Source organism: Anolis sagrei, chromosome 3 (genome assembly GCF_037176765.1).
Source record: "Anolis sagrei isolate rAnoSag1 chromosome 3, rAnoSag1.mat, whole genome shotgun sequence".
NCBI lineage: Eukaryota > Metazoa > Chordata > Lepidosauria > Squamata > Dactyloidae > Anolis > Anolis sagrei.
In genome coordinates, this window is record NC_090023.1 from 131,309,356 (window position 1) to 131,597,713 (window position 288,358).

Sequence of the window (288,358 nt, forward strand, 5' to 3'; positions counted from 1 at the left end):
GCAATGAAGGTTCCCCGCAAGCCTCTTGAAGACCTTGATGACACTGTCATGCTGTACGAGCTCTAGTACATTCAATCTTTAGCCAACTCAATTGTTCTTGTTTAGAAAATATCGTGGCAACACTTACTTTAGGCCGCAAGCTAATACGAGGCTCAGTTCTTTGCGTCACTCCACATGCGAACGATGTAGGAAGGGTGAGTCTTTTTGCTCAGAGGTAAGGTAGGTATGTAACAAATGTGTGGTATACGCGACATTCTTTGGTTTCATTGCATGGTGTCTTTACAGCAGTGTTGCCACTATTAAAGTTCCAACCCTTGTAATTGTACCTGGTTTAGGCCACAAACTTCAGCTCCATATAAAAGCATGGAGGTAACCTTACCTAGTATACTTTAAGAAGTGGGTCTAAGGATCCTGATTGGCTATGATGTGTTAATTTAAGCAGTAGATTTGCACGTACTTTCACTCTAGCTGTGCTCCTTTGATGATGTTGGAGCCAGGAATCAGTCTCAGAAAATACGACTCCTAGGTATGTAAAAGTGAAAACTTGCTCTGTTGGTTAACCATCCAGAAGCCATCTATGTCTATAATGTCATTTGACAAAAACTATTATTTTTTTTACTTAGATTTAATAATTAGCGAGTTGTTATGACAATATAAATTAAATCTTCTCAGTAAACTACACAACTCAACTTGCAAATATGACAATCAAATCATGTCATCAGTATATAATAAGCTAATAAAGTATGTTTTAAGCATCTTAGGCATATGTACCTCTGGGTCCTTCAGCTCCATATAAAAGCATGGAGGTAACCTTACCTAGTATACTTTAAGAAGTGGGTCTAAGGATCCTGATTGGCTATTTATTGGATATTTATTGGATATTTATATATAAGCTAATTTAGGCAGATGAATAAAAATGGAAAATTGGAAAAATATATGGAACCATAAATTAAAACAAACATATACATACAACCTAAAAGAAAATTGGTACAAAATGATGTACATAACTTCTCAAAAATTAGGAAAATATTTTTAAAAACCATGCAGAACAAATGCTGGAAGTGCAAAAGTCATGAGAGCAGTTTCTACCACATGTGATGGACATGCAATAGAGCGAAGAAATATTAGAATGAAATTTGAGAAGCATCACAGAAAATTCTAAATGTGAACATACAACCAAAAACCTATTTCCTATTATGTTTACCAATTCAAAGATACTTTATATTTTTATTACCCCTATGGTTTTTGTTAAATAAGTGAAAAGATGAAACCTAAAATACAGTGGTATTTTTGAGAATGTAATTCTAAACAGAATATAAATATTTATATGACCATAAATATCATCAAGCTATGACTCTCAATGTGGTACTTAATGCTAAATCTTGAAAATTCACATTTCACTGAGTTTTAATACATTCTGTTTCTTAAAAAGAAAAAAAAGGTAAATTGTCACCAGTCATTTCCGTAGCCCCATTAGTGAGAATGCTTGCAGATTAACGAGATGTAAAAATACTTGTAACATCTAAATTGCTCTTCTCAAGTACATGATTATATTTCCATGGACCTTAGTAGACTGTGCTGTTAGTGCAGGTTCAAAAACTGCTATCTATTATTTCAGAAGTGATAGCTGAGTGTGAGACACTAGATAAAATCTTACCTAAGTCTAAAAAACTTAACTGCTGTTAGGATAGATCAAATGTATTTCCACTCAAAGAATTAAAAGAGGAACAGTTGCCCAAGCATGTATAAAAAGATTTGGACTGCTCTCATAAGATAATGTAGACCATCTGCCAGAAGCTAATTTATAATGCATTTGTGCCCTTTATTCAATATGCACTTTCCAGAATGTAAAGTATAGCTAGCCCTAGATGGATATATAGGCAGTTGAAACAGTTATGACTTTAAAGATTTAACTAACTTTCATTTAAATTGCATGCACACACATATACACAAAATTAAAAGAAGTGATGCATCAAATTCAATCCAACATCTGCTATGTCCCAAAACAGATTCACATTAAATGAGATTTCTCAAAGTTGCTATAGGGAGCTACAGCTTGCATCTCATTATTCTGCTGGATCACTGTAGATGCATTTGTTGTGGGCTTTCGAGTGATGTCCTACTTATGACAACCCTACAGTAAACCTATCACAGGATTTTCTTGGAAAGGTTTATTCAAAAGAAATTTGTCATTGCTTTCTACTGAGGGCAAAAAGAATTACTTGCCGAGGTCAACCAGGGCATTTCTGTGGCCAGTTGAGAATTTGCATGATGGTTTCCTGGAGGACTAGACCAACATTTCCAGCTAATTCAGGAAGAAAGAGGGACACAATGGCAACATCTCTGCCAAATCACAGTCTGTTTCACAAAACCAGTACTCCAGATAACCAAAGCCAAAACACTGAGACAAGATGTTAAATGTAACCAGTACAGAAGAAATATAAGAAATGAATAAAATAGACACAACTGCCAGTCCTAAAAATGAAAAAAAAAATGTATGAGATCTCATAGAATCTGCTTGGAGATTTATAATAATGGTGTGAAAAAAGAGAGGGGAGAAGAAGAGTGATTTCTCCTGCCCTCCTTCCTCATCTCTCTAGCCCACCTATGGTATGTCACTCCAGGTGACCTATGTTGCACCCACTGGCCACTGTGAAGAGGACAAAAGGAAGGCACAGTAAAGGTGGCCACCCAACGAAGGTGTCAAACCAGCACTGAAGCAGGTTACTAACGCACAATGCCATGAGCAATTCATTGCTGGACTGCCACCTTCTTGTGACGAACCTATCAAAAGAGTTCATCTAATTTTTTAAAAAAACTTTCTAAAGTTTACCTTTTTAAAGAAAAAGCATACTGGGGCTTTAGAACTATAGTAGGATGGAGTCACACCACTGATGAGAAGCATAACCATAGGATCATAGATCAACGAATTATCGCAGTTGCACAATAGAGGGATGTGATCGCAGGCATGATCATTCTGGTATGTTTTCACTATCCTTGATTATGCAAATGTCATGGGACAGTGGCTTCATCTGATAAAGTCAATAAATTAGGCTAGAACAGTAGTAGCTGTATCAGTAGAACATTACAAAATGTGATAGGAAGCATTAGATTGCTTAAAAGGTTGGTGGTGAAACTGTTGTCAGTATATTTCTGTTAAAAGGGACCTTAGTTTTTCTTTGTTTGAAATGGCAAGAATTAAAAACAACCCCGAGAGTAGAACTGCCCCATTTCTTATTTGACATGTCTGTGTCTCTTTGGAACAAGAAAAGGCTAAGCTTTGCATGATCAGGTCCCAATCCAGAAAATAAATAAGTAAAAATAAAATCAATCTAAATACTTCATAACTCATGGTTGAAGAGGCAGTGTATAGCTACTGAAAACTGTGTTGATGTTAAGTGATATGGAAGAGATGAATTCATGACAAATAACTCAGAAAATCCATATATGAAGGTGGTGGTGGTTCTGATGCTGAGACCAGTTTGTAGAGTCCTTACATTCTTTTAAGCAGTTGTAACATCAGTACAAGAAATACAATCTTGTGTGCATGTTTACAATCTGAAGTACATGAAGCAAAAGGAAAAAATAAAAAAACGCTCATTGCTCACATCGAGTGAGCAGTGAACAGCTATGTGTGAATCAGCAATATGCCTCCTAATAATTGTTTGATATATGCAGTGTCACACATTTTTCACAAGTTTTGAAAGAGAAAGCTTGTATTAATACTTATCTATTATAACTTTCTGATATCCATCCCCTAGGGTAAATGTGACATTTCTGTGATTCTATTCATTTAATCCGTTGTAAAAGGTTTGTGATTTATTTCTGCCCTGAATGTTCTAACTTAAGATAATAGATACAGAATCAGGCTATTCCTCTGTTGAGTAAAAAGATTTACAGCCTCCGTTTATAACCCAATGAAGTATTTTCAGAGATGCACTAAGTAAATGGTAAGAATGGATTTTTGTGTGGAATGCTTATCTATTCATGTGGTGGTTCAACTCAAGATGGAAAAAGTGTGTCATAAATACAAGCTGGTTGGTGTGATGGACCAAACTGGTAAACTCAAGCATTTCACTCATGAAATTTTTTGGGGGAAGGACAAATGGATCTTCACAAATTAAGAGTTAATTGATTGTAGATACAACTGTAAAAAGAAAGTTACTTAATCCTTGAAAGAACTCAAGTGATAGAAAAAATTATCAGATATTGAAAAATGGAAGGAACAAATAGACAAACAATGAAAAATAATAGATTTATTCAAATACCAAAATTGCTTCATGATTTATGTATCTTCCTAGGATAACTGGATTCTTCTGCAATTTGCCTGTTTGTTACATTGTTACACTGAAACGGTTTTGATGTTGCTACATATTAAATATTAATAACAAAACTAAAACAGATTTTTGGCTCCTGAAAAATGAATGCACTTAACTTGTGAGTATACTCTATTTCAATATACAAATGGCACATAGACATAATGGGTTGCATCATCCTGCTGAAATGCATGGGATTTATAGGAGTAAATTGGTCCATTGATTTAAATGAGATTAATGCCTTGCTAAGTCTAGATCCACACCAAAGTGAATATTTTTTTTTACATTAAAAGGCTGTTGTACAGCTAAATGTTGTCAAGTTGAATAGAATATAGGAGATGAGTAAAAAGGGACTCTTTAAATCAACTGATTTTTTAAAAAAAAATTAGCATGAGTTTTCATTATTATTAATCCATTTTATCAGATATGACACAGAGTGATATTAAGTCCTCAGGTTATTAAGTAAATCTAAACATTGGTGGTGGAAAAGAATGTAACAGGATCCAGCAAGACACATTGTCATCATACCCCTAAATCTCCAAATGGCTGTTTGAGTTGATACAGGTCTTTCAAATCTTTACAATGGTCAGTTAGTAATGATATATGAAACTGATAAATCTGTTCATCAAAAGTCAGTTCCTATGGGTCAAAATGTTCCCTTAGGTAATTGATTTTCTTACATACACAGTAGCTAAGACTATAGAATAGTCTACAAAACACATCATGAAGCTATCTTTGTTCATATCTCTGTTAATGTGGACCTATTTCAATTCAGTTGCTTCTTGTTCTAGTTTTAATTTGTAATTTCCTTATTTGAGGATTTCAGCCTGAATAGACAGGTGAGATAACCTTGTCATGTAGAAAGAGGGTGGAGACGCATTTCAGTTGAATTCCTTGAATTCAAACTAACTTAATAGAGGCAAAAGTAATGTCATCATATTTAAGATACCTCCCCAAAACCCCACCAACAGCTACAATAATATTGATCACCCTGTCCCTTGCCTCAGACTGTTATTACTATTGCCAAGTAACTGGTTGCATACCTGGAGAAAATACTAATAAAATGCCATAAACTTCTAAATCTAGGCAAACTGTTCAGTACTAGCATACTTTTGTATCTTTTTAAAAACAACAAACCTGTGTAGTTTTATTTAAAGTTCTGCTGACACAATACCTTTGTATATTTCTGTTTATATTGCTATTATATTAAAAATGCTGCTTTCTTTCTTTAATTGCAGGAGTTATAATAACAAGAGCATATAAGAAAGCAAGTTATTCAATCTGCTTAAACTGCTTAAAACAGTTGTTTTTTTTATTTTAATGCCTTTTGGGTACATTAGATTTGTTGAAAAGTGTTTTAAAATGTTAGTCTCAAAGCAAATTATTAAATCTGCTCAAACTGCTTTAAACAGTTGGTTTTTTTTTTTTTTTGGCCTTACGGGTCCATTAGATGTTGTTGAAAATTGTTTTAAAAATTTAATCTCAAAAATGTTTATCCTGGAAAATCTCAGAGGCACCAATGGGATTTATTTTGTAGGCAGTTCAGTGGAATTTGAAGAAAGTGGCAGTATTTCCTGCCATTTTGATAGGTTGCCTTGCATAGTCATTGGCATTATGTGATTGCAACACCTCAGCTGTGTGAAGCCACACTTCTGGGTAGGCAGCGTAACTCCACCTTGCTGTGCTGTGATCTCCCCTTTTTCTTTCTTCTTGGCACTTTTAAAAATACGAAGTGCTTTACTTTATAAACAGTTCTTCAAACTGATGCTACCAAAGAATCTGGGGGATTTCATTACACAAGGTAATTTCTGGCACTGTGGCTTGATCAGAGCCTATTGATAAACTTTGGCTCTTAATAGCACTTGATGGCTTTATCATGGGGAGGTGACAGTCTGGCAATGGCATAGTGAGCATCATCAAAAGTGAGTGCCCTGCTATAGTGCTGGTTCACTGCCTCTGTGCTATAAAGTCTGACATTTAAATTTGTAAACTTTTTATCAAACATCCTTTTACTAAGTGTCACAACAATCCATGAGATTAAAACAATTTATTATTCTTTATGCATTTCCATGTGAAGATGTATTGCATCTTGGATATTTTTTAAACGATATGAGAACAGTACCTCATATGCATGTACATTATCTTGTTCAGTACTAGAATAGTCTGATAATAGTTAAACTGACAGGGTACAATTTGTTTTGATTTGAAAAGACTGTATGACATATTAAATAAAAAGTATGGACACTTTCAATATGATGTGAATGCTGGCTTTATATGAATTTTTAGCAAACACTTTTGTAAGCATAACATGGCATATTAATGTGATATGAGATTTCTCAGAATAGGTGGAAACTTTACTATGGTCAGTTCAACAGTGGGTTTAGTTCAACTATGCAAATGTGCATTTTCTCTATTATAGAAGTCTATCACAATGCAACTAGTCACTAGTCTTTGTTTATGTATCTGAGAATCTAAGTAGTTACCTTGGGCACTGACATGATAGAGTTACTGAAATTATGTTGGTAAGTTGATGTTCTTTGATTGTATAGACTCCCGTGAGATCACTGTCTTTAACCTTTAGCAATAGCAAGGTGACCCCAGTGGCAGGGCTGCTAACTGACACATCAGTGGTTCAAATCTGGGGAGAACGGGTTGAGCTCCCTCTGTCAGCTCCACCTCTCCATGTGGGGACATGAGTGAAGCCTCCCACAAGGATGGGAAAAGATCAAATATCCAGGCATTCCCTGGACAATGTCCTTGCAGACGGATAATTCTCTCATACCAGAAGTGACTTGCAGTTTCTCAAGTCACTCCTGACATGAAAAAAAAATAGCTATCTCTACTTTTCCATGAAGTTCTACAAAACTTGACTTTAGCCTTCTCCCTGATGTTCTACAGTTATTTAGGTAATAATTCAAATGAACTTCCACTAATTATATTTCAGATATGTTTGTTATACACTTTCTTGTTTGGTATCATTTTTGTAGCTAAAAGTGAATACAACATGGACATACTTTGGGGTTACCAAGGGAACTGCTTAAATGTACATGCTTGTCAAAATAGATAAATAGCCTAAAATATTACACATCCACATGTTTATTTCCTCATGTTAAACATTCTGAATTCCAACGTTAATGTTGATGTTATGCCTCCTTGCAATGACATTACTGTTGCCTATGAATTTGGAATATTGGGTTACCAGATGATGTACTCTAGGAAGCTTTAACCCAAACATGGACAAACTTTGGCCCTCTTGGTGTTTTGGGCTTCAACTCCCAGAATCCCAGCCAGCTTACTGGCTGTAAGGAATTGTGGGAGTTGAAGTCCAAAGCATCTGGAGAGCCTAAGTTTGTTCATGCCTGCTCTAACCAGCAGACATGAACTGACAAAAAAAATCACAGACCTGTAAATCCCTCAAATAGATGGGGTTGAAGAACTCCTTATATATCCTTCTTTCTTTCTTTCTGTCTGTCTGTCTGTCTGTCTGTCTGTCTGTCTGTCTATCTATCTATCTATCTATCTGTTTCTCTCTCCCCTTCTGTTCCTCTATCATCCATTAATCCACTGATCTATCTAACCATCCATCTATTTATCTATGTATATGTCTATTATCTATTGCCTTTGAAAGCTTTCTGAAAACTTTTGAATGCCAAAAAACACATGCATCCCAGATTGTAGTGATACAAAGATAAAAAGGGAGTCCTTAACATAAAGCAATAAAAATAAAGACACGATCTAACATTGGAAATATTTTTCCTTCATAATTTGCATTTTCCCCCTTTGCAAATTATATCCAGCATCAAAGTTCAATATTTTAGCTCAATGCTGATTTTTTTTTAAAAAAAACAATGGTTGCCCCAGGTATATATATATATATATTGGTGTTATCTCTACTATTCTCTCTTAGGCAATAGTTACTGTGACTATGAGGTAGTTAATAGGTTCCTATTAACACCAACTAAAGTGAACTGAAAGAACAACAGCTCTCATGTAACTGTCATTCATTTTAATGGGGCTTGTGCAGTTGCCCTTAACAGCTCATTGCAGTACTGAATGTCCTGTCTTTGCTATGGGCTTTTAAGTGGGTTTTGTCTTGTTTCATCACTGAACAGTTAGAAGCAAATCATGACTTGGGGAATTTCATAGCCTAGCAGTGATGTAACAAAACAATATTTAAAATGCACAGTGGTGATTTTTCTTTCCCTGAAAATGGGGTCCAATGACCTGAATTTTCGTTACGATAAAAATGAGGTGTATATATATATATATATATATATATATGAAACAAGTAATAGAAGAATTGACTAGCTTGTTAATAAGTCAGAAAGAAATGGAACTGTTATTCCTGGTGCCTAAAATCTGTGCTTTACAAATGGGTTTTTGAAACAACTTCTTCATGGACAATATACAAAAATATTAATAGCTGAGTTAAGAAAGTTGTTTCTCGCCTGATGTCAATTGTATATACTTTATATGATCTTCTTTTGATTGTACATTGGAGGAAGAATAAAACTTATTTAAACTGAAAAAAGACCCAGAGCATGAATTTTATAGATATATTTTTCCACAGGAAGAAAATCCTTTCTTCTCTCAAATACCTAATTTCAGTAAGAAAATTTCAGTAAGCCTGTAGCAATTCTATGTATCCCTTTATTGCCTACAGTATTTCATGCATTTTATATTATGATTTATGATCTGGAAGGCAATGCCACGCTATGCTCTTTTGCCATTTTTGCTCCTAGTTTCTAATTGTGGAATGATTCCTTCAGTATGTATTTGCCAGATGAATAGTACAACCTTTCCAAACACTCTTCTTCAGGTGAGTAAATGCCCTGAAGCCATTTTCTATGTTGTGATAGAATAAAATATTCCAAATTGTCTAGGTGCATTAAAATGACAAGCTAAACACAAGCAGCAAATATGTGCTGCCTTTCCTGCCTATTTCTTATAGTGTTCTCTCCTATGTAGAATCTCTCTCCCTACGACAGAAAAGGAAGGTTGTAAGACTAATGAAAGCATCTTGCAGGAAAAATCTCTAACCTATAACCTGATCCCAACCATGCAGTATATGATTGATACCCCTGCTTATGACCCCTCAGCTCTTTGACTTTCTGTTTTGTGGTTGTGCATTTTACTGCAGCTTACTGCCATGTAAGCTGTCTTGGAACCAGCAAAAACTAAAGTGATAACTACATTTGCCAGATATATCTTTATATTAAGTTACAAGCTCGATTTTCTGACTCCATCCTCAAACAATGCATCTTTATACTTTCCTCAGCAATAGATTTTCCACTGGAGTGATTTCTCTCATTTTTACATACAATTATTTACAACATAACTTTAAGCCCCTAAAAGTGCTCCCTAGGCAGTTTATATCCATGAAATTAAATACCCAAATGCATACAAGACAACAAGGAAAGTTAAAATGAGTTAATATATCATCCTGGAAGCAAAGATCAAAAACATCATGTCACCAGGAGATGAAGGTTGAATAAATATGAGTTGAAACAAAATAATATTTGCTATTTTCTGAAAAGCATAAAAATAGGAGGCCAACAGGGCTTCCTGGAAAAGAAGTTTCTGGGCCCTTCCACACAGTCCTATATCCCAGAATATCAAGGCAGAACATCCCACATTATCTGCGTGAGGAACTCAGATAACCCAGTTCAAAGCAGATATTGTGGGATGTTCTGCCTTGATATTCTGGGAAACAGGCCTGTATGGAAGGGCCCTCAGAAACTGGGTGCTGCAGCCTACAAGTCCCTATCCCCATATCCATTGCAATATTACAATGATGGGGAAATCCACAATTGTTCACTGTCTCTGTTTTATATTTTAAAAGATGTGGAATACACAATTCCAAGCCAGCTTCATGGTAATGATTAGCCATTGGTATGCCATTTTCAAATTTCATTGTAGGAAGAAGAAGAATTCCAAATGTGATTTACAGGCTGTATCTTAGATTTATTAACGATTACATCACAAAACAGAACTCCCCATTCTTCTCCCTACTAATCATGCATAGCATCAAGGGAATTTGGTTATTTATAGTATCTTATTATTATGATAGGAAAATATTATAAACATCCAAGGATAAGGAGTCAACTTCTAAAAAATTAAAGGGGATTGTATGTCTAATAAATAAAAAAACTTTATTTATACCCAACCACCATCTCCCATAGGGACTCAGGGCGGCTTACAAAATAGCACATACTGGTGCCATACAATACACAAAATGCAATACATCAACATTACGATCAATAAAACATTTACATAAAACCAAACATATACAATTAATACAAGCAAATAAAATCAATAATAGCCGTTAATTAAAAGATCCATACAATCAGTTTAATACATGTCCATCTAATTAATGGAACACTGTATGTAATTTACCAGTGTGCTAATATGGTGACTAGAAACAACTGTCTGTTATCTTTAAAAAAAGTAAGAAACTCATATATCTCTTTGTAAACGTCAACCTTGCTAAACTGTAAGACATAATTGATGGAGTCTGCATTTCAGGATGTTCTATGCAAGGGCTTCAAATGATCAGGGCCATTTCAGACATTAAAGAGTAATAGACACTCATATTTCCATTGTGAGCCTTTTTATCAGTCAACCTTCACAAGATGTTCTGTGTAAGAGTGAAATAGAAATACTCAATCTTGTATTTCATGATGTCATGGTACCTCAAGAGATACAGATGCTCATCGGATCCCACAGAAAATGCAATGTGTGAAACGGGTATACTGAAGTTTTTGTTTATGGTAACATGGGAAGTTTGGCTTTATTTGGGAAATTATTCATTCAACAACCCATTAATTTACTAGAATGGATGATATAGAATTCTGCCTTGGTTATTCCCCTGACTTGAATTCACATTATTTACCAAAATCTACTGTTTTCTTGGTTATTTGGAAGAGAAGCATTCTGAGCACTGTTTGCTCTTTGTTTTATAAACAAGGAAGACAAAGCATAAATATTTGTAGTAAGGTGATTACTTTTCATAAGAATGCTTTCAGGAAGGTTCCCACAGACTTATATATACAAAATGTTACCAGAGTGGAAGATGTCCAGATTTGTAATGCTAATTTTAGAATTCTGCTGAGTCTTGCTCACAGATCTTGGCTGCAAAGTTTACAGGAATCTTAGATGCAAATGTTATGTTCTCCCTTCTTTAAAGGAGCAATGATTGATGTGTATTTCCAGGCAAGAACTTCCCATTGAAGGACTGCCAAATGTTTCTGGCCAAATGAACCACAATATATGATATATACAAAGGGTTGTTGTGAGATTTCTGGGCTGTATGGCCATGTTCCAGAAGCATTCTCTCCTGACATTTCACTCACATCTATGGCAGGCATCCTCAGAGGTTGTGTGGTCTGTTGGAAACTAGGAAAATGGGGTTTCTATATCTGTGGAATAATGTCCAGGGTGGGAGAAAGAACTCTTGTCTGCTTGAGGCAAGTGTGAATGTTGCAATTGGCCACCTTGATTAGCATTTAATGGCCATGCAGCTTCAAAGCCTGGCTGTTTCCTGCCTGGGAGAATCCTTTGTTGGGAGATGTTAGCTGGCCCTGATTGTTTCCTGTCTGGGATTCCTGTTTTTTGAGTGTTGCTCTTTTTTACTATCCTGATTTTAGAGTTTTTTAAAAAATATTGTAGCCAGATTTTGTTCATTTTCATGGTTCGCTCCTTGAAAATGTCCAGATGTTTGTGTATTACAATGGCTTCTCTGCGTAGTCTGACATGGTGGTTGTGAGAGTGGTCCAGCATTTCTGTGTTCTCAAATAATATGCTGTGTCCAGGTTGGTTCATCAGGCGCTCTGCTATGGCTGACTTCACTGGCTGAAGTAGTCTGCAGTGCCTTTTGTGTTCCTTGATTCATGTTTGGGCAATGCTGCATTTGGTGGTCTCTATCTAGACTTGTCCACAGCTGCATGGTAAATGATATCCCTCTTGTCCTTTACTGAATGTAGCATTTGTTGGATTTTCTCAGTGGGTCTGTAAATAGTTTACAAAATGTCCATGGTATATAATCTAACAATCACCATGTTAGAAAAGCCACTGAAATCGACAAGCATGTGCACAATTTCAACAGAAAGAGGAAATGATGAAATAGAACAAAATCTGGCTACCAGTATTTTTTTTAAAAAAAACTCTAAAATCATGACAATAAATATAGAGCAAAACTCAAATAGAAGGCAAATTCCAGACAAGAATCAGTCAGGGCCAGCTAACACCTCCCAACAAAGTATTCCCCCAGGCAGCAACCAGTCAGGCTTTGAATGTTCAAAGCCATTCAATGCTAATCAAGGTGGCCAATTGAAACATTCACATCTACCTCAAACAGGCAAGAGTTCTTTCTCCCACCCTAGACATTCCACAGATATATAAACCCCACTTGCCTAGTTTCCAACAGACCTCACAACCACTGAAGACGCCTGCCATAGATGCAGGCAAAACATTAGGAGAGAATGCTTCTGGAACACGGCCATACAGCCCAGAAAACTCACAGCAACCCAGTGATTCTGGCCATGAAAGCCTTTGACACCACTATGATATATACAGTTAGCAATCATACCGAAACCACACTTCAAAACAACATGGGATATCGCTACAGTTCACATGAGAAAAAATTGTGTGACACCTGCAATCCAAATTAATCAGAATCAGTCAAAAACTTCAAAAGAACTGCTAACAACAAGGAAGTGGGAATGTTACTTTTTATGGATTCATACCCATAAAGAAATAGGTGTGTATTGTAAGTGTGATAGGAAAAAGTTGAGCACAGTAGCTTCAGTTGTGGAGTTGCCATCTTCAATAGGTAGCAAAGATGCTAAGTGAGTAGGACTAGACTGAGTCCTCCTCCTTTGCTTTGAGACCCAAAGACAATGAAAATGGGTGATTTTTTTTTTTTGAGAAAACCGATCCAAATCATGAGTGAGTTTGGGGGGCTATGGTGTTTAAAGTCTTGATGTATGAAAAGATGTGCAATAATGAGCATGTTACTGTCAAAGGCTTTCATGGCTGGAATCACTGGGTTTTGTAGGTTTTTTCGGGCTATATGGCCATGTTCTAGAGGCCTCTAGAACATGACCATATAGCCCGAAAAAATCTACAACAACCCAATGAACATTTTCATGTGTTGTTGGGTTGGACTGGATGGTCCACGAAGTCTCTTCCAACTCAATGATTATTTGGGGGAGAGGGATATGCTGAATTTCCTTACCAAGAGCACAATGAGGGTCGTTTGGCCTCTCCTGCAACCCAAGAATCCTCTCAACATCTGCATCCTTTATTGATTGGGGGGGGGGGGGGGTGTGCTTAGGAGGAGGCTGGTGGGAGAAAGCGCCTCAGCGAGGACCTTGACAGCTGCGCCTATGAGTGAGTGTGGGTGAGAGGGAGAGGGGGAGAGCGAGCGAGAGAAGAGGCAGAAGACGCCCGCCTATGAAAGCCTATAAAAGCTAGCTGGCCCTCGAAGGCTGCTCGCTTTTGGAAAGGGCTCTCCCTGAGGGCGCGAGCAGGGCTGGGAACTTCCAAGAGGAGACAGAGCCGAGCGAGGGAGGGAGGGAGAGGGGGAGCCCCTTGCTCTGCGGGAGAGCTGATGCTGGAGCAGAGAGAGAGAGAGAGAGAAGGAGGAGGGGGGAGAGTAGGAGAGAAGGAGGAGAGAGAGAGAGAGAGAAGGAGAGAGGGAGGGAGACAGAAAGAGGCAGAGAGGGAGAGAAGGAGGGGGAGAGAAGGAGGGGGAGAGTCAGAGAGTCAGAGAAGGAGAGAGAGAGAGAAGGAGGGAGGGGGAGAGAGACATAGAGAGGCAGAGAGGGAGAGAAGGAGGGAGAGAGTCAGAGAGTCAGTCAGAGAAGGAGAGAGAGAGAGAGAGCGAGAGCGCTGCCTTCCCGCCTCGTCCCCAATTAGAGTGGCGCGCGCTTCCCTGAGCCTCCTTCTTTGGCGGGAGCCTCGCGCGCGCCTCCTCCTCTTCCTCCTGACAGCTCTTCCTGACGCTGCCTGTTCTTCCCGCCTTTGCTCTGGCAGCTGCCTAACTCTTCCCCTGCCTGCCGGTCTCTCTCTGTGTGTCTCTGTCTCTTCCTTTCCTCCTCCTTCTCCTTTTGCCTTTTCCCTGCCGCTCTCCACTCGCCCGCCCGCGCCTGCCTCTGCCATTTCCCTGCGCCGCGCGCCTCCTCTTCCTCCTCAGCACCACCAGCAGCGGGGACAGCGGCGGCAGAGGCGGCGGCGGCAGCATGTCGAACTCGGGCAGGAAGGACTTTGACGTGAAGCACATCTTGCGCCTCCGCTGGAAACTGTTCAGCCACCCAGCGGCGTCGGCGGGCGGCTGTTTGCAGCCGGACAGCAGCTTCGAGCACTGGGGACCCAGCCAGAGCCGCCTCCTCAAGAGCCAGGAGAGGAGCAGCGGCGGCGGCGGCGCCTTCTGGAAGCGAGCCTCCTCTTCCTCGTCCTCTTCCTCGTCGTCGCCTCGCTCCGCCTCGCCCCTCAACGGGACCCTGCTCCCGGCCACCCGGCTCCAGGCGCTGGCCGACCAGCCGGCCCGCTCCGTCTTCTACGTGGAGTCCCTAGAGGAGGAGGAGGGGCCCGGGGAGTTCCCTCGCCAGGCGGAGAAAGCGCTTCTCCTGCGCCAGGTCAAGGCGGGAGGAGGAGGAGGAGGAGGAGGAGGAGGTCAGGAGCCCGCGCCTCTCTCCGATGGCGGAGGAGGAAGCGGAGGAGGCGGTGGAGGCGGCGGACGGGCAACAGGTGACAGCGTCGTCCACAGGTAACTCTCACATGGGACTCTTTCTTTCACTCTTCCCCTGACCCCTTCCCGCAGGGAACCGTTCCAAAGGCATCCCCATGCTGGTCTTCTTTGGGGAGGATTTCGCTCTCTCTATGTGTGTCCCAGATTGACTAAGTTCTAGGTCTCCTTGGGGCTCATCACCCACCCCACTTTCTCTTCACTAAGTTGAGCAAACTTAGATGGAATTCGAAGTCCAGCCAACTCTGATATCCAGAGTGGTTCATAATAGTTTGCCTAGGTGGCTGAGGTAGGACTTGACCTTTTGGGGTTAGGACACAAGGCTTTCCATCTCTTGCTCTTCACTAGGGAGCAAAAGTTCTTCCTTGTAACAAAGCGAAAGAGGGAGACAATCTGAAGAGAAATCAGAGTAATAATAAAAGTATTTACACATGTTTATGTATATTCACAGGTAACTGAAATAACTGTAAATAATGTTTAACCACCTGGTAATGCAGCAGATTAAACCACTGAGCTGCTGAACTTGCTGACTGAGAGGTTGGTGGTTCGAATCCAGGGAGTGGGGTGAGCTCCCACTTTTAGCCCTAGCTTCTGCCAACTTAGCAGTTCAAAAACATGCATATGTGAGTAGATCAATAGGTACAGCCTTGGCGGGAAGGTAACAGTGCTCCATGCAGTCATGCTGGCCACATGATCTTGGAGGTATCTATGGACAACAACAGGACTTTGGCTTAGAAATGGAGATGAGCACCACCCCCCAGAGTTGGACATGTCTAGACTTAATGTCAGGGGAAAACCTTTACCTTTAATATTTGGACCTAACTGAAATAAGTGTAAATAAATTAATGAAAATGGATTAAGAAGCAATGATAATAAAATATTTATTTTAAAAAATAATTACCAAAATACCCAGAACATCCAAAGCAATATGGCTGGGCTAGTTATAGTCTAACAACCAACAGTTCCAAGTTATGCATATGGGGGACTTTATTTTTAATTATTGTACTGAAAACAAAAACATAAGTAAAAAGTTATAACAGAAAACATTCAAAGTCCAGTCAAGGTTGAGCATCTGTTACCCAGGATTCCGAAATCCAAAGTGATCCAAAATAGTCTGTTTGCGAGATTGGGCTTGACCTCTTTGGGTTTGAGGTGCATGGGCATCACCCACCACAGTTGGGCTTCACTCAGAAGCAACAGTAAAGTAATCTGAGTGATAAAAAAGCACTTCAAGTATAGTAAAAGTTGGGCAACCCTTAGCCAGAGATCAGAAATGCTGCAAAATCATCTGTCTGGTTGAGATGGGGCTTGACGTTTTGGGTTTTGCGGTGTATGGCTTTCACTTGACTCAGTAGCAAAATTAATGTCATTGTTGGTCACTCTTGATCATTTTACAATCCTCAAAAGCCCAGTTCAGGCCGAGCAGAGTACTGACATCTGAAATGCTCCACAGTCATCTTCATGAATGGTAGGGGTAGGGACATCTTTGATTTCTGAAAGTCCAGTGTATACAAACTTTGTTCCATGAACAGAAACATTGGAATACTGTGCATAAAATGACCTTTAGGCTAAGGTGTATATTAAACATAAATGGATTTCATGTAGACTTCGGTCCTGCCTCCAAGATGTCTCATTTATATGCAAGTACTGTACAATTCAGGCATTTTGGACAAACTGTCTCATGATGTATATGCAAGTATTCCACCTTCCATCCCTTCTCCAAAGTTGAAAATACAGAACACTTCTGGTTCCCAGCATTTTGGATAAGAGGAACAAGTTTGCCTGGCACTCATTTTCAAACTTCTTACATGGGCTGTTGATATCGTGACTGAGGCAGTCATTTTTCCTAAGTTCACTTCCTTGGCACGAACAGGCATATGCTGGTTATGTGCACTGGGAAGCTAAACTCTGTGGGAGTCCCTCACAGGTAACTGCACTCAAGCACTCTTGCAGACTTATAGTGGGCTGTGCTCAGTGGGGCATAGCCTGCTGTGCGTGCATAGCTTTGCAGCCTTCCCTGCTTTGCAGTCAGTAGAACTTATACAAACCAGCCAACAAGGGTAGGAACTGGCTCTGAATTACATTGAGTTAAAAGAGAAAGATTTGAACGCATGCTTAACATCGGTGAAGGTCAACATTTACTTCACTTTGACTGGGCTATGCCTTTAGCCATCAGGTTTCTGGAATTACTTTCATGGCAAAGGGTAGAAGAAGTGTTTCCCATGAAAATTCTGTTTCAAATGCACTTGAGTAATACAGTAGGAAAAATATGTCACAATCTAAAGAATCTAAACTAAAACTAGACAGATGCCAGACCCGGTGTGGAAAACTTTATACTTAGTGCTGTATATCTGTTTTAGAGCCAGAGCCAGTATTCCTTGCCTAAGAAAACTCTGTGAAATGCATAAGGTTGCCATAAGTGGACAAGCAGTTTGAAGGTCACAGACACATATATTTCTATTGTAGTTCTAAACTCTGCATGAACTTTTGTGCCTGCCTACTAGTCCCTGCTGTGAAGGTTAGCATTTAAGTTAGATGTGCTACAAACGGGATGAAGCTATATACTTTAAAGTGCAATTAGGTGAGAGTTACATGTGTAAGTAATTCCTATTTGTGTGCTGAAAGTGCTTAGATTTGCCTGGACTTTCCTGTTCTGATTTCTGGGGGCACTTATTTTTCTGCTCTCTGTTGCTTATTCTTTGAAATCAGGCCTTGTAGGCTTCTCCCAGGAAACGTCTAAGTAGCATAACTCATAATCACAAGTTCAGGTAGCCAGTGTGAAACCAATTTATCTCAATTCATCCTTCATGCAATTTTAAAGGGAAAATGCATGATGCCTTAAGTTCAATTTTAGTTAAGCTCAGGTAAAGCCTTGCTCCACAATTTACTTCAGTGCTCTGGGAAAGAGTAAGAATAGTACACTGTAAGTGAAGAAAGACTTGTATTTAAAATATTAAAAATTCCTCCAAACTTGGACAAGCTATCTTTTTGGACCCCAAACTTCACAGTATCTGAAAATACATAGCCACCTGCTTCCCCTCAGTAAATCCTAGGGAATATAGTAGGATTTATATTTTAGTAGACAAAGCATATTTAAGTTAACTGTGGGCCCAGACACAGGCAGATTGAACTCTACCATCTCTCATCAAACAGAAATGAAAACAAGGCTTCTTTAAAAAAAAACTTCAACACACACATACACATTTGGTTGCCAAAACCATAAACAGCTCCATGATTTGAGCAGAATGGTTGAGCTTGAACTTAGTCTATTGGACAAGTGAATTCATTGAATACTATTTGTTTGTCCCAAAATCCAGCAAATTGTTAAAAACTTTTGGTTCCTAAGCTTTTTCATGTGTACTTAGGAATTAATTAGTTTATCATATTAAAAATAATGGCATCTGCAATTAACAGTGGCTTTGGAACAAAACTTGAATATTCTGTTGCTGTGTTAGAATCATAACATTTCTGCAATTTGCAGACACTTTGCTATTTATTTCCTAATACAATACTATATACTCTTACCACGACACAAATAGCACTGATTCGACTTGCTTCATAAATATGTTTTTGGTTGAATTTCAAAATTCACTGCACTAATATCCATTTACTCTTTCCATTTTGTCTGATATTTTTGTTTGCTATGACATGTTGATGATAGAGATATCTGATTTCCTTTTGGTTTGCAAGACAAATAGAAAAAATATCTATGCTTTATCTTGCCAGTTATTTTAATCTGACTCAGTTAATTTTAATTTTAGAATTACTGAATGTCAAATAAGGGCATCAACAAGTGTCAGTAAGTCACGTTAAGCACATTTCAATCTATTGTTTTCAGTGGCAAAATTAAACCTACACTTAATTCTTAATTAATTCTCTCACATAAAAGAAACTACAAGGTACTGAAATTTTGATGGGAAACCAACTGTTTAAACCAGTGTTTCTCAAGCTATACAATTTCAGGTGTTCTGAACTTCAGCTCCCACAATTCCCAACAGCTGGTAAGATGGTTAGGATTTCTGGAAACACACATCCAAAACACCTGGAGAGCCTAGTTTGAGAAACACTGGTGTAAACAAATAAAAATGGCTTCATGTTCTTCAGTGCCATTTTTAGTTGTTAGTCTTTTAAAAAGCTGATTTCTCAGTTATGTTTTTTTCCCAGTCATTATTAAACTGGAATTTGCCAGGTATGACTTGTTTACATTCATTTATACTGCTCCACAATTTAGCCTAGACGTCAAAAAAAGGTTTAAGGGCACTTAGTAAGACTTCAGTGCCACAAGTGCAGTGTTGGGAGTTTATTATTGCATGTTTCCTAGATGCTATGGTGTTAATCATAGCCCTGAGGTTATCTACATTCTTGATAAAGTGTCAACAAATTGTTATTGCTAGTATCCAATTCTTATCATCATTTTTAATATTCAGTTCTTATCTTTCAATGATTTCAGATAAACAAATATTTTTCCTCAAAAGGTTAAGGACACAAACTTGAAAATGCTAAGCTCCTTGAAGTTAAAAACCATGTATGCTACTACTTTCATTGGAAAGCTTTTTGCATCTTCCCAAGGACTCTATAGAATTCAGTTGTCTTCACTCTGAAGACAGAATGAGGAGAAATCTGTGTTACCTCGCTTCACCTTTATATTGAGGTAGCTATTCATGCTGCAGTTTCACTTAAGTATAAATAATGTTTAAATCAGCCAGGAGGAAAGTTACTGTAAATTTACAGATAGTAATTCAGAGTAGAAGGGGCTGAAACCAAAGGAAACATATTATTCAAACATATGGAAGTATTTTGGCACTTCCTTCTGCTTTTCTGTGTTTTATGTGCATGAAACAAAAATATGAAATAATGTTGTTGGTAAGAGAATGAGTCCTTCCCTTCCCACTATACCAAAACACCATCCTGTTTTTGTCTCTCCATACAGAATTAGTTATTGGAAAATGTCTGACTAGGAGACAAATAACTTGTCACAGAACTAGGAGCTCACCTAAGCAGTTATGAACCTGTTGTAAGTCCTGTAATATATGAATTGGCTTGTTCTGTGTATACACTATGGACCTCTTCACATGCCTGGCAGCAGAAGGTGGCGGCATATGAGTTCCATCCCTCTGCACCCACGGTACTGGCTGGCTCCGTGGGTGACCAGGGCTAGATTGGTATTTGCCACTGAATCTAGTCCCATATGATAAGGTCGGATATATGGCTGGGACAGAGGGTTAGGAGTCACAGACACTGAAAAAATGAAGCTTGATGCTAAACATGTTGGTTTTCCCTTAGCAACTCTATTTTCTGACACTTTTCAGCACATTTGCAGAAAATGTGTTGTAGAACCTAGAAAAGTTACAGATGAAGACAGTACATGAAAAACTGGTACACATGGCCCATATTGTGGCTTTTCCCTTGCAAGTAGGACTAATACATGAAATGTGTGTGTGTACTGCTCTATGTATAGACTATAGACATTGCTGTCATTTGGAAGACAAAAATGGTGGTTTGTTATCTGTCAAAGAGAAGAAACAGACTCTTGTGTGGGTACAGGTGGAGATCTGTATGAGATTGCTAGTCTACTCATGTGAGTAGACTGCTTAGGCAAGCTGTTATTTCTGCATATAATGATATATGCATCAGTTTCAGGGCAGTGGAGCTGGAAGGCTGGATTCATACAGTTTGACTTTTTATTAGAATTTTTTACAAGTATTCATTTATTTTTCATATTTTGGGAGCATCAGAGCATTGGTAACTGTGGCAGAGATTTTTTGAAATGGAAGAAGAGAAGGTGAAATAATGACTTTCTTTGGATTAGTTGGTTCAGTCATGTTGGAAAGATTTGAATATAGAGGAATGTTTTTTTTAATAAAAACAGCAGCAATAACAGTGAGTCAGATATTTAGATGATCAGTATGTTTTTACAACTACTAGATAAATACATAGATGAAATTCCAGTTGTGGACATTCCTATGATTTCTGTAGGTGAGGTCTATGTTCACACTTCATTTGCATCACTGTAGTTTTGAAATCATATTAGAACTTATTTCTGGGTGAAAATGGATAGAGGTGTGATCTTATTATGCTTATATCATGTCTGTGGTGCACTGAATTCAAAGCAAATGTGATGAATGGATTGTATGGATTGTTTGTTTGGGATCTGACTGGGTCTGTTAATGTCTCACAAGGCTAAAGACACCATCCCAAAAATGAAACCTGAAAACTGCATTATGGAGAAGAAAGGAGTTGAAGAATTTTATGAATTGTGGCAGGAAATGTGCTAATGAACACTGAGAACTTTGGGTGCAAACATAAATAGCCAAGGCAATAGCCAAGGCAATAGCTCTAAGTTAAAGAAGTTAAACAATGTATCTCTTTACAAAATTGATGAGGCTCCTGCAGGTCTGAACTGAATGACAGAGGTTATCTAAACAACCAAATAATGCATAACCAAAAGCTCTACATAAGAGATCCTACATTTTTATTGTGTCCACCTGCCTCTCTTCTCGCAGCAACAGCCCTGAATGGAGAAGGGATGTTGAATATGGATGATGAATGTATGTGAATGTTGGAGTAAATGTAATGTTTCACCTTTGTCTGTGTAACCAGTAGAGCTATTTATAAAACCAGTACTGGATCCATGTGTCTACTTCTTTCTCTGAAAGTGCCTGACATACTCTGTCTCACTGAAAACAGATTAAAGAACATTTTAAGATTCAAAAAGTATTCATGACACAAAGACTCAGAAAAAATCAAATCACATTTTGTTTATTTTTTTCATATGTATGGCTCTGTCACCATTAATGCTAAAACTGAAAATGGATGATAGGTTTTTTTTCCAGAGTGTGAAAAAATACACTGAACCACACACTTCTGACTCATTGTTATTGTTGCTGTTTGTATTAAATAATGCAGCTTTTCAAAAAACAAAAACAAGCCATCAAACATGTTTGATTTTAAGAACATTTAGACATAAAGAATTATGCTTCGCATACATGGTGTATTTAATATAGCCTCTTTGGTACTGTTCCATTATCCGGGTGGACTCCAAAAGGGAGCGTAAACAGAGAAGGATAGTCCATTTTATGGGAAAGTTGAAGGAGGAAAACAATGTTCCCCCACCCCCTTCCCATACATAAATGAGCAACATGGGTAGGGGAATTAACAGGAAAGCATGGGAAAATGATTTTACTCCGTCAACATACCCTTGCCCTGTAAAATGTACCATCCTTCTCTGTCTAGACCATCTTTTGGCATCTGCCCAGATAATTAAACAGTTATTTTTATTTATTGTGTCAGAAGTGAGCCAAGGGTACAGTTGTAATATATTAAAAATACAAAGTTAAAAAAACTTGGCATTATAATAAATGTCCTATCTCACAGCTTTACAGTTCCTAAATTTGTTTATATTTATAATGGAACAGTACCGTCTCTTTATAAATATAAGAAAATTTAAGAACTGTAAAGCTATGAGATAGATTGTCCTGGTCACAAATTTTTGGGAATATTTTGTTTCCTCCACAATTTTGGGCAAACCAAAGCTGTAAAGCCGTGAGTTAGATTACATTGGTCAACAAATTTTTGGGAATATTTTGTTGCCTTTACAATTTTGGGTGAACCAAGTAGATTTTAACACCCTGAACAAAACTATGTATTTATTATGTCTTTATCACATACCGTTTGCCAGAAAAAAAGTGATACACCCTAAGCATTGCTATATGACTACAACGGCATACACTATGACAGTAATGGTGTCATCAGGAAACAAACTTCTTTTTGAGACAACCTGGGTGCTGTGAGTTACAAACATGGTGAAAGGTTTCATCATGTTTGTAACTCACAAGTTTTGCCACAGATTTTAGTTTTTAATTACTATCCGATCCTTTGTGAACAATAGCCGCTCAACATAGATGGATTCTAATTGCCCTGATACTGTCTCTCCATCTTGGTAATATCCTGATGAAACCTTTCACCATGTTTGTAACTCACAGCACCCAGGTTGTCTCCAAAGAAGTCCAAGTGGGAATGAAGAAAATGTATCTTCAGTGACATGTTTCACTTCATTGATTTGAATGCCTGAAGCAGGCTTTCAACCTGTTGAACATAATCTGGTGTTTTATAATTGCCTAGAAAGTTACAAAAAACTTTCTTTAAGGCTGTACATGCACCATGTTTTGCACCCTGTAGAAGATCATCAAAGTGGCTATCCTTCATCACCTCTCAAATTTGTGGGACAATGAAATCACCTCCTTTTATTTTCCCATCACTTATGCATGGAAACATCTGCCACATATAAATTAAAGCTTCACTTTGCTTGTTTATTGTCTTAATGAAGTTTTTCATTATCCCAAGTTTGATGTGTAAAGGTGGAAGAAATATCTTATTTTGATCAACCAATGGGTCATGTGCAATAATTATTCTGCCAAATTCCAGTTGTGCTTTGAGTATTGAAGGCAATTCAGCAGAAGTTGCATGTTCACATATGATTTATTCATATGAACAGCATGTCCAACAGGTATAGAAGGATAGATATTATTGTTGTGCAGCAAATCAACCATCAAACTTAAGAATCTGTCAGGGATACTTTGATGGTGCTTTTCTTGTATGGCAGGGTGTAGGACTAGATGGCCCATGTATTCTCTTCCAACTCTATTCTATTATTCTATATATGATGAGTCAATAAACAATTCTAATTCTGTTGGGTTGTAGTTGCATCAAGAGCACAATATAATCCATTGATGTCACAGCAAAAGGTCAGACTGTCATCTTGGCAAAAATATTTTGTCAAATCTTTATCATAGTAGATAAATTTTGTGATTTTCATACTAGATGACAAAAGATACCATCCTTGCAGCCTTGATCCAAGCAGCTCTGCCTGACTCTTTATAAACCCAAATCTCTGATAATTCATAGATATTAAATGAGGATGTTGATAGCACAAAGACAGGATCAGCTTCCATTTGCATCTGACTGCCATCATCACTTCATCCTCTAGTGTCCATTCCTCTGGCATGCCCAAGCAAGTCTCATGATCAGAAATTTATTCTTGAGGTATTTTAACAGATTGAGTCTCTGTTACATGTTACATATTGTTGGTTATGGCTGTCAAAGATATGAGTAATTTAAAAAAGCATACAAGTTACTGCTGAACAACAACATGTTTCAAAATTTCACAATAATTGTTAAAAAAGGACTGTTTCTCAAAAACCTTACATGGTGTGAGATTTTTGAAGTTATTTATGTGATCAGCATCAAAAGAATCTATTTGATACACAAAAAATAATAAATGAAACAAAATACCTGTTTTCCCTTTCCCTGAGCCTATTTCTCAAGGATCTCCTCTTTAATGACCTCTTTATCCCTAACTGTAATGTTTACAATGTAAGAAATGTTGTTGGCCCGGGGTGAATGTCAACAGGAAAGCATTATATGAGGGAAAAGTAGGATTTCATGTATCCTGTGTTTTAGTACTGATCCGCATTAGAGTTTCACTCATGGCTTTCATGTATTAAGAAAGTGTTATTTATTGTTGTGCGTTTTAACATTCATTTTTGATTTATGGCGAACTCTTTGATCAAGAGGCTTCCAAGAAACTCTTTCACCAGTTGTCCCGGTTGGGTCTTGCAAATTCAGGGATTTGGTTTTCTTGACTAAAACAATCATTCTGTAGTCTTTTCCAGAGGATTGTGACTAGTCTAAAAGCTATTTTTAAACTTGCTATTATCACTATCTGTAGTTGGGCCTCAGATTGTATGTGTGAACAATTTGGTTCTCTTCAGATATTGTTCTGTAATACTTCTCAGCCATCTCTCATCAACCTTATTAGTTAGGAATGGAAGTCTAGTAGCATGTCGAGATGCAGATTTTGCCTATCACTGGTTTCCAAAGGAAAAGTTATGGCTACATTTTAGTTTTTAGTTTTCTTTTAAAAGATGGCAGGCTGAAGCTTAAATGACCAAGAAAATGAAATCAAAATTCTCTGTGTCTCTTATTCCCTTTGTAGATGCACAAGGCAAACACATCTTTGCTTTGTCATATCTTGTCAGTGCCTTAAAATTAATATCTTTGTATTTACTTAGAGTGGAAATGAATTTGTAGGAACATTCCCCTTTGGTTCCATTTTTTCATTGGCGTGCTATTGAGCTCCCTCAGCTTTTCACAAGCTTTCTGATAGATTCGCCTTCAGGTCATCATAAATCAGGAACAATTTGAAGGCACACAAGAACACGTATGTGCATGGTGTGTGTGTGTGTGTAAAAAGAGGGGAAGAGCTTTTTCTACAAAGCATATCTATTTTTCATACTTTGTATATTTTGAAAAAAAGAATTTGATATATGTTAATATCTTTGTTAGTTTCACAGCAGTTGCTCAGGTAATGCACAAAGTAACTGTGTATGCATCTGGAGAGTAGAATTAGGTAATAGGGCTGTCCAACCACGGAAAAATTTGTTTCTAAACTCGATTCATTTTTAGGCGGTTTTTGCGTTTCGTTATTTAAAAGAATTCCAAAATTTTTCTTTAAAAAAGTTCGATATTTACAAAATTTCAGAAATTACGAAACAATTTCGAAACAATAATGAATCGATTCGTTAATGGCGGACGCGATTGCGCAATACGCTAAAAAACCCTCCAAATGGGACAGGGGGAACTTCTGAAGCTTCCCTCTCCCTCTGTTGTTGACTGTTGGTGTGATAATTTATTTTTTTATCACTGATAAAACAAACAACAACTATAAAACTTGCACCAGACATACGGAAATAATAACGAAATAATAACGAAACAATTTCGGAACAATTACGAAACAATTACGAAATAAATTTTAAAAATTCATTTCGATTTTAAGTTGCTCCTGAATGGTTCAATATCGCTTCGTTATCAAAAAAAATAACGAATTAATAACGAATTACGAAATTAACGAATGAAACCGCCCAGCCCTATTAGGTAATATTGATGGAGTAGATAGTACCACTGGGACAGAGCAGAGAAGAGAGAGGTCATGTCCCTGCTTTAGTTCAGTTTCTTTCAAATTTTTAACAAACTATAATTGCATCATCTGTTATGTATCTTTTCTTGTTGTTAATTAGTGACTGTAGCAACATTTTTAGATAAAAGTATATTGCAATTACTTTTGGTTGAATATCTAGTCCTTAAATAAAATATAATACGTTAATATTTCAATATCGTCATATATCTAGAGAGTGTAGTCTGGCTAAAAAAGACAGCCGGTAGATGAGAATTAGATTGACTTCAGGATTTACAATGCTTTGGGTTGTGGAAGAAAAACAACAATAATTTTTTTGACACAACCTTTTTTTTATTATGTTTATCAATAAAACAGTATATTTTAGAGCAGAATTTGAAGAAGTGCCGATAGAAACATAATAGGCTGTAAACCTTCTAATAATATTCAGATTGAAAAAGGGAACACTTAATATGATGTTAGAAATACAAATATTTGCAAAATGTAGTTAATAAAAATTGTTTTTATGTCAATGCTTGTTCTGATTCAGTTAGAAGTTTGTCTGATGTAAGTGCAGAACTGGATCCCTTAGGGACATATCCCTTTGGAGCCCTATGGGACATATTCACACATTTGGTTAACATGCTGATTAATCACCCTTAGGATGCATCTATATTGTAGAAGGAATGCAGTTTGACATCTCTTAAAATACCATGGCTTAATGCTGTGGCATCATGGGGGTCTTTAGCCTTTTCTGCCAAAAAGTGCTGCTGTCTCACCAAACTACAACTCCTGGAATGCAATGGCATTGAACCATGTCAGTTAAAGTGGTGTCAAATTGCAACCATTCTAATCTATAGTGTTTACTTGTACCTCAGTTTCGCTTCTCATCCCACTGAGTACAAAACAAGCCACGATCTCTGTCTTAGTTTAGAGCAGTGGATCCCAATCTTTTTTTTGACCAGGTGACACATGATCAGGGACCACTTTGACCAGGGACCACTCTCCAACATTAGTACCAGAATGGTTACGAATCAGGTTTTGGTCAACTTTAGATTTAGTTTGGGGTGTTGATTCAGAAAATTGCATTGGATAGACCACATCAGCTCTAATTTCTGGTACAGAACCATATGCCATGGTCAGCGACAGGGAAGGAGTCCACAGGTTAAGAACCACTGGTTTAGAGTGTCATTGAATCTGGAATTCTGATATGTCCTCACTTGACAATCCAGACTCTTAAATCAGAAACAAATCTGCTGTGTGACTTTAACTTATTAGAAGAGGAAAAAGACTAAAAAAAAAGTCCTGAGTTGAGATTACACTAAACTAACCACAGAGTGCTCCAGGCTTTAGGTACACCTTTGATGCAGTGTAGTCAAGTGGGAGTGATTGAGCAGTACTGTGTGTCAACATACTTCTCATTCCTAAGAAACTAGAACTCTTCATTATGATGTGTAGAAGCAGCCATTGTTTGAAGCTTATTCTTGGTGTAGCCTATTCCAGATGGTTTCATGGGGAAGAAGGAACTTTAGTAATCTAACATCCCTTCTATATTGCCATATAATCTAGATTATCAAATCAAATCATCCACATTATCTGCTTTGAACTGGATTTTATTAATCTACACTGCTATATAATACAGTTCAAAACAGATAATCTGGACTTTATATGGCTCATGCCGCTCCCCAGATTCGAACCTGCAACCTTTTGATAAACAAGTTCAGCAGTTCAGCAATTTACTCACTGTGCCACCGACTTAATATTAATATTATATTATACAGCCTTAATATTCTACTGAAGAGAGAATAGGAACTGTTCTGTTGAGATCCTTTTTGTTCTTGGATTCAATTACAGAGGAAAGGTTTGGGATACTGCATGTATTTGCTCTGGACTTCTCTGATAATTGTACAAAAATAATTTTATGGGGACTACACTTGTATTTTATTGCTCCAAATTGTTGCAAATAAACCTGAATTATTTTTGTGGTGCAGTAGAACTGAACCAGCTCAACATTATGCGAGTCCACATTTCTTTTGATGCTGTAGTTGCAGGGTATTTCCTTTTTCAATAATTTCTTCTCTCCCCTTTACTTAAAAAATGATATTGCATTATTATAGAAATAACTTAACTGTAATAAGCTTTTCTTTAACAATATTTACAAAGCAAAGATGCTTAGGAATAGCGTTTTAGATGTCTATTCCAAATTCTAAAATTCATAAGAAAGTAAAAGTTCAAAATACAGCTAAGCTTGATTTTTGACCATCTACCTAATTATCCATTCCGCTGCTAGGTGTAGGTATCATTTTACAAATAAGGAACTTCAGCCATATGCACTTATCAATGCAGTTGCACATATACCCTGGTTGACCGCTATAATAGTGAGATGGCCAAGGTGTTAGACATGATCGCTCCCGAACGCCCCATCTCGTTACGTCGAGACACACCATCTCCTTGGTTTACTGAGGAGCTGGCTGTGATGAAACGTACGAGAAGGGGGCTAGAGTGCATTTGGAGGAAATCTCGAAGCATATCTGACTAAGCACGGGCTACAGTCTCTCTTAGGGCTTACACCGTGGCCATACAGGCAGCAAAGGAGTCCTTCATGACTGCCCGCATAGTGTCTACATCCAATAGATCATCGGAGTTGTTTCAGGTTGTCGGAGAGCTCCTTCACCTACCTGTGGTGGAGGAGACCTTCGATGACGCAACAACTCGGTGTTGTGAGTTTGCACACCATTTTGCAGGCAAAGTTGCTCAGATACGCCTTGAGTTGGACTCCAATTTCATCACAGTGCCAGGTGAGGTGACTGAGGCATCTGCTTGTCCTATTTTGTGGGATTCTTTTAGGCTTGTTCTTCCTGAGACCGTGGAGGAGGTCCTTGGTTCTGTGAGGGCGACCACGTCGGCTTTAGACCCTTGCTCGTCTTGGCTAATTAAATTGGTCAGGGATGGGTTGATTGATTGGTTTGTATTGATAATTAATGCATCATTGGAGCAGGGTTTTTTTCCATCTCAACTAAAACAGGCTGTGGTCCGACCACTCCTGAAAAAGGCTTCCCTTGACTCCATGGTGCTGAACAACTACAGACCAATTTCCAACCTCCCTTTTTTGGGCAAGGTGCTGGAGCGGGTGGTCGCCTCCCTGCTCCAGGGCTTTCTAGATGACATCAATTACCTGGACCAGTCACAGTCTGGCTTCAGGCCTGGCCACGGCACTGAGACGGCTTTGGTCGCCTTGGTGGATGACCTCCGCAGGGAACTGGACAGGGTGTGTGTGACCCTGTTGGTTCTCTTGGACATCTCAGCGGCTTTCGATACCATCGATCATGGTACTCTTCTGGGATGACTCTCTGGGATGGGTCTCGGGGGCATGGTTCTCTCGTGGCTCTGGTCTTTCCTGGAGGGTCGATCCCAGATGGTGAAGCTGGGAGACGCCTGCTCGGACCCCTGGTCTTTGACCTGTGGGGTCCCGCAAGGCTCTATTCTGTCTCCCATGCTTTTTAACATCTACATAAAACCGCTGGGAGAGGTCATCCGGAGTTTTGAAGTTGGATGCCATCTCTATGCAGATGACACACAACTCTACTACTCCTTTCCACCTAATTTCAAGGAAGCCCCTCGGGTGCTGGACAAGTGCCTGGATGCTTTGGCTGTCTGGATGAGGATGAACAAGCTGAAGATTAATCCTGACAAGACAGAGGTCCTTCTGGTCGATCGTGAACCGGATCGGGGTATAGGGTGGCAACCTGTGCTGGACGGGGTTACACTCCCCCTGAAGTCACAGGCCCGCAGTTTGGGTGTCCTCTTGGACTCATCACTTACGCTTGAAATTCAGGCGTCGGCAGTGGCTGGGAGGGCTTTTGCACAACTGAGACTCGTGCACCAACTGCGACCGTACCTCGTGAAGGCTGATCTGGCCAGGGTGGTCCATGCCTTGGTCACCTCCAGATTGGACTACTGTAATGCGCTCTATGTGGGGCTGCCCTTGAAAACGGCCCGGAAATTCCAACTGGTCCAACGGGTGGCGGCCAGGTTGTTAACTGGTGCTCCTTACAGAGAGAGGTCAACCCTCCTGTTTAAGGAGCTCCATTGGCTGCCGTTCATTTTCTGGTCCCAATTCAAGGTGCAGCTGCTTACCTACAAAGCCCTAAACGGTTTGGGACCCACCTACGTGCGTGACCACATCTCCGTATACGAACCCACACAATCTCTCCAATCATTTGGAGAGGCCCTGCTCACGATCCCACCTGCTTTAGGGCTTTAGGGACCTCTTCACACAGCCCTTTTGGGCCATACTGTTGCAAAAGGGAAGGTGCACGGGGTGGCTTGTGGTGCCCCCCACACTCTCCCTCCTCCCCTCATCACATGAAGAGGGTGGGAGAGAGTGCATTGGCACCCTTCCCTGATTCCCATCAGATCACAGAAAGCATGGCAACATGTGGTAACTCTCGATGTCCTGCAACTCTTTTCTCCATTATACGGGGAGATGGGGAGAAACCCAAAATACACTTTCCTCCCCATAGTCATGGAGGAAGCACCTTTCAGTGCTTCCTCTTGACTTTGGGACAAAAGTTGACGGGGCTGGCCATGCATTGTGTGATGGCGCATGGCAGGCCCCATCCTTACCAGTAAACAAAGTGGCAAAACATGGCAAAAATGATCTATGTGAAGAGATGGAAAGAACTGGTGGGAAGATTTGTGTACTATAAAAAGAACAATTGCCTGTGTAGGTAATATAATCACAGAGTTGGAAGAGACCACAGTGGCTATCTTGTCCAACAAAGAGTTGCTCTCTTCCAGCTGGTCCCTGTAATTCTTTGAGTTTTGTTTGAGATGTTTATCAGGATTTTCATGACAAAATTTCTGTTAGCATTGTATTAACAGAACTATTAAAAAGCATTTCATGTTCCACCATGAGTTTTTGAGAGGGGCTATGTGTTCTCTCTATGTACAAAATAGACTTTCTCCCAGTTCACTATCACTAAAGTTTTCCTTGTGCATGGCATTGAGCCAGAAAGATATCATTTGAGTTTTCTAAGGTAGGTGTGATTGTCTTCCTACAGCAACTGAAAAATAAATTTAGCAATCCAGATATGTCATGTAAGCCTCCGTTACTGCATATAGCAATTGCCACCCTCTCTGGATTACCTGACACTCCCCTATGACATAAACTATAAGGAAAAACAGGAGAATAAGTGTGTGTGTGTGTACATACATATGTGTGTATATGCATTCACGCAAGTAGTTTAAACAATTTTGATGGATAAAAGAAATCCACATTGGTGAACATAATCTGAATATTCAGAGTCACTGTGTGCATGTTGTAAAAAAAACTGCAAGCTTGGAAGGAGACTGAGCAGTGAAGGGTATCTGTTCTAAGTAACAGAAGAATGTGGACATCCAATAGACTGAACTACTGCTCTTGAAAGAAGGCACAATGAGAGATTATTGAGATGCCCAAGTCTGTTCATCAGTAGTACTGGGGTGCTGGTCACATTCTAACAAGATGGTCAGATGCTTTCAGGAAACTTTACAGGAAAGTGGGAACTAAGCAGATTAAATTGATTCTTATTAATATATATGTTTTACTATGAATATGAATAGTGAAAGCAATGTAGAACATTTCAGTTTTGATACTGCAATATATGAAATCCAGTATTGGCAATCGTTGGGGAGCACAGTTCCTTCCTAGCCCAGAGGTGATCCTGGGGCAGCCTTGGAGCCATTGAGCCAGTGCTGCTAAAGAAACAGCAGTGATGCCCAGAATAAAAATTCAAGGAATGCATGAACAAAAAAAGAGAAGCAATGCAATTCTGTAGAAAAGGGAGGAAATTGAAACAAAGATCTACAAAAATGGAGGCAGGTGGATCCAAGCAGTGCCTTGGATGCAAATTTACACAATACCAAGAGCTTGTTACCCTGAAATAATTAAAAAGAATATTGTCAGTGTGGCCTTGGCAGTGATCAAAGAAGAGCAGTGCAGAGTGGTGGTGGTCAGGTCCAGCAGCAATGGGAAAGGATGTTGTAAGGACAGAGAATGAGGATATAGTGGCTCCTTCTACACTGCCTTGTAATCCAGATTATCAAAGCAGATAATACACATTATCTGCTTTGAACTGGATTATAGAGGCTACACTACCAGATAATACAGCTGATGCTACCTGATAATACAGTCTGGATTTTATATGACTGTGTTTGTATCCTTGCCAGAAAACATCACCAACTACACCTGGCGCAAATTGGTAGCTCTCTTGGAAGAAAAGCTCAGTACACTAAACCTGTTTGTTGAATGACTTCAATGCATCAGAGAACAGGAGGACTTTCTAGACAGGAGAATTGATCCTTCAGCATCAACATGAGGAAACTGCTAAGGAAAAATGAAACAGTAACAGTAATAGTAAAGAGAAACCCTGGAAGATAGTCAAGAGTAAACCATACGAAAGAGATTCAGAATCTCTCCACTAAAACAATCATTTCTTACTTTTTTTATAATAGCAGCAGTGAAGATGCTCAAATAAAACACTCAGCAGCAAGGGACACCATATGCCAAGGAAGAAGTCAAGATAACCATCAATCACAATGAGAATAAAAAGGAAGGCAGTGCTGGTATTCTGCCTTCCTGGTGCAGGTTTCTGGAACAGAAATTGCAGATCAGTACCTCCTTTTCCTTATCCACGTGGGAACCAAAAATACTTGAGCAGATTCCTTGTGACTATGAAACGGTTTGAGGCCCAGGTGGTATTCTAATCAGTTCCGAAAGTGAAGAACAGAGGATTATGGAGAGATTGAAAGATATTAAAAATTAAGGCTGGCCATATAGATGCTGTAGATAGGAAAGATTTGATGTCTGGAACCAGAATCTTCACCTTAGACCAGTGGTTCCCAAGCTTTTTATGACCATGGACCACTTGACCAGGAACCATTTTGACCAGGAACCATTTTGGCCAGGGATCACTTTGATCGGGGATCACTCTCCAACATTAGTAGCAAAAGGGTTACCAATCCGTTTTTGGTCAACTTTAGATTTGGTTTGATTATTTGGGGTGCTGATTCAGAAAATTGCATTGGATAGACTACATCAGCTCTAGTTTCTGATACAGAGCATATGCCATCCAGTAGTTGCCATCTGCTCACCCACAAAAACCCATATTTAATAATCCAAAGCTCATGTGTATCCAAGGGTGCGGGGGTGCGAAAGGAGTAGAAATAAAATCAATAAAATAATATTAATAAAGAAAGAGGAAGGAGGCCCACAGATCAGATTTTTGTCCTCGGAGCCCACTGGTGGTCCGCAGCCCACCGGTTAAGAATCACTGCTTTAGATAGAGGTCTACCAGACTGCATCTTATGAAGACTGAGAAGAACGTTCTTGGTATTTATTTATTTTATTTATCGTGTCATTAGCAACCATACCATTGTGTTACAATTCTAACAGAACAAAACAAATACACAGATTAAAAAGAAAAAGAAACACACACAGATTTTGCAAACTTGGTAGTTGGTTAAATGTACTTTGACCAGTATCTGGCCACTTGGAGTGCCTCTGGTGTTGCTGCAAGAAGGTTCTCCATTGTGCATGTGGCAGGGCTCAGGTTGCATTGCAGCAGGTGGTCTGTAGTTTGTTCTTCTCCGCACTCGCATGCCGAGGATTCCACCCTGTAGCCCCATTTCTTAAGATTGCATCTCGTGGTGCCAGAGCGCAGTCTGTTCAGCGCCTTCCAAGTCGCCCAGTCTTCTGTGTGCCCAGGGGGGAGTCTCTCATCTGGTATCACCCATGGATTGAGGTGCTGGGTTTGGACCTGCCACTTTTGGACTCTCGCTTGCTGGGGTGTTCCAGCGAGTGTCTCTGTAGATCTAAGAAAACTATGTCTTGATTTAAGTCGTTGACGTGCTGGATGATACCCAAACAGGGGATGAGCTGGAGATGTCTCTGCCTTGGTCCTTTCACTATTGACTGCTACTTCCCGGCGGATGTCAGGTGCTGCAATACTGGCTAAGCAGTGTAATTTCTCCAGTGGTGTGGGGCGCAGACACCCTGTGATAATGCGGCATGTCTCATTAAGAGCCACATCCACTGTTTTAGTGTGGTGAGATGTGTTCCACACTGGGCATGCATACTCAGCAGCAGAGTAGCATAGTGCAAGGGCAGATGTCTTCACTGTGTCTGGTTGTGATCCCCAGGTTGTGCCAGTCAGCTTTCGTATGATGTTGTTTCTAGCGCCCACTTTTTGCTTGATGTTCAGGGAGTGCTTCTTGTAGGTCAGAGCACGGTCCAAAGTGACTCCCAGGTATTTAGGTGTGTTGCAATGCTCCAGTGGGATTCCTTCCCAGGTAATCCTCAGAGCTCGGGATGCTTGTCTGTTCTTAAGGTGAAAGGTGCATGTCTGTGTTTTAGATGGATTAGGGATCAGTTGGTTTTCCCTGTAATAGGCAGTAAGCGCACCTAGAGCTTCGGAGAGCTTCTTTTCAACCATCTCAAAGCTCCCTGCTTGAGTGGTAATGGCACGATCATCAGCATAGATGAAACTCTCCGTCCCTTCTGGCAGTGGCTGGTCATTTGTGTAGATGTTGAACATGGATGGAGCAAGCACGCTCCCCTGAGGCAGGCCGTTCTTCTGTTTCCGCCATCTGCTTCTTTGGCCCTGGAACTCAACAAAGAAGCTCCTGTTTTGTAGCAGGTTTCCTATGAGGCGGGTGAGGTGGTAGTCCTTTGTGATATTATACATTTTTCTTAGGAGGAGGCGGTGGTTCACAGTATCATAGGCTGCTGACAAGTCTATGAAGACAGCTCCTGTGATCTGCTGCCTTTCAAAGCCATCTTCTATGTGCTGAGTCAGGTTCAGCACTTGCGATGTGCAGCTTTTGCCTTTTCTGAAGCCAGCTTGCTGTGGGATCAGACAGGGGTCTATATTTTCCATAATTCTATGCAAAATAAGTCTCTCCAGAACTTTGTAGAGGTGGCACAACAGGGAGATTGGTCTGTAGCTTCTTGGGTCGTTACGGTCTTTGCCTGGCTTCAAGATGGCAATGACTCTTGCTTTCCTCCAGATTTTGGGGATCTGACAGGATGCAGTGCAGTTGTTCATCAGCTCCAGTAGCCAGCGCCTTGCTTTTGGACCAAAGTTCTTGATTTGTTCCATCTGTAGATCATCCAAGCCAGCTGCTTTGCCATTCTTACATTTGTTGAGAGCCATGTCCAATTCAGTAGATGTAAAAGGTTCATGGAGGTTGTTGTTCTCAATCTCTGGTTGTCTGGCTATTGGTTTCTTTCCTACTTTGGTGGCAAAGTTGGGTTTCCCATTCTTCAGGAGTTGGTGTGCTATCTGATCTGCCTTTATGTTGGCATGGGTATTAGTTTGTGAGGGGTCATTGCTCAACCGTCTCAGCATCCTCCACACCTTCTGGCGGCTCCTGCCCATGTCGACCTCTGTGATCAACTTGATCCACTGTTCTTTCTTGGCTTCAGAGATGGAGGACACAATGCTCTGCGCTGCCTGAAGGGTTTGCTCACTAAATGGGTCCAGAAGCAACCAGAAACGTTCTTGGTAGTAACATGGCATAGGAGCTTTAAATTAAATCCTTGAGTGGTTGAAGATGTTAGCTCATACATCATCCAAAGGAAATTTTTAAATACAAGAATATGAATTCAAATTAAAATGGACTATAACTGTATAGATGAGAACAAACACAGCTTCATTTATTAGGTTTTTGCAAAAAGTTGTTTGGACCTCACATGTCGGATCTCTTTTACAAGGTTTGTACATACAATGTGATATTAAGAAATGTGGGCGGTGTCCATGCAAAAAACTTAAGAGTCAAAACACTGACCTATGATTTTTTGGAAGAGTTATGTAAGTCTCATAAGTGGCTCTAGTTCGCTGTTGTGGGTACTGCTTCTCCCCCAAAAAGGGCTGAGTTTGGTTCCCCCAAAGGACCCTGAGGAGGATGGCAAGACCTGGAGTGAAGAAAGAAGCTCTGCTCTTTCCACAGAGGGAGCAGTGAGGGGGCCCAAGGTGGTCGGGATGCCTGGTTGGATGGCAGGGAAAGAAATAAGCCATTCCAGCACATGGCTGTCCCATAGAGAGACAGGCAGAGAGCATCACATCAAGGCAAAGGCAGCCCCAGTATTCTGAAAGAGCAGAATACTGGGAAATCTAGTTGTAGGGCTTTTTGAATTCTCTGCCACAGGGATCCTTGTCTTCCCAAACTATATTTCCCACAATTCTGCTCTTATCAGAAGATAGGGGCTGTTGACTTTCAAGCCTTAATGTCTCTCTCTCAGTTTCTCCCATAGCTTGCTTGCCCTCTCACAATGGTAACAGGCAACCTTGCTCTACATAATTTATAGAGGAATGGCCTCTTTGACTTCACTCTCACTGGTACAGTTTGCTTGCACTGAAAATGAAACTGAATGTGGAAGACGCATGAAGCTTACTAAACTTTAACATATACAAATCTTTCAAAATAGGCCTAACACATGAGGCAAAAACAAATTTTTGCACAGCCCTAGTAGTAATGTTGTAAGAAAAGCAAAGCACAGAATGAGCTGAGATTGACCAGGCAAGCTAGGAGCAGGAAAAGGGGGCTCATAGAATTGGAAGAGATTACCATACCCATTCAGTTCAACCCTTTTCAATGCATTCCTATGAATCTGAGACAAAAAAAATGATGAGACAGTGGGGACACTGCTGAAAAAGGATGGGAAAGTGCTAACATATCACAGTGAAAAAGTGGGATGACTCAATAAATATGTTGCTACATCCCCTCCCCCCTTTCAAAAAGTGAATTGTGTGCTTCCATTCATAGGCAGAGACCTTTTCAAGGGATCTGGATTGCAAATCAAGATTGATAGGGAGGTAGTCAGGAATCATAGGTTTAAATCTGCAAGTACTGAAGGAACTTGCTGATATACTCTCTGAACCCCTTGACATTATTTCCGAGTAATCTTGAAGAACAGGTGCGGTGCCAAAAGATTAGAGAACAGCAAGCACCATCCCTTTCTTCAAAACAATAAAAAAGAAGATCCAGGAAACTTCACACTCTTTGAAATTCATGGAATTACCATGTTCACAGGTGACTTGAAGGCACATATATGTAAACAGAGAAATGATCTTGGCAAAAAAGAAGGAAAAATTAAAAAATCTTCCACCCATGAAAAAGGGGCACCCAGAAAAATTATTGTTCCCCTTATGTTTTCCCCATTTTTCCTCTTTGTGTTCAATAGTTTTTATTGATTTTCTTATAACTGGTGACATCGAAAGAGGGGGAACAAAACCGTTTATAGGAAAGCTTGGAATGTATAGGTATAGAGGGGTGGGATGCATGGGTAGGATGGAGGGTGGGGAGTGGGAGGAGAGATGCGGGAAGGAGGGAGGCTTGGGGGAGAGGTTTAGGGAGGGGAGGGGGGTAGTTTGGCACTTCCGTTTGGTCCACAGTAGGATTATGTACTGATTAGTACCTTTTTTTTTTTTTCCTTTTCTCCTTCTTGTTTCTTTGTTTTAGTTCTTTATTTTCTGGTTTTTTTTTTTTCTTAGCTAATAATTATTATAATTATTCTTTTAGATCTGGATGTTTTTTAGGTATTCCTTACAGTTATTCCAATTTGTCTGATTTTCATTATTTTGATTCTCCATTAGGTTCGATAACCTTTCTAAATCCATAAATTCAATCACTTTTTCTATCCATTTTTCTGCCGTTGGGGTTTCTTGTGTTTTCCATTTTTGGGCTATAAGCATCCTTGCTGCGGATGCTAAGTAGAAGAAGATTTTTTCCTCATTTTTCTTCAAAGTGGGGGCTGATATATTGAGAAGGTAATATTCCGGTTTCATTTCCAGTTTGGTTTTGGTTATTTTTTGTACATGATTATGGACCATCGACCAAAATTTTTGGGTTCTCTTGCATTCCCAGAACATGTGGTAGTACGTTCCTGTATCCTTCTTACACTTCCAGCACAAATTATTTTGGTTTTTGTTTAATCTGGATAGTAAGGCCGGTGTTAAATGCCATCTGTAAAACATCTTGTGGCAGTTTTCAATGATGGATGTGGCTTTGGTAAGTTGGGTTTTCTTCTTCCAAACTAGCTCCCATTCCCTGAGCCATATAGTCCTGCCAATGTCTCTCGCCCATTTATTCATACATTCTTTTATCAAGTCCCTTTCGTTGTTCCATTCTAATAGGTTTTTGTATATTGTTGTAATCACTTTTCTATCTTTTTTCATTATCTTTTCCCATAGAGATTCCGTCTCGGAGAATCCCTTTTTGCAATCTTCTTTATAACATTCCTTTGTTTGTAGATAGTGGAACCAGTCCAATTCTTCTTCTGATTCGCGAAGTTCTTCCATTGATTTAAGGCGCCATTGGGTATTTTCTTTTATAAGCAGTTGGTTGTAATTCAGCCATCTTTTCCTAGGTAGTTCCTTCTTGTGGAAGGCCTCTGAGGGAGATATCCATCTAGGCGTTTTGGAATAAAAGAAACCTTTATATTTTTTCCAAACCCTTAAAAGGGCTGATCTTATATAGTGATTATTGAATGATCTTTCTACTTGGTCTTTCTCATACCAGAGGTATGCATGCCATCCTCTTCTTGCGTTCCAGCCTTCGATTGATAGTATCCTTTTGGGCTCTAGGTTGGCCCAAGCTACTGTCCAGGATAGGGCGCATGCCTCGAAGTATAGCTGTAGATCCGGCATTGCAAGGCCTCCTCTTTCCTCTTCACATCTCTGTCTTGGTGTAAATTCACTAAACACTGAAATTTATGCACAGTTTCTTATCTGAGAGTCTCAAAGGTTCTACTGGATTTTTTAAAAAAATATTTTTATGTTTCTGAACATAATTAATGTCTGATTTAGCATGCCTTTACATTACCCAGGAAGCATTACGTTATTTAGGGTTGAGTAATTCAGAGTAATTAAGGAACAAGCCTGATGTTGTGGTTTGGGTATTGAACAAGGATTTTTTGGACCAGATTCCATAGAAACCCAATGAGTGACCCTCGGTAAGTCATACTGTTTCCCCTAAGGCAGGGGTCCTCAAACTAAGGCCTGGGGGCCGGATGTGGCCCTCCAAGGTCATTTACCCGGCCCTCGCTGAGGGTCAGCCTAAGTCTGGAACGACTTGAAAGTACATAACAACAAAAACAATCTTATCTCATCAGCCAAAAGCAGGCCCACATTTCCCATTGAAATACTAATAAGTTTATATTTGTTAAAATTGTTCCTCATTTTAATTATTGTATTGTTTTAAGTGTTTTTTACACTACAGATAAGACATGTGAAGTGTGCATAGGAATTCATGGGGTTTTTTTTCAAATTATAATCCGGCCCTCCAACAGTTTGAGGGACTGTGACCTGGCCCCCTGTTTAAAAAGTTTGGGGACCCCTGATCTAGGGTCACCCTAAATCTGAAATGACTTGAAGGCACACAAAAACAGCCACAATCCTAATTAACCTGATTCTCTCATCAGCCTAAAGCAGACACACACTTCCCATTGAAATTTTGATAAGTTTATGTGAGTTGAAATTGTTCGTTGTAAACATTGCATTGTTATCTCTCTCTCTCTCTTACACACAAACACACATATGCACTATAGATAAGATACAAGTGGTGTGCATAAACATTCATGTTTTTTAGTTCAAACTGTTGTCCCCAACAGGTTGTGGGCCCTCGGCTTAAAATGTTTGAGGACCCCAGCTCTAAGGGGATGGCAATAGCAAATACCCCCAAACAAATCCCACTAGGAAAACCCTGTGCTGGCTTTGTCCTCAATTCACTATAAATCAGAAATAACTTCAAGGCACAGAACAACAGTAAATCAGCTTATTTGTATATTGGTAGTTCTGTTTTAACTGAGATTTTTCACATTATCAGATTTTAGGGTGTAATTCATGTTCTGCTTGAAAAATGAATTTGTAAACCCGAAAAATAAGTAACCTTAAGTAGATGAAAAAAAGTTTCCCTTAATTGCCTTTACTTTTTCTGTTAAACAATTATATAAACAATAGCTTCATTATATTTGGTACTATCTTGGGTACCTAGCGATGCCCAGGTTATTTGAAAAAGCCATTGGTTGTTTTTGGATGTTATGAATGGACCCATTAGGAATTGGTACAGATCTATGGCTGATGGGGTTATCAGCAGTCTCTGGATATGGGTGAAGGTACTGCAAATCCCATCGTCTGTGGTCCATTCTCCCTCAAATTTCACCAGGATGTAAAGTGTGTCATGAGGGGTCTGCATTCCAAGTTAGGTCCACATCTGTCATTGGTGGGGGTTGCAGTGGTCTGTGGAAATGGATGTAGGTACTGCAAATCCCATCACCACTGGTTCATTCTCCCCCAAATCACACCAGGATGTAAAGTGGTCACAGGGATGCTTTGTCCCAAATTTGGTGCAGACCCATCATTTGTGGGGTCATGGTGGTCTCTGGTGATGGGTGTAGGTACTGCAAATCCCATTGCCCATGGTTCATCTTCCCCCAAACCTGACTAGAATGTAAAGTGCAGCATGGGAGGTCATGGGAGTTTGGTTCTGAGGGTCATAATGGTCTGTGGAAGTGGGAGCCAAAGTGGGTGAAGGTATAGCAAATCCCATCATCCTTGGTCCATCCTCCCCCAAACTTCACCAGGACCTAAAGTGAGTCATGGGGTGGGGGTCTGTATACCAAGTTTTGTCTATATTTATGGCTCATGGTCTGTGGAAGTGGAGTCAAAGTGGATGAATGTACAGCAAATTCCATTGTCTGTGGTCCAACCTTCCCCTAACATCACCAGGACCCAAAGTGAGTCACGGGGGCTTTGTGTCCCAATTTTGATCCATATTCATGGCTCATGGGGGTTGCAGTAGTCTCTGGAGGTGGATGAAGGTACAGCAAACCCCATAGCCTGTCCTCCATCCTCCCTCAAACCTCACCAGAATGTAAAGTGGGTCATGGTGGGTCTGTGTCCTTAGTTTGGTCAAGATCCATGGCTGATGGGGTTAGCAGTAGTCTCTGCATGTGGATGAAGGTACTGCATATACCATCATCTATGGTTCATTCTTCCCCAAACCTCACCCAGGGGGGTCAGTGTGCCAAGCTTTGTTCAGTCTGTCATTCATGGGTGTTGCAGTGGTCTGTAGAAGTGAGAGCTGAAGTGGGTGAAGATACTGCAAATACCATCATCTGTGGTCCATCCTCCATCAAACCTCACCAGGTCATAAAGTGGGTCATGGAGACAGGTTTGTGTTCCAAGTTTGGTCCAGGTCTGTCATTTGTGGGGGCTGCAGTGATCTCTGGAAGTTGGAACCCCAGTCAAAAAATACGTCTGTGCATTGCCCGCCGCACCACTCATTGTGTACATACATACAAACATTAACTTTTATTATAGGATATTTATGTAGATGATGTAGATGATGTGGATGTAGATGGAAATAGATATAGAGATAGATAGACATTTAGATATTCTACAGAATTTGGACAAAACAATTCTAACTTTTTATGTTTGTAGTGGAGATCAAAAAGTTTAATTGCTTTGTACTTTCTGTCCAAAATGTTGTTAGTGTGCCCTATTAACAGGTGGATTTTTGCCAGGGTTTCAGAGTGGTAGTAGGGAAGAAAAGATCTTTTAGATCTGAGCCCCCAGTTTCTTTCCTACTGTATTTCTCTCATGGCTGCTACACTAATGGACTTTTTCCTCTTGCTGCCACTCTCTACATCAGCATAGTCCACTAAAATGATTTTGGCCAAGTGCCCCTTAATATTCACTTTTGTTCATTTTGTGTCCCTCTACTTATAAACTAGATGCCCATTTAGGAGAACTGTTAGCGCAAAAAGCATGTAGCACTCATGCACCCAAAATCACTGCATCAAGAGACAGCTTCCAGATGCTGTGTCTTCCTTCTGAATAATAAAAGATGGTAAATGCCAGCATGCTTTACCTTGCAATATGCCTTGGAAGTCGCACATTGACAGTTTAGTTTCCTCTCATATTGCACCTGTCTCAATTGTTTATTGTACAGTATTTTTTAAAATTGCAAAATATCCAGCTGTTCAGCATGGGTGTGGTAGAAAATGCATACAATATGACATGAAGAATCTTTAAATTTTAGCAGAAAATATAGTTGCTCAAAGGCACCAATTGTATATTAATTGCAAAACAACATTGCATGAACTGGCAAACAAATATACAGTGATACATTGAGTTAAGTTTAATTCATTCCATGACTGAATTCTTAACTCAAATTGCTCTTATCCGTTCCAGCTCCTGAATTCCCCCTTTTTGCAATATGTTTTAAAATAAGAAAATGTACTTTATAAGTAATACATAATGTATAAATGCGCATTCACATGGAACAATAAAAAAGAAAGTTCAACTTTAAAATGGTAGAAGCACAAAGTTGTGACAAGGAAGCACATTTGAGGCAGTAAAATGTATGTTGGCCAATGTAACAGCAAGGCAAAACCTGCACATTCACATGGAACAATAAAAAAATCAACTTTAAAATGGTAGAAGCATAAAGTTGTGGCAAAGAAGCACAAGGTGAAAAGGCAGAAGTATAAGTTTCTTCATACTTTACTAATTCCAGCCTCCCTCCCTCTCTTGCTCTTTGTCCCTTCATAAAACCAAACATACCAAGAATAAAAACCACAAAAATCAACTAACCCAAAGTTCTTCAAAGCAGACAAGAGCAAAGTGGTCAGTGGTCTCCCAAAGCAGAGAGTATGAGGCATGGAGGCAAAAGGCACCAAGGTTTCTCCCTTGAAGTCCTAACGCCCTGTACTCTCATGCTGGCATTTCCTTTGGTGCTAGCTCTAACTCAAAATGCTGCTCATATGTCAAAGCGAAACCCAGGCTGAGCTGTGGCTCATAACTCAAAATGCTTTTATGTTGGGACACTCATAGGTTGAGGTTCCACTGTAAAGCGCTGGGGTGATAGTAAAATTAGAGTGCATACTGTATAACATTTAAACTCCCCTTAGAAGTTTTGTCCATGTGAATGTTAGTCATTGATATTCAATCATTGTAACCTATAGCTTTCTCATAATTATTTCAACTACAGATTTTCAAATATGACCAAAGTTTCCTTTTCCCTTGTCAGGATTTTAGACAAGCATATGGGTGGCAAGCTTCTATCTTCTTTGTTTTAATCTTTTAATTATTTTATGAGAACGTAATAGAAGGTGTGTTTAACATTTTGGTGAAGTGTTCATTTCCCATTCTGGCATACATATAGCTGCTTTTTATTTTAAAAACTTTCAACCTCAAAGTTAAAATTTTATAAACTTGAGCCTTATAAAATTTTAAATTTGAGAATAAAACTTTAATTTGGCTCACAGAATCCATCTGCTGAATGTGAATGTTTTGAAGGTTTTCTAGTCACAGAGAAGAAAGCATTAAAATGGTTAATATTTCATCTAATAAAAATGATCTCAGTTTTTTTAAAAAAAACCTTCAGTTTACTTATTTATTTATTAGCTATAGATAAATTTATTACTACCATGATGATAGAAAAATAAAACATTTCTATAGAAACCCTGGAGTAACCTCCTGATTTAAAACTGCATCTTTTTTTTCTTTTTTTTTTAAATCTCTGGTTCTAGGTAACAATCTACTTTGAGACAGATCATACCAATATATTATGAGAAATAGTGTTATCTTGTGTAAAGTCCTGTTTCAGACTTTATTTAATAGAATAACCTTGAAAACCCATATCCTGGATTTTCAATCTCATCAATAAAATGGGAAGAATGACTTACATCACATAACTGTAAAGATGACACAGGATAAATATTCATCTTCAAATGGTTTGTCTTCAAATGAATCAATCATCTTTTCATCTCTTTTATATTGTTCTGCAGTGTATTGTTTCCATCCATTTTTTAAAAAAAATTGTTTTCATCATGTAGCCTGTTCTCTTGCTGGTCAAATTGTTCTAGTTTAAATTCCCCTTTGATTTCTTAGGTTATCATATATTTTGTTTTCTTCTACTTCTCTGATTTAACTATTACAATAGTTTTCTTTGTCCTGTATATAAGTTGAAGAACAGTTGCATTCAATATTCTGATCCTATTTCGGACACATTTTACTTTTGCTTCTTTTCTACCTTTAGCTGTTTGAAGGGTTTTGTCTCTCGTGTATTGAGATTTCACTTCTTTTTGGCTCTGAACAATATCATTTTGCATTTTCCCTTCACAATGTCTCTGACTTCTTGGGCAATGGGCAAGGTGCCTGATCCTTTGTTTCTCTCTTCACAAAAAGCAAAAAAATTATATCCAGGAAACTATCAGCCAAGCAGCCTGACCTCAATACCAGAAATGATATGAGAATGCATGATCCATGAGTCTATCCACGCAGATATCTTGATGACAATATAGTGATCAGCAGTGGAAGTCATTTAACTGGATTTCAGCAAAGCATTTGACAGGGTTACAACTGTCTAAATGTGAAATAGACAATAAAAACACTTGTCTATAATTGGCTGTAAAAGCATGCTAAAAGAGTTGTCATCAGTGACTGTGTTTAAAATTGGAAGGTGGTATCTAATGGATTGTCAGAGGGTTCTGTCCTGAGGTCAATAATCTTCAGTATTTTATCAGTGATTTAAATGACAGGGTGGGAATAATTATCAGATTTTCAGATGATACAAAATAATAATAATAATAATAATAATAATAATAATAATAATAATAATAATAGTAATAATAATAATAAGCTTTGTGTATATCCCAGCCCCTTTCCCAGAAAACAGAATATAATAATAATAATAATAATAATAAATATACAACAAAATCTAACTTAAATCACACAATAATTAAAACATAAAACACATAAACATATTAATAAAATTTAGAAAATAGGGAGGGCTGTCACAGAGAGGAAAGGGCAGGCCTGTTCTTGCCTGCCTGAAAAGGGAGAACTAGGGGTGTTTCTACCCAGAGACATTGTATGAATTGGAACCAGCATTGAAAATATCAGTTCTGGTCCACAATGTGGCCCAGCAATGGCAACCTGAGCCACCTTCATGGTGGGAGGATATCTGCAGTACTTAGCCATACCAAATCCAGGTTGTTGCCACTGGGCAAGGGTCCAAATGCCACCTTCCTAGTGGCTGCCAGCTACAATGACCATATGGCATGCAGCCTCTCTTTCTGGTTTCATTCATATGACCGGCAAAGGAGCCTAGGAGGAATGAACCCTCCTCCTCTGGGTTACTTTGCCAATCTCATTGTGTGGGGCAGGGTGGGATACCTAATTCTGGGCTGAGTGGGATGGTTGTTGACATATCATGTGCAAATAGACTACTTCATCACACTAGAGAAAAAAACTACTTAAAAATCCAGTTTCTGTCTTCTGCAGTTTAGTGAGGCTGTTGAAGGCTCCTCCCTAAACTAAAAACCCCAGAATTATGCGGGAGGTATAGGAATCAGCAGCGGGTGTTTGCACTGCCTGAATGCAGGAAAAAGTCTGGATTCTGGGACAATATCACATTAGAGTTCTAAAGCACTGATCTATGTTTCCCAATTGCCCGGCTGGCTCCTGTAAAATTCTGGGAAAGCCAAGGACCTATCTGGCTGAAAATTCCAAATGGTGCACCCTTAAATACAATTTCCCGAATTCTGCAGAAGTAAACCTGCCAAATGGAAAACAGGGACATGCACATTAGAACTCTAATGCGTTATTATCCTTGTAGGTGCAGGATTCAGGCTTCCATCAGATGCCCCTGCGGCTAGATGATTGTTGTGATCTCTTTGTCTTCCATCGGGCACTGCATAGAGCCTCAACCTGGCTCTAGCAAACTAGACATGCCTGCAAATCAGGCAGACTTGGGGCTTTGGGCCTCTGCACAATCCCACTTATGTTATTACAAGATCTGTATGTTTTAGGACCTTTATAAATATGGCTGGGTTCCTTATGGTCATTAGAAGGAGGTTACCTTCCCCACCACCCAAGCGACTTCTACCACACTCTCCACCCCCCCCCCCAAGATCTCAATCTTATTACCCCACCCAAATTTGCTTCAGATGACTTTTGGGTTTTTGGGGGCATAGGTAACCTGGGAGGGTTTTAAAGGAGGGGGAGAATGGGGGAGGAAACGGGGGGGGGGATGGAGAGTGTGGTACCCTAAAATTATATAGGGACTGAGCAATATTGCCACCTTGCTTCAACCAAGAGCCGGTCAAAATTGAAGGAGGGGCAAAGTGCTATGAGGGGCATGGAGGTGTTCCACAGTGCTTCAGAGCAGTAGGAGAGGTGGGAGGAGGAGATGGCCCAGGGAGCACAGAAGTATTATTGTTGCCTCTGGCCTATCTCTGACCACAAATAGTTTAGGTAACCAATGTAGCAGGACCCCCAGGCTGAAAATCCTGCTTCTTAATGCCAATTTGGCTAATGGTAAAATAATAGCCATTCAGGATTTGATCCTGGATGAGCATACCAATCTAGCTTGCATTACAGAGACCTGAAGGAGAGGGGGGAAAATCTCTCCCAACGTTTCCCACAAGGTTTCTTTGCGCAACAGCAGGACCTGAAAGGAGGAGTCACAGTAGTCTATCAAGATTCCATCCACCTGACTAGGTGCCCTGTCCCACAGGCGACAACTTTTGCATGTGGCTACCTAAGGATGAGCAGCTGAGACAGAACAGGGATTCTGTTGGTGTACTGCCCACCCCACTGTTCAACAATCTTCCTGCCTGAGCTAGCTGGAGTGGTCTTGGAGTCCCAACGGCTAATTGTGCCAAAACAGCCCTGTTGGGAGCGGCTCAGGAATTCATGGCCACCATGAAAGCCATGGGTTTGTCTCAAATGGTTTCTGTCCCAACCCATAGTGCTGGACACACTTTAGACATGGTCTTCTGTTCAGGATGAGATGATGGTGATGGTATTGTGGAGGCATTATCTACAGTTTCTTTGTCATGGACCAATAGCTACCTGGTCAGGTTTAAACTTACTGGGGCTCTAAGCCTCTGCAAGGGTGGAGGACCAATTAGGATGGCCCACCCCAGGAAGCTTATGAATCCAGACAGATTCCAGATGGCCCTTTGAGATTATCCTGCCACTTTGGTAGGTGATTCTATCAAATCTCTGGCAGACTTCTGGAACAAGGAGATTGCTAGAGCAGTTGACATAATCACTCCCGAATGTCTATTTCACAAATCAGTGCCAAATCAGCCCCCTGGTACTCCAGGGAGCTGGCGGCGATGAAGCAAGTGAAACAGAGATGTTTGGACGTCTCTGGTAAAAGCATGAGAGCTCGTGCATTTGGGGGCCTGTGGATGAGCCCAAAATGGTTAGTGTAGATGGGGCCTAGCCTTAATGTTTCAAGGAGAAATATGGTAATTTAACATTAGGGGAACTATCCTGGCTCATCTGTCACAACCTGTGAAGGAAGAAGCAATTAGCTCCATGTATTAGCTCCACAATAAAGCAAATTCCTGAAATTGTATCCTTGGTGTCTTTGTTTAGATTTTAGAATTCCCTACTGAGAGGAGCTCATTTAGTCCCCTTGTCAATGCCATTTTTGTGGTAGGCAAGGCATTTTTTAAGACATGTAGTATGAACATTTAAAAATGCTTTGTTTCTATATGTTTTATTGCTTCAGTTTTCTCATTTGATTTTTTATATATTACTAAACATTTTAGTATGTGTTGGAGTTTACTGTTTTTGGCCAATGTGGATATGTTTTATTAAAAGATAGGGTGCAGAATGAAATAAATAGAAATAAATGTAGAAATTTAAATAAATTGAAATGCCACCGCCTTATTTATGCTGCTTCTTTCTATTAGTAAATCAGAAATGTTTTTAAAGTAAACAAACCAAAAAATTAAAACCTGTTTTAGAAAGGTTAGCAATCCAGGCTGCTTCTAGAAAGCACAAAATGTGGGTTTTAGATGGAGAACAAAAAATCATGTGAAGGGCACAGGAGAAGGTGCATTGGCACCTTTTCCCTCCCATATCAGATGGTAGAAAGGACGGCAATGTGCATTGCCCTACCACCTGTTTTGCCATTACATAGAGTTTGGGGATTTTTCTCCCTGTGGTAGGGGGCAAAGCATTTTTCAGCACTTGGTCTCCAACAACAACAACAACATTTTATTTATATACCGCTCTATCTCCCCAAGGTGACTCAGAGCAGTTTCCAAGTAAACATAAACAGTACATACAAGAAAAAACCAGCATAAACATAAAATTTACAAGACAATATAAGCATTAAAACCACAATAGCACATATATTTAAAAGAATCATGTCTGATCAAGACAGTTTAAAAGGCTGGGCCAGGCTACTGAGATTTTAGAGGGCCCGGGAAATTAGGTAGAGTCTATGGCTGTACATTTCCAGGGTCTAACAGAAGAGAGTGACCTGGGTAATTGGTAGAAGAAGATATGGCCAATTTCAACGGTATCTGGGGCTGAGCTAGAACTAGTCATTCTCAAAGGTTTGTTTAAACCACCAGGTCTTCAGGCTCTTACGAAAGGAGGGGAGGGATGAGGCCTGTCTTATTTCTCTAGGAAGGGCATTCCAGAGCGAGGGCCACCACCTAGAAGGCCCTCTCTCTCGTCCCCACCAACCATTCTTGTGACGGTGGTGGGAGCAAAAGGAGGGCCTCCCCGGAAGATCTTAAAGTTCGCGCTGGTTCATAGAGGGAGATGCGATCGCAAAGACAGGTGGGGCCCAAACCGTATAGGCCATGACCTGCACCTTGAATTTGGCTCGGCAACTTATCGGCAGCCAGGGAAGCAGTTTTAAAAGCGGTGTTGTATGCTCCCTATAGTTTGCTCTAGTAAGGAGTCTGGCTGCCACCTGTTGTACCAGTTGGAGCTTCCGGGCCGTCTTCAAGGGCAGCCTCACGTAGCGAGTATTGCAATAGTCCAATCTGGGTGTAACCAAGGCGTGGACCACGCTGGCCAAGTCAGACTTCATGAGGTATGGTCGCAGCTGGCACACGAGTTTAAGTTGTGTAAAGGCCCTCCTAGTCACCGCCAACACCTGAGCATCAAGTGACAGCGTTGCGTCCAGGAGGACCCCCAAGCTATGGACCTGCGCCCTCAGGGGGAGTGTAACCCCGTCGAGCACAGGTTGCCACCCAATACCCCGATTGGCCCCACGACTGACCAGGAGGGCAGATGGCACCCAACTCCAAAACTCTGGATGACCTCACCCAGTGGTTTCATGTAGATATTAAAAAGCATGTGGGATAGAATGGAACCTTGTGGAACCCCACAGATCAAACGCCACGGGTGCGAGCAGTTATCCCCCCAGCTTCACCAACTGGGAGTGACCCTCTGGGAAGGAGCGGAGCCACTGCAAAACAATGCCCCCAAGACCCATTCCGGAAAGCCGCCTCAGAAGGATACCATGATCAATGGCATCAAAAGCCGCTGAGATATCCAGGAGAACCAACAGGAACACACTCCCCCTGTCAAGTTCTCTTCGGAGGTCATCCACCAAGTGCCATGGCCAGGTCTAAAACCAGACTGCGATGGATCTAGATAATCAGTGTCGTCCAAGAATCCCTGGAGCTGGGAGGCAACCACTCATTCTAGAACCTTGCCCAGGAAGGGGAGGTTAGAGATAGGCTGGTAGTTGTTCAGGACCTAGGAATCTAGGAATGCCTTTTTAAACAACGGTCTCACAATTGTACTTTTCAGGCTCGATGGAATATAACCCTGTTGCAATGAGGCATTTATAATCTTCAAGATCCACTCGGCCAATCCCCCACTGGCAAGTTTAACCTTTGGGAGGAAAGTTGGCAGTGCCCACCATGCATCGTGTGATGGCACACAGCAGGCTCTGTCCAAGGCATGAAATAAAGTAGCAAAATGGGGCATTTTAATGTAGTTTAATTCTTTAATTCTTAATTGTTGCAAGCTAATGCTATGGAATCCTGGGATTTGTAGTTTGGTGAGGTACTAGCACTCTATGGTAAAGAAACTAAAGACCTTGTAAAACTATTACTCACAGGATTTCCCAGCATGGAGCCATGGCAGTTAAGGTGATGTAAAACTGTATTAATTTTACTGTGTTGATGTACCCTTAGTTCCTCCATTTTCACTTAGATTAGTAGATTTGCCTTTTCCTTATGAAGTCAAAATAGCACATTTTTCCCCTTTAAACTTAGGTAAAATAAAAGCTTTGAAGAAATATATAGGTGGTACTGAATGTTTGTTTATATAATATCCTTATATCCTCTTCTATTTTTATTCTCTTTAGTTAAAACAAGCAAATAAAATCAGTAAAAAGACTTCAAAAACATAATAGATTGGATTAAAAACCAGCTAGAGGATTATACAATCAGAACTAATTACCTCTTCATAAATAATATGCCAAAACACCTCAAACAAATCTCAAAATTACTTGCCATTTTAAATCTAATTCTGTCGATAGTTCTAACTGAAGAAGAACCAATGAATCACTGGAAATATGGGAATTGAACATTTGTGTAAACTCTGTTCATATAGTGGGCTTTTTCTAGTTGGGACTATTAAGTGGATTTGACTGAAATAAGTCTTTTTCTTCCTGAAGCCTCATCTATACTGTCATATAAAATTTGGGTTTTCTGCTTTGAACTGCATTATATGACAGTGTAGACTAATATATAAAGCAGATAATGTCGATTTTATATTATTATTTATATGGCAGTGTAGGTAGGACCTGAGAAAATAATTGAATCATAGGTTTGGATGAGACTGCAAGGGTCATCCAATCCAACCCCCTGCCATGCAGGAACACAGAATCGTAGCAACCCCAACAAATGGGCATCCAACCTCTTCTTTAAAACCTACAGAGAAAGAAACTCTAAAACCTTCTACATGGGATTAACCTGAGGTACCCAAATGATGCTCCAGGTTAACCTGGAGTGATTTGATTTCCCAGTTTACTCTGGTTTAATTTGATACCTGCAAAGATCCGGACCTTAAAGATAAGGTCTGGATCTTTGCAGTTGCTGGACCTGTGGGAATTTACTCCCAGGACTGCTTCTGCAAGCCCCACAGCCAGGTATTCTCATGGTGGTCCACGAGAAGGCCTGACTGGTGCATTATTTAAACTGTTATGTTTATTCATATCATGATATGATTACCACACTCAATATATCCCATATGCATGGGGGTATTGGGGTAACGATACAAAATGTTTGCTAGGGTAGACCCTCTTTCAATCAGACTCAGCCCCCCCCCCCCTGAATCAAAATCCTGGCTACGGGCCTGCCCAAAGCCATCCTGGGGCCATGTTTGGGCCCCTGGAGTCTGAAGCAGTGGGATGGTGCCCCTCCAGCCACCCTCGCCCGCAGCACAGGCCCCTCCAAAGAGTACTCCTGATGCACAAAAATGATGCGTCAGGAGGTGGGGGTAGAGGAGGCATCTAGCCACCCCCTGAAGGAAAGCCTGGCATTTGGCTTGGTACAGAAACCCAGGGGAAACTGGGAAAATATAATTTGTTCAATAAACACAATATAAAAGTGGTGGTTCTGTTAATACTTTAGAATGGTTTTATGTGTTTAGGAGTTGAAGGTGGAGGGTCCATTTCTGCTTTTCCATCATCTTTTCAAACCAATTAAACACATAAAAGTGTACTGAAATATTCTAAAGTTATTGTGCTCCCCAAAATGAACAAATCCATGATAAAATCCACATTGAACTAGAGTTTGAAGGGATCCCATGGGGTATCGAGTCTCATTCTCTGCTCAATGCAGGATCTCCAGCTGAAACATCTGCAGCTGGTAACTGTCCAGCATCATTTTGAAGATATTCCAGAGAAAGAGGCTTCACCAGTGCTCTAGGTATATGGTTTCATTGTTAAACTATGTTTTTTGTTGTCTTTAATATTATTTTAAGGTGGAACTCCTTATCTTTTAATATATTATAAAATTTAAAAAATATTCTGATATATGATTTTTCACATATGTAATATGACAGATGGTTTCAGAAAAAGTCTCTGTTTTTTATACAATGTATCTTCCTTGATGAACTCTCCAAACAGATTTCATATAGCTGTCAGGAAAACCTGTTGCTTTCTGAGACATATGGTTTATTCAGCTCTAAGTCAAAATTTATTTAGCAATGTGTACTGTTGTTCTGAAAAGGAAATAAATATACTTTCTCAAAAACCACCAGGCTGTTGTTTAACATTGCGGTGCCTACATACATCAATCTAAAAGAGAAAAATGTATACATAGTAAAATAAGTGACTGCTTTATATTGGATAGTGGATATTGGATAGTTGTGACATACATATGAACAACTGCAATTTACATTTGAATACTAATTTTTGTTGTTGCAAAGAGAAAACTTCACAAGTTCTCCTATACAAAGATCACATCCCTTGGAAGACTCACTTTTCTTTAGTGAGGCCCCTCCATGCTCATTTAGTGACTGGTGGAGTATCAGAGTTGTTAGAGAACCATCTGACTATCTTCCTATGGTCAGAAACAAAAGGATAAATACATCTTTTGTATTTTGTATATAACTATAGGGAATATCCTAATGCTTTTGCAACCCCGTTTTTCCACCAACCATTGAATGGCCATGGAGGAGGCAGTTTGAGTGTGAGTTAGTTCATCCTGAGTGTAACTTGACAATTGGTTTCCTAATCTACAACCTCAGCTATGTCATAGTCTACTTAAGAACTGATGACAATCGACAAAAACTTACTGATATTACAGCCTAGCATACCTTCCCATTGTTTTTCCTAATCTTTCCTGGATTATGTATGAGCCACATTAATTAAAGGCAATGTTACTAGTGAACTTCAGGAGTCCATGGACCATCCTAAAAGTGAAGGTGCATAGATTGAGAGGAAGAAAAGGATTGTGAGCAGCAATCAGGTGAGAGATGGTGGCAGATACTTCCGTTATGATGATTTGAAGTTGGAAAGAAAACAAACCTTTAGGAAGACAAGAGGATGAGAACTGATAGCCTGGAATGTGAGCCCTGAAAAACAAAATATTGAACATATGACTAACAATTGAGAAATGATTTGATGATAGAAGTGAGAGTGTACAGTCAAATGGATAAAAGAGAAGTTGAAGCCAAATCAAGAAAGAAAGAAAAGATGGAAGAAAGAACAGAGACATGGTTTTTTAAAATATGCTTTTATATAGTGGTGCTAGCCAGCATGCAGTAAGGATTTGGCCAAGGGCACTTCCACACAGTGGCAAAATGTGGGTAAAAAGTGGGTTAAAAAGTAGGTTTAAAAATTCTGGGACCTGATAGCAAGTCCAGACACAGACCTGCCAGTCTCCAGAAATGCTCCCCTGCCAGTCTCACACTTTCCTCTCTAGCAGATGTTACAAATACGTAAGAAGGATGGGGGACATCCGGTGCAAGTTTTTTAAAAAAATATCTTCAAGATGTGCTGGACCTCATTTGTGCTCATGTGGAGATCTAAATATACACTCTCTCTCTTTACCCAACTGTAAATTCAAACTCTGTTTAATATTATAATTGCTTTCCAACTCTGCTTCTGTTTAGTCCCCTGTGTGTCCATGGCTCCATTTTTTGACAGCATGATCAGCTGTTTCGGGCTTTTAAAATGTGTATGTGTGCTGGAGCAGTCCATACATGGGGATCAGAAGGGTGTTGCATGTTTTCCATGATTTCAGGGATATACATTCATGTTATGATGCACATTTTTGGCTAGAATCGGGTTTTAAGCACACCTTTTAAATATGTGCTTTTCAGCTGTTAGCCTGATTCTGCCTGCACTTTCACAAAATGTCATTTAGTCACACACACAACTTTTATTCCATTTTCTTCCAGGTTTTAGTGCATGTGTAGAAGGACCCTTAGAGGGTTTGAACCTTACAGTTATGATTCAAGATAAGTTTCCATGTTAAGAATGCTGGTACTGAATTTGTGTGTTTATTTTGCAGCTGTTTTTCATAGATGCTGTAGTTTTATCTCTCAGTTCTGTTACCATCTCAAAGCTTAGTCTACAGATGGACCTTTTATCTAAACAAATTGTGCAGGGAGTCAATTATGGAATGAAATTGTGATTTTCTAACACACACAGCTTTAGATAGGACTACCTTTTGACTGAATGCTTCTGATCCTAGAATGAGTTACTTGAAGGAAATCTTTGAGGAGCATACCAACATGCTGTGAAGAAGTCCTTTGTGAATCACACCTTGCACTATGCAGAAGAAAAAAAGTAGTGGGATATAGGACAGTATAATAGACTGAGCTCTAGAATTTGTTGTAGTAAGGTATTCACTTGGAGTTCACCGAAGTGCTGCAATCTCTGTTGTTTCATTCTAGTTTGCTAAATTCAGTACAGGTATTCTGAAACTTGCCTTTATTATACAGTTGCACAGGCAAACTTTGACAAAGTAACTCCTTTGATAGTCTGATCTAGCTTGTGTGAGTTTGCTTTGAATTCATTATGTAGCACATAAGAACAGACGAGAGAGAGAGAGAGAGAGAGAGAGAGAGAGAGAGAGAGAGGAAAACAGCTAACTCCAGCATGTTAACAAAGGATATAAATTTGGTCACCAAAATGAAAATCACAAGAAAAGCAGAGGCTGGTAACAAAAAATCTCCTTAAAGCATTTGGAAGACATGTTTAGGATGTCTCTAGAAGAGTAACAAAGATGTTTGTTCACCTATGGAAAACTTGGCTAACCTTTCATTTCATGTATAGCTACTGTTAGTTTTGAAGATAAAGTATAAAGAAATCTTCTACTGATATTGACTTTGAGTGTGTTTAGCACATAAGGGGCTTTGGAAAGTTAAAAACCACCTGCATGTGTGCTAAATATGCACATACACATTGTGCAGACATATTATTATGAAAGCATAAAAGCAATAGCTCTCAGCTATAAACATGAAAATAGCCAAAACTTGTGTTACAAAATGATGGCTTTCTGCATTTTCTTGCATGAGGAAATGTATGTTTCTCTGTAAGAAAGATGGGGAAAATCTAAGTTTAAAGCTTCTCTTTTAGGGGCAATTTTTATTTTATTTTATTTTATTTAGGGGCAAAATGCTATCCCTATTGGATTAAAAATGTAGTTCGTGCCACATATGTGGGTGGAAAACTTAATCTCATTCGTAGGGTGGTGGTGGCCACACAGCTCAGCTATGCCAATTTGGTGTCAGCATGGCTGGGCATGGTCATTGCTACCCTTCCCTTCCTACCCTAGCGTTTTACCCGGACAACAAAGGAAAACCCTGTTTAGAATTGTAGAAAGCTTTCCTGTTATCCTACAAAGCTGAGAGAAATAGGAAAACAATCAGGGTGGGTTTCTAACCCAGGTGAAGATGTCACAGACTGAAAGAAAATTGGGGGTTAGAAAGAGAGAAACAAGTGAGAAAGAAAAGTTGAAGAGTGAAGAGCAATTGCATTGCAGAAGACTCAAACATAACTGCTTTAATTTTCACTAGTCTGTCATGGATAGTTTGGAGACAGTTTCTATCATATCTATATGCTTTCCTGCTTGCATGAGTTCATGGATTAGAGCAATTGATCTTTATGTAATCACTAGCATTTTTGAATCAGTAATAATAATCACTAAAAGTTTTAATTCCATGTTATTTTAGATTAAGATAATGTCTTAGATGCAGATATATTTCTCGCTAGTATTATAACCATTCTGGATATGATTTGACTTACAAAACTCTTTTTTCTGTTGGGAAAATGAGAAAGGGCATGTTGAAATTTCTCTAATAGTTTACATGCTTAAATGACTTCTTTTTTTCAGGCATATAGTAACATCTCTTTTCTCCATGTTCTTCTCCTCCTGTTTGGGCATACAGGTTGTCACCAGCCAGCCTCCCTTTGCAACCTCAGTATGATATGGATCCTAATAGTTCTGAAGAGTTTTATCAGGCTGTACATCATGCAGAACAAACCTTCAGGAAGATGGAGAGTTACTTGAAACAACAGCAACTCTGTGATGTTATTTTGATTGCTGGAAACCGTAAAATACCTGCACATAGGTGGGTGCTTAGTTACAGTGTTTATCTTAATGAAATAATATCTAAATTATGTTGGCATTCTGTAAATAAATTGTGATTGTGTCACAGTCTGACAGGCATGTGTTGGTTAAAAATGTACTGTTATCACTTAAATAATATTTTGTTGATACTATGTGTGTGTGTGTGTATGTATGTATGTTAAAAATGTATAAAGATCATTTTATCTTTAGTATGCCTTTTCCACAGACCTCAGAAAGTGTTCTCAATGTGATTTGCAATGGTTAGAATAAACAGCAAATTATAGCCCCATGTGCTATAGTGGTTTGAGTGTTGGATTAGGACACTGGGAGTCCAGACTTTGCATGACTACGCAGCCATGGGAAACTCCTGGTTAATCAGGCCACACTCTCTCAGTCTAAGAAAAAGGCAATGGGAAACATCTTCAAATAAATCTTGCCAGAAAACTCAATGCCAGTATCACTTGTTGCTGAAGGCAATTTAAAGGCACATTCCAACAAAACATTTTTTGAAATCCATCTGAAAAACATGATGAAAAAATAACATGGCACTCATTAAAGCCTCTTTTTTTCGGCAGGCCTTTCTTAGGGCTTGCATTTTGTCTGCTGCTGAAAGGATAAAGTAGGAAGTCAACATCACCTCTCCTGGTGTGCATCTACACCACATGTGTCAAACTCAAGGTCTGTGAGCAGTATATGGCCCACTATGTCATTTTATGTGGCACTTTAGATTCTGAGCTACAACTTGTATATTCTTCCTCATTAAGACATCATCAGGAGTTATTATACAGTAACATCTGGAAAGCCACAGTTTGTTCTTTTTAGTCAGGATAGTGGGTTTTGAATTTAAATACAAGGTTTGGGGATATGATGTCTGACTTTAAAATGTTCTTTAACCTTTCTCCAACCTCAAAGCCACAAGCACTGCTCGCATTACCCCCAGGCCACATGGCAGACAATCAAAAGTGATGGGAGTTGTTATTCAATAAGATTTGGGGATCCAAATTAGGTAAAAACTAAAGAGCATAGATCTCTCTCTCTCTCTCTCTATATATATATATATATACAGTATATATATATATATATATATATATATATATATATATATATATGACACTCTGTATCATATTCTCCATCCATGGATTCAGTGATCCTATGAAGGCAACCATAAGGCTGATGTGGCTCTAGATAAAAATGAGTTTGACATCCCAATACAGAATTAATGCAATTTGATATCATTTTATCTACATGCTCAATGCTATAGAATATTTGGAGTTGTAATTTGATTAGTCACCAGCACTTTTTAGCAGAGAACACTGAAGAAATTGTAAAACTGTAAATCTCATGATTCCATAGCATTTAACCATTGCAGTTAAAGTGGGTAAAACCACATTAATGCTACAGTCTAGATGTACCTTTAGAAGAGATTTCTATAGCTTGGGAGTAGCTACCAAGAAAACTCCCTCTTCTGCATCTAGACTTACCTCTTTGTGTGTCAGGACCAACAGAAGCATTTGAGGGCTCTTCTACACATTCATTAAAATGCTAATAGTACTCTCACAATAGACTCTCTATTCTCATCCCACTAAAACACAGGTGGCAACAGCAATAACATTCTAAATGTGACATTGATTTATATTTTGCAGTGTGCTTTTAATAAAGTTCACAGAGATAACTTCCAGAGCATACTTAAAAATAAAAAGTACACACATTTAAATTCAAAGTGCAGTGTATTCATTCACAAGGGAAAGCCATTGAGAGTATATTCTTGGGCTAAAGCACTGCAGAGAGCTAGATGATGCAGTCAATTCATTGATCAAGCAAATCAGTACTGCTATCTTGAAGAACACTTGCCATTTCTATTTTACACTGACTATATTAACTATACAGATCAAATAAACAGGTTATTGTAAATATTTGAAATTATGGTAAGACATTCCTAAGGCCTCTTCTACATTGCCTTATAATACAGATTATCAAAGTGGTTAATCCACATTATCTGCTTCGAACTGAATTATCTGAAGGTGCTACCAGACAGCTCCAAAATCTGTGCCAAAGCAGGTTTAAAAAAACCACTTTGGCATGAATTTCCATCCTCAGCCCACCCCAATCCTGGGCTTTCCTGGTGTGTGTGTGTCTAGATCCAGCCACCCCAAAGTTCCTCGAAAATGGCCTTAAATGTTAAAATCCTTCCCGGGCTGCCATTAACATGGTCCTTCAGTCCTCCTGGCAGATTACGGAGGAGGTGAGGAGGAAAATTGCTCCTCGCTCTCTCCTCCCAATGCGGTTTTGGGGGGAGGGGTGGGCACCATCTAGGAGCCCAAAATGTGCAAGATGGCAAATGAGGACTCACCCCCGGGTAGTTCTGGTTGGTCCTTTCAGGAAGGCCCAAATCTAATGGGGGTGTCTAATTAATTCTGAACAAAGCAGGTAAACTCTGCTCCATTCCAAATTATTTCAGTTTTATCAGAGGCATTTTTTGGATGCCTCTGGTAAATCCTAGACAGGTTTTGGTTTAAAGGCCTGTGGATGGGCCCTGAATCTACACTGCCATATAATCCCTAAAAGCTGACTCTCAAGTGTGGGTGTGAACAAAGCTAGTATCCATTATTTGGGTCAGTTCCCCTTGGGTGCTTTCATTTCAGACAAATGGAACAAAGAAACTATCTAGCTTTTTGAGAGAAGGGGGATGTGACAAAATACTCAAGCAAAATGCTTGAGTACATAAAGCAAAGGAAGTTGCACCTAACAAAGGACAGACATTACCTAGATTCCTTTTTCACTAATCACTTTATAGATTTGCTGATGCCACTTTGCTTCTAACAATTATAGTGTGGTGTTGACTGTACCAAAGTGATCATATCTTGAAAATGTGTTTTAGCCAAACTTGCTACAGAGTCTGTACAGTCATCTGGAAAATGTCAAATAGCACTGTATCCATGGGTGTCTGATTGCTTGCCTTCCACAGCACATAGAATGTTCAGACTCCTGATATAAAAGCTTTCAGAGCTGTTGTTATTAGTCTGTGGTAACACAAATGAAAGAAGATTCCTGTAACATTATAAAGAGAGTAGGAACATTTTATGTGGGCACAGTCTGCATTTAGTAGATTGCTACTCCATGCATGAATTGGGCCCACTTTTGTTAGTACCCATTGGAGAAGGGACAAGTATTTATGATGTTAGGTGCAATGCACCACCACACAAGTTGTTTGGGGTAGAGATAGGCGGTTTATTAGCTCCATCTACCGTCTTTAACTTCCATTTGGATTCTCCTGCCTCCAGTGCAGTATAAATTTTGCTTGTTGTTTGGGAAATGGTAAGCATTTTTGCCCCTGCAACGCTCCCCTCTTTTGTTTTTTTGGCCTATCTGAAACTGTACCTATAAGCGTGTGACCATTGGCCTGGGGTGATGCCAGAGGGCTCTAAAACTACTTCTTTAGGTCCTGAGATAGAAAGGTGAAGGAGAAACGGCGCCTCTTCCTACCACAAGCCATTTCTCCTTCGTCGAAAATGAAGGAGAAACGGTGCCCCTTTTCTAAAGAAGGAAGAAGTGACATCGCTTTCCGCCTGCCAGAAGGACACTGCTTTTCCTTCTTTCTTTAGAAAATCTCTTTTTTTGGTAATGTCCACCTCAAAATTGAAGTGTGTATTACATTCAATGGTACATTAGACTCGAGTAAATATGGATTAATTATTAATTTTGCTGACTAATTACTCTACATATGTTTATCTTTTATTTAAAGGAAATGGCTGATTACAGTCTGTTGTTTCTCAAAATAATCTTAATGTTTCTTAGTAGCAATGACCATTGGATGTCACTGGGTGGGACCTAATAGTTAGGAAATGAAATCAAAATTCATAATTGGACAGAGTTTTGTTAGAATGAGCTAAAATGGTTCACAGCTTTTTCTGAACCTTTCATCAAGCTAGGTGATGTAAAAATAGGGAACAGGGAAAGGAATAGGAAAGTCAAATGATTTGACAAGGTTACAGTTAGGCACATTCCTAAGATACTTGAGATATTTCTTCTTATGAACCATCTTTTGTTAGTTTTTTTAGAGGATAGTGTACGGATACAAAGTTTATAAGCTGGAGCACTTTGAATGGGAAAATTTCTGTTTGGGGCAGGTAAAACACTCAACAAAAATGAAAATGTGACTGAAGGAACAAATCAAGAAAATTAGGGAGTGCTTGAAAGAAATAGCTGGAACAAGATAACATTGCAGAATTGCACGAGGTAATGGCACCCGGTAAGTTTTAAAAACTGTTATGATTTTTTTTGTGGGAGGCTTTGGGGTGGTTACATGCTACTGAAGGCAGTTTGACATCACTTTAATTTCCATGGCTCAATGCTATGAAATCATGGTAGTTGTAGTTTTACAAGTTATTTAACTTTCTCTACCAAATAGTCCTGGTGCCTCACCAAACTATAACTCCTTCAGTTTTTTTAAAAAAACACCAGGAGAGTTTCACAGAAAACTGACTTGTAGAAAACTAATCAGCAAAAATAATAACTATTTCAAACACCATCGGCACTACTGCTAACAAATAAAAGGTGTCTATTAGCAGCATTTCCCATTCCAGTTTCTAAAGCTGGGAAAGGGGAGTATACCACTCTTTAGCCATCTGGTAGCATCACAACAAAGGAAGATTTGAGGAAATATCCAGGGGAAAATCTAATCATCCCATCAACCCCTTTCTTTAGAGGAAACGGTGACACAAGAGGATCAGGCAGAAACTGGGTAATTGTTCTTCTCTAATTATGTCCATAGTATCTTTCTCTTTGTTAATGAAAAACAAAAACAGATGTTTGTGGACTGTCTATGCTTCTTTAGTTAGGAAGTACAAACATGGTACTAATAGCAAAAATCTGAGATGCAGTATTAGAAAAGTTAAGACAAAGAAAAAATGATGAGGAAAGATCTACAACAGAGGTAGATAGTGCAATCCTGTCTTGCAACTCGCATCAGGTCCAGCCAGCAGAGCCTATTATGAGAAGTACTGTGAATTACCCTTAAGCAATGTTTACTTTGCTACATAATTTCAACCATATATATTAGACATTTCCATTTTTTCACACAAATACAATGTGGAAAGGTATAAAAGTCAGGAAAGAAAGAAAGTGGGAAAGTAGAGATAATGGAGTTATTGTTAGTAAGTCTTGATAAATATCTAATATTTTGCAGGGGCAGGGTGTGAGGATAGGAGAAAGGGCAATGTACAGCTTACAGCCCAGCTTACTTGTCCAAATGTATGTCCTTCTACGTTCCACCTCGTAGTTTAAGACCTACTGGGGAGGCCCTACTCTGGGTCCCACTGGCCTCGCAAACATGTCTGGTGGGGACGAGGGACAGGGCCTTCTCAGTGGTGACCCCTCGCTTGTGGAATTCGCTCCCCAGCGAGATTAGATCAACGTCCTTCCTCCTTTCTTTTAGGAAAAAAACTAAAATTGTGGTTTTGGAATCAGGCTTTTGGCTAGTGAGCACAGCAGCACTTTAGACATTGAATCTGGACCATATGGCTGTTATGACAATTGGAAACGGCTATGTGATTATGTGATTATATAATTAATGTTACTGTTTTTAATCTATTATGTATTTATGATTTTATATTGTTGTTTATTGATATTGTGGCATCGAATTGTTGCCTGTGTTAGCCACCCTGAGTCCCTCCCCCCAGGGGTTGAGAAGGGTGGGGTAGAAATGTTGTAAATAAATAAATAGTTATGGTTATTACATCTTATTCTTTGTTTCCATCACACTTATTTTCATTGCTTTAAGTATTTAAAAGTTCATATATATCCTCTACAACAAAGATAGTAATGATGTTATTTGTTAGGAGTCATCTAGACAGGCCCCAAAATGTGGGGCCTCTCAGACTTTTGTGAACCATGCCTCAGGTAAAAGCATATTAATTCGGGACAAAACAGGTAAACCCTGCTTTGTCCTGAATTAATTTGATACCCCATTTGACCCAGGCTTTCCTGAGAGGCCTGGTGTAATGAGGTATTGGGCCTGTGAGGATTGACTGTTTTGCTTTTGCCCCCCCCCCCCCCCAGTCTCTTGGTGTATCATTTCTAGCTGCTGGGAGGACTCCAGCAGTGCCAGGTAAGTTATTTTTCTTTGAAATGCTTTTTTTTCGGGGGGGGGGGGATTAGTTCATTAATTACCATGATGCATCCCCCCCCCCCCCCCCGGAAAAGGCTGTAGGTATGAGGACTCAAATCTGTACCAAAGTGGGTTTTTGAAAGCTGTTTTGGTGCAAATTTGATTGCTGTCTCAAAGTGCCAGCAGGGATTTTTCAGGCAATGTTTCTTCTACACGTTTTTACAAGATTAAGAGATGGAGATTAAACATAAATGATGGAAGAGGAATTTGAATTTCTTCTTCTCCAAAACTAGGATGAAAAGACATCAATTGTTCTCCATTGAGGAAGAGAAAGAGGGAAAATATATATAAAAATGAGCTGGGTGGTTTTGCACCACCATTTCAGATAATGTTTGCAGGATACAGTTTAATTCTATATGAGAGTTGTGTTTGGGTTACCTTTCCCTGTGCAGTGTATTTTTGTTCATAGAATGGAAACAGAAAATGATGTCTGGCTATGCTTTGGGAATGCTGTAGAGCAAAATACTGATGACAATGTTTTAAAAGAGCATAGTTGCAGTATCTGTAAGCTTTTTATGAGATGGCCTCTGCTATGTGGCAATATACCACTTCCAAAGACAAGGTTAAATATGTCAAATCCTGGAGTCATTCTATTCATCTGACCGACACAAGAAAAGGACATAAAATAAAGTTGCTTTCTTTTCATATTACCTCTCTGATTTATTTTAGACAGTTCACAGCAACTACATTAGATGTATTTGCCAAGTTTAGATACTGTGATAAAGTGCTTAACAAACAGAAAGAAAATACACAGCTTCTTGAGAAGAATAATAGATTTTACAAGGAGATATATTTTCTACACCTGTAGCACCAATTTTTTACTAAGGGGGTATAATGGGAATAGTATATCCCTGTGTATCTACAAAGAATTTGATTTTATATACCCGTTTCAGTTCAGCCAAATCTTTTTAGAGCAGAAAGAATGGTTTAATAAATATAAACTTGTCCATGAAATGAAAGCTGGATCATGTTTCTTGTTTTGTGGTTATCTGTAGGCATTCACTCAACTGTATTTCTTTAAGAAATACTGACATATAGTGTTCACAACCCCTTTCTCCTGCTCAGATCAGCTTGTTAGGCTATGAAATATTATACAAATTAACAAAAATAGAGTATGATTCTAGTTTCTTTTCAAAGGTACTGGATTTCTGATCCATATAGAGTTCTGGAGATTTCTCCACGGGGCTACAATATCTGGTTATTGGTACAAATCCCACCATGTAGTAAACAAGTACTTTAACAGAAAGGAAATTCACAAGTGCCAGTGACTCCTCATTCTAGTCTAATAGGGATTGGGCCATTTAGTATATTCCTTTTCAAAGCACTTCTAAAACTACAATTATCCAGTGTAGCTAGGAATCAACATTAATGCACACATAAATAGCTAATCCTCAAATCCATGCTCCTTACACTGAAATGCAAATAGTATGTGGTCTTCAAGCAATCATTAACGTGAGAACATAACAGAAATGTTCAGAAAATAATAACTGTTCAAGATCTTTCAAATACTCAGTGTTGGAAGTTACCCCCTCCCTTCATTGAATGCTATGGAGAATGAAAGGTGACTCTGTTAACTTACATTCTTACAAGATATTTGCTATTACCATGTGTGATAGAACTGGAGATGAACCTAGCCAAATCCTCATTCTGAAAATAAGACTAAATAACAACTTGATTGCTGAACCCATCTCCTGATTACACAACCATTAAAAGTTTTCTGTCAGGCAGAAAATCAGGAATATCTCTTGGTCATGTACCACTCCATCACACTGAAATAAATTATTGATTTATACTCGGCATGTGTGAAGTTAGATCTTTTTATTTCTTCACATTATTACCATATATTTTCGGCTAACATTGTTTTCTGAATAATAACTGAATCCCAGAAGAACAAGTGCACAAGTACAGTAAGTATACTTTGTAGAAGAGGACTGGCACAGTCAAGTTGGCATTTCAGATGCTCAAATATGTGTACAGCATTCCTGATTATCTGGAGCACAAGTTATCATTTTGGATCTCATTAGACATTATCTAGTCCCTAGCAAAAACACAGAGTGACAAGTTGTATTGCTATAGTGAGTTGGAAGAGGCTGATTCATTATAGAGGTGAACCTGGCTTCTGTGTTGAGGGGCTCCTTTAGATGTGATGCAGAGGTGCAGAAGGAAAGCTTGTTATTTCCACTGGCTGCCTAGCTTTCTTTTTCATGGTATACCAGTTTCCTGCTAGCTTCGCACATAACTGATTTTTCAAGACTTTGTGTATTCAGTCTACTATAACCTGAAGCAAGAAGTGCTAAGCATCCATCCACTAATATAATTATTTTTCTAGCGGCAATTAACAGGGGAAGACTTTTACACCCAATAGATTACTGTGTCTTTTGTGTTTTTACAGTATAATTTGGATCCATAAATTCTGATACATGTGATAAATTAATGCATGAGATGCATTTCCTAGCTTCATTTACAGCTCAGTGTGTAAGATAACTTTTAAAAAACAATAATACTTTCTTAAAAGAGGTGAAACACAAACCAAAGGGTGGGTTGGAAAAGTCAGGATTATTGAGATGTTTGTTACTCCTTGAATCATCAGAGCTTGTAGTGATTTTCCACTTGCTCGATTCAGTTTTGGTGCAGTTTTGGCGAAAACAAAATAGTGGATATCGAAATAGGAACTTTAATTAGATGCTGACTTGGAAAAAGTTAATGCAGTTGTGCTGCTATCCAAATAATTTCTGAGCTGATCGATTATTTTGCATTAAGAACACAAAACTCTATGGAGGAAACAAGATTTTTTTAACTTATTCTAGTAGCATTGCAAGAATTGGAAAGAAAAAAATGACATCCAAGAGACAAATGACCTTTTTGCTGAATAGGTCAGCATGCTTCAAAGCTAAGATTTACCACCACCTGCAGCTTTCTCAGGTGTGGAAAGCAACAGTTCATTTCTAATTCAGCTAGTCCCAAGACATTCATATTTTCCTTTTGAATATTATATGATTTGGCATGAGTTCATCTCTCACAATTAAGAGGCACGTTTTAGTTGTTTTGAAGAAAATAGGTGTGTTTTAGCATTATGTGTTTTAATATGCATGGCAGTTTTCTGGGTTGTTGCTCATCTCAAGAAAAAGAAGTAGAGAGAAACCCCAAATTGATAAAACACATGAATGTATATACTTTAAAATGTTCTTTTAAAAAAATTCAACCTTTGCGTGCCTGTATGAGTGACACATGGAAAGAGACATGAGCAGGATGCAAAGGAAATTTAGACATTTGCTGAATACGTGAACACTTCTATCTCTATACAAACATCATGAATCAATTTCAGACTGACTGTTTGTGAGACGAAACCCGATTAATTATCATGAAGAGATGATGCAGAAATATTTGATTCTTCAATTCATTGATATATAACACAATTAGGCGTCAAGTGCTTTGTTGTGCTCCTTTGCTTTCAAAATAGTAATGACTGGTTGTTACCACAGGACAAGAAGCATTTAGGTGAACAAGTAATGGCTGTAAATATTTGTTTAGTTTTGGTGGAGGGTTTTTTTGCCATTTGTTGTTGTTGTTGCTATACTTCTGAAATCTGCTCCTAGAAATGATTTAATGTTGCTCTGGCTGTCCTGGGTTTTCAATTATTTTATCCTAACATTATTGTGGTTTAATTCTTGTGTTTTTATGCTGCACTATAGGTCACCTTGAGGGTTTTTGTAGTTGAAGGATGGGTTAATCAACTAAATAAATAAATAAATCAACTAAATAAATCCTAAACTGGTAAAAAAATGTTGTCCAAGAGTAAGTTTGGCTATGTGAAATAAATAGGAGTGATATATCATGGCTAGGTAGACATTGCTAGACAACAATGAAGATAGAAGCTTAAATTCAGATTACCACTCAACACTTGCTAATAAAGAGATTATACAACGATTATGGGTTCAACTATGGTCAACTTTCATTAAATGTTACCTAATTAAACTTTGTAACTGTATCTAGTTCTAAGGGTGGCATGAACTTGGTGTGGATAAAGTCAAAGTAGTGGTCCTTCCAGACCTACTCCTCAGCTAATTTGGGTGAAAAAACCTGGGTCCCCTGCTGAACTAATCCAGGCAACCACTAAAGAAAATGTGATGGAGAATTCTGCCTCAAAGATTTATTGAGGCCAGACACTCTCCATTTCTAGGCCATTTCCGATTGCCCTCACCTTGGTTATTTGAACCACAGGTGAGGGTTTCCGTTTCTGACCTACACCCAAAGGGGGCTGCCTTGGGTGTAAACCACAATGTAAAATCCCTTGCTGTTTTCCATTATAGCCCATTTAAAACTACAATGTCCCAATTTGTCCTCTATGAACAGTATAGGGTAGGCAAAAAAAAAAAAATCTAGAACATAGGCGGGACAAATTCCTACCCGCCCCCCAAAGCAGCCAATTATTTGTACTGTAAATTGGGTAGGAGTGTGGGTCAGCTTGAAGATCCAGAATGAGCTTGAGTGGGTGGACTGCTACCCCATGTAGCTTAGTCCCCAGTAAGTAGTTCCAGCCGGAACAACTTTCTTTGATCTCTTCAGTGGAGGAGGTGAAGCACCAGCTGTGCAGGGGGACGGAAGTCAATTAATGTCAATTTAAGTAGATTCAATTAATAAAAGCTTGCTAACACTTAGATAAGTTTCTTCAAGAAAATGGAGTTACCTTAGATTAGATTCATAATTGTTCATTCCCATTACATACAATGTCCTTTCTGTATAATGGCAAAATCAAAATTTGCTTTTTGGATTTTTGAAATATTTTAAAATTGCGGGTGGTTGAGTCTGGATATAGAATTCATGGACATGGAGGACCAGCTGTATTGCAGATCTATTGTCTGACATCATCAGAAGAAGTTGTGGAATTAACCCACTCCTATCCAGTTTTTCATTCACAAAATATTTCTCCTGTGCAGCAATCAATGTTGACATTCGGTTGTTTTTGCTTTGTTATTAAAATTACTTTTCATTCCTTTTTATATATTTTTCCTGAATGGTAGAGTTCTTGAAGCATCATCCTATGGTCTTTTGAGTTTAAACTTGTCTAACAGGGTGTGATCTGCTATCTGACTCATTTCAGTAGTAATAATATTAATAATGTGATCTTCATGTTCATGCTTTTACCTTCCTAACTTCAGTAGATTACAGCAAATTGCTGCTAGTTGAACACACTGAGAACCAGACAGCTGAACATTAATGTAAAATATAATTAATTAATTAATATATGTGTTTTCCCCTAGACTTGTTCTAAGCTCCGTTTCTGATTACTTTGCTGCCATGTTTACAAGTGATGTTTGTGAAGCAAAGCAAGAAGAAATCAAAATGGAAGGCATTGACCCAAGTGCACTATGGGACCTTGTTCAGTTTGCCTATACAGGTACTGTAGTGTATTGTATTGCACTGTCTGTAGTGAAGACCAGTTCTTTTGTTTATTTTTATTTAATATCAAGGACATATTATACCATTTTCAGTTTGTATAATCAGCAATAATATATATGTATATACATATTCATTTTTAAAGGGAGGAGATATAACTCTTGGGAGAAAGTTATGGGGAAGGAGCACTGGAGAATCTATTTTACTATTGTTTAGTTTGTTTTACTTTACAGCTTGTGTTTTTATTCTTATATATTTTAAAAAACCCAGTGTATCTCCTCTGAATAAATGCTTGAAATGATAATATGGAGAAAACTGAAGCTGAATCTAGACAGGCCTATCCAGATTGATATTAAATTATGAATGTTTAATCATGACTAGTTGTTTTAATATGTATTGCTTGTCTATGTACTTTTTAACTTATGTTTTGACTAAATTATATGTCATGTATTTTAATTGATTGCATATGTTGTATTGTAATATGTTGTTGTTCCCTGTCGTGATCTATGGGGAGAGCCATGTAAAAAATAACAACAACAACAAAACAAAAACAAAAACAACAAGCACCACTATTATCACTACTACTATTATTGGTATTTAAGAGACACATTGCAAATGCGAGTACATTATTTCATTATGCTGGTCAGTAAAAGAGACCAATATTGCCTCCATACTGTAGAACTGAGTGCTTCGTGTTTCATGTTCTCATGTTTCTCTTGTTGTTTTCAAGACAAAAAAGTTCTTTGCTTCCCCAGAATATCAGACTAATGACAATCCAGAGTGAGAATGGAAAAAATATTTCCTGTTGTTTGCTTCCTGGCCAAAATTGGGTTACATTGTATCTGATTGGGAAGAATGACACATAGTCAGTTTTTGCTTGATATCCATATATCACAAATCATTTTAAGAAATTATTTTTCTATATATACATGCATTTCCAGATGTCTGTGTAATTGTTTGTGAATGATGTGTGGTAGAGTTTGAGGAGTGTCCTATGACAGGGTATGATGAAAGTAGTTGCAGCTCCATTATCCCAGCTATACCTATTCAGTGATCATCAGAAAAGTAGGCAAACGAGCAAAGTTCTCATGCTGAAAACAATATGTGATACCCCTTGTGGAAGTCTTTTTGCTAGCTTCAAGATTTGACTTTGATTCCTGTGACAACATCAGAATGTGTCCAATTATTAGTTAATATATCCTACCTATCTAGTTAGGTTCCTTGGCTTCTGACTGACATTATTGGCTTCTTGGCCTTGGGCTGTTAATGACCTATGCTTGATGTGGCTTATCACTCAATATATTAGGTTGTGACAATGGGCTTTTTAGGTACAAAATAGCATTTTTATATTAAAAAAGTACTATGTAGCTTACTGAAAACAATAGATCTTGCTTTGTGTGGGGAAAAATCCACACCTTTTATACAAAAGCCATGTTTCCCGGAATTTCACATTGACTTCTTTGTGCAAAATCAGGAGGGATTTTGGGAGAATTTTATCCCCAAAAGAAGTTTTCACATGAAATGTGGTTATCTGAAAAACTTGGGAATGGTTACTCACAATTTTATTCAAAATCCACATATCTATTTCTTTGAAAGTATATTTTACACCATGGTTGAATTAATTTATTTTGTTTCTAAAACATTGCATAAATTAGTTCAAAACTGATGAAAATAGAAGCATCACAAGTGGCTAATATCTTTTGACCAAATACTGACAACAGCAACCGCATTGTCTATAGCCTCCAAAAATTCTTCCTCTGTACATGCAGAAGGACATTGCAGAAAAGCATACAGATGTGGGGTTGTCTGTTCTGCTCCACAGTCACACAAGGTGGAGTATTCTTTTAGGTAGTTCCATTTTGCCAGGTTGTCTTTTGATTTGCCCACTCCACTTCTGAGTCTGTTCAGGGACTTCCAAATTGCTCATTCTTGGTTTGTCCCTGGAGGCACACCCTCATGTGTGTGGGGAATCCAATTGGGATTTATTGGTTTAGCTGCCCAGAGAGATACTTTTGCTGTTGGTGGGGAAATGTTAAGAGGAGTGGTGGTTCTCATGAAGCTGTTCCTGATTTGAGTCTACTATGAAGAAGCTGAAGCCATGTAGTGGGTGGAGGGGGGGGGGGGCAATGCCAGCTAGCTTGTAGAGTTTATCAACAGGTGTAGGTTAAAGACATCCTGTGATTATTGTGCATGTTTTGTTCAATGCTATATTCAGGCAACTGCAGGCATACTTGGCTGTTGGGTAAGACAAGGCCAGGGCTGATGCTCTTATTAATTATGGGTCTGCACCCCATGTGCTGCCAGCAAGTTTCCACAGAATGTTATTGCGTGCAGCTACTTTGTGCTTGGTGTTAATGTGGTTTAATAATAGCAAGGGACTCTAAACAACCATGTCTTTACCATGATGCAAAGAGAATAATGAGTCACTTTTAAATTGAATGAAAGCTGCTTTGAGTCTCCTTTGGGAGAGACAAATGGGGGTATAGATAAACATTAATAATAATAATAATAATAATAATAATAATAATAATAATTAATAAGCCTACAGTTTGTGTATTTGACTGTAAACCCATTTATATGTAAAATTCATAATAGAATTTTAAAAACAATTCAGGCAACATAAAGCAACTCCAAAAGAATTAGCATTTTTTTTAAAAAAATCCCACTCTAAAGTAAAGGTCTCCCCTTGACGTTAAGCCTAGTCATGTCCAATTCTGAGGGGGTGGTGGTGCTCACCTACATTTCTAAATCAAAGAGCCGACATTGTCTGTAGACACCTCCAAGGTCACATGGCTAGCATGATTGCATGGAACGTCATTACCACACTCTAGTGGTAATAAAATCAAACCATTGTTTCTTAAAGCCCAAATGTATGAACAGCCAAATTGTGATTTGGTGCCAGAATGAGGCCAGCAGACAGACTGGATGGGATTTAGGAGGTGGTGTTATTTATTTGTTTAGTACCATCAAATTTGCATGGCTACAGGAATATTTCTTGGGCCCTATAACCAAGAAACCACCACAGCTCCCACCAAATATCCTCATATTGATCTCTCTCAGAAGAGGGACACCATATGCATAGGTAGAATTTATAATGTGAGAAGTCTGTCTATCGCATATCAGAATGGATGATATACCAACAGATGCTACAGAAATAAAATTTACTCTATTCTAACTAAACATTTGTCAACAAATAAGGAAAACACAGGAATGGGCTACAGAATGTTCAGTATACATTCCAGTATCCTAGAAAGTATTGTATTGTTGTATTATGGGCTCGGCCTCATGTAAGCCGCACCGAGTCCCTTGGGGAGATGGTAGCGGGGTATAAATAAAGCTTCTTCTTCTTCTTCTTCTTCTTCTTCTTCTTCTTCTTCTTCTTCTTTTTCTTCTTAACCACATGACCATTGCATTAATTTTCATGCAAGAAAAGTGATGCTCCAAGTTCTACAATGAAAGCTTTTTATCATATACTAGCGGTCCCCTGCCACGCATTGCTGTGGCCCAGTCTGATTATATGGAAAATAAATTAATTAGAAAGTACTGGTTTCTAATATATGTAATGTTTTTATGCTTGTGGATAAACAGTATTTCTTGATGCTTCTTTGACAGTGTTGACGTAGGGATTGTCTGGTTTGCATACTCTGGAACATGCAACATATAATTGTCCATCTTTAGGAGTCCCTTTCAAATCTATAATACTTTATCTCTCTGTGTGTGAATCATATATATCTATCTATATCTATGGCTGGAGGGCTCTCTGTCAAGAGGGCTTTGACTATGTTTTCTTGCCCTGGTGAAGGGAGTTGGACTGGATGGCCTTAAGTATTTTCTGTTGGTCATGGGGGTTCTGTGTGGGAAGTTTTCCCCAGTCCTGTCATTTGTGGGGTTCATTCAGAATGGTCTTTGATTGTAGGTGAACTATAAATCCCAGTAACTACAACTCTCAGTGCTCTCTGGGTGTAGGTGAACTACAACTCCCAAACTCAAGGTCAATGCACACCAAACGCTGCTAGTATTTTCTGTTAGTCATGGGAGGCCTGTGTGCCAATTTTGATTCAGTTCCATCATTGGTGGAGTTCAGAATGCTCTTTGATTATAGGTGAACTATAAATCCCAGCAACCAGGCCCGTAGCCAGGATTTCGTTATGGGGGAGGGGGGCTAAAAAAATTCAGGGGGGGGGGTTCAGGGGGGCTGAGTTTCGAGGGAGGGGGCTGAGTCTGAGTGAAAGAGGGTCTAGCCTAGCAAACCTTTCGTATCATTACCCCAATCCCCTCATGCATATGGGATATATTGAGTATGGTGATCAGATCATAATATGAATAAACATAACAGTTTAAATAATGCACCAGTAAGGCCTTTTCGCGAACCACCATGAGAATTTTTTGGGGGGGGGGGGGTGAAGCCCTTCAAGGCCACCCCCCCCCCCCGGCTACATGCCTGCCAGCAACTACAACTCCCAAATGACAAAATCATATTTTTTGAGTGATGATCACTCCTTGTGTAGTGAGACATTTTGTTGCCAAATTTGGTGTGATTTCGTTCATTGGTTCTTTTGTTTTTTTTTGTTTTTTACTCATTATGCACAGAGCATTTATATATATATAGATAGATGGAGCAAGTAATGGTAAATGTTCAAACTGGGTTCAGGAAAGTAAGAGGCACCAGGGATCATACTGTAGAAGTTTAATGGATCATACTGTAGAAGTTTAATGGATCGTGGCAGATATGCAATAATTTCAAAAGAAGTAGAAGTAGTATGGCTTCTAATTGGCAAAGACTCCGGCAATGCTGTGTTTTATCACCTTATCTGTCTAATTTTATGCTGAACATATCATACATAGAGCAAGATGAGACATGGAGAAAGGAGGTATAAAAACTGAAACAATTTAAAATTTGCAGATGCCACCATATTCCTAGAAGAAAACAGAAAGACACAGAAGAATTACTGAAGAACGTTAAGGAAGAACTTGTAAAGGCAGGCTTATCGATTAATATTGAGAAAATAAAAATAATGACCACAGATGGTTTAGATAGCTTTAATGAAGGCATCAAAATATTTCAAGGTTTTATATACTGTGTCATCAATCATAACAAAGACTGTAATCAAGAAATCAGAAGAAAACTAGGACTTGGAAAGGTAGATGTGAGGCAAGTAGACCAGATCCTGAAGTCTAAAGATATATAACTGAATACCAAAATTAGGATTGCTCATGCAATTATATTTCAAGATTCTATGTATGTTTGTGAAAGCTGAAGAAAGGAGCCAAGAACAGAATCAACTTATTTGAAATATGGTTCTGGAGAAGTATTTTATTGATACCATGCAGTGCTAAAAGGACAAGTAAATGGATCCTAGAGCAAATCCATCCTGATCTCTCCTTAGAAGCCACAAGACTAAACAAAGATTTCATACTTTTACTATATCATAAATATGTTATTAGTATTAAAGAGATTATCCTAGAAATCCAGAGCTCAGTAAAAAAAGAGAGATGATAATGCTTAGAAAGGCGAAGGACAGTAGGACAATAAATTGGATGGACTCAATCAAGAAAGCCACATCCCTGAGTCTGCAAGACATGAGTGCCCTAAATGATAGGGTGAATTTTAGAGCCCTCATTTATATGGTTGCCATAAATCATAGTTGATTTGATGACAATAAACAAAACAAATATACAGGCAGAGTATATAAAAGAAGCTCTCTGTGTATGTATCAATTAGAAATGTGTGATCTGTCTAAAATGATTCAAAAGTCATTACAAAATTGGGAGGCACTGGCATTTTGTTTCTAAAGTGTTTCTAAAGCATAGTTAGTGAAAAATTTGTTACTATAACAGGAGTAATGAAATTTTGTTACTATTTCGTTATAGTCATTGCTTATAATGACTATAATTGGGGAAACTTCAAGGCTCCTTTTTCATCATTTTTACAGCTATTGAGGTGAAACTTACTACAATGGGAGAACACAGTTACTACTCTTAGCCCACCAAATTTCAAAACGTTTCACTTATCCACAGATTTTGGGACTTTTTTTTATAAACAACATTTTTTTAATAATAAAGAAAATATATTCCTAGTTGGAAAGTATTATTTCCTATTTAATCGTGTAGTTCTTACTTTCAAAGTAGTAGTTCTACACTGGGAACTTAGTTTTTGCTCTAAAAATATTGTTAAATAGGAGGATAACAATATTAAATTGGTGGACTGGGTACCAAAATGTTCTATAACATGATGTCACTTGTGCAAAGACAAAGTTTTTGTAGTTTAATAAACTTCTGCCATGTTTTTATAATAGAATCAATTAGGAAATGACACTTTTAACCCAGGAACAAAAACCATAGTTTATAAACCATCAAAGCACCCCTGATAGATGGCCATCCAGCCTCTGAATAATAATAATAATGGACTACTGCAATGCGCTCTACGTGGGGCTGCCCTTGAAGACGGCTCGGAAACTTCAATTGGTCCAGCGGGCAGCAGCCAGGATGCTAACTGGGGCTCATTATCAAGAGAGGTCTACCCCTCTGTTTAAGGAGCTCCACTGGCTGCCATTTATTTTCCGAGCCCAATTCAAGGTGCAGGTGCTTACCTACAAAGCCCTAAACGGTTTGGGACCACCCTACCTGCGTGACCGCATCTCCATCTACGAACCCACACGCTCGCTCCGGTCATCTGGGGAGGCCCTGCTCGTGATCCCACCCACATCGCAAGCGCGCTTGGTGGGGACACGGGACAGGGCCTTCTCTGTGGCGGCCCCCCGACTTTGGAACGCCCTTCCAAAAGGTCTCCGACAGGCCCCTACTCTAGCTGTTTTCAGAAGGAATTTAAAAACTTGGCTGTTCCGTTGTGCCTTCTCTGACTAGGAATCCCCACCCCAAGTCCTAGTAGCACTTTAGCATAACTAATCGTCACTGCACACTGCACTTTTAATCCTACGTGCCTCCTGCCACTCAGCACTTTTAATCTTGTACCCCATTGCGCCGGCCGAACCAGTTTTTAACAATGTCTTGATGTACTGTCATTGTCGTTATTTTGCTTATTGTTTTGATTTGCTTTGCTATTGTTGTGTTATGTTTTCTATTGTATTGTGTTTTGAGGCTTCGGCCTGTGTAAACCGCATCGAGTCCTCCGGGAGATGCTAGCGGGGTACAAATAAAGTTAATAATAATAATAATAATAATAATAATATTATAATAATAATAATAATAAAGAAAAATGTTCCTAGTTTGAAAGTGCTATTTCCTGTTTAATTGTGTAGTCTTTGCTTTGTAAGTAGTAGTTCTACTCCAGTTACGTTGTTTTGGCACCAAAACCTTTGATAAATGGGTGGATGAATATGTTAAGTTGATGGACTGGAGACTACAGCAAAATGTGCTAAAACATGATGTCCCATGTGCAAAGACAAAGTTTTAGCAGTTTAATAAACTTTTGCCATGTCTTTATTAGGCCTGGGTAACAACGCAAAAATTTGTTTCTAAAATCGATTTGTATTTGGGTTTTTTTTTTGTTTCGATATTTAAAATAATTACAAAATTTTCCCTTTAAAAAGTTCGATATTTACGAAATTTCGTTAATATTTACAAAACATTTTGTAAAGATGGCGCCCTTTTTTTTCAATATTTTTTTAATTTAATTATTAATTTAGTAGAATAGGGAGGAGAAATTATTATTAAGGAGGGAAGGCAGGCACTCACTCTGGCGGGCCCTCAAGCGCTGCCGCCGAGTCGGGCCTGGCTCCTCCGGAAGCAATGCGAAATTGGGAGAAGGGCTCCCCAAAGGCCATCTAGCCCAGCCCTCCGCTAAGGAATTGGGAATTGGGAGAACGAAGAAGCACACCCACCGCAAAGGTGAGGAAGAAGGGACGGGCCGCCTTCCCGCTGAGGGTCGCTCTCCCTCTCGCTCGCTTGCTCAGCCAGCGCCTTCCCCGCCCTCTCCTCCTCCTCCTCCTCCTCTTTCAGGCTCTGCCTCTGACTGGCTAAGGAGAGGAGAGAGAGGAGAGCTCCCAGCAAGCATCTAGCCAAGCCATCTTACGTATTTCCGAAATGGACGGAAATACAAAATTTTTTGGCACATGCCGTTTCGATATTTAAAAACACTTCCGGGTTTAAAAATAAGTTTTGTAATCGTTTCATAATTGCTAAAATTAACGAATATTTAACGAATTACAAAATTAACGAACGAAACCGCCCAGGCCTAGTCTTTATAATAGAAACAAATAGTAAATGACATTTATAACCCAAGAACAATAATCGTAATTTATTGGAACTCTGGCTGGCTATAGAGTGGCGAATCTCTCTGATGCTGAGCAGTGCACTGCATTCTGGGAAATGTAGTTTAGGGTGGAGGCTTTTTAATTCTCTTGCATAGAGCTGCTCCATTCCAAAACTATATTTCCCAGAGTTCTGTGCTGTTCCTAGAAAACACCGCTCCCTCTTTCCCCCATTCCTAATGCCAAAACTCCATTAATTTACAGAGGGAAGGCCAGGAACTAAGGCAGCCTTTTTGGCATTGCTTTTATTTGCTTCCTTGCACTGAGGCCTTCAAAGATTTACAAAACTAAAATGGAAAAAAAACAGGGTAAGTTTTTATTCTTAAATTTTTGGCACAGGCCACGCCCATGTATTGGATATTATCTCATAAGTATGAGTTTAACTAATTTGATATGAATTATGGCTCTGGAACTCCCTCCCCAAGGACATCAGACAAGCCCTAACATTGGCAGTCTTTAGGAAGAGCTTGAAGACCTGGCTGTTCCAGTGTGCCTTTCTAGAATAGGAAACTCCCAGCATCATGTCCCAAACGCACTTTATTAGAGATTTAAGATTGTCTGCACATCGCACCTACCCCTAAAATCATTTACATTTCACCTGTCATGTCTAGCACTTTTAATTTTATTCATTACATTTGGCTCTGCCTTTAGTTTTAAATGCGTCATGATGTTATTGTTTTAATGTTTTACTGTTATTGCTTTAATGTTTATTGTTTTGCTTTATGAGTTTATTGTTGTATTTGTTATGCTGTTGTTTTATTGAGGGACTTGGCCTTTGTAAGCCGCACCGAGTCCTTCGGGAGATGTTAGCGGGGTACAAATAAAGATAATAATAATAATAATAATAATAATAATAATAATAATTAATATGAGGACTAACGAAAAATGCACACCACTAGTATCTATGTGTATATATACACACACACAATAGTTTCTCTATTATAGGTATCCATCAGAATTGTTAGATGCCGGATAAATTTAGTTTCTTGTTGCTTGAGATTTACTATTAAAATAGGCCTCACTAATACTATACCCCATACAATTCATACCATAAGCTCTGTACTCAATTGAAAGTGAGCAAAAACAAATAAATAAAAGCTTATAACAGTTTTACCATATTATACATTTATTTTAATTTTAACTTTAACTATTATGTCTTTATTTTTTTGCCACTTACCTAACAGTTCCAGTTAACTGTATACACATATATCTTGATATAAAGTAAATAATTAAAAAAATGCCACAATAGTATTCGTTATGTATGTCTCTAATTCTGTTTGCGGGGAGTGAAATTTTGACCACATAAATTGAACTGCAGAGCTTTAACAGATATATTGCAAATTTCAAAAAAATGTTTTTTATGTATATTGCATTTTTATGTTAACTAATTTTTCTTCTCCATTAAAAGTTTTAAGTTAGACATTTTGAAGTTTCATTTGTTATTTTATTATATAATATCATTTCAGAAATTTTATTACCACACAAACTGAAGCTCCTGTTTCATAAGGATTGCTAATTTAATCCAAATGTTATGTATTATGCAAATATGTAAGTAACATTGCTGGGATGTATTTTTTCTTCCTCTAGAATACCAATTGCACAGATAGCAGCAGATGAAGATTGACTGGCTTTAAAAATAGCCATTTTGCATCATGCACGAGAGATATGGAAAGATGTATACTATACAGATGTTAAATTTTCCATTCAGGGATCATTTGCAGTGGATTTCCCTATGTGGATGCAAGTTGATTTCTTCATGTGTAATGAAAGCTTGTCTGAATGTTAGCACTAGTCACTTTAATCAGTGTTGTCTGAAGTGGCATTGCTTATAAACAGTGGCATCTGTGCTAGTTTGTTGCCCAAAACATGTTTTAGCATGATATGCAAACACTGCCTCAGTGATGTGGATACATAGGATTGAACAAGCCTTCACCAGCCAGTTGAGACCATGAAAGCCTGTCTGCACCTCACCTATGTTTCTTCTACACTGAATGGCAGCTGCTTCCAAACTCTGACCTCACAACCTCTGAGGATGCTTGCCATAGATGCAGGTGAAATGTCAGGAGAGAATGCTTCTAGAACATGGTCGTATGGCCTGAAAAATCTACAACAGCCCAGTGCTTCCAAACTGTTGATCCATACAATGGCAAGGGCAGCCAAAACGTTAGCCCTTTATACTGTGTAATAGTGGCAGCTCTCCATCCTCCCTGCATGGAAGCATGGGTGACTGTGAAGAATACAATGTCAGCAGCTGATATAGCTGGCGTTGCACAGAAATCACATTACACAGTGTGATACCTAGCTGGATTTTAGTGCATCCCAGAGTCAAGCAAGCATATCTGAGGTAGTGTGGCAGAGTCACCTTTGCTGAAGAAAGGAATAAATAGTGCATCTTGTAGCACTGTAACAAGAAGTCTGGTAGTCTTTTTATGCCCTGATTTCAAAATCAAAAGGGAAAAGACTGGAACATGAATCCTTAGACAATGTAAATGGAGGTACTGAAACCACCAGATTCATTTCAGTCACTCTATATCCTTGGCATTGCAAGAGAATAAGGCAAGTGTCACTGAAGGATCAGAATAATAAACTTTGATGGAAATTAATCATAGTCATTTAAAACACAGTAGAATTACAATAAAGATTCAACAATAAATCTTCTGATTATCAGCATCATTATCATGAACACACAGTGCTAACATAATTGCTTAAAAATTGCTTAAAAAGAAAAATTGTGACCTAAACTAAGAGTGAAAGCCAGCAGGAGCAGTCTCCATTGTAGCATCAAAATATCCCTTCTGCCAGGAGATTTTCAGCATGAATACAGCACCCATTAAGGAGGCAATTGTCCATGACATTATTTGGGTGTGTTGAAAGTGCTGTGTTACAAGTAATATTACTTTTCGGACATATATTATAAAATCAAAGTAGTATAAAAAATGAAAATTGGGTTATGTTATGTCTCAAATACATTGATTCTATTAGTGGATTATATAAAGGATTTATTTCCTGAGCATTTCTGCTTAAGATTGTTGTCAGACATTTCTTAGGAGAGAAAGAGAGGGGTGGGGAAAAAGTAGGATGTTGGGAAAACAAGAAATACTTAAACTAAACTAAAAAAAAAAACAAACTCTTTGGACAATGTTGATGAGAACTATTATTTTTATTATTTATTTACTTTATTTATACTCCTCCTTTCTCCCTGTGGGGACTCAATGCAGCTAACGATACAGCTAATAATACCACACTTAGTTTTTAAAAAGCTCAATACAATTTTTTTAAAAAGCCTACAGAATAGATTAAGGTTTCTTTAAAAAAACAAATTAAAATATAATAAATATACTTAAAGTAGCCTTTAAAATTCTCTCCCAACGCCCACCCCTAGAATCTCGCCACACTTCCCCAGGAGCATGCTCTTTATCCTTCCCCAAATACCTACTTCCAGAGGAAGGTCTTGACCTGCTTTCGGAATGCCAGCAGGGATGAGGCCAACCAGGTCTTTCTTGGAAGGGGGTTCACAGTCTGGGAGCAGCCACCAAAAAGGCCCTCTCTTGTGTTCCCACCAAATGCACTTGAGCAGGTGCTGGGACATTGAGAAGGTCATCCCCAATAGAGTGTAGGTGTTTACCAGGTTTATAGAAAGATATGGTCCTTCAGATAACCTGGACTGGAGCCATATAGGGCTTTGTAAGTCAAAGCCAGCACTTTGAATTGTATCCTAAAACATGTTAGCAGCCAGTACAGCAGTTGCAACAGAAGAGTTGTACAAAGGAAAAAAAAAGTAATGTAATTATTTCCAGTTTTTGAAAGTTTTGAACTTTTTAAATTACTGTGTAGTTTATTATAACAGACATCAGTCTCAATTTCCCACTATTTCCTCCATCCAACCTTTTATTCATGGTATAATTTAAGTTTGCATCTTATCTTAAATCTCCTTTTTTATTTACTTAATTCGTTTCATTAATTAGATAATTATAAAACCAGAAGATAATCCGATATTATTTGGATTCTTTATTATTTCACTTTTAATCATATTTATTGAAAAATATGATCATATATATATATATGATTATTTGAGCTGTGATATAGAGAGACTATCAAGTTTTGTTGACATTTTAATGATGTTTCTATAACATGTATGAGCTGTATAAATGTGGCGCTGATGTTCTGTGATATTTTAACTTTCTCATTGACGCCACATCAGTCAATAGGGAATTGAGTGAATTCAGGTTTTGACAGGATGCAGCTACGTTGTAGAATGAATGTAGCTTGACCCCATTTTGTCATGCCTGAATGCTATAAAATTATGGGGAGTTGTAATTTTACATGGGATTTGCAGTTTTATACAGCTTTTAGCCTTCTCTGCCAAAGAGAGCTGGTACCCCAACAAACTACAAATCCCAGAATTATATAGCATTAAACCATGTCAGTTCAAGTGGTGTCAAATTGCATTAATTCTACAGTGTAGATCCTCTCGCAGATTTTTACCCAGCAAGATGAACAGGAATGTCATGTGAGGTAGATTTTTCCAGGGACTACATTTATTAGATTATGTTTGATCTTGGAAGCTAAACAGAATCAGCCTAGGTTAGTACTTAGATGGAAAACCATCAATGAATACCAGGTGCTATTATATTTCAGAGGAAGGAATCAACAAAATCACCTCTGAGTATTCCTTGTTGAAGGATACTTTACAAATTTCATAGTCACCACAAGTTGACAGATTTGGTGTATACTTGAAATATTGTCACAATATACATGAAATGAGGAGGAGGCGGTTCAGAGCAAAGTTAAAGCAAATATTAGCTATTAACTGCTATCATTACGTACTCTTCTTACTCAGAAAAGGGAGAGAAGCAAATAATAAGTTTGAATTATCTCTGTTACTAAAATGCATTTGGCTATAGAAAGAAGGCATGTTTGTTCCATCCTGCCACATTTCATACTTTGGTTTGTGATTTTTAGGGAAGAGTGTTAAGTTTATAGGAAGGAAAATAAAGCTTAGTGTAGTACACAATTAATGTGTTAAGAGTGGGGATGTAAAGCTGCTGGGAGAGATCATCCATAGGCATGGGGCAGGGTCAGTATATTGATGGCTCCCAAAATGTGGAAAAGATAAAATATCAGATAATTTTCTCTAATGAGGAAAAAAATTTCACATTTTGGAAAGGCTGACCCATTGTTCTGTGTATGATTATGGGGAAATTTTCAAAAGTTGAGAAATTTTAGCTTCATGCTGGAGAGTTAGATCGTGGGATTTGTAGGGAATAGACATTATTAAAATCAATCTATAAGTATTAATTTAGTTTATTTTTGTGTCTAAGAACAAAATAAATATAAAGCCTGTAGGGTGTGTTGATGTACAACTGCTGTGAAAATCTTCGAGAACTGGTCCAAATCTGGATCAGAGGTCATATACTGTGCATAAGCATTGTACATCAATCCCATATATACACTGAGGTCAGGTTTGGAGCCAAAATTATGGAATTTTATGGATAAGTCAAGTGTCATTCCACATAGAGGGGAAAGCATCAATTGCACCACAGGGAGCCAGCTGTCCCTGGCCACCACCATTTTCCTACCTAGGTACTCAAGAAAAACAGAAGTGGCATCACAGCGGAGAGAGTAGAGGAGATCAGTACTTCTTTTTGGTTCTTCCATGAACTTTTCTTCATTTTTTCACCATCTCCTCAGAGAAGGAGGTGGTTCTTTTTTGTATAAGAATTAGGATATAGTACTCATATTGAACCATTTTTGGATTGACTAAAATTTCGAGATGTCTGGAGACACCTCCAAAGTCATGTGGCCAGCATGACTGCATGGAATGCTGTCACCTTTCCGCAGAAGCTGTACCTATTGATCTACTCACATTTGCATGTTTTTGAACTGCTATGTTGACAGAAGCTGAGGCTAACAGTGGGAGCTCACCCACTCCCCCAATTTGAATCGCCAACCTTTTGGTCAGCAAGATCAGCAGCTCAGGAGTTTAATCTGCTGTACCACATACATATAGCCATTCATTCACTCCATTTTTAGATCACATCTGATATTTAACATAGATAGAAAATCTATTTCAGTTCTTTAAAATCATAATGCAGTATTAAAATAGTATCTTGTAAATTATAAAAAGTATCATTAATTATACAGTTCAATGAAATATTACAATAGCATAAAACAGGGATGGACAACCTCAGACCAGTTTTCTTCATCTTGAATCTTTTTCATGATTTCCAAAAATACTAAACAGAATAAGCAAGCAAATAAATAACAAAACAAAAACTGGAAAGTAGTTTAGATTATATTTTTAGATTGTAATGAAGTCAGTTATCAAAGTTGCCATTTCTAAGACTAATGTCAAGTGGGAAGGGATACATTCACATTCCCTCTACAATGGGGAGAAAAGGAAATGTGATGAAGTCGTAAATATGTACAGCTACTGTGTTCTAATGATGTGCAATGCATAGACAGGAATAAGAATAATGGACGCAGCCTCTTTCCTTCCTGTTCATATATAGATATGTCAAGATCATCTACATAGGAATGTTGGTGAAAGGAGTATGATAATGTGACTAGGATGAGGTTATTCACAGAATTACAGCTTTTTCCTATGTTCATTGAAATAATGTTTACAATTTTCTATAGCCTCTCTGATTTCTTCATCACATATATATCATGCTCTCCTCAAACTGGGAGCATGTTTACAACTGAAGGAAACTTGCAGCCAACCTTTGTGAGAATTTTTCTGAGTGGAATTAGTAATTACCTATTTGATCTACCAGCTGCTGACAAGAGGTTTTTGTGGTATAGTGAGTGATAGCACAAGAGACAGTCATTCCATTTCATATTTATCTCATCCTTTCCAAATTATCAACATTATTTTAGTGCCTTTTAATAATGTCTTTGTAATCCTTTCATTTTCTATGCATTCATCAGTTTATCCATCCATTCGTTCACTCTTTCTCTGTATCTGCAGGTGCTGTAAAAGAAGTGCATTTTTATAGACAACTCACTCTTTCTCATGCCTCAGTCATTGTTATTTACTATTCAACCCAATGGACTCACTTGAGTGAGCAGTTATTTGTGCAGTAAGTGGTGCAGGTATGTGGACTGCAGTAATGCCAGTGCTGGCATCTGATTTTATGAATCTTGTAAAGCTCCTAAGCATCTGAGCAGCTAAGACATAATATAGCATCTAGGTACTGAGTGAAGTCTGAAATAAGGGAGAGAGCTGCAAATGACAGGTCTTGATTATCTTAAGAAAAATAAGTTCACTATTACATTTATGCTGAGATAATATAGATGTGAAAGAATGGAGTACTTTGAGATGAACAGGCAGATGAATACCTAAACTTCCCCACTGGAAAATATCCATAGCCGAAAGAAAGGTCAATTTACATTAGCCTTTCCGATTTTTCCATTCCATTTCCATTCCCCTAGATTGTATCCACATTACTCACACATAGTTTGGATTTCCAAACTTGACATGGAGGAAAATATATTTCCATGGGAAACCCTCTGCGTTGAAAACTAATCACTTCCATCCTCCCACTGATTTTCCTTGCAGATATCCACCTGCAAGTGGTATAGAAAATCTAACACAAGAAATTACATACTGCTTTATCAGATGGCACTTACTGTTTATTAGTTTGCTACAAATTAATGTAAATATAAATATCTAAATAACAACAATATTTATTACAGTCCATAGACCCATCAGTAAAACTAATCTAAATATGTGTGTTGTCATTGCTGGACAGAAAACACACACACTACAGTATCTAAACTAAAGTATTAGTGACAGATTTGTTAACTGCAAAATATCATAAATCTATAACTAGTATTACCAGCAGAGTCGATCCTCAATGTACTCAATATACATATAAATCATGTGGCTAATTTCCAGACTGTGTATAGATTTAGGGAAACATGAACATATTTTAGATGGAAACACATGTTTTAATAGTGTCTTAAATAACAGAATAAGTGAACAAACAATTTATTAACTATCATTGTTCACTGAGATAATATAAAGTTTGGGTGCCAGAAAGGGCACTATAGTCAGATGCTGTGGTGTACTTGGAATGAAGCTGTAGTATGTGATAGGCCTACATACCTTCTTGAGTCCAGACTGCTTTGTTGTCAATTTGCTACTCAGTTGAATAAATAAAAGACAACAGCTTTTCTGGATGCAGAGAATTAGGAAATTGCATATCCATTTTTACTGCACAGCATATCATATCTTGACTTACACTTGTAGATTTGTTTCTGCATTAAGTGATTTCCACATTTCTCTCTGTTTATTATTCATTATTTTTAATATAACAGAAGATTCTTTCTAATAATTAGGAATGTAAGATAATAGGTTGAGAACTTACTGACATAGCTGTATCTATCTACCGTATATCTGTAATCCGTATATTTATTATACAGTTATTTGTATATATTTTGAGGTAAAGATGATAAAGTGAATCATTCATACATTAAAACTGAGGATAATGGAAATGCTGCCTTGTTCTTGTTTGAGAGACAGTTGACATAACCTTGACGCCAACATTAAAACAAGAGGCTTTGCTGAAGGAGACAGTCAGAAGGATCAGTAGCAGTGATTAGCTAAATTCATCCCAAGCTAATCCTGTTGAAGTACTTTAAAACAGACAAGCAGGCAGTTGAAATATTTATTACTGTGGCACTTAACCTAATTTATACTTTAGTGACCAGTTTAAAATTAAATGGTTACTCGGTTATTGACAAAATGGAGACAAATATATTAAAATCTATGAATGCTAAATGGCATATATGTTTATTATGCTCAATAACTCTTCTTATCACATCTAGTACACATCTCTCTTTCCTTCCTCAAGCATAAACAAACATTCATACAAACATATACAAACATATGGATATGTTAAAGAGAAATATATTGGGTATGAGCCAGACTTAGAGATGCCAAAAGGATACCAATAGAAATATTTTATTTATTTACTAAAATATTTATTCCTCACCCTATATAAAAGATCTCAGGACCACTTGCATAAAAATAAGTGATCACTTGCATAAAAATAAATGATGCAATTTAAATAATTAATAATCCAATTAAGCAATAAAATAATTGAATAAACTAAAATATTAAACTTCTGTAATTGATTCAAATAGATTAAAAAGATTTAAAAAATAAAACTATGTACATTGTAGCTGGGATACATTAATGAGCCCCAAAGGCTTTGATGAATAGCCTAAATGTACTCTAAGTGTTGGTGCCAGTTGGGCCTCTAGGTGGAGTGCCACAACTGAGAAGACCCCGTGTATTGACTTCACCAGTGGGACACAGAGAAGCCTTCTCCAGCAGGTCTTAATCTTCAGGCAGGAACATATAGGGAGAATCATTCCCTCAAGTATCAAATTCCTGAGTCATTTAGGGCTTTAAATGTCATCTTAAGCACCTTGAATTTAGACCAGAAATACACTGGCAGCCAGTGCAAATCTTTAAGACTGGCATTATATGCTATCTATATGGTACCCTAGTCAGTTGCATTTTTCACTAGCAACAAATTACAAGTCTTCTTTAAGGACAGCCCTATGTAGAGTGGATTACAGAAGTCTTACTGGTATAGTATCCGTTAATGGGCTACTGTGGGTATTTTATCTCTGGCCGTAGCTGACCATAGCTGCTTTACCAGTTGAAGGTGGTGGCAAATAGTCTTTCCCCAAAGTCTATTTGGGTCTGTAGTGACAAGGATGGATATAAGAATACTCCCAATCTATACATCTGACCCTTTAGGGTAAATATTCTCAATCTAAGGCAGCCTGTGTTTACACATTTCCTGCCCCAAGAACCACTGATCTGCAAAATCTGCATTTTATTGGAATTGAGTTTCAATTCATTAGCCCTCACTCAGCCCATTACTGCATTCAGGCACTGCTTCAGCACTGTAAAACCTCAGTAGCCTAAAACAAGAAGTAGACCTGGAAATCTCTCCTCACTTCTGCCTCACCCTCAGAATGCAATATACATATATAGTGTCTGTACTTTGCAGATTTTCACTTTTTGCGGGTGGTCCTGGAATGTAACACCCACGATAAGTGAGGGAACACCATACAGTTTTTTTTCTGCTGACTATGATGAAATTAATTTTAACATTTTAACATTATGGAATCAAAATCCAGTCAGTTAATTGAATAAAAGCATTAATAAATAATTTCATTCACTTCATTCATGTATATAAGAAGAATTTGGTCATTGAAAACAATGCTCAACTCACAGAATGGGTGCTTTTATTATTTGTGTCAAAGGTAAGCAATAGGCATCCCTTCTCAATTGGTCTGAAATTTAACAATTTCAATTCAGACATATTTCATTTAAGTAATGATATAAGCAGGTGGAATATACCGCTTTGCTAAGGGCTAACACTCAAATGCAGTGGAATCGAAATTTTAATTTTGGTCCAAAGTAAAGCTAATGCATTTATTTAATTTAGTGTGGACTATGAAATACTGTTTCCTGAAACTATCTGGAAGACTTCTTACAATCATTGTAATTTATTCTAAATGGCTAGCTTGCCAATTCATACTGTGGGGATCTCAGATAATAAGTTACTCTGTAATGTTGCTGTGGTTAGAAGAGTGTGAAGTAGCATGGCTGATACCTGTTTCATTAATGTTACTAGCAGAAATACGAGTTTCTCAACATTCAGAACCCCTTTAGTTATCTCCCATACTCTGGTTTTCTGTCACTTTTCTTCTGCTGTTACTTCTGTTTTTCACCATCACTTATTTCCTTTTCCTTTTTGTGTGTCATCTTTTTATCTTGCCTCTTGGTGAATACTCTTTTCCTAGCTCACTCCACCTCACCCACAAACTAACTGACAACCCCCCCCCCCCCCCCCGCTCTTGCTGCTTGATAGTTCAGCTGCATTGGAAAGCACTTTGTTGAACTACCTTGAGGCACTGTTGGGAAATGGATTTCCCAGCTTTGTCTCCAGCTTTTGTCTCTGGGGAATAGCTAGCAACTAGTGGCTTACAAGGAAACCGCAGGCTTCAAACAGAATCTAATTAACTAAAATTAATCTGTTTTTTAAAAATCAAATAGCCCTGAGATGCAGGCCACTCCCCTGGGTCCCAATAGTGTACTTGCCAAGTTTCATGTGTCTAGGTTTTACTGCTTGGTACTGTGGCAGACATACAATCCCTTCTACTGTTACAGATTACTTAACTAACTTGAAATTTATGAGTCAGCATCACATAGTGAAATGAATGGAAGAAATTGCATTTGGTAGCAAAAAAAGCAGCTCATGTTTACTGAGTTTTTTTCAGCAAGACTGCACTGCTGATCTCATTGAAAAGGCAAAAAACTTATAATTGACAATAGTACCTGTTTGATATTTTTTGTTATCTGAATATTAAAGAAAAGGCATTATGAGTCTCTTCCTCCGACTTTCTCCATAAGTGAAAGAAAAAAATGAGAATAGAGATCTCAGAGTAATAGACTTCTCCAAACTTCTATTATTTCAAGTGTTTCAGAACAATATAAGATACCACTGGGTAACATGATAGGCAAAATTATGGGCTGCAATGGGCTCTCTTTGCAATACTACTTTTTTTGTCTAGTACTATCTAGCAAAACTAAACTTAACTAAAAGTGCAGAGAAACAGATGATGTGTTACCTTTTCTAAAACTTCCCTGACTTCTCTAAAGGTAATTTTTCATCTGTCATTATAAAGATTACAAATTTTATTCTCTTGCACATTTAATTAAATCATGGCTATATTTGTTACATTTTTTTTTAAAAAAAAACCCACACATTTCTTAATCTTCCTCATATACAGGTTGCCTGGAACTAAAGGAAGATACCATAGAAAACCTCCTGTCAGCAGCATGCCTTCTCCAGCTCCCTCAAGTAGTTGAAGTCTGTTGCCATTTCCTCATGAAGCTTTTACATCCATCTAATTGTTTGGGAATCCGGGCATTTGCAGATGCTCAAGGATGCACAGAGCTTATGCAGGTGGCTCACAACTATACCATGGTAAGGCAGTTCCATTATATTTTACTGCATATAGAAATGCACATAATACATCAATGAACTTTGCCAGCATTCCAATATTTTTCTTATGGTTTTATTTTTCTACCTATTATTGCACAATGAAATCAGTTTTTGGGTGATTTTTAGTTGTACAAGATAAATATAATGAGAAGATTAGGGCTACTAAAAATAATACTGAATCTGCTAAGCCATTATACAGATAGCGCCACACAAGACATAATTATTTAAGGCTGCTGGTTTTTGTTCGTTTGTTTACCCTAGAATTACTTTTTACATCATTTGTGTTAAGTTTTAAGTAATGTATTGGATCAGTAAAACAATATGTTTCAAACTTGAACTTTCTAGCTAGGCTATATTAACAGGCTCATACCCCCCCCCCCCCGGACTGTGTGTGCAGGGAGGTAATTGCATGGTCAGGTAAGGCTTCCACTCCACATATATAAACAATAATTAAACTGAACAATGACAAACTTTAGAGAAAAAGGCCACAACTTTATAGCCATAGATAAGGGTTTGCCTGCACATGGGTCTGGATTCAGGCACCAAACAACCCGCCTGTTGATTGATGATCCCAGCAACCCAGTTTTGTGGCCCATCCACTAGGGATGGCTTGAGAGGTGTCTTCTGGGTTTCCCCAGCTTAGGTTTCTCAGTCACCAGGGGTATGGAAAGCATCTGCTCAGCCATTCAGGTGAAACCTTTATATCATACCTCTTGATCCTCTATTGGGAGCCCTTACCAAATCAAAGCCAGATATAGTGGTCGCCCAATCCTGGATCCATGACCTATTCCAAATGCCCCACAAAGTGGTGACAATTATAAAGAAACAAACTCCTCAAACTTAAGAAGATTGGATGAACTGAAGCTCAGAGTGAACTGAAAGTTGCATTATATGAAAATACCCTACTGGAGTGGAACCCTTATCTGAGTTATTCCAGGTGAGAAAAAATCCATGCCAGCCAATGACCAAGGAACCTGCCTCTTCAAACTCATTGACTGGCTGAATGCCCAGGCATCCAATTGGATTCATCTTTTTACATGGGGAGGTAACTGTCAACACTGCCCAGTGATTCAGTTGTCTTGCTGACCTGCAACCTAGATACTCTGAGTGTGTTGAGTATGATGATTATATCTAATAATAATAGTATCTGGTTTATATCTGGTGATACTCCAATTATAAAAGTTGGATTGGCACCAACACCTCTCATTTTCCATTTCCACTTCGTAAGAACTTTGAATTGGCACATAGATCTATGTGTTATAGTGAGATAGCAGATGTTTGCTGTTGATCTAGAATTTAATACCAACTAGTTGCTGTGAAGTTTCGTTGGTTTTATAATGATTTATATCGTATTATACTCCACCTTGAAATTTTGAAGCGGAAGGGCAGGATATACATGTAATAAACAAATAAAGAGACTTTAAATCCACACCTTTTCAATCATCTTACTAAAATATTGTTGCATAAGTTAGATGGCACCTAGTTTGTATCTTGGGAACCCACTTACCTTTACTTGATATGTCTTTCTATTCATTTTTGAATGTATGTCAGCAAAGAAGAATTTCTTTAGTTCCTAACTATAAGGTAGTTAGTTATAGTCTCAATGGAAAATGAACAACATCCATATAATGTAGTTTAGAAAGTGATCCCTGCAGTCTTATAGTACAGACCAAAAGTATACACAGCATAATAGCCAGGCAGAAATAGTTTTGCCCAACCATTAATGAAATAATGAGGCTAGACAACTGTGTTGGGATAAATATGGGCCATGGAACAAGAGTACAAATACAAAATAGGAGTCTATTTATACAAATGAAAGGGGATTAAATATGCAGATAAGCATCTCTATTGATAAGGTAGAGTTAACAATCCAGTAAAAAAATGTACAAAATCTCGTACCTGTACAGTGTTGGCACTAAATAATTTATTTTTTAGAACATTTTTTGAAAGATATACTGTAAAAGGCAACCTATGCTGTAAAAAGTGAACCAATATCTGTGAAAATCCAGGCAAAAATGCATTCATATTCATGTTTTGTTGTCTGATGGCTCTGAGAAAAACTTGAAATATATGAGAGGAGATATCTTTTCTTAAAACGTCTTCATCATTTTGTTCAACAAATACAAGCATGTATGTGTGTGTGTGTGTTTGCATACTTGAAAAGTTGTACTTTGTTGATAGCAATATCTTTTTTTTCTGACTGCTGACTCTCCAGTTTGACTTCTTAGTGAAAAGTAATTTCTCTCATGATTGTGCCTCCACTGTTATTAGTCTTTCCTAGAAGAAAAGAATTACATATGTCTTTCATGGACACTTCTAACATTATCTCTGAAACAATTAAGAGCAAGTAACACATCTTTTCTCCTCCTCTGTAATTTTGTCAATTTATTCTGATTCAAAGGTTTCAAGCACCTTGGTTATTATACTAGTAATTCCCAAATTGTCTTCTTGTATGCTGTTGTAAGGGACCACAGGTTGCCTTGAGAATCAGGCCATCTTTTTGGATGCATTCACGGTTTTAGCTTCATTTAACAACTTAATTGCATAATGGTATCTTCAAGCTCTTAAGAGGCTCTTATCCCAACATTATATAACTTCTGCATCCCTTCACCTACTATTCATGTGTTGAGTGTGGTTAGATACTACAGGGAACCCTATGTGATCATTTCCCCATTTGCATGAATTTTCATCTTCTTGGGGGTGGGAGTGGAATTTCCTATATTTACAGGTATCCTTAGTAAGGATATCCATGGATGGTCCTGAAAACTGCATATCATTTGGGATAGGGTCAGCTCCTTCAATATATGGAGTTCTGTTAAAGCAGTGGTTCTCTTTTTTTTTTTTTTAAATATCTTTATTAACAGATTTTCATTATACATCAAGTATAACCTGCTATAGGGAGGGGGGTAGGGAGGGGAATTGGGGTGGAGGTGATTTGGAAGGAAGTGAGGGTAATGGATAGGTAGTGATAGGTGAATCAATTTAAAAAACAAAGTTGACTTCCAATCTAGATTGCGGGTTCGAAAACTTGTCGTTGTGTAATTCTTGTCTTCTTTATCACTTTCGCTTCTCTATTCTGGCAACAATATATTTTTCCTTTCCTTTAGAAATGTCCTTATCGGGCGCCAGTCTATTCTATTTTTCTTACTCTTGTTGAATACTATGTTTGCCAGAAAATCATTTTCCATCAGGTCTCTTATTTTAAGCAGCCATGTTTCTGTTGTTGGTAATTCTTTCTTTTTCCACATGCTAGCAATCAAAATTCTTGCTGCTGCCGTCAAGTGGTAAAATAACATATCCTTGTTTTTATCCATATTGAAGTCCAGCAAGTGGAGTAGATAGTACTCCAGTTTGGGTTCAAATTTGATCTGTAAGATTCTTTGTACTTGCTTATGTATCTCAAGCCAATTTTTTTTTACTTTTTGACACTGCCACCATACGTGAAAGTAGGTACCTAGTTGTTTGCCACACTTCCAACAATTGTTATTTGTTCCTTTTTGAGATTTAGAAAGTTGATGCGGAGTAATATGCCAACGAAAAAACATTTTTCTCCAGTTTTCTATTATATTAGCTGTCTTTGTGTACTTGATTTTTTCCTTCCAAATACTCTCCCATTCTCTGAGCAAGATGGAGTGCCCGAAGTCCTTGGCCCACTTTAACATGTTGTCTTTGATTAGCTCTGACTCTGTGTTCCATTCGAGTAGTTTCTGATACAATGCTTTTATTAATTTCTTTTCTTTTTTCATTATCCGGTCCCAAAACACATCTTGTGGGGCAAAGCCCTTTTTTTTTATCTTCCTTAAAACTTTCTTTTACTTGTATGTAGTGGAACCAGGAAAGGTTTACTTCTAGTTTCCTTAGTTGTTCCAAAGATTTTAGAGTCCATTGATCTTCTTTTTTCTCTAGAAGCTCTCTATAAGTGTACCAGTTTTCGCTTGGGGCCTCTCTTTTGTGAAAAGCTTCTGTGGGCGAAAACCAGGATGGTGTTCTTTCGTAAAAGTTCCTTTTATATTTCTCCCATATTTTCAAGAGGGCGGCCCTAACAAAGTGATTTGTGAATTTTTTTTCAATTTTTGCCTTGCCGAGCCATAAGTAGGCGTGCCAGCCCCTCCTGATGTTAAAACCTTCTAAATTTAATAGCTTTTTCTTTGTGAGGGTTGCCCAATCCCTGACCCAGGATAGAGCGCAAGCCTCGTAATATAGTTGTAGGTTAGGCAAACCCAGACCGCCTCTTTCTACTGTGTCTGTTACTACTTTATACTTGATCCTTGCCTTTTTTCCTCCCCACACAAATTTTTGGATATCTTTTTTCCACTGTAGGAAGCAATGGGTGGTTCTAAGTACGGGAATTGTTTGAAATAAAAAGATCATTTTCGGTAGAACGCTCATCTTAACAACTGCAATTCTACCATGAAGGTTTAATCTTAATTTGCTCCAATTTTCCAGCTTTTTCTGGATGGCCTTCCATGTTGGATCGAAATTATTTTTGATCAGCTGTGAATTGCTGGATGTCAAATATATTCCTAGGTATTTTATTTTATTGGAGACTTCGTATTGTGAAATTTCCTGTAACTTGTCTCTCTTAGTTTTGTTCATATTTTTAGTTAGAATTTTTGTCTTAGCTGTATTGATTCTTAATCCGGCCACTCTTCCAAATTGCTGGAAACAACTCTAAAAAGAAGACCTGGAAATAAGAAAATCAAACTGGAACTCGAATTGACAAAGAAACAATTGAATTCAACTCAGCTAGAACAAATAGCAAAAAATCTTAAATATACAAGGGTAAATTATTTTACCAATGCGAACAAACCGGGGAAGCTTCTAGCTAGAAAACTGACAAAAAGAAAACAACAATACTATATAACGAAGATAACGAAAGAGGGGAAAAGCTACCATACAGAAGAAGAAATCAGGAAACAATTTACAACGTTCTACAAAGAATTATATCAAAAGGAAGAAATAAAAATGGAAGAAATAGTCAACTTTCTATCAGAACACAAGTTAGAAAAAATAAAGGACGCACAAAGAGAAAGTCTAAATAAGCAAATAGATGAGGAAGAAATAAAAAGAACAATTCAAAATCTTCCCAACAACAAAGCACCCGGTCCTGACGGACTAACAGCAATATTTTACAAGGTCTTTCAAAATGAGCTTACCCCACATCTGAAAGAGTTATTTAACAATATTTTACAACACGCAAAAACCCCGGAATCATGGCAAGAAGCGGTCATTACCTTAATACATAAAGAGGGGTCTGAGACAGACAACGTAAAAAATTATAGATCAATATAGTTACTCAATAATGATTACAAGATCTTTTCCAGTATTATAGCTAATAGAATGAAAATATACTTAAACGATATCATTAATGAAGACCAGACCGGCTTCCTGCCAAAAAAGCAGATGAGGGAAAACCTCAGAACAATACTCAACATAATAGAATATTATGAAGGAAACCCACAAAGGGAACTAGGATTGCTATTTGTCGATGCGGAGAAGGCATTCGACTGCGTCAATTGGAATTTTATGTTGCAGATTATCAAAGAAAGGGATATGGGATTTTATTTCTCCAATGCGGTGAATGCTATTTACTCCAAGCAAAATGCGAAAATTAGAGTTAACAGACATGACACAGAAAAAATCGAAATAATGAGAGGCACCAGACAGGGATGCCCACTCTCCCCTTTACTTTTTATTATGACGCTTGAGATACTTCTTGATGAAATAAGAAGAGATGACAGCTTGAAAGGTACCAAGATAAGGAATGAAGAATACAAGTTAAAGGCATTTGCCGATGACATCGTTTGTATAGTAGAAAATCCTTTGGAAACCATTCAAAAATGGACACAAAAAAAAGCAGTGGTTCTCAACCTGTGGGTCCCCAGGTGTTTTGGCCTACAACTTTGCCAGCTGTTAGGATTTCTGGGAGTTGAAAGCCAAAACATCTGGGGACCCACAGGTTGAGAATCACTGTGCTATAGTGTATGAAGGGGTGGTTGTGACTCTTAGAATCAGAAGGCACTGAATAGGACTTGGGACCTTTTCCCACTCAAAGTGAAAAACTATTTTCCCATGGACAACCTGTGGCTTTTAGGGACTGACTACATACTAGGTGCACATGGACCAGATCCCACTCCTTCCTGTAGCAATACAATAATGCACTTTGACATCACATGACTGATGGATGACTCCTTCCAATCCATTGGATTTGTACCGACGTCACTCTTCCCTTTTTTCTTTAATTTTTTTGTGGGGGGTGGGGTCTTCACAGGTTCCGAGCCACATTCAAATATAACACCGTCGAGGCTGTAGGTATTAACACTAATATTGCATAGTTCTTCTCATCTAACTTCTTCCTACAACACGATCTCCTCTCATTCAGCCCCCTCCCACTATCTCCTGTCATCCAGCTTTCTCCCACCATACAATCTCTTCTCATCCAGCTTCCCCTACTACATGATATCCTGTTCTCCAGCTCCCCACCATTTCCTGCCATCAAACCACCCAACATATCCTTTAATCGAGCTTCCCCATCACATGATCACCTCTCATTCAACCTCTGCCATCTCCTCTCATCCAGCTTCCCCCACCATACAAAGTCTTCTCATTCACCCCTTCACCATCTTCTCTCATCCAGCTTTCCCCCACCACACAATTTCCTTTCATCCAACCCCCCATCTCTTCTCATCCAGCTTCTACTAGCATAAAATCTCCTCTCATCCAGCCTCTATCATCTCCTCTCATCCAGTTTCTCCCACCATGCAATCTCCTCTCATCCAGCTACGCCCTCCACATCATCCCCTCTCATCCAACCCCCACAATCTCCTCTCACCCTGCCCAGCATGCTCGTTCATTCAGCTTCCTTTTGCTGTGCGATGATACTCTTTGCATATGTGTTGTAGATGAAAGGGGCAGTGCATCATGTAATCACATCTGTAATGACTTATATGCAAAGAGTGTCAGAGATGGGTTATGTCCCATCTTATATTAATTCTCCACCCTGCTAATACACAAGAAATTATAACTTCCATGGAAAAGGAGGAAGGCCTGTTATATGGTCAGTGAAGAGGCATGTAATGCAGTTTTCTTGCATTTAATTGCATTATATGAGTCTACACAGACCATATAATGCAGTTTATAATGCAGGGGGCAGATACCCTATCTACATTGACCACTTAATGCAAATCAAATGGCATTATATGGTCATTGTAGACTCATATAATTCAGTTTAACTGCCTTGAGTTGCAATATATGAATCTACACTAAGCATATAATGTAGTTTGATCTGAATTAAATGGTCAGCATCAATGGTACCTTAGTGTGTTTTGGCATTCCTGAAATATAATTGACTAGTGCAGGAAAACCCTGGGACTTCAACTATGGACCTATTCCTAGACAAAAGAGCAGCCAAAGATGAAACACATGAAGAGAGCAGTTCTATATTATTTAGCTCCAGAGCAGGCTCCGTTATCATGATCTTATAAAAAAAAAATAGCCATGAAGAAAGCTTTTATAGACCCACCCTCTTCTCTTGCTTCTCTGCCCTAACATTTTGTGACCCTTTTGAAGTGCACTTCCCTCCAATTTTCTCTGAACTGGAGGAGATATCACTCCCCTGCCGCCCTCCAAAAATATATAGCAGAAGAATGACATTTCTCTTTGCTTCCTTACTGTATGATTATTATGCCATGCAGTAATTTTTTCCCACCCTTTGCCTCATATACAGAAAGTCTCTAACTACTGAAAAAGGACATGAAGGAAGATTCTGCAACAAATAAAATGCAGTTGGGATACATTTACCTGATCATGTTAAAACAAAATGCATTTCGTAATTACAAATGTAGATACATCTTTCCATTATTTTGAAGTGGCACAGAGGGGAAAATGCCACCAGAATGTTGAATTCAGCATAGTATCTGAAGTAGAATGGCCAGTGACTAATCTGAAGTGTGACAACAGACTAAAAAGAAGCAGCATGCTGAGATTGAAAGGAAACATGTGGCTCTTTTTTACTGCATCTTGCTGAAAAACTGTTCATAGAAGTCTTTAAAGCGAGACTATCCCCGAGTTCAAGAGCCAACATAACAGTTACTTTATGAATGCAGAAGTGTTAGTGCTACTCAGAACACCTGGAACTTCTCACAGATTTTTCAGTTTGCATTGAATTTTCTACCTAATAAAAGGCTGAATGAAATGTAATGTTATACAAATACTACCCCCACCCCACAAACAAAACGAGTACTGCCAAAGTCAGAAGAAAGGGGCAGAGAAGGACACTTGACAAATATTTAACATAAAAGAGTAATATATGCTTACAAAAAAGAACAACAAACAATGAAATACATACACCTTTTTACATCTTTTTACAACTCATTGAATCGTCTTAGAGGTTGAGGATTTATCATGAAAAATATATATGTTTTGAGATTAAAGAAGGTAGCATTTTGAAACGGGAGTATGTTTAAGCCAAAATGTTGCCATCTTATGTTTCATTTACTTTAGTGGAAGAGTAATGCATATTCTTGGATCATAATTATCTGGCATGATTATTTACACAGATCTTTTCACATATCTGTATTTTTTTGTGTTATGATCTATAACTGAAATAAATTGAACTGTCATTTTTACCAATTGATGCACATAACATACTCAGCACTGTGGAGATACCATTTTTAAATTATACAACAAGTGTTAAGTAGTCAAAACAAACTGCCATTTCTTGATTTTATGCCCTCTTTGTTGTGAGCAACCTAAATAAACTCTAATGCAATCCAGTTTTTCCAGAAGTCACAGAAGGAGCCAAATCTGCAAGCAATTAAAGCGCCACTTGGTTTCAGATTAAATCTAATTCTTGAAGACCCTAAATGTTGTGAGAGAAAACAGTTAAACAAATAGTATCATGTAGAACAAGAAAGCATTAAAACAAGTGAATGCTAAAGTTGTGCAGATGCATAAATAAGGGTTACTTTAATAACCTGATAGAAAGAATAGAAAGAATAGAGGTCAATCATGATTCTGCCTAGAGAAGTCTGTCAACCAAAACTCGTTGATGGTGTTATGCAGAGAGAAAAAAAAAACCAAGGCCCTGAAATCTTCAGCTGAGTTGGAGAAAAAATTCAAGGGACATCTATCTGTCTGACATGCTTGACATTACATTTCAAGTTCAGTATGAGCCAACAGCTTTCTGGATGAGTAGTGAGAAAAATATTATAGCTTTGGGTGAGAAAAAGAAGTTTGGTTTACAGAATTCTACTTGTGGCACAAAGCCAGCAATGCTTATTAGCCTGAAAACACCATATCCATGTAAGTGCATGATAGTGGCAGCATAATCTTTAGGGATATTATCTTGGCAGCGACTGGGAAACTGGTCAGGAATGATGCCAAGACAGATGACTCTATTCTGATGGAAACCGCTTTTTAAGCCTTCAGGGATCCTAGGACTGCAACAGAGGTTCACTATGCAAATGATAACATTCTTGTCAGAGCCAAAGAAAACTGTACTAGCTTGGAAACAACAATCTTATGGCATCATCAGACAGGGTAAAATTAGCATCCTATGACACTTTTTCTCTGTCTTGGGGACAGAGGTCCATGCCAGCCATCACACAACATTGTGATGGCTGTGCCCCCAACCCAGGGTGGAAGCATCATCAGAAGCTACTCCCACAATACGGGAAGCTTCCTGTGCATAATAGCTATTTCTCCTGATGGAGAAAGCATCGTAAAGAGGGAGCTGCTCGCAGGGCAGCAGACATGCCACTGCCCTTCTCTTTTTGCTGTGATACTAGGCAAAGTGGGATGCTTCACCTGGCTTTTCTGATGAATGTTTCTATCCAACTGCAATTCCACGGCAAATTGATATCTACCAATGGTCCCTATCTGAGCAAGAGAGCTTGAACAATTCTGCAAAAGAACAGACAAAAAATTGCAAGATTCCAATAGGCAAACTAGACAGAGATAACCAATAAGACAAGTAGCTGTATTTGCTGTCAAAGGGGCTTCTACTAAGTATAGACTCAGGCGACAATTTATTCAAGAAAAAAGTTCCAGTTACTTTTTCTTTTTTTGCTGTAATTTTGTACCACAGTACAAATACTTGGCACCTTCACAATAGTGTACCTTCACAGCAACAATCAGTTTCAACCCCTGTTTGTACTACAATAAAATGTGGAAAATTCAAGGGGAGTTTATTACTTTGGTAAGTCACTGTAACATTTATCTGAGAATACACTCCATTTAAAAATATGAGTTAACTGCTGAGTAAACAGACACAAAAATGTTTTGTAAATCTCTTCTGTTGTAATCAATATAATGGGAATATTCAGCAGGCTCATATCTGTCGTCATAACTATCAAATTACTTAGCAAAGTATGGCACAGGGTGCATCTGTAGAATCAATGAAGTTTGACACAATTTTAATTGCTATGGCTCAGTGCTATTGAATCATAAGGGTTTTGGTTTGATGAGGCACCTGCACTCTTTGGCAGACAAGACCAAAGGTTTTGTAAAACTGCAACTCCCTATGATCCCATAGCACTGAACCATGGCAGTTGGAATGGTGTCAAACTGCATTAATTCTATGGTGTAGATACAACCATACTGTAGAAGTTGTCACACCCAGAAGTGCAAAGATCCAACATCATAATCAAAGGTATATTTATAGAAATAAAGATAAAAAGGTTCTTGTGGGTTTTTTCGGGCTATAGAGCCATGTTCTAGAGGCATTTCTCCTGACGTTTCGCCTGCATCTATGGCAAGCATCCTCAGAGGTAGTGAGGATGCTTGCCATAGATGCAGGCGAAACGTCAGGAGAAATGCCTCTAGAACATGGCTCTATAGCCCGAAAAAACCCACAAGAACCTAGTGATTCCAGCCATGAAAGCCTTCGACAATACAAAGATAAAAAGAATTGAATAGAGGAAAGAAAGTGCAAAGTATGTACAGTCACACAATAAAATAATCCCTAGCTCAAAATGCTGGGTTATCTAAACCCTTACACTGAATCTAGAAGAGTCAATAGCTTACATCAAGGTCCCTTTGCTGACTATTCTGTGTAGTATTCTGCATAGGTCAAAATGGATGGAAATGAGTGATAAAGGCCTATTTTACCAGACTTAGTGTTGTTTGAAGTGACATCAATTGACAACAGCTACCTCCCCAGCAGGACATTCCCAAGTAAGGGGACAATCAGTGGCAGTCTCTTTCGGAAGGTGAGAAGTTTCAAAGTATACACAGATCTTTTCATGTTAGATGGCTTTATGCATCTGAGAAGCTGCAGGATGGACATGACAAGAAAATTCACACCAAATGGAGGCTGTTGTTCCAGCCATTATAAGGAAAGCTGAAATGACAGCCTTGTCAAATTCTGGGGTAGCATGGCATTGACATTTATCATGAAAGCTCGTTCTCTTCCATTCTCTTACGTTGAAATCACAGCTTTACCCTTTTCTCCTGGAACTGCTATCAGGATCTTTTTATTCTCTTATCAAAGTTGCTAGCAGTGAACCCACACTAGTTCAATTGTAGTATTCTTTATCAGCATTTTTCCCCTCCCTCTCTTTCTTCCCCTTTGGAAGTAGAAATAGGAGTGGATAAAAAGAACGGATTGAAAACTGAGAGATTATGTATTATTCAAATCAGTGACCTTCAAAATTATTAATCATTTAAGGGGTTTTCTTTTAAATATATATGTCACAAGAAACTTCATTTGAAGTTGTGTACACAAAAGCCATAGCAGATATTTTGTGAATATCTGCTCCCTTTTAAAAGGTTTGTTTGCATTTAGTAGTGTTGTCATGAATATTTTCCAGTTTTTGTGGGGGCTTTTTTAGATTGGGTATGTATAAATTATTTTAGATATTTTTTGCTATTTGCTTTGATGATATCTGTACCATAGTACATTCCTTCCAATTAGATTTTTAAAATTGTTAGCAAGTATTTAATTTGCATGTGGCTTAAAATTGTATGTGGCGTATTAACAGTCAAATTCAGATCAGTGGCAGTGAGAACAGAATTATTTAAAATGCTGAAATGTTTGATATGTTTTTTTTTGTAGATTGGATAGGTACAAATCGCCTTAGATAATTTTTGATTTGATGGTACCTGTGCCACAGTATATTCCTTCTTATTATGATTATTGCCTCATCAATGTTATTTCTAAAATGTCAACTCTATAGATAAATGAATATATATGAGTCAGATACACAAAAGGGGAACTGACAATGCTCCAAATTCACCATGGATTGGCTATAATTATAATTATGTTTAGCTGTTCTTTTCTCCAAAGAATAGGGATATAGGTCTTGTATCTCAAAATGTTAACTTTCACTGATTTTAGAACAAGTAATAGAAGAGAAATGATAATATCAACATCTGTTAGCTAATCAAACTTTCATAGATCAACTGAATGACTTTTTCTTGTGGATGTAAGGCATTATCAAAGTGGTTTTTCTTTGTGTTCTTAATATTAAAAGTACTCTCAGATTGTCCTTGTCTTTGATACCCCTTTTCCTCCACTCTTCTTTTTTCCATAAACAGTTGTACTTCATAAGATCACTGCTTGCAATTTGGCTATCTGGAGGTGTTTGTTTGAAATGAATGGATATAACTGGTGCACTTATCACAGTGTGGAACTCTTTTATGATAAGCTTTCTCTCATATGCCAATGATGCTACAGTGCATTAGAGCACCAGTTCATCAAGACACAGTGGGGGAAAGAGATGAAGTGAAACCATTTAAGGGATCAGCATATGGATAATAAGTCAATTAGCACAAATATAAAGAAGACAACTGCTGGTAGTGAAATGCCTCACATTCAGTGGAAAAAGTAGTTCAGCAAATAGTCCATGGAGGCATAGTATCTGATGGCTAATTTAACTCCAAGAATCTCCATCCTTGTTGCTTAAAACCCACCAAAATATAACATGCTAGAAAATAAGACTGAGTTACTGTGTAGATAACATTTGTTTTGCTGCTTGTTCTTTTTGGGAGAAGGATATTTGAGATCATCACCATCCAAAGGTGCTCTGAAATTCAGTTCAGTTTTTTGTGTGGAAACAGATATGGTGTGCCACTTTTCACATTTCTTTCCATGGTTTCCACACAAGGGGAAAGAAAGAAAAAAAATCTGTTCCATTTTGTTATCAATCAGTATCAATAAGAAGAATCTATGCAGAATCTATAGGCTCTTGAGGAAAGAATCTATAACAGGTTGACCTGAAACCTAGCCTCAAAGATTTCTCCATGTACAAAAGTAGGATTTTGGCTGCCGTGATTAACATCCATAGCTTTATTAGCCCCAGTATAAATGTTACGTGTCTGATTTTCTGCCCTTCCCTATTCAACTCCTTACTTATTTCACTCCCAGCTATAGAGATCCTGGGTTAAACTGCTGAGTAAACAGACACAAAAATGTTTTGTAAATCTCTTCTGTTGTAATCAATATAATAGGAAACTAAACTTATAGGAGCTTGGACTAATGACTGCGGCACTTGAACTACTAGAAATGCTCTCTGCACAACTGTAAGCAAAAGGAGATATGATTTGAGGTCAGATGCACCCCGGCACCACCACAGCAACAAGCATAGTTTGCAAAACAGTGATTTAATAGAGTTCTTCTTTAGTTTTTATATTTGCTAACACATTTGGCTTCTTGGTTTGAATAACTTATGTCTCTTTGAAACCCACAGACTGCCTTCCTTTAACATCTACTGACATTTTGGCTTGCTTTCCAGGCTTCAAGTCTACAAATCATCAGTACACTGCTAAAAAGATACCCAGCAGAAAATATCAGATGAATAGATTTATTGATTTATTTCTGCCTTATATCTTAAGTTAAAAACATCAAGCATGTACTTTTATAAAACAATGAGAAAAGCAAATACCCCCCCCCCCAACATTTTTTCCTTTTTAGTAATCAGGATATATGAATGTCAGTAGGATTTTAACAACAGAATTTGTCACTTCTCATCTACTTAACTCCTACTTCAGAAATACAAAAAATATAGCATTTCAGTATGCTACATGCGGATATAGTGCATTACTATATGAATTGGATAACAGATGATAATGTGATAGATTCCTGGGAATCTATTGTTATCATTGCGATGTTTTCAAAAACATGTAAGGGACATAAATATAAGTGTATATTGCAATGTCATGGGCAGAAAAACAGTTTCCCTAGCACAGAAGAGCTGTTGTCATAACCTTACCTTAACAGTTACTAACTTGGTTAGACCTGATGAGATGAACATCATCTGCCCCACAGGACAGCCCTATACTACTGTGTGCTTGATTAATGTAGTGAAATAGTTGCTCACATAAATAATTACTTTCTGACTTTTTTGGGGGGGGGGGTGGATTATGCAGAAGAATGAGTAAACGTATATGTGCACACATTAGTCTACACACATGCATACAGGGACACCAAAATGTACTGGATGCAAATATATAGAGCAGTGTTTCTCAAACTCTGCTCCTCCAGGTGTTTTGGACTTCAGCTCCCAGAAATCCCAGCCAGTTTACCAGCTTTTAGGACAACATAACTATAACTTAATAATCAAAATAGTGAAATAAAAAAGAAAAAAACATCATAAAATACAAAAACTCAGATGAAACACACTAAAAATAAAATATAAAACTGAATTCTTGTTTAATAATAAAGTTATGGCCAGTTTATTACAATACTGTTATCTTGCTTCATCATTCTTAGTAGGAGGCAATAACATTTAAAATATTGCAATAGTGCTTGGCCCAAATTATATTCTTTTAGATATATCTTTCTTTTAGAAAGATAATTCTCCTCAATGGGAGATATTAGACTCTTACTTATGCCATTTTACAGTTTCATATAAGGACCACTCCCTTCACCTTTTTCTGTTTATTAAGCATAAACAAACAAGTTCTAAATCTAAAGTACAAAATTATTCCTTTCTTTGAAGACATTGCAGGACACCATATAGGATCTGTTTCTGTGATAATTAGGAGAGCATTTCTTGCCCTGGTCCATTAATGTTTATGCGACTGTCATTTTTCTCATTTAATTAATTTGATAGAATTTATGTTAATATACATAATTACTTGGTGAAGGGAAATAGAAGGATCTATATTTTAGGAGAGTTTAGTTGTTTAAACCTTAATCCTCCAAAATGAATGTTCAAACACCACTGTGATGGATTGGTCTGCTTTATTATCAAAACCTGAACAAGTTCAAATCTATTTTCTTTTCCTTTTTATTGCCCTTAGACTCATTTTTAATCTAAACATGGCAGCTGTATAATTGCTTTGGTGTGGTGTGTATTTCATGCATTAATAAAAAAATCTATAGTATCTTTCTCATCAAGTCATCAGTTTTAGCAGGTAGTTGAACGAAGTTTAGCCATTTGTTTAGCATAATTTTGTTGGTATATTATTGTTATTATAATGCATTTTCACCTCCAAATGGAACTCAGAACAGTTTACAACCAATGCATAAAAATACTGTTAAAAGCATAAACAGATTAATTATAAGCATAAAACAACTTGTAAAAATGCAAGATAGTCAATAAAAATAATACACTGTATTGTCGAAGGCTTTCATGGCTGGAATCACTGTGTTGTTGTAGGGTTTTGGGCTATATGGCTATGTTATTGAAGCATTTTCTCATGACGTTTTGCCTGCATCTATGGCAGGCATCCTCAGAGGTTGTGAGGTCTTTTATCCCCAGGAAACATGCCTCTGAGGGTAATGAGTTTATTGGTCAAGATTGATGGCAAGAAGTGTATGAAATGAATGAATAAAATAATTATCAGATGGAACTTGACTTAATGAAAAGATTGTGATAAGAAATATATGCAAAAATCATTTTGCTGAGTTCCATCTAGTTTAGTAAATATAAATTTCTAATGTTTTTTTTTAAAAAAACTTGATGTGAGATAGGTGTGTGTGTGTGTGTGTGTGAATATGGAGAAAGAGAGAGAGATTGAGCTGAGAGATGCTAGGGTACAAGGCATGTCTGCCCTGGAACTGACAGTGGTGCCCTCCTGCTTTTCCTGTTTCTGGCCCATGGAATGGACAAGAGGAGGCCCAGCCAAAGGAGGAGGCAGAGGAGGGGGTGAAGGAGAAGGAGGCAAGGGCAGGCACTGGGACCTGCCAAGCACCTCTCTGCAGCTCAAAGGACTGCAAGGCTACCATGGCCACCTGAGAGAGGCTGCTGTCCCACTCTGCTAAGGCTCTGAACATCAGCAAAGCACTTGGTGGGTCCCTCTTCCTGCCCTTGTCCCCTTCTCCTCCTCATCCTTCTCTAGCGGGGCCTCCTTCTGTCCATCCCAAGGCAAGAAGCAGAAAAAGTAGGATAGCAGGCAGCACATGAGGACACCACCACCAGTTCCAGAGTGGACATGCCTTGTCTGTGGAATTTCTCAGCGTGCTGGGGGGGGGGGGGTGAGGGGAGGAGGGGGACAGGGCTGCCCATGGATTCGCTCCTCTGGTTGTGCATCCATGGCTCCTCTTTCCTCTAGGATCGTAAGTACAGATTTAATTAATCACACTTACGACCCACAAAAGATTCTTTTGTGCAGTCCTAGTACATATGTCTGTCTATCTATCTGTCTATCATCTATCTATGGAAAGTAACTTTCACATAGAAAACCACTATAAAACCTAAATAAACAAATGAAAAGGCCATCTCTTAAAACAGCAGTATAGATATACTAAAACTGTATGACATATCATAATGGAATTATCACCTATCCTGGCTGTGGGAGCAAGAGTTTGTAGACATATCATGGAGTATGACAACTGTGTGGCATATCATGGCATTATCCCAGTGTTATCTGTAAAAATCTAAGGGTGGTTGATTGTAAATCCCATGATCTGAATGCCACTGGAAGCAAATTTATCCTGTAATGATCTTACCATGGGAACAGCTCTCTATTATAACCACCAATTATCAGATCACCAAAATCTTGAGGAGAGCAAGATGTGATCCTTCATATATAAAGAGTGGAGCAACTACATGGACCACATGGCTCATGATATCCTGAACTATCTGTCTCCAATATTTATTTTATTTATTTATTTGGAACATCTATATTCCTCCCCCATTCTCGATCTCTGAAGAGGGACTCCCAGCAGGCAACAATTCGATGCCAATACAATATAAAAACAGCAATAAAATACACAATTACATAAAATGATTATAAATATACATTAAAAACAGTTCACCAGGTTTAAAACATCCTCCAAATCAGTCCAAATTACGGTCCATAAAATCTCAACTTCACCAATAAAATCAGTTTATTCTACAAACACTTGCTCCCACACCCAGGATTTAAGCTTCTTGCGAAAACTCAGGAGGGAGGGGGCATATCTAACCTCCTTATCTGCCTGAGGAACACCTCTGCAAGCGCAGAGAAGTTGTGAACAAAATTCAGCCTCTATCTCCAGCATCCAACATTAGAAGCATACAATGAAGAGCAGAGTTAATTGTTTAATGAATATTTTATCTGAAAAAATAGTCAAGATGATATCAGAACTCTCTTTTTCACCACAAGGTTGATGTTGGGCCATGCTTGACCAGAATACTCTTAGATTCATAAGGCCTCTCTCAGTAATGTATTATATCTCAGTAATTCATAGCGTATTTGTTTATTTCTCCAGCTGCATGTTTCATTGCACATTCTGCAAGATGTATTTTTAAAAATCAACATTAAAACAGAGAGGAATAACAAATGCGTACATTATGTCCCAGTAATAGCCAAACCGTATAAAGAAAAATACCTATTATTTCTTATGCAGGATACTATATGCCTTCTCGTTTTAGTGTATGTGTGTACATTTTCATACTGTGCCAACTAAATGCTGAAACAGCATCCATCTCTTTTATTGGCATGCAGAAATATAGTTTCCTTTTATGTACACATTTACATTGGTCAGAGGTCAAACTGTCTTTAGAACTAGTTAAAAATACTCATAAAATCTAATATTTCTGCCTGGCTTATTTTTCTATTGCCCTATGTAGATGACATTATTCATTCTTTGGTTAATTGTTACAGTGAAGTAAAAATGGTTTGTTCTCTTGCCTTTAGAGCAATGGAAATATGATTTGTGAATAAATTCTTCTTAGGTTGAAGATCAGGATAAAACAATAATACATAAATAATAAAAACTTTCAACAGAGGTACAAAACATAAACTAATGTAACAATAATTTTCAGGATGGTGAAAGGTGAAGATCAAGTACATTTTGGAGTGGTTATAGGAAAGAACAGAATCTGTAGGTTCTTGTGGGTTTTTTCGGGCTATAGGGCCATGTTCTAGAGGCATTTCTCCTGACATTTCGCCTGCATCTATGGCAAGCATCCTTAGAGGTAGTCACTCACTACCTCTGAGGATGCTTGCCATAGATGCAGGTGAAACGTCAGAAGAAATGCCTCTAGAACATGGCCCTATAGCCCGAAAAAACCCACAAGAACCTGGTGATTCCAGCCATGAAAGCCTTCGACAATAAACAGAATCTGTGTTCAATAAAAGATTCATTTAAAGGACTGCTGTGGCACTGTAATGAATGTTTGTCATTAAACAATAGAGTTTACGCAATATGGTGACCAAATATGATATCTACTTTTCCTTTCCAAAAAGAGGTCACTCAAAACAACTTACAAAAATAGAAAGCATAACAGATGAGAAGAGAGGCGCATATTGCTTTCTCTATGAAGACACATTGATGGTCTGAAAAAAAGAACCTTTGTTGTGAAGAAAGGCTTCCTGTGGGATTATAAATCCTAACAAATTGGGGTTCATGACAGGCTGGAAAACCACACATGGAGCCGACTATCCTTTTCAGTCACACTTCACATGATGGAAAGAATGGTGCTAATGATTATGGGGAAATAGGAATAGTGCTATTTTTTCACATATGAAATTAAACAGGACTCCAACTTTTAAATTGGGCTGCTGTTACAGTGCCCAGTAATGAGTCAGTGCAGATGTAATACAAAACTGGTATTCCAGAGTCATAGGGTGTCAAAGCCCCTAGATAGGCCAAAGGTCAAGGGTTGGTGTGACCAAAGATACATTCACTTTCAATCTACTTATTCTCCTCCCCCCCCCTTTTTTTTCTTTATCTCTTTCTTTGGGCTCTCTGTTCCCCATGTTCTCTCTCTACCTATCTTTTTTTTTAGTTATTAGCAGGAATTATTGCTTCCTCAACAAAACATGGAGAATCATGCAAACATATTCTTTACTTCTTTAGTCTTTTTCTTTACTGAGATAGAAAATGAAAAAAAGTTGCATGGTGCATCTTGCTGACAGTATGAGATCATTTGATACTTCTGACAAAACAGGACACAATGTGTGTTCCTTCAGAGTGTGCAATTTTTAAAAGACCAATAAAATAGGTGAATCTGTCAGTTTAATCAATATAATGTGCCATGTGAAAAATGTTTTCCAATCTCAATTTATCTGTGGGGATCAGAGAGCACATTAGCAAATTTTCAGTGTTCAGCGAGCAATTTATAAGTGGTCTGTCAAGATAAAACAACCGAATGTGACAGAATCCTAGTAGCTTGTATTATAATGATCTCAAAGAGTGTATTACATTAGTTAATTTTGGATGAACCGACAATAAAATCTGCAGATTTATCCTGGTAAAGAAACAAAGATGCATTCTTATTCAATTCTGAGATAGAAGGGGCAGTGACCATGTTATCATATGCAGAAAATGACAGTCCAAATTGTGTTTACATTTCAAGTGTTAGCTGTTTAAAGGAACAGAATAATATTTACTTCTTACTAGTAGAGTTATGGTCCTTTTTTTCTAATTTAAACATATTAATCTCACTATATGTTTATAATCAGGTCCAACATCATCTCTTTATTCTTACAAGAGCCATTTATTTATTTATTTATTTACTGTATTTGTATACCACCTTTCTCAGCCAATCGGCGACTCAAGGTGAGATTGATTTGACAATTGTCAATAGGAGCAGCTATTCATGGACCATTTATCCTGGGGGTGATGTGTAGTGGCAAATACCAGATTATCCCTGGGATTGTTTTGACTAGCAACCCCCTGGCTGCTGTGGAGATGGGAGGGAGTCCTGTCCGTCCTGTGATACCGAACCTACCTTGGCACTTCTGGACAGCCATCCTTAGCATCACTCTCCTATTCTCATTGTTGTGACTGCTAGCAACTTCTAACCAACATGTCCAGTGTTGGTTGCCTATGGCTGAAGTGATGTCAGCTGGGGCACCAGAGAACTGTGAGAGAGGAAAAGAGGAAGAGGAGGATTCATCAATTACAGCCCCCTCTCCCTTCTCCAGTCACCGGGTCACTCTGGCTAGTATCACTCCAGGCAACAAGTGACCAACATTAGCTGTGTTGCAACTGCTGGCCATTTTCCTGTGCCACCTGACCTCAAGGAATACAGAATGACCACGTAAACAGTTGTGGCCTGTTCCGTCTCAGAATCCATCCAACTGCTTGCATAGGCTCAAAGTCATTATTTGCTCCAGATTCTTGGGGAGAATTCAGAGCAACCTATGACTTTAGTTCAAGTGGTTCAAGGCCACTGATTTTCCCACGCTTCAGGATAACTGTTTAGTGGAGGTGTGTCCCATGTTTTGATTTTAGTTTCCTATTACTGAGATTAGATTTAAAAACCTTATCTATTATACTACACTGTTTATTTCCAAGAATCTATAATTTACCTATTATTTCTAAGACTTTTTTGTAACAGCAGTCCCTGAGCTTGATCCTTGCTGTATCAGTTTGCTTGTCTGAGGGCATTTCCACACAGCCCTGCATCCCAGAATTGCAAAGTAGAAAATCCTACAATATCTGCTATGAACTGGGTTATCTGAGTCCACACTCAGATAATGTGGGATTTTCTGCCTTGATATTCTGGGATATAAGACTGTGTGGAAGGGCCCTTTGTATTAAGTCAAAATCCATATCCTTGTTCCTTCTGAATAACCAGAGTACCCAATATATATACTATACTAGAGAAGCATTGTCTCCATTTATATTATGATGAATCACTGAAGTCTCATCACTGAACCTGATTCAGCACATAGAAGATGGATTTGAAAGGCAGCAGATAACAGGAGCTGCCTTCACAGACCTGTCAGTGGCTTATGATACTGTAAACCACCGCCTCCTCCTGAGAAAAATGTATAACATCACAAAGGATTGCCATCTTACCTGCCTCATAGGAAATCTACAAAACAGGAGCTTTTTGTTGAGTTCCAGGGCCAAAGAAGCAGATGGCAGAAACAAAAGAACGGCCTGCCTCAGGGGAGCATGCTTGCTCCATAAATGTTCAACTTTTACACAAATGACCAGCCATTGCCAGAAGGGACAGAGAGTTTCATCTATGCTGATGGTCGTGCCATTACCACTCAAGCAGGGAGCTTTGAGATGGTTGAACAGAAGCTCTCCGAAGCTCTAGGTGTTCTTACTGTCTATTACAGGGAAAACCAGTTGATTCCTACTCCATCTAAAACACAGACATGTGCTTTTCATCTTAAGAACAGACAAGCATCCCGAGCTCTGAGGATGACCTGGGAAGGAATCCCACTGGAGCATTGCAGCACACCCAAATACCTGGGAGTTACTCTGGACCATGCTCTGACCTACAAGAAGCACTGCCTGAATATGAAGCAAAATGTGGGTGCTAGAAACCATATCATATGAAAGCTGACTGGCACAACCTGGGGATCACAACCAAATACAGTGAAGACATCTGCCCTTGCGCTATGCTACCTTGCTGCTGAGTATGCATGTCCAGTATGGAACATATCTCACCACACTAAAACAGTGGATGTGGCTCTTAATGAGACATGCTGCATTATCACGGGGTGTCTGTGCCCTACACCACTGGAGAAATTACACTGTTTAGCTGGTATTGCACCACCTGATATCCGCCAGGGAGTAGCAAACAATAGTGAAAGGACCAAGGCAGTGACATCTCCGGCCCACCCCGTTTGGGTATCAGCCAGCATGTCAATGACTTAAATCAAGAAATAGTTTTCTTAGATCTTCAGAGACACTTGCTGGAACACCTCAGCAAGTGAGAGTCCAAAAGTGGCAGGCTCAAACCCAGAACCTCAATCAATGGCTGGTACCAAATGAGAGACTCCCTCCTGGGCACACAGAAAACTGGGAAACTTGAAAGGCGCTGAACAGACTGTGCTCTGGCACCACAAGATGTAGAGCCAACCTTAAGAAATGGGGCTACAAAGTGGAATCCATGAAATGTGAGTGTGGAGAAGAGCAAACCACAGACCACCTACTGCAATGCAACCTGAGCCCTGCCACATGCACAATGGGGGACCTTCTTGCAGCAACACCAGAGGCACTCCAAGTGGCCAGCTACTGGTAAAAGGACATTTAATAGAATACCAAGTCTGCAAACTTCGTATTTCGTTTGTTTGTTTTTAATGCAAAACAAATGTTTTGGCTCGCTCCTAACATCTATATAAATAAAAATGCAATGTTCGTTTGTGGGATTAACAAAACTCAAAAACCACTGGACAAATTGACACCAAATTTGGATACAAGACACCTAACAACCCAATGTATATCCTTCACTCAAAAAATGATTTTGCCATTTGGGAGTTGCAGTTGCTGGGATTTATAGTTCACCTACAATCAAAGAACGTTCTGAACCCCACCAACGGTGGAATTGAACCAAACTTGGCACACAGTTCTCCCATGACCAACAGAAAATACTGCAAGGGGAAAATACTGGGCAGTGTCCTTTGGTTTTGGAGTTGTAGTTCACCTACATCCAAAGATCACTGTGGACTCAAACAATGATGGATCTGGACCAAACTCTACACAAATACTCAATATGCCCAAATGTGAACACTGGTGGAGTTTGGGGAAAATAAAATCTTGACATTTGGGAGTTATAGTTGCTGGGATTTATAGTTCACCTACAATTACAGAGCATCCTGAACCCCACCAACGATATAATTGGGCCAAACCTCCCACACAGAACTCCCATGTGGGCCACAGCAACATGTGGCAGGGGACGGCGAGTGATAAATAAATAAACTGAAGTCTTATATCATGCATTAAGGCCATTAGTCTTTGTGCTGCAAGCTGTATTGCAACTTCTTGTTGGTCATTTGGGCATATGACAACCCAATGATAACTCCATCACAGTATTTTACTGATAAGATTTGTTGGAGGGAGGATTGCTTTTGCCTTTCTCTGAGGTCTGGGAAAGTGTGACTTACCCAAGGTCACCCTGAGGGTTTCATTGCTGAGTGGTGATTTAAACCCTGGTCTCCATAGTCATCATCCAATGGTCAAGCAACTATCGTAATAATAATCATCATCATCTTTATTTTTACCCCGCCACTATCTCCCAGAGGGACTCGGGGCAACTTACAAGCACTCAAAGGCGCAACCACAAAAAATACAGAAATTGTAAAAAAAAAACCCAATAACATAAAACAATCAACAATCAACATAAATAACACAACTTTACAATGTCCCCTTATTTAGTATGTAGAGCAAAGAAAAAGGATCAATAAGCGGGACTGGGTTGGAGCTGTTTTGTTTTGATTCTGGATAATGTATGGCAGATGCACAATATTTTCTCAGTAGCAAAATTCTCTCTGCTGTTAGAATGGTAGAGAATTCAAAAGAAAAAGGATTGTGGGAATTGCAAGAAGATTTCTTTTAAGAACAGAACTTTCTGGTGCATCACAAAATAGCTAATTGAAAAACAGCTGGGATTGAGTTGATGTTTTATTGACCCTGTGTGAAGAGGATATTCATCTCCTTGAGGTATCTTCTGAAACTAGGCCTATTAAAGGTGTGCTTTGGAATGTACCTTCAGGCATATAATTTTGTTCTTTGATGCTGTTGAATTTTTCAAAGTAAGGTCAAAGCAAGTTGCTTTATAACTGAAAAATCCCTTACTAAAACTCTTATAAAACATCCCCATTGTCAAAACTGTTTTGCTTCACAAAGTGTAATAGTGTATGTGTTGAGGGGGACTCTATTTGTGTGGGCCTAATGCAGTCCTTGGAGTAATTAAATCATAATTATATGGCCCTAGTGGTTTGAAATCATGTAAATATGAAAATACATCTGAAATAAAAATGCTTGGTATTTCTCTTTTTGAGGACATAAAATATTCAGTCTTATGTTCTTTGCTGTTACATTCCTTTGAATATATTTTCATAATCACGTTTTCCATTTCAAGTGGGTGTCCTTTCTAGTAGTTAATATTGTACTTTTGTTGTGCTAAACAGATGTTCCTCCCAATTCAAAGCTTTCTACATTTCAGTAGTAGACGAGATTATGATTACTATCTTTACTGAAATTAACTCTGGAGATAAATGCATGAGCATTTTTATTGTTCAAATATGAAGTAACATAGCAAAACCCATTCAAACATCCTTTCAAGTAACCTTAAATTAATGGGAAATAAAAGAGGCAATTGTAGTGGTGGTAGGATTCATAATGTTGTAAATAGTCAATTGGAGGACTGTTTTGGTATAGGCCCACTTGAAAGGAGCTCAGGCTGGAGCTTGTTCCACTGGAGAAAGGAAATGAATGCATTGATTTTTTAAAAAAAAAGTTAACCATGTAAACAAAAAACAGCTCCCAATTATTAAATCATATTATCTTGTGAGCAGGAAAAATATTTCCCTGTGTGGGCTACACTTGTGGAGAATGGATACTGTATGTGTAGGCAGGAGTAAGGTTGGAAAATAATGTGCAGTTCTCGAAATTGAGAGAAATGCACACCTCTTCCATCCAACATTTGGTGTTCTTGTTTTCGTGGATTTTAGAACCAGATATATATTTCCAAGTGTAAGAGAACCTCAACTCTGCTGAAGCCTTTCTATTAGTACACATATTCCATCATAAATATTCTGTTTGTATGTAAATGAAACCTATAAATTTGGAATAACACTTTTCTCCTTTGATAATAAAATCCCAGAAAATGTTATGGGAAAGTGGTGGACAATTGACATGAATTGTACAGTGGCAGAAAGAAGGAAATGAATTTCCACTATTTTCTGGGCAGGTGTCCAATGATATTTTCTCCCATGCAATTTAATGTCACTTTAACTGCTATGGTGGCCCCCGGTGGCACAATGGGTTAAACTCTTGTGCCAGCAGGACCGTTGACCGACAGGTCAGCAGTTCAAATGTGGGGAGAGCAAGTTGATCCCCCTTTGTCAGTTCCAGTTCCCCATACGGGGACATGAGAGAAGCCTACCACAAGGATGGTAAAACATAAAACATCTGGGCATTCCCTCGGCAACGTCCTTGCAGACAGCTAGTTCTCTCACACCAGAAGCAACTTGCAGTTTCTCAAGTCACTTCTAACATGAAAAAAACTGCTATGGTTCAATACAGGAAGTTTCAAAAAGATGACTTGATCTGAAATTGCTACATCTCAGCCACCACAAACCACCCATGCATGAAACTCTAACCACTTGAAAGTGTGGGGCATAGTGTTTCAAATTATTACCACTAGATTCTCTGCCAGTGTACAAACAACCCCTGGCTTCAGTCATTTGCAAGATGGGAATGTCAACTGTTGTCAGAATTGAGTTTATTAGGCTAACTAATACAGATCAGCATACAGTGGAATCTTAATGTCTTGGATACAATGACATTAATTGGCTTTCCCCAGGTTAAACCAGATCAGTCTCCATGTGTTGTATAAGCACCCGTGGGTTAATTCAAACTCACACCAACCTAAACGATCGGTGTAGATGGGGCCTCACTGAAAGATAACATCAACAATCAGACTTGCAAACTAAGCTTATTTTTTCTTTCCGCAAACCAGCCATCAAATGTAAAGAAAACAAATGAACAAGAAACAGTATGACAAATGCAAAATGTATTGGTGAGGAAAATCAGAGACCCCAGATCCATGGTAAACATTTAATTTAGTTTAATGCTATCTTACATTTGTTCAGAATAGATTGATTTACATGTTCTTGATAAAATGATATCTACAGCTCTTTTTTTTTTTTACAGATTTGTTCATTTTATAGGTAGATTATGTTTCTGAAAATAAGTTTAAACATTTCTTTTTCTTTCTAGGAAAACATAATAGAAGTTATTAGAAATCAAGAATTTTTACTACTGCCAACAGAAGAACTCCATAAACTTCTAGCTAGTGATGATGTGAATGTTCCTGATGAGGAAACCATTTTCCATGCCTTAATGAAGTGGGTGAAATATGACATGCAGAGGAGATGCAATGACCTGAGTATGTTACTTGCCTACATCCGGTTGCCACTTCTTCCACCACAGGTAAAGTTTGGTTGAGTTCTGCTTCATAGAAATCTATGTGTTTTAAAAATAAGCAAAACAAGATGAGGATATGTATGTTTGTGTGTGTGTATGTACTTACTTACTTACTTAGGTGATCCCACATAGACTGAGGATGATGGTCCTCCAAGTGTAGTATCCTGGCGGTGGGTCCGTAGGTGACTGTGGAGCACTATTCTTGATTTGCATCTTCTCCCACAGTGAGGGCATTGGTTTCCAAGTGGAAGGCGGTCCCGGTCGGGGTTGACTTGACGCGCCTTCCTCTTGGCACATTTCTCTCTTTCTCCCTCCATTTGTGCCTCTTCAAATTCTGCAGCACTGCTGGTCACAGCTGACCTCCAACTGGAGTGCTCAAGGGCTAGGGCTTCCCGGTTCTGAGTGTCCATGCCAGAGTTTTTAAGATTAGCTTTGAGCCCGTCTTTAAATCTCTTTTCCTGTCCTCCAACATTCCGTTTTCTGTTCCTGAGTTCAGAGTAGAGCAACTGCTTTGGGAGACGGTGGTCAGGCATCCGGACAACATGGCCGGTCCAGCGGAGTTGATAGTGGAGGAACATCGCTTCAATGCTGGTGGTCTTTGCTTCTTCCAGCATGCTGACATTTGTCCACTTGTCTTCCCAGGAGATTTGCAGGATTTCTTGGAGGCAGCACTGATGTAATCGTTCCAGGAGTTGCATGTGACGTCTGTAGACTATCCACGTCTCGCAGGCATATAGCAGGGTTGGGAGGACAATAGCTTTATAAACAAGCACCTTGGTATCTCTACGGATGCCCCGGTCCTCAAACACTCTCTGCTTCATTCGGAAAAATGCTGCACTCGCAGAGCTCAGGCAGTGTTGAATTTCAGTATCTATGTTGACTTTTGTGGAGAGGTGGCTGCCAAGGTAGCGGAAATGGTCAACATTTTCTAATGTTACACTGTTAAGCTGTATTTCTGGCATTGGAGAGGGATTGGCCAGTGACTTCTGGAAGAGCATTTTGATTTTCTCAATGTTTAATGACAGGCCGAGCTTCTTGTGTGCTTCTGCAAAGGTGTTTAGAATGGCTCGTAGGTCTTTTTCTGAATGCGCACAGACGATGTTGTCATCAGCATACTGGAGTTCTATAACAAATGTTGTTGTAACCTTGGTTTTGACTTTCAGTCTGCTGAGGTTAAATAGCTTGCCATCTGTCCGATAGATGATTTCCACTCTGGTGGGAAACTTCCCATCAACAAGATGAAGTATCATAGCGATGAAGATGGAAAATAAGGTTGTGTGTGTGTGTGTGTGTGTATATATATATATATATATATATATAGTTTCAATGCATATATTTTTCTCAATATTTTAAGTGAATCTTGATAGTAATCCTAATGATAATTTTGAACTATGTAGGATACAAGAAGCTAGCATTCCATATTATATTCCAAAAGGAATTTAATTTTGAAAAAAAAATACATCACATAATTTTGGTTCAGGGAGACAGCATACTTTTTAAAGCATGCAGTCAACCCTTCAAACTATTGTTTCTGTATCTTCCTCTTCAGAGATATTATCCTATGTATTCTTAATTCATGACACTTATCTTCATTATATTCAAGAAACCTCATGCTCTCTATATTCAAAGCTCTCCTACAGAATGCCAATGCAAAGTGCTCCTGTTAGCTGAGCTCCAGGGACTTAAATTGCAAACTCCTCCCCCAAACAAGTCTCTAACTCACTGGCCAGTTGGCAACCAGAGCAATGGAAACTGAATAACTGATACTACTACTAATAAAACTTTATTTATATCCCACTCTATCTTCCCATGGGGACTTAGGGCAGTTTACAACGTGTGGCAAACATTAAGTGCCGTACAAAACTAAACAAAGAATGAACTTACTGAAACCACCCAAATCTCAAATAATACCCAACATCCACATCAAAATAATAATAAAGACAGCACCAAACATTAGACAATGACATAACTAAGTTACATTTTCACAGTTAAACATTAATAACAGAGTGGAGGACAGATAGCAATAGAGATAAAAGCTTTAAATAAATTTAAAAGCCAACATAGCCAGAGTGACAAGGCATTTCCATTCCGTGGTATCGAAGCATTGATCTTCTATGCCCTCTCCTCTCTATATGCTCTCTCTCTCTCGTTCCCATCAGCCACACTTGAGATAGGGGTGGCACCAAAGGCAGGGTCTCATCCACTGTTCAAAATGCCTGCGCAGAGTTGTATGTGGAAATGCAGTTAGCAAAATAGTCTGGGCCTGAGCTGACATTCTGTTGTCGAAGGCTTTCATGGCCAGAATCATTGAGTTACTGTGGGTTTTGGGGCTGTAAGGACATGTTCCAGTAACATTTTCTCACTATGTTTTGCCTACAACTGTAGTCGGCATTTTCAGAGGTCTGTTGTAGGTGAGGCAAGTGGAGTGTCCAGGGTGGGAAAAAGAACCCTTGTTGGTTGGAGCAAGTATGAGTGTTGCAATTAACAAGCTTGATTAGCATTGAGTAGCCTTGCAGCTGCAAAGTCAATCAGTGAGGATATTTGCATAGAGGTAGCCTGGCTATTGTGCCTGGAGGCATCCTTTGTTTGGAAGGTGTTAACTGGCAGTTGATGGTTAGCTGTCTGAAATTCTCCTGTTTCTTAGTGGTGTTCTTTATTTATTGTCTTAATTCGGGCGGTTTTTTTTTAAAAAAAAAACTGGCAACCAGATTTTGTTCATTTTCATGGTTTACTTCTTTCTGTTGAAATTGTCCACATGCTTGTGGATTTCAATGGCTTCTCTGTGTAGTCTGACATGGTGGTTGTTAGAGTGGTCCAGCATTTCTGTGTTCTCCAATAATATGCTCCAAGTTGGTTCATCAGGTGCTCTGCTATGGCTGACTTCTCTGGCTGAATTAGTCTGCAGTGCCTTTCATTTTCTTTGATTCATATTTGGGCACTGTGTTTGGTGGCCTCTAGGTAGATTTGTCCACAGTTGCATGGTATACGGTAGGCTCCTGCAGTGGTTAGCAAATCCCTGGACACAGGGCGAACCATCACTAGGTAATCCTTCCTACCCTCCCATGCTGCCAAGAAAAGTAATAAAACTGAACTTGGTCCCCGTGTAGCAAATCATTGGTTTGTCATTTTGTGTGGACCAGGAATTGTCATTTAAAAGAGAAATTAAAATGATATAATTCAGTGATGTACATATAGGTCTCACCTTCAAACTTCATTGCTATCCAGAGTATTGTACATCTTTCTGTATAGAATGCTCCCCATATATGGTGGTTGAAACTGAGCAAATTTTCAAATTTCTTGTTTCCCCAAGAGATAAAGTTTGCTGGTATGATAGAAATCGTTTCCATGTTAAGGGCAGCATCTTCATATAATTGCATTCCTTTCACAATGTGTCCCATCGGTTTCTGCTCAGAGCAGCAATCTTGTTACTGAAACAACATGCTCATTTGCATACATTTCTCAGCATGAATTGTTCAGATCTGGAATTGTATTAAGAAAAACAAATCGTGACTCAGTAAGCTAAGTGGATGCCAGTGGGGAATAAAGCGTAAAAGTGCCATATTAGGGTAGGAGACCTTATTCCAAATCCTATTTTGTCATCCTCTGGGGATAGTGATTACTTCTTAGCCTTAAGCTTCCACCTTTTACCTGGACTAATATAGGTTGACTGAACTTGCAGAGATTTAATGAAGGTACTAATGCTCAACTGGCTACTTTAGCTTTACATCTGGCCATGACATGTATCTGATTTAGTGGCATACAAGCAGAGATACAAAATAATAATAATCACGCATTGGATTTTGGTAGGTCTTGATCTTCTATAAGATTTCTTCTGCCACTTTTTGTATATCATCACCCATTCCTTTCTTCCAGATATTTAACAGAATCAGAAACCACGTGACTCCATGGTAATAAAAAATGTTTGTTTATTTTGGCAAGAATAAAAAAACCCAAAGTTTTCTTCCTCTTTGGGGAAAACGTGAATATCTTAATTTGCCAAAACATGGTTTTGTGCAAGAACTGTGTATTTTGTAAAAAGATTAAACTTGTGCAAAACACTTTTAAAATCTTACTGCAAATTGTAAAAAGCACTAGATTTTTGACCTTGTCTTTAATTACACCTTTTCCTTCCTTTCTTCATTTGCTTTCTTTTCCTTCTTTTTTTTAAAAAAAGGCTTGTGTAATTTATTTCCACTTCTCTGAACTCAATTCAGTGCTCATACCTAAATTTAAAAACCAAGAAAAAAATCATTGGGCTTATATTTCTTTATTTCTATGTGTGCATGTTGTCAGATTGTGGATGTTATGATTCTAGTAAAAACATAGCATATCTTATGTACAGATATACTTTTTATTTTATCCTCATCCTAAATATATTTAAGCATAGCTAATATGCTCCCACAGTGATAATGTAGAAGTTATGTGTTTGCAGTAGGTTGATGATGATCTTAAGGTTCTGTTAAAACTTTTTTTTTTTAAAAAAAAAAACAGACTTTGCACTGGTCAGCTAAATAAGCAGGATGTCAAAAAAGATGAATTTATTTGGGACTCTAGTTAAGCTAAGGATGGTAAAGTATAACAGGGGACCTGTTATACTAAATAATATTGAACAGTTTAATAGATGGGCTCATTAAATCATAATCTTTGGGGAAGAGTTAATGATGTGAAAGTAGTTTCAGCTTAATTTGACTACTTATTACAGATGCTACCAATGAATGTTTTGCCGAACCAGTAGCTTAATTTGCAGAGTGGGAGTAAAAATAGATCCAAATTTTGTCTGCCAAGAAATAAATAAATAACATTCTAATAAAGCTTTGTTTCTTCTATATTTTATAAACCAGGGATTTTGCGTAAAAGTTTCATATTGTCCCTTTTCTTATTTTTTTCTCTTCTTCATCATATTGGGAAGAAGACATTGATTTGTTTATTAAGGACCATTATATAATGCATTTCATCAGCCTTCCTGGTGCTGGTAGGGATTGGGGAAGTGAGTTTTAAACAGAAAGTAAAATGCTGTTCCTAGAACTTCTTTACACGAGTTGTTTTTCGGCGATGGATGTACAGCAGTTCTGCCATGAAGCCTAATGGCTCCCATCATATCCCAGAGAAGTGCTTCCCCAACCTCATGTGATGAAGTAGGGGGAAGTCGGAACAGTACAAGGTGCAGGGTGACAGGCCCTATGCCCTCTGGGTGAGCTCCTCTATAAATGACACAATTCACAGTGAGAATCAGTGATCCTGATGGTGCATATGAAGAGTTCCCTAGTTTTTATAACTATAGCTATATAATAAAGTTAAAAACAATGATTAAACCTATAAATAATAAAATGTCTTAACAATGAAAACTAGATTTTTTTAAAAAAAATCACTTGACACCAGACAGATGAAGGAAATCTTATTTGTAAGGAATTCCAGTGTGGAATCTTATAAGGGAAAGGATTCCGGAGTGTCTGGAGAAAGGCCTCAGCTTAATGATCTGGCAGATCTGGTGTTGAAATGAGCATTCCTTTAAATACACTAGTCCTAACCAAGCAATGATTCATGCTTTGTTTTCATCTAAGGTGAAAACCAAATAGCAGTTAGTACACACAGACACAAACAATAGTCTTATGTTTTATTTAAGTCATCTTGAGACTAAGGCTTTTTTTTTTTTTAAAAAAAGGAAGACAAATATTTTTCTTCTGATTTTAAGAGTTTTATTTTAAGTGAGATTACATATATAAAGTGTATATTTTAAAATCATATCTAGATAAACCCACTTAAAGCTTTCAGTGGAAAACTGCCAACTTTTAATTAAAATAGATTCAAGCAGGGATTGAAAAATAATTACATTGGATTTATTTTACTGCTAGCAGACTAAATCAGAATATTGGTTAAGGTGGGACTGAATCAATTGGGATAGTAAAGGCAATTTGCATTTCTAATTCATGTCCCATGTGCAAAGATCTGCAAAAATCTGCTTAGTTAGATTTTTACACTTGTGTGGCATATAATCTTAAAAATGTTCTAAAATGATTTTTTTTTAAAAAAAAGTTATTGGAAAAATGATTTGTTTTAGAAAACAAAATGGTTGTTTATTAATAATTAGTATTCAATATATTACACTAATTAAAGTATGGAAAATTGCTATTTCAGAACATTTTGAAACTGAAAACATTGTACAATTTCTATAAATGGTTTCTTTCATTAAAGCATTTCTTTTTTAAACAAACAAACTTATAATTGTACTCTAATGTTTACTTTTTAATAAGTAATAGTTTGAAATGACATATATGACATAGGTTTAGTCATAGATGCACACCATTTGTAACCTGTTCACTTCATTACTCCACATTGAAAACTCTCTTCTAAACTAGTTTCACTGGCAATCAGTGTAACCTAGGAATTAAGAAATTGTCTGTATATTTTGATTTATGATCATTCATTAATGTAAGTCATTGGCACTATAATCATTATGAAGTGGTGAACTTCCTTTTGTGTCTTGGTGCATGCAGGGGAACTTCATGGTAGAACATTGAAGTTTGATATTAGCATTGAATCCTACTGGTATGCTCTCGCACATTTAGACAGAAATATTTTGTTTGTAACAATTAGTGACATTTTGATGTATGAATCAAATAGTATCCTATCAGAAACTGGAAAATATAAAGTATCGCCATTATCCTTGTCAAAAGACATACTCATTTAGAAAATGTATCTAAGCCCAAAGTCTGTAATGGAAGCAATTCCAGAATGCTCCCTTTATTATCTTTAAGTCCCCAAATATCCCAGTGAACTCTCACCCTCAACTGTGAACTTCTGAGCTTCTAATTTATCACCAACACACTTCTTCCTAAATAAGTATTCATGAGATTTGAGTTTCAGTGGTCTCTGTAGTCTATGTGCCTTGCCTTCAGAGTAGAGATGGCAAATTCCATGTTATTGTATAGCATGAAGCCATGTGCAATTATGCTGTGATATGCAGATATGAAGCATGGGTGGGAAACTTGCATGATCTTGCTTTGCACAACTTCAGTCTCATCAGCCAGTTTACTGGTTATATTGTTTTGAGAGTAATAAGTTTGTTTATTATTATCTGGGTGGGGGGAGGTCATTGTTTTAATGCAAGCTCTGCAATATATACCAATCTGTATGAATAGCTTGACAAAAACCCAGCTTGAGCATGTTGACAAAAGTTAGGCTTCTGCTTTCCTTATTTCTATTATATACTAGCTGCCCCCTGCCACACGTTGCTGTGTCCCAGTCTGTGTATGTGTGTTTTGTGTGTGTATATATGTATGTATTTATTTGTGTATATGTGTATATATGTGTGTTTGTGTATATATGCGGTTATGCACATGAATTGTAATGTATTTCTTTCTTTTCTGGCTTTTTAAGTCTCTTCTGTGTTTTTCTGTGTTTTTATGAGTGATGGTCACTTGTTGGCCTGATTTGGTGTCAATTTGTCCAGTAGTTTTTGAGTTATGTTAATCCCACAAACGAACATTACATTTTTATTTATATTGATGTCTCAAATATATAGTGCATCTAACATGTTTGATGCAATTTCAAGAGTCATCCCAGATATACAGATATACAAAACAAGGAGCACAGATAAAAATACTAACCTTTTGTACAGTGTCAGACTTTTAAAGTAATTTTCCCTGACTTTTTTCAAAGCATCACCAGCCATTTAGGCAATTGTGCTGAGCAAAAGATGGCACAAAGTGAATTGTGTAGCTACCATAGCCAATTTCTCCCATTCTGTTTGAATAAATTTCACTATCCCTCACACTCAAACCACTTGCCATCTTGTCAATTAAAAACTTAACAATTTTGACATTAGCATGAGTAAAAGTGAAATTGACCCAAGTCAAGCACAACTTGGGTATTATGTAACCATGCGGATGTTGTGGGACTGCACCTGCCAGCATTCATTACAACTGACTTCTCTGAATAGGGTTACTTCAGGTGCAGTTCAACATCTAAAAGGAAGCATGTAGTTGGAAAATTTCAGCAAAATGCAGTACATTTTCTTTTGTCTTCTCACCACATATAAGTTGAAAGGCATAAAAATTGAGTAGAGATAGAACCTATCAATTTTGTTTCAGTATTACTAGAATTAGAAAAAAACTAAAAAAATCAGAGTTATAAGGAATTGTCATAGTATTTTAATATGGAATCCATGGGATAGGATTTACTGCAAACTTTTCCTAAGCTGTAACTTTAACAAAGTTTGGGTTGTTGTAGGTTTTCTCGGGTTTTATGGCCATGTTCTAGAGGCATCACAGATATTAATGCTTGCCATAGATGCAGGCGAAATGTCAGGAGAGAATGCCTCTAGAACATGGCCATATAGCCCAAAAAAACCTACAATAACCCAATGATTCTGGTCATGAAAGCCTTCGACAATACATTTAACAAAGTCCTAGCAAGTATACAGCACTGGCAGCCTATGGTTCAAGCAAAGTGGTGGTTGTCCTTTGACTAGAAAGAACAAATAATTTCTTCAATTTCTCTCTGTTTCACAAGCATACATGGCTTGCTGCACAATTTTAAAGAATTGTTTGTATTCCAGGAATTTACTTGGGAAGATTCATTTGCCCAAAACTTCATATGTTTTTTTCTGTCTAGAAACATGAATTTTGCACAAAATATATTAATATTGGTTTTGCACAAAATATGTAGGAAAAGTACATTTTTTCTTTGCAAGAATTGATGCATTTATACATACTGCATACATTTTATGTGGTTTGCATAAAAACTATCAGCACACGTATTTCTGCATCAGCACACGTATTTCTGCATAGTCACATATAATTATCTTGTATGTATTTTCTGCACAAGCACACAAATATATTCAAAGAAACATTTAAGTGCATACCAATGCATTTTGCATTATATATGCCCACAAATACATTCTCAGCACAGGAAAATCACATATATTTCTAAGTTCTAAAATAAAAAAACTTGTATTGTTCTCTTTGTTTCCTTGGTAGAGTGTCTTGGTATTGATATAGCCTTTTTATTGAGGATACAAATCAGATATTCTTCTTGTCTCTGTCCGTAACACTGTGTCAGAGTGGGTTTTTACCCATTCTTATACGAAAGTTATGTTTGAGGACAGGATGCTTTTCTCCAACATATTCTTCCTGTTCTCGTCTATTTAATTGACATGCACTTGAACAGTTTTTAAAATAAAAATCATACCTTGATCTCAATAAATCTCAAAATGTAAGCCTCTATAGTTCAGCATCTATAACCACTCATCACATGGAATTATGCTAGCCAGAGCAATGAAGTCATTGGAGACAGGAGAGAGGAAAGTAGGGGACAATTCCTCCTTTTTCCTTCCTACTTCTCTCACATCAATCTGGAACCCTGACATAACTCTATGTGTCAGGCGACAGACATGAGCCATGTATGTTTGCTGTAGTTTACTACAGCCAGATTACTAACCGATGCTTCTTGCAGGGAGCGGTCAACCCTCCTGTTTAAGAAGCTCCACTGGCTGCCGTTCATTTTCCGGTCCCAATTCAAGGTGCAGGTTCTTACCTACAACGCCCTGAACAGTTTGGGACCCCCCTACCTGCATGACCACATTTCTGTGTACGAACCCACATGTTCCCTTCAATCATCTGGAGAGGCCCTGCTCACGCTCCCACCTCCTTTGCAGGCGCGATTGGTGGGGACAAGGGAGAGGGCCTTCACGGTGGTGTCCCCTCAACTCTGAAATTCACTCCCTAAGGACATCAGACATGCCCCAATGCTGGCAGTCTTTAGGAGGGGCCTGAAAATGTGGTTGTTCCAGTGTGCCTTCCCAGAATAAGGAAAACTCTTAGCAATATGTCCTCAAATGCACTTTAATACTGACTTAGGATTGTCTGCGTGCCCTCATCTTTCTCTGAAAACCCTATTCTAATTTGCCTTATCTTGTTCATGCCAAGAACTTTTTGATTTTAAATTTGAATTATTACATTTGGCCTGGCCATAGGTTTTTAAATGCTGTATGTTTTGATATTGTTATTGTTTATTGCTTATTGTGTATTTTCTGTTTTTGAGTTTATTTTAAATGTTTTGTACTGATTATTGTTATTGCTTTTGTTTATTGATGTGCTGTGGGCTTGGCCTCATGTAAGCTGCACTGAGTCCCTTGGGGAGATGGTAGCGGGGTACAAATAAAGTTATTATTATTATTATTATTATTATTATTATTATTATTATTAGTTTGTAAGCTGCTCTGAGTCCCCTTCAGGATGAGGTTATTGCCCAGGGGACACCCAGATGTTTGATGTTTACCATCTTTGTGGGAGGCTTCTCTCATGTCCTCGCACTCTCCTCCGGCCTGTCAGTCTTCAGTCCTGCTGGCACAAGGGTTTAACCCATTGCATCACCAGGGGCAATTAAAGTGGTGCATTCATTCTACAGCATATATTCACCTTAGGAAGCTGAAGCAGGATAAACAGTAGAGGCTCCTGGAGGGAAAGGTTTCATATTTCATTTCAATTTCTGGAAGATTTGGTGTCTGAACACTTTGGTTTTTAAAGAAGCAATGGTAAACACGCAGCAACTGTTAGGCACACTCAAATTACAAACAGTACTGTGCCAGCAATTTTTACTAATATGACTATTATGATTATTATAATGTTTCAGACTTTTGAAAATTGAGGTGCACATTACATTCAATGGCACACTAGATTTGAGTAAATATGGTACTGTATATCATAACCTGTATCATGGATAACTTTGGAGCAAATAGTAGTTGAAAAACAGTATTACTGAAAACTTCATTTCATCTAACAGCCATGTTAATTCTCTATGAAACCATAGATCAACAGGGGACACCCAGATGTCTGATGTTTACCATCCTTGGGGGAGGCTTCTCTCATGTCCTCGCACTCTCCTCCGGCCTGTCAGTCTTCAGTCCTGCTGGCACAAGGGTTTCACCCATTGCGTCACTGGGGGCTCCTCTTATATTGATGAGAGACAAGCATCCAGAAATGCCCTCCTTGCTCTTTAAACAGTTGCTTTTCAAAAGATCTAGTGGAGGAGAACATTTTTATTAACCATTTGGTACTTGAAGAAATTACAATCTTTTAAGATGAACAGATCCAACCTGTAATCTCCAATTGGTTTGACCATATTTATCTTCTGAGAGTGTACTTCGGGTAACCTTTCAAAAGATAAATGTGATCAAAGCATACCTCATCCAGCCATCATATTGTCACATTCTAAACATTAAATGGCTAGTTGTAAATTTCTCTACACAGAGGAAAAATGTACAATTTGAGAGACAGGAAATGACACTTGTAGGAAATTTATCTATTATTTATTTCATATATATATATCAAATCTTTCTCCCCATATGGGATGCAGATTGGCTCACAATATAACAGTAAAACCAAGTACAGTTAAAACAATAAATAAACCAAAAATTTAAAAGCGAATAACTATATTAAATAAATTAAAAACATACTCTAGACATTTTAGCAAAACGAATCAACCCACAAAAAACTGGATTTACTTACTTCAACTACTGATTTGAAAGAAAAATGGTATAAGATATTGTATAGGTGGTAGTTGATGTCAGTAAGACTTTCTAGGATGTGCAAAGACATTCTAGCAAATATTGGAAATGTGATCAAAATGTTTGGACATTTTATCATATGTGGTGGTCTGGTAAAAAGGCCCAGGAAAACTGGACTCAAATGTTGCAATCCAGAGCAGGAAACAAGGTCCTAAGATAACTATCCACCACACTTGACTGTGAAAAACAATCCTTCTTTATTGAAGAAAAATGGTTACAGAATAAAGAAAAAATGCAAGTCAAAAGCCACAGCAAAATCAGCAAACATGAATTTAAATGGACAAAAACAAAACCCAAAGCCACACTGTAAAATACTGGAACCTGTTAGCAATCCACTAACCGTACTTGATATCCTAGAAATCTTTCAAGACCATGATCAGGAAAACCGGGAGAACTGCCAAGGTCTTCATCAATCTGAAACGATGCCTGAACTGAGAAAGTCAGCCCGGCGGAAGGCACTTAAAGCCGAAGAATTGGTTCCGTGAACCGCCTCTCTACTTTGAAGCCGTTGTTTGTATTTCTTTTAATCGGGAAGACCTTCGCAAGCTGAGTGATTTACTTCTGTCTTGCCAGATCTGGCCCCTTCTGTTCTCATTAAAGTTACCAGGTGCAGAAGGGAGTGAAAAGCCATGACTTCCCTCTGAAACATTCTCATGAACACTGGTACTTTCATTTTCCAAATCTACAGAAGTTTCTTCCTCACTAATTTCAGGAGCATTGGTATCCAGAGGTACATTTTCATTAGCATCAGTAAATATATTTTCATTAGCATCAGGAGGAACAAACAGAGAATCAGGTTCAAGTTCAAACTCAGGCTAAACCCCAACATCAAATACATTTGATGTTGGACAAAACAGTTAAGGTTAAAATCATGATGAAACCAGTGTTTTATCTGTTGGGAATACTGGAAAATGAACTAGAAAGAAAGCACAGAATATTACAACAATATATGATAACAGCAGCAAGAATCTTATATGCACACAGATGGGGAAGAACCAGTTATTCCAACTCAAGAAGAATGCTGTCAAAGATCTGTAAATTGGCTGAGATGGACAAACTGACAATTCTAATGTAGGAGAAATTATCACAGCAATTATCAAAGGGGGTGCAAAATTTCAACTATATGATTTTTTTAAAATTAGAGGGTTGTATTAAAACATGTGTAGTTATATGGTGTTATCTAAAGGAAATGTGATAATAAGGGGTAAAGTTTGTGTTAGTTTAGTGTGCTTTAGATTGTTTAGTAAGATGTAGTAGAAAATCTATTTTCTTTGTATTCTTTGATTTTTCTTATGTTTTCTTTACTTCTGAATAAAAATGTAATAATATTTGCCAAGATCAGGCCTATTACCACTTGGATGGGAGGCTACCAGTGGGTACCAGGTGCTTTTGACTGTACATCAAAGGAAAGAACTAGCAAACTACCTCTGAGTAATCCTACGAACAATTCATGGGCTTGCCATACATCCTCAGGTTCGCACACACAATATCACAACATTTACAAAATTTACCTCTTATCAATTTGATTATTCATAAAGAAAATAGTCCTACATTTAAACAAGTACAACAAATTATCTTGGATGGGAAGAAATAGTGCTATCAGGATAAGAATATTGCCCAAACGTGTACATGTTGTTATTTCTTTACCTTTGATATTTTTTCAAAAATGTTACATTGCACACAAACATCACTGAATATTATTTTGGGACATGATTAAATTGCATTTATAGTGAGTAAAACATTACAACACAATATTTTATCAGGAGGATTATTATTTGTCACTAAAACCATGAAGAGCTACCATGCGGATGATCTGACAGCAATATGTCAATTATTTGATACCTCCAGCACCACTTCTCAGTGGGAAGCAGAACAAGATGGACCTAATTAGCCATTAGTCCACCTGGCCACAGTTGAAAAAATGATTGAAGATTTATTACAAAAATCAGATGAGACATCCCGTTATTAAGCTTGATAATAAATATAGAGCTCAAATAGCACCTGCTTTACCTCTCCTGACATAGTAATATTTTATAGTGGCTTTAAAAGTGCAAGAAGAAGGGATGGATCCAGTGCTGTGACTCTACTGATAGAACTGTATCCATGGACAGGAGTCTCTGCAGCTGCCCACTTTGCTCTAGAGAACTAAGTAGCTTACTACATCAGATTTTCAATTTGAGAGGGTTGTGAAGTAAGAAGAGATACATTTGGGCCTAGATACAATAGAGAGAGAAAACATCTCACCACTGTACATATGTATGATCCCAGACAGATAGAGGTATCCACAATTTTAGCCACTGTCTCACATCATGTAAGAATGAGTTGCACAAAATAGTCATAGTGAAAAAGAGAATGATTTCCTTAGCTTGCCCAATTTTGTTACATTTATGTTATGTATTTGGATCCTTGCTTTGCCCATAGGTCTAGTCAGTTAGGTCATTGTATATGATACTCTTCCCCTCTTGGTCAGTGTTTGCACAAGAAGGTATCAGGGGTTTTTTTTTTCTGGTGGGTAAAAACCCATTTGGATCCCAAAGAAAACTCCAGGCTTCTTATAATGCAATGCAGGATTTAACTCCCAACGAATTTAGTTAATTTCTTTCTTGCTTGTTTCCTTGCTTGCTTTATGTTTTATCTAATCTTTCTCCCAATATAGGAACTCAAGCCAACTAACAACAAAAATGAAACAATGTTAATTAAAACATTGTGAATATGTGAATATGATTATCTAATTTTTTTAAAAAATATTTGTTATTCATATCATTAAACAGTAAAATATAAAAATATTAAAGTGATAACCCACTTTAAAATCAATCACACAATCCTGTAAAGCCCACTCCTTATCAGTTTATGCATGCCTACTGGCAGAGGAAATCTTTGTCTTGTCTACAAAATGAAAACAGAGAGGCAGACAAGCATGGTCTCTTAGGAAGGGAGTTCCAGAAATCTGTGTAACTAATAAATATCTTATTAGTGTTTATTTTCATTCAGACTAGTTTACAATAATCAATTTTCCAAGTATTTCAATTTTTGTGGCCTAAATGTGTAATTTTGTTTTGTTTTTCTCTGTTGATCCTTCTTTTATTAATTTCAGCCCAGTTTTCTGTTTTATCTAGGACCTGTTCCTATCTTCCATTGTAATAGCTACCCCACCCAGTTTCATCTAAGCTGTGTCATTTGTGCCATCAGTGTCATTTGATGAAAAATGTTGAATAGTATAGTATAGTTTACGATCCTGTGGCACCTCATCTGAGACATAGGAAGCACAGCCATTGCTGAAAAACTCTTTGAGCATAGTGTTCCAAACATTATGGGTGAGAAGGACAGGATACAAACGTACGGAATAAATTAAAAAATTCAGATAAATGACATCCACAGCATTCCCACTATCTACTAAACTAAAGACCTGAACAAAGAAATACATAAAATTAGTTTACAGGATTTTTTCTTGACAAGCCTATGCTGACTTCTACTGTTCACTGCATGTCATCAAATAGCTGTGACTTAAAAATGTATGAATTCCAATGGGAGTAGGATTTGTGGCATAATCTAACTCACAGTAGCTATTCTGAAGTAGTAAAAAACTACAAGTGAAAGACACTGAATGCAGTAATTGACCAGGGGAGATAACAGTTCTCAGAAGTGCCTGTATTTATTAAAGCCTGACACATTTTGGAAAACAAATTGCCTTCCTTGGGGGCATTTAGCAAACTGTAAAATTAAACTCCTTAGTTCTCTCATTATGGCAATCAATTTGTTTTTTTTAATGCATCAGTCCTTAATAAATTCAGACACTTCTGAGAGCTATTTCTTCCCTGATCTTGTACTCCTGAAGCAATAAATTTCTTCCCTACTCGTTAAACCCTTGGTTCACAGAAAATAATTACAAAATGATCAGTAATTGGTATTTCATACCAATAAGACTTCGGAGGATAAATAGAACAGTTAGTAGACTGTGTTCAAAATGTTCTCAGATGGATGGATCACACAGATACAGTGAAATTGTTTCTTTCTGCAGGTATTTCAAGAGTATATTAAAAAGATATTGTAGGACCTAAACAAGGCAGCATTTACCCATCTCATTTTTAGTATTACTTTTGTGTAATATTAAAGATTGCATCTAAAATATATTTAACTGTCTAGCTTTTCATAAGCTGATGAGCACTAAAGTCACAATCATAAAATGTTGGAAGACAAAATAGCTTCCATCTGTGGGGAAAGAATTGTATAATATCTGAAACTTTGTACTTCTGGCATTCTTTATAGGTCTTTTGTATGTGGGAAATGCAGGAAAGTTGGAATAATAAGCAAAATGAATCTATAAAAAATTGAAAATATTCCAATTATAGCTTTTGTATTTCTATGTGTATGATTTAATGTTGCCCAGAAAATAACATCTGCTTATACTTTGTTTTGTACCCCATTATTCTTAACAGGTATGTTTGTTTTTTTGTGTTTGAAAAACCTACCTACACTGTACCCACTCGGGTGTGGAAATATTCAATGTTAGCTGGTGGCTTCTTTGTCAACGAGGTGATGAATCCAGTCATAGTTTCAATAGGAATTTTAGGATGGATTGTCTTGGCTACCTTCTTCAAAGTAGGGGTAGGAAAAATATTTGAGAAATTTAAAGTAAATCATGAAAGAGCTTGTTGAGAACTTGTAATAAGGAGAATCCTGAACTGATTAATGTTTTCTGAAGTTCTGAAATTAGTCTCTTCAAAATTTGAACTAGGCTGTTTCTGCTCACAAAACAATAGTTCTGTGCATATTATTTATTTTCTGCTTATTGTATTTTGTTTATAATATGTAGTCATTTTCTGTGTAGGAAAAGCTATTATCTAGGGGGAAACATGCATTATCTTATACAAACTCTTGAGTGGCAATTCCTGAATTGTAAACAGTGTTCAAAGATTGTGCTCTTTTCTGTATACTTTTAAGAATATTAGTTTATTGTTTCCATCAAGAAGAAAAATAGCAAATAATCAACTATTTCAGTCTTACGTAATTTATTTATTTATTTACTTTGCTTATATACCGCTGTATCTCAAGCCCGAAGGCGACTCACGGCGGTTCACAAACCGTAAAAACAGTAGAAACAGCAGTGGTTCCATACAGCATATAACAATTGACTTAACACATTATCCATAAATTACCAATAAGCAATTACAATGCACAATTATTACAAAAAACAACCATAGCCAATCTTCTCATCATCCAAGCGTAGTCCAGGTTCGTCGTCCATTGTTCCATTCCTATGTTCCATTACCAAATTGCACTAAATTACTCAAACGCCTGCACAAACATCCAGGTCTTCACCTTTTTGCGGAATACCATTAGAGTTCAAATTAAAAGTTCAAATTAAAGTTCAGACTGGATTCATCCTCTCACTAACATGAAAGCTATAGCTCCCACTAAAAATATCAGTTCTCTTCTGATAACACTCATGGAAATTGAAATCTGTTAGTAATTCCATATAGTTCTCCATTCTTGTCTTCACACCAATAACTGTTAGTATAGTTAGAACTGGGAAGACTGGAGCTACCTTAGAAACTAATAAAGCAAAAACAGAAGGAACATTCATCTTGGGGGTACCTTAGTTGACTGCATGTTGTTGCGGTTTTTTTTTTTTTTTGCTGTCTTGCTTTCTTGATTAGCTGCTTAAGGCTGATCTTCATACAATTGGCTTGTAAGTGATACTTCCCTTTGAGTTTCAAGTAGGGACATTTCCATACATTGTTCACACAATCACAGATTTTTCCCAGATGAATACTCAGCAATGAGCTGCAGCCAATTCAATTTCTTTGATGAATTTGTGATTTTTCAATTATCACAAAGCAGAAATGAAAATTTCCTATTGTGAACTCTCAACATAGAACTGCAAACAATACATATCCTTTGCTTTTTTCAAGAAAAAAAAACAGTTTAATGTGATTTTGTTCTTGCAAATTACTAATAGCAAAATATGGGATGGATAAGAATGGCACTCTACTCAAAGCTTGGGATAGTTCCTTTTTGATAAGAGATAAGGTATGCTACTTACATTGACCTATGAATAAGTTAACTAAGGTTTTTTTCATCATTTTATGTTAACTTATATAAGTAAATAAATATAGAACCAAATAACAACTTATTTACGTAAAATTTAACTATATTCACTGTCTTCCTTGTCCACAAGGTAAGAAACAAAACATATGGTTTATGCTCTTCAGGCATTACACCTATAGCAGGTACATATATTTTAGCTCCGGAAATATGGGTATAACGACGCAGCTGTGTAGTAGAGAAGATTTTAAATTAAATTTATATATAGGGAAATATATATAAAATAATCCCAGTGCTGCTCATCCAAATTATAATAATGACACCTCCACTACAGACTAGCTCACCAAAATATAGAGGGAGTATGGTTGTTGAAACCAACTGACTATATTTAAAAGCTAGGAACTGGGAACCACTGGAACTGAGAGGCTTAAAATGATTCTTCAAAAGAATTCTGCTGCCACCATATTAATAATAAGCCGGCTGAGGTATTATTGAGAGTTTGTTCAGTAACACACTCTGTGTCACTATAGTTTTCTTAGAGGCTGCTGAAAGTTGACTTGAATAATGCTTTGACCACAAAGGTATTCACACTGAGGCTGGTATAAGTTGATAAAAATAACAAGAACGTTTACTGAACAGGCTTGAAATATTCAGGTACAAATGCTTAATGGTTTCAATAAAATACTGGCATAAAAAGCTTGTGGTTGCATTTGAGTAAAGATCTTTAAAACTTCTGGGTTACAAGTCTTAAAGGTTTCACCACAGAAAGTTACTTCAGGAAATGAATCTCTGGAAGTAACTCCCAAAAATCCCCCTTAGGAATCTAGCCAAAACCCTGAACTCGACTTTTTTAGGAAATGAACAGACCACTAACGGGGTGCTGCTCCACAAAACAGTATTCCCGCTATTTCCTCAATAACTGTTCTGAATACTTCCCAAAATACTGACCCGAATTTCTTCTTCAAAACCCAAACTGCTCCCGCTAACACCCACTCTTCTTCTCTCTACCCGTTCCAAATTTCAACTGGCGAAACTGGGACCTCAAACCTCAGTTTAAAAGACCCCTTTTCCTTCAGGCCACTTAGGCTCCACTTAGGCTCCACCCCCATCTTTCTAACCAATCCTAGCCTTCTGATTTTCCCTCATAGACTTGAACACGCCTTCTTAAGGCAAACCTAAACTAAGATGGCTTCTCCCTGTCTCCCTTCTCCAAAATGGACCCTGTGGCTTAGCCAGACCTACATCCTTCGGCTTTTGCCAGCTAGCTAAGGTAAGGGATCCATTACAATAGGCAATCACCACCATCTCAGTTGCTATTCCTCCTTATTATTGTCCGTCCTTTGATGCCAACCTAAACTAGATCTACACGGTTCTATATCCCAGGATCCAATCCCAAATTATCTGCTTTGAACTGGATTACATGAATCTTACTTACTTACTTAGATGTTCCCTCATTGTCCGAGTAGGATAGTCTTCCAAGATAAGTGTACTGGTGGGTCCATAGGTGACTGTGGAGCCCTATTTTTGATCTACATGCTCTCTCGCAGTGAGGGCATTGGTTTCCAGGTGGAAGGTGGTCTCAGACGGAGTTGGCTTGATGCGCATTCCTCTTGGCACGTTTGTCTCTTTCGCCCTCCATTCATGCCTCTTCAAATTGTACAGCACTGCTGATCACAGCTGACCTCCAGCTGGAGCACTCAAGGGCCAGGGCTTCCCAGTTCTGAGTGTCTATGCCACTTAATATTAAGTTATTAATATTTTATCCCAGTAAAGGTATCCCGGTGAAGGTACCTTCATCTAAGACAGACAAAATTTAACTGCTTACCAATGCAACATTGCAATTAACGTTTGAATCATTATCCACATCCTCATCTGTCAACCTATATCCTATTATGGTATGCAGTGCTGTTGAAGGAGATTATAGTGCTTGACATGATTATATAAGTACTTTAATCTCACACACCTGTTCATGACAGCATAACATTTTTCAGCCAGAGCTTCTAATTTTGAACATATGGGAGAAACACCACTAAAAGTTGATATTGCCACAATTGAAGTCCCAACAGAATTGTGCATGGCTTGAAGTCTCCTTGGGTGTTGTCATGGTGACTGGTATGCCTGGATTCTAAAAATTATGATTGGATGGAATGCATTGTTAATTTCTAGATATAAGAAATACAGCCTATCTTTTAAGAAATGCTGTATCACTGAGAGTGAGCAACAAGTAATGTACATTATTGTCAAATAATGCTTGTCTACTTTTTAAAGCCATTTAGCATCTTGGAAGAATGAATGATGAAGAGGGTGGATTCTCAGGATAAGCCAGCATGTTAATTTGTGTGTCCCATTTCTGAGGACTATTGGGTGGAGTGGAATAAAAGCCCCAGGTTTTGTTCACATTAGATTGATTCAGAAATTAGCAATTTCCAAACAAAGAAGCTCACAAAAACTTGGCTTGTTTTCTTAGTAATACTGGTCTTCTAAAAATAAATGTATCTTCATTCCCCCACCAACTAAAAAAAAGGGGGTAAATTCCAGCAATAAAGCTCTCTGTGAATTGCTGTAGCTCCCACCAGTTGAAGTAAGGGAATCATTTTTTAAAGAAAATAAAGAGGAATAAGGTGAACCTAGGAGTTGCAGTATCCATGGCTAGATAGCTTTCAGAAAATGTGGGTGTTTTTTGTTGTTGTTACTTAACTAGTGTGTTGTGATATGCTGATGTACATACACATGTCCATTTGGGATCAGCAATGAACCATGGCAGGGCACATGAAATGAGAGCAAAGGGATAGAAAAGTGAGAATCCCCATGAGAAATGATACCGTTTACTCTCTGAAAGGTAAATGTTTACCTTCCAGCCAGCTGTGTTTCAGCATTTTTAAAGTGCTTCAGTACCAGCCATGTCCTGAAAAGTGTTCTGCATTTTCTGGTCCCGGTTTTGAGTTCTGAACAGGATATACTCTGAATGGCTGCAGTCCATTATCTGGCTTGTTCTGGACTTTCTCATCAGTTTCTTAATGCACTGTTTCTAGTTTGATGTGTGCTACAGTTCACATTGGGAAGTGTGCATTTTGTGGATACCCAGCTTTCAACTGAGTCAGAATAATTCGGGAATTTGCATGAAGATACACCTTTACCATGTTGGATTTATTGAGATACAGCCCTGAGTCAGAATAATTCGGGAATTTGCATGAAGATACACCTTTACCATGTTGGATTTATTGAGATACATTACCTCTCTCTCTCTTATCTCAATACTTCTTGACTCTCTGGCGTCCACACAGAGAGCACAAGGAAACACACCATACTACTATAGATCAACTCCAAGCCTGGAGTGGCTTACTTTAATGCAAATCCTAAAAGCGACAAACAAATTCAAATCCTAAAAACAGAGTTTAAACTACAAACAATATTTCATCACATTTAAATCAAAGTACCATATCTCACAATATCAAGAGCAATTTGTTAGCAAAGGGATGGAAGACTTTTTAATAGTAATTACTTCAGATGACTACAGTATCATGAGATCTGAATGATGATTGGTCAAGTTATCCATAGTATTATGCAGGTTCCTTTATCCACTCACACCACCCAATTGTGCAGGGTTTAAAAAAGCTAAAGGGGCCAAAAGAGGCTATGATTGAATGCAGATGTGATAACAAATGCTATCAACTGGAAAGAGCTCTTGTTTCTTTGTACTAAGCTAGAAGAGCCCTAGGACCACTTTCCTATGTCTTGGAATTGAAGTGGCATGCTTTCTGCTTCATGAAATTGGCTATGAATGGGAATAATTACTGGAAAAAACATATCTTTGTGATATCTGGACATGTTCATGTTGTCAGTGATATACAGAAAGGGAGACAAAAATGTTGTTATTTCCCTTGATTGAGATACATAGAGACAGGCTCTTGTATAATTTAGTCCTGAACAAGCTAGTTGCTGAATCCCTCTCGGGGTACATAACATGGTAGGGAACTTTATAGTAGAGCTAGGGCACAAACTAATTAAATTTTAGTTATTCCATGTAATACTTTTGTAAGATGAAATGTACAGAGGCAGGAGCCTAATATTTGCTTTACTGGCTTATTGAACCAATGGTATTGGTGAATTTACTATATGGGAGATTTTTATCGCAGCAGCAGTAGCAGCAGCTGCAGCAGCTATAATTTAAAAGAAAAAAAATCTCCAAAACGTACTATCCCAGAAAGACAGTAAAAGTGGTTATATATTTCTCCAAGAACAATCTTCTGTTGTTGCTCTTATTGCTGCAATTGCTTATTTTAGGAATGAACATTAGTTCTAAATATCCTCCCTTGAGATATATGAAACTGATTTCCTCCCAGCTTATTTTTTTTTAAAGTGAAGCATTTTGGTGCCATAATAAGCTTAATAATCAAGTATTTTGCGTTTCAATTTAATAACTCAGAGTTTAAAACTCCTGAGTTGAGCCAGTGTGGAAACTGTTTACTTTGAACTGTAGACAACTACATTAAATTACTATATAATCATGACACTAATGAGTGACCCTAGGCTTGTCATTGTTTCAACCCCTTCAAGTTTCAGGTTTAGTTATGAGAGTAAAACACTTAGTGAGCCCTTAAGTATTCCATCTGTAGTCCCATAAACCACAAGGAACATAATAATGATTAAAAAATAAAGGAAATAAATATACATCTATTATTCACATTTCATGGTGTGGGTTGAGTGTCCCACGACATGCCTTCTTCCACTCCAGTGCTGAAGGTTGATACAGATAATTGGCAATGGTGGCATGTGGGAGAGCAGTTGTAGGGATGCTACAGAACTATATCATATTCTCTGCTCAACAGATTGAAGGAGGAGAAGGAACTATGTAAGTGCAAAACTTCCATATATCACATTATCTGCACAATAGATTGAGGAAGGAGAAGGAACCACCATTTTGGCAACTGCAGACAGCTGAGCATATCAGAAGAACTCTACTGTACATCTGAGGCCATGGAGTCATCACAAATAGCTGGCAGAAGATTTCAGAAGGTCTCCACTTCTCTCCAGCAAGCCTGACAAAGAAAAGAGGGAGCTTAGGATTGCTTCAGCTTGCCTGTTGGGTTAAAACAAAACCTAGGAGAGAATTTTTCAGACTCCCTCTCCACGGTTGAGAACACGAATTAAAGTCTTCTAAGAAGAACAACAGGAAGAATGTGACTCTATGGATACTCTAGAAAGGATTCAATTTCTTTGCAAACAGGGAATTGTTGAGCGTGTCATTTGCCTTATGCTATGATAGGGCCTTGTAAAATAGATTAGTAAACCTGATCCTCCTTCCCGTACTGGGAAGGGCCGTGAGAGAGCGCCAGGCTGCGCCATTTTGCCCTCCCCCCCCCCCCACCAATCGGCAGGGCGAAGAGCGGGAGCCAACAGAACGGGAGGGCTGAGAGAGAGCTCCAGGTCACTTTTGCCGCAGCGACAACGGAGGAGCTTGGAGTGTTGACAACATTTCCATCGACGTTGCTGTGACCCTCGCCATCTGACTCTTTTAATTTTTTTTATTATTATTATTTTTATTTTTTATTTTTTCTATTTTCCTACTTTTCCTTTTGGCTAGTTCTATATAGTTATTTAGCTGTATGTTGTTTGTTGTTATGTTGTATGTGTGCTGCTGATTGTATTAGGGGATGAAGATTAATAGGATTATATAGACAGGAATTGGCATTAGAGGATTGGGATCGCATGAAAGGGATTTGATAGAAGTGGCCCAGGAGAGCACTTGAGACTGACTGTGGTAAGCAAGTTGAGACATAGGAAGTGTGAATGGTAGTTGGATTTATATGCTTGTAGAAATTGTGAGAGTGAGTATGAGCTGGTGAGAGAAATATGGTGTGTTAGGGAATGATTGATTGTGACGGATGCTAGTTGTGTAAGGGAGTGTGTTAGAGTGTGTTAGAGAATGATTGATTGTGATGGATGCTAGTTGTGTAAGGGAGCTGGTAAGAGTGGATGGTTTTAGTGGTTTGAATGGTTCTAATATAGACATAGGAATGGCTGAAACAGAGTCTCATGTGAAGGACGCCCTTTTGCACTTTTATGACCTCCTGAAGGAATCTTTTAATCATCTGCTGCTTCAACTTAAGATCCTAAATGAGAGAATGGACCATCTTTCTAGAGACTTTGTCTCTTTACCAGGAACTTCAGTGCAATCCGATCCTCCAAGGACAGACAATCCTTTGTGTGCAGATCTGGTTAAGGATTTGGGCTCTAGTGGGGAGAACGGCACCTTGGACCCTGGTGTGGAAGGAAGAATGGATGATGAGTTGACTGAGGGTGGGGGAGGGTTGGCGGGCAGTTATAGGAATGAGAACACCAGGGAGTGGCAGCAGCCTCCGATGGGCTCCCTGAGGACAACCAACAAGGTAACATCAGATCATAAGGTTCAGCCAACCGCAGCTGGTGTTCAGGACCAACATCTCCTAACAGACAATTTTGCGGTGGACATTGCTGACCTGATGATAAACAGAGGCAGATGGACTTCTAGGAGGGCGGTTTGTGTTTCATTAGCCCAAATTCTAGGAAAGAGACCACGGGAAATAAGATTGGAGGCCATTACATGGCTGTGGAGGGACTATCAATCACCTGACCGTTCCTCGCGTCTTCTAATCACACCAGAAGACAACCAGTGGCTCGGCGAGCTAATGAAAATGCAACCTTGTCTAAAGAAATGGGGCATCACCATCAGAAGGGTAGTTGTAGACCCCTTCATCCGCCCCCTCCTTGACAGCGGGGTGACTTCTCGCTCGGTTCCATCAAGCCCCCGCGAGAATTCCATAAACACCTCCCCGGTTAGGGCTCCCCCTCCTGGTTTGTACCAATTTGAGACTCCATCTGCCCCTGTTGTCCCTTCACAATTCGAGACCCCATCTGCCCCAGCTGTTTCTGCACAATCAGCCACTCTCTCTCGCCCAAGGACACTCCCCCTATTCAGTCCACTTAGCTCATTTACTGACTCTCCGCCCACTCCATCATCGGAAACATCCCTATCTAACATCCAAGGGAGACTATACTCCAGCATCACCTCTTCCGAGAGTTGACTGGCCACAGGTTCTAACCAGGTGGGGGGGGGGCTGAGGAGGTGGGTTCCATCCAAGTCGTGTGGGGGAGGAGACTCGTGGGTTACCATCATCCCAGGGAGAAGCGCAATAGAGTCCTTGCGACCCTGGAGAAGGTAGGAAGTGGTAGGCGCCATGGCAGTCCCCTCGGTCTGAAGGTCCTGCTGATCAACGCCAGATCCATTAATGGTAAGACCTCTGCCATTCAGGATTTGATCCTGGATGAGAGAGCGGATCTGGCATGCATCACGGAAACCTGGTTGGATGAGCTGGGGGGAGTAAATCTCTCCCAGCTGTGCCCACCGGGTTTCGGGGTGCATCAGCAGGCCAGACAAGGGGGGCGGGGAGGAGGGGTCGCAGTGGTCTTTCGGCAATCCATCGCTGTGGCCAGATGCGCTGTACCGCAAGCACCTGGGTTTGAGTGTGTCCACCTGAGGGTGGGGAACCGTGACAGTGTGGGGTTTCTGCTGGTGTACCGTCCACCCCGCGACCCAGTAGTTTCCCTGTCCGAGCTAGCGGAGGTAGTTTCTAATTTGGCCCTGATCTCCCAGCACTTGGTGGTGTTGGGAGATTTTAACAATCATGCTGAGACTTCCTTGTCAGGCGCAGCTCAGGACTTTATGGCCGCCATGACGACCATGGGACTGTCACAAATTATATCAGGACCCACCCATCAGGCTGGACACACTCTTGACCTAGTCTTTGTAGCAGACAGTGGAATGATCAGAGTGGAAGAACAAAACATCCTTCCAGTGTCATGGTCAGATCATTATCTGGTTAGCTTTAGGCTTGCTGCGACCCCTAACCTTCGCAGGGGTGGAGGACAAATTAAGATGGTCCGCCCCAGGAGACTGATGGATCCGGATGGTTTCCTGAGGAATCTTGGGGTTCTTCCTGCCATGGAACCTGGCGATCCTGTTGATGCCTTGGTTGATCTTTATAACAAGGAGATGTCCAGGGTGATAAATACGATCGCTCCCGAACGCCCTATCTCGCTGCGTCATGACAGGCCGTCTCCTTGGTTTACCGGGGAGTTGGTTGTGATGAAGCACACGAGAAGGGGGCTAGAGTGCAAGTGGAGGAAATCTCGGGACGTGTCTGATCAAGCACGGGCTAAGGCCTCTCTTAAGGCATACTCCGTGGCTGTACGGGCGGCCAGGGAATCTTTCACGACCGCCCGGATAGCGTCTGCAACAAATAGGTCATCAGAGCTGTTTCGGGTTGTTGGGGAGCTCCTTCACCCACCTGTGGTGGAGGAGACCCCTGACGACCCAGCAGCTCGGTGTTGCGATTTCGCACACCACTTTGCAGGCAAGGTTGCCCAGATACGTCTTGAGCTCGACTCCAATCTTATCGCAGTGCCAGGAGAGGTGACCGAGGCATCTGCTTGTCCAATTTTGTGGGATTCTTTTCGGCTTGTTCTTCCTGAGACCGTGGGGGAGGTTCTTGGGGCGGTGAGGGCGACCACCTCGGCTCTTGACCCTTGCCCATCCTGGCTTATTAAATCTGCCAAGGAGGGGTTGGTTGATTGGTTTGTGTTGATCATCAATGCATCGTTGGAGCAAGGGATTTTTCCATCCAGCTTGAAACAGGCTGTGGTTCGTCCACTCCTGAAGAAGTCATCCCTCGACTCTACGGTGCTGAACAATTACAGACCGATTTCCAACCTCCCTTTCTTGGGTAAGGTGCTGGAGCGGGTGGTTGCCCTCCAGCTCCAGAGCTTCCTGGATGACATCAATTACCTGGATCGGGTACAGTCTGGTTTCAGGCCTGGTCATGGCACCGAGACAGCCTTGGTCGCCTTGGTGGATGACCTCCGTAGAGGACTGGACCGGGGGAGTGTAACCCTGCTGGTCCTCTTGGACATCTCAGCGGCTTTCGATACCATCGATCATGGTATCCTTCTGGGTCGGCTCTCGGGGATGGGCCTTGGGGGCACGGTTCTATCGTGGCTCCGGTCCTTCCTGGAGGGATGAACCCAGATGGTGAAGCTGGGAGATGCCTGCTCGGACCCCTGGCCTTTGACCTGTGGGGTCCCGCAAGGCTCTATTCTATCTCCCATGCTCTTTAACATCTACATGAAACCGCTGGGAGAGGTCATCTGGAGTTTTGGAGTTGGGTGCCATCTCTACGCAGATGACGCACAACTCTACTACTCTTTTCCACCTAATTCCAAGGAGGCCTCTCGGGTGCTAGACGAGTGCCTGGCCGCTGTGTCTATCTGGATGAGGACGAACAAGCTGAAGATCAATCCCGACAAGACAGAGGTCCTCCTGGTTGATCGCAAACCAGACCGGGGTATAGGGTGGCAACCTGTGTTGGACGGGGTTACACTCCCCTGAAGCCACAGGTCCGCAGCTTGGGTGTCCTCCTGGATTCATCGCTTACGCTTGAGGCTCAGGCGTCGGCGGTGGCCGGGAGGGCTTTTGCACAACTGAGACTTGTGCGCCAGCTGCGCCCGTACCTCGCGAAGGCTGATCTGGCCGGGGTGGTCCATGCCTTAGTCACCTCTAGACTGGACTACTGCAATGCACTCTACGTAGGGCTGCCCTTGAAAACGGCTCGGAAATTCCAACTGGTCCAACGGGCAGCAGCCAGGAAGTTAACGGGGGCCCCTTACAGAGAGAGGTCAACCCTCCTGTTCAAGGAGCTCCACTGGCTGCCGTTTATTTTCCGAGCCCAATTTAAGGTGCAGGTGCTTACCTACAAAGCCCTGAACGGTTTGGGACCATCCTACCTTCGAGACCGCATCACAGTCTACGAACCCACACGCTCGCTCCGGTCACCAGGAGAGGCCCTGCTCGTGATCCCACCCGCCTCGCAGGCGCGTTTGGTGGGAACGCGGGACAGGGCCTTCTCTGTGGTGGCCCCCCGCCTCTGGAATGCCCTCCCGAAAGATCTCAGACAGGCCCCCACCTTGGCGGTTTTTAGAAAAAACCTGAAAACCTGGCTATTCCAACGTGCCTTCTCAGATTAGGAACCCCACTATCAAAGCCCAGAAGCACTTTAGTAGAGTCAAGACCACTCTCAACGCACACCGCACTTATACTTTAATCTCATATCCCCCGACACTTTTTTCAGCACTTTTAACCCTGTACCCCACTCCAGCCGGCTCAGTTTCCTTTTAATATGTCCTGTTGTATTGTTTATTGCCACTGTTCTCTGCTTTAACTGTTTTATTTGCTATGTTTTGTATTGGTGTATTGTTGTATTGTGTTGTGCTGGGCTCCGGCCTGTTGTAAGCCGCATCGAATCCCTTTGGGAGATGCTAGCGGGGTACAAATAAAGTTTAATAATAATAATAATAATAATAATAATAATAATAAGGAACTGGGTTTTGGGTAGCATTATACAACCAGTATATAACAGCTATATCAAAATCAGCAATGAAATTGTGGTAGAATAAGAGAAGAACAGTGCCACTACAAAGATTTAAAAGGAAGAGAAGTATATCAGAATTCTCACAATAAATTCCCTAACTACTTCCTCAGTTGTCGCAATTATGTCCTTTATTCAGTTGCTTCTCAACCTAGAATCTCATCCCAGGAAAACACTTTCACTTTCTTTTATTCCCTCTTACTTTCTCAAGAACCTGGTCAGGATTTGGTATCCAAACTCTTTTAAATATATATCATTAATGACCTAGTTTCTTCTTCCAACAGCTGTTTATACTGTGATATGAATTCAGAGTACAGTTTTAGTCCTAGCTGAACTTTACAAGCTTTTAGTTTTAATGTCCTAACCAGTGAATTGGGGGAAGCTGATTTCCATTGGAATATATCTATACTTGGAGAATGCAAATGGCATTCATCAGAATGTAAATCTTTTTTCTAAACTACAGTTGTTTGGAAATCCCACATGCCAACATCTGATCCGCCATATGCTTGTGCTTTTCCCATACAAGGTAGCTTGGAATTGGCTGTGTCTGAGAGAATCTCATTTAGGCTTTGGTCACTGGTAGGAGGCAGGCATATTCCAAAATAAGGCAAGCTACATTATGCTTTGCCTCAACTTCAGCAGAATATTTTCTTACAATGTTGGTAGATCAAATCATTTAGATCAAATCATATTTTCCATCACTGCCTGGAAAGCAGAGATTTTATAGAGGTAAACCTGTTTCTGGGGTATAACATTTCAGACTGTAGATCAAAATGTGATAGCTGAATACAATTTCTATAAATATCTAACACTTAGGACCTCTTCATGCGAGGCATTTTTGCCCCGTTTTGCCACTTTCAATCAGGCAAGGATGGGGCATGCCATGCACCATTTCACAGTGCATGTCAGGCACCACCTACATTCCTCCCAAAGTGGAGGAGAAACATCACAAGATGCTTTCTCCTCCATTACAGGGAGGAAAGTGTAGTTTGGGTAGCTCATAATTACCTACACTTTCCTCCCTTTTTTGTTGTGTGATGGCAGAAAGGGCAACAAGGCAATATATGCTGCCATCCATTCTGTCATCTAATGAGGGGAGGAAATGATGCCAATGGACTCTCTCCCATACCCTCCATGTGATGAGGGGAGGAGGGAAGTGCCATGAGCTGCCCCACATGCCTTCCCCTTTGCCGGTGATTGCTGGCGCAACTGCATGGTCCAATTTGGAAAAGATTATACTCACCAGAACTACATGAGGAAAGACAGAAGAGTAGTCAATACAAATGGAAAATTACATGCTCCTACCTTCCAAAATTGCTCTCTTAAATTGCATGACATGAAAACATAGCACCAAATGGGTATCTGCTGTTCATCCCAGTGCATTGTCTGCTTTTAAAAAAACAAATTTGGGATTTGCTTATATAGAACGTTAGACATCTCAAGGAGCATCGTTCCAATATAAAATTTGTAAGTGGTAGGTCTTATGGTTTCATAGAGAACTAACATGGCTGTTAGATGAAATGAAGTTTTCAGTAATACTGTTTTTCAACTACTATTTGCTCCAAAGTTATCCATGATACAGGTTATGATATACAGTATCATATTTACTCAAATCTAGTGTGCCATTGAATGTAATGTGCACCTCAATTTTCAAAAGTCTGAAACATTATAATAATCATAATAGTCATATTAGTAAAAATTGCTGGCACAGTACTGTTTGTAATTTGAGTGTGCCTAACAGTTGCTGTGTGTTTACCATTGCTTCTTTAAAAACCAAAGTGTTCAGACACCAAATCTTCCAGAAATTGAAATGAAATATGAAACCCTTCCCTCCAGGAGCCTCTACTGCAGTGTTTCTCAACCCGGGGGTCGGGACCCCTGAGGGGGTCACGAGGGGGTGTCAGAGGGGTCACCAGAGACCATCAGAAAACAGTATTTTCTTTTGGTCGGGGGGTCCTGTGTGGGAAGTTTGGCCCAATTCTATCATTGGTGGGGTTCAGAATGCTCTTTGATTGTAACTATAAACTTGATTGTGAACTATAAATCCCAGCAAATACAACTCCCCAATATCAAGGTCTATTTTCCCCAAACTCCACCAGTGTTCACATTTGAGCATATTGAGTATTTGTGCCAAGTTTGGTCCAGATCCATCATTGTTCGAGTCCATAGTGCTCTCTGGATGTAGGTGAACTACAACTCCCAAACTCAAGGTCAATACCTACCTAACCCTTCCAGTGTTTTCTGTGTTCCATGTTTGGTTCAATTCCATTGTTGATGGGGTTCAGAATGCTCTTTGATTGTAGGTGAACTATAAATCCCATCAACTATAACTCCCAAATGACAAAATCAACCTTCCCCCCAACCCCACCAGTATTCAAATTTTGGCATATTGAGTATCTGTGCCAGGTTTGATCCAGATCCACCATTGTTTGAGTCCAAAGTGCTCTCTAGATGTAGGTGAACTACAACTCCTAAACTCAAGGTCAATGCCCACCAAACCCTTCCAGTATTTTCCGTTGGTCATGGGAGTTCTGTGTGCTAAGGTTGGTTCAATTCCATCGTTGGTGGAGTTCAGAATGCTCTTTGATTTTAGGTGAACTACAAATCCCAGCAGCTACAACTCCCAAGTGACAAAATCAATCCCCACTCCAACCCACCAGTATTCAAATCTGGATGTATCGAGTATTTGTGTCAAGTTTAGTCCAGTGAATGAAAATACATCCTGCATATGAGATATTTACATGATGATTCATAAGAGTAGCAAAATGACAGTTATGAAGTAGCAAGGAAAATAATGTTATGGTTGGGGGTCATCACACCATGAGGAAGTGTATGAAGGGGTCGCAGCATTAAGAAGGTTGAGAAACACTGCTCTACTGTTTATCCTGCCTCAGCTTCCTAAGGTGAATATATGCTGTAGAATGAATGCACCACTTTAATTGCCCCTGGTGATGCAATGGGTTAAACCCTTGTGCCAGCAGGACTGAAGACTGACAGGTCGCAGGTTCGAATCTGGGGAGAGCGCGGATGAGCTCCCTCTGTCAGCTCCAGCTCCCCATGTGAATACACGAGAGAAGCCTCGTGTATTCACATACACGAGGTAAAACATGGTAAAACATCAAAACATCCGTGTATCCCCTGGGCAACGTCCTTTAGATGGCCAATTCTCTTAAACTAGAAGCGACCTGAACTTTCTCAAGTCACTCTTGACACGAAAAAAAAATGCCCTGGCTCAATGTTATGGAATCCTGGAAGTTGTAATTCAATGAGTTCTTTAGCCTACTCTACCAAAGATGACTGGCTACAACTCCCATGGTTACATACACTGAATAATGGTATTCTAAGTGTTATCAAACAGCATACATTCTTACAATATAGGTGACTTCAAAGTCCTTGAGTGAATCAACAGTGAATTAATGCAGTCTGACACCACTTTCATTGCTATGGCTCAATGCTTTGGAATCTGGGGGAAATAGTACACGAGGTGTTTAGCCTTCTCTGCCAAAGAGTGTTGTGCCTCACCAAAATACAACTCTCAGGTTGACATAGTACTGAGCCATGGCACTTAAATTGGTGCCAAACTGCATTAATTCTTCAGTGTAGATGCACTCTAAGAGGATTATGCCGCAGTCTTAAACTTTAGCCTCCAAATCTACATACAGCTGTGCAAGCAAATCTCATGAAAAACTCCTCTGATTTACTGGAAGTAATTAAGGGGACCAAATACTCCAAAAGCAATCACACCAAAAATAGGATTTAGAGTCTGCACCCAGTTTCAATCCTGTGACTGCCTCCTGCAGAATTCTGGGGCTTGTAATTTAGGGAGGGATTTTTTTTCATTCTCAGCCAGAAGTCCTGGGACTTACTCAACTACAATCCTGCCTGATCTTGGAAACTAAGCAGGGTCTGTGCTAATTAATATTTGAAAAGAAGACCAGTTAGGGTAGATTATATTTCAGGTGAAGGAACTGGGGAAAAATCAACTGTTGCCTCTCCTCCCTCCCTCCCTCATAAGACAGACTTGTTCCCTTTCTCCCAAGTTCTCCCTTCACTTCCCAGGCAACCTGACAAAGCCCTCAGTAGCTCTAACTTTGGGACACAGAGACAGAAAAATGTTTTTAGAACAAGCAGCTTCCTTCTCTGTGTCTTTTCCATCTCTTCCCCATAGCTGCTTGTGACTGCAAGCCTCATGGTGCTTCTGAAGGAACTTCCCCTTTTCCTTTGGTTGGGTGCCTAGATTACCATAACATTTGAAACTTATGTGCACCCTAATTTTGGCAACGTGTTTTAGCCAATTAAAATCTATGTGTTTTAGACGCGAGTAAATATGGTACTCTATATAATCTGATCTGCTATTTACTTTACTTATCCATCTACTTTCCTCATGGACATCTCCCAGACCAAGCCCTATTCATGAATTTTGTATAGGCAACTGGAATATAATGAATAGTAATGTCATTACTAAATCACAACTCATATAATTTACAGATTTTAGCTGACCTTGAAAACCATGCACTTTTTAAAGATGACTTGGAATGTCAGAAGCTGATTCTGGAAGCCATGAAATATCATCTTTTACCAGAAAGACGAACTCTTATGCAAAGTCCAAGAACTAAGCCAAGAAAATCCACAGTTGGGACCCTCTATGCAGTTGGAGGAATGGACAACAACAAAGGTACTTGTTAATAATTTATTTTAATAAAAAGAGAATTGACTAAATATCCCTCCATTCTATTTTAACTTAACATAACAAAATCACTGTTACGTTTAGTGATCCTTCTGGTTGTTTGATCATATAAAAGAGAGAATTATTTATCTCAGAAATGTGTGTTCTGTAAACATTTAATTTCCTAAAGCCATGCCTTAATTTCCAAGTGCATGGTCTGTAATATGTTTAACAAGCTACATATAGGTCTAACTAGATTTAAATGGCAAAGTAGACAAAAGAAATCTCTAATTTTGCTATTACACTAGGACAAATTATGGAATTGCGTTTTGGTACAAGGAATGCCAACAGGACAACATCTGACAAAAGTTAAGGCAGCAATACCATCAGCCATTCACACAGTGCCCCTGGAAATGGTTCTCCTGCCCACCAAATCATAAAATGTAGAGGATATATCAGGGTGGTGTAATGCTTTTCTTTTAGGGTTGGGCTAGGAGGCAGAGAACCCATGGTTCAAATCACCATACAGCTATAAAAACCCACTGTGTGACCTTGGCCAAGTCATCTTCTCTCAACCTTGAAAGGCAAGGGCAACCCCTCTCCCAACCAAATTTTGCGAAGAAAATCATATGAAATTTCCACCTTAGGCTTCCCATAAATCATAAATGACTCAAAGGCAAACAACAACAAAGTCCACATTAGCTACACCTAGAAGGCACTTGTTCTCACAGTACATCAGAATGTCACCATGATATCACACAGTAAAGTGCTCTCTACCAATAGCGACTCAAAACCGCTTTGTCACACCCAAAGGGCTGAGAAAAGCAGTATATAAATGGAGTAAATAAGTAAAAAAGGACAATCGTTCTCTGCATGAAATGCTATATAGTGTTATGTATCTAAACCCACAGAAAAGAGAGTTATTTTTAATGATGTTTTATTTAAGTAAATTGCATGTATTGCTTTTTAAAATATTATGGTCTAGGTTATTCGGGGTTGTTTTAGTTGTATTATTTTAATATACGTTTTGAGATGTTTTGGGTCCAATAAAAGAGAAATGTGGGGTATACATTGAAAATAAATACACAAATAGATGCTCACTAGGGATCACACTGTAAGTGGTAGTGAGAAAGTATACTATCACTTGGTTCTTGGAGTAACACATGTTATCATCATGAGTCACACCCAATCCATTGTTTAGCTGCCATATCACTGAAAATTTACACCAATGTGCTGATTAAAAAAACCCTAAACCAAGAACATACCTTTAAAAGAAAGCACACAGGGTATACATACTTAGTTTTTGCCTCCTAGAAGAAATGGGGTGGTAATCCTTGTGAGTTCAGTGGCTATTGAGTTCTCCCAAACTAAAAGTTGCTCATCCTCAATCTAGAAGGTTTGTCATTCTACACTTACGAGGCTAGCTTCCCACTCTTCCTCTTTAATGATCTCTAGGCTTAGATGCTATTTGTTGAGGGAAAAAAGGAAACGTGAGACACAGCTGCCTTTGTTAGATGGAGTAGAGCATCTGGTAATCAGTAACGTAGGTACTTTTAGGAGCCTATCTGTATTGTTGGGCTTCTGGTATTTCATGCAAATTGTTTACTTCACATTGTTGCTTGTGATGAAGAGATCATGTCAAAACAGTTCAAAGATGGAAGGCAGCAATGTTCAAAGATAGAAGACACCAGTGTAATTTAAATTAAAGATCATCATTGAGCAGTGTCTTGGGAGGGCAAGAGTTGCACCAAAAAAGACATGAACTGAAGCCTTTAAATTCTACATAGAAAGAAGTATATGTTTGTTTGTTTGTTTGTTTCATTTATATACCACTTTTCTCAATCCTTAGGGGGACTCAAAGCAGTTTACAACAAAGCAAATGGCAAAATTCAATGCCTCACAATATAAAATACGTTACATAACAAAAATAAGTAATTGCCAATCAGATGATAATTATTATAGAAATCAACCAACCCATAAGTCAGCATTTACTCTAAACTAAGCATATCAAGGAGCCCCCGGTGGCGCAGTGGGTTAAACCCATGTGCCGGCAAGACTGAAGACTGACAGGTCGCAGGTTCGAATCCGGGGAGAGGCGGATGAGCTCCCACTATCAGCTCCAGCTTCTCATGCGGGGACATGAGAGAAGCCTCCTACAAGGATGATAAAAACATCAAATCATCCAGGCGTCCCCTGGGCAACGTCCTTGCAGACGGCCAATTCTCTGACACCAGAAGCGACTTGCAGTTTCTCAAGTCGCTCCTGACACGACCAAAAAAAGCATATCAAACTTCTTCATTTGAATATCCTAATTATCTATACCTTAGTTTTAAAAAGTGTACATGACATGCTGATTTACTTTATCTAAAGGAATAAAACTAGGTGGAGTGTCTTGTTCACTAGATAGCTGTTTTGCTTAACTCAGTTTTTCCATCAGTTTATAACTTGTTTGGCCCTAATCACTCCTGGCTGTGGGCCTCTAGGTATTTTTTCCATCCTTCTCTCCCTCATTTAGCCATCTGTCAAAAGGTTTATTCCAATTCAATATTTCTTACTTTTCTCCAGACCCTTTAACAAGTTTTTTCTCAGCTTTTCTCAGACCTGAAAAATAAGCAACATGAGCGGTAGTTCTCCATCTCCTAGAGTGGGGGTTGCATATATGTGTTGATCAAGTCCCCTGAGGTGGAGTATAAACTAGCTGAAGCAGCATGAAACCAATCACTATTTCCTTCAGCGGTGTGGAAAAAAGTATCCTCATAATAAGAATAATATGGACAATGAACTCATGCAATTTTTCCATATTGCAATTGGCAGAGTTGAAGTCTTTCTTTCCACTGAGGTGCCTTAGTATTCTACATAACATTTTTACAAGGTATTTGGCCATTTCTACCAAAGAATGCTGGTGCCTCACCAAACTACAAATCCCAGGATTCTAAAGCATTGAACTGTGGCAGTTAAAGTGATGTCAAATTTTACAGTGTGGATAATGGCTCTTTGCAATGTTTTACAATACGGCCTTCTTGTCCTTGACAATATTCTCACTTCTTGCTTAGTGGCGTGCGGCTGTGTCATTTAAGCATCTCTGGTTTCCTGTAAAGTTACTTTAGAAATACTTTATTCATTCCCTACTCTTTTTCATTTTTTCTTCTTAAGTCTTGTTTGTGAAAGGTACCCCTTTTGTCCATATTCACATATTGTTTATTTGTTTCATTTCTTTTCTTGGCTAGTGAGTTGAGGTAGGTCTATGCCAAACAATAATTTTCCGTATATGGAAGTCTTTTGAAAAAATACCCACATCAATCAATCAATCAGTTGTGGAATGCTTGTGAGGAAAACAGAGCAAAATCTTTAACACATAGGTTCAGATGTATTATACATTGTAAAAACATAAAATAAACCACCTGTAAGCTCTGTACTCAATTCTCATTTTTTTCTGGTTTGGAAAAGATTTGCCCCACCCCACATCACTCCATCTAATTTGGTCTTTGCGTGATTTCTCCCGAGTGAAGAGTTCACAGGTATAGAGCTCCAAGGCATGGATATTTTAAATTTTCTTATGAAGGTTGTGAAACACCATCATTTTTAAAAGATGGTTTGAATCCCATGGGCAGAGAAAAATCTACAGAGCAAATCATATTAGGAACCTAAACTTTAAAATTATTGGAGAGGAAAATAAAAGTTGAAGTGTAAAAGAGATCTCAATAAATAATTGAGTAGTTTTATAGAAAATGCAGAACACTGATTGATCTCCTGTTGAGTGCTTCAACCTGCTTCAGTGTTCTAGGAGAAGTAACACCAAGGAGTGAGCTGGTTTCACAAAAAAGGGGGCAAAGTAATAAAGTTGTGATTGAAAAGGGGAAAGAAAGAAAGAACGAGCTCTGCAACCAGACCCTTAGGTTATCTAGCTTCCAAATGAATAATTGTGTAGAGTGAACACAGAGAAAATAAAACTTTGAAATACACCAGCTAAGAAATACATCTTTTAAAAAATCCAATATACAAGTAATGGAAAGAGATAAAAGCTGATCTGCTGAAACAATAATTTCACTAATATTTAATCTGGTTATTAAATCCAAAAATATTCAAACAAATTAATGTTCAGTAGACCTATAAATAGCCTGTTCATTCAGTATTGGTTAGAAATGCAAGCCCCTATAATAACTGTGAAGGTGGAAAAATGTTTATATGTCTTTGAATGTAGGAATGACTTGACTTAAGTGCCAGTAAACATTTGTGTTCAATCAGTTTTCTTTTGTTCATGACTGTGTATGGGAGGAATGCAAGTTATTTTCTTCTGACTTCACCAGGAGAGTATTCAAAGAGGGCAAGACCATTAAGGGAAACATTCTTGTGTTGCCATTCCTGCTGTTGCTGTTTCTGTTGTTGTTTGCTTTCAAGTCATTTCTGACTTATGGTTAGAAAGCCTATCATGAGTTTTTCTTGGCTAAATTTGTTCAGAATGGAATTGCTTTTCCCTTCTCCTTAGGCTGAGAGACTGACTTGTCTAAGGTCATCAATTGGGTTTCTATGGCTGAGCAGGGATTTGAAGCCACTACACCATGCCTTAGTAAAGTCATCATCAAACACCACTAAGACAATTTAATCCTATACATATCTTCTCAAAAATAAGGCCCATTGAGTTAAATCGGACATATTCTTCTGCAAGTGGGCTTAGAATCAGAATTTAAGAGTGGCAATGATGATGGCTTCCTGAAAGCATTAAATGGAATATCAGAGCTAACTTGGAATTATGAAGTGAATATGTATGTGCAATAAACTTGAAAAGGCAGAATCAAACCTTGTTACATAGTACTTCCAAAATAATAGCCCAAACAATGCTCTCTTCCATGACTTCTCCCATTTTATCATACTTGAATGTGATCTTGTATGAGGAATGTCCTGAAAAATGAATTAAATAGGAACATATGGAATAAGGCTCATTATTACTAAAAATTACATTGAGGAGCACATAAAGAAAGAGAAGGTATAAAGCATATATTTTATATCTAATGTTGCTTATGATGCTATATAATAACAATTGAAAGTAATGGGTCTTAAAATACTTATGGCTACTTTGTGCCATTGGTTTCAATGGAATAGTAAAAACTGCCACTGCAATCCTAACATGTCCAATGAGACATGTGCAAACCTTCTAGAATGGAAGGTGCCAGAGTGATAAGGTGTGTATGTTGCGCAGGACAACAGACCTTGTCTATCTACTTTCTTAATTTAGAGAAAGCAAAAATATTTATAATGACCTGATGTATACATGAGTGGAGTAATTTTGGTCATCATCTCACTCTTGGAATGCTCCATTTCAGGAACTTCCTATGGTTACCTGAGAAAGACCACCATGATAACCTTGCGCTTTTGCTATTCTTTATTTAAATGCTCCTGGTACATCCAGTGGATCTAGACATTGGGATTGTACTGAATATTTAGTGAAGTAACCATATCTATAGACTATGAAAGCTACCTTTCTCCTGACTTTTTAAATGTGTGTTGCAAGCATGTTTGGCAACAAGTATTACCCAATTAGCATATACATAATGAATTATATTTACTTTTTAATGCACATTAATCTCTTCTATGCCAACTTGTTGTTCTGAGATTGCATTTTGTCATTCACGAATACTTGGTTTTGCATTTATTGACTAGACCTGCTCCTTAACATTTGCATTGAGTATCTTATGAATTTGGAAGCTTTCTGTTTTATTATTTTTCTGAGGATTGTTTTTGCTGATGATTCTGATTCCGATTTGGGAATGTGGCTGCACAATGATTTCTAGCAGAATTTATCAGCCTCTGGTAAATAAGATGAGAATAATGTTCATACAAACTGGTTTTATACAGCTGTAAAATTAAAGTTCAGATAGAAAGTCATGTCTCTTTTGCTCCTGTATACAAGAAATCTTAAGGGAATAAGTTGAGAGCATACACAGAAATACTTACAGAAGAAATGAAATAATAAAAGTATATGTGAAGAGAAAAGGGCTTTAGCAAATACAGTATTTCTGGCCCAAAGGAAATAAATAATATTCTTAATGACAATGTGTAATACTGTGGTCAGTAAAATTCTTCCCCCACTCACACAATTAGTCAATTTGCTTTTGTAATTGTAGTGTTATTAATTTCATTGTGGCTTATAAACAAATTCCATGAACAATAAATAAATGAGCTGCTATGTACATAGGAGAAAAACCTTGCCCTGCAAAAATCCTTCTCCAAAGTCCCCATTTTTTTGTCCCCAGCTCTAGAGATAACAAGGCCTATAATATTGTAAGGAGTTGTTTGCTCAGTATATTGGGCCATCTCTTTGATATATTTCATAGGTATTAAAACTCAAAATAAGTCACCTGGGGTATTCTTGAAGACCTATGAAGCACACTTGCTTCCACACTAGACATCAGGCAATCTTCAAACAGTTGACATCATTACTTATAATTTGTTAATGGACTCTGATTGTTTTTTAGGTTCCTCCTAAGTAAATCAATTTTCCTACAAAGTCTAAGAGGCACGTGGATCACATTCAAAGGGGTATTTAGAAGTTAGATGGATCGCATCCTCTTTGTACACAAAGTAAGGCCATCTTTGGGATGTAAATGCCACCCAGATCAATGGAGCTAGTCCTTCCTGAGTGCAGGCCCGTAGCCAGGATTTCGATTCGGGGGGGGGGGGGGGGGGGGGGCTGAGTTTGTTTCGGGAGGGGCTGAGTCTGAGTGAAAGAGGGTCTACCTTAGCAAACCTTTTGCATCGTTACCCCAATACCCCCATGTATATGGGATATATTGAGTATGGTGATCAGATCATGATATGGATAAACATAACAGTTTAAATAATGCACCAGCAAGGCCTTTTCGCAAACCGCCATGAGAATTTCGGGGGGGGGGGGGGCTGAAGCCCTCCAACCCTCCCCCCCCCACACCAGGCTACATGCCTGACTGAGTGTGTATAGGATTTTGGGCGTTCAAGAATAAATTAATGGCAGTTCATTAGTAGAATAATATCACATTTTGTGATATATCAACATCCACGTTCAAGTTGTTTCTCAAGCTAAATATCACAAAGCATATTAATTTTATTTTAGTTGCATCAGTGGTTCACATTGTTTGAGGGTGTCAGCATTATTAGGAGACATTGTGTTCCTTTTTTTCTTTCAAATGCCAGACCTATTTTCTATGACTGAAAAAAACATTTAAACAAACTTTCAACGGAAGGGCAACATTCTCATTTTTTGTTAGGCATAGATATTTGAGATGCTTCTGGAAGAGACAGAGCAGTGTGTGGATTTAGCTCTCCAATTGCTCTCTGGTGTATCATTTTATGCCAAACATGAAAGAGACACTAATTAGTTCTTCATAACTCTATATAATAGCCAAGTTTTCTGCTATGAAAGTTTATCACAGCAAGCAACTCTTCATGCTTGTTTATAGTTCTAAAGAAAAACTAATTATTTTAACTATGTGCACATGTGGCTGCTCTACTGGTGGTCTCAGTGTGGCCCAACATCAAAATCTACTTTATATTAGGTCAAGTAGGTTATGAATTAACCAGATGAAGAATAGGTGATCAGTAGGTATGTGAAAAAACCACTAAAAGCAAGAAAAATAAGGATAAAATGTATGAAGTATTTAAATAACAGGAGGAATTCTAAGTTTCATCAGGTGGCTTAAGCAGGACCACGGATACCTTTTTGCTTTGATCCTTTGTAATCCATTTTGGATAACTAATGTAAGCTGTATAGGATCCCACAGAACACATTTTATCTTTTTCACACTGAGAGATGAAAGAAGAAGTTGGGATTTTACTCCCTTAATTCCCTGTTGATCATAATCATAAATCAACTAATATTATTTTCCTATTATGTTTTTTTATGAGGGGTGGGAATTGTTCTCCCAAATTAATATCTGGGGATCCTTACTTTTAAAAACCTGCATGATATCTGAATTTAAATTTCTTTAGTTTATATTAGATATTTTGACTTTGAAGTGAATATGAATTCATTCATATGGTTCTCAGTATTAGGTGTTTAGCAGAGGAACAGAGAAACTACAACTGAGACAGCTTTGTTTTTTTGTCGTGTCAGGAGTGACCTCGCTTCTGGTGTGAGAGAATTGGCCATCTGCAAGGATGTTGCCCAGGGGATGCCTGGATGATTTGATGTTTTATCATCCTTGTGGTAGGCTTCTCTCATGTCCCCGCGTGAGGAGCTGGAGCTGATAGAGGGAGCTCATCCACCTCTCCCCGGATTCGAACCTGTGACCTGTCGGTCTTCAGTCCTGCTGGCACAGGGGTTTAACCCACTGCGCCACCGGGGGCTCCTGAGACATCTCATGCAGGGCAGCAATAGCCTGTTGTCAGATGAATTACTGAAAAGAACAGGATTTGGAATATAATATCACCCTCAATTTTTTTCTGAATATACCCTGTTTTCTGTACCAATTTTGAACAAATCATCTTTTGTTGAGGGTTCAAAACCTTTCTAAACAGGATTTGTATTCCCCATCCTTGACTATGGACATAATCACATTTGCCTCTGGAATCTGCACGGATCTGTGGGGAGTGGGGGGAATCCATCATCCCATGCCCCACAATGCCCAGCTTCTCCCTTACCCCATCACATGGGGGAAGTGTCCACTGCCTGCCCCCCCCCCCCCCATCTATCTCAATGCAACACAGGATGTCTCCTATGTTGCTGTGGCAGCAGCGTACACCAGTTCCCCTTCAATTTTGCCATGGAGCCCTGCTGGAAGTAGAAGTACATTGTAGGATGGGCGCCGGCAGGCTCCATGCGAAAACTGAAGAGGAACCAGTCTGTGCCAATGAATTTGGTCCATCTAGTGAAGTTGTATATTATCTATTCTTCTCTGAACCTGTGAGAGGGATTCAAGCAAGGTGTAACCATTTGTTTTGAAATGATGTTTCAACAAGTTCATAGAACCATAGAGTTTTAAGAGGCCACATGGGCCATCTAGTCCAACCCCCCCCCCCCCACACACACACACACCATGAAGGAAAAGCACAATCAAAGCATCCCTGACAATTGGCCATCCAGCCTCTATTTAAACACTTCCAAAGAATGGCCCTCCACTAATTGATGACCATTTATACCCTGTTGGTTAATTGATGGTCATTTTAACCAAGTTGCTCTGGCACCACCTGTGTTGCTACCACCATTTTTGCCAGTGTTTCCCAACCTTTGATCTTTCAGGCATTTTGGACTTCAGCCATTTTATCAGCTGTTAGGAATTGTTGTAGGATGACAGCCTTAGTTTAACTATGAATGAGCTGTCAGTATCCAGGCATATACTGCATATCCAGAGGGGCTGAGCAACTGTGCAATTAATTCTGGGTCCAATTTAAGGTTGCAGATCTGAGTGCATCTACACTATAGAATTAATGCAGTTTGAAACCACTTTAACTATCATGGCACTATCCTGGAATTTTTAGTTTGGTGACCCACCAGCATACTTTGACAGAGAAGACTAACAACTTTATAAAACTATAATTCCCAGTATTCAATTGCATTGAGCCATTGCTGCTAACATGGTGTCAAACTGCATTAATTCTATAGTATAGATGCTCCTTCTGTTCATTTGGGACTAATTCAGATTCAATTAAAACTGAAATTTAGACAATCAGTTGTATGACCCTTACTTTAAATGTTACATTGTGAAACCAATATGGTAATAACATTTTTGTAGGGGGAGGAGGAGGGATGTTGAGATCATATGGTCCCTTGGTATGGGATTAACATGACTAGGCACTGAGGAAGAGACTTTAAAAACACCTGTCTCCTGCCTATTGCTTATTATTTCTGTTGTGGTTTTATATTGTATTTAATGTTTTTATGTGCATTTTGATATTATGTATATTACTTGTTGCCTGTAAACCGCCTTGAGTTGCTGAAAGGCTGAGAAAGGCGGTATACAAATACAATAAATAAATAAATAAATAAATATTATGGAGAAAATGCAGTAACAGCAAAGTGATGAGTAATGTCCATTCCTCCACATCACTGAAACTATTCAACATGGGCAAATCTGTCAGATCCAATCACATGTGTTTTTTTTGGTGTTGGCAGCAGTTCTGGTGTGCACCAGGGGCTCAGAACACAATTAGCTGCCCGTGTTCTGAGCTCTCTCCTTTCAACATTCTTCATCTCCATTTCAACAACGGAGGGCAACAGGTGACAAGTGGAAGTAGGCAAATGTCATCTGATGAGCTCTGTGCCTCTTTCTCCTTGAAATGGTGAAGACGTGTCCTATGATGGGGAAAATGCTCCATGTGATGAGGTCATAAATTGCAGCCAGGTAGATGTTGGAGCTTAGATTACTATAATATGTTTAAAGTGTGCTAAGAGATCTCAAGGTTCATCTAGTCCACACTTACTGCTATTATTTATTTATTTGCCATATTTGTATACTGCCTTTCTCAGCCTGGAGGCGACTCAAGGCGGTTCACTGACATATGGACATCAAATCTCTGTTTAAAAACATTTAACAAAGGGAGTGCACCACTTTCCAAGGCAATCCACCCCCCATGTTTGACAGTTGACAGTTCTTACACTCAGGAACTACTTGCTCATGTTTAAACAGAATGCCTTTTCATTGACTTATGTGCTGTTTTTGAGATGAGGAGAAAACAAGCTTCTTCCATCCTATGAAATCTCTGGGCTCTGATTCTGACCTCCCCTTCTTTCTTGACTTCCTTGCTTGCTCTGTTTTCCCAGTCCCTTCACATCCCTGCTAATTCACTTTAGCCTGCCAAGGCTGCTTCTCTCCAATCACCCTTTCCTCTATCATCCTTTCTGGTGTGTGTACAACTGGCTCCTGAACTTTCTGGCTCTGCATCTGTGCTCCTTTCCTTCTTGACCTGCCTGCTTATTTTGATTCCCCGATTCCTTCTCATCTCTGGTATTTGACTTCATCCTCGACAAGGCTCTCCTCTCCAGCTGCCTGCTTCACCGCACTTTCTCTTACTGGAAAATTCCAAGACACAGCTCAAAGAAAGCTGTCAGCAACTAAAGGTCTTTCACAAATATTCTTGCTACTAACAGAGAACCAAAATAAGAATACTTGGGGAGAAGGGGAGATAATTGAATATATTGTTTACCATTCTTCTCTGCAAATGTTGTAATTAGAGGGTGCTGGAGCCAGAAACGTCACTGGGTAAAGTCCAATTTCCCTTCTGCCATTTTGCTATTATCTGAACTCATATATATTGCAAGATATTGGAGACAAATCCCCCCTCTTCAATATAATTTAACTTAATTGCTTCAGACAAATCCTAACCACACCAACTCAAGATTATTTTGAATCAATCCAATCCAATTTGGGATTGGGGTGGATTGGTTGTACAGCTCAAGGTGAATCTTTTTGCAGTGCCTGTTACTGCAGTCGGGTCTGTAAATCATTTTTCTCCAGAAGTCCTTTGTGCTGATTCTGCTACTACTGAAGTTGCTGCTGACATATACCATTGACCATTTTGTTCAGGATTTAGAGTTGCTGCCTCTGAGTAGGTGCAAACTGGTGACCTTGGCCTAGTGATCTGCAATAGTATCTGTTGAGATAAAAAGAAATCTATTGAGGTGGAACAAATGTGATTGAACTGGGTTATTGACACAGATATCAAGGAGAAATGCTTTAGAGAAATGAAAGAACCTAGGCAGAAGGAATAGAAAAAGATTGTGGCTTGTTTTTTTTTTTTTTTTTGTTTGCTCAGAAGATAGTCATATTTCTGCAAATAATGTTGATGGCAGTTTTTTTCTGATGTCTTTTGAGTATATAAAAGCACATAGGCAAGAATACTGCAGTGCTGAATCGCTCATCTAGTGGACTATAGCATGAAAACAAATACACACAGAGAGACAAGGAAGTAGTGACACTGAAGACAAGAAGAGTGGGATCTCAGGGTTAAAACACTATAGAAATCGTGCCTTCTTTCTTCTTTGCCACTGCCTCCTTCTCCTTCTGCATCAATGAAATTATATCCATTATTATATTATCTTGTTTAGTACATAAAGTTTTCCCTTCTTTCCCTATGCTATTAAGTGGAGCCAAGCATGTAGCTGGGGGAGGGCTTGAGGGGCTTCAGCCCCCCCCCCCCAAATTCTCATGGTGGATCGTGAGAAGGCCTTACTGGTACATTGTTTAAACTGTTATGTTTATTCATATCATGATTTGATCACCATTCTCAATATATCCCATATGCATGGGGGTATTGGGGTAACGATACAAAAGGTTTGCTAGGGTAGACCCTCTTTCACTCAGACTCAGCCCCCCCCCCCCCCTGAAATCAAACTCAGCCTTCCCCCGAATCAAAATCTTGGCTACGGGCCTGAGTGGAGCTTAAAACAATCTTAAGCTTTATGTTAGTGTAGGTTTCCCCTGAGTAAGAAAAGTGTAGTCAATAAAGAACCTATATTTACTGAGAACCTTAGCATATGCTATATCCTGCCAAATGACTAGCCATAATTATGACACAAACTATTATATGCTGGACTTACTTTAGTTTTTTAGATTATAAGTAAAACCACACAAGATGAAATGAAAATGCATGTGTGTTTATTTCTTCTTGGATTTTTTTTTTGGGGGGGGGGTATTCTTATCTTAGAAATCACTTTATGTCATATAATCACATGACTTTTTGTGTGTATATACTGTGTATACAGTCAATCCTTAGTATCTGCTGGGCTTTGGTGCCCCCACTCTTTAATGGTTATCAAAACCCATGGATGCTCAAGTCCCATTATATATAATGTTTAGTTAAATGGTGTCCCTTATATAAAAAAAGTTTGTTTTTAGGATTTTTTTCAAGTTGTGATTGGTTGAATCAGTGGATATAGAGGGTTGACTATGTGTATTGCATATATGTGTATAACTATCACACATATCCACTACATGGTCTTCAAATTTCCCTTAATTTCAATCAAATATTTTGCTTGTAGACAAACTTCCAACTATCTTTAGATTTCTCCAGATATGAAAATCAGGATGGAGCCCATTGCACAATTTCCATCTGGGCTCTATCAGGAAAGGGGAGAGGAAGTGGTGTATGCCACCATCACGGCAACACAGGAGGCTTCTTATGATACTTTGAGGATGATGGGGGGAAGCCAGGTGGCAATGCTTCCACCATGTGATGAGGTCCCAAGTAAGTCGCATCCTCCATGCCCCCCAACAGAACCCTATGGATTTGCCACGATTAGGTTCATAATGTCCCTTAGTTTTTTCTTGTTTTTATCCCCACTGTAAACACTATAGACTGTGTATGTGTGTGTGTGCATGTGTGAGATATAGACACAGAGAGATTCATGAGTAGCTACAAAGGATGGTGAATAATAATGGTTTTGGTTTTTTACAAATAAATTCCTATAAAGGATTCAGTGGATTACCTTTTAAAAAGAAAGGTCACAGAAGAGAAACAGGAGGCAAGTGATTACTCCTCTCCTCCCACCTTCCACTTCTTCATGCATCCCAAACATTTGCTCCAATGAATAAACCTCTGAGACCATTTTGGGAGAGAGGGAAAACAAAGCTTCTCATACAATGAATTTAAGCTCTAATATATAAACCATAATGCAAAATTAATTCACAATTAAAACATTTCAGCTACATAACTATTTTGTGAACAAGATACACAAAGATACAACTGCTCGTTTCAGTTACACTGAACAGTTTATGGATAACAAATTTTTCATATATAGCAGTCCATGAAACATTCAACAAATGTGTATCATGTTCATAACCTTTTCAATATTAATATAAAACTACACTGAGGAGTGTTATATTCCATCTATTCTAATTAGTGAATTTATTCATTTGTATAAAGTTTCAGTTTTGAATTCATATCTATGAAAAAATACTTTAAGATAATTGAATGCACAAATTAGTTAATATTTCTTGCAGCCTAGCAAATTAGAAGGGAATTTAATACATCCAGTTGGGCATCTAGATTATTATTGTTCTGTTACACTGGGATACAAAATAGAATTGATATTATACTCTTTATATTTAAAAAACTTTACCAAAGTTTATTTTTATTCAGACGAGTGCTGTTCATTTCCTAAAGAATCTTTTTTTATGAAATATACATATATTATACTAAATAATTTTTGTATCACTCTATAAGAAAATAGATTAGAAACCTTTAATTGCACGCTATAATGAATGCAGTTTTCTCTGTGGGGTAATTAATGGTTGGAAAGGAAGCATGACTTGGATGTGTGAGTGTGAAAACAAAGCATACAAGGAGTTCAGTTGATACTAGTAATTGTTTTCCCTCTAGAGTATTTTAAATTCAGCTCATTTGGATATCCTTCTCACAAAAATGTGGAATGCATGATTTTGTTTTCTGTTAATTGAGAGTGTGAATAGACTCCAGCCACATCTCATCTGCATTTAAACCACAGAAGCAGCTGCAGCATCTGATTCAAGTGGGTGGAACTGTACCAGAAGAGAAAGTGAATAAAGACAAATCTTTAAACATGGGCTTCAGATAGAAGTCCATAGGCACAATAAATACAGGTTGAGTGTCCCTTGACTAATATATTTTGGGTCAGAAGTCTTGTGGATTTTGAATGAAGGGGAGGTTTGGAATATTTGCAAATACATAACAAGATATCATGGAGATGGTAACCGAGTCTAAACACAAAATTCATTCTGCTTCTTGTAGCCTCAATTTTTTTTTTTGTAAAGCAGTTTGCGGACATTAAACCATTAGCAAGCAAAGGTATCAGTGTCTTAGCCACTTATGTGGACATTTTTGGATTTTGAGGCCTACAGGATGTCCAGATAAGGGATACTTAACCTGTATGAGGAGACAGGAAGTTTAGATGGAATGTGAAATACACCATTTTAAATGCAACACAGCATCATCCACAACGCATAAAGCTAGTTTTCAAGAAAAAATGGCAAGTAAAATTTACACTGAAAAGATCAAAGAAAGCTTATTTGTACTATTAGCTGGATTCAGGATTATGGAGTTTTGCCAGAATTGTGCGTTTTTTCACTTCTACAATGAAATAGATTATATAGATCCAGATATTTTTTTCAATTAAAAAAAGAAAAATCTTGGAAGCATTATTGTAACTATGTATAAACCAGGTGTATAGTTTTGTGTAGAAATACTCTTATTAATTACACTATTGATATTTCTCAGCAGGTGCTACCACCATAGAGAAGTATGATCTCAGGACAAATATATGGATCCAAGCAGGAGTGATGAATGGCAGAAGATTACAGTTTGGTGTGGCTGTCATTGATGACAAACTCTTCGTTATAGGAGGTCGCGATGGTTTAAAGACATTAAACACTGTTGAATGTTACAATCCAAAGACAAAGGCATGGACTATTTTGCCTCCAATGTCAACTCATAGGCATGGCTTAGGTAAGAAAGAGATTTCCCAGCATTTTCTGTGATTAAAATGTTTAATTTGCAGTGAAAACCTACTGATTATCATCAATTAAATTGTATATTCTGTAGTTATATATTAAGTGCATTCTTGTTGGGACAACACATCCCAGGGCCTTGCAAGCTTTTTGAAATTTTGCTTGATTCAGTTATTTTGACTGGCCATCCATCTGATTCAGACAGACCTGATTGATTAGTGTCTGAATTGGACCTACAAGTAATGGAAATTGCCATTCATTCCCTCAACCTCCATTAGGAAATCAAAATGATCAAAGTGTCTTCAGGTTTTTTTTGGAGATCTGCATAAAATGTGTGAAGGCATATATTTGTATTTGAAGGTATTAGCACCAGAGTGTTTTGTGCCACTCAGTTTGATTTCATGTTGTTGTTGTTGTTGTTCATTCGTTCAGTCGTCTCCGACTCTTTGTGACCTCATGGACCAGCCCACGCCAGAGCTCCCTGTCGGCCGTCACCACCCCCAGCTCCCTCAAGGTCAGTCCAGTCACTTCAAGGATGCCATCCATCCATCTTGCCCTTGGTCGGCCCCTCTTCCTTTTGCCTTCCACTTTCCCCAGCATAATTGTCTTCTCTAGGCTTTGCTGCCTCCTCATGATGTGGCCAAAGTACTTCAACTTTGTCTCTAGTATCCTTCCCTCCAGTGAGCAGCCGGGCTTTATTTCCTGGAGGATGGACTGGTTGGATCTTCTCGCAGTCCAAGGCACTCTCAGAACTTTCCTCCAACACCACAGCTCAAAAGCATCGATCTTCCTTCGCTCAGCCTTCCCTAAGGTCCAGCTCTCACATCCGTAGGTGCCACAGGGAATGCCATGGCTTTGACTAGGCGGATCTTTGTTGCCAGTCTGATGTCTCTACTCTTTACAATTTTATCGAGACTGGACATTGCTCTCCTCCCAAGAAGTAATCGCCTTCTGATTTCCTGGCCACAGTCTGAATCTGCAGTAATCTTTGCACCTAGAAATACAAAGTCTGTCACGGCCTCCACGTTTTCTCCCTCTATTTTCCTGTTATCAATCATTCTTGTTGCCATAATCTTGGTTTTTTTGATGTTTAGCTGCAACCCAGCTTTTGCGCTTTCTTCTTTCACCTTGATTAGAAGGCTCATCAGCTCCTCCTCGCTTTCGGCCATCAGAGTGGTGTCATCTGCATATCTGAGGTTGTTAATGTTTCTTCCAGCAATTTTCACCCCAGCTTTGCATTCATCAAGCCCCGCACATCACATGATGTGATCTGCATACAAGTTAAAAAGGTTGGGTGAGAGTATGCAGCCTTGCCGTACGCCTTTCCCAATCTTGAACCAGTCTGTTGTTCTGTGGTCAGTTCTGACTGTTGCTACTTGGTCCTTGTACAGATTCCTCAGGAGAGAGACAAGGTGTTGCTTTCATATTTTAACATTATTCAGCTGTTTTTATCCACCTTTCTCATGTATGTGATAGATAGATAATAGGGTTGGATAGGTTTGCTTGGATGTGGTGTAATGCAGAAAAAAACAGATATTTTTGCCTTTTGAAGGGATTTCCGCCACGTTTCTGCGAGGCCTGCTGGGAGGCAAAGCCTAAGATGCTTGCCTTCCAGCTAATCAGGGGTTACATTTTGGGGAGGGGAGGGTTTTGCAGCATCTGGCAGCCATTGTTGTATATAAACCCAAGCACATGGTTGGAAAGCTCATTGGCAGCCAGGGAAGGGAGAGTAGGACCGTTGTTGTTGCTTCTGCTTGTTGCTGTTGGGTGTGGGATAGAAGAAAGGGTTTAGATTTTGAGAGAGGGAGGGTTTAGTTACTATTACAGTGAAAGTTCTAATAAATAGAAAACTATCACATGGCTCCAACAACCCTCTATTCATAATCATTTTAACATCTTTTCCCTCAAGCAAATCTCCCATCTCTTCTTCTTTGTCCTGTGCTTCCCCCCCCCCCTCCCCGTTCTGTTGCTTTCTGAAACATTCGAAAAGCACTGTGCCTTTCTTTTGATGCCATTTGAAACCTGAATCAGTCCAAACAGGTTTGGACATATTTGGATTAGTTCGAACTCAATCGGCCTGCTTCAGCTTGACATACAACTGAACTTGTTACACAGCCTTAGGAGAAACAATTCTCGGTATAGTATTGTTGACTGGGAGGATAGCAATATGAACAAAACGTAACTGTTTCCAAATAGTTCTGGAAAAGGAATACAGTGCACAGTGATTTATCAAAGCTAAATTATGTGAAAAGTGCAAAAGGAACAACAATTAGGGAGAGCAACCAGTCTGTACAAAACATATATGAAATCGCTGTGATGTGCTAAGTAGATGAGACAAGTAAAAACATGGATTTCAAGGATGATGTCAGAGGAAGATACTAAAAAAACTTACCAGTATTCCTTGTCTACAAAAATTCTATGAAAGTGGCTTGAAGGCATGTATGAATATATATTTATATGGCTGAACTCTGAATTAGTACATGCAAAGTAGCAAGTATGTTCATACTATCTACAAAAGAATATTTTATTTCAAACTTGTACTCATAAATTGCTAGCTTTGCCACATGAGCCTCTTCCTCGTAGACAGCTTCATCGCTCAAGACCTGTCCTAGCTGAAAATTTACCACTGGATGTCAGTCATATTATCCATTTATTTTTTAATGCCATCTTTATATCCAAATACATCTAAGTTATTTTAATCTTTTAAAAATATTTTTTATCAAACATGTGTAATACTAATTCAGATCTTCATGTGTTTGATCAAATGATGGCAAGGGCTTTTAATTTAATTTGTCAATAGAAGCTTTTAACTAGATTATACTGTGTTTTGTTTTTTATTTTTGTTATTAAAATGCTTATTTTATGTTGAAATTGTATTTCGTTTACTCTGTTTTACTATAAGCCATCTGGGATCTTGTATTTGGAAGAAACTGAGAAAGAAATATATAAATAAAAATACATCCTCCCTGACATGATATCTTTTGATAACATTTTCTATAGGGTGCACTTTTAAAAAAGATAAAGCATGACTTTCTGAACTATGTTCTGCCATAGTACTTTCTCAGGACAATAGTTCATATGTTTTCTTTTCAGTTTGAGACTTTCTGTACCAGCTACTAAAATTTGTTGCATTTTGTGCCAAGACTCATGGCCAAACCAAGTGCTGAAAATTGATATGAATGTGAAAGTTAAGGGATGTCAGAATCCATTATACAGTTGTCTCCCTGTAGTGAACTTCACCTTTTATCCTGTTATGGTAACACTTCTGACTTTTTACTAGAACATGTCTAAAAAAAACACTGTGAAGAGAGAATATGGCTTTCAGAATTTTTAAGATACTTAAACAAATTGAGACATTATTTAAAACAAATATAAATAGATCCTGATGAGATCTATTTCTTCACGCTTACCATTTCACATTAGATGTAATGTGTGAAGTGACTGTAAAATATGGATATCACATGTTTCAATAACCTTAGGGTATATATACACTAATCACTTAAGACACTTAAGTTTTAAACCAGTCTTGAAGAAAATGGCTTTGCTGTGCAGTTAAATACATAGGAAATTCTGGAACCAGTTTGGGGCCCAGATGGTGAAGACACCAACCAATGGAGCACTGGTGTGCATTAAGGGCTTTCTTTTGTGCTCTGGACTTCATTAAATGGCCAGTGTAGATAGGCCTCAAACCCACTGGCACATCATAGTGCATCAGCGAAGTTCAAGATAGGGAGATTCGCATGGAGATGGGAGGGGAGGATAAACTAAAGATGATCTCACTATTTTACATATGCAGAAGAGGAATAATAGTCAGCAGACATATCCTTGTTCTCTCTGTCTAGCATACAAGCTTGAAGGGCATTTCCTCACATACCATTGTCAGTAGCTTCTTCCTATCAGTGTGTTGTGTGCAGACTAAAAGGGCTGTTGGACTTAAATCACATTGAAGTGAACCAGAATTAATTTTAATAGCTTCTTGAGCAAAGAGAAAAATACCAGTAAAAAAAGAAATATATCAGCAGACTCAGACAATCTCATGGCTTGATAAAATACAAAAACATTCTCAGGAAAAAATATTGTATTTTTATAAAATTTGCATCTCATTCTGTGTATCTCAAGGCTGCTTAAGTTGTTTTCTCCCTCAGTGGCATCTATAAATTAAGTTGATCTAATGGTGACTTGTTCAGGGTAATTTCAAGAGCTCTAAGAATTTGAGCTGGAATCTACAACAGGTTCTCTCTAATACTTAACTTGCAGAGTGAAGCAGAAGCTATTATACCGAGCAGCCAACTGCAACAAACAGCTGTGTAGCTCCAGTACTCATAAAAAGCAGGTTCTATGCAATGCATCAGGGCAAACCAGAGATTCCAAATAGTCCTATCCATATCACAGGCTATTGTCCTTAATATATCTTTTTTTTGCTTAATTCTTTATTAAATCTGGTTAATGCAGAGTATTTTACAGAAAAGATTTCTACTCAAATTAGTTTACCAGCAGAAAGTAACCACTGAGAAACTATACATAGTGGAAGGAAAATGGATGACTGGATAAACAAGTAATGCATATATTTAGTTAAGGTAGTGTAGATAGCTTCAGAAAAGGATCAGTACTGAAGGACTATGCCAAATTCTTTAAATGTATGTTCTTTAAAAAGTAGGGGTTCATGGTGCACTTATTACTAATGCTTTACCTTTTTTCAGCAAAAATTTGTTATATTCAGAATAATTCTTTCATTCAACTATTTTGATACTGTACACTAAATACATCCACATTTGATTCTTATTACTAGAAAAATGAAAAGGGGGGAGGTGAGGCATTAGGTTCAAATTTTGGAAAAACTAACTAGATTTATCATAGGGAAATAATAGGGGTGATACTGATCCTCTATGTATGTGGTGAATCCATTCTGGGTTATATTTCAGATTTTAATGAACTATCCAAAATCCTGAACCTATCCCCAAAATTTGTTCAGCACCTCGAATATTTCCCTGGTAATGATGATAGGTAGCACTGAGCACCTAGATAAAAGCACTGAAGAAAGAAAGAAAACTATATTGTGCATTAGGCCTCCACAACATTATAAAGGGATGTTGATACTTTTCTAAGTGGAGACCCCTCATTATTTTCCAGTGTTTACCAGGCTTTCTGAACTGTTAATTCAAGCCCTGTTGGACCTTGAGCTTAGGAGAAGGGGTGCAGGCAAATACGTCTGTCTTAAATTTATCTCTTTGGGAGCTCAAGCTACTTATAACAGATTTTGCAAAGGTGTTCTGAGACACTGGTTTCATATTACTTCCTGGCTAATAAAACCTGAAAATTTATTTCACTGATCCTTATGAAAAAAATGTGAAAACCAAGTCACAACTTGCATTATTAAAAACACCAATCTCCTGGTGCAGAAATCAGTGAATTAAAATTCCCAGGGATCTCTCTGCCTCTCCCCTCCCCCTCATAGTTTAAGTATTCTAGAACAACTACAACATGCCTTTTCTGCTGCAATTCTTTCCTTTAATAAGTCTATTTCAATTAATTGGTAGTAGATAACTTTAAGAATCCTTTCAATCTCTGCAGGAGAATTTCTGTTGCATTTTAAATCAAGGTCTAATGATAGTTAGCAATATTCTTACTCCTTTTCCTTATTCTTTTAATCACAATCCATAACCGTTTCACAAGAGGTCTGCCGGTGTTTGCAGTGGATTAAATCACTTTGCAATGGGAACATAGACAAATAATTTCTGTCCTTATCAGCAATTTCTTTAGAGTTCAATAGCATTTCCCAACAGAAATGTGGATATAATCCTTACTTTTTATGCTGACCCAACTAGAATGGATTGTGAGCATTAGTAAAGAAACTAATAGCTAAAATAACTTTTTCTTATATTCTTTTGTGTTACAGAACACTACTTGCTCCCTTGGTTTATGCTTTATTGGTTGTGTTTGCAGTGGTCCAAATATGTCCAAATAAGATATAATGTGTGTGTTTTTAAATTGAATATCACATTGACTGACCATGATTACTACGGCATTACATACTCCACTGTTAGTTCATGGCATGAGCAGGGGAAAGTATAGTTTATCACACAGTGGCAAGATGAAGTGCCCTCTGCCCTGCTCAGAGCATGTAACACTAATTTTACATATAGTATTAGAATAATCTTATTAAGTAGTACTTGCTTTTAAAAAAATGAATATTAGGAAAACAGCTTGGGACTTTCACATTAGGGTGGAATACATGAAAACTGATTGGATGGATAAGCTGACATACTTTGGTTGGTTTTGGTGAAAACTGAGGATCCATGAAAGAACTACTGCTCCCACAAAGGTGCTGCATAACTTACCCTACAGTGAGTTCATGAGTTGGGATGGGAGTGGAGCACCCACAGTCCTTCCTGGGATGAGAACTTACTATCTCCTTCTTTCCAGGGATTCTGCAATTTTAGATGTAGCCCTTAAGGAAGTAGTAACTACCAAACAATGCATTTAATCCATGTTTTGATTTCACTGGCTAAGAGCTGACATGACTCGTTTCACTCATTGCAAGAGTTGGGTGGCAGGGTAGGGTGTGTTTGTGCAGCATATGGGCATGTAGCCAACTTTGTTTTTTCAATTGCCATTTTCTCACAACTTTTGACATGGACTGTGGATCTGATATTTTTTTTGGCTATTGGTAACATATGGTCACCTCAAGGCACATGGTGAGCAATTGGATTGGCCCAACTTGGGTACATATGATTTTTTGCATCTCTTGGTAGCAGGGAGAGTACACTGGGACATCCACTCAGGTGGACCATTTCCTGTATCCTCACCAGTTCTGGAATCAGGGCCAATGGCCAGGGGTCATGAATTATCAGGTGGGTTGATAAGTGTCTTGATCCAAACCCATGCATTTGTCAATCCTATCAATAGATGCATCCCTTAAAATGTGTGGCCCACCTCTTCCACTTAATACATGTGTTAGTGTGTTATATCATGCAGAGCACCCTGAGCATACAAGCTCATACCATCTAAAATTCTTAGAGTCAGCTGTAATTTCTGAGGAAAATCTCTAATGTCGTATAAATATTCTGTAAAATTGAAGGTCTATTCATTTGGTTTTTTTCAATATTCTTTGTATGAATGCATTCTTAAAATTATTTTCTTTTGTAAATACTTATTTTATATGTCATGTTCATCCACAATCTACACCCACATTTGACCATGCAGACTGCTACTGAGAAGCAGTCATTTGAACTTTTGCATCAGACATCCTCTTGTACCCCAAATGACATAGAAATGTCATGCATAGCTACATACTCAGGTGGTATATTTAGAGGGTGCCTGGGAACCTATTTCTGTATTTTAAAATACATTTTAAAGCCATGTCATTAAGACGTTTATCCTATATATGCTTACCTGGAACACATATTTTTCCACTGAAATCAGTGGGACATCATAATAAATGTGACTTACATTATACTGTCAAATAAATTTCATTTCATGTTTATAAGATGATAGAGAGTTAGCGTGGGTTGTGTGGAAAACCCAGAAACTCCTAACATTTTTCTATTTTACCTAAAGCAACTAAAGGAAAGTGACAGATTTAACTAAGGACCACAGTAATACCGAGGGGTTCTTACCTCCCAGTGCTATCACTCTGATTTGTTTGCTTCCTTGAAGCTATGAGATGTGCTGGGGAAATCATTATACTCCTTCATTCCTCCGAAACTATTCTAAACTTATCGAATAACTCAGGATGAGGAGGGTGTTTGGATCAGAAATACAGTACAAAATGAAAAGTGACATTTAACCCAAATTTGTTTACTCCATTTGAATATCATAGTACAATGTAGTGTTTAAATATAGGGTTTTTTTTCCTTATGTTGTTTGTTTGTTTTTTGCGCAAACATATATACTTTGATTATTGTTTTATATAGTTCAGATATTTTAAAAAATGATTAAATGAAGATTTAGGCTCATAGCCAAGATCCAACTGCTTCCCCACCCACAATTGCTTTTTAAAGCAACAAAAAAGATGTCAGGACAAAAATTACAATTCTCCTGTGTTACAACTCGTTAAGAAGGGAAAATGTTTTTGATCCTGTATTTCAATGACATTTGGAGTTTTGTGCATTCTTCCAGATAGCAAAAACTGTTTAATGGGTTTTAAAAGTTCAGGAAATTAATAGAGAAGCTTCAAAACTGCTATTTTAAGTGGTATCATTTAATTCAGTCAAATGCTTGACCTTCATGGTATTTGAATAACTTTTCTGTTGAATTTTGTTTTTCTCCTTATTCTTTCTACCGGTAATTGTATTCTGTTTAAAATTAATATGTTTTATCTGAAATCGCTAGAAGCTTTTTAGTTCCATCAGAGACTCAGAAACAAGCACTTAATATGTAATTGTTGGGAAAGCTACTCGGACCAAACTTGATTTCAGAAATCAATACTCATGGCCTAGTTTTAAGTCTATCTGATGATTTCTCCAAGTTCCTTTTTGTCCAAAGCTTTTGTTGAATTGTAGGCCTCAGGTGGCATTTTAAATTCTTCTGTTTAACTCAGTTTTTCTCCTCATTATCTTCTTTAAAGGTGCGATGTGACTTCCAAGTTTCCTGCATAGTTTTCCATAATTTTCCTTCCAAACTAATTTATCTTAGAAGCAGCTAAATTGGAATTGATTAGCTTGATCAACAGAGAAGTGTTTTATTTTATCCAATTGCATTCACTTTAAATAGTTTATTACCACAAAGCTTTTCCTAGAGAGAAAAATGTAGTAATACCATAGATGTTTTTCACGAAAGCAAAACACATTATGGGGAAAAATCCATTTCTGGGTTTTAATCTTAAAAAGTCAGAAATGGCTTGGAACAAAATGAAGTGAAAAGCTGTCATTATACATACATATTTACTTGTGTAACCCTTGACTTATGGCAACCTCATTATGGCAGTTTTCAGACAAGGAATATTCTGTGGCATTTTTGCCAGTTCCTGGCACCTGGCATTTGTTGGCAGCCTCTCATTCAAATCCTGAGCTGTTTTAGATACCTCTGTAATGGAGATTGGGAGGGAATTTATAATTCACAATGTCTAAAGTTGACTACTAATCCGTACCTTACAGAATAGTGTGCAGATCTGTAATGGGTCAAATTTGGCAGCTACACTCCTACCACATACCCAACAATCTCACTAAGGGCTCTTCAATTCTCCCAATTAGGTGATCAGATCAGCTTCATGGTGGCTAAACATCACACAGGGCTGATCTGCCTTAACCTAGGTCAAGGCTGCTTTAACACAACCTTCCTCCGAGTTAAGCTAAATTGAGGGGAAGCCTGAATCCTGACTAAGGATTATGGCTTGTCAAGACAGCTGGGCCAGTTCCTAACTGATACTAGGTATAGGTAGCTCAAGGAATTGGCATGGCAATGCCCTGTCATCTACCCCTTCCCTTGTTGTGGCTTTGCCCAGCCATGACATTCCACCTCTCTTGATGTCAGCCAGAGAAGCTGTGTACTGATGAGATGAGAGGAGGGTTTCCCTCTCGCAGCTTCCCTATCACGTGGGTGCTATTGCTGACATTCGCCAGAGCACTGAAAACCAGGTACTTGGTGTGTTGTAACTCAGGACAGCTGTGAAATGGGGGTGGGAAAACCCTAGGTTGACTGCCCAGCAGTGCCAAAATGTATTAAATGTATTAAATGTGGCTGGATAGTAGGTACACCCAACCATCTCTGAAGCAGTTCAGAGAATCCCTACAAAGGGCCAATCCAGGTCCCAGACTGTGGATCGACCACACACTTTTTACACTTTTTCTTAGTGTAAAAAGGCCCTAAGAAAGCCTGAGACATCCTCCCCTCCCTATGTTGGGTAGGATTATAATATCAGCCCTGCTGTAACTTCCAGGTAAGACACAAAGCTGGAATGAATGGCACACTGAGGAAAACAGAAAACAAACTATATTGGTCAGTCCCAGCTTTTCAGTCCAATCTGTTCATGAGATGGATAAAGTTCATTTCAAGCATTTTTATTTAATGGAACTCTTGAATTACACAAAGAACAACAAAGTGTGCATGAGCAATATCTAATGCATATGTGCTAATTCTTATCTGAGGTTTATGTGACCACAACAGAATGTATCCAGAGCTTGTTTGTTGTTGTTCTCAGGGTCTAGCACTGCATTTAACCACATCTGGTTGTTGTCCCTAGGCACATAATATTGCAATTATAGCATTTATTGGAGCTCAGCAAACAATGCAGGGCATGAGAAGACCTCAGCTGTTGTCAAAACACAGGTGTTATTTTATGCCAACACCTATGCTCTTCCCCACATTAAAAATATAATGGTGCTATGATGGTACAAGGTTTTCCCCTTCTTCTCTAACATTCCCCTTTCAGAACCCATAGGTACAGTGCAGTGGTGGCTTCAGTGTTCTTCCTGGAATGCTAGCAGGACTGAATTATATATTGGTAGAATTACTACAAATGATGTAGTAAAATGTTGTCCCTTATGTAAAATAGCAAAATGAAGTTTTGCCTTTTTGATTTTTGGAGGGAAGGGGTAGGGAATATTTTTAAACCTTGGATGGCAGACTCTGTAGATACAGACTCCATTGATATGGAGGACCAGTTGTATTTTACTTTGTTTTTAATGAAAAACTTCTTGTGCTAGACTCTTTAAAAGACTCACAGTATATTGTATAAAAATTGAAAGTATTTAACAATTATTCTGAAAACATTCATAATGCCATACAGTCATAACAGATTTGATCAAATAAATTTTTGTCATTTGCTTTTAATAGAAAGTTATTAAAGGAATGTTTTACCCAATGGTGGCTGTTTATTTATTTATTTACCCTATTTATATCCCGCCTTTCTCAACCTCGAAGGGGACTCGAGGCAGCTTACATATAGGCAACTATTCAATGCCTTAAAACAACATACAATTGAAATAAACATGTACATTAAAAATTAAAAATAATACACATTAAACATTTAAAAACATTACAATCACTAGTAAAATCACCCTATCTACAATCGTAATCCAGGGCCATTCCAGAATTTATTGCACATATTCCATATCTGTTATTGCACTACAAGTATTCGTGGCTGGTACCCATGAAGTTTGGAAGGCTAAAACTGAAGATAGCAATATATAGTAGGGATGCAAATAGATAGAGGATTTTTGTGTTGCAGTACATGTGTTTAAATTACTCAGAGAAAGATATTTTCTATAATTGAGAATGATTATGTTCTGTCAGTTTCTCTGTTTTCTTGGATATAGACTAAAATCATATTTCCATGACAGTCTAAAGAGGAATTGCTCAGTTAGGCTTCCCTAAAATCCCATGAGAAGTCCATGATAGATCAGTTGGGGTGGGTGCACAAATAAATGACCAAACTCTCAATGAGGGAAGTGACTTGAATGAAACAGAAGAAACAAAAATATTCAAGAAAGCAGAGAAAAAGTGTTTACCAACTTGTACCTGTTGCACAACAGCAACCACTTTGAGAGCAGCCACTTCTCCTCATGTGAGGTGCAAGGTAGAATGGGAGCAGCCTAGGACCTATTGCTCATGGTGCTAGGGCTGCTTCCACTGCCTCCCATCACTCAGTGTTTGTTGCCCATATCCCCTCCAGCATGGAACTAGCATCAAAAATGTGTGTGCATTAAAATTATGATTATATTGTGTGTCCATCCAACAATGGAGTGTAAGACTATGGAGAGAGGTTTTTCACGATGGTGACATCTAATTTGTGAAACATATTTGAGTACTTTGCAAAGCATCCAGGAGCAAGGACAAAATTATATTTCAATTGAACATGAAATCCATGTGTGCTTATCTCAGATTTGACTAAAATTAAATGTATGTGAAGCAAAAACAACACTAAAAACAAAACGAAAAGCAAACAAGCATCGATTTTAAGTAAATGTCACTCTATTTTTAGGTCAATTTAAGACTTTTTGTGCAGATATAGAACTGTAAAAGAGATCATCAAACCAACACATGTATTGAATAAGTTTGCAACTGATAGGCCTATATTTGAGCCTGCAGATGTAAAAGAGTAAGAAAATGCTCCCCCTCCAGCCCAAAGTTTTTTATAAAATTGTGTCTACAGCTATTTTTTTCCCAGATTGCTTTAGATTATGGTTTAAGTAACTTTACCATTCAATATTTTAACTAAATTTTTACATTGTAAATAATCTTTAACAAAAATCAAATTATAAGCTTTCTTTAAATTCAATTTACCAAAAAGTGTGATAAGGGGAGAGGAGCCGGAAATGCACACTCTCAACGCATGCTAGAGTGTATGTTTAGCCCGTTATAGTGCATTAAAATTCACTGGAAAAACTGAAATCAGTAATAAAATGTGCTGCAGCTGACCTGTTTATGATCGCTGAAGAGCAGGAATTCAGAAGCATTGCAGTCAGCGCTCATGGAAGCAGCATCAGTGCTAATGCAGGAACTGAATATGTGTGTACCTTGTGTGCCTGTTGAGATAGGGACTAATATTTCTCAAGGAAATGTTGACTTTCAAGGGAACAAAACAGCCCTCACAGTTTCTTGGTGAACTGAAATGTACATTGTTCAGTTTACTGAAGGGAGATATTCAAGTGGTTTCAAATGCTCTTCTTTGGAGTGAATATCCAGATAAATTTGAGGGAATCATAGATAGTTTCATTTTTTTTTTAAAAAAAAATGTTTCTCAGAAGTATGTATTTAATCACCATCAATAGACCTAAACTGCAATTCAATGTATTTTTTATTAAAATGTAAGTGTATTTTTGTCACTTTAGCTGGTTGCCATGGCCTTATATTGTGATCATTCCATAGCATAATTATGTGTAATGTAAAGAAGAAGAAATTATTTTGTTATTTTATGAACATATATTAATTACAATTTTATTCACTCATTCCATTGGGGAAAAAATCAGATTTAAAACTTACTAAACCATGAGTTCTAGTAAGTTTTAAATCTGATTATTTATTTATTTTTGTGGTGATGGCCGACAGGGAGCTCTGGCATGGGCTGATCCATGAGGTCACAAAGAGTCGGAAGCGACTGAACGAATAAACAACAACAACAACAACAAAACATGAGTTCAAGGATTAAACTATAATTTTGCATCCACCCAATAAGAATCTTCACTCTTCATAGACACTTTGAGTCTCCTTTGTGGAGAAAAAAGCGGGGCATAAATAAACGTAATAATAATAATAATAATAATAATAATAATAATAATAACAACAACAACAAAACAACAACAATAATAATATAGCATCACATAGTCCTCGATACTTGGGAATTTTCCAACATGTGATCCAATACAACAATCAGGATAGTGATCTTGTCTGCTGTGTACTAATCTTGTTGTGTTTCAAATAATAATAATTGATATTTTGGAGTTTTAGTGTTACAAGGTGTTCTTGATGTTTATTTGTTATTTAGCTGTTCATTTTAGCATTTTGGTGTAGGGACTGATAATCCAGTCCCAAACCCAACCAAACTTGAGTTTGAACTGGTCTTTATTGTGTATACAAGGGTCATTTTGAGCCTCAGCAAGATTGCGGGCTGAGGTAAACTCATTCTATCAATCTTGAGCCTTGCCAGTTTGTGCTCCGGCACACATGGCTTCTTCCTCTTCCTCTTCCTCTTCCTCTTCTCTTCTTCTTCTTCTTCTTCTTCTTCTTCTTCTTCTTATTATTATTATTATATTTTATACCTTGCTTTATCTCTCTCGAAGGAGACTGAAACAGCTTAGCATAAAAAACATTAGCCTATAATTTAAAATGTACAAATATAAGTCAAAACTAAATAAAGTCCTTGAACACCGTTTAAAACAAAACAAAAATATAAATACACTTTCTCCAGTTTCCAAATTCAGTCAAATTCATTCCAAATCATATTTTCCAGTAACATATGAACATGAACCATAAGAAACTATCATTGTTTGTACTATAATAAGGAAGCAGCTTTCTCTCTCCCACCTGTCTCTCTAGGGCACACCCCTCCCTGTCTTTCCCAGCATTTATTTTATCTGCATACGGATTTCTTAGACTCACTTTTAAAAAGAGAGATTGACATGGAGCAACATGCACCCCCCCCCAAAAAAAATTGCTTCAAACCACAGATGTGCAACATGAACTTTCAGCACATTTGAACACACAGAAATCCTAAGAAATTTTTACAACCTCTGCAGGTTTATTACTTTCCAAAGAATGAAGATGCTTCTTTAATTTATTTTTAAAGCCCTAAGGAGCTACATATTTAATAGAAGCTGCTTCCTCCTGCTTTCAGCAACATTAAACTACCCTTAATTAAGTTTTCCTATTAAAATGAGAAAACTTTATAAAGAGTGTCAGCCCCTGCAACCAATCCCATATATATTCTTAGTGGGATATTAAATACATGATGATGATGTAACTTACTTCCATTCTAGCTGTGCGGAGATCTTTTTAAAATAAACAGACCTGTACGGTTTGGTCTTTCAAGTAAAGAAAGACTAAAATTTAAATATTCCTTTCAATATACTATTGATATTAAACTGCCCCAAAGAGCTGTTGGGGGATTAGTGAATTCAGGAGTTCTTAGATCTTTTGACAATAAGCCTCCACAAGTCAGAAAAGCAATTGGTCCTCCTACTGTTTCTCTCAGCATGAAGCCTTTTGGTAGCTTAAATTAATCCATGCACATTCGTAGCACAACTATAATGCCGAGGACAGCAAATTTGTTCCCATCTTATTGAGAGCAGTGATGGGTACATATGACAACATGTGTGCATACAGAGAGTCAGGAAGAAAGAGAGCATGCACACACATTGAAATATGAATTAAAATTTGTAAACTGAGCTCTCTTTTCCTAAAATCTGAGAAAAGTTCAGGTAATTCCAAGCCTCCCATCATATTTCTAGCTGTGTTACCTATAGTGCCACAGGACCTGACCATCTCTCCATAAATCCCCAGTTGCTTAAACATCAGAAAGCATACACCATGATGGTGGTGACAGTGAAGAGATCCTTTTTCACTGCCCTGACTGTATTCTCATAGTTTTGGACTTGTCCACACAAACCAATAACCCCAGACTCTGTACATGGATCTAAGTCTGGAAACCTAGATTTCAGCTGTGGCCAGGAGTATGTTTGCACAATTAAAACTAGCATTCTAGCTGCACCTGTTACTTGAGAAGTCAGATGTGACACTGGTGACACATGCCTTGATTGCATTCTGTTTGGACTACTGTAAAATGCTGTACATGGGGGCAGCCTTTGGGAATTGTTCCAGAAATGTCAGCATGAATTTAGTGATTTGGCCATAGGAATGGCCCACATATAATAAAAATATTGTTTTAAAAAGAAAATATTTGCCATGAAAATTCTATAGAGATATGCTTCAGACATTCAAGTTCCAATTCTCATAAGCAGTGGGCCCTCCTACACTGACAATATAACACAATTCAGGGTGGATGGAAGATCACAGTGCCTATGTATATTGTAGCACACATTTAAGGGTATACAGCACATTAAAATCACACAAAAGTCTGCATTCAACCAAATAATGTGCTGCAGAAGATGCCAGTGTATCTCACATCCAAGAAAAAATCAGCTCCACAGAATATGGAGTACATTGTAGATACTTGTCCCTGTTGAAGCACAGTTAAGAATAGGGGCTGTTCAAAAGTGCCCCAAAGGCATGGCTGAAAAGCAGGGAGCTATTTGGCCTCCTTTGGGAAAGGTAACTGATTACTAAGGTGGTGCAAAATATCATTTTTGTGCCCCAGATTCCTGCGATTTGGGGGCTTAGTCTGCCAAATGCATGAAAATGGGTCTGGCAGGGGACAGCTGAAGCTTTATCCGAAACTGATCTGAGCAGCCAGATTTCTTCAGCTAATGAGGGCTAATGGAGTTGAGCAGCACTCTAACTATTTATTTATTTATCGTGTCAGGAGCAACCAGACAGTTGTATTGCATTTTTAACAAAACAAACAAAGAAACAGACAAAACACAAAGTTTGCAAGCTTGGTAGTTAATTAAATGTCCTTTGACTAGTAGCTGGCCACTTGGAGTGCCTTTGGTGTTGCTGCAAGAAGGTTCTCCATTGTGCATGTGGCAGGGCTCAGGTTGCATTGCAGTAGGTGGTCAGTGGTTTGCTCTTCTCCACACTCGAATGTTGTGGATTCCACTTTGTAGCCCCATTTCTTAAGATTGGCTCTGCATCTCGTGGTGCCAGAGTGCAGTCTGTTCAGTGCCTTCCAAGTCGCCCAGTTTTCTGTGTGCCCAGGGGGGAGTCTCTCATTTGGTATCAGCCATTGATTGAGGTTCTGGGTTTGAGCCTGCCACTTTTGGACTCTCGCTTGCTGGGGTGTTCCAGCGAGTGTCTCTGTAGATCTTAGAAAACTATTTCTTGATTTAAGTCATTGACATGCTGGCTGATACCCAAACAGGGGATGAGCTGGAGATGTCACTGCCTTGGTCCTTTCTCTATTGGCTGCTACTTCCCTGCGGATGTCAGGTGGTGCAATACCGGCTAGACAGTGTAATTTCCCCAGTGGTGTAGGGCGCAGGCACCCCATGATAATGCAGCATGTCTCATTAAGAGCCACGTCCACTGTTTTAGCGTGGTGAGATGTGTTCCACACTGGCCATGCATACTTAGGAGCAGAGTAGCATAGTGCAAGGGCAGATGTCTTCACTGAGTCTGGTTTTGATCCCCAGGTTGTACCAGTCAGCTTTCGTATGATATTGTTTCTAGCACCCACTTTTTGCTTGATATTCAGGCAGTGCTTCTTGTAGGTCAGAGCATGGTCCAGAGTGACTCCCAGGTATTTGGGTACACTGTAATGCTCCAGTGGGATTCCTTCCCAGGTAATCTTCAGAGCTTGGGATGCTTGTCTGTTCTTAAGATGAAAAGCACATGTCTGTGTTTTAGATGGATTTGGGATCAGCTGGCTTTCCCTGTAGTAGGCGGTAAGAACACCTAGAGCTTCGGAGGGCTTCTGTTCAACCATCTCAAAACTCCCTGCTTGAGCGGTAATGGCATGGTCATCAGCATAGATGAAGATCTCTGTCTCTTCTGGCAATGGCTGGTCATTGAGGTGAGGTGAAGGCATTGTGTGGGCAGAGCAGCATTGCAAATCAGGCAAGCTGCAGCTCCTCCTTTGCTTTCTTTCCCCAGCAGGCTCTTCCATCCCTTCCCAAAGGGCGCCTGCTTGAGGCAAATGGGAACTCAAGCATTTTGTGTGACATGGGCACTGTGTTCTCGCTTGGGACATGATAGGAGTTGAAATTTTTCTTTGTGTGTTTCTCACTTTGTTTCTCAGCCAATCAGAGACCTGGTTGACCATGTCCATTCTCCTCCCCTCTTGTGGTGTGCACATAGAACTTAAATTTCCAGAACCCCCTTATGTTGTTTTTTTAAATGTTATGGTAAAAACTAAATCCCCCCCTCCCAAAAAAAAAGTGGATTGGTGAAATGTTCTGAAACATGGCAGGCTTGTGGTAGTACATGTGGCCTACAGGTGAGGTGAGTTTCATGCTGAGAAATGAACCTCTAAAGTTTCCCCATTGGCACAAATGGACTGAATTTTTCTGGCATGAAAACAGAAACCCCTACCAAAATTAGGAAGTTCCCTACAAACAGAATGGGGAGAGGCAGCCAAAAACCAGGCAGCAAAAATGGCACAGGGTTTTCCCAAATTGCACACTCCTATTGGTTAATCCGTTCCTAATTGTCACGTTTCCTCCTGTATTTCTTCGGTGCACTGACGCAAATCTGTGCAAAAAATGGAGCCACAACAATAACAACAACACCCTGCAAAGTTGTTTGAGGCCAGGTTTCATGTTCAATATAATCGTTGTCCTAGCCTCAAACCAACACCAGACCTGTCAGCCTAATCACTGTACAGCAAAACTGGTTCCTCCCAGACAACTCCAAGCTGTATTATAGTGTCAGTGTAGAGTTGGATCATTCACACACAGGCTGATCCAATTTGACCCAAAAAAGCTGCCTCATTTGACTGCACTCCAACTTTTAAAGAAAAAAACACACAGGTAAAGCCTAAATCCTGCATCAGGGCTCAGACTTTGTGCTTAAGAATTATTGACACTCTCCACTGATCCCTTTGCAGAGCAGCCATTACAGGCAGATCGGGGAACATGGTATGTCTGGCCTTCCTGTCCAGATACATTTCATTTTTGCCAGCTGAAAGAAAGAAAAAGGCACCTACCACATATCCTACAGCTTCTCTTCTTGGTTCAATGCCATGTGACTGGCAAAGGTGCTCGGAAGGAGCTGCACAACATTCTGTAGCCATCTTTTCCCTTTTAGCTGAAAGCAGTAGGGTAGGATAGAGGACCAGCAGTGCCAAACAAGCTTTGGCATGGCTGAGCATTGTGAACACCGTCTTTCCACCAGAGCAGCTTGGGGTGTCCCTGCCAGGCTGCAAACCAGGGTGGAACTGGCATTTTGCATCGTAACCAGCCTTAGTGTAGCCTAGCTATCATTCCTGTAACTCCATGGACTATGAAACAAGGACATAACTACTATGTGTGGGATAGCTTGACTTTCTGACATGATGTCCCACATATCTCTATTTTACTCTATACATCTTTCTTTCAATGGCTTGATATATAGCTATCTTTTCCTCCTTTCTGTCTCTTTTCCTTTTCAGGAGTTACTGTTCTTGAAGGACCAATTTATGCAGTGGGAGGTCATGATGGCTGGAGTTATTTGAACACAGTTGAGAGATGGGACCCCCAAAGTCAACAGTGGACATTTGTAGCCAGCATGTCTATTGCCAGAAGCACAGTCGGTGTGGCAGCATTAAATGGCAAGTGAGTAGGGGAATAAAATTGTAATGAATGAAAAACAGTTATGTCTAAACATTTATGTATTTCTTAATATTGATGACATTTAGCATTATCATCAGTGTACTATAGACATCAAGTGTACCAGTCTTCTACAAGCAAACTGAAGTAGCTTCTATCAGGAAGAGAAATTGGAGAACTGGAGTTTGTAAAATCCAGAATCCACAAAACAACATTATCTTGACTGGCCAGCCAAAATGCACAAAGTACACCATATATGCTTTTACAAAGCCCACTGGGCTCTTCATCAAGCAAAACATTTTTCTAAAAAATCATACCTGAAAAGAAAATTGATGGTACTGGATTTACAGATTCACATTTTGTTTCAGATGTTGTTTGTGTTGCAGTTCAGTTGGTTTGGAGATATCTCCATGCTGGAGACATCTGCCTTTTCCACGTGGAACCGAGGGTGTACCTACATTGTAGAATTAATGCAGTTTGACACCATTTTAACTGTAATGGCTTAATCCTATGTTATCATGGGAGTTGTAGTTTACAAGGTCTTTAGCCTTCTTTGCCAAAGAGTGATGGTGTCTCACCAAGCTACAGCACTCAGGGGTTCCATGGCATTGAGCCATGGTAGTGATAATGATCTCAAATCACATTAATTCCACTGAGTTGAGTCAGCCTGAGACAGAGGACATTTAAATTACATCTTCAAAAAATTAATAATCAGGTGTTCATCACTGAGCTATGACCCATAAGTTTGTTTTTTATTCCCCTGCAAAGTAGATAAAATCTGTTCTTTAGCTCAGTTTGGAGACAGGAGTGAAGAAACTCACATTTACTGAAACATTAATGGTACAAGAGAAAGCCTTTCCCCAAAGACTTGGGCAGGCATTTATGGATAGATACACGTTTTCACAGAGCCTAGACCCATGCAAGCGAGCAAGGGGGTAGGCAGTGGGTGAGTGGCAAGTGAGCAAAGCAGCAGGCAACAAGGAGCAAGGAAGGGGACAGGTGGCAGACAGGCAAACTGGTGGCGGGCAAGCAAATGCTGACAGGTGAGGGGGGCAGGTGATGGCTTGTGTGCCCGCAGAGAGAGTGCTGCGTGCCCCTTCTGGCACATGTGCCAAAAGTTCACCACCACTAGTATCATGTGTTTCAAAATGATGGACTTGGTTTCAATGCAATATATTTTGTGATGGCAAAATATTACAATTACCAAAAAGTTACAAATGGTTTAATGAGTAACTTCACAAATGGGGAATATCCCAGTAGTCTTACACCATCTTGAATCCTCTTTAGTTGTCTGTGCAAATGAGGAACTATTAGTACACTGGGAAAAGCATCTAGCAGTAATAATTTGAAACTCTATGCCACAGCCTTTGAAATGGAAAGATATTAATTCACGGGCAGCTCATGTTAGCAGAGATGTATTGATTTGAAATCATGTACGTCTTTTTGAGGCATCCTATATATTGTACCTACTAAATTTTACAGAAAGACAATTTGTAGTGTATGTTACAATAATCCAAATAGGGTGTAGTCAAATCATAGAATAGGCACAGCTGATGCACTAGTTTTAACTGTGCAAGCACACTCTTGGGCTCCATCTACACTCCCAGATAAAATCCAGATTATTTGATTTGAACTGGATTCTATGATAGTGTAGACTCACATAATCCAGTTCAAAGCAGAAATTGTGGATTGTCTGATTTGATAATCTGGACTATGACTGAGATATGAATCTGAAATTTCTGGAGCATAGCTCTATCCAGCACAAACTGCATCACTATTCCTCAGTCAGTCTTATAACTGACCAGGAGCACTTGTGTCTTTTCTGTATTGAGTTTCTAAAAAAGCTAGTAAAGTTATCTTATATTTGAGATAGATCACCGATTATTATTTTTTTAGTAACATATCTGTCTGAAGATTATAGCTTGCAAAATCTGTTGATGTCAGTTTATGTTGTTTGGTAGGTAGAGATTCATGCCTCCACTGCCCATCATTGTTACATATGTCACTAGCTGGAGCATTCAATCACATAGTCTGAAGTCAGACTATACAGGGAGCCCCACACATCCCCTTAAATCTCATGCAATGTCTTGTAAAACACAAGGAGTTAGATATAAGGCTTACCCAGTCCACAACTTAGATTGTTACTTTTTAAAAAATCAGTTACTTCTTTCACTACTCTGAATCTTCAAGACACCTTTACTTTTTACTGCAGTGGAGACATGTAACTTTCTGAGTAATCCTTACTTGAGAAAGTTCAGATTCTTACTAGGCTTGTTATTGTACCATTTGAAAAATAGAAGGAAATAATCTCTAATTTCTCATAGCCGACACTGTGACATTATGAAGACCTTTTGTTTAGGATTATATAATGATACATTACTTAGCTGTTAGTTCCCAATGATAAATTTATCACACATCTAATCAATGTATTATTAGACCTATAACTTTTAAAGGCCACCCCTTCCTTTTTAAAGTGTATCTAAAAATAACACTTCTCTTCTTATGACATTGTGATTGACCTCATACTATCCGTTCATCCATAAACTATAGTTAACTTTCTAATTGACATTGTTCCATTGTATCAAGTCACCGTGCTCCTGAAATGTTAAAGAATAGCTCAAATGGACACTTCTGCTTTGACTGCACAACTTTGTTCTTGGCCTAAAAGAGTATTTTTCTTTCTAAATTTATGACCATAAGTAGCTAGTCAGCTAAAATGTAGATTTACTCAATGGTCTTATAAGTACAGTGTTAAACCTTTGAAGGAATTTTAAGTTATATGTTAGTTATAATTTTCAATTGATTATGTTTTATTTAAATTATAGCTGTTATGCTTAAGTTGCTCTTTATTTTGGGTTATCTTGGCTTTTTAAAGTTGTATTTATTGTTATTGAGGCATTGAACGTTTGCCCTTTTGTTTATTGGAATTTTCCCTGAGTCCCCCGGAGAGATAGGACAGAATATAAATTATTATTATTATTATTATTATTATTATTATTATTATTAATTTGTTTTCTTTCTTTTTTATGCATAGCTAAGCACACAGAAAATCTGTGGCTTATATAGGTACAGTTCTTAAAACCTATGAAAATAATTTCGAAACTTAAACATGTGTGAGGGTGCTGAGATATTCAAGTAAAACTGGTGTTTGATATTATTATTATTATTATTATTATTATTATTATTATTATTATTATTATTATGATGTTTATTTATATCTCATTTTATCTCTCCTGAAGATCAATTTTCTGTAATCATTTCATGAGAAACAACTGACTTGGCAAAATCCTTAACGTAATATTCCTAAATGCAAAAGGCATACATAATAGGTAATCCTTTTTAGTGGAAACTGCAGTTCAATACATGTTTCTTAGAAGCTAAATCCCAAGGCTTCTCTAAGACACTTTGCTTTTGAAGACAAAGATGACATCCATTTCATTCCATGAACCAACTCCATAACTGTTACACTGCAAAAGATAGTTATCTCTCATTAATTCTTAATCATAGAGTATGCGTACTCTCATTTTTAGACAGAGGAATCAATTACACCAATGGTCCCCAAAGACACGCACAGAAAGAAAATCCAAAAATCTGACACCTGTTGTAGTGACTTTTATCTCCATCAGGGAAACATGTTTTGTAATACTAAGGGGCTTCATTGTCAGCAAAAAGCCAAGTAACTGCCAGATACTTCAGATTGTAACACTGTTAGTTCATAACATTTCCTTATTACTGTCAACTTCATGCCTGTCCCCTTCCATGGCTGTTCCCTCCCCTGTCTCCCCCCACCTTGGTGTCGCTACTGGCTATGGCATGACTGGACAGTATGGACTCCCTGCTGCTGTTGCGGAGGCTCAGCGAATCCATTTTGGGTTGCCAAATAGACTTAAAGCAGCATGCAAGACACCAATTTGAAAACACTTTAGTTGTCTTTGTAGAACCATCCTTTTGCATATAGTGCTATTCTTTGTCTGCATGTTTTTAAAAGATTGGCACATTAGGTAGCTTAGAGAGAAAAAGGCTATTCAAAATACAGCCATGGTGAAGTGGAAATACATGTAGTTTTCAGAGTATACTAGCTCGTTAAACAATTTGCTGTTCAGCAAAGCATTGACATTTAAGAAAAACGTGTTCTGAAATCACAGCACTTTCACAGTGTATTTACTTACCGGATTTTTTTTCAGTAGAGCAAATACTGCTCTGCGGAGGGCCATAAAATCCAGAACAAAATTAAGGGTATATATTTTGTTCAGAGAGATTTAATTATTAGAAACTCTGTTTATATCAAAGAGATGCATGTAATCACTTTACTAACTCTTCCCGTTACAGTGCTTCCCAAATGATGTATGGTTTTTCACGATGCATGTTAGAATGGGTACTTTTTGCATTCCACTTTTTCCTAATTGTGTCCATGTACATTTGAAAGTAAAGTGCTCACCTTTAGCCTGTTGTAATAGAGCACTGGTGATAAAAGATCAGGGCATAAAGAGCTTCTGGTTCTTGACCATATAATTGCCCATTGGATGAGGAGTTTAAAGCCACAAGTCTGATGTACCATGCAAGAGACCCCCACAGTTCTGTAATAACTGGCCTTCAAAATCAACAAGGAAAAAGCTCTGCCCTTTATCGATCCTTTTCACCTCAAAGATATGCTTTCAAGTATGTTATAACCCTGGAGGCAACTAGTGTTTTATGAAATATGATGGCTAGTTATTGATTACCAACAACATAAATGGACATGTTTTCCCCATGCAGAGAAGATGCCTTTTGAGCACCTTCAAGCTCTGTACATTACGTTATCTGGATTTAGGCAAAACCTTGATACTTTTAGGGCTGAATACATAGTGATGCTCACATCCTGGTTGTTCTGTGTAGGAATGGGGAATGTTCTGTATAGGGGAAATTAAGCAAACTAGCACTGGAGTTGTCACTAGATTTACTAAAGAAAAAAATGTTAACTTGTTTATGAATTGCGTCTATCCTCCCATAAGCTTGCCTGTCCTTCACAAGCTTTTATGAAAGACAAGCAGAGGTGGGACCAATTTGGTTTCTCTTGGGAGAAAGTTCCAAATACTGGTATTAGCCACCAAAATGCTCTCTCTGATTCAAACTATATTTACTAGTTTCCAGGTGACATGTTGCTAGTATAGACTTACCCATTCTGTCATAGTTGGGGAAATTGCATGTGCTCACAGTTTTAACCATTTTTGAAACCATGCTGCTTCTGTCTCTTCCTTCTAGCCACACACATGTGCATGGGCCTCCCTTCCTCTTATTGCTGCATGTGGACCTCCCTCTTTCTTCTCACCACATGCAGGCCTTTCTCCCTCTTCTCGCTGTGCATGCCTCCCTCCCTCCTCCTCTTGCTGCAGCAAGAAGGTGAGGGAGGCCAGCATGCATGGCAAGAAGACAGAGTCAGAAGCAGACTGGTGAGTGAATGAGGGAGTGGATGGGGAGCCCTGTGGGAAAGGAAGAGGGACTGGCACTATGCTGAGAGGTGAGGGTCCTGATGGAAAGGCGTGGGGCTTAAAGATGGACTTCTTTCAGCCGCACACCTCCCCACCAAGACCCTCACTTGAGTATAAGCCAAGGGTGGCTTTTCCAGCCCTGAAAAAGGGCTGAAAAACTCATCTTATACTCAAGTATATATAGTATATAAATACACAGGTTCCATTAATCCTTTCCTTCTGTCACTTCATTGTTTGTTTGTTTTTTCCTTTACTGTTTCTCATTTCTTCCACACTTAAAAGTCTCTTTCTGCTGCCTCTCATAGAATCATAGAATCATTTAGTTGGAAGACACCTTAAGGGCCATCCAGTCCAACCCCCTGCCAAGAAGCAGGAAAATCACATTCAAAGCACTGCCACATTCCTTTTAAAGGGCTCTTTGAAAGTCCACCTTCCTGAAATGAAACAACTGCTCTTTTAAAAGATGTTGCAATGATTTTGGATAATGAGAGTCCATTTCAACAGTGTACAAAAATTTTCTGAACCTGTTTTTTTATTAATTTATCAACACTAACTATGTGTAGATTTTGAGAAATTAATATTAAATAGAATACCTGTGTGTGTGTGTATACACACACACAGAGGGGGATGGGTTTATTTAACAAAGAGGTGTCTCTTTGTGATGCACATTTACATCTCCTTTCCTGTTTTCCATATGCATTTGGGTTGTCAGGTCAGGTGCTTCCTCATCTCTGAAATTTCAGAACTACAGCTAGATACAGGAGAGTAAGCTATGCTGAAATCACAAGGGCATGGCCTTGTGATGTCAGATATCAATATTCTCTCTCAACATGTATGTGAGAGAGATTAAAAGAGAAACAGTTGGGATTACTGAACTACCTTCCAAACAAATGGAATACCGAACGTGTTGGTCAGAGGGTCAACTTCTAGACAGGCTCATGCTACTAATAAATACATAGTAATTGTAGTGTGCTCATAGAACAGCATACAACATACATACACTTTACCCAAATAATGTCATTTGAAAATAGTTATTAGTTGCTTACTTAAATTTCCATTTCATCTGTTCATTTGTATTAATAATGTGGAAGAATAAATTATTGCTACAAAGATGTGCTACTACTACGGTTCATGGTTCAGCAGAGAGTTTTGTAAGCTGTGATGCTGGTACAACTGGAGCTACCCACTATCCTTCTCCCCTGTCTTTTCCCATCACACTTGGCTTTTTGGTATGCTGGCATTGTTCCCTTGTATAAAAAACACTGTCAGGCTGAACCAGGAAACCCAGAGGGAGAAAGAGTGGTGTTCAATCTTTAGAGTCACCTCACACAGTGAAATCTAGCACTGCTTGCCTTGAGATGTGTCTCCTTGCCTGGGGTAGCATACCAATTGCTTGGTACTTCAGCTGATGCCCTCAGAATGGGTAACTTTATGTCATACCAGTAAAAGTGGATATATACATAATCATTACAGGAGAATACACCACACTGTTCGATGGCAAATGTGATGAAATCATCATAGAATACTTATGCATAGGTACTAGGGCTGGGCGGTTTCGTTTCGTTAATTCGTAATTCGTTAATAATTCGTTAATTTTTTTTAATTACAAAACGATAACAAACCATTCTGGAGCAATTTTTTTTAAAAAACGAATTTTTAAACACGTTTTGTAAATGCTTCGTATTTCGTTCTTGTATTCGTTTCGTTATTGTTCCGAGGTCGTTTCGTTATTATTTCCGCATGTCTGGGGCAAGTTTTTTGTTTAATTAGTGAAAAAAAATTATAATATCACACCAACAGTCAACAACAGAGGGAGAGGGAAGCTTCAGAAGTTTTTGGAGGTTTTTAGCGTATTTCGCAGTCGCGTCCGCCATTAACGAATCGATTCGTTATTGTTTCAGAAATCGATTCGTTAATGTTTTGTAATTTTTTTCACATTTACGAAATTTCGTAAATATCGAACTTTTTAAAAGGAAAATTTTGTAATTATTTTAAATAACGAAACGCAAAAACCCCCAAAAAACGAATCGATTTTAGAAACAATTTTTTCCGTTGTTACCCAGGCCTAATAGGTACATAATCTTTATTAAATTACCACCTAAATGTGAGATAAAGTAAAAGGTGCAGCACTACAGACTGACAAAATATTACACAATAACTTAAGCACAATTAAATATGCCCATATTGTGTGGATGTAGTTGCTTAAACTTGCAACTTAAGAACCAAAGGAAACAATTTTAGCTTGGCTTTCTGCCTGGAATGCACAATTTACAGACAAGTTGAAGAACCTTTTCTAGTATTAGGAACCTTTAAAATGTCACTCCATCACCACTATCTACAGTCGAAAGTTATACTCTCCGTAGTACCATCTATTCTCTATCTCTGCATGGAATGTAAAGGCCTGATTTTCTGTAAATTAATGCATTGTTAGATAGACGCTTTTGAACTGTGGTGCTGGAGAAAAATTCTGAGAGTGTCTTGAACAGCAAGGAGATCAAACCAGTCCATACTCCAGGAAATAAAGCCTGACTGCTCATTGGAGGGAAGGATATTAGAGGCAAAGATGAATTACTTTAGTCACATAATGAGAAGGCAGGAAAACTTGGAGAAGACAATGCTGGGGAAAATGGAAGGAAAAAGGAAGAGGGGCAGACTAAGAGCAAGATGGATGGATGGTATCCCTAAAGTGACTGGTTTGACTTTGAAGGAGCTGGGTGTGGCCACAGCTGACAGGGAGCTCTGATGTGGGCTGGTCCATGAGGCCACAAAGAGTCAGAAGATACTGAATGAATCAACATTTGCAAATTATCTTCATATTTGTTTGCTTGATTGTTTGTTCTTGTCAGAATTGAAGTTTTTTTTTATAGTGCTTGACCTAAGAAAGCAAGTTATTGGCTGTATTTAAAAATATATACAACATTCACTGCTGCTTTATGACTGATAGAGTTTTGCTTTTCTGCCTCCAATCCATCTTATGATAAAACTTCTGGTGACATTTACTTCTAACAGAATCATTGGGGCTCATCCATAATTCAGTGTGTGAGCCTGATCTTTAGCACCCTTTCTCATAAATGTGCATTCGTAGAGTGCAGACCCTGAAAGGCTCAGTGTGCGATCAGTGTAGTTTTCACATCATACTTCTTTCTGAATGAGCAAATTCTGAGAAGAATTGAAACCTGCTAAGCTAGCTGGCTACGGAGGAGGCAAAAGAGTCACTGGGACTCTAAATGAATGTTTGGCTTCTCTCCAGTTTTTTCCTGGATTGAGGAATAAAGGAGAAAATGTTAAATAAGCCTTTTCTCTTTGCAATGAGTGAAAGCTTTTATATGTCAGCTTGAAAGTTATATTATTCTAAAATCTTCTGTCTGCTTACCTGTAACTAAGCCTCTAAGGGACATGTGTCTGACATATACGGGATCATGCTTCTGTCATATTGCTTAGAAGTTGGCAATATCGAACCTTAAGCACATGCTCTTAAAAGCTGTAGTTTTCTGACATTTTGGAAGTTGAATGAAAGCCTTTAAGACAACATGTTAACCACAAAGGCTTTTGAGATTATCTTTTGCATGTTATAGAGAAAGGGGTTAGAGAGAATTTTGCACTTGGAACAATGCTGGAACTCTGGGGTTATCCAATTAACCTTTATGCTCAGAGAATCAGGGAAGATAAAAAGAAACTCTTGTTCACATACTACAGTATTCCCCACTAACTTGTATGGATATTAACTTGGACAACTTTAAAAGAGGATTACACATATTAATAGAAGATAAGACTATTAATGGAGCATAGTCATGAAGGTAAAACATTATATTTACTGCCAGAGGCTGAATGCCTCCAAATACTGCTTGTAGGGAATATGGAAGGAACATCTTTATGGCCTCCTGCTTTTTGTGGTTGTTGCTATGTACCATCAAAGATACTTCATTTTATAATGATTCTGTGGATGAGAAACCTTTAGGAGATTTTATTAACAGCCCTTCATAGATCTAGCTTCCTTTCTTGAATCAATCCATCTATAATGTGGTGTTCCTCTTTCCCTCCTGCCTTCAGCTATATCCAGAATTTTTGGCTTTTCCAGTGAGTCCTGTTTTTTCATGTTATATTCACAGTACAATAGCCCCAATGTAATCATTTTTAACTCCTCTTACACCTTAATACGGTGAGTGGATTTGAGAGACCCCTTGAAAGTTTGGGGAATTAAAGGGGAATTAAAAGGAATAGCATTAGAGTCTGGACTCCTAATTGGGCCACCCAAGATGGTATGGTTAAAGCAGAGCAGACAGAAATTTGTCCAACAAAAGTTTGCTCCAGGCACAGTCAGCCCACTGTATGCTAATCAAGGTAGTCACTTGAAACATTCACACCTAGCTCCAGCAGACAAGAGTCCTTTGTCTCACCCTGGTCATTCCACAGATATAAACCCTTTTTCCTAGTTCCAACAGACCTCACTACCTCTGAGGATGCTTGCCATAGATGCAGGTGAAACGTCAGGAGAGAATGCCTCTAGACCATGGCCATACAGCCCAAAAAGCCCTACAACAACCCAGTGATTCCGGCCTGAAAGCCTTCGGCAATACAATTTGTCCATTATCTTCAGGAAGTAACATCCTATCAGGGTAAGAGAATGTATAGGTCCAGTGATGGTGGCCAAATTACTGGAAGGGAAGCTATTAGGAAACTATTGGGTAGTGAGAGATGGCATTGATGAAATGAATGACCCTCTTTTTAGTACTGAGCAGAAGAAAGCACAATAAACAACTTCTGAATGTCTTATACCTTGAAAACCCAATGTAGAAACAATTCAAAATAATGCATGTCCTGCATCTGAATATCTTAAGGCCCTATAGGTTTGCTTCTCTTTGGAACATAGTGAAACAGTAGGTGCCTCTTAATGCATTTTCAAAATTCTCGCCCCAACTTTTAAGGTTCATCTATGTTGTAGAGTTAATGCAGGTTTACAATACTGTAACTGACATGGCACAATGCTATGGAATCATGGAAGCTGTCATTTTCAAAGATCTTTAGCCATCACTACCAAAGAGACCTGGTGCCTTATAAAACTAAAAATCCCAAGCTACCATAGCATTCAAGAAACCTCTTTTCTTGGGTTTCAGATAGCAAATGGCTTTTTCAGTGTCTTCTGAAACTGCAGATTTGATGACATTTGTATTTACAATGAGGGTTCTGCCAAAGAATTATATCACTAAAATTCTATTATCTAGTACACAACAATGTCATAAAGTATCTAATGATCTATTTTGTACTAAAATAGAAACAAGGTATGTTTACTTGCAAAAACATGTATAAACAAGTATGTCTACCACCATGAAGCAATCTGTTGTGCCATGCTGCTTGGCAAGTAACTCTCAGCTTATGAATGGAGTGATGCCCCCCTGCTCAGGTTTTGGAAAATAAAGGAGCCTGTTCAACTAGTTTTATAGTCTGCAAACATATTGATTGTATATATTACTTTTATATTCCATGTCTCCTCAGATTATTAGGGGTGTGCACGATTTAGTTTTGTGTACCAGATTCAAATGATTCAGCAAATTCAGTTGTCGAATGCATGAAAATGAGTCTGGTGTGGGGCAGCCGAAGCCTTAGCTAGGGCAGATCAGGCACTCTGCCTGAGGCGGAGGCAGTGGCGTGTGGGCCAGGCAGCCTAGGAAAGCTGCTCCTCCTCTTTTATATCTTCCCCAGCAGGCTCCTCCATCCCTTCCCAAAGCTCCCTTCCCCCACACCTGCTTGAGGCAAATGGGAACTCACTTTCCCGGTAGCACTTTGTGTGGTGCAAGCATTGAAAGAACCTTGTGCTCCCTCCCAGGGCATCATGGGAGTTGAGGTTTTTCTCTTTGTGTTTCTTTCTTTCTCAGCCAATCAGAGGCATGATTGACTGTTTACTTCCATTCTCTTCTCCTTTTGTGGTGTGTGCTTGGGACTTCAATTCCCCAAACCCCCTCTTGTGTTTTTTTTAAATAATATAGTAGAAACATCAAAAATTTCCTTTAAAATTGTGGATTGGTGAAACATTCTGAAATCTGCAAGGTTTGCAGTAGTACATGTGGCCTATAATTAAGGTAAGTTTCATGCTGATAAGCCTAAAAACGATGGAGAAATTAGCCTCTAAATTTTACCTATGGTGCCAATTGACAAATCTTTCCAACATGAATTCAGGAAGTTCCCTAAAAACAGAACAGGGGTAGCCAAAAAACCAGACTCCAAAAATGGCATGGAGTTTTGCCAGATTGCACTCCCCTGCTGATTATAAATTCACTTGCTTTGGGAGAAGCCACCGTTAATATAATTGGAATGATTTTTAAATGAAGATGATTAGGATTTTATTATTTAAAATATAATTGCACTTTGCACTTTCCAAAGTAGCAATTCAAGAGCAGCACAATATGTGAGCCATCTTCCTTTTAAAGTGTGAATATTTAGAAGACATCTAACATATGTGACAATAAATGTTGAGATGCTCCACTTTTCATATTTTGAGCTGTTGGTCTTGTGAAGAAACAGTTCAGTGTGAAGGGAAATGTTAATGTGTTTTTTTCCTAGTGACTAGACTGAGCAGGGATTCACACCCGGTGCCCAACATTGTAGAAATGATGGTTGAGTAGGGTATGTTCTCAAGCTAAGCACATGAGAACAGAGACAGGAAACATAACAGGACAAACTGATCAGAATTATATGAGCATTTTCTCCGGTTCTACTACTTGCACTAAAAGGTTACAATTACCAGTTTTCAATAGCACACATTTTCCAGAAATGTGCCAGAAATACATGTGATTTCCTCTAAGACCAAGAGTTTAAAAACATTTCCCTGCTGTTTTACATCAAGTCACATAAAATATCCTTAAAAAATGTTTTCCATCTCTAAAACCATTGCAATAAATACTTTAGCTCACATGTTCTGTAACTTGTAAATTAATTTATCAGCCAATATACTAAAAAGTACCACTTTCAGGTTTCTTGACATCAATTGCCTTCTATATGTGGAAACACAATTGGAATATATCTCAGAACCCCATACTGCCAGAATATATTGTTGTGGTGGCATTAGAAGCAGCACCATAATGGTGGAGCATACAATTTCATTAACAATGAAACATTACATGTGCATTTAACTAGCTCAGAATTCATGAAGTGTGCGTAGGGCAATAAAAGCTTTCAAGTGTGTCACTCATTCACTGATAGGAGACTTTGCATCCCTAATTGCTCATTGCTTGGACTTTAAAGCAGTCCACATTTCTATAAGTTTTATTATTCTCTGGGAATTGGACAATAGGCAGCAAACTGTGAAAGAATTCTTATAAGAAATGCATTTCATGTGTCAACATTGTTAGAATGCAATCAGAATAATTTTCACATGTGCACTGACGTAGGTTGGAACCAATTATGTTTATTTGCCCAGGAGCAAGCTTCCAAATGGATTCGGAATTTTAGTTACTGAGTAATTTCACCGCTGTAATACTAAGTAGTTTTAAGTGCTTTGCCCCCACCCCAGATTGCCATCTATATGTGTATTTTGAGTGGCATGCAATCCTCTGGTATTGTGTAATGAAGTATATCACAAAGTAGATGTTGACAATGAATACTAATTCCTTACAGTGAGCAATTAAATTGAGATCTGGGATAGAGTAAGTAGTTTACAGTGCAGTCCCATACATGTGTCCTTAAAAGTAAGTTCAATGTAAGCAACTGGCAGAGGATGTGTGTGGAATTGAGGCCCAAGAGAGTTATTGGTGAACCAGGAGTTCCTTGATGCTCCCTACCACAAATTCATTAGATGCCTTCAAGCCAATGGCTGTCACTATTATGTGTGATGATTTGTGAGCCACTTATCACTTATCATAAATAGCACTGCAAATATTTTATTTTTTTCTGATCCATGAATGATATTTTTGGGAGGAGTGTGATGTCAGCCTATCAGAAGGATATTGAAAGTCACAATAATAATTCAAAGACACATTCAGTTATGAATAACAAACTCCACCAGCCTAATTTTCCATTCTTGGTCAAATGAATAAGAAGGGTATTGTTGTTACATAACCTTCTGTTGCTATGGAATAATTACGTCTGTCACTTTCAACAAGACCCAGACACACACACACACACACCCTCCCGCTTAGCTCTTTTGGGCCTATATCATGATGAGGGAGGCATAAAGAATTTGGCTCGGTAATGAGAAAAGGCAGATTTTTTCAAAGGGTGTGGGCTTATCTTACTATTATTTATAATTAAGTGTCAAGGTTTCCCTTTCGTTCTTAATGTTTTAAAATGCCCCCATTAACTATCCTTCTACAGCTTGAAGGTTGGAGGATGACATGACTGGATGAGTAAATCCAAATACAATACACTGCCAAACATGGAAAAACAGCCCAGTTGTTACAATAAACAAATGGTAGAATAGAGATTGTGGCAAAGATCATATCCAGGTGAAATCAATGAAGAAAAAAATAACACAAGGAATCAGGAGGAAGTGGAGTTGTTCTGTAAAATTTGGGGTTTTTTGACTCTAAGTTATATACTATACTATCAAATGTCTCTGCTGAAGACATCTTCTAACAATGTTTATAACCTTCTTTTTCACTATGGCAAATGAGGTTGCTATCTGAGGCTGGTTCCAAATATTCTGTTCCTGATGGGCTAGTTTAGCATCCTGAAATGAGTACAGTATATATCGAACTTCAGGAGTAATGGCTAGTTGTGTGGAATACATCTTTAGATTCTTTCTCTGAGGAAAAGATTTCTGACCCTGGATCAGGATTAACATTGCCTGCAAGACCCTATGGTACCCACTTGAGATCCTAAGGATGATTTCTTCACAAAGGAAGCGAGTATTTCTAGCTATTTTCTTCCTGATACAATTTCTCTCTACAGGAGTCTTCCAAAGCTAATTCAATTTTTGGGACTTTTCTGGGCTAGAAACAATATTTTCTGCACAGAAAAACATTGTTTCTACATGGAAATAATCCTTTTGTGCAGAAAATATTATTTCCTGAACAGAAAGTGTTGCTTTCAGTGCAGATCAAACACAGGAAAGTTATATTTGGGATGCACCCAATTATAGCATTTTGGGGAGCAAGAAATACTTTTCTCTGTATAGAGCACAATGTTTCCCTTATATGTGGGATGTCGATTCTGCTTCACACCTGCCAACTCCATGTTTGGTTAATAGAAGGCCACAACTTTTTTTGGTTACAGCTCACCAGGATTGGCTTCTCCCACTGTTTTGGATCCCAACCTCGACCAGTCTGCCTGCTATCCACTAACTCCTAAAACTTTTTATGGATTGCTGATTTCTTAATATGCTCACAACATGCATTGTAGCATAACAATAATTATTTTCTCTAGAAAAATAGAAGATGTGGGAAGATTGAGGAAGAGGGAAGTGGGAAATATGTAATAGATATAATAGCTTATTGATGCGTAGATCCTAGACTACTTGCTTGAAAACTAAATAAAGGTAATATAAAAGTGCAAAATTACTACCTAAAATATTTATCATGCAGTTCCTGTGTATTAAAAAAGTTCAATACAATTAAAATGCAATACAACATATTAAATATAAAAAGAGGAAAAAGTGAATTACCACAGTCAGTATCACAAAAGAAATAAAATGATATTTTCTGAAACATTATTGGAATGTAGGTAGAATAGATCCCAAGAATTTGGTTCTTGGTTCCAAATGTAATGAGCAAGAGAGCAAAATAATGTGACAAATCCTACTTATATTTCCACCAACTTAAATTATATTGTGGGAATTTTACCCATCTTCCCCTTTTTGTGCTATACTATTAGTTTTGTGCTGTACTATTAGTAATGGGGGACGCCTGGCTCGAGAGCAGTATGTGTGAAAAAGATCTTGGAGTCCTCGTGGAAAACAAGTTAAACATGAGCCAACAATGTGATGTGGCGGCAAAAAAATCCAATGGGATTTTGACCTGCATTAATAGGAGCATAGTGTCTAGATCTAAGGAAGTCATGCTACCCCTCTATTCCGCCTTGGTTATACCACACCTGGAATATTGTATTCAATTCTGGGCACCACAATTGAAGAGAGATGTTGACAAGCTGGAATGTGTCCAGAGGAGGGCTACTAAGATGATCCAAAGTCTGGAGAACAAGCCCTATGAGGAGCAGCTTAAGGAGCTGGGCATGTTTAGCCTGAAGAAGAGAAGGCTGAGAAGAAATATGATAGCCATGTATAAATATGTGAGAGGAAGTTACAGGGAGGAGGGAGCAAGCTTGTTTTCTGCTTCCCTGGAGACTAGGACACGGAACAGTGGCTTCAAACTACAAGAAAGGAGATTCCATCTGAACGTGAGGAAGAACTTCCTGACTGTGAGAGCCGTTCAGCAGTGGAACTCTCTGCCCCGGAGTGTGGTGGAGGCTCCTTCTTTGGAGGTTTTTAAACAGAGGCTAGATGGCCATCTGTCAGGGGTGATTTGAATGCAATATTCCTTCTTCTTGGCAGGGGGTTGGACTGGATGGCCCATGAGGTCTCTTCCAACTCTTTGATTCTATGATTCTATTTTCAAGTTTGAAGATACACATTTTACATCAAGAAGAGGTGGAGACCCCAGTTTTGCCCTTTCCTTTCTTCTGAACCCTTCATATAGAGCAAGAGGAGGAGAATATTCTAGTCTCATGGAATTGATCCTCATCCTCACTTTAAATAATGGTTATTGGGGTAATTAAATATAAGTTATATGTTATGTGGTCTGTAATGAATAAATATCTGCATCAAGTTATCCCTCTTCTTTTCTCCCTCCCCGCTTAACTGATATTTCTTAATTTTTTGCGGCTCTTCTAATATATAGTAGGGCTTTGCATGGATCCATTTGATTCATCTTTTTTTGGCCATTTCAGCCATGACCTTTTTTTCATCAGTAACAAATTAAGCGGCTGCCAAAACTGACTGGTTTCACTTTCATTTGGCAATTGTGTGTTGCACAGACAAGCCCTTCTGTCTGAACCAGTCACAATTTTCCAGTGGCTTCCTGTCTGTGTGTGAGAGGGGTTGCAGCCCATGAAGCCTCCCCATTGCTGCCTATGGCTGAATTGCTCCCAAAAATCTGCCGTGCTGAAAAATGGCATATTGCCCATTCCATTTCCATTTCTGGAAAATGGGTGAGGCAGTTTTGGAGAATGGCACAAAATTCTGGAAGGATTTTCCCCAAAATGCACACCCCTACTATATAACTCCTTGAAATCTCTAAAAATTATCTGAGTATTATCATGGGGTGCCTGCGCCCTACACCACTGGAAAAATTACACTGTCTAGCCGGTATTGCACCACCTGACATCCACCGGGAAGTAGCAGCCAATAGTGAAAGGACCAAGGCAGAGACATCTCCAGCCCATCCCCTGTTTGGGTATCAGCCAGCACATCAACGACTTAAATCTAGAAATAGTTTTCTAAGATCTACAGAGACATTCACTGGAACACCTCAGCAAGCGAGAGTCCAAAAGTGGCAGGCCCAAACCCAGAACCTCAACCAATGGCTGATACCCAATGAGAGACTCCCCCCTGGGCACACAGAGGACTGGGCGACCTGGAAGGCACTGAACAGACTGCACTCTGGCACCACGAGATGCAGAGCCAACCTTCAGAAATGGGGCTACAAAGTGGAATCTTCGATATGCGAGTGTGGAGAGGAGCAAACCACTGACCACCTGCTGCAATGCACCCTGAGCCCTGCCACATGCACGGGGGAGGACCTTCTTGCAGCAGCGCCAGAAGCACTCCAAGTGGCCAGATACTGGTCAAAGGACATTTAATCAGCTCTCATACTCACAAATTTTGTAATCTGCTTGTTTGCTTTGTTCTGTTAGAAATGTAATATAATTTGACTGGTTGTTCTGACACGACAAATAAATCTGAGTATTTTAACTGTTTTTTAAACAATTTTCTTTTATAAATTAGTAAACTTGGGAAAAGTTAGGCAGCCCTTCAAATACACAAAACTACTATTGTGAGTGGTTGATTGTTGCTTTCAAAAGTTGTGGAGTTATTTCTGTTTGTGAGGAGAAGAAGGAAAATGAAGGAGAGGTATGAAAGAAGATTCACTTGAAAGAATTCCCATCTGGTTATAGATTTTATTTTTTTAAATATTACTTGCACCTGAGACTCCATTGAATAATTTTTATTATTTCCTGTTATGCTTAAAAATGTATATGATTTATTTTAGGTTATACTCAGTTGGAGGTCGAGATGGCAGTTCTTGTTTGAGCTCAATGGAATATTATGATCCCCACACTAACAAATGGAACATGTGTGCTCCAATGTGTAAGAGAAGAGGAGGTGTTGGAGTGGCTACCTGTGATGGTTTCCTCTATGCAGTTGGAGGCCATGATGCCCCTGCTTCTAACCATTGCTCCAGACTCCTGGATTATGTTGAAAGGTATCCATCCTTTATGTATTGGCATATGATATTTCTGAAAGAAGCTATATTACCTTATTTATGTTTATTTTCATAAATTACACTTTCCTTCTTTTTTGTTGAGAGTTATAATTGTATTTGGATTTATTTCTGGAACCTAAGAACAAGAGCTGTAGGTTCTATTATTTTTCTTACTCATATTATCCCTGACACATTTTTAATAATTCAACTTCCTACATTGGGTGGAACTTTACTAGTGACGTATGTCATCATAACACTGAGTGTGGCTTTCTCATTTTTGCAGAATTCATTACCCCCCCCCTCCCCAACACACACAACTCCCAAGCCCTTCAAAATACACTTGTCATATGCTGTCTCAGCATCCATCAGTTTTCCTATAACTGAATGCTTAGTGAGCAATGCATCCTCCATTATGTGTTTGAATGCTTCTCTATGGCATCCACTCTCTAATTGTTAGTACATGGCCATGGAGTAGGCATAGGGATGGAAAGGATATTTAAAAATATTCAGAAAATGGCAAAAATATTTTTGCATGTAAAGAAACCCTGATGGAAACAATCTTGAAAGATGAGAATTTTCCATTTGAGGCTTATTTTACACAAATTATGCATGTAGTTATTGTTGCATAAAACAACATTCTCTGTATGGTAAATAAAATTTCAGTGAAATAATATCATATCCTATATAGGATAGCAGAAATGCTATAATTGAGGGTTGATTTTGCATGATATTGTCCCATGCATAGAAAATAGCAAATTTTGCACAGAAGTTAGCAATTTAGCACAAAAATTAATATTTCTGTATGCAGATATTATTTTAAATGCTGTTTTCTGTGGAAGAAATGCTGTTTTCTGTGCAAACTTCAACATGCAAATTTTGCACTGAATCTCCTCTGGGTTTTCAATAATATTAAAAAAGGATATGGTTTAAAGACTTTGTGATAGCAGGAAGAAAATGGCAGAATTTTTTCATCACTATTTTTGAGAAGAAACTTAGTAAGGAATTACATCTCTGGGCTGGGGTAGGAGAGAAGACATATTTCTGGTTGGAACTTTATGCTATGTCTCACTATCCAGGATCACTGCTAATAACTTTTTTCTTGTTGCTGTTAGCTCATCCATCAAGAAGCAAGCACTGAGTTAAATCACTTCTTTTATGTTATTTGAAATATATCACCAACAGTTATCTTTTATGTGACCCTCAGCTAAAGGGTAAAGACAAAATCATTGTTAAGTTGGTGGCTAATGGGTATTGTACAATTAGCATTACCAAGTGCATGTTTTATCTTCACATGCCCTAAAGCTATACACTTTAATAGGATAAAGACTTTCTTTGCAGCTGATAGAGCCAAAGTGAATGCCTGAACAGAAAATAAAACGTAGTATCTAAATAAAATGACTTTTAAAATAAAAAAAATCAGTTTTAATAAACAAAATTTCGAGGGGATTGGTAAATACTTATAACTTCCCAAAACAGAATAGAAAAGAAGTGAGTACAAAGTTGAAATGTTGCCTTCATTTTATAGTGTTATTTCTTCTGCTGAGAAAATGGCAGTATGCTTCATCTTTGTAATAACTTCATGTGCCCCAGGGTGAAACAAGAGATACTATAAAATTCCTGAATACAATAAGAAATCAATTTGGAACTGCTGGGCTGAAGGCAAGAGGAAAGAGGCTTTCCATTTCTTAAAAGCCTTCATAACACTTATTATGTGTGTGTGTGTTTGTAATTGCTATAAATCTCTGGCAAAATAAGATCACATTAATATCAATTTGAGATCTGGATTACTATTTGTAAAATATTGACAGTTGTATTATAATATTTATGATTAAACATGTCTAACATTCCATACAAAATGCTTAAAAATGAAATGAGAAAAATGTTTTAGGCAATATTACACAACACAATAAAGCCCAAATTAAATCTTTGTAAAGTATGTTCTGAAAGAAAATTATAATTATGACAATCAGTGTTTTATATATGATAAGAATACTCAGGCATCTTTGAGACGTAAATCTTTACGGTACCATTGTTGTCTTAGGGTTCATGGAATCATGTGAGCTGCAGTTTTACAAGGTCTTTAGCCCTCTCTGCCAATTAGAGAACCAAATGACAAATCCTGCAATTATGTCACATTAAGGTAGATGCATCCCCAGTTGCTGCTGCTGGATGGCCATAGAGATTTGAGAGAGTTCCTGGCCATTACTTTTCTGGGCTCTTCCTTCTTTTCCTTGGCCATGATATCAGTGATGGCTGGGCACCCTACTCAACTCTGTGTCTGTCTATTTTTGTAACAAGGAATATATCTGACATGGTTGCAATCCATCTCTTTTTTTCATGTGCCAAATGTGAAGAGCAAACACTTGCTTTCAACACTCACCCTGAAGTTTAGGGCTGCTACAGAGTTTAGCTGAAACTCCAGAACATTCCCTAACTTTGCTTAATAGAGGGATAAACTGAGTTAACCCAGTTTACCCCGTGTTAAGTGCCCAAGTTACTGGAAAGCATTTGGAAATCCAGGTTCAACTTCTGGCACAAATCAGGGCACAGGGCTCGTGTAATCAAGCTCTAAGGTTTGGCCCAAGGCTGGCCACTAATATAAATGGTTTTAAAAAGGGGATTAAATATATTTTTAATAAATTTCCATATAGTTACATGATACACTATATGAGATGCTAGATAAAAGGAGGGGCATTAATGTTTATTTTGTGAGCTTTCAGAAGAGTTGGAAACAGAGTCCTAGGCTAAGTCAGTTTATTATCTGATTTTAGATTAGGGATGTAATTCTTTTCTCATTACATTCTTGAAGGAAGCAGCAAGTATACTGTAGCAATTTCTGCTGTGATAAAGTTTTCAAAACTGTAGTTTTTTTTAAAGAATATTCATACTTTAGGACTTATTTGGTACAAATAGGACTGATTTGGTACAGATTTTAGCAGAAAACTCCATTTTGTAAATAAGAGACAGCATCTTCTGCAGATAAAATAATGTACAAAAATAGAGAGATAATTTTCTTCTCAAAGAAAGCACAAATAATTTGAGCTATTTTCATCTCACTTCCAGAAATACACAGAAAAATCAAAGTATTCAAAAGCTGATTATAGTTCAATACTTATTTTGTGAAAAAAATTACTTTCTTTTCTTAGATGACAGCAGGGTTGTCTAATTGTATTCTCTTCATGGGAGGTAGCATCTTATTTGCAGAAAATAATAATCTGCACATAAGCATTATTTGGACTGTACAATTACATTTTTTGATGAAAACACCTTCTACACAAGAAACACTTCATATTAAGAAAACAATGTTCCTCTTCAGAAAATAAATAGTATTTCCTCTTCAGAAATACTCTTCTGTACGGAAAACTTTGCTTCATGCATAGAAAATACTGGTTTTTGTATAAACACATACACATAACATTTTTCTATGTCCAAAGCAGCAGTTTCTCATAAGTTTTCTCATCAGAGTTTCCAAACACAAACATGTTTTAAACATTTTAAAATATTATCTCACATGGTGTTCAGAAGTTGGGCACATCTAGCTAGTACTATAAAGGAACTAAGTTTTTGATGCCACTTTTCCCACATTAACATTTTAAAAATATTAAAAATTCTAATGAAATTAAAGCGAAATAAAATTCTTATCCGTAGATGGATCTGAGCTTCCTGGGGAAAGGGACCTATTTAATACCCCATTCCCGAATTTCTTTGAGATATATATATTACATACTATCCTCATATCCCAACTGTAGCAAGTCTTCATCTCCTGTAGTACTAATTTACACTACAGCGCATACTGTTGTGCTCTTTATTCAAGTGAACTAGCCATATATTATGGGAGCAGGACTTGGCATTCGAATATCTTCTAAACTTTCGAGATTTTAAAAGAAGCTCACAATGGGGGAAAAGTGGGCATTAACATACAAGAAAACTCTTTGAAAATTAAGAGAGAACCAGCTGGATGCCAGCTTCACTCAGCATAATTGATTATGTAGATATGTAAGGAAGCTTTCTGTGTTAAGTGTCAAGGGAAAAATATCATTAGTAAGCTAATAGAGGTGGATGCAGCATGCGATATATCCTATAAAAAGTAGTGATATCCCAGTGTTAAAAGAATGTCAGTGAATTACTTTAATGGAAATACTTAAAACATCTAGAAGTCCAAACTAGATAATAAGTGAATGTGTATTTCCTATACACATTTCCTACATAATGAAATTTCTTTATAGGTACTTGCCTCAGCAAATTAAGTCATTTTACGATCCAATAACTGATTACAAAAACAGGCTATGCAAGCTATGTAGGTGAATAAAACTACATGATCAGACAAATAGATATAATTCTTGCATGGAGCAATTTTATTAAAGTCAGGGAGGTAATGAATATATTATCTACTTTATTCCCCAGTGTATTGGCCAATGGGGTGTGCTTTTGCCACCTGTTATTAAGTTACAGGAAAGTTAGGAAAGTTGTTCGCAACATATCTTTTGAATAGACTGAGTATAATTTCTGATCATGTTGAAGATTAGCCTGATAACAATATATCAAGGGTTATCAATGAGACAACTATGAAATGAATGAAGCCTAATTTCCTTTAACGTTGAAGATAACTTGTTTACAATATAGAGTTTTCATAAGAGTTTTCTTCCTTTCGGTTGTATAGGTATGATCCCAAAACTGATACTTGGACCATGGTAGCACCACTGAGCATGCCACGTGATGCTGTGGGTGTTTGTATCCTTGGTGATAAATTGTATGCAGTAGGTGGATATGATGGCCAGACATACCTCAACACCATGGAGTCATATGATCCTCAAACTAATGAATGGACACAGGTATCTATGGTTTCATTCTTTCTATAACTTTTTACAAAGGATTGGTTCAAGAGGAACCAGGGACCCACAGCTATGCAATTATAACTGTTTTATAGCCTACAACTGTTCTAAGACTTCATCTAAAGACAGTCAATATTGTTTCCTAGGTAACAAAAAGGATGCACTAAAATGATGGATGTTGCTTGTTATCCGTGTAAAACTATCTGTGTTTGTCTCATCTCTTGCTGAAGTCTTTGTGTTGTCATTGTTTTCAAATTGCCAATACCTCAGCTTGAAAATGCATCGCTTTTTTTAAAAAAGTGCTTTTCATAGTTATATTAGAGCATAGTTCTTACCTAGCCTTGTGTAGGAAAACATGATCCAGATGCATTTTCCATATATTTATATGTTTTTGCAGAAATATATAAGCAAATATCTATTACTTTTAATAAATATGAAATGCTATTTATTTCATTCTATTCCTACATTTAAAAGCCAAGGTCCAATTAGTAAAATGAGTTGGATGATTAGCATTCATCATAATCCATTTCCCACTACAGTCTTCTAACCTAAAAACCTGCTCTAGATACATTCCCAAATCCCTGTATTAAGATTTTTTGAGTGCAGAGTGGGGAAAAGATAGAAAGGTTGTTGATTCTCACAGAATCAATGTGATCCATTTTTAAACAAAGAAAAAACTATTTGGATTCTTGCCATTGTGTTTATTCAATATTAGTTCAGTTGTACAGTTTTATTCTTTTCACACATCTTTATAGTAAGGACTTCCTAGAAATCTCACCCCCTAACAATCCCCGAGATCACTTTGTTCAGACGATCAAAATATCATTGAAGTTCCCAATTTTAGGACCATTCGCCTGATGTCTTCTAGGTGTAGAGCTTTCACGGTGGTGGCTCCTTATATATGGAATGCTTTGCCAGTGTGAACATGAGCTCTCCGAGATTTACTTGCTTTTCGTAGAGCTTGTAAAATTTATTTATTCAGAGTAGCATTTGAATTTTGTTTATCAACGTTTTTCTTTATCTTATTTGTAATGTATCACATGTGTATATTGTAAACTGCTCTGAGCCTTCGGGGAGTGGTAGTTTATAAAATTGATAGATAAATAAATAAATAAATAAATAAAATATACAGAGGAAATGGGACTTCATGAAAGATTATTTCATTAGGCTTATAGAAATATCAAGTGAGATCCCATGGTTAGATAATTTAAAAGGGAAGGGGGCCCCATAATACATAGGTCTTTCCAAAAGGCGAGATATTGAAGGTCCAATTGTAAACAATTCCAATTAAAAAGAAACATGGGAGGTAGCTAAAGAAACCAGTTTGAACAAGCAAGAAGCTTTCATATGATCTGAGATTTTCAATAAACATGTACAAGAAATGAAAAAAACCCAAAAATATCACTAAACGGGAATACCAATGAACAGTAAATACTGAAAACTAGAGAATTATTAATCACTGGGGGGTTTTTTTATCCAAGAGAGAAGTGACCTCAAGATTCTATTCTTAGCCTGGTGTTGTATAATATTACATTATTTGGAGAATGAAATAGTAGGTAAACTTAGTAATGCTCAGGTGACACCACTTTGTGAGGGTTATTTTGGGGGGGGGGGTAATGAGGAGCCCCCAGTGGCGCAGTAGGTTAAAGCACTAAGCTGCTGAACTTGTTGACCGAAAGGTCACTGATTTGAATTCGGTGAGTGGAATGAGCTCCCGCTGTCAGCCCCAACTTCTGCCAACCTAGCAGTGTAAAAAACATGCAAATGTGAGTAGGTCAATAGGTAGCGCTCCGGAGGGAAGATAACGGCGCTCCACGCAGTCATGCCGGCCACATGACCTTGGAGGTGTCTACAGACAATGCCAGCTCTTTGGCTCAGAAATGGAGATGAGCACCAACCCCCAGAATCGGACACGACTGGACTTAATGTCAGGGGAAAACCTTTACCTTAATGAGGAGAGGGTCAGAATTCAAAACGACTTTGACTGATTGGGGAGATGGGCCAAAATGAATTTAAACATGGATAAACATAAGGTACCACCTTGAAATGAAATGTGTTTTGTTCTACGATACCCATAACTTTTTATTATTATCCCAGCTATTTGGGGTTTCTAAAATCTGAAGTCTAAAACAACTCAATATCCAAAGTTTCTCCATCGCTGAACTAGACTAAATAATACTTAAGTATCGGCCCATGACCGCAACTAACATCACATTTCCATCTATAATGAACAAGAAACGTGTCCATATATTTATTGTTTGTATAATCTATTGTATAATCATATCCACTTTGACTCCTCAGATGTACTGTCACAGAATTCACACCTGAATATAAGCCTTCAAATACATGTGTTTTTTCTTTCAGATGGCCTCTCTAAATATCGGAAGAGCCGGAGCCTGTGTTGTGGTTATAAAGCAACCATGACTTTGTCTGCAGTGGATTTTATTGACTTTTGGGTGGATTTTTCAGTCACACAAACAAGAAAGAAAACTTTGTTGAGCAGAAGGATCGATAGATACACTCAACCCTCTGTTGATCACAAACTTGAAAATGGGGAGACAAAAAATGAAGATTTGATGCCTTTTCCAATCATTAGACACTGCTCAATGACTAAACAGCAACAAGAAGAAAATCAATCTGTGGTGGGAGCCAATGTATGAACATAAAAGGATGAAGTTCAGGCCTTGCTCTACAGGCTGTGTGATGCAGACACAGCAAACTGTCAGTATCCAAGACCAACTCTTTATAAAAAGTGAAGCAACCTAACAAATGGTTTTCATAGCACTAGATATTTTAACTCTGGAATCACCATAGCACACTAAGTCACTTTTTAAAACCATAGTTTTATTAAAAGAAAATGTACATTCCTGGTTTATCCCCCCCACCCAACTCTCTCTCTCAAAGCCTTATCTTCAAATGGTTTACATGTTCTGCCATTTACACAGACAGTATTAGACAGGAGAGAACCGTAGTGTCCTCCTATAATTATAAAATGTCTCTATCCTTTTCTTTTCATCAGAAATTATCTAAGTTGACTAGTGCAACATGATTGTTTCTCTGTTGTAAGACTATCTTCTCCTACTAAAATTATACATCGTTTCTGGTTGTAGTGATGTTGTATTTTAAGTGGGGAGATCTAAGTGTAGATGAAAGACTGATGCTTTTGGACCATTGCTGCTTCACTACAATGAAAGAGATCCAAAGGAAAATTCTCACAAATTCACCTTACCTTCTTGTTCAAGCATGTCAATTCTTGTCTCTTTCAAAGCTTGTGTGCTTCTCCTGCATGTGGGAAGTTTGTGGAAGGCAGGGCAACAGCAGCTTTTACTGCATTGCATCATGTAACAGGCAACATTCAACAATTGCAAGGCAATTCCATTATGACACAGAAATACAGTAAGAGACAAAAATGTTATAATGCTTATGTGTGTTTTCAGATCTCATCATTATACTGATTCAATTGTGTGGTTTTATTTATTACTTTAAAATCTTATTTCTTCAAGTTATTTGTACTATGGGACAAATTTGCCTTTCAACAAGACAAGGGTGTAACAATCTACTGATGTTTATTAAAGGCTGAATAGCAGACACAGAGAGATGGTGGTTTGAGCACGAATCGGGAAACAAATACAGCATGGACTTATCCATGCCCTATATACACAATGTCATTTACCCACACCCCTGGAAGTGTTTGTGGGCTCCTCTAGGTCACCCAGAGTGACTCTATTATATGTTTCCCATTCAAGTGTAGTCAAAATAAAAGGTTTGCTGTTATCTGAGGTTTCAGGGATCCACAGAGGGTAATTGAACACATTCCTTGCAACAACAGCAACCATTTTTTATTGATTAGCCAGTTAGCTTTATATATTCCTTGCAAATATGGGGAGCATACTTTACTTTCACCTAGCTATTTTTTACCCTGTTCAAAAACTATGAAGAAGACAAATGGATAGCAAGGAAGAAAATCAGCTTTCCACATTTTATTTTCATTTTGGAATGGAAGATTGTTACATAGATTTGCTATATAATATCAAATTTATACCCATGGGATGATGGATCAATATGAGCAAAAACAGAACAACAAATCAAGCTGTTTTGGCAAAATGTGTCTTAATAGCATGGATGAAACAGAATTCAAAACTATATGGAACCTTTTCCCCTAAAGATCTGCTATTTGTATGAATGAGCCACAGAAATTGCCTTTTGGATCTTACATAGATGTCAGTGTTGGCTGTGTTAAGTCATAGAGCATGGTTGAACTCTCATATCAAAAGACCAAAATAAAATTGGTTTTACTGGCGTATGTAGGACTGTTAATTTCATGAGTCACCTCAATTGTAGCAAGAATAAAGCTTTCTGTGAAACCTTCTGGGATGCGGCTGGTGATTCTGTTTATTAAAGTTTGGCAATGAAAAAAACTGAAGTGTGAGGTTTTTGCTCTTCAAATCCATTTGATAACTGAATAAAGGATTTATGTTCCAGTGACTGTGGATAATCTAATCTCCTCCTCTTTTCCATTTTGCAATCAAGTGCAATTAGTAAGCAAACAGTGGAATAGCATGATATGTATGCTGTAATTTATTCCTGATTTGAATGTTATAAATTAACAATAAGGGACAAACAATGAGTATATGTGTATTCTCTGTCTCATAAAATTAGAAAACTAAAATATGGATTATGTGCTACTCCTTCTTGTATGAAAATAACATTTCTTCCAGGAGAAGTCTAGAAGGTCACACAAATCCTGAAACTAACTCTTTGTGAACTATATTTTCCCATTGTGGTTTCATTCCATCATTCCTATTTCTACATAGTTGGAGTTTAAAACAAAAACATTCCACAATATAAAATCTAAAGGAATTTTCAGGGGATCAATTAAAGGTCAGGAAGAAAGGACCAGGGTGGTGCTGGCCATCCCAAACCCAATCAATGTACATTTTTGTGTGTACCTGATTGGAAAATGTGAAGTGTTTCTAATTTGGCATAAATATAAATACCATTATATACATGCAGTTGTATAAGCATAGAGTTAGACTAAATGAACACAGGTCATGAATGCTAATAATGCATCTGAAATAATTTTCTTTTACTTTATAAATATTTGTTTAAGTGATGTCATGAGATATCTAAAACAACTGTGAAAAGACAGAATTCAAGTGTTTTAATTAGTGGTGGGCAAGCTCTAGTCCCTTTCATTTTACTTGTTCTTTCTGAGTTTATTCAGCTAATCACAATGAAGTTATTTAAAAAACCAAAAACAAAACAGAAGTTTGTTTCTACTTTATATTGTAGGCAGGTACATGCTCTTGGTAACTTGCATATAAATATAATCACATATCATTGCAAAAAAAATGCCTCTTTCTTGACCTCCTGGTGTATTAACATTCACTCAAACAACACAGAGTTCTTTGTTAAATGGCTGTTTAGTGAAGGTGGTACTTTTTGCTATGATTTCTGGTATCTGGGATCTTATTTATCCACGGATGCCGTTTTCACAATGATTCTATAACTTCTTACTTCAGAAAGGTTGAAATTCTGTCTTGTTTTAGAGAGGCATTAATTCCTCCATCTACCCACCCAGCTAGCCTCCTCATGCTTTCTTTAATAAGACAGAGAGGCCAAGGATCTCAAACAAATGTGGCAGCTCTCAAGTCTCCAAAAATCCTGTCCACATCCTTCAGTTGCCTAAATTGCCAAGTAAGGAGCAGAGGCAAACTACTTCTGCAGAAATGTTGCTAGGAAAATTTTGCCATTGGGCCTCCATAAGTCACAATTGATTTGAAGGCACACAACAACAATAACAGAAATATTATTGTCTGCACAGGAAATGTTGTTTCCTGCACATAAAATTCTGTTATATGCAAAAATAGCTACAACATCACAAACCATGTATACATTTTGAACAGAATAGATGCCAAACCATTTAGAAAATAAAATTACTCATTGCTTCTTTCAAGTAGAAAATTATTGAAGAATTAAAAATTTGTAGCATTTACAAACAAATTGAATCTTGTGAGAAGTGTCAGAATTCTAGCTTTAACAATCACCTATAGCAGGACTTAAGTTGTTTTACTTCTAAGATGTAGCAAAACAACCTCTTATTATTCTTTGACTTATAAACCCCATGAAATTCATGAGGTTGCTATAAGTTGGTGGGTGACTTGAAAGGACACACAAGTGTACAAATTAAACTTATTCAAATTGAATGAGTAACAGTCAGAAAGTGGACTTAACACCTTGTATCCCTAGTGATGCCCCATATCCCCAGCCTTATCTATGAAAATTCCTTCATTAAAAGAAGTGTGGTGGTATTGAACAAAACTCATTTAAAATGGTGTCATTAATTGAAGAATCATTTGAAAAAGAGCAATTATTAATTAATTGAAATGCATCCAGGGATTTTTTTTAATACTAAGCCTAAAAAGAGACCAACAGTGTTACTATGAGCAAACTAAAAAATGAACCAGCCACCTCACTACACACACACACACAACTTCATTAATTTTGTATACGAGCAGCATCTCCCTGCCACACAAGGAGACCTGGTTACAGGAAGAAATATGCAATTACAAACTTTATGCTAGAACATGAAATTAAAAGAAAACCTTGAAGTAAAATAACCAGCAACCAGTCTATTGGCTAGTAAGCTAACTAGGAAAGTATGCTCTGCAATTTATTTGGCTGTGCATTTTAGTTAGGAGGTTTAAGGGGACTTGTCCAGTTTTTGCAGACAAAGATTGAACTTTGGGTAGCCAGGGAGGCTTTGCTTTGGCATGTGTGGTGCTAGGGTTTGACCCCACACAAACCAAGCAGGAGTGCTTAAAGCTTCATTGTTGTCTTCTGTACTATTTCCTGCTGTTAATATTCCAGTAGACAAGCGAGTGTGGAATAGGTGGAAATGGGGAACATACAGAAGTTTTCATTGTAGGGGGTGCATAGATACAATTTATTTATTTCCTATATTTATACCCCACCCTTCTCACCCCCGAGGGGGGACTCGATGTGGTTGAGAAAGGCACTGTAGATGAAATATAAGTACTTAACTGAATCAACTCCCATATACAGTGTATAAGCATCCAGCTAATTAGACCAGTCATTTTTAAAACTCCTCCTTATCTTTACCTTTCTCCCCTGTGATGGTCTTCATTTCACCTACCTAAACAACAATGTGAAAATATTATCCCCTGCAATTTCTTTCCTTGGAGATATGCAATGAAGTCACCATTCAAAAATGGAGATTAAGGGTGGAAAAAAATATTCAAAAATATTCAAAACTATTCAGTAATTGGTAGAAAGCATGTATTTTTATTGTTGAGAAGCCCTGACAACAAGAACCTTGTGTTGAGGAGAACTGATGCCCTTCAGCTTGAGGATGAAGCTGAAGGGCTTCAGCTTGAGGATGAAGCTGAAGGGCTTCAGCTTGAGGATGTGGACAGGATGCTTGGAGAGGTGAGACCTACCACATGCATCCTAGACCCCTGTCCATCCTGGCTGATAAAAGAAGCCAGAGGGGGTTTGGCAGAGTGGTTAAAGGTGGTGGTTAATGCCTCCTTACAGGAGGGCAAATTCCCAGCCAGCTTAAAACAAGCTGTTATAAAACCGCTGTTGAAAAAACCATCACTGGACCCCACCCAATTAGTCAACTTCCGACCAGTTTCCAATCTCCCCTATTTGGGCAAAGTTGTGGAATGTGTGGTGGCTTCACAACTCCAGGGGTTTTTGGTAGACACTGATTATCTAGATCCATCACAGTCTGGCTTTAGGCTGGCACATGGAACCGAGACAGCCTTGGTAGATGATCTTCACCGGGAATTTGACAGGGGGAGTGTGTCCCTGTTAGTTCTGCTGGACGTCTCAGCGGCCTTTTATACCGGTGACCACGGTATCCTTCTGGAACACTTCAAGGATATGGGACTCGGGGGTACTGTTCTGCAGTGGCTCCAGTCCTTTCTTGAGAGATGGTCCCAGAAGGTGTTATTAGGTGACACCTGTTCGACCCCACAACCATTGTTGTGTGGAGTCCCACAGGGTTCAATACTGTCCCCTATGTTGTTTAACATATACATGAAGCTGCTGGGAGAGATCATCTGGAGTTTTGGAATAAGGTGTTATCTCTATGCGGATGACATCCAAATCTGTCACTTCTTTCCACCTGTCACCAAGGAGACTGTTCAAACTTTGGCTGCTTGGCTTGGCTGCTGTGTCAGGCTGGATGAGAGCTAACAAATTGAAATTGAATCCAGACAAGACAGAGGTCCTACTGGTCAGTCGTTAGGCCAAACAGGGCATAAGGTTACAGTCTGTGTTGGATGGGGTTACACTCCCCCTGAAGACGCAGGCTCAGAGCTTGGGAGTGATCCTGAACTCATTGCTGAGCCTGGAACCCCAGGTCTCGGCGATGGCTGGGAGAGCTTTTTCACAGTTAAAACTTGTGTGCCAGCTGTGCCCGTACCTTGGGAAGTCGGATCTGGCCACGGTGGTCCATGCTCTTGTCACATCCTGATTAGATTACTGCAATGCACTCTATGTTGGTGTTGCCTTTGAAGACTGTTCAGAAACTGCAATTAGTCCAACAGGCGGCAGCTAGACTACTCACTGCAGCATCATACAGGGAGCAAACCATCCCCCTGTTGTGTCAGCTCCACTGGCTGCCGATCCAATTCCGAGCACAATTCAAAGTGCTGGTTTTGACCTATAAAACCCTATATGGCTCCGGTCCAGTGTACCTGTCCGAACATATCTCCTTTGATGTCCCACCTCGGAGCTTAAGATCCTCTGGGGAGGCCCTGCGCTCAGCCCCACCTTTGTCTCAAACACCTTTGGTGAGGACGAGGGTCAGGGCCTTCTTAGTGGTAGCCACCTGTGGAATTCGCTTCCTGGGGAAATTAGATCATCGTCATCCCCCCTCACCTTCAGAAAGAAGGTAAAATCATGGTTGTGGGACCCGGCCTTCAGGCAATCAGGTTAAAGGACAGTGGATAATATTTGACTGGCTTGGCAGTGGAATTGGAAAAGTGAAGCAGAGTAATCATTAGTATATGGCTAGATAAATAGCCACCAGACTGGCAATAGCTAAATGGATTGTAAGTATACTGTTTAATTTGTATTTTAATGTTCATGTTTTTAATTGTTATATATGATATTTGTATTTTATGAAGCGGCATTGAATTGTTGCCAATTGTAAGCCACCCTGAGTCCCCCAGGGGTTGAGAAGGGTGGGGTAAAAATGTTCTAAATAAATAAATAAATAAATAATATTCAGGATTTATTCTGTGCAAAATGCACATGTGGTTGTTTTGCATATAAAAAATTTTTCTGCATGGAAAGTAAGGTTTTAGCACATAAATATTAATTCCTAACACAATATGCTGCAGACAATATGCTTCCATTATACATAGAATTTGCACATGGTCAATGGGCATAGAAAATAGCATGCAGAAAATGCTATTCCCTGTAGAGTAAAAATTCTTCACAAAATAACCATGTGCAAATTTGGCACAGGGTAAGTACCAAATTGCAAATAGTCTTCAAAAACTGCCCAGTTTCCAGAGTCTTTCTTGCAGTAAGGAAAAATTGCTGAAATTACTTTAAGAAAAAAAAACTCATGGGGCAGAGCAAGTTTGTTAACCCTGGAGGTCAAGAAAGTGAAAACCATGGGAAGAGGTGAATGCTAGGACACCAGGACCTGTTGCAAGGAAACCTGCCCAAGTCATTGGGAAATGACTCCTCCGTTAGTAGGGGGGGGGGGGGGAGATAATATTCTAACGTTCTTAATCCTTGAAGCTCTTAGAGATACTTCTTTCTGTTTCTGCTTAAGTAGCAGATTTAGAGGGCATATGTGGCATATATCCAGTGAATTTTATGAGAGTTAAATGAAGAGACCTCACAGTGCACTTTATTTTTCTCTCAATAAAAGAGAAAAAAATGTTTAGCATTACATGGAATGAAACAAATTATCCTGAAAGATTATTCAGTGACTATTTTTCAAGATGCCTCTAAAACCTTTAAGACCTTATGAAATCTCAAGTAAGATACTGAAAAACTTTGTAAAGCTGACAATTCCTAAAAGTGTAGATTTGAATTGATTGTAATTTGTAAAGGTTAAGAGTGGATTGCTACATAATCCAGTACTATCAGCCACTTCTGTCAATTGCTCACGTAACTATGTTTTCATCAGTTATTGTAGGATAATGCAAGTGGGTTTAATAGAGTGGTGATTAGAAAGTTATCATTCTACGCCTGTAATTTACCATTTAACTCAATTTATGTGTATGCCCATTCCATTAAAACAAGGAATTCACACAAAAGACAGGGAAGTTGGTGTCGGCAGTGTAGGTCATGAAACAGAATACAGTAGAACATATTACATTCCACACTGAAATGGATTAGCAGGCACAGATCACATCGACAAAATGAATACAATTATTGTTTTCTTGCCATCTTTTCAAGAGTTTATCTATGGATTAATTGACTTAGCTTTTTCATCACAAGTGTCTTATATAAAGTACCATTTCCTAAAGGAGAGGATAGGAAATATGTATTTTTTCCTTTGTCTGAAAATTCACAAAAGCTCTGTTCATATTGAAGCCAGAATGTTGTTTGTACACAATTATGGAGTGGCTTTCCAAAGTGGAGTTTAATGGAACACTCCTCTACCTGTACTACTTATACTGAATGAGACTGTGATTGATCTAGTGAAAGAAGTGCACTGAAGGGGCAATGAGATGAGGATAAGGAGGCACAAAATATATTTGCTAAGCATAGCACTTTCTTTTCACAACCCTAGAAATCGTTTGTTAAAATTAGGTTTCTCTGAGGTTGCATCTGAAATCAATGATGTGGTGTATATTAGTACTGTCAGCATGATCTGCTCCACCAGACTGATTCTGAAGAGTAATGGTCTCAGCAAAAGTTCAAGAGGAACTTAACTTCCTAGTAATATCTGGTGCTCCCCAAGTTATTGGACAACTATGAAGTAAAAAAAGAAAAGAAAAGAAAGATGATAGATGAGAAGACAACTATGCAGGTTCTTCTGATTTTGTAGTAGTAGTAGTAGTAGTAGTAGTAGTAGTAATATCTCTGAGGATTAAGAAAGGGAACAGCAACTAAACACCAGCTCAAAGAACATATAAACCAATCCACATTGAGACAATCAGTATGTACTATCATGTTTAGATCCTCCAATTCTAGAAAGGGAAGGGGCTGGCATAATAGTCAAAGCAGATGATAAAGACTCCTGGCTGACACATCTATCTGAGTTTTCATTTGAAATGATGGATCCAGAAATGCTCCTAAGCTATGAACACAGTTTTTCAGGAGGAATCTAACCCCATAAAGGACTGGTAGACATTCCTACAAAACCAAGTTAGAACCCTTAACAATAAGCAACATCTTATCTGGATTCAATTTCAGTTTGTTTTTCCTCATGTGAGTCCTTACTTCCCACAGACTTATAGGAAAGAGTAGGAAGAGTTAGGTTACTGAACAGATCAAGTCCTTTCTCTCTCATAGCACATATAAAAATGGCTTGTGCAAAAGTATGTTTCTTCTAGGAGGGGAAAAGTGATGATACAAACTCTAGCCCTATTTTTCCAGAGATACAGCACTAAAAATAGCAAGACGTTGATTTAAGTATTACACAAATAGTAATCATAATCATTATCGCTAGATCCCTGGTTCCTAACGTGGAGCACATGCCCCACAGGGGAGAAAATTGATTTTTAAGGGGCAATTTGAGAATAAGTAATTAGGCGTGATTTTTTTTAAATTTCTTATGGTTCTAAGGGCCTCATATACAGTACATAAATGCATATTGTGACAAACAGTTTTTAAATTAAAATTAGAATGTACACAGTGGTCAGCAGATGACCATGCAGAGGAGAAAAACCCACTAATAGAAAGGATGGTGAGAGCATAGAGTTAATTAAAGAGTGCATGAGCATAGAAAAGTGAGGCAACTTTCATTCCCAGTATTCATCAGGTTTGAGAATAGAAATCTTACATTTTCCATTCCTGAACATTTTACCTGATACCTTGCTGGTTACTTAAAATATTTGCATTATATATATATATATATATATATATATATATATATATATATATAGGAAAAAAAGACCTTTTGAATAGATAATGACCATAGAAAGAATGTACATTGACACATCATTCATCATCAACAAATGATGTTCACTGTAATGTCAGAAAACTCACAAACTGAAGTTTTGGACCTAGGTTCACTGCCTGTGTCTCTACAACAAAATAATTCCAAACATGCCATCAAATTATTGTCGAAGGCTTTCATGGCCGGAATCACTCAGTTCTTGTGGGTTTTTTCGGGCTATATGGCCATGTTCTAGAGGCATTTCTCCTGACGTTTCGCCTGCATCTATGGCAAGCATCCTCAGAGGTCTGCTGGAGCTGGGAAAAAGGGGTTTATATATCTGTGGAATGACCAGGGTGAGACAAAAGGCTTTTGTGAGTTGGGCTAGGTGTGAATCTTTTCAACTGACCACCTTGATTAGCATACAATGGGCTGACAGTGCCTGGAGCAAACTCTTCTTGAAAGGTGATTAGATGTCCCTGCCTGTTTTTCTCTCTGCTGTTTCAATTTTAGAATTTTTTAATACTGGTAGCCAGATTTTGTTCATTTTCATGGTTTCTTCCTTTCTGTTGAAATTGTCCACATGTTTGTGGATTTCAATGGCTTCTCTGTGTAGTCTGACATGGTGGTTGTGAGAGTGGACCACTCTCATAGATAGATCTCCATAGATATATGTTTATTCATGGTATTCCTGGGTCACATGATATCTTCCATATCCATGCTTTTTTCTCCATATGTGATTACAGTTTGAGCCCACTATCCATTGAGCTTCAAGGAAATTTGTGCCTCTTAAAAAAATAGTGAACATTGACATCTACTTTAAGCAGGGGTGGCTTTAGTGCCTATATGCAGTTCTACCATGACTCTGGTACCTAAAGTTGATTTGTGTGATTGGGTTTGTCATACAAAATGGGAATCCCTCTCCATCGAGTGAAGAGTTTTGCAGGTTTATATCTCTCCCCCAACATTTCCTATGAGAGGATATCATTATTCAGATGAAAAAGTGTATGATTTGATTGCTTCTGCCTTGTGAACACACTTAGCCGTAGTATGTTAAATATGTCTTATCAAGAAATTCTCTTTTTCTACAAGAAGGAATGTTAAATTATTAGCTTCCATCTTCAGAAGTATTCTAAAAGCTACTGCTCTCCTTTTTCTAGAGAATGACATTTTAAGACAGTTTTATTAATGCAAAGAATCCTGCAAATTGGTAGTTTAGTAGCAAAAAAGAAAGAAAGAAAAAGAAAAAGAAAAAGAAAAAGTGTAGCACATGCTCCAATGGATAATAAAAGACTTAACTTACAATAAATCACAACTATAATCCATCTGGATCAGTATGATCTTTTCTTTGGGATAAGTTACAACTGCTTCATACCTTCTTTTGTCCTGACTGATGACAGATTCATACAGAGTTTTTCATGAACAGCAATACCTGCTATGATATTGCTCCCAGCTCACATGAGTTACTCTGGCTCTTTGGCCAATACTGTTCTCTTATGTTACACTGCTTATGCAGTGTAGGGATGCAAAACAAATAATCACTTATTTGCTTGTCCTCTATTTGCATAAAAGGGGCTGTAATTATCAAGTACAAAGCACATCACATTATTGATCTTTCTGCGAACATTTCACAAAGATTTTTATATACAAAACTACATTTCATCAATATTATTTTCTACAGCATTCCCAAGGTACTTCGCATGAAATGCAATGGTTTTTACACATGTGAGGTCATTCTTTGTATAAAAGCCCTTTGGGAAAAACAAAAAGCCAAACTCAAGATGTGAAAAATCATTGAAAAACATGCAAAGAAAGATCATAATCTCCAGCAAGAATTCTCCATTTTTGCATGCAGGAACAAAATAAATGAGGATTTATATTCCTAACATTCATATATATATTAATGTGATTGCTAATGTAAAAACTAGCTAGTGGATACCAGTCACTCTCTCTAATTCTGTAATATGAGCCTGCTGAGAGTAAGTTATAATTATGTACTGAGATCCTAAAATTATTTGTTAAGCTTGGAAGTTGCTTTCATCTAATTGATGAGCAGATTCTTTGATTTCTTTGTGTGTGTGCATTGGGGGAAGGGGAATAACAGTTATCTGCGTACATTAATTTCACATAGCTTGACTGGATACTACTATCAATGGCACTGATGGTTTTTGCCTTTCCTGGCATGGCAGAAGCTTTCTACATAATGTATATTCTAGGTATTCTAGAACAGAAGACTGTAAACGTTTCTGGTATGGAGAAAGTAATATAGGTTCTGTGGAGAACAACATTATAATTGAAGAGGAAACAAAGGTAAACTGGCATCCTATCCATGAATTACTTGTCTAAGGCTAGATCTTCACTGCCATGTAATCCAATTTGAACTGAATTATATAGAAAGTGGAGATCCCTATAATGTCATTCACTGCAGTTCAAACTGTATTATATGGGCCTAGACAGACCATATATGGCAGTGTTGATCTAGCTTTAGTTACAATTCACTTTTACAGTCATTGCATCATTGCAAAAACCCAAACTCCCCCACAAAATAACCCTATCGTTTTATGCCATGAATCTCCCCCACCCTGGCAATTTCCAAGTTGTCAGAGAGGTAGTAATAATGTGTTCCTGTAGATACTTATTATAATATGCCCAGCTGCTGGGAAAGGACTACATCCGGTGGAAGATGTAGGTATCATTGGCAAACATATCTGTAATTACTAGGCTTGGGCGGTTTCGTTCGTAATTTCGTAATTCGCTATTAATTCATATTTAAATTAGCTTACGATCCAATATTGAGCCATGCAGGAATAGTGTGAGGAGTAAATTAGATTCAAAACAATTTTTTCAATTTATTTCGTAATTGTTTCATAATTGTTTCATAATTGTTTCGTTATTGTTTCGTTATTATTTCGAAATTATTTCGTAATTATTTTCGCATGTCTGGTGCAAGTTTTATAGTTGTTGTTTGTTTTATCACACCAACAGTCAACAATAGAGGGAGAGGGAAGCTTCAGAAGTTCCCCGTGTCCCATTTGGAGGTTTTTTTTAGCATATTGCGCAATCGCGTCTGCCATTAATGAATCGATTCGTAATTATACAAAATTTCGTAAATTTTGAAATTTTTAAAAGGAAAATTTCGGAATTCTTTTAAAAAACGAAACGCGATGGACCCCTAAAAACGAAACAAGTTTAGAAACAAATTTTTCCGTTGTTACCTAGGCCTACTAATTTCATATCTCCAGTTCATGATTTCATCTGCTATATAATTAGGTCTTCAAATGCCATAATACTGGTGAACATAGTTGGAGAGCAATGAAGGGGGTAGAGATAGAAGATGCAAATGGGTCCCAGAGGAACCAGAACCAATGGCTGAGCTCCCTTGAAGTACAGAAAGAACATAAAGTATCCAGGATGGTGATAATAATAATAATAATAATAATAATAATAATAATAACCTCCTGACTCGATAATCCTTATGTATAATTTCTTACAGCTGTAAGAAATATTGGCAATTCTGTAAAGCATACGTTCTCTATACTATAACTTTACATAGTAACACCTATCAAACCTATTATCTTCCAAACCATACAATGATCTCCTAGATATTTCCTTTCCCTATCTTTTAGTCTCTCTCTCTCTCATAAACATACATACACACTTCAAATTGTATGTAGCATATAGAAGGTTTACAAAGCATCTTTGTAGGATTTTGACAGCCTGAGGTAAAATCTCAAGTTTGTATTGCAGTTTGCAGTTTTAGGGCAGTAGAGTCCAGCAATCAGTTTCACCACTCTTTTCAACTGTTGTTTCCCTGCCTCTGTGGCACCACAAGGACTACCTGCGACACTTCCCAAGGCTTTGCACTATTTTCTCACTTTTTGGAGCTGAGATTTCAGGGAATGTGATGCAGCCGAGCTGTCAACTCTGCATAACTCAGGTTCTGTCAATTTATTCAAGACAACTTTGGGATTTTTCGGCTTCTGATCTTGAGGTGTACAAAGGTCTGGCAGAAAGTCAACAAACTCACTATCACCAGTCCTGTCTGGGAGCATTACAAGGAGCTGTGAAGACCAGTCAACCTGTCATAGATGGCTGATATCTGTGCTTAGACTGGAGAGTCACACTTCGTAAAGTTCCAGTTAACTCTGTTGCTTCCAGGTTTGTTTTAGTGCAACATTAATAGTGATTCTCACTAAATACCTCTCTCTTACACACCCAAACCCACACACATAGACAACATATTGTTTAACTTTGTTATCTATGTTTAAAGTTTAGATTGATGCTGAAAGCCTTGATTAAAATGTATTTTTATTTAAAAATGAAAACTACTGCTTTTCTAAAGCACATTCAGATTGTTCTATGGATGGAGCTGCAATTCAGACTTGGGCTTTGTAATGCAAATTAAGTCATCTGATGTCACTCTAGAGAAATGATTATTTTGTGCAAAAAGAACTTCCAAATGCCTTTTGATATCCTATAATTCTAAATGGTTGTGTGAAAAGAAATCTTTTTCCATCTTCAGTCTGCAGTGAATTATAAGGAATATGTTTTGAGAAGCAAATAAATATTCTAAATCATTGTATTGTTTTCTTTGTTCATGGAAATAGTGAGACAGGGCTGCAAGTACAATTGAAGACAAAACAAATGCTTTAAAGATATCAGAGCCTAGAATATTAGGTTTAAACATTCGTTTATGAATGCTTATAGTGAGAAATGTGAAAATTAAAAAGTTGTTAATCATATTGGGTTAATTTAAATTATTGCATTAACTATTTAATTATTTAATTAAAATATATTTCTATGCTATAATTATAATTAATTAGTTAATTGGGACATTTTTCTTGAATTGTGAAAATTACATACATTTTAGCTATTACTATTTTCTCATTTTGATATACTTTTTTTGTAATTTTGAAAAAACTAATTGTAAGGAGTATGGTCCCTACTCTAAATTCAAGAGACCCACTGAATCAATGGAAACTCATAAAGCACTCATATACACTTCCCAGTCATTTCAAGGTGTTCACTACACACTCTGTGCCAGACTTGCAGTGGTGGTAGAGTGGAGTCTTCACAGTTTAACAGTCCACCTAACTTTTCCTATTACCATTGCCACTTTAGATGACTGCAGAGCTCTGGGAGACCTCCTGATCCTCATGAACATTTTGTGCTGACACCAGCAGATGTACCCACACAAACAGAGAGAAGAAAGGGCTGGTTCTTTCTCTTTGGTCTTGAGGTCTCCTCTGCTCATATCACCATAGGAAGCTCTCCCAAACTCAGCAGGCATCTGAACCCATGTGAAGGTAACATGGGTTCAAGTTGTATCATTTTCTCTGTGCTTATGAGTGCAGGGAAAAGAGAAAGATGATGCCAGCTCTTGCGAATAGCACACCAGCCTGCATCATATTCAGTTATTTTGTCCACACTGTTCCAAATTTTGCCCAAACTAAAAAATATTCCACAATTTTCTTTAGCATGAGATTAAACTGGTGTAGCACAGTTTACCCTGGACTGAGGATTGGAAGAGCCTGCATATTATATTGGTAATCCAGGAGTGACTTCTCACTGAATGAGAACTATACACCCGATGAAGACAAGCCCTATGTGAAGCTTACATAAGTTCCATTGTTTCAACAGGTCTGCTCCAGTCTCTTGAATATATTTAAATTAAATAATTTTATGTATGGAAAGAATAAGGTAGAATGCAACACTCAGTTTGTTGTGTGGTGTAGAAGTATATTTTCCTCTCTCCTTCATTCTTATATACTCCAGTCTTGCCCTCTGGAGAGTCTGTCACCATGCCTTTGCATTCTTATTCCTACTGGGCAGGTAAACAGAGAAGGCAAAGTCAACAAGCCAGAACAAAGGTACATGGCCCTTGTCCTCTTCAGACCACCTGCTGTGATAACCTACAAGGAAAATATTTTTTTCTTTCAACTTGGGAATAGCGAGTTCTGCCAGTTAAGTTTCTAGGAGAAGATAGAAACAAATAAATTCATCAGTAAGTTTGCACACAAATGAAGAATATGTAAAATAAATTATCAGTAAAACAAAACTGCTTGGGATCTCCTTGTGAAGAGAAAAAGTGGGGTATATAAACTGATGATGATGATGATGATGATGATGATGATGATGATAAAATAAACCCGTTATTCCTAAGCATTGAAGTTATAAATCAACTAATCATAATCAAATAATCATTTGACACATAACTATTATCAAACATTGGGAAAATGTGCTTTCATTATTGGGTTTTTGTATATGGCCATGTTTTAGAAGGCTTTCATTATGATTGATTTGAAGCAAAGATATAGTGGACATTAGTTTCAGATATGATGATGGCGGTGATGTTCATCATAATCATTGCTTTTAGCAGCAACAACATCAAATATTTGGTTCTGAGCTTTAAAATACAGATTGGAAGCTACATTTGAAAATGTTTTCAAATGACAAACATTCACAATGCAGACAATTCACTTTGTCTAACTTATATCTCTTGCTGTTTCAAGCATCAGCTGCCTCCATTATATAACATATTTATAAGCATAGAGCCTGATTTCTATGATAATGTTAAGCAATGCAAGAAGACGTGCAAGTGGAAAAGCAAAAATAGGAGTTAAGGACAAAATGTAGGACTGGAAAGACAGTTCATATGATTAGAAAATGGAGAGAAGGAAGCACCATGTTCAAAATAAATCTATATGACAACTTTATGATGTTGAATCTGTCAGTGTCCATTATAAGAAAAACAGTACCTTTATGTATGCACCCATCAGACCATGGAGATTCATGCAGCTTCCAATCTTTTTTACTTCTGGGGCAGAGATAATTTTGCTATTGAAAGCAGTACAAAATAGCGGCCAGAATCCACTCAGGCAGTTTTGAATGCATAACCACCATAGCTACAGATATGCAGTGATTCCCTCCCAGCCCTCCCATCCTCACTAAATGGGCAGTAGATATCTCAATCAAGGGTGATCTATTTCCCCTTTGCACAGGGAGCAGCTGACTAATATTCCCAGCCCTCCCACTGAATGATCTGGGTTGCAACAGAAAGATGTGACAATCCTATAGCAATTCCCCCTCATGCTATATATTGCTTTTACAAGGAGGAGGGTGGAAATATTAGTCTTTTGTTTCTGACTGATGGAGGAACAACTCCCCCTTTTAAATATCCCTACATATTTCTCAAACCAGGGGATATACAGAATATTGTGTATATTCAACAGGTCACAATCCTATTACTCTAGATTATGCATTCATAACTGTTTAACTGAATTCTGGTCAGTTTATTTAAAAGTGGTTTCCCCCCAATTGTGCAACCACCTCAAAACTCATCATTTTTCTTTTGGGGGTGGGGGGAGGGAGAATCAAACATGAAAATTGGGTTCACATCTCAAATAAAAAAACAATTTGCACTAAAACCACACTGTATGTTTCAAATTGTGTTTTGTATAATTCTGAAATTCCAAGGCTAGATTTGTTTTATGATTTAACACTGAGATGATAAACAACACAGCCCAAGTTTCCCAAAAAGGAGGCTAAATAAGCTTATGGAAAGTAATACATAAATACATATATACATAACTAATTTGCAACACAGTTCATTGAACAGCAGATCATGGTGGTGGAGAATAAGTGGCCCAACATAAATTGCCACATTCTGGCTTCCACCAGCATGACAATGGTCAGGAAAGTTGGCAATTGTAGATCAATGCCATCATGAGGATAATTGGGACACAAATAATTGAGAACAGGGGGAGATTAAATTTATGAATATGAATAAATAAATAATCCCATTCTCTGTTGTCACAGCTTTTCAGGTAACAATTCTGAGAAAAATGGAGAGAGTTACAAAATTATTTTGATATAGAATTTTGTTCATAAATAAATGCTCTTCCATGGGGTGTATGACGTAAATAGTAGGCTTGTTTGATTAAAAAAATGGTTCAAAACTCTTTTCAGATGTAGGTGGTGCTGGTAGTTTGGATCTAAAGTCAATTCCTATTTTCACAGAAAAAAAATGTAATTGTTTTACTCCAGAAGTGTGTGTGTGTGGGGGGGGGGGGGACAAAGGGAAGAAATCCATCCACTCTGGTTAAAACCTCTTCTCTCGCTTAAGACTGACGCAGGAGGGAAAGGAAAGGAAGGGAATCCATCCATACTGGTTTAAAATGGTTCTCTGGTTTGAACGGAGGCCAGGGAACAGAAGTGGGAGAAAAGCTTAATCATTTCCGACTCACTTACTGATTCGTAAGAGAAATGGCGGAAAAAGCTTTGGAAGGGCAAAGGGACTTCCGGTTTCCTTAAAAACTTCAAAATTGCTTCAAAAAGGAAATATTCTGAATTTATTCAGAATTACGAAGATTCTGACCAAACCTAACCATGCCGAGTAAATAGTTTTCCCCACTGAGCCAGCATTCTGCTTCTGTCTCTACCTACAAGATTCTGTTTGGCACATGTCTGAAAGTGGTCAATCTTGTGATTCTAATTAAAAACAACAACAACAACAACTGAATAGCCTTAGAAGCCTTATGCTTTGGGTGCTTTGAATGCAATTTTTCTCTTCCAACTCACTTATTCTATATAGAACACTCCGATGCTCTCAATAAAGCTCAGGTCAATATCCATCCATATTGTTAGTCCTTAATATGATATCTGAATGTGCTACTGCTGTTGATTATATTGGTACAAATTCCTTTATTTGCCAACAGAATTTTGTGATTTTGGTATTTGATATTTTCAATTTTTATTTTGTTAGATGGGATGAACTCTTCACTTCACTTCACTTTATTTCTTAATTAGTCGCTCTTCACCAAGGTTCTCCAAGCAACTTACAATTTAAAATAGCATTTACACAATATAAAAACATTCAACATAAAAACATTCAACAGTGACTATTTGGCAAATTAGATCTGATCACTTTACTTAAATGCACAACCAAACAGCCAAGTCTTGAGTGCCTTTACAAAAGGTCACAGCTCTGACATTGCTCTAATATATGGAGGCAATGAGTTCCACAGAATTGGAGCATAGGTCGAAAAAGTTCTCCAACAGTTTGCAGCTCCTTATCTCAACTGTTGGGTAGACTTGCAATTTGGGTTTATACAACTACTGCAACCCCTTAAACACTTTTCTGGGAGTAAATCACATTTAATTCAAATAGTGTTTTCTTCTACATAAGCATGCATAGGATTGCGTTGTTAGACCTTTATCCTTCAAGAGTGCAATGCTGGCATTCCTAAACACACAGTGGGTCTGACCACTGAATAAACATGAATAGGATTGTTATGTAAATTTAATTAATATGCAAAACAGTACAATTTTATATGCTAGTGATGGCAGTGATCTTAGATCAGGTTTTCCTTCTGGGGCTGGAAGTGAAATGGTGTCTATTGCAGACATCGTAGCTGGAATCCTTTTGCCCCATGTGAAAACTTCTAGGTACAAAGAAGGGTGAGGCAGAGCATTGCCCCTTCAAGATTAGAATTTTTCCTCATTCCCAAAAATATCCCCCTGTCTCCAAATTTCTAGCATTCAATAAAGAAAAGTAATGAAAACTATTCATGCCTAGAACTCTTATATTTGCTGTGTGGTAACTTTACCTGACTAGTTTTTTTGAATAATTAAACCCTATTTCTAAATGTGCAATTGAATTTTTAAGTTATTTCAACTATATACATTCAAGAGATAAGAAAGAGTTCACTTGGAGAGGTTAGATTTCTTATTTCTGGAGCAAAGCCCTCCTTTTGCACCCACCAGCAGCTGTATTCTTTATTTCTACATTTATAACAATGTCATGTAGATCAGACAAAGGCCCCTTCTACACTGGCCTATATCCCAGGATCCGATCCCAGATTATCTGTTTTAAACTGGATTATATGAGACTCCACTGGCAGATAATCTGGGAAAAAAAGATATTCTGAGATCAGATTCTGGGATACAGGGGCAGTGTGGAAGGAGCCAACGTTATAAAATAGTCAACTATACTTGCAACTATTTTCTAACTGCATTAAAAATTCCATTATTCTTCTAATGGAAGAACTTGCAGTTTTAACTGAAATTCAAGCTACAGAGAATAACACATTTACATCTTCTTTGCTTCATCGTGGTATGGCCAACAACAAGAAGTAGAAAAAGACATGAAGCATTTCTAATTTCTATCTGTTATACTGGCTGGGAGAAAGCCATGGTTTTATTTTTTTCATTCATTTGTTCAATCATTTCTGACTCTTCATTATCTCCCTGTCAGCAGTCACCACCCCCAGCTCCTTCAAGGTCAATCCAGTCACTTCAAGGATCCCATCCATCCATCTTGCCCTTGGTCACCCCCTCTTCCTTTTTCCTTCCATTTTCCCCAGCATCATTGTCTTCTCTAAGCTTTCCTGTCTTCTCATGATATGGCCAAACTACTTCATTTTTGCCTCAACTATCCTTCCCTCCAATGAGCAGTCGGGCTTTATTTCCTGAAGTATGGACTGGTTGGATCTTCTGGCAGTCCAAGGCACTCTCAGAACTTTCCTCCAACACCCCAGTTCAAAAGCAAGTATCTTCCTTTGCTCAGCCGTCCCTATGGTCCAGCTCTCACATCCGTAGGTGACTATAGGGAATACCATTGCTTTAACTATGCAGATCTTCTTTGCAAGTGTGATGTCTCTACTCTTCACTATTTTATCAAGATTGGACATTGCTCTCCTCCCAAGAAGTAAGCGTCTCCTGATTTCCTGGCTGCAGTCTGCGTCTGCAGTAATCTTTGCAGCTAGAAATACAAAGTTGGTCACTGCCTCCATATTTTCTCCCTCTATTTCCCAGTTGTCAATCATTCTTGTTGCCATTATCTTGGGGTTTATTTTATGTTTAACTGCAACCCAGCTTTTTCGCTTTCTTCTTTCACCTTGATTAGAAGGCTCCTCAGCTCCTCCTCGCTTTCGGCCATCAAAATGGTGTCATCTGCATATCTAAGATTGTTAATGTTTCTTCCAGCAATTTTAACTCCAGCCTTGCATTTGTCAAACCCTGTACATTGCATTATGTGTTCTGCATATAAGTTGAATAGGTTGGGTGAGAGTATACAACCCTGCCGTACGCCTTTCTCAATCCTGAACCAATCTGTTGTTCCATGGTCAGTTCTTACTGTTGCTACTTGGTCCTTATACAGATTCCTCAGGAGAGAGATAAGGTGATTCGATATGTCCATACCACCAAGAACTTGCCACAATTCATTATGATTTATTTTTAGTTACATTAAAAAAAAAGGGGGGGGGGAGTGCAACTGGTGGGTGAAATTTGTGGACAGTATGTAGAACTGACTAGGGACCTCTTCACATGGAGCAAAAAAGCCCTATTTTGCTGCCTTCATGCACAACTTTGATGGGACTTTCAATGCACCATGCACGTTGCATGGCAGGCCCCACCCACTTTTCTCCCAAAGTGGAGGTGAAGCACCAGAAGACGCTGCACCCTCCACTATGGGGAGAAAGGTGTCACTTCTGACAGAGCTCCCTGCATTTTTGGGCACAAAAGCCTGTGTGGTGGCAGAAGGTGTGGCGGGGCAATGCACGTTTACATGCATTGCCAACTCTTTCTGCCATGTGATGGTGTGAGGGAAAGGGTGCCAATGCATCCTTTCCCACCCTCCATATGTGATGAGGGGAGGAGGGGGGATGCTCAGGGCACCACTAGTCACCCCACGTGCTTTCCCTTTCACCAACAAAAGCCGGCAAGATGGAACAGCACAGCAGGACCATGTGACATGGTCCCAGGTAGCATTGTGACAGAATGGCTATGCAATAGGTATAGCTCTGCAATAGGTATACGTTATACGAGGGACTGAAATGTTTCTGTACATTTCAGTACATGCATGACAATAAAAGCTTGAGAAATAAAATAAGACAAAACTAAACTTCTTAACCTCGCTGGTTTTGCTGACATTTCCCTATGATTTTATTCTTAATAAACCTTAGTGGACGAAAGCTGCAAACATTCAGTAACGAGAGGGTTAGGATTAAATGCCACCTGTTTAATCAGAAACATCATTCCCTTTATTATTGGAGCGATTTAAATCTGTGCCCCTCCATAGGTTAGTTCTGCAGCCTGCCGAATTACTAACTAGAGGATTTCCCAACAGACAGCACATCAAAGCTTCAAGATACAGCTTCTTACAAAGGAAGCAGGTCCTCTAAAGGATTACTAGCAAGCTCTGCACCCAGGCCTCAAGGCTAGTTCTTGGGAGCTCTCTACTTTCCTACCTGGCCTGAACAGAAGAACATGAAAGTTTCTCTAAACACTAGGAACTAAAAAGCCTTTAAGGAAGGGGAAGGGGTTTTTTTTGTTTTTGTTTTTTTAACAAAAGGAATACCTTCCCATTTCATCCAAAGGACTGTATGGGGGGAAAAAGAATAGCATTGTGTTGTATGAGAGAAAATAAGAGCCAGGTAACCATAGCGATTTACAGGTGCCAAACAAAGTTTGAACTAAACATCCCAACCAGTCATTCTTTGTATATATTTTTTTCAAAACAACCAAAAAATTCCTAAGCACTAAGTACTAGGCCTGGGTAACAACGCAAAAATTTGTTTCTAAAATCGATTTGTATTTGGGGTTTTTTTTTGTTTCGATATTTAAAATAATTACAAAATTTTCCTTTTAAAAAGTTCGATATTTACGAAATTTCGTAAATGGTAAAAAATTAACGAATCGATTTCCGAAACAATAACGAATCGATTCGTTAATGGCGGACGCGACCGCGAAATATGCTAAAAAACCTCCAAAAACTTCTGAAGCTTCCCTCTCCCTCTGTTCTTGACTGTTGGTGTGATATTATATTTTTTTTTCACTAATTAAACCATAAAACTGGCCCAGACATGCGGAAATAATAACGAAACGACCTCAGAACAATAACGAAACGAATACAATAACGAAATACGAAGCATTTACAAAACGTGTTTAAAAATTCATTTTTTTAATGATTGCTCCAGAATGGTTCGTTATCGTTTTGTAATTGGAAAAATTGGAAAAAAACGAATTATTAACGAATTACGAATTAACGAAACGAAACCGCCCAGTGAAAGCTGGTTCACAATGCATGTTGATATTTTCCTTGTAGCCTTTCAGACTCATTTACAAATGCATATATATCCCTACTTGGTGAGCACAAACAAGAGCTATGCTTGGACATTCATTTCTGCTAGAAGAGGGATGGGTTGAGGCTGCATGAGGCATAAGATATGTTTTCCAATTGTCCCAATTCATCTTCTGTCACACCACTTTTCTGCTGCTTTTGAAATGTTCCAGTTTCTCTCCCTTTCTCTCAGTTTCCTCCTTTGCCCTCAGTTTAACTTCAATTGCTGAAAACTGAGCTGAAGTTGAAAAATTGTACTCTTTTTAACTCAAGAAGAGAAACGATAAAAGGAGGCAGATTCTTCCTCTTTCAAAGGTAAACTGCTACATACTCTAATGGCTTTTGTGCCCTTCTTAATTAATAGTTTCTGCCATTTGTTCATGCTATGGTTTTGTTTGACCACAAGTATTCTGGTTTTATCTCTAAAATATTAGACCGCATGCTGGAATGGGGAAGTGCTTAAAAGAGTTGAAGGCCAATGCAGGCTTGAAATGTAGTTTAATCCACCTTTTCTTTTTTGTTTATTGGAAATATGTGTTTTTATTGCTTGTTGATGTAGTGCTGCACATGCAAGCAAGATTGAATAGGAATCTAGGAAAGAGAAGGGAAAGGCAGATTTCAGGGCAGATGATTTTGCTTATGCAGTAACTGGTATACCTCTTTTTAGGAGTTGTTTTTGCTCAAAGACATTGGATTTGTTTGAATCTTCTTGGACTGGAAAATAGCAGAGACAAGCATTATGTGGTGGTGATTTATTCCTGCTGCTGTTGCTTTCTTGATGTATTTCAACAGAGGAAAGCTGGGCCTACAAGAGAGACAATCTTACTTCTGTGTGAATCAAAACAGTACTATTGCACTCTGTTTCTGAACAAACAGTCCTTTGGGTGAAATTGAGTTTCCCATTTTCAGCTTTTCGGCTATTTTGTTTTGTTAGACAAGGAACCCTTACTCATGTTCTGAATTCAATCTTTTAAAAAGTGTTCTGTCAATATACCAATACTGCATTTGCATGAGGATTTCAGGTTTACTTCTCAAATTGTGCAATTAAACCTGGAAGCAAGGGGTTGTGCTGATTTCTGCTAGGCCTACTTGCAAGATAACAGAGCTGATTTCTATTCTGGTTCTTTTCAAGCTATATTTACCAGCACTTGCTCTCTCCTTTGTATCTGCACCCTGCCTAGAGCACTTCCTTGACTTGCTTTCACTCATCAAGTGGGAAAACAACAATACTGAAAACAAGATACAAGGGAAGAAAGGCCTTTATATATATTTTAAAGAAAACAAATCCCTAATAAATGCATTCACAATGATATTTCTAATCATATGTTCAGGATTGGCAGTGAGTTTGAGATTAATGACTTTATCACATGGGTTGCTGAAAGCATCGTAGGATGCTTGCAGCACAGGTGATCAACAGGGCCCCACGCCACCCATCACATGATGCATGGTCACTTCCAGTGGGATTTTATAGAATAACTGTGGCTACAACGCTGGACCCAGAACACAGAAGGCTTCCCATGTTCCATAAGGAAAAATGGGGCCAGCGCAGGAGAAAGCCTCTTCCCACATGTGATGGAGAAGTGTTGCTGGGGCCAAGACGGGGCACTGGGCACCAGAATTGCCCCACTGCCTTTCTGATTCACCATGAAGGCTGCTGAATCATGTTCATATAGTTAATTGTTCCAGTTCTCCAACATCCATTTTTTAATCTTTCTACCCTCATGCAATTACTGTTTGTCCAGCTCAAAAAATAATTTTAAACAGTTCTGTTCCTTTCCTTTCTTTTGTTTCCTAATATGGAAGGAGGGAGGGAATGAGGAAATGGGAAGAAAGAAAAGAAAAGAAGAGGGAAAGTGTGAGTAAACAAAAAGAAGAAAGGTAGAAAAGAGGAAGAAAGAAAAAAGATGAGAGAAGAAAAAGGATGAGATGGAAAGAAGAGAGGATGGATGGAAAGAGAAAGGAAAGAGAAAGAAGAAAAAGTAAGAGAGAGAGATGGATGACAAGAAGATAGAAGGGAGGAAGGGAAGAAAAAAATGAAGAGAGAGGGAAGGGTGGAAGGGAGAGATAAAGAAGGAAAGGAAGGAAAGAAAAGAAAGGAAAGGTGAGAAGGACATGAAAAGGGGTTAAAGGATGTGTGTACGTGCACAGAAGAAGCAGCAGAAGTGCATGCTGGCCTCCCTGCCTGCCCCAAAACAGCAAAACCTTCGCTTCCTCTTCCTCTACTTCTGGAGGCCTGCCCTCCTTTAAGCCGCCTTATTAGAGCCAGGGCAGCCTCCTCTACTGCTTGTGAGCCCCCCCTCCTTGCACACAGCCTCAACTGTGCACGCCACCCCAGGAAGGTGAAGGCGAAAGTGACATGGGGGCAGTGGGGGTGTCCCTGGCTCTGGTGGGTCCTGGAGAGTGGAGGCAAAGAATGCAGGGCCCATGAGTGGAAGAGGAGGAGGAGGAGGAGGAGGAGGAGGAGGAGACTTAGGGCAGGCAGGGAGGACAGCACATACTCCTGCTACCTCTCCTGTGTGAATGCATGCCCATCCACAGACTGAGACTTCTCCTAGCATTACCGTATTATGTGAATGTAATTTACACCCTAATTTTGACATGGTTATTTAGCAAAAAAAAAAAAAAAGAAGAAAAGAAAAAAGGATGTGCTTTAGATTTGCAGAAATATGGTAGCTTTTTTAATCATTACACAAGAACTCATTTATCTGCCAACACCCAGGAATAAACATGGAATGACATAAACCATCAGTGGACACAATCCACAGTTTTGTGGAAGAGAATCCTTGTACAGAAATCTGAAAAGCAGATTGTTTGGACCTTTACATGGGAGGAAAAGATGAATGTGCTTCTACATGCACACATACCCATAGATATTTTATAAATGTTACTTTACAAAGAATACAAGAAATCACAGGTTTCATTGTTTTTTGGAGGAAAATCAAAAATTACATTTAAATTTCTTTAATATTTACAGTTTAGTATCCTCTCAGTTGCAAATGTACCATGGACTATGTCCTGTATTGCTGAGCTTTGTACAGAATTTTGTCTATGAAGTAGCCAGTGGCTTCTTGGATGTTAGGGGAATCCTTGAGCTGGCTAATTGCAAAGTTAATTTTTCTCTTTGGATTCAAGAGGGATTATTTGGTGCATTGTACAAATATGGTTTTTGCACATTTAGGTTTCTGTATATAAACACTGAAGTTTTCTGGGCGATTCTTCTACTCCAGCAAAAGGAATTTTGAATATTTTCAAGCTGATTTCAGCTAAACCCTATAGTTATACACACATACTTAAAATGGAAGCTTTTGCTGTTAGATACTGCAAAACTGCACATAATGTGCTTATATAGACTGAAAAGAAAGCTAATGTACAGTAACACCTCACATCATTTTCAGATACACTCAACAGTCTGTGATAATTCCATTTAAAGATGGTAGAATGTCCAAATATTGATCAGTTGCTTGCCTTTTAATTTCTCACTTAACTTTGTGCAGATCTGGTCAACTGCATTTTTTGGTATTTTGCTCTTCCTCTTTTTATCCCCCCCCCCCACCTCAAGAAGGTTGTATAACAAGATAATGATGTTTTTCTTGGAGGATCTACTTTTGAAAAGAGAGAGCCCTGTGGTCCGTTCATCTGATTCTGGTGTAAAGCAGATGTTCCGGGTATTAATGAAAGGTTAAAAATGTAGGAATAGACTGCCTTGGAAAATATGCTCAGCCAAAGAATTGTAAACAAGCTCCTGAAATAATTTCATACAAACATTCATTCCTGGTTCCCTATCCCTGGTTAGTTAGGGAGAAAAGCTTCTGATAGTTGCTGTTATATAAATGGTTTTGGAAACCCTTACAGATATAGCACAAATCATTACATTCTGACTTACCTTCTGTTTCCTCACTGGAATATTCCTTTAGCATTGCTGCCGTGACAAATCCTTCACTGCCTCCTTGAATCTAAGGACCCTTTCACACAGCCAAATAACCCAAAATATCAAGGCAGATAATCCAAAGTATCTTCTTTGAACTGGACTATTTGAGTCAACGCTGCCATACAGTCCAGTTCAGTGTGGATTTTATACTGCTGTGTGGAAGGGGCCTAAAATGATTGCTTCAATAGGTTGACATTATAAGTGAAGTTTTGTATTCTTTCATCTGACCTTAAAGCCCTCTAATACTGGAAGCTGGGGGTCTGGTCTCAGTAAGACTTGATAGATCCCTCGTTGTCATCTTCTTTTTCTTTTTAATCTGCTAAAAGATTTTATAATTCATAAGATTAAACAACAGCTAAGGCAGCACAGCTCATAAAAACTCAGTGGGTTTCATTCTCATTTGCTGTAATTCTATTTGTTTCTTCCGAGCACAGCCATAAAACCAGCAAGAGAGCAATCTCAACAGGATATATTAGAATCTAGAGCCCCAAAGCCTGAGTCTTTATCTTCTATAAAGTCTTGGCTTGTAACTTCTCTGCTTTTAATATAGCCATATAGCTAAATAAAGTAATAGCCATTTATTGTCATACACAGCATTTATAGTGCTTTGGGCTTATTAATTAAAATTATACTGGACTTTAGGCAGACACAATGAGGTTAGGTACATTATGAGGTTTATGGGTTTACTACATGGTATTATCTGTATTGGAGTGGTCCCACTGCTTCAACAGCTTATATTGGAACATTTCTTCCTATACATTTTTCTCCCAGTCTTAAGAGATCTGGGAAATTGATGCTCCATGTTGTACTGATGGCCTATGGTCTGAGCTGAGCAGAGTGGAGGTTGTGGTGCCAGCTTTAACCCAAATGTATAGTCACTTCTCCACATTCACTTGGGTTTGGGGCCCAACTGAACAAAAATGCTATTTTTAACCTTATCTAGGAATATCTAGGTCTTCTAGTATGGCTCCATAAATTCACTTCTGCTGGAAGCTGACCACAATATTTCACCTAGAAGTGTGTTCTTTCTATAAATCTTTAGTCCTGATGACTGCAGGAAACTGATCATAGATTCACACTGGAGAACCTAGAGATTTCTAGAAGAAACGATTTTAATCCAATCCGTGGGTAATCAAATCTGTAAAAGGTCAAAACTGTAAATTACTGTAATCTATAATGAGCTGTAGCACTCATGTTTTAGAATGTACTACTAAACAAGTCCTTCTGATGACATTATCCCAGAGGGTGGAACCATTATTTCTTCTTTAAAAGGCCTTTCACATCTGTTATTACTATATGTTGCCAATGCTGTTGTTTTGAGTGCTCCATAGATGTGTTGCTTTAACATTAATCAAGTTAAATAAAAACATACTTTTATTTTATGAAATATAGGGTGTCAAACCTATAGCTTTGCATTCAAAATCATTTACTATATTTACTTTATCCTAAATCTGTTTGGGTACCTGTGTGCAAGGAGGACAACATTGTTATGAGCTATGTTAGTTAAGTATGGCTTACAAACAAACCATATTCTAGATAAGAAGCCAGATAGGGAAAATGTTTGCCCCTTTGTCCTCAGATATCTTGGAAGAAGACTAACCTAATTTAAAACATTCAAACTGGAAGTGTCCTATGAACCCACCACCTCCTCCTACTCCTGAAACAATGAAATGGCTGTATTGTTGCATTTAAGTTATCAATCAGTACGTAAATAACTTCTTTACTATTAATACATGGGAGATCTTGCAAAATTGGCTCAGAATGGTACACCAATACTTGTCTACATTTCATCAGCTTTGTCCAGTGTGGTCACTCTATTATATCCTCAGGGAAGGTGACAAACAGAAACCACATTCATATTTACCCCTTTCCACATAGACCTTTTCCTGCTCTCATCATTTCATCATTTCATGTATATGGAGTCTTTTCTTTTGAATACATTATACGATAATAAGGTCAGGTTTTGCCCTACTCAGATATTTTTACTACACCCCCAAATTAGAAACAGGTTAAATATATGCTGGGGGGGGGGGGAGGAGAGAAAAGAGAAAGAGAAAAGTCCTTTCAACTGAGACAAGAAAAGGTTCTGCAGAAACCCCATAGAAACAAGGAAAATTCTTATAAGTTTGATAGATTTCCATAGGTACAAAACAAAGACAGATATTTCAGTGGCAGAACCCCCAACAGATTACAGAGAACAGAAGTCCCATGGATTGCAGATAGATTTTCCACAGAAGCAAGAGCAGAAAAAAATCTCTAAAGTTTCCTTCATCTAGAACCTGCTTCCCTGTCTTGTTTGGCCTTTTCTTCATATCAGAAAACCCATGCATATGTTAGTCAGAAACTTCCTTTGATATAGTTGAATCTTAGAAGTAGGGTGATGTTATCTTTAGATCGGTTTGTTGAATTTCTTTTACTATCTTTCTCTCTCTTCTTAATAAAGAAATAATTGTTTCTACTTTACCTGACTTCTTTTACTTTTCATTGCTTCGAGTCATCTTCATATAAACAAATAAAGTACATGAACTGCTCAGGAATCATGGGCTTCTCTGTTTGCTTTTATCGATGGGAGAAATACAGCCAATACAAATGAAGGATTTGTGATCATAATGACTTTTAACTTCTTTAGCAGAGAATGATGAATTTAAGTACAAGTGTATAATCATTTGTTTATTTTATTATTGAATGCAAGAATTAATGAAAAAAATCCTTATTGTCTAAGACAGCAAGAAGCCATCTCTCCCCACCCCACCCCACCCCCATCATTTTTTCCAATTTGGAGGCTCTTTTTTTGTGAAAAATGTTCTGTAAGCTACTATTTTGGGGGGAAATTGTGGGGTAGATGAGTTGCCCAAGGTGTTTTCTTTTGCACAAAAAATATGTTTGTTTGTAAACATGAAGAAATCTCTCACAAAGTGCAACATCGTTCACAGTAGTTGACCATTTTCCCAATGGGACACTCTTTCTAATCAAATACAAGAAAATTCACAAGTATGATTTGCATATTTATTTGAATATAGAGCTTCATTTCCATACCAATAAAGCTTTACTGTTTTTTTATTAGCTTATTGCATAGCATTAGAGGCACTATATCACTTTCTCTTGATGATTCCTGGAAAAGAAGTGATAGAAATAATGAAAGAATTAAGAACTGATTGTGTTTGCCTTAATAGCAACACGGCAACACATTGGTCCTGCTCAAAGAAATAATAATAAAAGAAACAAATGATCCCATCAGCTTGGGATAAATGATAATGTCATTGAAAGACGCTTCAGAGTTCCATTTAGGTCTTTATTATAATGGTTACCATTTGTATTGTTAAGTAATTGTTTGTGTTACGTGTCATATCAATTTTTATAAAATTCAAAAAAAAAAAAACAGGATTAAGTTTTTCCTGCATGTCAGGGGATTGGACTTGGTGGCCCACATGGTCTCTTTCAACTCTATGATTCTATGATTCTGTGATTTGTTTATTGAAGCCGTTTGTGCCAAAAGAAGTAGCCAAAATTACTACCAGTGCCAGATGGAAATGGTAGTAATCCTATTTCAATTAACACCATCAATTTTGTGATTACAATTTATTTTTTTCCATTATTATCATTCTAACCTGCTACCTGCTATTCCCATGCAATGAATTACTACAAATGCATGTAGGTTTACTATTTCTTGATTTTGGATTTCCTTTCTTCAGATTATGAAAACACATAATTCATATGGTGTTAATCTAATACTGCCGTTATTGATTGATTCTCTATACCTGGGATCAGTGGCACATTGGCCATTAGCAAAAGTTTAAATACAAAAATTACACAGCTCATGGGAATGTGGGAATCTGTCAATATTGGACCTACCCAATTCCCAGACTCAAAAACCACAATTCCAAAGCGTTTCTGTGTTATTGGGTTTCATTCTCAGTTTATTCACTTTTATCCCAAATTTTACTTGACTGCAGGAACCGGGACCTGGATAAAGGAGAACCTGTTTGAATTGGACTTTCCCTCTATTGCTGTGATTGAGCACGCATTTAGCACAAACATTATCTGGCCACCACCCTTTTTAACAAGTTCTCTCCTGAATTATAGTTACTGTATGGATGTGCCCTCATAAACATGGTTTGTATTTACTGTGACTTATTTCCAAGTAAGTGTGGATAGAAGTGCAGGAGGAATTGGAACTAATCTTTGTTGGATTTGCTCTGTTTAGCAGGCCATATTCTTTTCAACTATCTTTTTAATAAAGGGAAGAATTCTTTATTGAAACCGGTGATATGATATGGCACAAATCGTTAAAAGAAAAACACAACAGAAATGTCTCTTTAGTTGATCAGTTGACAGTTGATATAGTTGCCCTTGATTTCTAAAGTTCGGGGAAAAAGAATATGATAGACATCATTTGTAATTGTAGAATATAATAATTAGATTTACTGCAATACTTTCAATTTACTTGTGACGCTACAGAGGCAATCAGACAAAATATACAGAGAAAACCTGCCTATGGTTTACCCCAATGTGAATCTAAGCAAGATTTATGTCTATTGTCCATGATTAAATCTTTCAGCCAGGGATGATTGAGTAGATGGCTTGATTTTCTCGCTCATATTTTAAAACAAACTTATTTATAATGTTCTGATCATAGACACAGCAGGAATGATAAACATGGCAGTCACAATTATGTGGTTGCATAAAATATGTATTCAGTCTGTCTAAGAAAATTATGTCAACAATTTATAATTTTTTACTCCTCTGCACTGATAATAACAAGATGTTAATAGACTTAATCATTATCGCCAGTTGGATATATTATTTTATATTCAAGACCAGATTGCATTGCAGGGTTTACTGTGTTGCTGAGCACTGAAACTCTTTCCAGAATTAACTATTTTCCAAGAGCATTATTTTCACCCATAGGGCTGACTTTGTATCAGAGAAAAATAAATCTGGATATTTATTCTAAAGCTACACTAGACAATTTGGGCTTGCTCCAGGGACTTTTCAATGCATTTCTTGCCTGTATTATGCTGAAGGTCACACTAAGTCAGGTTATAATGCTCCTCTATGAGTCTTCAAATGTGTGAATCTATTAACTTTGTTCCTCTATTTCTTCACCAAGTCTAGATCTAAAATAAAAATATTGAAGGTTATACAAAATGGATTTTAACACTAAGTTGTGATTACATAAACACATACCTGTCAGTAAATCCTGCTCAAGTCATTGAAGCTTATTTCTGGGAAGAAATGTATAGGATTGCACTATAATTGAAACCAGCTGAACACTCTCCAGGATATCATATCTCATCTCTTTCCTCTCTTGAATATATAGTATGACCCCAGTAACCACAGGACTGATATCTGTAGTTTCATCTAGCTGCAATTGACAAAACATGTCCTTTCTAAGTATTTCCTAGGTTCTTAATGCTTTGAATGGAACCTAATGAGGATGTATCTCTTCCCACAGAAGTCATTCATTTCAGTTGAGTTCGCTACCATACATGTTTTCCTATTTTCATGTAAGTTCAGGAATGTATATAGATCCAGAGACAGCATGGTATTGACTTCTGTAATCAAATTTCAAGAAGGTGTAGAAATGCGTGAGATGTAAGCAAATTCATAGATTTCTTCATATTCAAGATGGAAGCAATTTCCACATTAAAAAGTGCCCATTTCAAGGAAAGATGAAGTGAAGATCATCTATTCAGGCCAAGGGGGTTTCAGTAGGTTTGCCTTCAATTTGTTTTAAACTTATGGTGGTGCTAAAGTGAAGCTATCATATGGTTTTCTTGGCAAGATTTGTTCAGGGAGTATTGCCTTTGCCTTCCTCCAAGGCTGAGAGTATGTGACTTGCTCAAGTTCACCCTGTAAGTTTTCATGTCTAAGCAAGGATTCCAGCTCTGGTGTCTAAAGTTGTAGGCCAACACTCAAACCACTACACCACACTATTTCATTGAGTGTTCACCTCTTAAATTATTTAGCTGAATTCCTGTGTATTCATCTATGTTTAAGAAACTAAATAAGGTTTCCCACCCCCTTTTGTTTAAAAAGTTACTTAAATTTCACATTCCCATCCTGTTAAAACGTTCATTTAAAAATCAAAATAGGTTTAATATCTATATATACTCATGCTGGAGATAACTGTATCTATTGAAAATGGACAGTACAGACAAGGGAAGATGATATCAACTCAGTTCTGAAGAATTTCAAAATTATCTGATTTCCCCCACCCTTAGAGAAGTGATGGTAGTGGTGGGAGGTTGCTTTGCTGGGCTCCAGGGGATAGAGACCAGTGTAACTGAGGTCCTAGCATGACACGTCAGGATATATGGGAGAGGGGATGGAGTAAAGCAAGCCTATCTAATGGCAGTTCCACTCCCACTCTCCCTTTTATGACTTGCCGATCCACTTTCTTCCCTTCTTTCACAATGTAAGTCTTCTGGTAGGAATTGTTCCTCTTCATTAAAAGATTTTTAACTTACCCTACACTTTCATGGAGAACTGGACTAAGTGATGTCTTAAATAGGCCATCGTTGCCAGATATAGGAGTGGGAATCTATGAGTTCAGTGAGCAGCTTCTGCCACACGTTTGGTGAAGGATGGGAATTTGGAACTATCCCTGAGTATCATGCTATAAGTGGGTAAGGAAAGTTTCTTTCCTTGGGGTGCATCTCATGGTTTTTGCCCTTCCCAGGGACCACATGGCTTGAGAGTTGACGCCCTTGGTCAACCTTCCAGCTTAGTAGCAACCTTTCATTGGATTGCTTCAACTGAGTAGGGATACAAACTCTAGAGTTGTAGTCCAGTCCTCAAACTGTTACACCACACTGGCTTTCACATGCATATTATGCATTTTAACAAAAATCACAGTTCTCAAGGAGATATAAAGGACAACAAGGGATTAGGAATCCAAAATGTATGGGCCACTGACTGAGTTTCTAGCTGTGGAGTCCTAATAAAATCATGAACTGCTGTGTGTGAAGGGATATTCTATTGATTTTGATGCACCAAACAGAATCCTTAATGGAAATTCTGTTAATGTTGTAAAGTCAATGACTGCTAAACAACTAATCAGACAGGATTTTAACTGCCTCCTTGTTATCCTGATTATTCACGTCTCTTTCCCTCAATAGTAAATCTGTCTTTTGACAAAAGATTTACTAAATTTTCTTCCCATTCATATCCACTCAGCTGAAACTTGCTTAATTAAAATGATAACAGAAGTAGTATAAATCTACCATTTCCAGTAAATGTCATTTTGGCATCATGTCAGCAGCTTAGATACTGATGTACATTTTCACAATGCACTAATAATTTAGTCGTTTTTCTAGTGATTTCATTAAGTAGAGCTTGGTCAGAAAAGAGAGCTTTAAAAATATTAAATAAGTAGCATCCACCTGCTGCATAAGGTTTTGTCAACTGTCTAATTCACCTACTTTGGTTTTGTTTTCTTCATACCTCTTTCATTATAAATTCAATCTGTAAGACCAAGGCACAGATGTGTGTGTGAACAAGAGAGACATACACAACATTCTGAAATATTACAGATCCAAGTGTAATTTTTGTATTTTCTTAATGAAACAAAAGAAGTTTACAGACTGTAATGAGAAAAATGAGTATATATTATTTTGAAAAGGTATCTAACATGCGAAGAAGCCAATATAAGTAGCGAAAATGGAGCAGCAATTTTATAAATTTGCCTCAGGCAAATCCAGTGTTCTCTTCAGATTTACTTTTGATTTTCTAACAATTTGGATGTGAGGAAATCTTTGTATTCTGCTCCTTTGGGATCTAATTGTGCTTTGTAAAACCAGATTATGAAAAGTAGCATATTCACTACTATATAAATTAATTCAGAGTCTAAACCTTTGAAATAGAATCCCTAAGCAGTATATTCCAACATAGTCTCACTGGCTTTTAAATATAATGTTTAAAAATGGTGGTGGTGGTGGGGGGAGGGCAAAATGCGCAAGACAGAAGAATAACAATACCTCTCATTCAGTTAGGACCTCATTGCATTGATGAGGTTCAGTGTTCCAATTCACTAGCCTCTTAGACAAATCGGGGGGGGGGGGGGTAAGCGGGGCAATCTCTTGGGAAGACAGGCAGACAAATATCAGCATTCTGGAAGAAGTAAAAACCACCAGCATAGAAGCAATAATTCTCCGCCATCAACTTTATTGGACTGGCCATGTTGTCCGAATCATGCTCAACACCACAAGATGATCTGTACATAGTTGACCATTAATGGAATTCTCTGACAAAAGTATGTCCAACGAACATGTCTTCTTTTTTCTCATTATGACGGTGTTCTCTTCCTCCCTCTACCACAAACAAATCCCTCTCACAAACAGACGATTTTATTCTGATAGTGGTCTTTCAAAGCCTATCAGGGGATCAAAGAAGTGTCTGGATATGTCCTCAGAACCAAATGGCATCATGCACTGATATCCACCAGGGTCATGCCAAGATATTAGGGGATGAAAGAAAGACAGGGACCTTGAAGTGCCCCATCTGCACTAACCTGGATAATATACTGAGCAGCAGTAACTCAGAATACAGGAAAATACTTGGTTGAGACATCAGCATTGTTTTTGTATGTTTAAATTCCACACAGGTAATATGTAAATACAAAAAAAAAAGCGCTAATAGAGGGGCATCTTAACCCACCAGCTCAGCCCTTTGATACCCCTAATTGTTACTGAGATTAGCAGTGAGAGATATGTGACTCCAAAGACTGTAGTTAGACCTATCCAGGCTAACCATATCTGCTGTATAGTTTTACAAGTTCTTTTTCATGTGTAAACCTAGTTGCTGGGAAGCACAACAAGGCAGCTGCTCTTGCACATGAACTTCCCAAAGGTAACCCTTTATCTATTGTATGGACAGAGTTAAATGAGACAGGCATTCAGCATAGATCTTCTTAGATTGTGTGTGAGGATGCTTTTTTTTTCTCCAGGAACACAGAGACCGATCACTGCTCACATAGAGCTCTGAGTAAATCAGAGGCTGCTCTGTGAAGTCTAGGGCTTATAGTCTTGCTCGGCATTCCGATTAGTTCCACCTTATGATCTTCAGCATTTGCATGAGAAGCACGGCTTACCATAAATAGCAAAGTATGGCCAACAGCCATATACATGACCTGATCAAAGCTATGCAATTCATTAGAGATGATCAAATCCCACTTACTGTCATGTATGCCAAACTGCAAATAATCTATAGGCTGAAATAAAAATCAGAGGCAGAATATCTAGATTATATAACTGAAACAGTGATTCCTGTTTCTGTACTCTAATTATATTTTATTGTGAAATTTATATTATTAATCTGAAATAGTAATACACCGTACAAATGATCACCTGAAAGCTAGTGACTTCAGTTGAAAACTACTTGCCAGGCAATCTCCTTTTCACAACCACAGGGGGAGTTAGTGAAGTCTTCTTCTATCCTTTCAGGTCTTTTCATTTTTTGCTCTGTGCCATTTATTCTATTGCAATGGCAGTGCATTGGTGTTATCTGACTTCCATTAAGGATGGATGGAGTCTTTTAAAGGTACCCAGCTACAATTTTAAACTTATGTTTTATGTTTCTTTGCTCTGTGTATTTTAGTATATATTTTGTAGAAATATGTTTTAATATGTGTATTTTGTAGAATTTTTAGATGGTTGTGTGGTTAGTGATCTTGTAACCCACTTCAATCCTTGAGGAGAGGTGGGTAATAATAATAATAATAATAATAATAATAAATCAATAGAACTGTTATTTTTGTTTGAAGAAAACTGAGGCCTGGAAATCCTAAGTACAACTAATAATCAGAACAGTAACTATTGCCTCCCCCCAGTGTGTTAGATGGTCTCTCCTGTATATAATTTTGCCCTCTTTTTCTACTTTTTTTCTCTCTCATATACATCTTTTTTCTATTTATAATTTGGAAATATGAGCTGTGGCCTACTTAACGGGGTAGTTATGAGGATTATTAAAGTTATTGGATACAAAAAGAGTGGAGATGTGGCATATGCTATCAAAATGTTATTGGGCATCAACCCAAAGTTTGGTATACCTCATTGATTTTAGTTCAGAGAGAGAATAGTAGTTTCCCCCATTCCCCAAGCAATGTGGGGTGAAAGTGGCAGAGGATGAAGCAAGTCAAATGTATATCTGATCACATGTCAAGCACAGGAACAGGATTGAGATCTGGGTACTGCTTATATACACTGGAGAGTTTGGCTCTGACCCCGTTCAAGAATTCATAGTAACAGGGGCTTTATAGCTAAGAAGGTTTGTTTTTGTCTTTTTTCACAGTCCCCCACCAGAGTGCATGTGTGGAGTGCCCATTCCTTAATCTACACATGTCAAACTCAAGGCCTGTCATGCCATTTTATGTGACCCTTCAGATGTTGGACTATAACTTTTGTATTCTTCATTATTAGACATCATGACTAGAGCTGATGGGAGCTGTAATATGGGAACATCTGAAAGGCTGCAGTTTGTTCTGTTTAGTCAGGAGATGGGGTTTTGAATTTAGATATAAGGCTTGCAGATATGATGTCTGACTTTAAAATGTTCCTTTAACATTTCCCCAACCTCAGAGCCACAAGTGTTGTTGCATTGCAATTCCCATTATACCCACTTCACATGGTGAGTAATCCAAAGTGATGAGAACGGTTGTTTCAATAACATTTGGGGATCCAAATTGGCTAAAAACAGTGAGCAGTTTGTACAAAAGTTGTAATTGGCCCTCTAAATCCTTGAATTGTCTGTCCATGGATTCAATGGTCCTTTGAAGGCAACCATAAAACTTAATCAGTTTTGTCATGCAATGTGGTTTACATCTACACATGCTGGTGCAATGTATACTCTATGGACTCTACTTTGGAGTATCCTGTGATTTTTAAATCTTTGTGTAAAGCCTCTAATGCATGTTCCTGCACATGTCTACACCATGCATCATTAAAACATTGTGTTTTTGAGATGCCTTCAATTCACATGAGGTGATCAGTATAGATGCTTCCCTAGCTTTGTCCAGTTTGCAAGCATTTTTAGTACAGTATTTTCGGCTTCAGTTCTTCAGTGTGCCTATGCTTAGTAGAATTATCCTTTCCAATTGCTTCCTCTTATGTATTTGTAACACAGTTACCCCCCTCAAGCAAATGAATTATTCCAGTGTCTGTGAAAATGTAATCTACAAGGTGAACCCAAATTATTTTTCCAATGTGCTATAAAGAGACTCTCAAATAAAGTACCTGGTATACCACACTAGACTAATAAAGAAAATGTGCTGGGGGGGGGGGGATACAAAATCCCCCTGTACATCAACATTTATTGCTTGAGAGCTCCCTGCCTCTGGTGATAGTTCTATGGCTATAATTGGATTTATTCTCATTTATTTTCATGTAGCACCATGTATCAGAACAATAAGCCACAGAGAATTTGAATCCATGGGCAGAAACACACAGCACAGGCAGATGTTTTGCCTACTGATTAGGAAAGACACTTTCAACAGTAGGTCAGAATAATAGAGATTGGCCGCTATGCCAACCAAATAAAGATAGATTAATGGTGCTACTAGTTCAATTTCTAGTATCCCAACTGTGTTTGATGCAAACAAGAGGCTTGAATTATTGTACAGTAGCAATGCACCAAGACTAGTGATTTTAACTCTTTGCTTCTATTTTGGCTCCTCAGAAGCTAAATAACAGCAGAAAGATACTGCATGAACTTCTGATACAGATCAGGACCACTTGGCATAAGTAGAGAAGGTTTAAGTTCCTCTGTCATTTTCCCACTATTGGTTTTCCGCACACATACCAAAGAGCTAAAAAAAAAGGGAGGGGAAACTCCACTGGCATCAATATATGATAATATCTTTCTGTTAAATGAAAGTAAGACTAAGTGTTAGCTTAAGTGTACCTGGATGCAGTGCTTGGGAAAAAGTAGTTACTTATAATTATTTCATTTACCTACTAACAAAAGTACAAGCACATAATCATACAATTGTAATATAACAAAAGACAACTTCATTTCTTTTCTTTTTTTTTTGATTTAATATTTCTTTGTTGGGCATATACTGTATTTCATAGACTTTGACTATTTGCAGTCTGTATGAATTACTGTGAAATCTGCAAACAGATTTGGGTAGAAAACTCCTTTCAAAACATACACATTTCTTTTTTTAAAAAAAATCCAAAAGAGTATTGCTGGAATTGGGCAGAACAAGAGAGGGCAGGACAAGAATCTCAGGTAGGATCCCTCCCTTTCTAGTTCATAATAATGAGCAGTTCTAAATATAACTCAATAATACTCAGATTATTATTATTATTATTATTAACTTTATTTGTACCCCGCTAGCATCTCCCAGAGGACTCGATGCGGCTTACACAGGCCGAAGCCTCAAACACAATACAATAGAGAATATAACATCACAACAACAAGGCAAATCAAACAATAAGCAAATAACATAACACCGCAATACTAAGCAAATCAAAACAATAAGCAAAATAACAACAATGGCAGTACATCAGGACATTATTAAAAACTGGTTCGGCCGGCGCACTGGGGTACAAGGGTTAAAAGTGCTGAATGGCAGGAGGCACATAGGGTTAAAAGTGCGATGTGCAGCGACAATTTGTTATGCTAAGGTGCTACTAGGACTTGGGGTGGGGATTCCTAGTCTGGGAAGGCACAACGGAACAGCCAAGTTTTTAAGTTCCTTCTGAAAATGGCTAGAGTGGGGGCCTGTCTGAGATCTTTTGGGAGGGCGTTCCAAAGTCGGGGGGCCGCCACAGAAAAGGCCCTGTCACGTGTCCCCACCAAAAATATAATGTATTTTTGAACTGTTCCAAAAAAAGGATGTAATAAGCTGGAATGACCCCATTAAAAATAAGAGTGAAATCCCCAAGCAGTGGGAAATGTTAGAGATAATTGAGACTAATACTTATGTGGATCCCATCAATTTCTGCAGATGGATAAAATAAACAACAAAATTTCAACTGAAAGTTTAAAAAGTATTTTAATTATAAAGCTACATTTCCTGTGTTGCTGAATTATAAAGATGTCTAGTTGGTGTGTATGTACAAATAATTGAGGTTAAAAATGTCAGATTTCACATATATGATTTCCTAGGCTTAAAAGCAACAGAACCTACATTTTAAAATATTCCTAGATATATAGGTTCATATTTTTGTGGAGAAGGGACTTGTTTCACTGACCATTTTGAACAGTGCCATAATCAGCTAGAATTATCATCCAGAACTATGAAGATGTTTACAACTATCTACTCAAACAAGTAACCATAAACCAAAAACTGAGGTTGGCTGCCATAGATGTGGGCAAAACATCAGGAGAGAATGCTTCTCAAACATGGCCCTGCAGTGCAGAAAACCTATAGCAACCCCAGTGGTTCCAGTCATGAAAACCTTCAACAACAAATCAAAAAGTAGTCACAAAGTCTCGCAGCAATGTATGAGAAGTAGGCAAATGCTTCATTATAGCAGAACAAGTCAGTAACTGAGCCAAAGAATTGCATGGCTATAAATGTGAAAAGAGCCAGTATCATGTGTCCAAAACAAAGTAAAGGCTAAACCAATGACCAATAGGTCAAATGACTGCATGGTATAGCACAGAAATGCCTGTGGGGTTTTCTTTAAAAATCTAGTTAGCTAGAAGTGGCTACATTTTTCCCATAATATCTTATTAAAGGAACTGTAAAAGCTGGTGCTGCTGCGCTATACAATAAATGCACTCACACATATTGATTTTACTTCTATTTCCCTATGGATAGGATCTCACCAAAATAGTGATTTAAAAAAATAAATAAATAAAGTAAATGCATTCAAATTTTAATTTTTTATTTATTATTATTATAATAACTTTATTTGTACCCCGCTAGCATCTCCCGAAGGACTTGATGCAGCTTACATAGGCCAAGCCCTCAAAACACAATACAACAATACAACACCTAAAGCAAATTAAAAACAGTTAAGCAGTATGAACAAGAAACAATAAACAATACATCAAGACACTGTAAAACTGGGCCGGGCCAGAGTAATGGGTACAAGATTAAAAGTGCTGATGTGGCAGGAGGTATGTAGGATTATAAAGTAAGTGCAGTGTGCGGTGTGCAGCAATCTTAGTTCTAATAAAGCGCTTCTAGGACTTGGTATTGGAGATTTCTAATCTGAGAAGGCACATCGGAACAGCCAGGTCTTCAAGTTCTTTCTGAAGACTGCCAGTGTAGGGGCCTGTCTAAGATCTTTTAGGAGGGTGTTCCAGAGTCGGGGGGCCACCACAGAAAAGGCCCTGTCTTGAGTCCCCACCAAGCGCGCTTGCGACGCAGGCGGAATCACGAGCAGGGCCACTCTGGATGAGCAAAGTGAACGTGTGGGTTCATAGACGGAGATGCGGTCAAGCAGGTAGGATGGTCCCAAACCGTTTAGGGCTTTGAAGGTAAGCACCTGCACCTTAAATTGGGCTCGGAAGATAAACGGCTGCCAGTGGAGCTCCTTGAACAGGAGGGTTGACCTCTCTCTGTAAGAGGCCCCAGTTAACATCCCGGCTGCTGCCTGTTGGACCAGTTGAAATTTCCGAGCCGTTTTCAAGGGCAACCCCACGTAGAGCGCATTGCAGTAGTCCAATCTAGAGGTGACCAAGGCATGGACCACCCCGGCCAGATCAGCCTTCGCGAGGTACGGTCGCAGCTGGCGCACGAGTCTCAATTGTGCAAAAGCCCTTCCGGACACCGTCGACGCCTGAGCCTCAAGCGTGAGCGATGAATCTAAGAGGACTCCCAAACTGTGGACCTGTGGCTTCAGGGGGAGTGTGACCCCGTCCAGCACAGGTTGCCACCCTATACCCCGATCCGGTTTGCGATCGACCAGGAGGACCTCTGTCTTGTCGGGATTGATCTTTAGCTTGTTCTTCCTCATCCAGATAGACACAGCAGCCAGGCACTCGTCCAGCACCCGAGAGGCCTCCTTGGAGTTAGGTGGAAAAGAGTAGTAGAGTTGTGTGTCGTCTGCGTAGAGATGGCACCCAGCTCCAAAACTCCGGATGACCTCTCCCAGCGGTTTCATGTAGATGTTAAAAAGCATGGGAGACAGATTTAGGATGTTATCTTTCTCTCCCTGGCTTGGAAGGAACTTAAAAGAGAAATAACTTAACAGATAAATAAGAGTAAATAAACATAAGACAGTTATCCATTTCTAATCCAAACATCAGTCCCTCAAATAACTACTGGTACATTTCACAACCAGATCAAGAGCTAAAACAATAGAAGATAATTTACATCTAAAGTAAAACTAAAACACTTCAAACAATCATAGCATTAGTAGCAATATAAAGTTAATATTTATGTTCTTTATAAAACAAAGCTTATCTTAGACAATTTTACAGAATTGCCAGAAAGGCTGGAAGGACTGCATTTTAGAAAAGGAATTGAAGAATTGAATTGAAGAAAAGCTGTCTCTTCATATTTGGTCACCTCTTATGGTGAAGGAATTATTGAGAGGAAAGACATGAAGAGGTTTGATTTGGCTTGGACCAAAACATTTCTATACATTATTGCAGGTGTAAGGGCCCTTACACATAAGCCAAATGAGGTGGGGCATGGGTAAATGGAATGGTGTCTATTCACCCACGTCCCACCTCATTTGACTCTGTTCCATTCACCTGCATCTTACACAAGGCCACTTTGCCATAATACCTGGCAGGCTACTTAATATGATATTGTCCCACATTGAACAAAGTTGGAGGCTGTCCCAAAGCATCCTGGAAACTCTGGAGGTCACACGGTCTTAGGGTCAGTTTAAACAACTGGGCCACTTCTGATTTGGAGCAGTCAATGGCACTTTACCCAGTCATCCTGCTTTCCTTGTGTTCAGGCAGCCAGGGGACTGGGGATTACATTTATTGTCCCCATTGTATCCTTCGCTTAGTGGCAACCACATGATATTGCTGGTGGTCATCATCCATTGCATGTGCCAGTGATTAGAGAAGGAAGGGGAAAGGAATGTGTGATTCCTCCTTTCCCTACTCTTGTCTTCTGCATTGCTTTGGTCAGTATCACAATATGTGATGAGCAATTACCACCAGCAATTTCATGTTCAGTGGTTTCTGCTAAACCAAGGACATGGTGGCAACAATAAAGTGGTTACTCTATGGCCCTGAATCAGGTTCAGCACTATTGGGCCATGTAGACCACTTCCTGCTACTGGGCCAGCTTGGTGGCTGGCAGTGCAGAAACCCCCAGTGCTGATGTGGAATACCTCACTCCAGATCAGCTCCAACATATATGGCCAGTATTGGTGGGCCCAAAGTCCTGAACTAGGCCAAGAAATTAAGTAACCTAAGTCATATATAGGTGTGATATTATTTCCACATAACACTAGAGTTGTAATGTAGTCTTAGGCTCTCCATCATCACTTTCCTCAGATAGAAAGTGAACTGCCAGAAAAAAGCTATAAATAGGTGATATTTTCTCACTTGTTGTTGTTCATTCGTTCAGTCGTCTCCGACTCTTCGTGACCTGATGGACCAGCCCACGCCAGAGCTCCCTGTCGGCCGTCACCACCCCCAGCTCCTTCAAGGTCAGTCCAGTCACTTCAAGGATGCCATCCATCCATCTTGCCCTTGGTCGGCCCCTCTTCCTTTTGCCTTCCACTTTCCCCAGCATAATTGTCTTCTCTAGGCTTTCCTGTCTCCTCATGATGTGGCCAAAGTACTTCAACTTTGTCTCTAGTATCCTTCCCTCCAATGAGCAGTTGGGCTTTATTTCCTGGAGGATGGACTGGTTGGATCTTCTCACAGTCCAAGGCACTCTCAGAACTTTCCTCCAGCACCACAGTTCAAAAGCATCGATCTTCCTTCGCTCAGCCTTCCCTAAGGTCCAGCTCTCACATCCGTAGGTTACTACAGGGAATACCATGGCTTTGACTAGGCGGATCTTTGTTGTCAGTCTGATGTCTCTACTCTTTACTATTTTATTGAGACTGGACATTGCTCTCCTCCCAAGAAGTAAGCGTCTTCTGATTTCCTGGCTACAGTCTGCATCTGCAGTAATCTTTGCGCCTAGAAATACAAAGTCTGTCACGGCCTCCACGTTTTCTCCCTCTATTTCCCAGTTGTCAATCATTCTTGTTGCCATAATCTTGGTTTTTTTGATGTTTATCTGCAATCCAGCTTTTGCGCTTTCTTCTTTCACCTTGATTAGAAGGCTCCTCAGCTCCTCCTCGCTTTCGGCCATCAGAGTGGTGTCATCTGCATATCTGAGGTTGTTAATGTTTCTTTCAGCAATTTTCACCCCAGCCTTGCATTCATCAAGCCCCGCACATCGCATGATGTGTTCTGCATACAAGTTAAAAAGGTTGGGTGAGAGTATGCAGCCTTGCCGTACGCCTTTCCCAATCTTGAACCAGTCTGTTGTTCTGTGGTCAGTTCTGACTGTTGCTACTTGGTCCTTGTACAGATTCCTCAGGAGAGAGACAAGGTGGCTTGGTATGCCCATCCCACCAAGAACTTGCCACAATTTATTATGATCCACACAGTCAAAGGCTTTAGAATAGTCAATGAAGCAGAAGTAGATGTTTTTCTGAAACTCCCTGCCTTTCTCCATTATCCAGCGGATATTGACAATCTGGTCTCTCGTTCCTCTGCCTTTTCTAAACCCAGCTTGAACATCTGGCAACTCTCGCTCCATGTATTGCTGGAGTCTTCCTTGCAGGATCTTGAGCATTACCTTACTGGCATGAGAAATAAGGGCCACTGTACGGAAGTTTGAGCAGTCTTTCGCATTTCCCTTTTTTGGTATGGGGATATAAGTTGATTTTTTCCAGTCTGATGGCCATTCTTGTGTTTTCCATATTTGCTGGCATATGGCATGCATCACCTTGACAGCATCATCTTTTAAGATTTTAAACAGTTCAGCTGGGATCCCGTCGTCTCCTGCTGCCTTGTTGTTAGCAATGCTTCTTAAGGCCCATTCAACCTCACTCCTCAGGATGTCTGGTTCTAATTCATTCACCACACTGTCAAAACTATCCTCGATATTATTATCCTTCCTATACAGATCTTCTGTATAGTCTCGCCACCTTCTCTTGATCTCTTCAGCTTCTGTTAGGTCCCTGCCATCTTTGTTTCTTATCATACCAATTTTTGCCTGAAATTTACCTCCAATGTTTCTAATTTTCTGGAAAAGGTCTCTTGTCCTTCCTATTCTGTTGTCTTCTTCCACTTCCATGCATTGCTTATTTAAAAATAGTTCCTTATCTCTTCTGGCTAACCTCTGGAATTGCGCATTTAACTGGGCATATCTCCCCTTATCACTGTTTCCTTTTGCTTTCCTCCTTTCTTGGGCTACTTCCAGTGTCTCAGCAGACAACCATTTTGCCTTCTTCATTTTCTTTTTCTTTGGGACGTACTTTGTTGCCGCCTCCTGAACAATGTAACGGACTTCTGTCCATAGTTCTTCTGGGACTCTGTTTACTAAATCTAGTCCTTCAAATCTGTTCTTCACTTCCACTGTATATTCGCTAGGAATGTTAGTGAGATCATATCTAACTGGTCTGTGTATTTTCCCTGATCTCTTTAGTTTTATTTTAAATTGAGCAATAAGAAGTTCGTGATCTGAGCTACAGTCAGCCCCAGGTCTTGTTTTCACCGACTGGATGGATGTCCGCCACCTTTGGCTGCAAAGGATGTAGTCAATCTGATTTCGGTGCTGACCATCTGGTGAAGTCCATGTGTAAAGCCGTCTTTTAGGTTGTTGGAAGAGAGTGTTTGTTATACACAGTGAGTTTTCCTGGCAAAATTCTATCAGCCTGCGTCCCGCTTCATTCTGTTCTCCCAGACCATGCTTGCCTGTGATCCCAGTTGTCATTTGACTTCCCACCTTGGCATTCCAGTCTCCTGTAATGAAAATAATGTCTCTTTTTGGCGTATTATCCAGTAGGTCCTGCAGATCCTCATAGAAGTGATCTACTTCTGCTTCTTCAGCAGCTGTGGTTGGGGCGTATATTTGGATCACTGTGATGTTGAAAGGCTTTCCTTGCACTCGAATTGAGATCATTCTGTCATTTTTGGGTTGTATCCAAGCACTGCTTTAGCGAATTTCTTATTAATTATGAAGGCTACTCCATTTCTTCGATGTTCCTCTTGTCCGCAGTAGTAGATCTGGTGGTCATCTGATGTGAAGTGATGTCACATTTTCTCACTAGACATGGAAAAAGTGTTGTAGATATTATGCATAGTCCATTAAAGGGACTAAGCACACATCTAGCACATATGACTAGATGTGTGCTTAACATTGCTGAAGCATTTCCTGAGAAAGTGACGAAAATGGTATCAAAAATCCATGCTAGATCTATTGAGAAAGAAGAGATAGAGCATCAATTATAGTGGTAAATAAATCTTCACTTCTTTAAAGATAGCTTTAAATCCAATAGTTAGTTGCAGTTAGAGTAGATCCCTTAAATCAGTGGGAAGTGTGGTAGATCAACATGTGTATAAATTGCATTAATTCAGCACATGGCTATAGGCTATCAATTTGACTTAGGTGATTGTCTGTAAATTGTTTGCATCTAGTGCAGGGTTGAGAATAAAATGGTTCTCTAGAATACTTTTGGACTGAAACACTCCACATTCCTGACTATTGGCTACCCTATTTATTTTTATTGTAATTTGCCACCTAATAACATATAAAGGCTCACTTGATTCCCCATCCTGTCACAGAAGCATCTTCAAGCCTTTCTGTTTCCAAAAATTGATAAATATTTCCCATTCATCCCAGTCAGGAGGCAATGGCCTAAAACATATGCGAAAAAAAGAATAAATGAAATCAACTTCAACCTAACATTAACCCGTACCTGACCTGAGATCTCTTATCCAGTGATTTTGTTCTGTATGGAATTTGATAAACAAGAATGGAAATGTTGCATTAGTCGTGTTGCTGCCATGTCTAACTAGGACATGGATATTCCTTTTCTTCAGAAGGTAGACACAAGTTTGACTACAAATTGAGATTGCAGTTTCTTTCCTGCTATAGACTACCAGTTTTGGTGGCATATAAATGTCCAGATCCTGTCATTGGCTTCAAAAACTCTTTAACATTTTTTGCATCAAGCCATGCAAGGTGTGTGGTTAAAACATCAGTAAGCTAATTTTCCAAATATCATATCTCTGAAAAAAAAACTCATGGTAACAAAATGTTCATGGTTAAATGTCAAATTAATATTATGCATAGAACATGTGCTTGCTTCACAGCTTACTTGCATTTCTTAAATGCTAATCGATTAGCTTGAAGGCTAGAACTAGAAAACATTGCTGTTGCCATGCAAGGTGTCATTGTGTTTTCTCTCTCTGTGTGCAAGTTCAGCTAAAACATAATTGACAAATGGAAATAGTCATCTATAAGATATCTCTATTTTCTGAACTAGGCTGAAATTTCTGAAAGTGCAAAAAGGATGACCAATACTGACTGTTCCACTGCTTGTTTATTTGGACTCTTTCAGACATAGTTCTTTCTAGATGGAGTTCAGATTTCATCAAATTCAACCCACTGATCACTTCCAGCCTAATTGAATGTGCTGCCCATTTTGTTCTGTGTCAGGAAATAATGGTTAGGCTTGGCAGGTAGCAATGGGAACAATTCTTTTTGCAGCTACCCATTCTTCTACAACAGGAGATATTGTTAGCATTCTTATCTTCCTGATATCATGTGCACATATGTTTTGATTAGGTTCTTCCATGGCTTGCTGTATAGAAAGACAGTAGTCCATTACACTAGAATCATGAAGAAGGAAAGAGAGAGAAAGGGAAGTAGTTAGCAAAACATGATAGAAAGGAGAGATGCGAGTAACAAGATTTCCTACTGTGTCAGATCTTCGAATTTAAGACCTCAACTCCAGGAGTATGAGGCCGATGCCCTATGTTTCATCAAGCTTTTCTGTGCACATATTTATTTCCAAAATTAGGCTCTGCCTTTTTTCTGATTATGGCTCAAGGTGGTTCGAACAAGCATTACTTAATAATAAACACAAGAAGTAGATCAGAAAAGAAAAGCTTTCTCCATGCCAACCACAATGCTGCCTAAATATTCCAAAAAATGAGAGATATAATAATTTTCCCAAGCTATCCATCACCCTTATCAATTTTGGACATAGACTGAGGATCACTGATGTAAAAGACTGATAGGTATGCAATGAATTACCATATCCCTCCCTAGGGATATTAGGTTAGCTCCCTCCCTACTGACATTCTGAAAAAAATTAAAAACCTGGCTTTTTGAACAAGCCTTTGAAAACACAGTATAATTGATGATATGGAACCCAGGAAAGAATGAAGATGGAATGGCTTGACAATATCTTTGGAGAATGAACTAATAGGAAGTTACTGCTTTTAATGCTTTTTACAGGGTTTTTTGTAATGTGCATTAATTGTTTTTAATTTTGTTTGTGTTCATTGTGGCATAGAAATGCAGTAAATAAAATGTATTTCTTTATTTTTGATAGTAACACATGGGGCATTGAACAGTAGTTTTCTTTCTTTTCTTGCGTTTTTTAATTTTATTAATTACACAATAAACAGATCTGTGAATAAACAGTAAACAATAATAATCAGATAACTGTTCAACACATTAACTCAGTCTTCTCAGTTCTCACCATCTTCACTGTATATCCATATTATTCTTAGCCGCAGATATCTGAATTAGTTTTAACATAAAATGAGCACATTTTCTATATTTGTGTACAAGTCCTATATTTTGTGGTATTATGTTCTTATATACAACTAAATTTATTTGATTGCTTCCAAACTCTACCCTAGGTTAATACATACAAAGTTGTGGTTCCACCAGATTTTCCAGTTCATGTCTCACATATATCAAAAGAATTGCACATAATAGTTCTATTCAATGTTATTTGTCTCATTCTTTCTGTTGTTACTAATCAATTATCACAAAAATTGTCAATGGCCAGTCATCCCAAGCTTTCTTTTAAGTAATTCCAAAATGTCTGCCAGTTTTCTTGAAATCTTTGTATTGAAGAGTAGTTTTCCATTTCTCTTACATCTCCCTTTTGCATTTTATGTATTTATTTTTTAATTTTATTGACTCTTCTTCAGATAATTTGGCTGAAGAGGAAGTTCTTATTTCATTTCAGAATTTGCTTTTGGTGCAATCAAGTGAGAATGTGGTACAGGCCAAAATCAGTTAACAGGCCCATCTTCATGGGGCACCGAAGTTCACGAAACCAGACATCAAGCCAACTCAGTAACAGGTAGGATTCTGCACTGAAGCAATCTGGTAGATGGATGGAGTTTACAAGGTCCAGCAGTGCCAAATCTGGCTTCACTACAGTTGACTGCCACCCTTACCAACCCCCTTGTGTTCTTTATGGTGATCACTAGGCAAAAAAATGCCAGTAGTCATTGCTCAGCACATTCACCAATACAGGTCAAAGTACCAGAGTGATGTGAGACAGGAGAGGTAGAAAAGGGGGAATCACTCCCTCCTTTTGCTCTTACTTTTTCAATTGCTCTGATGCTCCATCTAGCAACAGTAGATGTGATGAGGGGCAACCACCAATATTTGCACACCAGGTTGTCATCAAAAACCAAGAACACCTGGGGAACAGATAAATGTCATCTGCTATTCTTTGACCACCCAAGCCTGGAGAAAGCATGATGGCTGTTACATGAACAACCATGCCAGCTCCTATTTGGAGTCAGCCCAACTGTTCACACAGCCACAAGGTGTGGAGCATCTCATAACTCCTTTAAATGTGAGACAAGACTGCATACAGTGACCTTGGCAGGTGTAACAGCAAAATGACTTAATTTATCATCTGAATGCCACAGTTCATTCACCCTTGTTTTGTCTCATCTGCACCATGTAGATGAACCCTACAAAATTTGGTTTCTTATATCAAACATGCACTTTCCTAAAATCCTTAGAAATTTCACCTAAAGAAGAAATGCCTGGATGAAGCATTTCACATAATTTCAATGGCAGTATTTAATGTCAAAGTACTGTAAAACTTTATTTTAACATAGATCATTTGAAGAGCAGCCAGTGATGTAAATCTCAATGTGTCATACTGTCATCATTTTGTATGTCAGCTTCTAGTATTAAAGGTCTAGTTGTTCTCCATGCATCAAAAGACTAGAAGATCTTGTAAGTTTTCAGTCCTCTGGTTTTGTCTGTTTCCCTTCATAGACAAGAGAGATGGGCCTCTCAAAAAGAGAACAGAGAGAATTATTCACATTTTGCAAGAGCTTATGTTAAAAGTGTTTTCATGGAAGCTGAGTTTCATCAACATTGCTGCTAATAAATATTCTCTCTTTTATTAAAACTTACTTGAAAAGTTCCACTTATATTTATGAAGAAATGCTTTTACTTTTTCATATAAATAAGTTGTAAATTTGTTCTGTGCTTTTCTATTTTATTACTTCAATGCACTTTCAAATTGTTTCCACCCTGGTTCCATATCACATAAAAGATGAGGCTCCTCCCTCCAACCCTTTTTTGGTCTTAATCCCAATATTTTACCTTCATTCTTTACTAGAGATTCTCTAGTATGCACCTTCTCATATTCCAAACATTATACATAGTACACCATTTAAGGCAATTGCTCCAAATAATTTGTTACAGTGTGATACATACCTCCCCCCAAAATAATTGGGAGACCATCAAAAGTAGGGTCAAATATCATGAAGCGATAGATAAAGACTGATTCCAGCTTTGGACCTCATGGCATTAAAATGGGAGAATTTTTTGGGCAACATGGCAAATCTGTAGGGCAGCTAGGGAAACCTTCGTGCCATGCCCCACATCACCTGCATTGCGGTTTTCCTCATTGCACAGGGGAAAGCGTTGCCAACCAGCTTCCCTCTGCACTAGCCCCATTGTGAGCTATGAGAACATGGGTAGAGCCATCGCAAGAAACCTCTAGGACGGAACAAGGATAGAGTCCCGCCGAGTGTAGCCCTACATCATGTAAAGAGCTCCAGTGGACTCAGTCCTGGAAGCATCCTTGGATGGAGACATAAGTCAATGTGGTGAGGCCCTTTGTTGGTAGAATTTCCACTTTCTAAGAAAGTGGAAAGCAGATTCTTTTAAATTTAAAAATGTGAGGATTATACAAACACTATAGGATCTATTATTTAACCAGTTTTTTCCACTTAGGTTTTATTATAGGTTGCCATGTAGAGAGGATCTTGATAATGACTGCACATTTCACATATTTCGGACCTGAAAATTAACTAGTGTACCCCTCCTCAGTTCAGACCATGGCGACTATGATGGCACGCCGGGGATTGAAGGAAGACTATGTGTGTCTGGCTATTCCCCAGCGGCTATGTACAGAACTACAGAAACTATAAGGTATGTACAACTCTAATCTTTAAGGCAAGTACGTGCTTTAGGATTCCTGTTTTAGATTGCCAAGCCAGTCCAGACATGTTCTGGACTAACTACTCTAAAGCTCTGCCAAAGAAAGAATGGAGGGAAAAAAATATTTCCACCAAGCTCTGAGCCAGCAAGGCTAAACCATCAGCGCTAGGCCTCTAGAGGGATTTTAAGCTCCACCCCTAAAACTCAGCAAAATGGAACAGTCCACCCCAAAGAGAGCAGAACAAGGAAATGAACAGAGGAGGAAAAAACTAGGCCAAGACATCACAACTACCAATGACAAGAATTAGATAGTATCAAAGTGCAAGACTCAAATTTCAATAGAATTACAAGAAATTCAAGTGCTCTATGTGACATGTATAGTAAACATTTTAATATAAGATTATAATGAAACAAAATATATGCGTCTTCAATTCATAATCATATTTAACACGTCTTTGTAGTTCTCACAATTTCTTCTTCACTTTTCTCTTCTTCCCCCCTCTTCCTCCTTTTCTTCCTTCTCCCCCTTTTTTCCTGCTCCTCCTTTCCTTTTTCTTTCTGCCTGTTTCTCAGTTTCTCAGTCTTTGAAGTCAAATCTCACATTCAAGGTTGATAGTCTGACCTTTTGTGCAATATATTTCATCTACTAGCTGAGCAGTTTAGCAGGTCACAGTCAAGCAATATGCAAAATCAGCCAGGCAGAAGGAAACCGGGAAAACGATTACTATACTTATCAAAACAACAGCTACCGTTTCTTCTTGGGCTGCATTAAGTTGGGACCATTCAGATCTGCCATTTTCTTGGACTGAGTTAGACAACATGAAGAAACTGTATGAAGTGCTATTTGAATCAGAGAGGAGGTACTTTTCTTCTATCAGAGATGAGCAATTTCACCCCTTTCCAAACAAATAGCAGGTTCAGAGAAAGATTTTTCTTCTTCTTAAGGATCACAGGATGAAAAGAGGAAATAAAACTAATTGTCTATTCCTGTAGCTGTGCCAGTAATAATGAAGTCCAACCCTAGTCAATGCTAATAACATTTTTTAAAAGTCTACCACCTATTAAAATGCAAAGACACATGTGGTGTCTGACTTGGCCCTGGGCCACACTTCCTTCAAGCTATTATTTTTATGCCTTGAGCACATTCTCTTTATTACATCTTCTGTGAAAGATTGCAGGAGGGCTGAAACTTCTTATCATGTGGGGTTTTTTTTAAAAAAAAAAATACACGCAGAGCTGAAATGTGACCCCTAATAAGCCCTGCAAAGCATTTGAAGAATAGTTGGCAAAATGAAAAGGAGATAAAATAGCAAAGTGACAAGAGTACTTTGATGGAGCCAACAAGGAATAGCAAAGATATGAGAGAGAACCAGAAAAACATAATGTAAGATATATTTGAAAGGAAGTGTCTGAAATAATACCACTTGAGACAATTGAAGAAATCTGAGAAGAGCAATCCCATTTAAGTTTTTCTCCTTTGGTGCCTGTGCAATGAGACAAAAATAGCACAATTCTATGTGACATTTGGGTTTCTGTAGTTCAAAGTCCTAAGTGCAGCTAATCTACATAGAATAAAAAAAGGAATTAATACAAGAGCCTCTTAGAAGAAGATGAAACAAAAGCGATTAAAAAGAACACTTACATAGAGACATACACCTTCTCCTTCTGTATGCATTTTCCATAAATCCCAAAATGCATTTTTACAGCAAAAATGCCTGTTCTCTACTACCAAAATGAGGTTACCAAAAACTGTATTTAGCCTTCTTAGAGCCTCTAACAACGAAACAAAGTGTGTGCATGTTAGATTGCCTTAACTGTTCATCTGTGGGATTGAAACAGTTGGAATTAAATATCCTTCTACAGCTGGGCTTTGAAAGTCATTTAAAAATGAATAAGACTTCAATGTCTAAGGTCTCAAAATGTATATTGTTAGAAAAGTATAAAAGTTACCGTTCTACAAGGGGCACTACTTTTGCAATTTTCCAATAATAATTTAATTAGAATATTTAGTTGTCTTTTCAAATAAGAAAGCACTAGACCAGTGTTTCTCAGCCTATGGGTCCCCAGCTGTTTTGGCCTACAACTCTCAGAAATCCAACCCAGTTTACCAACTGTTAGGATTTCTGGGAGTTGAAGGCCAAAACATCTGGGGAACCACTGCACTAGACACTCTAAGATGCTAGTCTGATGTACACAACTTACTTAATGTATCTCAAAGCCTCCAACTAACCACAAAATATAGCATGAGTTAGGACTTGATTTATGCAATATATATAGAACTTAGGAAAATTCTGAAAGTTCAAAATGGGGTACACAAGATAGCTAGGAGCTTGCACAGATTTCTGTGGGAGTGATGGTGGTGGTGGCATGGATACAATCCATCACATTTTCCTTGTGTTGTGTAGATGAACTCAGAGAAAGGATGATAGAGCTGGTGTCCTGTCTGAAAATGGACCAGTCTGAATGAAATTCAGTACTGCAGTCCATGCTGTCCCAATGTTGAGGAACACTTCCAGCAAATTTTGGAGTATCCCTTGACTTTGCCTGAAGCAGGGAAAAACCAGTCTAATCCAGGAAAACCTGTGATTCTCACTAGAAGTAGAATGCTGTGGGAAATTCCAGAAGTCAGTCTTGGATGCCCTGGTTGTTTTTTTTTACCCATGTACATTTTTTTGTTCAAATCCTGATCTACACAGTCATAGTCCAACGCTAAAACCATGATACAATGCTGGGTCTCTGCAATATAACTTAGATATATCTTTGTTATTGGAAGGAGGAAAATTGATTTCAAGTGAGTCCTTGTTTCTAACTAGTCATTTCCATGTTCTGTTCCATACTCATAAAAATGTGAAGGCACAAGACCAAAACACTTTTTTAGCTGTTTCATGATAAGTCATTTTGTGAAAATGTGTTCTAGAAGGGAAATTTGAATATAAACCAGAAGTAATATATCATATTTCTGTTATGGAAGAAGAAATATTTTAAAATATGGAGTCATTTTTTGTTTTTCGAAACCTTAAAGATGTGCTTCATTGGGAATCTAGATAGTTAATTAAGGCAACACTGGATGATATTGTCATCTAACTGAATAATATTATCTATGCTGGCACTAACTTCAGGTCTCAGATGTCTCAGGCAGGATTGTTAGTTTAAAAAAACTGCAAAGAAGTGCTGGTCCAAAAACACTTCATTTGTTAAGTAGAGCAGAAACTCAAAGGAAGTGAAAATGCATAGCACTCAAGATTTGTTTTTAAATATCAACAAGTCAGTTTCAACTTCAGTGACTGAGGTACCTCCAAGTGATTGAGGTACCTCCAAGACACCCTGTTAATAATTGTCCTTTTATGATCTGAACCTGCCTTGAATCCCTCTTGGGTCGAGAAGAGTAGGATAGAAATAAAGTAAATAAATATAAATTATTTTTTAATAAAAGGATCTTGCATATTTAAGGCTATAACTTCTCTAAATGACTATCTACATGTAATTTGGTATTCCTGTTTTCTATATTCTGTCCTTAGAGTGGCCTTTTGAATTCTAGGACTATTAAATCCTGTGGCATGTCCATTTCATTTAGAGTGATCATACTTTTGAGCTTGATTTTCATCTAAGCACCCTTCCACACTGTCCTAAATTGCAGGAGAAATTGATTTTAACCAAGCTCCAGGATTTTGTTACTATCCCCAACCCAAACACTGGGATTTCCCTCAAGGGATGGCTAGATGCCTGCCTAGGTAAACCAAAGATTGACTGAGGGGGGCATCCAGCTATCCCCCAATCCCCCATTTTCCTTTCAAAAATGTACCCAAGGTGCCTGCCAGCAGTGCAGCCTGCCCCCCACCTCTTGAGACATCATTTTTGCATGTCAGGAGAACTGTCCAGAACAGCTTACATTTCTAGTATGCCACACAGGTAAGTTTTTGAGGGGAAAATGGGGAGCTTGCAGGTAGGGTGGGCATCACCCCACCACTTTGAGCTCCAGGAGCTAGAAGAACTGTAATCACTTGGGGATTGACCCTCCCTCCTCCCCAGTCAATCCCCTCAGGCCCAGCACCTGCAAAGATCTGGACCTTACCTCAAAGTCAGGATCTTTGCAGGTGTCAAAATAATCTGGATAAAACTGGGATATTCCAGTTTTCTCCAGAAAAAATGGGTTTACCTGAGGCGTTGTTTGAATGTCTCAAGTAAACCTGTTACCCATCACGGGTTTTAGGGCAGTGTAGAAGGGTTCTAAGATTAGCCATGTTGCTTTGGCTTTTAAGGCTGAAAATCCCACAAATGCTCTCTTCTATCCCATGTAGTAACCTTGTTCACAACTACACCACAATTGAAAAATATACCATCCTTTGCTTATAGCAGTTCCTTCTATTCTTTTCCTTTCCCAACTTTCTCTTCTGAGCTCTATTCTGGTACCCATATAGTCTATGCAAGTTTTGTTTGAGTTATAAATGCTTCAGTGTTCTTCACCAACTCTTTCTTTCCTTTATGTTGTTTAGCCTTTCCATCTCCTAACTTTTCACCCTTCCTATTCAAGGCACAAGAAATTTCACTCTAAGCATTCTAATTTTTCACAGCCAGGTTTTCTCCTTATGGAAACTACTGATGGTTAACATTACCTTACATGTGTGTGAGTTTTTAAAAAATTACCTATTGTAAAAATAAAAGAAGAAGTAGATCACAGAAAAGAAGTGCCAGACACAGGGACTAAGTTTGTCAGGTCTAACAGCTAGATTTATTTATTTATTTATTTATTTTGAGGTTTTATATACCGACCCTCTCACCTTCAAAGAGGGATTCGGACCGGTTCACAACATGTGTTAACATACAAAAAATATACAATAACAACACAATGCCACTTCATTACACGATTAAAATATCAGCACCATACACATTAAAACATTATCATCCCAGTTAAAAGAGCCAAATCGTCCGACACCATCACAATCCCATTCATCATCCTCCTTTCATGTGGGCAAAGAATTAAATCAGTTGTCAAATGCTGCGTTCCACAACCAGGTCTTTGTTAGTTTCCTGAACGTCATGAGGGAGGGGGCAGTTCTGATCTCTAATGGCAGGGAGTTCCAAAGTCGGTACCTTCTACAGCACAGCCAAGCAGCTTTGCAGCTGAAGTCATAGCCCATTTGAAGAGTGCTACCAATCATGCTGTCCAAACTTAAAAGTCTATTCAGAAGTGTCATTAGGTTTAAGTGGATATAGGATTGCAGGGTGAAAAATAAAATGATTCTGAAAGGCAACTTTCATTTCCACTCTATTTCATCTCCTCCCTCTCACTGACCTCTCTCCCTTTTCTTTCATAAACATGCTAGCCCACCCCATCAAATGCAGCTTACAAAATAAAGTTACAGGTACATGAAAGGGGAAAAAAACCCAGAAACCAACAACAGTAAACCAAGAAAAAGAAGAAAAGAACACATAACAGGCAGCAGAAATTCTCCTCTCCTTCTTAGTATGTATGCATTTCTATGTGTAGAAACATAAACATAGATACAGATTCAGTGTTTGGCTTAGGTAATCTTCTTTGAAAGCAGCAGAATTCTCTTATTCTACCAATGGGAATACCATATATATGTGTGTGTGTGTGTGTAGCTTGATCTTCCAGAGCTTCACCTCAAATCAGTTGCAATCAGCTAGACAAAACTGCAAAGCTTCTCACTGTATAATTACTTTTAGCCCTTATGTCTCAGGAACCCTCTTATTCCTACATATTCTGATGTCTGCCACCAAGTGGTTCACTCACTGAATGGCATCTAGTGAATATGTGTCCTACTCTGGATATTCATTTTAAATTAATTAGAATGAATTACACTTTTGTTTTAAAATAAAATATTTTTAGAAAACCAAAATTGGCAACAATCCTGTGAGGCACACTCCTGAAGTACCTTTAATAGGCACACCACATATCGTGACTCTAGGACGTAGAGCTATAGTGCAGACAGATAGATGTGTATGCGGCTTTATTTTCAAAGATAAATAACTATGATATCCAGGTATTTGCTCCCTTTTGTGGCACCCCAGGGGGCTTCTATACTACACTTAAATAACTTTGGTTATTAAATAACTTTGGTTTGATCCTAATTAATTCGGGTTTACCTGAGGCATAATTTGGACTGAGACAGGTCTAAGTTTAAAGACTTGTCTGGATGGGTCCCCAATCATCAGTGGAAATACCTGTCTCACACTACAAATTCTTTTGGCCAGTCCTGCAAGGCAGAAAAATATGGTACGGTATATTCAAATTGTGTACTAAATGTTTAATGTATTTTTGTTGTGTTTGCTTTAACTAGCTTTGTTCCGTCAGAAAGATGGTTTAAACATTAAATCAATCAATCTAACAGAACATGCATGCTAGTCAGCTATCTAGATGCTGTTCTCTGGGCACCTTTTCTTGCTAAATATAGCCCGTGGTTCTGCTGTGCTGAAAGTGAACAGAATAGTTTATAATACAATACAGTGCACCTGAAAGTCCTTACACATTTCTAACTGTGCCTGGCTTGCAATGTTTTGTGGTGGGTGTCTCACTTGCTATCCTCCTCGTCACAGCCCCAAATGATTCAAATTACAGTACCTTTCATGCTTGAAGAATATTTCTGTCAGACTGATTTCTGTCAGACTGAGATGCTTGTGATGATTTGAATTGAAGATAGCTTTAGAAACCGTGCAGGTGGTCTATCATTTCTACCTGAATTGCCACATTTTGCGGAGTTTTGCTTTTTACGTGTTGATACTTTCTTCATCACATTGCATTCCCTCATTCTACTTTTTTTGATTGTTACAGTGTAATATAACAGAGAGAGCTTTAAGAAATTCTAAATATATAGGCAAAAGAAGCATGAGTGCTCCAATGTTTTATCATAAAAGGAAAGGGAAGTTAGTTCCCCCAAAGCAAGTATTTGCTATAAAATGAATAACATCACTATCTTGACCCTCCATTTCTCCTTGTCTTAGAGGAGGGCAGTGATTTTATTCATTGATTTGTGTGTGAACATAGAGTGGTAAGTATGAAAGCCTTAGTTATAGTAGTCATCTATTATGTGTGTCCTTCTGCCTCCATAAGTGGTACTCATGACACTTCTCTTTCAACCTTTTTTTCATGCTGAAATGTTTTTTATATTGATCCAAGGAGAATGCAGCACTTTGTGTGCCTTCCTACTTCTTCCCTGCTTATTTTAAGAGTGTAAAGCAGTGGTTCTCAACCCGTGGGTCTCCAGATGCTTTAGCCTACAACTCCCTGAAATCCTAGCCAGTTTACCAGCTGTTAGGATTTCTGGGAGTTGAAGGCCAAACATCTGGGGACCCACTGCTGTAAAGACAACCACATAATACAATTAATACAGTTACTGTCTTAGGGCACATCTAGACAGCCCCTTTAATGTGGGAAGTACAACAATAAAAAGGGGGCTGTCCAGATGGTGTCCTGAACAAAACTAAATTATTTCACCACAAACCAGAAAAACCCTTGTTTGTAATTAATTTGATAGTGGGTTTATTCCATGCTCTCTTGGAAGGCTCAAGATCAACCCAATACTTCCTGTGTCTGAACAGCAGTCCAGAAAGTATTCCCACAGTTTTCCAGGCTAAATTAGCCTGGAAAACTGTGAGAATTCCAACCCCCTCCCCTAAACAGTGTAAAAAAAAAACAAAAACAAAAGAACTAACCCAGCCTCCATTAGAGGGCTGCTGGAGCTCTCCTGACATGTAGTAATGACACGCCAAGAGAAAAGGGGGGAGGGGGAATTGCTCCTGCCCCCCTTCCCCTGGCACATCATTTGTACATGCCAGGAGAGCTCTGTCAGCCCTCTAATGGAGGTCAGGTAAGTTTGTTTTTATTTTTACATTGTTTTGAAGGTCTTTTGGGGAAGGGGTTAGCATGTCTAGCTGGATACCCATCTCAGATAGCATGCACTTTCTGGGGTGTGTGTGGATCCAGAAACATCCAGAACATCTGTTTTAATTGCATGATCAACATCCTTCCACAATTCTGAGTAAAACTCATTTCTCCAGCGTCACTAACTAGATCACTTATCGTGATTAAATCTCTATATAAGGCACAAATAAGAAAACCAATTGAAATTATTACCTTCCTGAAGAAACATGTCTCTTGATCTAACTTTCCAGCTGTCATTTTGAAAATAGAAAATATCATCATAAAATAAAATTTTTGTTTTTAACCCATTCATTCCTAACAAAGGCTTCATGTGGTGAGATGGCTCATGTTATTTTGTTGGAAAGCCTCTACTTTCCTTTGTGGGGAGAAGAGCGGGGTAGAAATGAAACAAACAAACAAACAAACAAATACATTTATACCAGACCTCTAAAAGAACTTTTCTAGTACAGTACCTTTATCTTAGCCACCGGAGCCCCCGGTGGCGCAGTGGGTTAAACCCCTGTGCCGGCAGGACTGAAGACCGACAGGTCGCAGGTTCGAATCCAAGGAGAGGCAGATGAGCTCCCTCTATCAGCTCTAGCTCCTCATGCGGGGACATGAGAGAAGCCTCCCACAAGGATGATAAAAACATCAAATCATCTGGCGTCCCCTGGGCAATGTCCTTGCAGACGGCCAATTCTCTCACACCAGAAGCAACTTACAGTTTCTCAAGTTGCTCCTGACACGACAAAAAAAAAAATCTTAGCCATGCCACCAGAATCTTAGATCATAAATTTCAGGTTCCACATATAGTTCATTATTTGATTGATAAACCATCGGTTTAAGCAAAAATTAAATCACAGCAAAAGCAGCTAAATCCAGAGTGATTTATTTTAATGACAACTTGGAGTTTATTTCCATGCTTTCTAGCACAGTCTATTCTTGCTGAAATGTATGTTCCATTTAGACTGACCTCCCTTCGTCCGGGAAGAAAGGCACTGTCCAAACTCTCCTGGCATCCATTTGCTTTCTCTACTAAGTTGGAGGGAACCTTCAAGACACATCCATATAGCCCATTATTATTTTATCATTACTGACTCTATACAACTGACTGGCTGTCCCGCACAGTGCCTTGCTCATGGTAATCGGGCCAAAGTAAAAGTATTGGTTTTTTTAAAAGCAGTTTATATTCCCTTGGCTTTGCAAAAGTTGCTTGATGGTTGCTTACTTTAGACCTCTTTGCAGATTCAATTATTTTGTTTATTTTATTTAGACAACCTCTAAACAGTGATTTCTACAGCCAGCTATTTGGACCCTTCAGCATAGTTTGGCTCCTGAGCAGCTTTGTATTCTGAGAAATGTAGTTTACGGCAGGGCATTTTGCAGTCTCTTTTATTGGCAGCCTGGCCTTCCCAAATTATAGTTAAGATGGCTGTGATTAGCCTTGCCCACAACACCTTCATTATGGCAGCGCTGGCAAAGATGGGGCCAAAAAGAATGAGATTTTAAAAGCAATTTAAGTTAGGCTCTACCAAAGTTGTTTAATGGTTAGTGAAAATTAAACTGACCTTAGGAGACATCTGAACATTACAGAACATTTACAAAAAAAAGGGTAAATGATTCAAATTCTAATCCCCCCCCCCCGCACACACCCCTTTCCTGCATGCCTCAGAACTCCCTTCATATGCACAAATTTAACAAATCAGATAAGAGTTCCAATTTTAACCCAAAATTTTGTTTGTTTTTTTGCATGAAGTAATACAAAGGCTACCCATCTTTATGTGATTTTATCTAAAACTTTATCCTGGAAATATTTCCTCATCCATAACACCTATCAAAATCCCCTCTGTTAAGTCACCATTTTATGTAACTGAGACTAGAACATCTTTTGTCTACCACCTGGTACCTTCTTTTCTAAGCTGGCATTGAACCATCAAGACATATCAACCACTCATCAAACTGCATTCCTCCCAGATGCACCCAGATGCACCCAGTTTCTGGGGAGGACTCACAAACAAATGGAAGACTTCAGATCCACAAATGACAGTTTATTAAATCTCTCATCTCACCTCCTATTGGTTCAGAGGCAGAAGTAGACTGATGCCTCCTCCAATGAGGCTGCAGATCCTAACTGGTACTCTCTAGGACCAATGAGGGACCAGCATGGGAGTTTTCAGTTGTTCTGTACTGCTTTTCTGTCAAATATATTACAAATAAACCCAAGTGTTCACTGTTGAAGTATGTCAGTTCTTTGGAGCTCTGTCTCTGCTAACATGCTCCCTGACCATTGAGAATGAAACCTCTGATTTTGCCTTCAACTTGTCTGTGTCTCTTCTGGCATTCTGGAAAACTAGACACACTGGGTTCTGAACCTGCACTCCTTGTGGAAGCTGAAATCACAACAATTTATATCTATATATTTATGTGTGGATAAAATAAGCACATAAAAGGAAATAGCATATATTTTTCTTTTTTTTAAAAAAAATGTATGCATACATAACACCATGAAAAATAAATAAAGCATTCCTTCTTCTAAAGGAGGGCATGCATTTGATAAGTGATGCCCACTGTTTATGGTTTTGAAAGATTAATCATAGTTTTCACTTTGCTGTAGTCAAAAGATTTCCCCTAATTAAAAAAAACTAATTGATTAAATGTTGCATCATTGTGAGTGAGTCTTACTGAAAGAGACATGCTTGATGCAAAGATCCTTGTTATAATTATAATAGAGAAACAGAGAGGATGATAGTATCATAGATAGAATGCAAGCTATCGGCATATCTTTGTGTCAGATTTCCTTGCCAGATGTAGCCACTGAAGAACTTAATTTTCTACCTTAATATTCTTTGCATATTCCATATTTGCACCTGTGCTGGTCTTCTGATCAGTAGCAATTCACACTTTACAGCACGCTTTGTTCCTTGTTTCAAAGCGATGATGGACCTGCTGTCTCATTTGCTCTCAGCAGTAAACTGGCTCATTCTAACAAAGGAACAAAGTTGTGTGTGATGAGGGCCATGAACTCTTTTGTAGAGTTATCTGATGTTATTCAAATGCAATCTCATAAGGGTGAAATATACACTGATGGCAGAATAATATAGGAATACTGCATTTACCAGCTATATAGAGTGTCATTTCTCCACCAGGTGCACGCTCTGCTCTAGAGGCATGAAATTGCAAAGCTTAGATGCCATGATAGTTGTGAAAGCTGATGATTCTGAGCCTTTTTCTATTGCAGTTATAGCTGTATGGTTCCACTTTAATTTCCACGGCTGCATCCTATGGAAATCTTGGGTTTGTTGTTTGGGAGACAATGAATGAGCTCTAAGTGCTCCTTTTGAAAATGAAATACTAAGATCCCATAGGATATGGCCTAGGCACTTAAAATGGAATCATAGCACTATCATTGTATAATGCGGAAAAATCAGTGCCATCCACATGACATATGGTACATTCTAATTTTTTTACCAGCATTGCTACCTTTGGTCCTTGGACAAAATTGTTGAGTAAGTGGATTCTTGAAGGGAACAAAAATGATTCCTCTCTTCCCCATCATCCCAGAATAATAATTAATCTCCTACATTTGCTTTGTTACCAGAACCACTGTCTACATTTGAAAGCAGACATCACAGAACATGCCCTCTGTGACAGAATAAGTCATATGAAACAGACATAGTAACTAGTGAAATGTGTTCTGTTCATTTGCCTTCACAGTATATCCCTATACCTACCTCTTCTCCATTATATCCCATTGAGTTCGATGAGCTTATTCCCAAGTAAGGAATAGGGGTGTACAAAATTCTGGACATCATTTCAGATTCAGGCCCCAAAACTTTAGGAGAAATTTGGAAAAGCTTTGTTGATTCAGACATTTTTTTCCCAATGTAACGTACTCTGTTGCTCCAGGGTGGGAAGGGGTGGGGGTGGAGGGCTGACATGATTGATAAGGGCACCTACACACTGTTTTTCCCCTTGTCAGCCAATCAGAAAAAGAAAAGTTTTAATAATAATAATAATAATAATAATAATAATAATAATAATAACCTGACTGATTTTTTTTCCAAGTAGGCAATCTCTGTGGGAACAATGGGGCCAAGGGTAGCCACAGTGGTTGCATCACATGATTTTCCTCAGGTTATCACTCTGCTGATTTTCGTCTTCATTCACCTCCCCTTTTGTGAAGTTGTTTTGGACTTCAAGTCCCCAAACCCCCTGCTGTTGGCTGCTGAATGCATCTGGGTTTTTTCCTCAAAGCTGTCTCCTCCTCTCAGTACGAGAGAGATTTTTTAATATAAAAAAATCAATTCAAAAGGATCCCCCTGTAATTTTCTTTTAAAAATGATGTTTGTAAAAACTTTATATACTTCAAAAAACTCACTGCATGAGCAAAACATTCTGAAACTTGGAAAGAATTATGTCCTACATCTGTTGTCACATTACTCAGAAAGTCAAGGGGATCACTCTAGTAGGTTTTTATTTACAAAAATGTTATTTGTGAAAAAATATTTTAACAAATCAGTACATGAGCGAAACATTTTGAAACTTGGCCGACTTACAGCCGTACATGCATCCTACAAGCGTGGCAAGTTTCATCCCAATAGCCAATTTTAATCCTCTGAGGCTGAGAGAGTGTGACTTGCCCAAGGTGTTTAAATTGGGAAAAATTCTAAAAATCAGTAGATGAGTGAAGCATTCTGAAACTTCTCAGGAATGATGCCCTACTCATGTTCTGTTGCCATGGGGAAATTGAAGGGGGCACCTCTTGTTTTGTTTTTTAAAAACATTTTATTTTTAGAAATTAAAAAAAATTCTAAGCCTGCCAAGTTTCACAACTTGACAGTATTTCAGTCATAAATGTGGCCTACAAGTGTGGCAGATTTCACCCCTATAACCACAAAAAATATGGGAAAACAACCCTTGAAGTTTCCCTATTGGTGCTAATGGATCGAGTCTTACCAAAAGGAAAACAAAACCCTGGTTATTGAATTATGAATAAAAATCCCGCCCCCCAGAATCTTCCCAAAATGAAACAGGGGAATGGGGATCTGAAATTTGAAATGAAAATGGAATGGATTTCTGCTGTTTTGGACACTTCTAGTAAAAAGCAATACAATTATGTAACATATTGACACAGCTCTCACATTGAAGTTTAATAGAGGCCTGCTAGCATATGAGTGCAATGTGTCCATCATCATTCAACCACACAGATCTCCTAGTTTTAAAGCTATTTTCTCTGGCATCTGGCCAAGAAGCTGAAACTTTAGCTAGCCCTACAGGAGTCTGATTGCTTGACAACCCCAATTATCACTGCTTTTTCAAGATTGGTTCTTCATTAATAACATTATTTTAAGGGCTTATTTGGGTGTTGGGGAAGAGCATGAAATTATCTAACTAGCTACAAACATGTTCATGGAAATTTCCTATTGATGTATGTATATTTCATTTTAGGCTTTATGAATAATTGTATGATGAATATTGTTGGTGAAAGTATTATATCATTCAGATTTCCTATTCTACTGTCTTTGCTTATTGGCTTCATTCTGTAAGTATAATTCTCATTGTTCCTGCCAAAAAGTTGTTTGTGTGTGAGCACATGTCTTCAGGGCATTTTCAACTCATTATGTCCCTGAGGAAAATCTATCATAAAGATTTCTTGGTAGAAATAGTTTATGGGGTTCTTACTAGGCTTGTGAAATCCAGGTAAACCACGCTCCATTTTGGTGTCGTGGATTTCGGTGGGGGTCCCGATCCATTTTTTTAGAGCCTTCCCAATTTGAGAGGACAGAAAACCATTTTTGATCCTGGAGATCAAAAGATTCATTTTCTATACAGTCCATGGGGAGGGGAACTTCCCACACTCCCCTTCTCATCATTTTAGGCATCGTTTATTCTTATATTCTTCATTAAATCCTGGATTTAAAAAGCATCAGAGTTAAGATACCACTCTTTCTAATATCCTTTCCCTTCTGTCTGAAGAGGAGACCTGGATTTAATAGCAGGCTGAAGAAACCTCACTTCATGGGATCCTTTCCCTTCTGTCTATAGAGGAAACCTGAGTTTAATAAAGGGCTTAAGAAACCTTGCTTCCTGGAATCCATTCCCTTCTGTCTGTAGAAGAGACCTCGGTTTAAAGAAAGGGCTTAAGAAACCTCACTTCCTGGTATCCTTTTCATTCTAGTGGTTGCCTCCCTCCCCGCACTCAAGGTGTAACTGAAAGAAACTGAATGCAGCCAACTTTCAACAACTGCACTTCTGTTGCAGCCAGTAAAAAAAATGGCAGTGGAGTCCATGCTGTTATGGGCTTCCAAGCAAGCCAAACAAGCTGAAGGCAAATGTCCAAAATGAATCTGTGCACAAGCCTAGTTCTTACATTTGCCTTCCTCTGAGGTTGAAAGAATATGAGCTAGGTTTGGCACACAAATAGGACCCACTGAAATTATCAGCTGTGAATGATGTGTTGCTGATAAAGTTGCTGCACAGATCCAAAGAGAAGAAACATATGGGGATGCATGGTAGCATCTTTCCAAGCTCCTTCCACAATGTTGGAATATATTGAGCAAAAGTTGGGCAAAGTGTGATTTTAGCACTTTAGTACAAAGACATTACAGTGTGTGTATTTTTCAAGGAAATGTTTAGGTCAGAAGAGCATTACAAAGAAAGTTAATTTGGATACAAAATCAATAAGATGTATTGGAAACAATTCCAAAATGTCAGAGGGCAGTTTGTATTTAAAGTCCTGGGTCTGGATGAACATGTGTCAGTTTCAGTACATATTTAATTTGTTTTTAAATTCTAAAATGTTTTCTACCATGGATATGAATGTATTTACAAATTTTAGTAAATTGTTATTCAAAGACAAAAATGCAAGCTCTCCTAATTTAGACTTAACTTAAAAACAAACAAGTACCCAATGGCATATAAGTTCTAGAGAATCCTTTCTGTAAATATGCAGGTTTACTCTTTAAACGTAAAGTTCATTGTTTTGAGATCTGTCAGTTTAATGTGTAATAACCTTTTTATTTTAGACTTTGAGAGACACAGAAAAAGAAATAACCAATGATTCATCTTATCCAACCTTTCATTCTTTTGCTGCCTATTTTTACTGTTATTCAAACTTCATCTGAGATTGTTGACATCCCTGTAGCTGTTTGAGTAACTCTCATGCTGAGTGCTCATTATCTCTGAAGAAGAACCTTCAAACGCTTTCCTTCCTCACCCCCTACTGGTGAAAATAATGATGGTGTTTTGCCAAATGACAGTAATAAGAGTGAAAGTTTTTTTGAACTTCTATAAGGCTGTTGTCTAATCAATTTGGAGAGTAAACCAAGTTATAATTATTATTCCAGAGATAGACACGGTGCAATTTATAGTGGACTTCATGGTGAAAGTGGACCCAAGCTGACAGGCAAACAAAAGTTAGAATTATTCAAGATGCTCTTTTCTGTATCTACGGAGCTGTGAGTTAGAAGGGTTTTCTGCATCAAGCCTTTATTAGCCCAGACATATACTTGTCTGCTAGGAAAAACATCCTATTAAGGGAATAATACATGAATGGAAATCTGAATTATTCTCCCTGATCACTTCTGTAGAGCAGAGCACATCAGAAAACATGGCCATGCCACCCAATATCTCCAAATCCCTGGCTATACTAGGTGGATCTGGTCTACCAATAGTCTGACCTGTAGATCCAGCCCCAAAGTTAGGACTCAGCTACTATATCTCTATGCACTTGTTAAAATAAAATAATAAAGTTGGCAATGGGATGAAGACTCATGCCATATTTCCTCAAGTCTAACATTCACCTTTTTTGCTAAATTACATCACTAAAATTGAGGTGCACATTAGGTTAGATGGTGCATTAGAATCACACACTTCAATGCATTTGTTGGGCAAGAGATCTCAGAGGAGTCAGAGGCAGCGGTGGCTGTGAAAAAGCTGGTGGGAAGCTGATGGTGGCCACAAAAAGCCTAGTGGGCAGGCTAGATGGAGGTGTTGTTAGCAGTCAGACTCTCCAGTCTGGGCACAACAAGCGTGTGGTTTCAAAATAAACAAACGCAGGCAGCATCATTCTAAGGTAGCTTTACTAAAGCGTCTATACACAAAGAAACTACACTTGGAACTAAAAAAGATGGCGACGGACACACAGTATAATACAAGCAGACAAGAATAAACATCTTGTCTTTCAAGCTGGGTAACTCCCTTTTTCTTCTCTGGGCAAAGGAATTTCTGTTATCTCTGTCTCAAGGTTCTTTCTCTCTCTGCCTCTTAATAACAATTCTAACACACAGCTGAATCCATCTTTGAAATGCAATACTAATACATTGTAATACATTATAATACTAATACAAACACATTGAAAACATACATACATATGAAATACCTATAACCACTCTGACAATTCCCCCTCTTTTTCAATGTGTTACAATGCCTCTATTACATACATACATGTGGTTTGCATAATAGTAACTTCTTGACTCTTGATTCTCAACTTCAATATTCACTTATTCTTACTCTTTAACTTTACTCTTCACTCTTACACATTTGTCTACTATTTTTAACTTCTATAATAACTTCATCATACATTTGCTTCTCTTAACTTCTCTTAGCAATCTAATAACATTTCTATTACATACAATCATGTCTTTGTTTGTTTCTATTACATCTTAATCACATATTATACTTCTTCCATATTACTCTGCTTTGCTTCATTATAACTTTTCTACACACAGTAACTTCTTTTCATTACATAATACACTTCTGCAAACTTATAATGTCTTAGTACATACAATCATGTCTCCATACATTTCTGTATTTCTTTTACATATTAACTCTATATCATTACTGCTCTTCATTTCATAATGTCTCTTTGTGATTCTATAATCTCTTCAATACACACAATTACTCTTCTTCATTACTTCTTATTACATATCATCTCTTAATACATATCATTCTTACATTTTTTCTTTAAATACAATATTCATTTGTTCTCTCAATACATCATAGCTACTTAATACATCATATCTTCAATATAACTACTATTCTTCATTACCTCAATACTTTAATAATCATTATCTTTAATAATCATTTCATAATCATTGTAATTCTTTACACTCTATAACTTTACACCACATGATTTAACTTCTTAGTCTCAATACATCGATACAACAATACAGGGGGAAATAAATGCATTATAAAAATCTTAGCAATACACATAGCAAAACTACAAAAAACATAAAACACATTGCATTTTTGCAAAGGCACCTACGCTTTTTAGTTGAACACAGTTTCAAACATCTTGCACTATTACATTTTTGACAATCTAAACCAATTCATAACAAACTCATTTCATTTCAAAACATTCTGGTACTTGCTGGTTCTAGAACTCACTATCATCCCAGCTGGTGTAATCTTTACCTACTGCAACTGTATCTACGCCCCCAGTGGCTGAATTATGGTACTGCATGTATTTCACTGCATCTCTCTCATTCATGACATTAACTTGCTTTGTAACTATTGGCTCTTCAGGTTCCTGTTTAACTTGCAAACTCTTTCTTTCAGGTGTTTTTGTCATTTCTCCTCTACTTTTTGGTGATTCTGCTTCTGACTTGTATGTGACTTCTCTTTCCTTTGAATGTGTACCTCTTTCTGCCAACTCCTGCACCTTCTGCATCACTTCTGCATATTGCTTAGCTATTTTCTCACTCTTTGTGTGTGTGTTCCTGACTCATGTCTCTTTTTCACTTCTGTGCCTGTGGCAACACTCCTTTCTTTTCTACGTGTATCTGGCTCAATCTTTACGTCTTGTTTCTGCTTCTGTTCAACCTCTACATCTGGTGCAACTCTTCTCTCCTCTCTCTTTGTGGGTAAACCATGTAAATTCTCTCTGTTAGTGTGTATGTCTTCCCAGTCTCTCAATCTTTGAAAATATGCCACTCTAGCTAACTTGACTGTTTGTGGTGAACTCAAAAATTTTAGATAATTCTTATAATAGCCTAGGAAAAACATTTCACGATAACGGTTGCGTTTGTTTCTCTCATTCACAGATAGTAACACATTTGCACAGTGTCCAAAGATTCTCATGTGTTTGAAACTTGGTGCATAGCCATACAATTTACGAAAAGGAATATCATCCAACACCTGATCCCACAAACGATTCATTATATAATTAGCTGTGTGAATTGCTTCCGGCCAGTATACATTCTCAATCTTCGAGTCTTTGAATATACATGTTTTCATTTCATTTATATACTCCATTCTTTTATCTGCAATCCCTTCCTCATTCTTAAACTGACTTATTTCAATGACTTCAATTCCTTCTGACTGTACAAACTGCTTTAGCTCATCTTTACACACTTCCGCTCCTTTATCAATGTACAAGGTTTCCAGTTGTGCATCAAAAACATTCTCAACCATTTTTAACCAATTTCTGAGCTTCTCAGTGGCCTCTGACAAATCTTTCAAGAAATATACAAAAGAAAATTTAGATAATCTCTCCACTACCAACATAGTAAATCTAGAATTCCCACCACTTTGTTGGTAAGGTCCTGCAATACTAATGTGTCCTATTTGGAAAAGTCCCTCAGCTCTAATCTTGGATTTCTTGTAACACTTAATAGGTTGCCTTTTTACCTCACTGCAGATTGCACATTTTAAATCAAAATAACATTTTTCAAGCTCATGTTCTGGACACAGATTTAAAGTTTTCTTCAAGACTTCCATATCAGCATGCCCCATAATCCTATGGAGTAAATGTATGCACCTGTCATGTTGAATCTCATTTTTAACACATTGTACTTGTACATTCTCATTGCTCTCTGTCTGATTCAATTTCTCAAACATTAAGTACATTTTATCTTTCTTCACACCCTTAGCAATCAAAACACCCTTGGGGTCAAAAATATAACAATAAATTCCTTTGAACTTTACTTGATAATTATGTTCAGTCAAAGTTGCTACACTCAACAGATTAGTTCTCATTTCTGGTACATACAATACTTTCTCCCAACAAACATTAAGACAAGGGATATAACAAGTCCCAAACTTTTCAAACATGAGATAAGACCCATCAGCCATTGTTACCATACTCCCCTGGGTATATTGGGTGTTGCTCATGTTATGTAGAGAATTCGAAATATGATGTGTCGCACCCGAATCCAGAATCCATCTGTCTCTTTTGATGCCATCCAGTTCTCCTACAGCAGCAACCATGATCCTCGCTTCTTCGGCTTGACTTGAGCTATTTCTCCCATAATAGCCCCCTCTGTTTCCGCAGCTTTTCTTCACTCTAACTCCAGGGACACGGCCCCCTCTGGACTGGTACCTTCTCTCCACACAATTCCGAGCATAATGTCCAATTTTATTGCAGTTGAAACATCTCCGGCCAGCCTGGGCAAATTCTTTGGAAAGTTCCGCTTCTCTGGCTGCAGCTGACACCACACAGGAATTTATCTTTCTGCTGCTGCTTCTCTGTTCATCTTCACAGCAACTGGTCTCGGCTCCATATCTCCCACAGGCCGTTCCACTGAGTTGAAACTTCCTCTCTTTGCAATCTCTTTTATAATGTCCTCGTCTGTTGCAAAAATAACACCGATGACGGTCTGCACATCTCACCGACGATTCATCACATCCATCACTCCGTCCGTCATTCTTATAAGTTGGTTGGAACTTTGAAAAAGCCATTTGTAACCTCCGGAATCCCGGATTTAATCCCAGCTGTAAGAAAAACAGCTTCTGGCAGTTTTATGGCTTGGCTTGGCAGATTCCAACATCAATCACCTTCTTAATTACTCAATTGGCCCAGCGCGCCCCGCTGCGTATCTTCTTCCAAAACTCAGCCGCGTTACTCACCGCTGCAATCTTTGTCATCAACTCACACTGAATAGCCACGACAAAATTCTCTCCTTTTGCTCCGTCAGGCTGTTTCAGTTCCCATGCTCCGTCAGCCTCTTCTGTCAACTGGGTTGCAATTCAGGGCTCCGGCAGCATGCTTACAGGTCTGTTCCTTGGTACTCTCATCATCCATAAATCTGGTCATCAGGGGCTTAATTGCGGGCCCATAACCATTGTTAGCAGTCAGACTCTCCAGTCTGGGCACAACAAGCATGTGGTTTCAAAATAAACAAACGCAGGCAGCATCATTCTAAGGTAGCTTTACTAAAGCGTCTATACACAAAGAAACTACATCTTGGAACTAAAAAAGATGGCGACGGACACACAGTATAATACAAGCAGACAAGAATAAACATCTTGTCTTTCAAGCTGGGTATCTCCCTTTTTCTTCTCTGGGCAAAGGAATTTCTGTTATCTCTGTCTCAAGGTTCTTTCTCTCTCTGCCTCTTAATAACAATTCTAACACACAGCTGAATCCATCTTTGAAATGCAATACTAATACATTGTAATACATTATAATACTAATACAAACACATTGAAAACATACATACATATGAAATACCTATAACCACTCTGACAGGTGTGTGGCATTACACTAGCCTTTTCATTGACACTACTGGCTTCCTACCAGGCCTGATGGAGGGATGTGGTTTCCCACCAGCATTTTCATGGTCACCACTGCCTCACATTACGCTCAACAGTAAATCCTATTTTGTAATGCATACCTTCAAAATTAAAGTGTAAAATTACATTTGATGGTACATTATATTTGAGTAAATATATTAATCTAGTAGGGGTGTGTATAATATCATTTTGGTGTTTCAAATTCAGATGATTTGGGCGGTTTGACTAGCAAGTCACCAAAAAGGAGCCTGGCAGGAGGCAGCTGAACCCTTAGTTGATACAGATCACAGCTGCCTGATCTCTTTGGCTAATGGGAGCTAATGGGGATAATGGGCTGACCAGCACTCTACCTGAGGAGGAGGTGGTGTGTGGACAGGACAGCCTCACAAATCAGGCAAGATTCAGCTCTTCCTTTGTTTTCTGCCCCAGCAGTCTCCCCCATCCCTTCCCAAAGGCCCTCCCACCCAGCACTCACTTGAGGGAAATGAGAACTCACTTTCTCAGCAGCACTTTGTGAAGTGTGGGCATTGTACTCCCTCCTGGGGCATGAGGTTTCTCTGTGTGTGTGTTTCTCACTTTCTTTCTCAGCCAATCAGAAGCATGGTTGGCTGAGTCCATTCTCCCCCCGTCTTGTGGTGTGTGCTTGGGACTTCCATTCCAGGTTTTTTATAAAAGAAATTACAGTAAAAACTTTAAAAAATCCCAAAAATTAGTTGATTGGTGAAACATTCTGAAACTTGGCAGGCTTGCAGTTGTAAATGTGGCCTACAAGTAAGGTGAGTTTCATGCTGATAGGCCTAAAATTGAAAGAGAAATGTTGACTTATGAAGACCCCATTGATTTAGCTGTGTTTTATTCTACAAATACACAGAGGTGGTTTTGTCAACTCCTTACTCTGAAATATAGCCCACAGCATCTAGTATCTGTAGGCAGTATCCTGCCCAACTATTAACAAAGGCTGTCCTTACTTAGCTTCCAAGACCAGATGGAATCTGCTGCCTTTAGGGTGCATATTGGCATAAAAACAATATCTAAAATAGATTTCTGACTTTTTTAAAGATCCAAGCTGGAGAAAATTAGCAATATTAGTTAGAAGAGGAAGTGATCTCTGCAGCTTTACTGAATCATTTTAATATTTGATTTTCTTTATCCCATTCCCCAAATAAGATGACAGATTTATTCTTCATTTCTGGTTTTTTATTTAAAAAAACAACAACTAATAAACCAAAAAACAAAAACAAATAAAGATGCAATGAGCAGCCTTCCAATATATGGAAAACTAACTTTCAGGTATCTGGAGTGGAAGGATTATAAGTATGTGTGTCAGAATCTTTACACAGGTGATTAAAGCCAAGATTGAAGGAAATTGCTGTGACTCCTGTTTTGTGTATATTTGTATGCTCCACACATTAATCATAAACTGCCTATAGGGAAACATAGCACAGTTTAATAGGTATGAAACTAATAGGGTGCGAAAGGAATGTAATCTAGCTCTCAAGAGGGTGCTCTGAAAGTCTAGTGTTAATAACCTTTTAAGAGGAGAATGGTTTTCTGAACAATTCAATTGGGCAGTATAAAAAAGAAAGGCATTTCAGTTTTCTCTTCCTTTTTATGGAACCTCTAGAAGGGGAATACACAGCGATCAACACAGCGACATTGCTATTATTCTTGATGGAATATACATTACTGTCTTAAACAACTAGGAAGGCATACATGCTGGCAACAACACAGTATTAAATTCCATATAAGGAAGAAAAAACAATCTCAGAGACATTTGGATTTTGAACAGCAAATCACAAAAATACCTCAGTAGATATACTTGGAGCTAACTATTATTTTATATATATGATCACTACGTAATAACCATTTGTTCTTCAAATGTCACATCTTTAAGTGGGCTCTGAGGCGAGTTTCACTGAAATTTGCAGAAATGTATGCACTATAAGAGTGGTAATTCCTTGAAAATTATGTCATTTATCTGGAAAGTTTTGGGTGTTACAGTACATTACCAATCTCATGGGCTTTAGAACAGAAACATTTTTGAAATCAATGAAACCGATATTTTCTTTGAATTAAGATTGTTCTCCACTCTGAGCTATCACACTCAGAATTAAGAAGTAAGGCAAACCAGAGAAATTTAGTTAAAGATAAAATAGCATGACCACTTACAAATCCATTATATATTGTAAAAGACTGGTAATCAAAATTTAGTTCTATCCCAGCATAGGATAGGGTGGGGAAGAGTATTAGTAAATATTTGAAACTCAGATTCTATATTGCCCTATAGAAGATGTTTCCTGATTATTGAGAATCCTGATATAAGGTCATATTTACATTTTAGAGTGTATTCTTTGTAGGGAGCTTTTCATAGAAAAAAGGCATGTAATGCATATAAATGTTGACTGGTATTCAATATTACACTTATGGAATGGTAGCCTATAATTAAATGCTCGGTAAGAATATGCAAGATTTTACTACATATGGTAGGCAAACTGTCATTGAAGCTATGCCATGATTCTGTACCTATCCAGCTGTCAGTATACCTTCTCCCTGAAATTAACCCACCCTTGTTATTGATGGACAAACGTTGTCAATAGTTTGCAATCCTCAATATTTTCATCACTTAATTTGATCTTTCTCTCCCTCTCGCTATTCTGAACTACTATATTGCTGATCATTTTATATTCTACTGTTATATTTGCATCTTTTTGTTTTTGTATCTGAAAATTGAAGGTGCTCATTCCAGTATGTATCCACTATCAGTGATACTGTGGCTCTCTGTAAAGCTAAGTAAATGCCATCTCAGCTGACTTTAAAAAATAGATTTTATTTGGGGCAAAGCAAGGATGGCAAATCCACTTCTTTCCTATCAGCAAGTGTAGCTATGATCCCTGTTGCAAGTCCATGTAGCTGTACTGCCATGCAATGTAGTTTGAACTGCATTATATGGTCAGTGTAGACACCTATAAGACAGATTGAAGCACATTGTACTAGTTTATATGAATCTATGCTGCCATATAATCCAGTTCAGTGCTGTTAATCTGCATTCTGAACTGCATTATATGGGGCTACAGCCTCACCCAGTAATGTGTGTGAGTGGAAAATATCATACTCCTTGGATTCTAACTAGAAGTTGAATGAACTTACTTCACGTAAAATGGCTTCAGTTTCTTAAGGGAAAAAATGGGCCATAAGACATTACTTTGCTTATGCACACATTACTTGGTAGATGATATAGAACATTGATAATTGTTTTCTGTGTAAAAAAGGAAGCTTTCTGCAGAGAAAATCTGAAGTTTTGGTCAGAAAATGTATTTTCCCACAAAGGAAACTCAGAAGTGTGTTTTTAAAGAACAAATCCTGAATCCTGAATATTCCATGGAAGTGTAATTTCTCAGAACCTTTCCCACAGCAAGAGATCACACATATTTTCTGACATTTATGAGGATATATATCCCTATCACAGTACAAACTAGTTCAGTAGGACAAGACAACCATGTGGCACACACAGCTCTGTTCCTCAAAACGCCACAGTGACAGCCATGTCAATTTGCCTACTTGCAGAACTACTTTTCTGGCCATGCTATACCTGCAGGAGATTTTTCTTCTGTATGTGTCAGTTCTGAAAACAGTTGTTGATCATGAAGTCCTATTAAACTAACAGGATTGCTCACTGAGTAAACTGCTGTAATTCCCATCCGAAAGCCAGTATTTCCAAGCACAATGCTGTATTTCTGTTTGAAGGGAATTTATCTTACAGAGCAGAGCCCCAGGAGAATAGAAAAAATGTCATTAAGCTGTCAAAATTGTGATTTATTTTTCCAGGAATGAACAAATATAGGTCTATTGGATGTTAATAGTCCTTTGTGTATGCACTGTTATTAGCTTCAAAAGTCTAGATTTCTGACATAAAAATCCACTAATGTGTAAGACTTAGCAAAATGATTTCAATTATCTTAATAAATCAAACATGCTGTATATGATTTCTTTTGAGTTCAAAGTATTAATTCTCATATAACCCAACATATCCAGCAATAATGTATTTCTGCTTTTTTAAAAAGTAGACATACATGGAACTCAGCATTGCTTTTGATATACATTTCTCAAAAATGAACAGTATAAGTGTTTTAGTGATGCTTGATAGCTTTAGGGTACTGTATGTTTGAATATACCATTGTTGTTGCATTTATTTTAAAACATAAGATACGACTTAAATATATTGTCTTCCAACCTTCACGTATCTGGGCTGGGCTGGACTGGTAAAGGACTTTCATGTAGAAAAGCTTTCCTAGTCTTGGCTTGTGCTGTTGATCTGAATGGGGAACTAGTTAATCTTATTTCTAGAGTGACATCAAATCCATGTTTATATCCAAACTGCACCTTGGATGCATTTATAAAACATCAGCTCAGAATACATATTTAAAACAGAAATTCAGATTTTACAATATATTAGGTCTCTGAATGCCACATCTTAATAGATATCTATTTTCTACCATACTTAAAGTTCAACTGCTAAGGGCTGTGTCACAGCATCCAAAGATGTGCAAAATAACATGGTGGGTAATAATGATGATGATGATGATGATGATGATGATGATGATGATAATAATAATTTGGTCCCGCCTTCTTCGCAGGCACGACTGGCAGGGACGAGTGACAGGACCTTCTCAGTGGTGGCCCCTCGACTGTGGAACTCTCTCCCTAGGAATATTAGATCAACCCACTCCCTCCTGACCTTCCGTAAAAAGTGAAAAAGTGACTTTTTTGATCAAGCCTTTGGAAATCTAGTGTAATAGATAAACACAGAATTATGTGCAGTTGAATATTGGCGTGACTAAGACAATGACTTTGGATTAAGAGGCTAACAGTGAAGGTATTGGTTATATATATTTGTAAAGGTCATAATTTGTGTATTTTATAATTCTGTTTCAAATGTTATTTGACTTGCATATTTCTGAAGGCATTGAATGCCTGCCTGACTATAAAGTCATCTTGAGTTGCCTCCGGGTTGGAGAAAGACAGGGTAGAAATGTTGTAAATAAATCAATCAATCAATAATGATAACTTTATTCTTACATCCACCACCATCTCACTGAAGGGACTCAGGGAGGCTTACAGATAGCACAAGGTGCCCAACCCCCCTCCCCCATAAAAATGAACCTTACATAAAATACAATAAAATAAAACACATGCAATATAAAAACATAAATTCAGACTCAATCAAGTTGCGATCCTTTAACCATGGTGGCAAATTTATTTATCTATTCATTCATTTATTATTTCAGGCATTTATATCCAGTCCTTCTCACCCCCGAAGGGGGACTCAGGGCCAGACACATTAGGAATAAAATAAGTGCAAGAGAGAAGGCTTGAGATAAAGTGCACGATGTGCAACTACTACGTAGGACAACTAGGGGCTAAATAAGCTTCAGTCTTTCAACTAGTTCTAGAAGTGCAAAATAGGTCATTGAGTATACCACTGCGCAAAACCTGGCTTCCTCGGGCATCTTTAAAAATATCCACCCTAATTTGTTTTGATCATTATAAAGCACATTTTGTTTTGAGTGTGTCCCTTACTGAGAGAATATTATCAAAGCTAATAGCTCTCTTAAGCATTTTCCTGAACCTATTTATACAAATTTCAAGATTCAAGTCCATCTCAGGCTTTTCTGTAACGCACTGCTTACCTAAACCCATCTGAATAGGATAAAAATGGTTCAAATATGTAACTGTAAACAAGATTGTGTGTGTTTGTGTGTGTATATCTGTTTTTAAGGAATCCAATACTTTCTTCATAATAAATAACATTACATGGGGAACAGCCAAGACAAAAAGCATACCAACAAAGACAGATGCAGTAGATAAATGAAATGCTTGCCAAGAAACAAAACAAAACAAAGTATTTTCAATTGAGATAGGCTTGGTTCTTTGTTTCTTTATCTCTGAACAGAGGGTTTCAGGGATTTTCTGATTGTTTTGCTTCTGTTTATTCTGCCACACTTTAAGATGGAAATAGAGATGTAGCTGACATTCTCATTAGCTACATTTAGGACATATTCAGACTGATTCTAGATTTTATTCATTTTTCATTGACATTTATAATGAATTTTAAAAAACCAACCTGGCGACCTGATCTAAAAAGTTTCTAGTTCTACCTTGACCTGACAGAAAAGTTTCTGGGATTAAAAAATACATGTATGGGTCTCCAAAAATTAAATCTGAAAGAACAGGAACAAAATCTGGGTCTCTGTAATCTTTTAAATCTATGTGGATAAGCTTTTAGATGCAAGAACTTCCTTTTCCAGGAAACATTTAGTCCTTGATTCTTCTTTTTCTAGTTTTGACTTTATTGCTTAATTTTACTGGTAGCTCTTGATATTCTAATGTTGTAACTGTTTAATGCTGATTTGGCTGGCATGTGTTGGTCATGTTTTTGGTTATTTTTTGTGGTTTTATACTTATGTACTGCTTTGATACTACCTGCTACTTTGATGGCACATACATTTAATCACTAAAATCACAATCAGTCCCAATAGCTAGTCCCAACTAAAGTAGAGCCTTTGGCCGAAATGATAAATGGCAAATCAAACTTAGGTAAATCCATTGCTTCACTGGTTCATGCTAGTTGAGACTAGCAGTTGGATTTAGGCCAAGAAATAAATGAGCTGCCAAGGGAGTGTGCTAGACCTAGGAAATAAATCTTCTGTGTCTTGTTCCCCTTGGGGTAATATACTGTTCATTAGGGTCAAAGTAATGCACTAGCCAATTGTACATATTTGAGTAGCTTTGCTTATTTAGCAAGTACAGAAGGTGTTTCTGTATAAGGTTATATAGGACACTTCTCACATGAAAATGGGTACACTGATAAGATAAGGTTTCTCAAAAGAGTGAAAGCAGACATTCTAGATACTTGAAACTCTGTAACTGCATTTGGATGAACATGTTTACTCTCAATGCAACAAAGTCATGAATGAAGGGAACAGAGATGTTGTGTGTGCAACCAGATCCCTATACTTGATCAGCAGATAATAATAATAATAATAATAATAATAATAATAATAATAATAATAAACTTTATTTATACCCCGCCATCATCTCCCCCAATGGGGACTCGGAGCGGCTTTGCCATATAAATATGTCTATGAGACATTCAATGCCTGTAGAATCATAAGTACACATATACAAAGTACATGTCTATTCACAGGTACATTTTAATGTACTAGAGTGCACAGAGAGGAATTAGTTACCCATATTTACTTGAGTCTAATACACCACTGAATGTAATACACACAATTTTGAGGTGTGCATTACAAAAATAAATTCTAAAAAAAGAAGGAGAAGCAGCACTCTTTTACCAGGTGGAAGATAATGTCAATTCTCCTTCCTTCTTTAGAAAAGGGGCACAATTTCTCCTTCTCCCAGCTGGGGGATGAAGGAGAAATGGCTTAGAAGGGAAGATTTGCTATTTTGGCTTCACCTCACACCTCGGGAACAAAGGGGAAATGGCTGGGGAGGGAAGAGGCGTCATTTGTCTCCCAAGTTGGAAGACAGAGGAGAAAGGGCTGGCAAGGGAAACTCCTGCTCTGCCATCAGGTTGAGACGGGAGAGTTCACTAGTATGAGCTTGATAGAGGAGCAAAGGCACCTTTTGATGCATGATTCTAAACAATTAAGCCAAAAAAAGAGGTGTATTGATTTGGATGGATGATTGCAAGGTGGGATTCTATAGGCAGGCACACACACACACACACAGGAGAGCAGTACATCATGTTTCAGCAATATTTTAATTCAAAATTAATCTTAGGCCCATGTAAAATGTAACAACCAGGTTATATAAATAATAATAATAATAATAATAATAATAATAATAACAACAACAATAATAACAATAACAACAACAACAACTTTATTTATAAACCATTCTATCTCCCCAAAGGGACTCAAGGTGGTGAATGACAAAGTCAGCAAACATTCAATGCCACACAAAACAAAAAAACACATAAACAAATAACCATCTCATCCAAAATGCTCGCAGATCCCTATTAAAACCAAAAATAAGATTCATTATGTAACAATTTCATAATGCAATAATTATTCAATACATTGTGAAATAAGTATTGGATAAATAAGCATATGTAGTAATGTTTACTCAAGAAAACAAAACAAAACAATTTATTTTTAGCTATATAAAATTGAAAACTACACATCTACACACTATCTACTAGTGTAAGACTATAACTAAGTGACTATTAAAAGAACAAAACAGAAAAACATAGAAAAAACACATGCACACACATATATAAAACAAACATACCTGTACATAAAAAATGACAAAAAGATCTAAAACCTTCTTACTCTATTATTATCCCTTGTTAACCTATTCCTTTTAAATGATTTTATATCAGTTGGGAGATGTGGGTGAAGGACCATCCACAGTTGTGTATAACTGCTGGCATAACCAAGAGTTGAGATGGCATAATTCACCAAGAGTCCTTTACTCAAACTAATGGCTACATGAATGGTCCTACCAGGTCGATCTCTACTGAGCACTGAAATAACATTTTACTCAGTACTTTTTTAAAAAAAAAAAAACAACAACAAAATACTGGAGAATAATTAAACCAGAATGGTTCAGTCAGATTTCTGGCTCAGAAGGAAACTTAAATTCTTGACTGACACATTGTTTTGCAGTATTTTGGTGAGAAAGTTACTACTCATAGAATGTCTCACAAATAATATAAAATCCACAGCATGGAGAATAAAAAAGAGGTAGAACCTACTGAGATTGCCTAGAGGCACCTTGTTAGTTGGAATATCAAGGAGGCTTGTCCAGATATATTTTGTGTCAATCAACATGTTAACAGAAAGTTGTTGGTTTTGTTGAAGCTTAAAGGAAAGAAGAAACAAACTGCCACAAACAAGTTTCTGTGTTACAGGTTTCATTTAAAGAAGAAGAAATAGTCACACTATTGAAAGGAATCACTGAAAGAAAATAAGATAGCAGCAGAAGAAAATATTCATTCCCCGTAGTAAATGCACAGGAGCATTTGCTTCAGTGTATTGTGAATTAAAATATATACATAATGCCTTTTTTGTTTCTCTTCACAATAACTGTTGTCTTCTTTATTGTGCTGAAACTTTAATTAGGATGCAACTAAATTCCTAAAAAGTGAGAGAAAAAATCAAAATGAGTATAGGAAAAAGTACAGAACTGCTGAGGTTTTGGTTGCTACATTGTGGTTTTTACTGAACCCCTACACAGGAAAACCCTGAGACTGAATTAGTACGCAGAGGGCCTGCATAATTGTGATGCTAGGCTGCACCAATAAAAGTGTAGTGTTTAAATTAAGGAAAATCATAGTGGTACCCAAAGCTGCTCAGTTTTTTTCTAAAAGGGAAGGCATATATGAAGAAAAGAACAATATGAATGGGGAGGACACATGTCTCCATGTGTGTTGTAAAGTCAACAAACTCAAAGCACATTCAAAAAGGCTCATGTGATATGAAGAGAAGTTAGGTAGGAATGTTCCTGACTAAGCCAAGACAGGTCTACCACAGGCAAACTGTTTTAACATATTTAGTTTTCTCCCAGCTCTCCAATCTATGGTATTAAGATCATTTTGAATTCTGAGCTTGTCCTCTGGGCCCTTGTCTCCAGAATATGATGGATTCCTACCCCCAAGAATATTGGCTCCCTCCTCCACATAGCACAGTTTAAAGTCTTCCTAAGAAGATTTATGAGATTCTTAGTAAAAAAAATGTTTCTGCCAACTGCTATGGGGTGAAACCAATCACTTGCCATATGTCTGTCTTCATGAAACTAGGAACCATGGTCCAACCATGGTTCAAGAATCTGAATCATTCCTGGAAGCACCATCTGCAGAGCCAGTTGTTCACCTTTATTATTCTTTCCTCTCTTTTTGGACTATCCATTCCCATTGAGATGAGAGATAAAATGGCTAGTTTAAGAAGCTGAATGATCAATGTCCTCAGCTATCTAAACACAGCTGCAAGATCCCTTGTTGTTTAGGTTTTAGGTAAATCTATGCTTTCAGTGTTATTGTCCCCACACAGATCAAAAGGAAGAGATAACAGCTCAATGAGTCTTGTCAGTCTTTCTTACACTATGATTTTTTGCTCCAGGGAGAGAGCTCTTGAGACATTTACCAGCCTCACTAACGAGTAGTTCTTTTCTCTTCAGGAGGAATGCCCTACCACCACCACATGCCTCCTTTAGATATGGCAGAGGCCATTCCATGTGCTGAATCTTCTAATATCACCTGGACATTCTCTGATAACTGATACTGTTGCTCTTCTTCCTGTTTCTCACTATCACTGATAAAGAAGAGGGTTTCTCATTAATTCTGCAGCTCCAAATAGAATGATGATGATAATACTACTACTACTACTACTACTACTAATAATAATAATAATAATAATCTTTATTTATACCCTGCCACCATCTCCCCGATGGGGACTTGGGGTGGCTTACATGAGGCCAAGCCCAAACAACAAATTACAGCAAAATAAAACCAAAAACGCAAACAATAAACAACAACATCATAATTACATAAAACATATGAATGCATAATGATATAAAATTACAATAAACACAATCACAGAGATAATGGGTGGGCTACATGTAATGATTAAAAGAAAAGTAATTAAAAACTGATTAAAAACTTGGGTGAGATAAAGGAGAAGCAGGTTATTTGCAGAGGAGGCTCATAAAAATGGGGGTTGAGGAATCCAACTTT

General features: G+C 38.3%; 1 protein-coding gene across 2 annotated transcripts; it reads left to right on the forward strand.

Annotated features, from left to right (window-relative positions):
- The first annotated feature begins 14,082 nt into the window (after positions 1 to 14,082).
- On the forward strand, positions 14,083 to 208,064 carry KLHL1 (kelch like family member 1). Of its 2 annotated transcripts, none has more exons than XM_060769401.2 (11): positions 14,083 to 15,084; positions 55,738 to 55,920; positions 67,347 to 67,483; positions 87,573 to 87,769; positions 113,850 to 114,062; positions 146,616 to 146,802; positions 161,956 to 162,183; positions 180,826 to 180,988; positions 198,648 to 198,860; positions 203,521 to 203,692; positions 206,057 to 208,064. In XM_060769401.2, exons 1-11 carry the CDS (start codon positions 14,558 to 14,560, stop codon positions 206,114 to 206,116), a joined length of 2,280 nt encoding a protein of 759 aa, XP_060625384.2. In that variant the 5' UTR covers positions 14,083 to 14,557; the 3' UTR covers positions 206,117 to 208,064. The 2 variants fall into 2 exon arrangements, with proteins under 2 accessions (XP_060625384.2, XP_060625385.2); XM_060769402.2 differs by having other exon boundaries at positions 14,989 to 15,084; positions 161,959 to 162,183.
- The last annotated feature ends 80,294 nt before the right edge of the window (positions 208,065 to 288,358 follow it).

Excerpts from the sequence above, each read along its gene's own strand:
- KLHL1 (XM_060769401.2), top strand. The coding sequence starts at position 14,558 with ATGTCGAACTCGGGCAGGAAGGACTTTGACGTGAAGCACATCTTGCGC. Across the intron at positions 87,770-113,849 it reads TGGCTCACAACTATACCATG|GAAAACATAATAGAAGTTAT; the intron begins GTAAGGCAGTTC and ends TTTTCTTTCTAG. Across the intron at positions 146,803-161,955 it reads AGGAATGGACAACAACAAAG|CAGGTGCTACCACCATAGAG; the intron begins GTACTTGTTAAT and ends GATATTTCTCAG.